Genomic DNA, 247,469 nt, shown 5'->3' with positions numbered 1-247,469 from the left:
TCAAACGAGGAGATTGGGTATTGGTTAAAGTTATCAATGAAAGGAGGAATCTTATGAAAACTAAAATATCCTGTCTAATTTCTGTTTTTTCTATATGTTTCGAATTTATTTTATTTTATTACAATTCTAAAAGCTTGGCTGAAGTATGTATGTGGTGAAGGGGGCCTGTGAGTATGTCCAGGTCTGCCGTGGATACATGGATGTCGAATGTCCACTCTGTGGAGTGACGGTGGGTTTTCCCCTATAACATCATTAGGGTTTTCCCACTGTGTCCAGTGTGTCCTCACCACTAGGCCATAACGCTGCATAGTCTCATCATTATTTATTTGAACTTTAAAAATATCCACTTTAAATCCTTAAATGGGTTCTTGATTTCAATATCTGTGTTTAATCATTGGTGTTCGACTGTTCGCATCTCATTTGACTCAGTTACTGCTTGATCATGGGAGATAAGGTGATGCTGGGACTGGAACTCTTTTCTGCTTCAGGACGAGTCAGACCGGCGGGTCCTAACCCCTGTTCTAAGGCCCCATTCCCCTGGAGACCATGCCCCCCCCCTTTCTCACTGGATGATCTACCCCTTCCCCTTGGAGACCCTGCCCCATCTGCCCCAATACATCATCAGATGTTCGGGGAAGCCTGTTGTACATTTATGGACAGGACCATTGAAGGTCATCGAGAGAACCTTGCACGCCCTAAGGGTGCTGGGGAAAGGAAGTACAGTTAGGTTCATAAGTATTTGGACATTGACACAATTTTCATCATTTTGGCTCTGTTTACCACCACAATGGATTTGAAATTAAACAATCAAGATGTGCTTTAAGTGCAGACTTTCAGCTTTAATTTCAGGGTATTTACATCCAAATCAGGTGAACGGTGTAGGAATTACAATACATTTTATATGTGCCCCCCCCCTTTTTAAGGGACCAAAAGTAATTGGACAAACGACGTTTGAAATAGAGCACAGAGATTAGAAGAAATCATTTGCCGATGCTTATTTTGATTTTAGTATGTGTTCCGATGACACATGTTATTAGTATATACCTATTTACCGTAAGCTTTCACATCTTACCATAAAAAAGCAACCAAGATCTTCCGTCCATCTCGTAATAGCCTCGTTTTGGTTTAAAATTGTACGACGCACGTGAATATAGCGAAAGTTGTATGTGACCATAATATAACCAAAACAACGTTCCCCCAATGTCATACACAGAACGTCCCCATGGGCCGAGTGCACCAGCTGGGCGTACGCCTAGGTGTAACGCTACGTCCGACGTAGAACTGAAAGTTACGACTAACTTAAAGTTACGACTAGTGCACCAGTTAGATTTAAGCCCTTTATGTGCTGCACCTGGGTGTACATTTTACGCCTTGTGGGGAGCAGGCGTAAATTGGAAAATCGGACTAATATCCATGGTAATTATAATGTACAACAGTTTGATCGGACAATATACTCACAACGATGGCAGCGCGTCTCGTTTATAGACAACTAATTGAAAGGGCTTTAAGGCGAGAAAGAGTCGTCCGTGATCGCACGAATCCACTTGATATTTATCCCGAAAATGAGCTAATTGAGAGGTTTCGTTTCGGTAGGAACGATATTTTTGAGCTAATCGAGGAGCTCTCCCCTCATCTCCAAAATGCAATGGACAGAAACGCCGCGCTGTCCCCCGCCCTGCAAGTGCTGATTGCACTGAGGTTTTTTGCAAACGGGGCCTTTCAAAATACAATGGGAGACATGATTAATGTTCACAGAACGACTTCTTGTCGAGCAATTCGAAGAGTGTCGTTGGCCCTTCAGTGCTGCTTTAGGCGACATATCCACCTACCCACCTACGAAGAAGCATCCTAAACCAAGCAGGATTTCTATTCGAAATCTGGGGTACCTGGTATTGTCGGGTGCATTGACGGTACTCATGTTCGCATTCAGGCCCCCTCCGATCATGAGTATTTATATGTCAATAGAAAGGGTTATCATTCGATTAATGTACAAATAGCATGCGACTCGGATATGTCCATTATAGACCTTGTGGCAAGATGGCCTGGGTCAACACATGATGCTCGCATCCTCCGAGAGAGTGCCCTCCATCGGGAATTTGAGGCAGGGAGAGGGAATGGCATTCTCCTTGGGGATAGTGAATACCCACTGAAACGGTGGTTAATGACACCGGTGATTGCAGCGAGAACTGCACAAGAACAAACCTATAACAATAAGCACGCACAAATAAGGAACATCGTTGAGCGGTGCATTGGAGTGCTCAAACGGTTAGTAGCCCGGTTAACGGGCAAAAACGAATAGCCTAAGCAGCACTAACACATTTTTTAAAGGTTAGTATAGGACCTATAGGTGTATATTTTGCTCTGATAGCCTATATCATGGTGATTTTAGTTCTTGTTTCTTTTAGGTTTCACTGCCTCCACAGTGAAATGCGAATGCACCCTGAACGCGTCTGTGTTGTTATTGCTGCTACTGCGGTGCTGCACAACATCTGCGTTAAAAAGAGAATCCCCCTTATGATGCAAGGAGAAGTGGTGCTGGAGGCTGACGAGAACCCCGTGGCTGGCATCCCTGAAGATATCGGTGGACGACTAGTCCGCAATCACATCATAAATAACATCTAGGCCCATAGGCATAGGCTATGTGTGCTCATAACTTAGTTTTCAAATGGTTTTCTTCAATTTCATTTATATATATCTTATTCATAAGAAACAAACAGTACAAACAATCTCTAGCTACATCAGTAGGCCTTAGAAATAGCCTATCAATGGCAATTATTTATTTATTTATATGTATATTTGTAAATATTTGTATAGGCCTGACAATTGTTTTCATTAAATCAAAATAGCTTAACCCTTGTGTTATCTTCGGGTCATTCTGACCCATCAGTCATTGTGACCCACCGTCGTATTGCGACAAATTTACCGCATACAAAAACAAAGTGAAGCATTTTCTTTTAACCGTTGGGCTGTCTCAGACCCCCCACATTGCAAAGGTTAAAAGAAAATTATTTTTATTTGTTTTTGTATTGGGTAAAATTGGGTAGACACAATGATGGTTCGTTATGAACCTTTGGGTCATGACCCGAAGGCAGCACAAGGGTTAACTAAAGAATGGTGTATGTCATCATGGTGTCTTTTTTTGAGACGTTAGTATATTTTGTCTCAAGAAGTTTGAGTTCTAGTTTGAGTTTTTGTTTTTGAAGCTTTATCTTCTCATGTTCTGCCTTGAGTTTGGCGGTCTCGACCTCAACACGAATGATTTCCTTTTCAAGAAGTATGTGCTGCAGCTCAGCAAAATCTCTCTTTCGTTTGGGGGTTGTGGGCATGGACCTCTGGGATTGTGTCATCCTTTGTGTTGTGGGGCTCTCCTCTTCACTCAGGGTGTCGTTTGAGTCTGTAAAATTGCAACAGTGTAGACTATTTGTAGCTATTTGTCTATAGGCTAGCACTTGATCGTAATGCAAACGATATATAGGCCTAACGATACTCGCTATGAGGCTATTGATTAGCAAACAAACAAATGTAGCTGTAGTGGGAATAGGCAAAATGACTTACCACTCACACTGACAGCAATCATATCGTGATCTGAGCTGCACTGAACGTCGGAGTCTTCAACCATTTGAACTGACAGTTCAGAACTGTCAAAGCCGTTCAATCCGTTAAAGGTGGGAGAGTCCTCTCCAAAAATATCAATAATAATACCACTATAAGCTGATATTTTTGGTGAAGGACCACCCCCGGTTGGCGGGTTTTTAAATGCCGATGCATCCTTTTTTGCCCTGGAAAGAAGATCTTTCCACTTCTTCCTAACCTCTTCAACTGTCCGCAGTCCTCCGTCACATTCATTATTAATTTGATCGGTTATTGATTTCCACGCTGACTTCTTTTGCTTGTTTGTGTTGCTGTTATTGAATTTTCCCGTGAGTACGCTTCTATTCTGGTTATACATCTCTATAAGTTTTCTAATTTCTGTATCTGTAAAGTTTATTTTCCTTTTTTGGGGTTTTTCTTTATTTACATTTAGTCATTTAGCAGACGCTCTTATCCAGAGCGACTTACAGTAAGTACAGGGACATTCCCCTGAGGCAAGTAGGGTGAAGTGCCTTGCCCAAGGACACAACGTCAGTTGGCATGACCGGGAATCGAACTGGCAACCTTCGGTTATCCTGCATTGCTTAATTTTAAGGGAGATGCTAGGCAGTAGTAGGGTGCGCTTAGGCTCTTAAATGTGTTGCTTGGCAACGATCAACGCTTTCTCATTTTCACAAGGACGCGCATCTTAAGACCAGGCGTAGCTACGACCGTGGTCTGTCAAGCTTGGTGCACTCGGTGTAAATTCAAATCACAAAGTCGGACGTAGCTAAGACCGACGTAGGAGTTAAGACCAACTTTTTTACGCCCAGCTGGTGCACTCGGCCCCATGTGACTATCAGGGAACTATATGGGGACGTTCTTTAAAAGTCCCAAATGTCATATTTGTAATGTTTGCGGTGTGACCACAAAATAACGAACATGGAACGTCTCCATAAAGTCATACAGGAAACTTAAAAAAAAGTACGTACAGAACCAAATGAGAACGTTTTAAAAACGTCCCCAATGTTCTGTAAAGGTTCGGGACGTTCGTCACATTTAGATAACTTTTAGGGAACGTTATGCAAAGTCACAATAACGTCCCCTCCTACGTGGGATGTACCCTTAGTATAGATAGTCCACATATTTGAATTTTAGGTCCCTATATGTTTATTGTATGCACCTTCCTGCCAAAGCAAATTCCTTGTCTGTGCGAACTTTCATGGCGAATAAATCCCATTCTGAAGATGATTGCTAGCTAGCTGTTAGCCACTTAGCTAACAACTCGCTACCTAGTCAGAGTAAACTAGATACAAGATAAATGTCATGGAAAGCCAATTGAGACAAGCCTGGGGCAGATAATAAGGAACCAAAGAAAACTGGGGGTAACAAATAGGCTAAGGATCGGACCTTAAAATTGTTTTTTTTCCCGACATATCTCTGTCTCACTTTCTCATTGAAATCGGAAGTGTGGGCGGCCATACTGGGCGAGATCGCTAGTGCATATGGCGGCTGTCTGTTTGGAAGTGACGTAGGTGGCATCAATGAATCGTGATTCAACTCAGCTTCAGTTAGCTCTAGCTATCTTGCTGAAAAATAGATCTGGACAAACATGCATCTTGAATTGTAGATTTACAGGACAACACAGGTTATTTATTTGAATGAAACACAGTCAGGAAGAAATAACGTTAGCCCCATTGCCAATAAACTAAATCATCACACATTCTACCCATGCTAGATACAGGCAGGATAGGCTACTGTTGTCGAAGGTTTTAGACAGTAGCTATTATTTTTGGCTGTAAAATAAGGACACGGGATTCCGATGCCGAAACCAAGACGGCACTGCACGTCTCACTTTATTTTCAGGACCACACTCTCTCCTTAGACCGTCTGAACAACAACCCCATTTTTCACAATAAAAGCTCACAAGAAAATAGCTTACATACCTCCCCCCCACCAAAAAAAACGTCCCTGTTTCAACACAGAAACAACCAAAAGATGAAGAACACCAATACACAACATCAAAACACCACAACCATAGAAAAAAACTAATACTAATCCCAACTGCAACAACAGCCTGCAAAACGCAGTAACCTCACATACAGAGTCAACATTGACAACCATCAACGAAAGGTAACAAAGTCCATGAAACGAACTGGCGGTCTCCCAGTCCGACCAAAGCGAGACACAGTCTGTCGAGGCTCACAGGGGCCCGTATCCTGAACAGCCTCACCGCCCGGTGGCTCGTCAAGTCCGCAGTCCCCGTCCTGCAACCCCCCGACCAACAGTAAGGGAGCATGAGGAAGAGAGGAAGCAGGGACGTCACGAGACGAAGCAGCCGGCACCAGTCCAACAGTGTAGGGTTTGAGTCTATCATAATGAACAACCTGCTCTCGCCCATTGGAGCTCAAAGGACTGCCAATCCGGTAAGTGAGCCCAGGCTCCCCCTGAGAGCCCATGACAGCCAGGACCCCGTAGGGCCCCCTCCAGTGGGGAGCAAGCTTCCTGCGGTCCTCCGTGGGGTCATGCAGCCACACCAGATCACCCACCGCATACGGCTTGTGACGGGCAGCTCTGTCATAATACAACTTCTGATTCTCGCGGGCGTCGGCACCACGTTGCCTGGCAGTGCCAAAGGCTGTTTCCAGCCTCCCCACCAGAGAAGTCACAAAGTCAGCATGAGAGGAATGACCATCCGAACATCCTGTCCAAGAGGACACCAATACGTCCACTGGAACACGAGCCTCCCACCCATGAGTCAAGTAGTAGGGAGTGAAGCCGGTGCAGGTGTGGACAGATGTGTTGTAGGTGAAAGCCACCTGCTTCAGGTAATCATCCCATTCGCCTCCACAGGCGAGCAACAACTTGGCCAGCTGATCTATGAGAGTCCGGTTGAAGCGTTCCACCATGCCATCCGATTTGGGGTTGTCGGGCGTGGTCCGTGTCTTCTTAATCCCTAAAAGTTGACACATCCTCCGTACAATCTCCGCTTCAAACTGCCGCCCTTGGTCACTGTGGATGACCTCCGGAATTCCATGCACCAGCACATAATCCTCAAACAAACACTGGGCCACAGATTGTGCTGTCTGATTAGGGAGGGCGTACAGATTCACAAACTTCGTAAAGTAGTCTTCCACTACCAAGACATACCTGTTGTCCTTTGAAGTCACTGGTAGTTCAAGAATGTCAGTAGCCACTCTTTGGAACGGTCGAGTCGCCTAGAGACCCCCCATTGGTGCCCGGTGCCTAGGCACAGGAGCCCTGCGGGTCTGGCATGGAACGCACTGTTCACACCACCGTTGAATGTCTTTCAGCATGGAAGGCCAGTAACAAGTTTGCCTTGCCCGCTCCCACACTCGTTCCGCAGAGAAATGTGCTGCAGCTGGACCCCCATGAAGGTGTCGCAACACCTCAGGGATGAGTGGGGGAGGCACAACCACCTGACACAGAGAACCCCCTGTGAGGGGCAAAGACACAGCTCGGCAGAGCAGTCCATCTACAACTGAGGCGGGGACATTCGGTCCATAATTTCCTGAGCCATCGAGAGCTCAGTGTGCCCTGTTGGGCACACTTGAGGAATGCCCACAGCATTCACCTGACTGGCAGCTGCTGGAAAGGCCTTGTTTTCTGTACAAAACTCAGGGTCCGGAGGCCGCCATGAGAACGCATCAGCATTAGTGTGCTTCAGTCCATCTCTGTGTCTCATGACCCAGTTAAATGGATCTAGTTCCAGTATCCACCTCGCCCTTTTCCCTGTGGGGTTCTTGTCAATAGACATGCCACAAAGGCCAAGAAGAGGCTTATGATCCGTTATTATGGTGAATGCGGCTGACCCAATGTAATGTCTAAACTGGCGTACAGCCCACAGTACAGCCCACAGTTCCCTGTCAAAGGTGGACCAACGCCGTTCAGTGGGTGAGAGTGACTGACTGGCATAAACCACCACTCTCTCCAATCCTTCTCGGTCTTGAGCCAGCACAGCCCCCACTGCTTCCAAGGAGGCGTCAGTATAAACCTTAAAGGGGACATTGAAGTCAGGCATGGTGACAACTGGGTCAGATGAGAGCACCTCTTTCAAGTACTCAAAGGTTGCATCACAATCAGACGTCCAGTGGAAAGGTGTGTCTTTGGAGGTTAGGCGATGCAGAGGTGCAGCATGTAGGGCAAAGCCCTTGACAAAACGCCTATAGTAAGAACAGAGGCCCAAGAACGCCCTCACCTCAGTGGGGTTTTGTGGTGTAGGCCAGGTCCTGACCTTGGACGTGTTACGAGGGTCCGGTTGCAGACCATGACGAGAGACACAACGTGCCCCAGGAACACAACATGGTCTCGAGCTAGGTGACATTTCTTCGTATTAAGTCTGAGGCCCGCCGCCTGAATCCTGGAGAAAACTTCACGCAAACTGGAGAGGTGCTGCTCAAAGGTGGGGCTGTATATAAGCACATCATCCAAGTACACCATACACACCTGCCAGGGGAGCCCTCTAAGCACCAGCTCCATCATGCGCTGGAACTTAGTGGGCGAGTTGGTGAGTCCCATAGGCATTGAACACCATTGATATTGGCCCCTGCCCGTTGTAAAGGCTGTTTTTTCCCTGTCCTCTTCAGCGACCTCAACCTGCCAGTAACCATTAGAAAAATCCAAAGTGCTAAACCAGAGGGAGCCTGCTAATGCATCCAGGGTATCATCCACTCTTGGGAGGGGATGAGAGTCCTTTACTGTGATACTGTTCAAGCGACGATAGTCGATGCAAAATCTCCACCCACCAATCTTCTTCTTCACGAGAACGACTGGCGAGGCCCAGGGGCTGCAGCTCTCCTCAACTACCCCGTCAGCTAACAGGGCAGTCACCCGTCTGTCTATCTCGTCCCTCTTTTCTGGTGAGGTCCGGTAGGCATGCTGTTGTAGAGGTGGGTGATCACTTGTTTTGATGTGATGTTTGATAAGTTTGCACTTCCCAATCACTCCCGTGGATGTGCTGAATATCTCCCTATGCTCTTCCAGTAATGCCTCCAGCTGCGCTTTCTGCTGCTGACTGGCCGGGGACTCCTGCAGCGGCAGAAGAGGCCCGGTGGCTGAAATAACAGAGAGTGTACCAGCTGGCGCCCATGGGAGTGACCCAAGCTCCGACTCGTCCACAGAAAAAAACTCTCCCAGGTGCATGCCCTCTCTCAATATGATGTCCTGATTAGCAGGGTTCAACACTCGAGCTGTAGTAATCCCGTTCTTTACTGATGTCACCGTGCGGGCCACAACACATTCACTTTTATTCTGGGGATTAGGCTCAAGGTAGCCCACAAAGTCCGGGGGTAGGCCTGGGCCAACTGCCATTATTTTAGAAATGAAAACCTGCCGAAAGGGCTCCTCCTCTTCCGCTACGTAGCCAAGATGGCGCCCGTTTAGGGCGAGTAGTGTCCATCATTGTACACTGCATTTTTTTTACCATTAGCAGTGCGCCATCCGGGTACTTTCAGTGCCCTGAATTCTGCTGGTTCTGTCAGTGTAAAGACCGATTTATACTACTCTGTTTTCACGGACACGGACAGAGGGAACGCCCTCTCCGACATGAAACGCCCTCTCCAAGCCCCTCTCCGAGCCACGCTCTACGTGCACCTCCTGATTTTCCTGACTATCCGTCCGTCCGTCATTTTACGGATACCCCTTGACTTTGATTGGTCCGTATTAAGAACCGCTTGCGTCAGGGGCGGGGTTGCCGTGACCAACAAGACGAGCAGAATCCTTTGACCGCCATTGCTGTAAGTTTACAATTCATATTTCAGCTAAACAGTACATGTAAATCAGCATCTGAATTAAAATGTGACGAGAAATGGGCAGTGTAGTTGCTGTAAATGTGCTTATTTCATTAATGAAACGGCTAATTTGTAAATTTGCTCCGACTTTTCGATAACCTAGCTAGCATCGCAGTGCAGCGCCACCTACTCTTCTGGCAGTGAATTGTTTTCAGCACCCACAGCTTTCGGAGTACTATAAATTCAACCAATCCGTCCGACTCCGTCCGTCTGTCTGTCAGTAACGGAGTCGCAGAAGTATAATTCGGCCTTAACCCTTGTGTTATCTTCGGGTCATTCTGACCCATCAGTCATTGTGACCCACCGTCGTATTGCGACAACTTTACCGCATACAAAAACAAAGTGAAGCATTTTCTTTTAACCTTTGGGCTGTCTCAGACCCCCCACATTGCGAAGGTTAAAAGAAAATGTTTTTTATTTGTTTTTGTATTGGGTAAAATTGGGTAAACACAACGATGGTTCGTTGTGAACCTTTGGGTCATGTGACAGCACAAGGCAGCACAAGGGTTAAGCGCCCTAAAGGCGGCAGTATGCTTCTCCGACTCCGTTAACGGATGGGCGGGCTTACGGATACGGACGGATACGGACGGATAGACTGCGTTTATGGTATCTCCGTAGGCTGTGGGTGCTGAAAACAATTCACCGCCAGAAGAGAAGGTGGCGCAACGGTTTTTTGTAAGTCGTCGTCGAGTGTTTATTTACCTAGGTTATTGAAAAGTCGGAGCAAATTTACAAATTAGCTGTTTCATCAATAAAATACGCACATTTTCAGCAACTACACTGCCCATTTCTCTTCAAATTTTAATTCAGATGCTGATTTACATGTACTGTTTAGCTGAAATATGAATTCGAAAAACTTACAGCAATGGCGGTCAAAGGATTCTGTTCATCCTGTTTATCACGGCAACCCCACCCCCGCCCCTGACGCAAGCGGTTCTTAATACTGACCAATCACAGCCAAGGGGGTATCCATAACTATCCAAAATTACGACGGATAGTTCGAAAATTCAGGAGGTGCACGTCGAGCTCTCCAGGGCTCTCGGAGAGCTCGGAGAGGGCGTTCCCCGTAGAGGAGGGCGTTCCCATGTGTCCGTTTTTTGGAAAACGGAGAAGCATATATCGGCCTTTAGCACTGAAAGTCAGTGCTCGAAGTGCACAAGTGCTCGGTAGTAGACACAGCCAATAGGTGCATTCGACATGGACTGACTTCATGCAGCGCTGCAGCCGGCTGCAGGCGGCTGACTTGAAACAGTGAATTCTGGTTTGACTTTTTGTCCGACTTGAGACGGCGCCGAGGCTAGGTCACTGTGACGTAGCCATCAAAGTACCGTGAGATCGATTCGAGAACTGCCGGCTGTGTAGCTGAGCGCATTTTCTCAAGAGCAACTGCACGGGTTCTAATGACGACACAGCTATTTCATGATTGGCCAGACTCACACACGACAACTTTGACGCGTGTTTTGTAATTATTCTGACACCTTCAGTTTCGCCAATGCTCAAATCCGGACCAAACTGTTTAATTGAATTAAAGATGTGTTGAAGAAAGGGTTTTAGTCCGCCTCTTCACTAACAGAAAGACTACGTTTAATTATAAACTAGAAAGGTACATTTCCTGAAGAAAATGTGTGTGTTTGCTGAAAGCAGTTGAAACGATTGTTTTGATGGCTTGAATAGTGAAGAAGGTTTTACAATTTTTTTTAAAGAGGTATGTGCTTTAAAAACAAAATGGTGAGAAAAAGTGTTAGAAGTATATCTGTCATTGTTATGCATTGCGATATTTTCTTACTGTTGAAAATTGAGAAAAAACAGTGATGAAATGAGTATCTTATTGACTTTCATAAATTTTTAAGCGTTAAAAGTATTAAAGAATGAAAGATTGAGAAACAGAAAAAAGTTTGAAGTTAGAAAAATGAGCAAATATAGTGATGAAGAGTATATTGCATAACAGTTATCAATATCATAGCAGACAAAAGTATGTCACCAGTATGAAGGTGAAATAAAGTGTTGCTTTGAAACCAAAATGGTGAGACAGTGTTAAAAGTATATCTGTCATTGTTATGCATTGCAATATTTTCTCACGGTTGAAAAGGGAGAAAAAAGAATGATGAAAAGGGTATCTTATTTAATTTCATAAATGTTAAAGCGTTATGTTAGAGCCATTTTATATTTTATTTCATTCTAAACCTTTTACATTTTTAAACCCTTAGTATTAGTTAGGATACTGAGTCAGGTGGCTGAGCGGTGAGGGAGTCGGGCTAGTAATCCGAAGGTTGCCAGTTCGATTCCCGGTCATGCCAACTGACGTTGTGTCCTTGGGCAAGGCACTTCACCCTACTTGCCTCGGGGGAATGTCCCTGTACTTACTGTAAGTCGCTCTCGATAAGAGCGTCTGCTAAATGACTAAATGTAAATGTAGACTTGTACACTTCTTATTTAAGATTCTTATATGTTTAATGTGTGCACCTTCCTGCCACAGTAAATTCCTTGTCTGTGTTATGTTTCTTGGCGAATAAAACCCATTCTGAAAAATATTAATAATTGAAAGATGTAGAAACAGAAAAAAGTTTGAACAGTGGAACAGTGAAGAGCGTTGGCCAATCTGATTGGTTCCTTGTTTCTTGTACCGTGGCAACTGGTCATTGTCAACATTTCTAACCTAGAATCTAGGTTTTAGGTTCAAGATGAAGGAGAAACTAATCATGTGTGCCTGCACAACCAGTCCTGTTCAGACACTTAATTTAAAGATGACATCAAAATAATAATCCATAGTGCAGGGTTGCCGATGTTGTCGTTGTCCCTGGTCAGTTTTTAAAATTCAATCTCGTCACATTATGTGACTTTGTTGTGCAACTGGAAAAGCTAGATCGTGTAACTCAGAATGCTGCTGCAAAAAAAAGCAGAACTATTGTGGGTGGTAAATAAGATCATGCTACATCTAGCCAGCGGATCATTTCTTGCAAGTGTGAAAGTGGTATTTTTACAGACTGTATTAACACCGTAGGCGTGAATAATGCATGCATCGTCATTGTCGTCCATATTTAGCCGAAGAAGCTCGAGAGAGGATGCAATGGGAGATTTCGTACAGTAAGCAAGATACTGCTTCAAATTGAAAACGGAGACGATCTTTTGATTAAAGACAAGTTCCTTAACCTCTGTTGTTAATATCGCCGATAAAAAGTAAATACTATTACGAAGCATTTGTTTGTAGTTAACGAACGATAGACGTAGCTAGTTTCGCCGTTGTATGGCAGCTACAGTACTGTATGATGACAGTCGTAGCTAGCGTTGTAAGCACTCGTCACTAGAATGGCCATAACTTTAAAACAAACGATCATATTTCAATTCTGTCTGCTGTTCTACATTGCCCACACAATTATGTATATATATCAACTCTAACATGGCCTGTATCTTGTATTGAAAGTGCTCGAAAATTAGCTCGTCTAATGTATGGTGGACTGAGAAAACATATTTGTCAAAGCGAAGCGAGCGGATGTCGTGGGAGAATTGCTACTGTGTTAGATTTACTGCTTCAAATTGAAAACGGAGAATATATTTAGAGTAAAGACAAGTTCCTTAACGTCTGTGTTCAATATCGTCAACTAAAAGTAAACACTTTTCAGTTACTTTTGTTCGTAGTAACGCCAGCTGCAGTAAACCTTTCGTGACCCCGGTTTGGCTGTTCGTGACTGGCTGAGTCGGATATGACAGTGTTGAGCCTCGATTTTTGCAGATTTCTGTGAAACTTTCTTAAAGAAAAATAATCTAGCTAGATTATGTACACTTTAAGTCTAATGTACATACCTTGTTTGGCCAATTAGGTCTATTGTGGAAAAAAGTTGAACCGTTTTTAGTTATGGAGAGCCATCGCGCTAGCTTGGAATTGCGTTACAGTATCCCACTCATCACTTCAGTGGTCATAACTTTTAAACAAAATAGTCTATCTTAAAGCTGTTCTGAATTCACGACAAAAGTACGCACATTTCATACGCTCTAACTTATCCTCTATCTTGTAGTGAAAGTGGTTAAAAATGAGGTTTTCTAAAAAAGTAATGCAGACGGAGAAGACTTTTGTCAGAATGGCTCCGTGAAATCGTCTTGATAAAGGATGATTTGCCTAACATGATCATATAAATATTTAGATTATTAGAAAGCCCTAAATCTTGTCTTCAAAATTGTATAAACAGTTCAGGTATATTATTTGAAAAAGTCTGCATATTCAGGCAGGAAAGTGTTAAACAGTGTCAAAAATTGACGCGGTGAGAAACAGTTCTGTCAGTGCATGACGTCACAATTGAATTTGACTTGAACATTCTGAACCATTGAAACCCATTCATTTTTTTTAGCACTTTAAACTTTAATACCTTAAAAACTTTAAAAGTTATCAATGAGAAAAGTAATAGCACACTAGAGCAGTTCAGACTTTATCAAATGAAGTTTGAACGGTGTTTCTAGCTTAAACGGTGTGAAAGGAGTAGGCGACGGAAAAAAGTGGGAAAAAAATAGACTCCCATTCATTTTGCACTCGACAGCGATCACTCCCAGTAGAACTCTGGTGGAACTGCAACAAAATTCTGTACAATGGGGCTTAATTGATAGGGAGTGGGCAGGCTCTCCTTAAAGATCCTGTAAAGTAAATTCCATGTTTTGCTTCTAAGTACATTATATACGTGTGAAATGAGTTCCTGAAAGCATGTGCAAAGCGCTAAAACTTTGTCACACTGAAATGTGGAGTTAAACCGAAGAACAGTTTCTCTTCCGTTTTCAGATCAGGTTTTAATGGGCGTAGCCAAAAATGCCCTATCTACGTCATTTCGCCCTATCTACGTCAGATCACTGAATGGCTCCTCCTGCTGTACTGTTATTGTAGCCTACATCAGCTAGCTAGCTAGCTTCAGGATGTCTCCCACCACCCGCAACTGTATCTTCCCTGGATGCAAGAACTCCAGCTGCGCTGCAATGCCATTTAAGTTCACTATTGATAATTAAAGGAAAAATAGGTGGATGGATTTTGTGAAGAGCCACGCTCATGGAAATCTTCGGATAAACTCCAACAGCCGCCTCTGCACTGACCATTTCATGGCGGACAGTTTTAACATGGACCAGAGACAGACGGGGTTCACCAACACACGGCTTCTCTTGCAGCGCAGAGCCGTACCGAGCGTCGCCCCTCCGGCCGTTCATCCTCCGGTCTCACCTGGACCATCCACCGCCGCCAGCAGTTCATCACTCAGTTCTGTGTGCTTGTTATAATTATACTAGATAACATTTCTAGAGGTATCTCTGCTATGAGTTAGTGCAAACCTCTAAATTGATATTAGGCTACTCGGTGTATAATGATGGTATTTTGGTGAAATGGTAGCTAATGTGTTAGAAGTAGCCTAGTTGGAGAGCTCACTGTCTGCTGTCTCTGGTGTCCATTTTTACTGTTACAGCTCAGGGGAACATTTAATTTATATGCATCTGTATGTTTCACTCATTGAACAAATACATTCAAATTCTATACTGTTTTGTTCGGCTTGACATAGCGTCCATTATCTGGGTTGGAGGTAGGCACTAGGCAGCGAGGGGCGGACCTTCAGCTCCTTCAGGCGACACGCCCCCCCAGTCTCAAGCAGAGAAGACTGCTGATTTTTTCCACGATTTCAAAGCCTAATTTAACATACTTGTCGGTCTTATTTTTTCATTCGAATTTGGATGGGTAGTTAATAACACATTATTCTGTGGTGTGGCGAACTTAAAACTCGTTTTCAGGTCCACTTTACAGGATCTTTAATCGACGTTGATGGAACAACTCCCCACGATATTCTTATTGATCTTGATTCAGAACTGTGTCTACTCTTTCATGTGTATTTTAGTCTTTAGACAGCTGAGGCCTGTTCCATAAAGGCCGCTCAAATTAGTTGGACTTAAAGTCCCAAACCAGACTTGAATTAGCTTAACAAGTCAAGCGGGGCTAAAGCAGTTCCATAAAGGCCAATTTCAGCTCACGCAGTCCTACTAATTCAAGTCAGATTTAAGTAGTCAAGCTAATTGCTCGTGCACCCTATTCTTAAGCAGCCCAAGAGGTAAAACATGGATCATATAATCCACCACGGCAAAAGCAATGCACACGGCCACGTGACTTCTTCCAGAAAGAACGTCCCCTTTAAGCCGTGTAGTGACAGCTCCCTCATCCACCGCTTCATCAAAATGAAACGACACGCTATGATTGACGTGAACGATAGGCTACGTAGGTCGAGGTCCTTTTTTAGACCTTTAGTTGATTAAGAAACAGACACCCTCTAAACACATGTAAATTTACTTACATTGTTTTAAATAAATAGCCTACTATTAATCAATACATTACCCAGTAACCTAACTTTTTAACATGGTTGTGTCGGGAAAATGGAGGATATAGATGTAGCCTATGGATTTAGGTTTGTTTTGCAATTGTAGACTGTTAACAACTATCTAGCTATGATAATTATACTCAGATAATTTAGATTGAGATAGGCCTATGCCTGATGCCTAAACATTTGAAATCACAAACTACTGTAGGCTAGCCATAGGTTTAACGTGGTGTGTATCAAATCATTGTTCATCATCGTTTAATGCATTAGGCTAAATGATGTAGCCTATGTAGGCTATTTAAGTTGATTTTCTATAAATGTTGAACATATTGAACTGATGAGAATAAGAAAATGAGAATATCCGTGGTAAATCATTGTTTTCCCGTTGGCTCAGTGTTACAGGAAGGTCTGGTTATAAGCACCAAGTCATGCTAAGCCTGACATTTAGCCTGCCCAGGACCCGACTAGTTTCGCAGCCTAAGTTGCCATAGTAACCGAGTTCGAACTACGTTGAGCTAGTTTAATGGAACCGAATGAACTACAAATGAGTCTGACTAACTGACATAAGTCTGGCTTATTCGGTAAACTCGCTTTATGGAACAGGGGGGTGTTCCATCAACGTCGCTAACGCAAGTCGCGCTAACACGAATAAGTCTCACTTGGGTAAACGTCAACTTAGACTTAAGCCTCAAGCCGTTCCACTAACGTTCCGTTCCACTAACGTTCCGTTCCACTAACGTTCCGTTCCACTAACAGGCAACGCTTCAAGCTAGACCTCAATAAGCTTAGACTGTGCAGCCCAGATCAGGCGATCGTCGAAAAGAGGAGTTATGTCGCAAAAAGTATAGCGTAAAGCAGCAGAGGTGTGTCGTTTCAGCAGCGTAATTGATTGTTTGAGTTTTTTTGTTCCCAAGAAGGGCAATGTTGCCGCAATTAACATGGCAAGGGAGACAACTTGTCAAACCATTACGACCGTTAAAATGCGTAAATTGTAGACCTACCAAATCTACTTAACATATATATATATATATGCATTTAGGCCTACTGATAATTAGCGTAATTTGATGAGCTGTCTGAAACCGTTCTGACAGGCTAGCCTATGGTCGATATTCTCAACAGGAGATTGAGAATAATAGCCCAAAAAAGAACGTGGCAGCAATTGAAAATTGTAGGATAAAATTCAAAACACTGAAGAAGGCCATGGTTAATTGCACTTGATTTGGGCTAATAATGTTTTTGTCTTCACATCTTGAACAAAATCAAAATTACTTCAAAATAACTTTGCCACACACATTTATTAACTGATAGGCTAAATGCTGAGCTTTAAGATAAAAGGGAAAGATAACCATGACTTAAATGGGGATTCACTGAAATGACTAGTATTGCACAGATCCAGCACTGACTTTTTAGATCAGAAGGTGACCCAAACTGCACACTTTGTTTAAAATTGCTCAGCATGACTATCATTATTATATTACGAGTATTTCCAATTAACATAGTCTGCCTCCACAGATCCAGAGGGGGCTTGGACAGTGACAGACTGTGGCTGTACCAAGTGTTGTCACAGCCTCACTTTGGGAAAGCATGCCCTACTGGGAACATTAGGGGAGACTGTTGGGCACAGAATCTAATTGTCTTCTTTGGAAAGGGCAACATTTTGGACACTGTCATGTAGGGGCAGCATAAAGGGCACTTCATAACAGCACCTTTTTCCATTGGAAGTAAGGGCATGGGAACAGTCCAATTTAGGCCATTGTAAGGGCACCTTATAGGGTACTGCATCACATTTTCTATACTATAAAGGAACTCTTTTTACATGTATAGAGGGCAAACTGTCATTTATTGCATGGGGCATCCTGTGCACTCAAGCATATTTCACAATGTGATTGGCAGACAGTAGGGCACTTGGTCTAATTTTTGCCACTCTGGGCATTTTAGAAACACTTTCAACCATGGGGGCACCAGGCAGTCGCCCCCTGAGTCTTCCAATGGGCCTGGATACACCCATGGGGACAGTATATTGCACCTATAATATTGGGGAAGCCAGAGGAGAGGTAATATACAGGCTTGTCAACATATAGGCTACTTTAAACAATGAAAATACTTTATACAATTGAATAAAAAGTCCTCCTTGATTCTTTGTGTTTCAAGATTACCTGAAAAACTGATGATAATATTCAGGTACTGCTTTGGAGCAAGGTATACCCTTCATATTTCCTGGCATAGTTGCCCGTTCAAGAATGTCCCACATGCAAAGACATAGACAGATGCAGACAGACTGAACAGTGTCAAGGCTTGGCTACAGTGGGTTTGCTTCCTTGTGTGTGATTCCAGCAGACTACATAGTCTAGGCCTACCTACATATACTGCAGTCTACTACCCTCCTTTTTACTATTATAGTCTACTCTCCTTTCTATTACTTTTTACAAAGGATGGTAGGCTGCTCTTATGTGTTCATTGCCATCCTTAAGAGTTTCTAAACTGTTATTTCATATATATATATATATTTTTTTTAAAGAATGACAATTACATTTATCTAGATAAACTATGCTGGGCCTGCTGAACCTATACTTCTTCCACAGATACTGGTCAGGGAACCATTACTCCTGTCTCTGAAGACCCTTGGGGCTGGTGGGATAAACGCTCTTTGTATAATCTGAGCACCTTCATCCACCACAGGGTTGTCAAAGAACGGATACGCCATAATTGGGTGTGCTCAAGCCTTCGGCGAGAGCACAACCTTTGTTCTCTCACATATATATTATTATTATTTTTTTTATTTCTTTTTGCCCCCCTAAAACTCAGTCAATATTTGGCTTACATAGACAACGTAGGTGTCAAAAGTTTCGTCTTGGTAGCGATTGAGTTGCTTCTATTGGAATTTACGTTCCGTTGCATGGTTTAAGCGTAAGTTAAGTTTTTGTGGCGAAAAGTGAAGCTAACGGTGGCTAATTTGCTAGCCACAGTCACTGACGTTACTAACGTCACTGCGTCACTAACGTCACAAAAAACACGCGTGACTACCTTTGCCAGAACATTCGTTTAGCATCTGTTAACTTGGGGGATAGCTAAGCTAACTATAGCTTTACTGCAAGGCAGCTGCAGAAACGCCACAAGAGAAGAGGCCAGGGTGATAACTATTTACTCATTTTACTTTGTGATATGACACACAATTGTGATGTGTAATGTACAATATAAGCTGATATTATTAAGGAAGTACATCTACTTTCGGAAACAGTAGTCTACTATTTCACTGAAGTATTAGCATCATGACATTAGCCTGTGTTGCCCGGGCAACACATACTACAGTGGTCTATGATGTAGCGTTATCTGTTTTCAATCGTTAAAATAAACATTCCTCACATATACATTTTCGTTGTAGGATTTATTATGACATTAGAAAACGATTTGTTGGTGAAATTACCATTACCTGTGGTTTCAAACCAGTGTAGCTCACTGCAACGCTGTAGCTTACGCGAGACACACTACAAAAACATCTAGCTACAGTACACAGCTGTTTAGGAAGTCAAATGGCGACAGAAAATGTTCGGCACTCCCCTTACTTAAATCAAAAGTCTATCTAACTACTAACCTGAACTTCATTGCCACAGCCTAAACGTTGTCAATCTGTTCATGAAAATAATTAATTTCAGCCTAAACCGTACAACGGAACGTTAAATCCAATTCAACCAACGCAATCGCTACCAAGACGAACACAGCAGTAGTCTAGTACTGTACCGTAGTAGTACAATTTACCGGGGCAGCTTCTCCACACAGGGCTATATCGCATTTTTCGTTGTTACTGACCATGATCGCTACCAGTGAGCTTTTTATGAATGAGCAATTTTCCACTAAATAAATGTCAAGCTTATTTACGTTTTGGGGGGCATATTTTCAGTTAGCAGATGGTACCGTTTGAATCGCGATTCCATCTTCTACTGCCGGGTAACGTCGTAGAATAATCTTCAAAGGGGTTGTTTATTCATGAATGAATGCAATATGAGTAGGCTAAATGCCTGAAAATATCATGAAAAGAGAAAACCTTAAAATGACGTTTAAATCATAGAGATTAGGTCAATTTTTATACCGGTCTGCAATAATGTCCCGAAAACACGCGTGACTACCTTTGGCAGAACATTCGTTTCGCATCTGTTAACTTGGGGGATAGCTAGGCTAACTATAGCTTTACTGCAAGGCAGCTGCAGAAACGCCACAAGAAAAGAGGCCAGGGTGATAACTATTTACTCATTTTACTTTGTGATATGACACACAATTGTGATGTGTAATGTACAATATAAGCTGATATTATTAAGGAAGTACATCTACTTTCGGAAACGGTAGTCTACTATTTCACTGAAGTATTAGCATCATGACATTAGCCTGTGTTGCCCGGGCAACACATACTACAGTGGTCTATGATGTATCTGTTTTCAATCGTTAAAATAAACATTCCTCACATATACATTTTCGTTATATGATTTATTCTGACATTAGTAAACGATTTGTTGGTGAAATTACCATTACCTGTGGTTTCAAACCAGTGTAGCTCACTGCAACGCTGTAGCCTACCCGAGACACTAGTGTGAGTAGCTAACAAAAACTCCTCAGCTGTTCAAGTCAAACGGTGACAGAACATGTTCGGCACTCCCCTTACTCAAAAGTCTTTCAATAGTTGAAACAATCTGACTACTAACCTGAACTTCATTGCCACAGCCTAAACTTTGTCAATCTGTTCATGAAAATAATTAATTTCAGCCTAAACCGTACAACGGAACGTTAAATCGAATTCAACCAACGCAATCGCTACCAAGACGAACACAGCAGTAGTCTAGTACTGTACTGTAGTAGTACAATTTACCGGGGCAGCTTCTCCACACAGGGCTATATCGCATTTTGCGTTGTTACTGACAATGATCGCTACCAGTGAGCTTTTTCTGAATGAGCGATTTTCCACTAAATAAATGTCAAAGTTTTTGGGGGCATATTTTCAGTTAGCAGATGGTACTGTTTGAATCGCGATTCCATCTTCTACTGCCGGTAACGTCGTAGAATAATCTTCAAAGGGGGTTCTTTATTAATGAATGAATGCAATGAGTAGGATAAATGCATGAAAATATCACGAGAAGGGAAAACTTAAAAGGACGTTTAAGTCATAGAGATTAGGTCAATTTTTACACCGGTCTGCCAAATGTATTCGTTTTGATTCAACGATGAGGCTGCCTCTTGCAGGGGAAATGAGAAGACATCTATTTAATTCTACACTTCACTCGTATTTTCAGTTGTAAATGAGCAGCAAAAAAAATATGCTTTTAAATCTATGTAATCTTTATAAATAATAAGTATGCATTTTTATATAAAATACAGAAATATCAGTTGTAAAAATGTCATTAAAAAAAGGACCCCTGTGCAACCGACGCAAGCAAGCACACCCTACAATTTCCCCAGAAATTGTACCCTCTCTAGTTGGGTGTGCTTTGCCTTCGGCAAGGGCGCAACCTTTGTTCTCTCACATATATATTATTATTATTATTCTTTTTGCCCCCCTAAAACTCAGTCAATATTTGGCCTACATAGACAACGTAGGTGTCAAAAGTTTCGTCTTGGTAGCGATTGAGTTGCTTCTATTGGAATTTACGTTCCGTTGCATGGTTTAGGCTGAAGTTAAGTTTTTGTGGCGAAAAGTGAAGCTAACGGTGGCTAATTTGCTAGCCACAGTCACTGACGTTACTAACGTCACTGCGTCACTAACGTCACGAAAACACGCGTGACTACCTTTGGCAGAACATTCGTTTCGCATCTGTTAACTTGGGGGATAGCTAGGCTAACTATAGCTTTACTGCAAGGCAGCTGCAGAAACGCCACAAGAAAAGAGGCCAGGGTGATAACTATTTACTCATTTTACTTTGTGATATGACACACAATTGTGATGTGTAATGTACAATATAAGCTGATATTATTAAGGAAGTACATCTACTTTCGGAAACAGTAGTCTACTATTTCACTGAAGTATTAGCATCATGACATTAGCCTGTGTTGCCCGGGCAACACATACTACAGTGGTCTATGATGTATCTGTTTTCAATCGTTAAAATAAACATTCCTCACATATACATTTTCGTTGTATGATTTATTCTGACATTAGTAAACGATTTGTTGGTGAAATTACCATTACCTGTGGTTTCAAACCAGTGTAGCTCACTGCAACGCTGTAGCCTACCCGAGACACTAGTGTGAGTAGCTAACAAAACTCCTCAGCTGTTTAAGTCAAACGGCGACAGAACATGTTCGGCACTCCCCTTACTCAAAAGTCTTTCAATAGGGAAACTATCTGACTACTAACCTGAACTTCATTGCCACAGCCTAAACTTTGTCAATCTGTTCATGAAAATAATTAATTTCAGCCTGAACCGTACAACGGAACGTTAAATCGAATTCAACCAACGCAATCGCTATCAAGACGAACACAGCAGTAGTCTAGTACTGTACTGTAGTAGTAGAATTTACCGGGGCAGCTTCTCCACACAGGGCTATATCGCATTTTGAGTTGTTACTGACAATGATCGCTACCAGTGAGCTTTTTATGAATGAGCGATTTTCCACTAAATAAATGTCCAGTTTATTTACGTTTTTGGGGGCATATTTTCAGTTAGCAGATGGTACTGTTTGAATCGCGATTCTATCTTCTGCCGGTAACGTCGTAGAATAATCTTCAAAGGGGGTTCTTTATAAATGAATGAATGCAATATGAGTAGGCTAAATGCCTGAAAATATCATGAGAAGGGAAAACTTAAAAGGACGTTTAGTCATAGAGATTAGGTCCATTTTTACACCGGTCTGCCAAATGTATTCGTTTTGATTCAGCTATGAGGCTGCCTCTTGCAGGGGAAATGAGAAGACATCATATTTCATTCTACACTTCACTCGTATTTTCAGTTGTAAATGAGCAGCCAAAAAAAGATGCTTTTAAATCTATGTAATATTTATGCATAATAAGTAGGCCCTATGCATTTTTATATAAAATATACATGAATATCAGTTGCAAAAATGGCAGTAAAATCCCTGTACAACCGACGCAAGCAAGCACACCCTACAATTTCCCCAGACATTGTACCCTCTCTAGTTGATTGTAACTTGTCTAGACGCTCTGCTTAGTTTCTAAGTCCTTATTTTATGTCAATTAACCAATGGCTTTTGAAAACAAAAGTGACATTATTTCTTAACTTGTTTATTTAAATGAATATATTTTTTGGAGATGAAGTAAACATGTAGCTAAATCATTAACGTCTGTACTTCAAAAAGTCTGAATTTACGTTTCCGAACACGGACTAAAGTGGTTTGCGCGCAGGAATTTACTCGACTGTCTTTTGAGATTCTGTTTCCGCCTGTTTGAAATTATTTGCAACACATTTTAGTTTAGCTTGACTTTTAGCCTGACACGGATCAGGCTAGTTCCGAAGTATAAGTTACCTTGGTTACGTAGCTAGAACTAAAATAAGCCACCTTAATGGAACGGAACTCTCGCAAAAGTAAGTGAGACTTGGCGAGAAAAGTCTAGCTTTTCCTTAATCGACGTTGATGGAACACCCCCCAGGCCTCTGGTGTTGAACGAGAATAGAGTAATGTTTCGTTCAGTAAAAAAACAAACTGTTATTGAGGATGTGGATCAAAAGTCTGAAAACTATTGACGGCAAACATTTTTTCATTCACAACATGAAACATGAAACATTCAAAAGAAGGGGCGGCAACAACCTTTGACTGTTTTTTTTACGACAGATGTTTTCTATAGATAAAAAAAAAATCAGGTTGGTGAATAACACGACCACACCTGATTAAAATATAACAGAACAACAGATGTCAAATCCGGCCTACGAGGGATTGTCATTGTGCTTTTGTGGTCTTATGTCTATAATATTATAGATCGAATTTAGCCATTAGCTGGCTTCAGCATTAGATGTATACAGTAGATTGGTTATATTTGTATTCGTTCACTGTTATGGTTAAACGGCAATATAATTGTGGATTAAGGCAGTCCTGGCGAGGAACTATATTTTCTGGTCAGAATTCTTATTTTCTGGTCAGCTCAAATTGACAGGGGATGTTGTCTGGAAATTTTCCCATTTACTTTGTCTTTTTCTGCCCTCGTGCGGTCTTATTGGTAGTAGGCCTACAAGCATTTTAATGTGCTGTTGTCTTCGGTGCTTCCGTATTTTTTCGAGTTGTATTAATCGACCAAAAAGACCATACGCTCTTTGTGGTTAATCATAAAGCAGTTTCTGGAAGTAGGCCTAGTCTAGGCCATTGTTGGCTACCAATTCGATTGCAAATCTCTAGAACATCTTCCACTGATTGTTCACCGTTTTCTGTTGCATTTGGCCTACTACTACAAAAAATGTGGTTGTCTAATTATTGCTGTCCCCTATGGATAAAAGTGAGGTAGGCCACAAACATAAGCTAGAAATTGAGTTCGACACAATGCATGCGACTCTAGCTTCTCATTGGTTATTGGTGTTGATACGACTCTATCAATATTGTAGACGGGTCTTATTTTCAACAGACTATTTTGATAGGTTCATAGACATTATTGCCACATTGTAAGCGTTCTGCTCCTCCTACCAGTAACACTGAGTGCTGTTGGGCGCAGAGGGGGTGATTAGACTACTGCCTGAGCCAGCGACCACAGCCTGTAAAGGTCTCGCTTTAAACCCGTATTGCAAACCAATTCCTGTGGTAACCTTTGTAAAATGATGTTAAGACTATCGAAGAGGAAAGATTGATAATGTTAGACTGCCCACATATTTGTGGATGGTTTTGATCAATCGCTTCGCTTCTATTTTGACATATCGGGCTGTTTATGTGGAGTGCTTTCAGCTTTACAGGAACCATCGACATTCCTTGTTTTGGTGTGGTGCGCAGTAAGTAACTTTTTCTAAACAGAAATTGAAATTCTGTTGTAAACTCTGCTGTCATACTGATTCTTCCAATCGCAGTGTAGCCTACTCCTCAAACTGGAATAGCAGTCGTGAATAAAGGACTTTATGCAACTGACTAAATCTGGAAATGACGTTTGTCTGGAAAAGGGTTTGGGAGAAAACCTATAGGTAGTTGCTCTGTTTATTCTCGGATTTTGAGTTATGCCAAACACTTAAGTTTCTTGGTTAATATCCTGTTAGGTTAACTTTTTACAGAATAAAGTTCACACCAAAGCCAACCTGTACGACAGTCTCAGCGTTAACAGAAATCATATGTGTCCACATTGAGAGCTAATTAGCCTATTTGTGTCTCAGTTTTTAGAAATGGCAACGGCTCTGAGTGGCCGAAATCCGGGTGGACGCGGACCAAACCAGCGAAAGGGTCGAATTTTAGGTATTATTGATGCCATTCAGGATGCTGTGGGACCACCCAAACAAGCAGCTGCCGACCGCCGAACAGTTGAAAAAACGTGGAAACTTATGGACAAAGTTGTAAGTGTGTCTATTTTTACCTAAATTAAACTGCTATTGACATGTGGAGACTGGCTACCCTATTGCCTAGTTGTGATAACGTATAGGCTAGCCATACTGGTGAAAGTTGGAGGACTGGACATGAAGCATCTATTACTAAACTGTCTTCCCCTGCATAGGTTCGTCTGTGTCAGAACCCAAGACTTCTGCTAAAGAACAGCCCACCATACATTTTGGATATTTTACCAGACACTTACCAGCACCTGCGACTAATACTGTGCAAATATGAGGAGAACCAGAAGCTGACTCAGCTCAGCGAAAACGAATACTTTAAGATCTACATTGACAGCCTTATGAAGAAGTCTAAACGAGCCATCCGCCTCTTTAAGGAAGGCAAGGAGAGGATGTATGAAGAGCAGTCACAAGACAGGTACGAAACAAAAGCGTCCCCATACTTTGAAGGTGACACTACTTTAGGGCAGGGGGATACCTCATCATAGCAATTAATGTTGTTTTTAATATATCTTAACGTGAGAGAAAACAGGACACATTACAATAATAAATGTTAAGACACAATTCAATTGCTTGTTAAAATGCAGAGGGCACACATTCTTTTGAACCATCAAGAGGTCTAATCCATCTACTTGCTAAAGTGCTTGTCCAGTTTATTTTTTGATACACTTAAGTCATTGTGGAAGCCCAGAGCCCTTCATGGATGCTCATGTCCTAACACTATGCAAAAAAAACAGTGGGTGATACAGTCGTGATGAAGATGAGAAGTGAAGTTAGCGAGGGGCTTAGTCCACTGGGGAGGGGTTATTGGGAGGACACGGTGCTCGTTTTCTCACAAGCCACTCAGCGACAGACAGTCCGACCACCACAGTTGCATTCTGTATTGGACAGAGGCTGATGGTCTGTTACTGTCAGGCTGTTGTCAGCCTCACTTAAAGCACTGCCCTGTGATTGGTTTTGATGTGCAGCAGTACCAGCGTGACAGATGAGATGAGAGGTGAGGACAGAAAGAAAGATAGAAACAGAAGGAATGAGGAATGCCATCCACTGAGGGGTAGTTTGTTGTCCTGTCCTCTTAGGTGTGTAGGTAGGGTGACCAGACGTCCGGATTTCGTCCGGACAGTCCGGTTTTCCAGCCCTTTGTCCGGACCACTGTTGCGTGTCCTCCTTTTCTCCCTTTTGTCCTCCTTTTTGACCCTTCCTGCCCACCATCGCAATTTACCACTCACGTAGGCTTTCAGGTGCCAAAAAGAAAGACCTCCTTCAAACCTACGTGGAGTTCAGAACTCCACTTTACCATTAAGAGCAGCAAAGATCAATATCGTGCCTTCTGTAAGCTCTGTCGCATTGATATAGACGTGAGCAGTAGGGGGAAAAGGGCTTTAGAGCGGCATGCCTGCGCTAGGCAACGGCACAAGGATAATGCTAGTTCTGCCGGGCACTCTTCCTTAACATCATTTTTTGCTCTAAACACAACAACAGCGGATGATAAACAACTGCTGCTGAGCTGACCAAATTATATATTTTAATTTCTATTACAATTGAAATAGTTTGGGTAATGGTACTGTCTTATTTTCTTATTTATCTTTTGACTAAACTTGTCACCAAAGACAACAGAAAAGCAGTGCACTTAAAAATTTTGACTTACTAAAATGACTAATGTTATTAGTCGGTCAACAACTTTTTGGGATTGTCCTCCTTTTTGACCCTTTGGCCTCCTTTTTGGACCCAAGTGTCCTGCTTTTCAGGGTCATGCTTCTGGTCACCCTATCTGTAGGGCTTGACAGTGTAGCTGCAAAGCTTGACAGTGGTACAGAATTCTTAAGGATCTTACAGTAAAGGTGCAACACATTCAACTCAGAACTGTGATCGTTCTCTCCCTTTCCCAATCAGTTTAGCTCCTTTTCTGTCCATCAGACACACCTACGCTACGCACAGTGTTGGGAAGGATACTTTAAAAACGTATTTCGATACAGAATACATGCCCTAAAATGTTACGTTACTTAATCTGAGTAACGTATTCTGATTACTTGGATTACTTCCACATTGAATTGCATTTTATAAGTGTCGGAATGCGGCCATCAAATCCTGATTACTAAACTGCGTTTCCCGATAATGATGGATCTTAGTTGTTACGAGGGTTCTCTACGAGCAAAATAATGAACCATCGTTATTTCTTACATGCGTTCCCGAACATGCTCGTAAGGAGAACCCTCGTACGTGTCTCTTAAGAACTACTTGAGAGTGGATGAGAGGCATGCTTTGGCCAACCATGGTACGTGAGTTTGCATCCCCCGTGCATGTGATGGCCATGCATTGGCTTAGCCAATAGCATTGCAGAAGGAAAGAACGAGAGGCAATGACATGGGAGCGATAGATGTAGTTGTGTTTCGGACAGTGTAGAAGTTCTGGGAAATGCATGGAGTTGCCTTAATTTATGAGAGTGACTAAACTCGTGAAACAGATAAGTATCGTAATGTAATCCATTGATTTCAACAATGTAACTGTTTTCTAAATACCAACTATTTAAATTGTAACTGTAACGGAATACAGTTACTCATAATTTGTATTCTGAATACGTAACGCCGGTACATGTATTCCGTTACTCCCCAACACTGGCTACACACACACAGTGTCTTGTTAAGTGGGACCACGGCACATCGGTGACGTTTGTGTATAATTGGCAGTGCAAAAGCAAAAGAAAGGGTGAAACAGCCAGATGTCAAGAAGGTTTCAGTATCAGATAATACCTTAAACATTCAGGTATTTAGTTTTGTTTGTTTACCCAATTCTGTGACAGCATGTGAAGGTTTTTTTTTGGACGCTCTGCCCAGTATCCTACAAAAAAAGGACATAATGAATCATCATTAATGAGTATTGACATGAATAGAGAACAAGAGAAAGACTTGCAACGATAGTGCACAGTGAGGGAGAGAGAAGCACTAAAAACTGTAGTGCAAATCTCACCCTAAAGGTCTTTGTAGTACTCAGATTCTTCTCATTCCAACTTGAACAGTAGTAAGTGCAATACTGGTTATATTTCAGTTTCACTACCAGTTTATCAGAAATGTCAGCATTATATTATTTATTAAAATTTTCCTTGCGTAGTCAATTATTATTGTGTATTTCCTTTACTCCCTACTGCCTGGCTCCTGGTTTTACTCAGAAGAAGTGACGGGAATAATCCAATTGAAAAGGAGCCAAGTCTACATGCAGTTGGAAGTTTTAGCCCTCTGCAGTTGTGTCAGCCTGTCTCATCCAACCAAAAGATGGTTAGTTTGCCTGTAGATCAGAGAGTTTTTTGGGGAACTGTTGTCTCTCCTACCATGTGTGTTGTATTGTCATTCTCAGTTTCCTGCCTGAAGGGGTAAGGGGGGGGGGGGGGGGGGGGTAAAGTGAGGTAGTTGATAAGGGAGGCAAGGAAGGTGGGCAAAAACCCAAAGCTACATCCTGTTCATATGTTTCCTTTCTGTATTCAATCTTTAATTATCACCTCACAAAGACTGGGCTTCACCATGTCTCTGATTTGCTGATTTCACAGTGCCTGGGGACAGGGTGACACACACACACACACACACAGGGTTCCCTGTCCAAATTTTCTGAAAGGCTGTAACAAAAATGATTTTTCAGAGGTTTGTTTGAGCTTCGTGTAGTCTTGTTCTTCTTGGGCTTCTCTCTTTTCGCCGCATCTTTTTTTCCACACCACCTCTTCTCACTCCTCAGTTTCAGGTGTGTTGGTTGCTTCTTGTCTTTATGCCTGGTGTGGGCGGATGTCATGATTTCCGCAGCACTCCAAATGTTCCTTTCGGAAACCAGAGAATACTCTCTTTCTCTTGGGCCTACACTTCTACTGGAAGCGTTATATCCCCCGAAGTGTTTTTTGGTGGGGAGGGGTGGGATCAAGATGGATCAATACGCATCATGATCGGTTTCAGGGAAGTGCTCTTCAAGAAGCAGGAACACAGAAGGACAAAAGTGTCCCTTTCTCTATTTTTGTGTGTAAGACTCTTTTTTTGGGGCGGTTTTTCTACTGAGTCACGGTATTTTAAACACTTTCCCCCCCAAAAAGTTAAATAATATGGCATGTGTTTTTTCCTTTCCGTCTTTGAAGACGCAGGCTGAGTAAGACCATGCTTTTGACATGCTGGTCATCTTTGTGGTCGCTGGTCTCCTGAGACCTGTGACGGCTGTCTTTCCACCTCTTTGTACTCGATATTGGACCATCTGCCTCCCCCTTCGCCTTCCCTCCCCTCTCACACCCCTGTTCTCCATTCCCATCCCCCTCAAACACCACACCAGGCCACCTGATCCCCATCTCTTTTCTCTGTCTCAAGCTGGGACCAATACATTTACCGTAATTTTCGGACTATAAGGCGCACCTGAATATAAGCCGCAGCAGCTAAATTGAATGATACATATATAAGCCGCACTGGACTATAAGCCGCAGGTGTTTTAATGTTTAATTACCGTATGTAAGGGTTCGTGCACAGAGGGGATTGTCGGGAAAGAGATGGCTGCTTGAGGAAGCTCCCATTTATTAACATTTCAACAAACACGTTGCATATTTGCATAACGTATTCAAGTGTTACCAGTGTGCGAAATACGGGGGGGTCCGGGGGGGTTCGACCCCCCTGATTCACCCACGAGCCGCCCTGAAAGCCTCAAAAGCAAAATTTGAAGGCGGTCTCAATGTTTTTCAAAATAAATATATAAATATTGTCACAAAAATGTTTTTAAAGGACACTTGACATGCTGTTTTTGGATGCTTTATATAGGCCTTAGTGGTCCCCTAATACTGTATCAGAAGTCTCTTTCCCGAAATTCAGCCTTGGTGCAGAATTACAGCCACTACTAGCAATCCCACAAGGAGCTTTCTTCAGAACGCGCTGTTTTGGTGTCTGTAGCTTTAAATGCTAATGAGGAGCGGAGGGGCGGCACCATGCGCTAATGTTTACAATGGATGTATCGCAATGGCTGTAGCCCCGTTGCTGTAAGATGCCTCGAATTTGCCCATTCTCATCTGATAACCCTGTTTTGCAGAGGTACACACTCAGTCATTTCAATGAGGGGAAAGGCGTATATCGCGCACGCCATAACACCAACAGCAGAACGGTTATCCAAATAACAAAGAAGTGTACAACACTCACGTTACAGCATGTGTATTCACACACATACTTGATGCTATCTACCATTCCATTAGCGACAGTAACTCAGCTGTTAGCTGCAGAGCTAATGTTACAGCCACATTCTAAGGGTAGCAAGCTAGGTAACCATATACAGTAAAGCTACAAAATGATATAGCGTTAGTTAACTTACTTGTCCGAGGTTAGTAGCTGGACGAAGGAGAGTTAGTACTGATCCAGAATTTAATTTCAGCAAGGCCAGTTTTGTATTAGCTCAAGTTGAGGAAACCGTCGTGGCTGAAGTGTTTGGCGCAGACATACAAAACAAATGCGCCTACAACAGAAGTTGTGTAGGCGCATTTCCAGAGAAAATTAAATTAAGATACTGGGTCTTCAGAGGCTCGGATGAAGGAACTGTAAAAAGATTTTTGTTTTCCTTTGTACATCCAAACTGAGCAAATGTAATGCTTCGTTCGTTTGCAAGCCATGATGTCTACTGAGGATAAAAACACTTGCACGGTTGTAGCTCAGTTTCTTATGGGCGGGCCAGATTCTCTGGGCGGGCAAAGCAGAGAGAGGGGAGGTAACCTTCCTCCTTGTGACGTCACAAAGAGGAGATTTTCAAACAGAGCAATTGAGCTTTCATTTTCTGAAAGGCGGAAAAGAACACCCAGGGCTTGGTTTACACCGATCGAAAATTCTAGCCACTGGGGGACCAAAGGCAGGCTAGGGGAACTCATATTAATGTTAAATAACCTCCTAAAGTGAAGTTTTAATGTCATGTCACCTTTAAGCTCACCATGTTCAGTATTAAGAAATCCAAACATTTATTCACAATTTTTTTTGCCAAGCGGAGCCAGCCAGTCCTGTGCGCCAAACAGAAACGTTGAGAAGTCAATGGCTAGCAAGCGAAAGATAACCAGAGTGTATCACTCGCACACTTTGGGTTCACATCCAAAAAGGTGGCACTCAGAGATGAAGAGGCACCGAATGACAATGCACTTGTTATAAAACAACGTGCATCCAAACAACTTTAGCCAATGCAACCTCTTATGTCAGTGTTGCTTTACGAATACTAGCCTACCATATAGAATAATAGAATACTAGAATAATAGCATATCGGATTATCAAAAATGGTTAAGTGTGTGCGTGTGTGTGTTGTCATGTAGGCTATAGACTGATTGTCTTGGCTTGCATCCATAAAATAGTTACTGTAATGTTATACCAACTGCCAGTAGCGGCATTAACTGTAGAACTCCCTACTAGCATTATCTCAAACCCAGAATGTGCATGCATTAGCAGCGCACTTTAGTGGCGTATACGGGGCCGGTTCTGGTGGGCCGGTCTGGATTAAAGTCCAAGGCCTATTTTTACTCCCAGTCCGTCCCTGCCTACTGCATATTGAGCAAATTTAGATCGGTATTGCGCAACAAACGAGAGATGGGGACCCCCCCGAATATTGACGGGTATTTCGCACACTGAGTGTTACCATTTAGTGCAATAGTAGCTACAGAACATATACTGTGCTGTGTAAACTGTACTGTATCACATAGCGTATCAGACACAAACTTTTCAACTTTCAAACTTAAACGGTGCGCTCCCAGCGCACATACCGGCAGTGATCTACAGCAGTGGTTTTCAACCAGTGGTCCTTGAGGGAGTGCTAGGGGTTCCCCAGCAAAATTAGTTAATAGCGTCACAATCATTTAACCACTTAACTTTGGCTATTTTTGAAAAACTATGCACATCTTTGAATATTTATATTTTTTTAAAGCGAAAATTTACTGATATTAGTGGCCGTTAGCTGTAAAAATCCATAGATTAGCCGTACCGTTATATAAACCGCAGGGTCGAAATATGGGAAAAAAGGCGCGGCTTACAGTCCGACAATTACGGTACATTTATTCATTTAGCAGAAGCTTTTATCCAAAGCGACTTCCAAGAGAGAGCTTTACAAAAAGTGCATAGGTTAATGATCATAAACAACGAGATGGCCACAAAAAACATTGCAGGAAGCCAAAACATGAGCATACACTGTGATAAGCAACCAAGTACCAATGGGAAGAAACATAAGAGCAAGTAGTTAAACAAGTTACAAACTAGAGAGGGTACAATGTCTGGGGAAATTGTAGGCTGTGCTTGCTTGCGTCGGTTGCAGATGGTTCCGTTTATGAACTAATTTTTAGAAATGAAATTTCTGTATATATAAAAATGTCTACTTAGTATTTTTGAAGATTGCATAGATTTAAAAGCATACATTTGTTGCTGCTTATTTACAATAACAAATGCAAAAAGTGAAGTGTAGAATGAAACGGTTGATTTTTCATTTCCCCTGCAAGAGGGAATAGTGATGAGCTATATACTAGCAGCCTCAGTTGAAAGTTGGACCAAATGAAGATATTGGACAATCCGGTGTAAAAATGGTCCTAAACTCTGACTGAAACGTAAGTTTTTCCATTCTAGTGATATTTTCAAGCATTTAGTCTACTCATTTTGCATTCATTCATTAGGAACCCCCTTTGAAACAAGCTATTCTAACAACGTTGTCACCGGCAGTATTTCAGATGGAAGCGCGATTCAAACAATACCATCTGCTAACTGAAAATATGCCCCCAAAAACGTCAATAAGCTTGACATTTATTTCAGGGGAAATGGCTCATTCAAAAGAAGTTTGCTGGAAGCGATCATTGCAATGCCAAATGCGACCATTTGGTAAATTGAGCTACGAGCAAGCTAGCTGTTGCCGTTGCTAGCCAAACTTCACTGAGGGGATTGTTTGAATGTGCCCCTCCCAAAAAAAAAACTTTTGACAAAGTTTAGCCTGTGGCATTGAAGACAGCGATGCACCACACAAGCTTGAGTTTAAATACATTGTGACATTACTTACTGTACATGCAAGTCTTGAATTAAATGTATGATGCTGCTAATACACCACGGCACGACACGATACGTGCTGTGCAACAGTTTAGCACAGTGTTTCCCAACCTTTTTTCATGGCACCCTTAGAAAAGGTTCGACATTTTGAAACCTGGCTCTGCCAGGCTAGGGGGGTGGACTACACACTACGTACTTCCGCTCAATTTTGATTTTGCTTCTGTACAGCGTCTGGGTTTGAGGTACGTAAATCGGATGTCTCCAGTTAACTTTCTACCTGTCCAATCAGCGAACAGAGGGAGTGGCTGAGAACAATGACATTGATGTCGTGAGCTAGTTTGTGTTGTAGTTCCGTAATGGCGGCGGAGAAAGATGCGAGCAAAGCCATTCCGGAGCAAGAACAATCTTTGATCCCCATGGGGTTTGTTTGATTTTCCAGCTAGCTCCGTTAGTTGTGAAAGAGTTGTCTAAGGCGAACGCTAGCGATTGGTTATGGCAGATCCAGAGTGGGTCTGGGCAGATCCAATAGTTTTAAACTTCAACAGAGTACCCACCTTCAAGGAAGTAACTGCAGTGCGTGTCGCGCACTTGTTTTTAGTTTTTTTCATTGGGGCTTGGTTCTCGTGTAGCTTGCCCAAATTGTTGCTGAAATAATTGTTATATAGGCTTATGTTAGTTTATTATAAGTTGTCACTGTTAGGATGACTATAGGCTACTGTCTTTAACTTCATTTTGGGGGGCTTATGACCTCTTATCGTTGAATTTGAATATAATGTATTTGGTAAATGGACAGATCATTAAACCCATGTTATGCATGGATTTGTGTAGGCCTACTGTGTGTGAGAAATTCTAATGAATGCTGAATGCGAGGCTACTAGCCTAGGCCTACATTTTGTTTGCACATTAGGGGCTATGATGACTGAACACATTTATTTTATAGGCTAAAATGTGCTGTTCACAATAGAGGTTGCCATCGGTTACTTTTTATTGTTATATTTTATTGCACTGCAAAATATTAATAACAGGGGGGCCCCCCAATCAGTTTCCGCCCCCCCCGAGACACAACCCTTGCTCCGCCCCTGGCTCAAGCCCACTGTATTTAGCCAAACAAACATTGTAAGTAGGCCTATCAGGTTCCATAAGTTGATACTGGATAATACTTCAAGGAAAGCCCTGTTATGTCTGATGCTATCGCAGGATGTAAGTGACACGCTTCCCTGGGGCTGTATCATTGAACCTTGCTTTGCCTATTCCATATTGTCTGAGTGGTGCTTTCTCCACTGTATGCTTGATAGCAATGGAGGTTCCTTTAGAGGAGAGATTGGCACATGGAAAAGCTTTGTCTGTGCTCCTGTACACTATGTTAATTGTGTATGACCCAGAGGTGACTTTTTTTTGAAGGCACACGAGATTTGGCTCCTGTGTGTGTTTAAATCGTGCCTTTTCCCCATCAAAAGGTCTGGAAGCTGTCCTACTGAACTCCTCCTTGATAACTTTGTTCTTAATTAGCCAAATTAATCTCCTCGACTTTGCTTCAGAGACTTGTGTTTAATTAAAAAACCTCTTGTAAAGGAATCTCTCGTCAGCTAAGTGTCTTAGTTATGACTCGACTCAAATCGGTGTACTCAAGGACAACAGCAGCACGACGGACGTTCCTTCTTGAAGGACGTTCTGAACCTATCTCCCCTGTAAGGATACTCACTCTACCCTTAATATACGTATACTACTAGTAGACTTCCATTACTATCGCTGCCATGCTCCTAGTAGATCAAGCAACATCATCAAGTGACAAGAAGAAAGTCTAGAGCCACTTTGAAAAGGTTTCTTCATGAGCCCTATACCCGTCCACAGTGGCAAAGGATCGATGAAGCACGACCACCACTACACATCGACAGATAATCAAGCCCTTTAGAGAAACACTCTTCCACTCCCAGATGCTAGATTGACAAAAGTTTTGGCCTGTTTAATGTGGATTCATGTTACAAGGTCAGCTGTGGGCTTCAAGTTTGTGTCGTATCTACATGTTTTTGACTGTTGGTGAATGTCTGTCATGAAATTTGACCTGAAGTGTTAAGGTAAAGATCTGTCAAAGACATCACAAATGTTCAGACTCAGACTACGGTTTGAGTTGATCTGTTCTGTCTCATGCCTGTCCAGAATAATGGGGTCGAGAAGCCAGGGATTGGAAAGATGTTACTAAAGCATAACTAAATAGGGCATCTTTTCATTTGTTCTCTTCTCAAGAGTAGAATTTAGCACACGTCAAATGATTTGTACAGCAAGCTGCAGTAAGTTAGTCTGTTTTATTGCTGGCTTGACAACTGTGCCTTTAGCCGCTACCTAAAGTAATTGCCTTGAATCAGACAGTTATAAAGTGCAGTGCTTTTTCCGCCAGAGAGCAATGTGTTGGAAAGAATACACAGGGCCCTGGTTGTGTTTTCTTAAGCCATTGGCCAGCCATGAAATGACTCTGTTCAATAGTAACAGTTCATGACCAGTCAGACTGACTAAAACTATAGCCTAGGTATTGCTAGTTGCATGGCAGTTAATGTAATCTTAAGTGTTCTGAAGTAAATCTGAAAAGGGTATTGTAGGGTAAGTTCCTCTCCAAGCATGTCTTTTTTCATTCAACACATTTATGTATTTTGACATGGCGCTCACATACATTTATTTTGTAGACTTTTTTTAGTTTTCCCTACTAAATTGGACAATTCTGCTGATTGTCAGGGTAACGTTAGGAGTGGTCGGAACTGTTGTCCTTCTAACTGTTTGTTTGGGGCCGGAGATGAGGAAATAATCTCTGACCCCATCAAAGGTTTTCCAAAACATCTGCAGTGGAGCTTTAATAACAAGTGCATATTACAACCTGATTAAGGCACTGGAGTTGCCATGTCCTCAATTTGTGTCAAAGTTATGTGGATATTCAAGGGGTGGGGGATGTGAGTGCTCAGTTCATTGGCAAAGCAGGCCTACCTTTTCCCAAAGTGAGATCATAATGGAAGTCTTGTGAGGAATATTGTGTCGTAATAGCATTGAAAAAAAGGCGTTTACGGGTCTGTGTTTTGCATGACTGGCTCCATGGCCACTGGAGCCAGTTACTGCAGTAACCCTTGTCACTTTCCCAGACTTTAATCTTTGATGTTATCCTCACTGCCTGCCAGGAATACAGACGGGTTTATACAAACAGAGGAAAATTCAGGTATTCCTCTGAACAAGAATTATGCAATGTCCCAGGAAACAGTTCACACTGATGAAGTAATGGTCTAGATACCATGACAAATCAACCCCTTTGAGGATATCCCTTGCACCAGGACATCCTCTTGATACATTTTGGCATCTAATGTTATCATACTCTGTCTTGGCAGGTTTACCTTGACTTTGTACATATGAACATAATATCTGGCAAAGAATGAGAAAAATACATAAGAAAGCTCACGTCTTTAAAATTCGTAACTCCATTTTCATACTGTTTAATGAAAGCTTTCTCTTGATATACACATTTACATTTATGCATTTAGCAGACGCTTTTATCCAAAGCAACATCCAAGAGAGAGCTTTACAAAAGAGCATAGGTCACTGATCATAACAACGAGATAGCCCCAAACATTGCAAGCAGCCAAAACATGAAGCATACATTGTGGAAAACCAAATTAGTGCCAAAGGGAAGAACCATAAGAGCATGCAGTTAAACAAAATAGAATTGAACAACATGAAACTCCCCACGAGTGTAGAAAAAAACTATCAACAGTAAAATATTTCACAGCAAGTACAAGAATTTAAAACCGTTACAACTAACCAACAATAGCAACAAGTCTCTCAATACGAGTCATTGTGATCCTGGAGGAAACTAACATCAGGTCCAGGGGGGGGTGTAAGGCTGGAGGAGAGACTTGATGTAGTCGGGTGCAGTCCCGTTCACCTCTCGGAAGGTCAGTACCAGAGTCTTGAATCTGATACGGGCCGTGATGGGAAGCCAGTGGAGGGAGATGAGGAGCGGGGTAACATGGGGGTGTCTGGGTAGATTGAAAACCAGACGGGCCGCCGCGTTCTGAATCCTCTGGAGAGGGCGGGTTGTGCATGCTGGGAGACCGGCGAGCAGCGAGTTGCAGTAGTCCAACTTTGAGAGGACAAGTGCTTGGACTAGCAGCTGGGTGGAATGCTCAGACAGGTATCTCCTGATCTTCCGGATGTTGTAGAGGGTGAATCTACACGACCGGGAGACCGCAGCAATGTGGGCTGTGAGGGAGAGCTCGTCATCCATGGTCACCCCGAGGTTCCTGGCAGAGGATGAAGGGATCACCGTCGCCGATCCAAGGATGATTGAGAGATTGTGGGAGATGGAGGGTTTGGCCGGGAGGAGCATGTTCTCTTGATGGCTCTGGTATATAAAATATATTTTATGTAACAAAGATACACTGTGTGCACAATTATTAGGCAAGTTGTATTTTTGAGGATTCATTTTATTATTGAACAACGACAGTGCTCTTGGTCAATCCAAAATGGCAATAAACCTCAAACCTGAATATTTAAGAAAGTAAAAGTGAGGTTTTGGCTTTCTTACGAGAATATCTATGTGTGCACAATTATTGGTCAACGATTAGTGTGCAAAATTATTATGCAACTAAATGAAAAACGAGAATTTCCCATCTCACTTCTTTATTTCCATATGTTAAAGTGAGAATGATAAACAAACAACTCCAAATTTACAAATAAACATTTCTGACATTTCCCACAAAAAATCTGTGACCAATATAGCCACCCTTCTTTTCAATAACAGTAATAACCCTTCCATTCATGGAGTCTGTCAGTGTCTTGATCTGTTGACGATCATGTTTTGTGCAGCAGCAAACACAGTTTGCACCTCTCTGAACAGTTTGACACTGTTCAGAGAGGTGTACTGTTTTCCTTCACTGTAAATTTCCTGTTTAAGAAGGCTCCACAGGTTCTCAATAGGGGTTAGGTCAGGTCTGTCTGGCGTCTGAGTCAAAGTGGAACTCTGTGGCCGTTACTGATCCAGCCACGGGCCCATCCATCTCGTCCGTCAATAGTCACTCTCATCTCATCAGTCCATAAAACCTTCTGTCTTCAGATAGTTCTTTGCCCAGTCTTGACGTTTCAACTTATGTGTCTTGTTCAGTGGTGGTCGGGTCTCAGCCTTCCTTACCTTGTTCATGTCTCTGAGCACTGAACACCTTGTACTTCTGGGCACTCCAGGTAGGTTGCAGTTCTGGAATATGATAGTACTGGAGGATAATGGGTTCCTGGTAGCTTCACGTTTGATTCTTCTCAAATCTTTAGCAGTTAATTTTTTTTTCAACACGTTTCTTGCGACCCTGTTGACTATTTTCAACAAAACGTTTAATGGTTCTGTGATCACGCCACAATATCTTAGCAATTTCAAGAGTACTGCATCCCTCTGAAATATTTTTATTTATTTATTTTTGACTTTTCAGTCAGTTAAATCTTTTTTTGGACCATTTTGCCTGGCGACAAGAAGCTGCCTTATAATTATGCACACCTTGATATAGGGTGTTGATCTCCTTAGGCCACACCCTCCCTCATTACACAAATACACATCACCTGATATGCTTAAATCCAATAAGCATTCAGGTTTAGACAGCTTGGAGTTGGAAAATATCAAAAAATACTCACTTACCTAATAATTGTGCAAACAGTGTACATTTCCCATATCTTTCCAGTCATTTTGTACTACTAGACGTATAGAAAGAAAATATTGTGGTAAATTGTTTAAACTAGTTTTGGAAGAAGTGTAGTTCATTAGAAACTTCCTATGCACGGACCATTTAATGGACTGTGGTGTCTGTCAAAGGTGGGTTTGTACCAAAGAACGTACACACACACCACCATGTGAAACCCTGCTGACGTCTAGAGAAAGCTAAGTGAGGTGAAGGAAGCCTGCTGAAAGTGAAGCCATCTGGACAGGAAGTACAGAACGAGATGAGGAAGTAAAAGAGCATCAGGCAGGAACCTGGGTACAGAACACAGGTTTATTCACTCCTTTTTCCCTATTGGGTGAACTGACACAGCCTGAGGGATGAAGTGGTGTTCCCAACACACGCAGGCCCTGTCCCCAACACGCAGCCTGAGGGATGAAGGGGTGTCCCCAACACACATGCAGGAAATTACGTGCAGCTCTTTCCTCCAGACGCTTGCTGAATTCACTCAAACTGGAGGCGTTATGTTTGATGACTAAGTTGGGGATCACTGCCGCAAATCCAAACCAAGCCCAGTCTATCACCGCCCAGCCATCTGCCACCTCTAACCCACCTGTATATACTGTGGGAAAGCCAACCCACCAAGTCTACAACCTTGTGTCTGACATCTGGCCTTTTTTGGTTAGAGCCATGCCATTCTAAACTCCTCCTTTGTTTGCTGTCCACATGAATGCTTTCCTGTCTGAATCACATTGCGTTTTCAAAGTATCAAAATTGTTGCTTTGAAAAGGATGACTGCAGTGTATGGCATTGACTTTGCTGTATTCACTTCAGACTGTTCCACTTATATCCTTCCCATTCAATGCTTCTCTGAAGTACAGTAATGTATTGTAGCAGTGCCATTTTACAAACTGAATCATAACATTCCAATCAGCGTGTCTTCAGCATTTCAGGTAAGCAACCTACTGTAGATATTTCACTCAAAGCTTTCTCCAGCTGTAAATCATCGCAACCATTCTCTCTCTTTCTCACACTGCACACCGTCCATTTGAAAGACAGCATTTGGTAGCAGCGTCAATTTAAAATACATTTTAACGTGTAATTTCTTAAATGTTTTTATATTACAGAGTCCCCAAGAATCAGTTGGGCGTTAGTCATCAGCTGGTGGGTCATTGAGAACTCCCAACCAGCGGTAACTTCCTATTCTTATCAAGCATAAGATAAACACCAAGAACTGTATTTGAAGACGGTTTAACCCGTCAGACACATTTAAACTTTTGTATGTATGACTCGGCACAATGAACATGGGTGGGCCCTTTCTGACTAAACAACCCCTGGATTTGACCTCGTAGTCCTTACACTGACCCACAAGACTATCAGGCTCTCTCTCCCTCGTCTAAAGCAGTCGCTGTTTACCAGAGAATGGGCCTCAACTATGCAGTCTTTCAAGCTTTCAAGCATCTCTATGCAAACGTCTTCTAAATGATAGGTTTCTCTCTGCTGTCTGAAACATCTGCCTCTTTGAAATGAAGCCGTTGTGTAGGCCTACCTTGTGGGAACAAGAGTCTCAAGAGGACTGTGTGACCACGTAATCAGATTTGAGGGCTGAAAAGCTTACATGGGTAATTTTGTAATGGGTAGTCGATTAGGTTCTGGATGTTTCATATCCTGTTCAAGTTATTTTCCTTGTTCTAGTGTCTGACTGTGGAAACGGGTGTTGCAAATTTGCTGTCTCTTGTGGGAGGGGAATTTCTTTTAGGAATTATGATGTAAGTTAAAGAGTTTGAGGAATTCCTTATACCCACATTATATATGATGGGTGCAAGCCAAATGAAAGCTGTACCGGAAACATACATGGCCCTAGCCCAATTAGATGTGACCTCTGTCTTTGTGTGGTGACAGCCAGAAGAGTTGTGTGTGTGTGTGAGGGTAATTAGGCTTCGTTTTCGCTGCATGTCCAGGAGATGAAAGCCCACAGCCGCAGTAGACATGTCAGCAATAGCGAGATGGGGGTAGGGAACTAAGAGATTTTCTTTTTGGTACGCCAGACTCTGGTTTTTGTTCCCCAAACAACTGAGTAGGCTCATGTAAGGTATCTGTATCCCAGTTTGGATTCCACGCTGACCTAAGCCGCAAACGGCGGACTTGTACCGTTATCTCATGACGGAGTGAAACCACCAGCTTCCTTCTGCCAACAGCCCTGCGCTCCGTACAGCTAGACCCTCCTGTTCACTTCCGGTCGCCACGATGGATATTGTAATAGCCTTTTGTCAAAAAAAGATCTGATTTCAGAATCCGGTGCACCCAGGGAGAGTTGATCCATTTTAGATTTTGGCGGTATTGAACCATGTGAAGGATTGAAAGAAAACAACCCATGATAATGGTTGACTGTGATCAACACTTTTTCTGTTGGTTTTGATTGATTGAAAAGGAGACAAAAAACCAAAGCAGATGAAAATTAGAAAACAGGGATCATACAGCAATTGTAGCTGTTCCTCCCCCTTGTCCCTACCCCTTCTTCACTCAGTCTTTCTCTCTCTCACACACACTGCTCATGAAGCACTGGGGTGTGGCTGCCTCAGTCGACACCTTATGCTCCAGGGCGTTCTGACCTCATCTACACACCCTGTTCCACTGGGATGACACACACACCTACATTCACTTCATTAATGGCATATGACAGCAGCTACCAGTAACATATAATCCTCATCATCATAATAGTAGCTGTCCTATGTGAACATCACTTGAGTTATCATTTCTAACTCTCTAATCCTCTTTCAGAAATAACACTAAATACTTATTTTGTTTTGAGTACACTCTGACAGTTTGAGATTTTCCACACCTTCAACAGGCAACTGACTAATAGTCGGAGGTTAGTGTCAGAAGTCAGTGCCAACTGATGTCCGTGTTAGGCTTCGACTTCAGTATCTCCTTCTTGTTTTTGCCGCGGTGTTTGGGTGCTGACCGTGAGGGTTGAAGGCCTGGCACATTTCAGTTGTTTGTATTATTCCGTCGAACCAAGCCGCGGGAGAAAAAATTCAAACGCTCACCATCTGGTACTTTCAAGGGCCACTAGCAGTTAACCAAGCTGCGAATAATGTCATTTTGATTACTCACACGTTTGTTGTTGGTAATTAGCTGTGCCTGTGCCTGTAATCAGGGTTTTTCATTCCTGCTACTCAACCTTCTATCCGGTGTGTGGTAACACATACTTTTTTGCTGTCATTAGCTTAATGAGGGCTCATTGAGAGTGGTGTGTGAAAATTGGAGCACCTTTTAGCTCTTTTGTGTGATTAATTCTACCCACAATTTTTACTTTGTCATTGGAAGCTTTAGATAAAAGCGTCCTCTAAATGGCTACGAGTGTTTCCTCCACTGTTATTGGTTTTTGGAGTGCTCTAAAACTTTCCATCTCTCTCTTTCTCGGTCTCTCGCTCATTCCTGTCTCTCTGTTTCTCTCTCTGTTTCTCTCACACTCACACTCACACACGCCCTGCACCTTCTTTAATGGACGGCCACGTTTCTCTATCTCCAATTTGCGATTGATTGAATAATTAATGATGATGACTGCCCCCGGCTAACAATGAAAATAGGGGTTTTATTGTAGGCTGAAGTCCTCTCAAACCTCTGCCACTCCTCCTCTTCCCAACACCGCCCTTCTGCAACCCATCCCTCCGCTCCCCCTATCCTCAACTCCTGCCCTGGGTTTATCTGTTCTTTCCTCTTTCTTTTCATTCCTACAACACCATCTTCTCTTCCCCCTATCCTGCTGCCCCCCCTCATACACTCTGGTCCCTTCCCAGCATGATAGACTTGCGCTCCCTCCCGCCTGCCCTCAAGGTTACTCTCCTAATCTCCCGTCCCCCTGTCCCCTTCCTGTCTGCCACTCTTGGTGGCGGCGGCAGCTTGCAGACCAGCGGGGGGTTCTGATAGATATCTCATCCGTGTGATAGGCCCGGCACAACCCATTAATGTGTCACGCTCCCCCCCCCCCCATTACAGACACAAACACACACACACACAGGGTAGAACTGCTGCTCTCACCCCTATCTTCTCAATCAGCAGTGGGTAATCTCACACTCACAGACACACACATACATGCTCACTCTATATCGTTTCTCTCTCGCTCTCAATTCAATTCAGCTTTATTAGCATGACAGTCACTACAACCGTATTACCAAAGCTAGAGGCACAATAACAGATAACTATACATCAACAAATAATAATTTTTAAGATGGTGACAACAAAATCGAAATCAACACAAAATTGAAACAAAAATAAAGTGAACAGTACACAGTGAAATGGACAATAAATATGATAAATAGAAGGCAAAATGTCATGGCTGGTTACGGTAAACTCAGGTTTTCCCTAATTTCATGACACTCTTTAAGAAATCGTCCAGATAGGGAGGCTGTGTGTCCCTCCCCAAAGAGTACTTTCATCTTTTCATTATCGGACAGTGTGGTGAACAATGGTATAAGGGTTTCAAGTCTCTGTCTCTCTCTGTATCTTCTCTCTCCTGTCTCTCTCTCTCCCTCCTGTCTCTGTCATCCCTCTGTCTCTCAATTCAATTCAGCTTTATTAGCATGACAGTCACTACAACCGTATTGCCAAAGCTAGAGGCACAATAACGGATAACTATATATCAACAAATTATCATTTGTAAGACACAGTGGCAACAAAATCAAAACAAAAATAACTAAAGTAAATAGTACACCGTGAAATGGACAATACTAAATAGAAGGCAAAATGTTAAGGCTGGTTACGGTACGCTCAGGTTTTCCCTCATTTCATGGCACGGCATCTCTCTTTTTTTTTTTTTTTTTTTTGTCTGCCTTTTTCAATGGCTAGACTGTGGTCACTGATCCTGTACCTGGTCAGGATTTTTCTTTGTTTGATATCTTTAAAAGTATAAAGATATTTATCCAATTCATAATCTCTGTTTATCTCCTTTTTGGTTTGTTAAACAATTTGATTTACTCTGATTTGTGATTGTAAAGCAGTGCTGATCTGAGATAGGACAATGTTAGGTGTTAGTTGGTTAATAAGTGTCATGACCAGCTGACTGAAAGGACTCTTTTTGGGGTTCATTTCTTGGGTTTGCAGTGCTTTAAATTGCAGTGTATCTTGGGGACTTGATTTGAGATGCATCGAGAATTTTTGTGTTCTTTTCTTGATGTTTATAATTAATGGATATTGACCTAATTCTGCTCTGCATGCATTGGTGGGTGTTTTCCTTTGTATGTTCAATATAATTCTACAGAATTCAGCATGCAGGGCCTCTATTGGATGCTTGTCCCATCTAGTGTAATCATGCTGACTGAGTGGACCCCATATTTCACTTCCATATAGCACTATTGGTGCGATTATGGTATCAAATATTTTAGTCCAGATTCTGATCATTATTTTAGACTTTTTAAAGGGTCAGGGCCCAGTTCTGACAGTATTGCTCTAGCAGATTCAGATGCTGCTGTTAAACCCTGCTCTGTGGGTGACAACAGCACTAGGTCATCTGCATAGAGCAGGAATTTAACTTCCTTGTTGTTTAGGTTGAGGCCAGGGACTGCAGATTGTTCCAACAATACTGCTAGCTCATCAATGTAGACATTGAAGAGCGTTGGAGATAAGTTGCATCCCTGGCGAACAACTTGCCCTTGAGTGAAGAAGTCTGTTCTTTTATTGTAATTTTTTACCACGCATTTATTTTAAACATAGATTTATTTGACTACAAAACGAAGTTTATGTCATAACCTTTACCCCCTATACCACTTTGGAGAAAGCATGCAAAAATCTTTTTTTGTTTGTTTTATGTGTTGATCTGTTAGGGTGTGTAGGGTGTAAATATGATCAGTAGTGCGGTTATTTGGTAGGAAGCCAATTTGTCCTTTACTCAAGACATTGTGTTCCGTAAGGAAGGCCAGCATTCAGGCATTGATAATACTGCAGAAAACCTTCTCCATGTTACTGATAGATAAATACTTTATTAATCCCTTGGGGAAATTCAGGTATCTCTCACAGCTCTCATACCACAACAACCACAGACAATATGTAGGCTACAGACAACACGATACAATACAAACAGACAACACAACAAGGCCATGATGTACAGTGTAGATAAGATGCAGTAGCTAGTAGCTAAGCTGCCCGCTACGGAGCCTGCTGGACTGTCCTGCCAGGACACGGCGGAGATGATCGACACCGCCCACGATGGCCAAGAGCTTGCCCCGCATCCGTATCTTGATCTTCGTATCTTGACTCGACTCTGTGCCGCTGGCCGCTAGCCCAGCCTTCTGCTTAACTCCAGCTCTGCACGCCCCGCCATGGCAACCAACAAACAAATCAAATAATGCCAGCAGTGTCCGCTGCTCACACAGATGCCTCGGTTTTTAAGCATCTCTGTCCTGATACTGTCAGGACCGCATGCTTTTCCTGGTCTTAGTTTTAGTTTTTAAATGTTGTCTTCTAGTTCTTTTATTGTAATTTGGTAATCAAGTGGGTCTTGATTGTTCTTGATGGTTGTTTCAAGTATTCGTAATGTATCTTGTATCTGTTTCTGGTTACAGTTTATACTGTTAAGTGATATTTCTTTATACAGGTTTTCAAAATGTTTTTTCCAAATGTAACCATTTTGAATTGTTAAATTTACATTTAGTCATTTAGCAGACGCTCTTATCCAGAGCGACTCACAGTAAGTACAGGCAGTGTGCGAATTATACAATGACAATCGGGGGGGTCAACTCAGTGCCCCCCCCCCCCCCCCCCCACGACTCCGGAACGACGTTCACCCCTGCTCACAAACACGCACTACTAAAACTACAAACACTATTGTAGTCATTTCTTTCTGAAATAAAAAAGTTGATCTTTACAAAACTACCAGAGGAACATATCTGACTGTTCATCACAAAATACGGTAGTTGGAAATCTCTCCAGATTCTGACAAGCAATGAGACAGATAAATTAGAGTCTAAATTGAGTCTTCAATTTCTTTTAGCTTTTGATTGTAATGTTTTCCTTTTTTTTGTTTTGTATTCTCTGTTTCGGCATAATTCTGACGCAGGTCTGTGTTTTGTGGTTGTACAAAAGGCTCTGGACTTATTTGCCAATAAGAAATGTTAGTTCTGATTTTCACGCGGAAGGACTCTTGATTGGTTATTGGCAGTGCTATACGTCATGCCAGAGGGAGAATGCCCATTGTTCGACTAATCTGCCGTGTTGCCGAAGCAGTAATTTCATGTCCATGTTGAGACCAAGTTAGAAACCCCTTCTTAGTTCGACGTGTGCGTCCATAAAATATGTAAGTTGTTTACCATGATGCAAATTTCATATATCAACCCGTGTAATATGTTCAGAGATGTTTAGCATTTATCGTTGGTGTTGGTGTTAAACGAGTGAAAGAATGCTAGCGTTTACTGGATAAATAACGTTTGTGTTAGCTTGCGAATGACCTCGCATTGAGTCTGCATATGTATGCTATTTGTGCTTCTTATGGTGTAGCTAACTACGTACTTAAGAATGTGTATTTACATGTTTGGGGCTTATTTTAGTAATTTACATGCTTGTTGAGCTGACTAGCCTGTTAGGTTAACATGTCAGCTAAATATGTGCATGTGGGCTACGTAATAGTTTTGTACTTATTGTTTTCTCTTTGGTTTCAGAACCACACATATACTACATACACCAAACACACCTCAACTCCACATGTATCTTTAATACAAAGTGATTGAATCAACCTTGTCTCCTCATTGGATCATCTGTGCACCTCTCCTACCTTGAAGATCCTGGCCTCAAAGCCGTGTTCTGGCCGACACTCCCGATCGTGTGTGATGACAAAATATGAACAGTTCCTAAACAGTCTTACCCCATATACAATTCTACACAGCTATTAAACCTCACCCACAGTGGTTGATGGTGTTTTTGATTAGACAGATATCTTAATTGTTTTCTGATATTTTTACAGTCTTCATCAAATCATTAATCACTTTTTGGCTTCTGTTTTGTCTTATAACTGTTTTTAGTAAGACCTGCTTTATTGGCTGATTTGCGAAAATTAGTAAGAATTTCTGTTACAGCCCTATTTATTCCAGATTGATTTGTTTGGAATTTGGCTGAGAGAAAATCATGAATTACGTTGGTAATTTCAGGAGAAGTTAAGATATGATTAAAAGTGTCGTCATTGTCAGGAGCCCATTTGAATGATGTTTGTAGTTCGAACATTTAGCAGGGCTCAGGTTGTTTAAAAAAATGTTGTCCATTTGTTTTCAGACATTTATCTGACAGTGGTCTGTTAGTGGTGTCTGACAGTGAATGCATTGAAGGAGGAGGAGGGGTCCATGTCAGTGACTGCATAGTCTACTATGCTGCTTCCATGTGTTGAGGAGTATGTGTACCTCCCTAAGGAGTCCCCTCTGCCATTTAGAAAGTACAGGCTTGAGGTGCGACATATGTACTAACTCCCTCCCACTATTATTTATTACCCCATCTAGACTATTCCTCTGAATTATGCTTTGTGTCATGTATTGAGGACTCAGGCCAACATGGTTGTTGCCCTGCAGGTCTATATGTTCAGGTTCAGTTCCTGTCCTTGCGTTTAGCAGCACATTTCCCTGGGACTGGAAATGGCCAATTTCTGGTGGTCAAAAATATCCTCATTGTAGTAGAAGGATTCTGCAGGGGGGATTTAAATCGCACACAATTATATATCTTTTTCTATTTTGCTAAGTTTTAGCCAAACGTGTGACTTCCCTTTTTTGACTAAAGCAATGTGGTTGGCCAGGTTTCCTTTGTACCATACCAGGGTTTTTCCTGCATAGAGCAAAAAAAGAAAAAGCTGTGTTCATCACGCGTGCAATGCATGTCAGCGAATATGTTCTCAATAGTATGTTTGAAGTCAGCTACAGCTGAACCCTCGTTCTGTTTTGATCAATAGTAATCGAGTTGATAAGCGTGTCTTCTTGTCTGATCAATACGCAACTGTGAAGTGTGCGAATGGACAAAGTGGCCAGTAAACTGCTTTGAGTGCCAGCTCGACGTGCACGAATACACCTGTACAAATGCAAATGAAATTTCCACTCAAAATGCTGACAAAAGTTTGATTAACGATTTCCAACGCAGCCTCCATTGGTATTTCTTATCCTGGAATGATAATATGTAGTTTACGCACAAAGAAAATAAAAGGAAATGGCAAAACACCTGGGAATAAATACATTGATTAGAAAATATAGATAAACTTGAATTTCATAATTTGTGTGTTCCATTTCTGACCACTGGTTAGTTCTAGATTCTATTGATATACATTTCAGCAGTTTGCATATATATGTAAAGAGGTAAACCTTGATAATCTTTGAACCATACATGATAGCACCATGGGGGCTTGGACTATTGTCAATCTATTAGCCTATCTATTTTAATCTAAAGTGGAAGCAAAATTATTTCCTCAAGCATAGCCTCCATTATTTATGAAATGGTAAAAAAATAAAATAATACATAGACGTCTGCTAATAAGGTGACAGAAGAAAAATAATAATAATAAATAATCTCTCCATCACACACACATCTATCCAGTCTCCCCATCCCCACTTCCCCATAGAGCTCCGGCTTCCCAGCTGGTATGTATTCTGGCAGGTGTTTTGTGATGAGTCACCCCCGTCCCTCCCCGCCTCTGTTCCTTCAGTCCGAAGCCTCGCTGAGATGCTGCCACACTACCCCGGCCACAGAGATTAGGCCCGCTTCCGGGCAGACGTACACACACCCTGCCCCTTTCACCCTCCACCACCCTCACCACAGACACTGAGCTAGTCAGCATCCACATAGGAGATGAAGTCGGAGGATCTGCATCCATCTATGCACTTAGGCACGAGGAAGGTTTCCTGTTACATTAACCTGTCGCATTACACACTGGCTTTACTTGGCTGCTCTGTTGTTAAAGGAGGATGGTCCTGACTGTGGTCTGAGAGAAGCTCCCAAGACCACACACACTCAGGCTCAAGAGCAGGAGATGACACAGCATTTTCACCCCTGGCTATGTCATCTTAATTTCATGTTTTTTCATTTTGCAAACGGTGCACTTGAATGAATATGTTTCTGATAGCCTTATCAGATACGTTGGAAGTGTAAATTAACGTTGTTCGGATCAGCATTATTTTTTTTAAACAATCCCCATCTTTCATGTGCCTCCATGGTTATCATGGGAACTCATCCCTGCCCCTTCACTTTGATTGGACCTCTGGTCATCCCTCACACCATATGGTTCACTAGTGCGTGCACTAGGAAGCTGTATCGGAGGTTGTATGATAACTTCAGTGAATTTTGTTTAGTTAATGAACTAATGTGATTAACAAAGTTTCATTTCCTTGAGAATGCCTAAGTGCTTAACGCACCCGGAGTTCGAAGTAAGGACAATAGGGAAATTCTAAATAACAAAAAAGTTTTGTTATTTAGAAGAGAATTCACTTTTACAACTGATATGGCAAGGTTAGTGTTGGCTGCTGGCATAGCATTGAATCTCTGCTTTCAAAGGGGTTTCTTTACGGATGAAATGCTGGCTAGCTAACAGAACGACAATGTAAAGTGGATATACTTTCATGAATTCTGTTCATGGCTACATAATCATTTGCCTGAATGTAGGCTACCACAGCATTGGCAATTTGACTAGAATAGATGATTTGGAGTTTGAACAAGTATTTCAGAGATTACAGAGAATTTCAATTGTGATCTGAGAAATATAGGTACCAAAACCACTGAGAAGAACTGTCATCACCAGCTGCATCACGGGCACTACACTATCTATCTATAATTCCCGAAATGTGTGTGTGCGCCACCAATTGTATCACGGGCACTATCTATAGTTCAAGTAATCTGTATTTGTGTGTTTCACTGACATCTTAATCATTGACTGCATTATGGGCACTGTGCACTAGTACTATTAATGGCTTGATGGCTCCCACTGCCACCATATAGTTGTCATGTGCAGAAAGCTGTCTAATATATGTCACACGGTAAGATAGGCAGGAACACGTGACAGGAAGCAGGGAGGGTGTCATCGTTGGCTGTTAAGCTGCAGAAACCCAGGTGTCATGACAGCCCGCACCCCCCCCCCCCCCACACTCCTCCCCCTGCTACATTTATCTTAATACATTTTACTAAACTTCGTCAGTTTGTGTGCAAATTGTGCACATTTTCTATGTGGAGAAAACAAGTGTGCGCTCATTTGGTTGAGATCCTGTTACTCTTGCTTGATTATCTGTAGTACAGTGTGGTGATATTACTGACATGTTTTCTCCAGTAGATGGTCAATAATTTAACCTCTGTTGGATAGTTCAACCGCCCAATTGGGGCATCAGCCCCAGAGTCAGGTGGCTGAGCGTTTAGGGAATCGGGCTAGTAATCTGAAGGTTGCCAGTTCGATTCCCGGCTGTGCCAAATGATGTTGTGTCCTTGGGCAAGGCACTTCACCCTACTTGCTTTGGGGGACTGTCCCTGTACTTACTGTAAGTCGCTCTGGATAAGAGCGTCTGCTAAATGACTAAATGTAAATGTAAATGCATCAGGAGCCAAGTAGCCAATAGGGGAGCCAGGCGTGGTTTATACCCGCCCTGCCATGCAAACTCCACTCCAAATACATTTACATTTAGTCATTTAGCAGACGCTCTTATCCAGAGCGACTTACAGTAAGTACAGGGACATTCTCCCCGAGGCAAGTAGGGTGAAGTGCCTTACCCAAGGACACAACGTCATTTGGCACGGCCAGGAATCGAACTGGCAACCTTAGCCAGGACATTAGACTAATCAATGGGCTGTGTTTCCTGGGGCGCTGTCAAGCTCACAAATCACACGGCTAGTGGTGCAGGCCATAGGATGTGGATACGGGTACAAGCCACAGACAACATACATTGTGGTCTGTAGGCCCAAGTGCTGAATCTGCCACTCAGTTTGCTGTGGAACCAATAACGTGGTGCCTGATTGATCCTCTTTCGTCAAATGTTGTTGAATCTAGAGAAATATATAATTAGTAGGCTTTCTTATTCCCCGACACAATTGACAGCCCCAACATGTCACTTATTAAAAACTCAGGGATCAGTTTGAACAATGTCTGCCCTGTGTTTTGCCAGATGACTGTCTCCTTATTCACCTCCTATATTTACATTTAGTCATTTAGCAGACGCTCTTATCCAGAGCGACTTACAGTAAGTACAGGGACATTCTCCCAGAGGCAAGTAGGGTGAAGTGCCTTGCCCAAGGACACAACGTCATTTTTCATGTCCGGGAATCGAACCGTCAACCTTCTGATTAATAGCCCGACTCCCTCCGCTCAGCCATCTGACCCCCCCCCCCCCCCCTATATGTGTGCGTTGACATCTGGCTTTCTGTGTATACGTACGCAGTGTGTATGTACAAGCACAAGGGCGCTTGTATACGTTTTTGGTAACGTCGTTGTGGCAAAAGTTTTCTTGCAAAAGTCTGCCACAAGTCCAAGATGTGTTGTCCTGCAATTGTTAACTCCCCCTCCATTTTGTGAGCATCTGCACTCTCCCCCTCTGCATCTCAATCGAGAATTTAAGGTTCTTCCCCGCTTGATTAAAGAACTGAAAAAGCATGAAATTACTGAGACAGGGCTGAAACGAGAGGCCAAAATACACACACTCACACATAGACACATTCACATTGAGGGTAAGATTTAAAGACATCTGAAGTCCTGCCTTGATCTTAAAGCAGGAGACAGAAGTTTGAATCTTTCAGAATTGTTTTCCCTTTTTTAGTACAGTACCTACACTTGTTGTCAGTAGGTTACTTACGTACAATATAAGACCTTAGTGGTTTCTCATGTCACCCTGGCTTTGCCCCCCCGTTGTTTTAAGGTGTCAACTTATTTTAGTAGGATGCATTCACTTTCTTTATGAACACAAAATGTACTTGGATACTGCAATGCTAGTAAAGCAGAGACTTCCTGCTTCCCCATAGATGAGTAACCTGCATTTATCATAGTGTAAACATGATGATAATCATCAGGTCAGCCTTTGTGTTAAAGGGCTGGGCTAGGTTTGCCCGTTTCTACAGAAGTTGCTGATGTTGGAACGCTGTTATGAAAGTGAGTGTGAGTGTGAGTGAAACATTTGAGAGGTACTTTCAAGGCGCGTTGCGTTTGAAAACGCAACGCGCCTTGAAAGTACCTCTCAAATGTTGGTGCGCTACTAATTGTTGTATGATGGACGTCTCCTGCCTAAGGACATGCCTCTGGTGTGATTCATAAACCTTGCTACTCACTGCCTCCCTAACTCCCCCCACGGCTTTCCCTGCCTCCCTCTCTCTGTCTCTCTGTCTGTCTGTGTACAAAGTATTTTATCTTATTGCTCTGTGAAAGTAGTCTTATTAATTTACATTTCCCCATGGAGACATTAAAGCCCATTGACACCCTAAGCAGAATGAATGAAAATAAAATGTCAGGTATTGAAAAAATAGATATTAGTCTGTGCTTCCATCCAGCATGGCACAGTGGATTGGACTGCTCCCAAAATATTCAACCTGATAATTCAGACATAATCCAGCATGTATTGAAATTATTACCCTGGTCTGGGACAGATATTAGCTGGCTAGTGGCATAGATTTTGGTCAGGGCAGTATCCTGCACTACTTTTAGTAAACTTTACAAGTGCCTTTTTTATTTCAAGGCTTTTTATTGTTTTTTACATTGTTTTTTTAAAGCAAGAAGGACATTCCAGCTCCAGCCCCGATGCTCTCCTTCGTCCTGTGGAGGATGATAACGTGCCATGGGAAAGAAATGTGCAGTCCTTCTTTGGCTCTGAGAATGTGAAAATTGGAGCAGGCCTTAAAGTTGACCCACTCTGACATTTAGTTATTCCTGCTATGTGGAAACTGACTGATTTATTGGCGACAGTTATTTCCCACAAAATACTAGTTAGGAGCTACCTGATGTCATCATGTTTGTTTACTAATACAAAATCAACGTGTTGTTTGGTGGGAGGTGACGTTGGTGGTGGTGGGGGCGTTGAAGGCTGCATATTTACTCTCCCTGCTTGTAGTATTTATGTATTGATAACTGTAGGATACATGTGGGCTCATTTGCATTGATGAAGTTACTGTGTATAAAGCTTTCATGGTGTTGGATGGTTGTGCTGGGCGCTGTTTAGCTTTCAGGTCAAGCATCTGGACGCAGCGAGAAATCATTATCTGTACGTCTCTTCAGCTCCAATGCAAAGAGAACTGTGCATCAATGCCTGGGAGATGTTCATGTTAGTTTGTGGCTGGTGTGTGTACGTGTGTGTGTGGGGGTGGTGTGTGGGTGGGGGAGTTGATTTTCACCATCTAGTGTGACATCATATCCGATCACTGGTACAGTCGTGAACTTTCAGTGGTGTTGAACCAGGGAGACAAAGGTCAAAGCAGGATCTCTCTTGCAGTTTTAGTCATGCCACCGCAATTAGCCATGTCTATATCACCTGAATGTAGAACCATCAATGTGCAGTGATGATATGAGCATGTATGTATTTAGCAAGGCTGAATGGATGAGAGTCCAGTTTAGAATGTATACTTTTAATCACTGTGCTGCAATGATGTTTTGCTCTCCTACCAACATTGGCCACCCCTTTGGCCATTAGCCCTCTTTTTTTCACTCATAATTTTTTCCCCTCCATCTCCTTCTCTCGATCTCTTTCTCCCTCCCCTTCTCTCTCTGTCCCTCTCTTTTCTTCCATCTCTCTCTACCTTTCTGCTCCCAGGAGGAACCTGACCAAGCTGTCCCTCATCTTTAGTCACATGCTGGCAGAGATCAAGGCTATCTTCCCTGGGGGCCAGTTCCAGGGTGACACGTTCCGCATCACCAAAGCCGACGCCGCTGACTTCTGGAGGAGGTTTTTTGGCGAAAAGCAAGTTTGAAACTTCTGTTTTGTTGTCCGCCACTAGCCAAGAACCTTGAGCGTGTTCGGCCATCGATAGTAAGGCATTCGTTCATCGGTAGTTACTTCTGCTGATGAGTCAAATGCACAGCTCATCCGGTGGCAACGGGAGCTTGGCACTTCCTAAGGGGGCTAGTGGATAACGCTGTAATGTAATATAATATGTAGACTAAACATCCACTTTTTTGTAATAGGTTTAACCCTGTAGAAATATCCTGTGGCATGACATAAAGGATATAATACTACCTGTGAGCTTTGTGAAATGACCACTAAAAACCTGAATGTGGATGAGTAGTGACAGGTTATTTATTCTCTTCATCTCTCACTCTCACTCTGTCTCTCTCTCTCCCTCGGTCTCTCTCAATCATACTCTCGCTCTGTCTCTCTCTGCTACACGCACGGACGCACTGAAAGGCCACAGCCTAGAGCAGATGCTACGTCTCACCATGTCTTTGTCTCCACCTCACAGCTGACACAAGGTCACAACCTCCGCCAGCTACATCAAGCAAGCATCTCACCCAGCCTGTGTGTGTGTGTGTGTGCATGCACGCACGTAAAATGTGTATTGTTTATCGTCTGTATCTGTACTTCTGTGTGTATTAGGGCTTTGATGTGGCTCACATTTTGGAAAGTTACATATGTAACGTTAGCTTTGCATTTAGCTGCCAGGCTTATGCTGAGCTGAATTCATGCAGAAGGGATGCAAGCATGCCCCTGAAGATTACTTAGATTAAGTTCACAGATAGTACGATGTGTCACCCAAACTGTGGGGTCTTACAGTCTAGCCCAGCATCAGAAGCAGGCATTCTGTCAGTCTAATTTTTACTATCTACTATCTTTCAAAACGTTGACCTTGAATGCTGTGTGTCCACGTGAGCTTAAGTTACAGAAGAAGGAAGGAAGAGAGGAAGGGAGTAAAAGAGGGAGAGAGTGTGTGAAGTCTGATCTATGTCTCAGGGCCCGATCTTGCACCCAGCGCAATTGACTTTGTCAACGACGCAAGTATCATTCCTAGTTTGCACTCGACGCAAAGCGGACTTTTCCCTCCACAGACGCACATCGAAATTACCGTGCGCTCCCGTGGGCGGTTCAGCGAAAAAGGAGGCGTGTTCCGGCGCAAACGTTCCCTGGTGCTATTTTGCAGTTTCCGAAAAACAATTCCGCCACTGACCAGGAAAAACGTGGTCTAAAGTCAATGGCGCATTATTCAGATGCTATTTTAAGGGCGCAAGCTTGGTCCGTGCACACTGCTGGCGAGGCCAGGGTCTTCTTTCTGCGAAGATACGTTACATTGTTTTGATTTATGGCGTGTTACATTTCTTCAATGATTATAAAAAGATTTTCATGAGAAATCTCTATGTATGTGAACATGATTTGTAACAATTGTGGCAATTTTCTCCTACGCCTGTTTAACCGAAGCTAATTTGGGTGGGTTTCTTCTCCCATCTCCATCAGAATCAGAATTCGGTTTATTCGCCATGTAGCCTATGTTACACAAACACGGAATTTACTGTGGCAGGAAGGTGCAAACAATAAACATATACGGGTCTTAAATTAAGTAAAAAAGTACAATAGTTAAACTAATTCCAAGAACTAAACAATAAAAAATCAGAATTCAGAATCAGAATGGGATTTATTCGCCATGAAAGTTTGCACAGACAAGGAATTTGCTTTGGCAGGAAGGTGCATACAATAAACATATACCTAAAATGTAAATATGTGGACTATCTATACTAAGGGTACATAAACTAGCAGTACTAAGTGGGATTAGAATAGAATTAAATATACAATAAAATAAAATATAAGTTGCCGTAAATTACAATATAAAAATACAAATATAAAAAAGAAATACAAATGTACAAGATACCATTATTGTAATGCAGTGCAAGAGCAGTGTGTTTTAAGCAAGAGTCATTAGTCAGTGTGGTCCCTTGGCCTTGTTGAAGAGGCCAACAGCGGAAGGGAAGAAACTGTTTTTGTGGCGTGAGGTATTGGTCCTGATGGACCGCAGCCTTCGGAGGGGAGTGACTGAAACAGGGAGTGTCCAGGGTGGGAGGAGTCGGCCACAATCTTCCTCGCTCGCCTCAGGGTCCTCGAGGTGTGCAGGTCCTCGAGGGTAGGCAGATTGCAGCCAATCACCTTCTCAGCAGTGCGGATGATACGCTGCAGTCTGCTCTTGTCCTTGGCAGTGGCAGCAGCGTACCAGACGGTGATGGAGGAGGTGAGGATGGACTCAATGATGGCTGAGTAGAAGTGCACCATCATTGTCTTTGGCAGGTTGAACTTCTTCAGCTGCCGCAGGAAGTACATCCTCTGTTGTGCTTTCTTGATGAGGGAGCTGATGTTCAGTTCCCACTTGAGGTCCTGGGAGAGGATAGTGCCCAGGAAGCGGAAGGACTCCACAGTGTTGACTGGGGAGTCACACAGGGTGATGGGGGTGTGTTCCTCCTGAAGTCCACAACCATCTCCACTGTCTTAAGAGCATTGAGCTCTAAGTTGTTCTGGCTGCACCAGGTCACCAGGTTGGCCGCTTCCCACCTATAATCAGACTCGTCTCCACCAGAGATGAGCCCAATAAGGGTGGTGTCGTCCGCAAGCTTCAGGAGTTTGACGGACGGATGACTGGAGGTGCAACTGTTGGTGTACAGGGAGAAGAGCAGAGGAGAAAGGACGCAGCCCTGAGGTGATCCGGTGCTGATGGACCGGGAGTCAGAGACTTGTGTTCCCAGCTTAACGCACTGCTTCCTGTCAGACAGGAAGTCTGTGATGCACCTGCAGGTGGAATCAGGCACATTCAGCTGGGAGAGCTTGTCCTGAAGCAGGGCGGGGATGATGGTATTGAAGGCAGAGCTGAAGTCCACAAACAGGATCCTGGCATAGGATGCTGGGGAGTCCAGGTGCTGTAGGGTGAAGTGGAGGGCCATGTTAACTGCATCGTCCACAGACCTGTTGGCTCTGTAGGCAAACTGCAGGGGGTCCAGTAGAGGGGTCAGTGATGGATTTAAGGTGTGCCAGCACCAGGCGCTCAAAAGACTTCATTACCACAGAGGTCAGGGCGACGGGTCTGTAGTCATTATGTCCTGTTGGCCTTGGCTTTTTGGGCACAGGGATGATGGTGGAGGACTTGAGACAGGCTGGCACATGGCATGTCTCAAGGGAGGTGTTAAAGATGTAGGTAAACACCGGAGACAGCTGGTCAGCGCAGTGATTGAGGGTGGCTGGAGAGACAGAGTCCGGCCCAGACGCTTTGCGGGGATTCTGCCTCTTGAAAAGTCTGTTAACTTCACCCTCCTGAATGGAGAGAGTCGTCACTGTAGAGGGGGGGAGGTGGGAGGCCTCCTGGGTGGGAAGGGGTAATTCAGGACTGTCCAATTGTCTTTCAAATCTGCAGTAGAACTCATTCAGGTCGTTGGCCAGGCGGGAGTCGTTAGTGGAGTGGGGGGCTCTGCGCTTGTAGTTGGTAATCTGCCTGAGCCCTCTCCAGACAGAAGCAGAGTCGTTTGCAGAGAATTGGTGCTTTATTCTCTCTGAGTACAGTCGTTTAGCCTCCCTCACCGCCTTGCTAAACCTGTTCTTCGACTCCTTGAAACTGTCTTTGTCCCCACTCCTAAACGCGGCCTCTTTCTCTGACCTCAACCTTCTGAGTTTAGCTGTAAACCAGGGTTTGTCGTTGTTGTAGCTTACCCTGGTGCGTGTTGGTATACAGCAGTCCTCACAGAAGCTGATGTATGATGTCACAGCCTCTGTGAGCTCATCCATACACACCATCCAATATGGGGTAGGCTATATAAAAATAAGAATAAGAATTTGAATGAGCAGCATGAGCGGGCAATTTAGTGCAATGAGAAAACTGCTCTGCCTTTCCCATACAATGTCACTTATCTATCTGTTACGGCCCTGACTAGAACGTTGGTCTCCTTGGCTGTGAACCGCTCCTGGCGTGCGCCTGGCAAATCCGCCGTTATAATAGCAATCCGCCATGGAACAAGCGCTGCTCTTAAAGGGAATGTGAGATGACGCTCTGATTGGTTTATTGCACGTTACGCCCAAACCACACCCATTAGTAATGTAGCTACTTCGGACCTTCCCCATTTTGCATTTGCGCCAGGCGCAAAGTCATTTATCCCGCCGGCAAGATAGCAACCGAGCCGGAGTCCCGCCCACAAAGTTACTTGCGCTTTGCGTTTTGATACTTGCGTTTCAGATCGTCAAAATAGGGGGGTCAGTCGCCAAAGTCGGGGGGGGGGAAGTCGCCAAAAAGCAACTAAAGCATTTTTTCAGCCGTGGAAATGCCTGTCGCAACATTTACATTTATGCATTTAGCAGACGCTTTTATCCAAAGCGACTTCCAAGAGAGAGCTTTACAAAACAGCATAGGTCACCGATCTTAACAACGAGCAGCCAAAACATGAAGCATACATTGTGAAAAAAACAAATGAGTGCCAAAGGGAAGAACCATAAGAGCATGCAGTTAAACAAGTTATAATTAAACAACATGAAACTCAAAAAGTGCAAGAGTGTACCTGTAGAAAAACAATCAACATGTAGCTACATGTTACATTCTGAGGCTTCATTGCTCCTAGACCTTTTGAAAAAAAAAAAAAAAGATTTAAAGCCTTGAAGTTAAGTAGCTTGTTTCTGCTTACTATCTGCAGATTTGCAGTTCCTTCTGTATGTTACATGGTTCATTTTATGACTACAGAAAACTAAGGGTGGGCATGGTCATAGTGCCAGTTGCATTTAAACTGTTCCTCTGACTGTTTTACAGTAGACCTATCAAGTATGTTACCATCCATGCTAACCGTTCTCCGATTGTTTCCCACTGTAAAAGTGTAACTATGCATCCATGCTAGCTGTTACCATCCATGTTGTCTGTTGTCTGACTCCAGTGAGGGGCAAGGTTGAGCTAGCCCCGATAGCGAGGCTGGTCTCTCATGAGCAGGGCAGGTGGCCAACCCTCGGCACATATCTACTTTCTGGACTGATATACTATAGATAATTACAAAGCTTCCCATGGCTGTGAAAGGAAGTGTGTTTGTCATTGATACCCTGAAAGGACTGCAGAGAGGCCCAAAGCCCTGGAAACCCAGCATGCATGTTAGCACTGGTATGCAGCTAATAAGGAAAGCCCTTAATTTTGACCTCTGTGGTACACTTGACTAGGGGTTGACTGATATGCGTTTTTCAGGGCCGATAATCAGTCGACCCCTACACTTGACTTGTGAACTTATGTTCATCAACTTTTTATTTGTAATTATGTATATTTGTTACGTGACTTCAGAATGCATTCAGTAATATCTAGTATAACACACAAAAGCTTGCTTACTCACACACAGACACACAGTCGCACAGACGCACACTTACACACTAAGTAGTTTGGGTGTATTACACCTCTCCCGCAAAGCCCCGTCATTGTTCAAGTGTAAAACCCAGAATCCAGTGGAGCTTGGCTTGTATGAGTGTATGTGATTATGCAGAGGGTATGATTATGAAGGCACATCCCTGGGTATAATGGGTGACTGGTTTCCATTGCTCTGTTCTATTTTAGACTTCTCATTTGAATGCCACTCGTGTGCACCGGCTAACATGTAAAACACCAAAGGCCACCAGCCAAAATGCTGTAGTGATTTGTTTTCGTATATTTTTGGTAAATAAATAAATGTATTTTAATAGTGGTAAACTGTAAAGCTCCTTTGTTCATTAAAGTCCTGAGACTAGTTTAAGTCAGATCAAGAGGGAGGGCGAAGGATTAAGGTGTTTGACCACCCTGCAGACTGTAGATCTTCTAGTTGGTCTGGAGACAATGTTGATTCAATGTTGATTCAACTCTGATTGTACTGAATGATTGTATTCTTTTAGGGAGTGAGCCAATGACAAAAGAGACATGGTCAGCTACATTGATTGATTGGTGTATAGAATGACCAGATGTTATAAGTCTATATAAGACTCAGTGTGAATCGTGAATGATACCACTCTGTCGAACGACTCTACGATACGTGTCCTTCGGTATGACGGTCACAGAGTGCTCTGTTTCTTGCTGTAATATTCGAATAATAGTAGAATCAATCTAGAAATAAAGTGCCGTCGGAAAACCTCCTTTACAACCCCCCCCCTCCTTCTGACTCACTGTTTATCCCTAACACTCAGTGTTTCTTCTGGGAGTGTGTGTGTGTACGCTCTTGAGCATTTGTGTTCGCCCTTCTTGACTGTACACCTCTAATGCACATCTAATGTATTATTCTACTAACCTAGATACTCAGACATGTCTGCCTCTCCAGCTAAGCTCAGCATGTCCACACTCCTCCTTTACATTTCCCCCTTTGGCTTGAAGAGACATCTCCCCTGCCATTTATACTGCTGCATGAAGCAGCAGTGGCTAATTTCAGCCGCTAGGTATGGCCGCATTTCAGCAGTCCACTTCATTGAAGGTTAAGGTAGGGATGAATCAGGATTCTAATGGATGGAAGCTGAGCTCAAACCTTGCAAGACACTGCAAAGGAAGCCAGCCAAGGTAGTTTGGCTCTAATCAAGCCAATCAGCGGTCACAGGGCCTGTTTTTATCTTTGATCATCTGCGTTAATCACAGAGATTAGCTTTTGTGACGGTGCGTTGTCGCCAGATCGCATTTCACTTGCGGCCTCCAACACTGGGAAGTGTTACACCAGATGGTGTTGAGGAACAGAACAGCCAGGAACCCAACATTACATCCGCTTAACGCTGGTCGCACATAACTCGAAGAAAAGCACATGCAGTCCTTGTTATTAATGTTGTTTCCTGTGTGAGGAATGCTTTTTAATCATGGGTATGACAATAAGGTCATTTGTTTTTCACATCTGTGGTCAAAGTTACAATGTAACCACAAGGCACGTGTTGTTCGACAATAGCTAGGTGCCTCATTTTAGGTGCACAGACACACACGTTCTCACACAGGAAAGATGCAGAGGCGGATATAACTCAAGATGACTTATCAAGTTATAATTGATCAGAATTTTGTGAAGTAAGTGTGGCACTGTTTTCATGTTTAGTTTAGTCTCTCCTGTAACGCTTGGTCACTGAATTGAACTGTGGAGACTTGTGAATGTGTGATGAAAAACGGAACATCTTCAGTTAAAAAGCCCAAAAAAGAAGTTGACTTGGATCAGAAGCATATGGATGAAATTATGAAAACAGGGCATAGGTGTTGGAAGGAGGTTGCTTTTACATTATTTGGGATCAGGTTTTATTGACGACTACCTAGTAAACAGAAATCACGCTCACCTTAAGTATTTGTCAGTAATTGCAATTGCCCCTCATCTTTAGAGATGCCAATGTGAGTATGTAAACTGATTACTAGCAACACAATACTATGTAGTAGTGACTGAAGAAGTGTGTATACTCTCTAAACCATAAAGTATCATTAGACTCGTATAACATTCCCTGGTCTGCCACTTAGGCCCTAGTCTGCATTATAGATGAGAGCTGGAGGTTACAATTGTACACTCACTTATGTGTTATGAGAGAACCCTCCTTTGTCCAGTAATTGTAGATTCCTAAAGGTGTCTTGTAAACCACTGTTTTGCGTAAAATTATTTGACATACATTATGCGTTGACTGATAGAGCTACCATCATAGATAACCAGTTTGTTTTGTGGAGGTTTTTGAGAGTACAGAACTTTGTCTCTCACATGGACATTTCTGTTCCATGCCTCCTCAAGAGTGTTTAGTAGACAGTTTGAAGTAAACCGGATATTCATCTGGTTTCACGGTTGGGGCTGTGTCACATTTATAGTTCTTGGTTTATCACCGGCTCATTATTAAAGGTCACTGGTGTTGATAAAAGCGGTTGTCTGTCAACACCAAGACGGGTTACATTCTAGGTCCAGCATGTGGCCTTTTTGGGAGATCTAGAGATGCCAAGCCTATCAGCAAAATCATGACCAGAAATTCTTATACGGCACTGAGAACTGTTGCTGTTAGGGTTTGGTGAAGCTGGGTGGCTATGCTTAGGAAGGTATTCTTGTCTGTGACAAGGTTTTTGCTGAAGTGTCTGACACTGTATATATCTCCAACTGTATATTCAGTGTATTCGATTAAGGTTTAATTTTTCAAATGTACAAATGGAAAAAAACGACTATCTTTTTATGTGTTAACAGTTCTGATTTGAGAATGCTATGTTTTACAGCAAGCTAGTACTAGGATCGCTTTTGACACCCCAAGTTTGGCTTCTCAGAAAGATGAACAACATTCAGCTCAAGTCTCGTTCTGGGAAAACAAGCTCATAAAGGAATGATGTTGTTAATAATATTATCATCGTTCTTCTCTAATTCTCCGGCGATCCCCTCGTTTGTCCTCCTGCAGGACAATCGTGCCATGGAAAGTATTCCGACAGTGCCTTCACGAAGTGCATCTCATAAGCTCCGGCCTCGAAGCCATGGCCCTTAAATCCACCATCGACCTCACCTGCAACGACTACATCTCAGTGTTCGAGTTTGACATCTTCACCAGGCTCTTCCAGGTAAGCCTCCCACATGACCTGTCGGTAGTTAGTGGTATGTGTCTTAGGGTTGTCCTTGAGGGTACAAGGCAGCAGGTCATCATCCCACTGAACAATCACACCGGTCATCTCAAGTTCCCATTCAGAGTGACCCCTCCCCCCTGCTATTTAGTCTTGCTGGGGAGTTATCCACCCCTCTGTCATGCTCCTCCTATGGGTAGCCAGTCTGGGTAAAGACTGACCGCCATAGCTCTCTGTGCTATAGGTGACAAGAGACCCCTCCCCCCAATCAGCACCAACCGTGGCTGTGTTTTCTTGTGTCCAAGAAAAGAGCCTTGCCAGAAAATATGAGAAGAGCCGTTTCCACTGGGATGATGTGTGTGTGTGTGTGTGTGTCAGACTACACAGGCCCTTTTACATAAAAATGGTCCAATGGTACCGTAACCAAGCTACATCATGTTGTGAGAAGAAAACCAGGCTATCGTGTTACTTGGCTATTCACCATGCGTGTTATATCAAGCTCCCTGCAGGCTTTATGCAGTCTCATCCAGCCCTACAAACCACACAAGCCAGTATCAGATGATAGACAGCATTGTGTCTAAAGTATGTAAATTAAGATGTAGGCTTATCACAAAGTGTAGTTTTAACATGCCTAGGTTGAGAACACAGTAAATGTCAAAGCACTTCTGCATATGAGTTGTGTACTTGTTTTAGGCTCATTCAGATATTAGTGAACCAGGCTGCATAGTATTTTCAGATTGTGACTATGATGCATGGAGTTTGAACCCTGGCATGGCTAGTGGCCATCTCATTAGAGCGAGAATTTGTATATGAACAGAGTTGCTTGAGTGGTCTGTGTGTGAGTGTGTGTGTGGGAGGGGGGGGGGGGTGGATGAGTAATAGGTACACCAATGCTTGGAGGAAGGGACAGCCAGTGCCAGTTTCAAGAGTGCTAGTGTCACTGTGGGTTGAGAAGAAAAAAAGATAAAAACTGAAATATCTGTACCGGAATCCTACAGTACAACTCTTACTTCCTGTCACAGACCCCAAAAGAAGTGAGACCTTCCCCCTAACCCTCCTCTTTCCAAAACCAACCACCTCGGCCCATGCCCAGCTGATACCCTGGCTATGTCCCAGGGTATGACGCCCCCCCGCCCACAGGCTAGCCCCATGATTTGAGGCCTGGCTGTTTCCTGGCAGTGTGCTGGGTGGGAAGACCAGTGTGGGCTGAGCTGACTCACTGTGAGGGGCCCAGAGCCCACTGTTAAGAAAACAAGCTGATGAATTGCTACTTGACTATGCATAGTGTCACAGAGTAACACTAAACAAACTCCTCTCACCGTCTGTGGATGTAAACAAAAGGGGATTTGTGTTTGAGTGTGTAGACAGGAGTCTAGTGTGTGTTGTGTAGGTATCAATATATGAGCATAGCCTAGTTCAGGCATGACACTCGGGCAGCGCGCGTCATATCACCCATCGCCGTGTACTCATAGGTTAGCTTTGATAAGCGGCACTATAAAGTCGCACACATACATGCACACGCGCCGTCTATTACCTGAGTGTTCTGCACTGCTGCCACCCTCCACCATCCCCTTCTCCCCCATGTAGTCTGTCTGTGCTCCCCGTTGGGGGATTTCACTTGTTGCTCGTTGTCATGCATGCTGCAGCGAAGGCAGGGAGCACTTCCCCGTGTACATCCTATCCGCCAAAATCAAACCTATTTTCATGTATATTAATAAATGGTGAAATCAATCACGTGAGTGTCTTGACTGAACTGGTTTTCACTCATCTACCGTCCGTTGTTGTCGAGTCTTTCTCTTTCACACACACTCTCTCTCCCACGAACGCATGCATAGTTCTCTGCCCCTGTTTTGCTCTTGATAGTTTAGGTTTTCAGTTCCTATCGCCAGACAGACTGAAAACCGATGCATTACTTGATGTTCCAGCAACTACTAAAACTATTTCCAGAGTTACATTTAATTCACTTGCCCTTGACAGGGAGTTACATCCTGTCTTTTGTGTTTACTTTATGTTTACTTGAAAAAAAAAAAGGAGCTTGCACAGCCATTCTCTGTACTTCATTATCAATAGTTGGATTATTTCCTGGCTCCCTCAAAATACTGCTCTTTAGATAGTTAGAAGCTGTCTGTATGCTCAGCAGCAGTGACTGTTTGAGGACATGGAACCTTTTGTGTTTAGCTGAGCCTCGTCAATCACTGTCAGACTAGGAGACACGACAAAGAAGATATATCTTACTACTCAGTGTGTGTGTGTGTGTGTAAAGTAGTTTTGTAATGAGTGAGCCACTTCTGTTGCCATCTTACTTTTTCCAGATAGCAGAATCAATGATAGTGTTTGTGTGTGTGTGGGGGGATCTGTCTCATCTCCACCAGCCCTGGGGCTCCATACTGAGGAACTGGAACTTTCTGGCGGTGACCCACCCAGGCTACATGGCCTTCTTGACCTACGACGAGGTCAAGGCCCGGCTGCATAAGTACATCAACAAGCCTGGCAGGTAAGCACTGGAGTTTGAGTGTGTAGAGTGGACTGGTGTGTGTGTAGAGTAGACTGATGGGTTGTGTGTGTGTCCATGTTCTGGCGACCAGTTGGAAGGGAATTTAAGGCCTTACAATAACTGACCCAATCTCTGTGATCGAATGATTCTGCCTGTTTATTAAAACAGACAGACTATCTGATTCAGTATCCGGGTAGGGAGATAGATAAAACCATGATCTAGACGATATTAGCAGGTTAGCATTGACACAGGGCCAGCATCAATGCCATATGACAGGGCCAATCAATACCAATGACAGGGCCAATCTTTCTGAGTAAGGGATTGACAACCAATGAAAAGAAGCTAATCCCAAATTCAGTCTGTCTCTTCTCCAGCCCTCTCATCCTCGCCAGCAGGCGTGAGGGGGGGAGGCTTACAGCCAGGGTAATAAAATACATCCGCCCCCCAACTCCTCCCTCCCATGGTCAGATTAGCTGATTAGACTAACAACAAAGCAGGCTACTGTGGTGTTACAGCCTGGCTGTGCCACTGAGCCCAGGAGCCCAGAGGTTCTGAGTGGGCCAGGATTGCTGCTCTGGGATTAGCTGCTCTGGAACCTCTGGGGTGAGAGAGTTGAAGGGGTGAGGGAGCTGAGGGGGATGAGAAGGTGAGGGGGATGAGGAGGTGAGGGGGTGAGGGAGCTGAAGGGGTGAGGGAGCTGAGGGGGTGAGACGGTTGAGGGAGGGGGCAGCCGTTTCCCCCTCTGTTTTTGTGCGTGTCCTTTCACACATTTTCAGACGTGTACTTTATGTACACAACATAAAGTACACGTCTGAAAATGTTTGATGTGTGGTACACTTTAGCTAGCATGTGTGTGTGTGTGTGTGTGTTGCTTTAGATCATCCCCCGTGAATCATGGTGTGCAAATACCAATCTCCTGAACGCAGCCGACACAGCTGTGTGTGTGGGAGGGCCCGTCATCCTGGATGAGCTGCTACATGCTCCCACCTCATCCCTCAACACGCACGCACACACACACACACACACACACATAGCACAGCTAATATTAACTGCTAGAACAAACCTCACTCTTCATGTATTAGATGGATAGATTGATACATTGACAGATATACATACAAGCACCTAGACTTCACATACAGTTGTTTCTTATATACTAGTGTAATAATTGGACCAATACGCTGTTCCTATTGGTCCAGAAGACGTACTCAAAAGTTAATAAATCCGTTTATATACCTCCTGAAAGTTCGCAGAGGTAAATAAACGTTTTTACGGACCTAGCGACAAGCGGTTGCCTTGGAGATGTAGCCATTGACCTTAACAAGGTGGCATCTGCTCGGCAACAAAGTAGCCTAAATTGCCAAAAAAACAAAACAAAAAAAACAAATATGGTTTTTGCACAGGTCCGCAAACGCCCCACAATCGCTTCCCGTTTTAAAGAAGTATCTGAAGCAGACAGAAGACGAATTCATGTTGTTGATATGTTGCCTTGGAGATGTAGTGACGTCACCAGTGCAAGTGCAGCTGATTGCTCTGACAACATGGCGTCTGCTCCAGATTCGACCTGTTTGATTTGTGATCTTCCCACGTATTGTTGTAGTATATAAGAAACCAAATGTTTACTCCTCGACAGGTCAGCAAACGCTTTGTCGCCTCAATTTGTTAAAACGATTTATTTGTAAACCTCGACCTACGGTCTGGGTTAACAAACGTTTTAACAAATCTCGGTTTACAAAGGCGTTTGCAGACCTGTTGAGGAGTAAACATTTGCTGTATATGTGAAATCTGTATACTACAGTTTTTTCTTTAACACTCGGAATAACATGTTCTTATCCAAAAAAACCCAGTCATACTAAAAGTCTTAAAACAAACTGTTCAGAGGACGTTCATGCAACTTGAGCCCCAGCCACCAGAGAAGCACACACAGTCCCCACCTCCTCAGAACAAACACATCATGGATGTAGCTCCTCTGTTGTTGGCAGAGGTGGCATCAGTCCTCTGAGTTCATTCCTGCATTGTGTTTTTTCGTCTGTTGGATTAGGGTCATAATATCGAGGCTTAGACGAGCATGGCAGTTTTGAGACGATCAGGGATTAGATTGTGATGAACGAGGAAATGGATTGTGGTTGGACTACCATGGCTGAAACACAACAAAAGAAGCCTGTTTCTCAAAGGGAATGTGTTCCCTGCATGCTGGACGCATCTGTGCTTGTTTGAAGTTGAACTCTCAAAAGCCCACCACAAAGAGGGCCATCTCTGATGTGTGTGAATACGAGGTGAACGCACACTTGTTGACACGTGTGTGTGTGTTCATGTGGGACATGGTCGTCTATGTTGTCTTTGAAGTGGGGTTGTCTCGCAATGCATTCAGTTATTTGGGATGACTTGGGGATTGAAACATTGTCTGTATTTTGCTAAACGGTATTCAAAATTCCTGTCCTCCTTGTCACAGGTTTAGTTTTATTTTGTTTGTGTACGGTTTACATGTCTTCAATAAGTGTGTGTGTGTGCCTCGGACCTTCCAGCTACATCTTCAGACTGAGCTGCACCCGACTGGGCCAGTGGGCCATTGGCTATGTCACCAACGACAGCAACATCCTGCAGACCATCCCCCACAACAAGCCCCTCTTCCAGGCCCTCATCGACGGCTGCAGGGAGGGATTGTAAGTGGAGGCTGTACCCTACCCTGTCTCTCTCCATATCCATCCAGGCTGTCACAGTATTTGGTTTGTATAGGCCTGTTAAAGGAGTCACTAAGTCAGGCCTTATCGCCATTGATGGGTGGGAGTGTGTGTGGAACCAGCGAACAGCCCAAGCTGTAAGACACCACAGGACTCGGGGGGGCTTATAGACACAGACTTTACTAGAAGCATAAAGGCTCCTTTGATCGATAACCTATTGACAGTTTTTTTTGTTTGTTTAGAGACTGGGCCTAATCAGTGTGTGTGTGTGTGCGTGCATGGAGCTGTGGCAGGTGTACCACTTCAGGCTGAGTGCTCTTCAGTATATATACCTGTAGTGGGGGCTCTTCAGTATAGCAGGGGCTCTTCAGTATATCTGTAGTGAGGGCATTTAGCAGACGTCCTTATCCAGAGCAAACATCAGTGTTTCCCCTACCATTATATTAGGGGGGCGCCCCGCCCCCCCTGGAAGGTCAAGTTAATAATAAAAAAATAATTTTTAATTTTATATATATATATATATATATATATAAAAATTATAATATATATTATCATTTTTTTATATATAGCGCCAGATCACAAAATAAGTCATTTAAGGTTACCTTTCCTATACAACAGGTTTATAGCTTGCTCTTTTATCAAACAAACTAAATGGCCTTATGTTATTTATCTTATTTACACAACGGCATGTCATTTCTGTCTCTACATGGTCGGGCGACCATGTCTCTCATGGCCACCGCCCCACCCCACCCGCCGCTGCAATTCCACAAACACCCCCCCACCCCCCTCTTTTTTTTCCACCTTGCTGAGCTGTCAGCGCTGGCCCAGTTTGATCCTGTTGGATGAGATCACGGGACAGCAGCTTTCATCCATGTCCCCCATCTACCTGCTGCCCCCGGGAGGATGAGTTTCTAACGTCTCATCTCCTTGTGGGACCATCCCGCTCAGTTAGAACGCCATATCCCAGCTGCCCCTTGGTTTCTTGGCACCATCTCCTTTCCACCAGAACAGGGTATACGTTTTGATTTTAGGTAGGATGTAAAAAAAAATCCCTCCCGCCCTTAGCTTGTTGAAACCACTCTGGGCCAGTTGCCTAAAACCCTGTACACAGATCCAACGTGACCTCCCCACACACACTCGAGTGAGCGGCCTGTCAGGAAGCACGCTGGGGAGGCGAGGAAAGGTGCTGCTCCACGGTTGCTTCTCAAGGAGAGACGCCTGGAGTGCAATAACGCGTGAAAGGGCATTAGCTCCCCTATCTGCGTGTGTGTCTGCGTGTGTGTTGGTTAAGGAGACTAAGGCAGTGTAGAGCTAGGCACACGTCCCCCACACGTGACTTGTTTGGCGTTGCCTTTTCAGCGTGAGATATACAATTTGTGGCGTGACAGCGTGAGAAATGTTTGAAATGCGTGTGTCACACGGCGACACGGTGAGAGTTGGCAGCTCTGCGTTATTCTGGACAGCTAGCATTACATATAGCTTATGCTAGCATCTAATGCTAGCTGTCCAGAATAACGCTATACATGCTCAAATTTTTAATTCTGTTCTGTAGGAGTCCAGTGATCCCTCTTGATAGCAGCAATCCATTTCTCACGATGCTCAGGGTTTTTTGGGACATTGTAAAAGGTACATTTATGGATTTGAGATTTGCTGTTATCACAGCCCACAGCACAGCAGATAGACGGCATCTTGCAATTCGGTCCACTGTGTGATGTCACATGAAACCCATGAATAGCCTCGGCTGCTGTCAGGCTTCTGGAGATGTGAGTGAGTCAGATGGGTTTAAGCAGTAGTGTCAAGGTTCCACTTCAGTCTGTCTACGATTCATCTTCGGTTGTCTAGTTTAGTCTAGCCCTCTCAGGTAGGCTTTTTGCATAGGATATAGGGGGTGTATGTGACTTACTAATACCCATTCAATCTCATTTGTCCTATATTTTTTCTGATAATTCCCAGTTACTTGTTTCCTGACGGACGCAGTTACAACCCAGACCTCACGGGCTTGTGTGAACCTACTCCTCACGACCACATTAAAGTCACACAGGTCAGTGTGTGTGTTTGTGTGTTAAAGTGAGTGAGCGTTTGTGAAGAATTTGTATGGTGGAATAGCTAAGTTGCTTTCTTCATTTCTTTGTGTGTGTGTGTTTGTGTTTTGGTGTGCGTGAGCTGACCATGTGTGCCTGGCTCTACAGGAGCAGTATGAACTGTACTGTGAGATGGGCTCCACCTTCCAGCTGTGTAAGATCTGCGCAGAGAACGACAAGGACGTGAAGATCGAGCCATGTGGACACCTGATGTGCACTTCCTGTCTGACGGCGTGGCAGGTACTGCTGGTCACCCCCTCTCCCCTCTATATCCCACCTTTCTATTTCTCTGTCCCCACATCCTGACTATCTCCCTATCTCTTCCCCTCTCTCTCTTCATCAAATCAAATTTATTTGTATAGCCCTTTTTACACGCAAGCATGTCACAGAGGGCTTCACATATGCCCATAGAACTGCCCCTCAACCAACCTAAACCCTCAAGGAAGACAAGGAAAAACTCCCAGAAAAAGGAGGAGCAGAACACAGGCTAAACCTAGTCATACAGTGTCAATGGGTTTTGAAACACCAAAATCCATTGTTCAACTTTTATAGATGTAGCACAGGACCGGGAGACTCGCGACCAGGTCCAGCGTTGGCCGACCGACGACCAGGCAGGTGCTGACATCTCAAACCCCCCACACCACAAGGGATGTGCGTGGGGGGGGCAGAGAGAGGAGAGCAGGGATTAGAGAATGCCAGGAGCAGCTAACAGTTACAGTCATAATAGAATGAGATCCCCACCGGTCAAGTGTGGACTGGTGCAGCAATTTAACAGAGCAAAAAAGGGGTATTTGATGCAGCCCCACACACCAAGACAGCGACAGCCCCCCCCATTTGGAACATGAAATCTGTTCCAGGGGAAGAGAACTCTAAAATAAGTTATACTTATAGAATAAGGATGAAAACATCCCGTCCCGTCCCCCGTTGCCTCCAACTAGTAACAGAAACAATAATAGTAACAATATACAGCAACGGAAACTATAACAGTGACAATATACAGTAACAGATTTACTTTATTTGTAACATCTAGATGTAACATCCGGATGGGGCAATGTGAACATATAAGCTATAATTACAATTTAAAAGTTACATGTGATACACACATAGGCAAACACACACCCTAGATTTACATAGAAGTAAATACACACATACTTACCTTTAACAATCGTAGAATTGACTAAACAATAAAGTTTTTAACCTAATTTTGAATGTCGAAACAGTATCAGCCTCCTTAATTGAGACAGGTAATTTGTTCCAGAGAAGAGGTGCTCTATATGAGAACGCCCTACCTCCAGCTATTTTTTTCTTAATTTTGGGAACCACCAGATAGCCGGCATCTTGAGATCTAAGTGTCCTTGCGCGGCAATAGGGTGCAAGGAGACCGGAGAGGTACAGTGGTGCCAATCCATGCAGAGATTTGTAGGTTAGTAGTAGAACTTTGAAGTCAGCTCTGGCTTGGATAGGGAGCCAGTGTAAAGAGACAAGAGTAGATGTTATGTGATCAAACTTTCTTGTTCTAGTCAATAGTCTAGAAGCAGAATTTTTTAGGTAGGTAATTGTGAGGCCAGAGAACAACACATTCCAGTAGTCCAATCGGGACGTAACAAATGCATGTATTAGTTTTTCCGCATCATCCTTTGAGAGGAATTTTAGTATTTTGGCAATATTACGTAGATGGAAAAATGCAGTTCTGGTAATTTGCTTAATATGGTACTCAAACGAAAGGTCTGGGTCCATTGTGACTCCAAAAAATTTTACCAGCTGGCTTTGAGAGACTTTGACGCTGTCTAGGTCTAAGGTCAGATTGGATAAATTATTTCTGTAATTTTTAGGACCGAAAATTTGAACCTCGGTTTTATCCGAATTAAGAAGAAGGAAATTTGCAGTCATCCAAGTTCTTAACCCAGAAACACATTTTTCCATAGCATGTGGAAATTCTCCAGACTCTCTTCATCTCTCTTATTGATCTTCTAGTTCTCCATCTCTCGTCTTTCTCTGTTTCCTTTCTCCCTCTCCTGCTCTCTTTCTCCTCTTTCTCTCCCTCTCATACCCCTCTCCATCTCATTCTTCCTCTCTCTCCTTCTATCCTCCATCTTGCTCTGTTTATCTCCCTCTTCTGCTATCTGCTTTCTTTCTCTCTCTCCTTCCCTTTCTTTATCTCTACTCTCTCTTTCCCTCTTCCTCTCTGTCCTGCTCCATTTATCTCCTTCTTCCTCTTATCCTCTTTCTCTTTTTCTTGTTTTTCTCGTACTCCTCCATTACTTTCCTTAATCTCGTTACCCTCCCTCTGTGTCCTTGCCTCTGTCCCGATCAAACATCCATATCTCACACGGCAGTAGGGCTAGTGATGGCTGTGTGTGTGTGTGCCTCACTGTCTATGTTGGCATATGAGTGTGTGTCTCTTAAGCGTGTGTCAGATTCTCCTATTTACCAGCAACGTGTGTATGTTTGTAATTACCTTCCTAATGACTCATTAGTATCAGAACCAGAGCTTCCCTCGCCGTCTCCACCCACAGTGGGACATCTGGGCTGGCTTCTCCCCTGTAAACACATAAATCAGAGTAGGTGTGTGTCTGAGAGAGACAGTGTGTTTGTGTGTGTGATGCCACAGCATATCGATCTTTAGTAAAGCACGGTGACACAAGCATCACCACAAACTGCTCCGCTGACTTACTGGAACTTGCACACCCGACGGTTCAGAATCACGGTTTAAGTCCACAAGACATCCATTTGCATTTTACCCCCTGTGCAGAAGCCATCGTTCGTTAGAAACCCACAATGTGAATGTGTGTTTGTTACACTTCCTGTTTTGACAAGTTTGTGTATGTATGCTTCAGTGCACTGATGTGCGGAGTATGTTTGTGTGAGTCACACGGGGGGACCCTCATACTTTGATGTGTGTGTGTTTGATGATTAACACCTCCAGATAGGTTCATTTGAGTCAAAGGGGGTTCCTTTCTCAACTCAGCATTACTCAACGAATGAACACCAACAGCATGTCCCTTCCAGGAATGGAACCCAGCCGTGTGTAATCGTCAGCTTTCTGGAACCACATCCTGGTAACTGAAACAGTCTTATTCTGATACTAAGGTGTCAGAGGAAACATTGAGAGATCCTGCAGGATCTGACCCAAGACACACAGGTGGGAAAAGACAGCTTACACTAATCCGTTTAAGGGAGATACGCAGTCCCCAAAAGTACAGTAGGCGACACTCACTTTGGTGTGTCGGGTCAGCCAGGTGAAACCTGGCCTGGTTGGGACTAGTTGGGCCGTGTTGTCTTATACGAGTCTGCCCTTGTCGATTATGAGTAGTACATGAAGCTTGTGTATTACTGTGCCAACGGCTCGCCTCACCGATACAAACTCTTGTCATACAAAGATGTGTATCTTTAGAAGATAGGGGTGTGTGTGTTTGTATTTGTTGCGCGTGTGCAAGGAAGTACGTTTTTGCAAGGAAGTAAGTTTCTGCAGTGTCAGAGTCCCTCCCCATGTCAGTCTAATTAGGATTAGGTTTCCAAAACTGCCTTTGATGCCTCCGCTGCGAGTCCCCATCCAGATGGCTGCCATGATCGTTGCCTTTGTTCTTCATAAGTATCCCTTATCCCCTGCCATCCCCCTGTCCCCCCCACCCACACACACACACCCCAACCCTGGACCGGGCCCGCCTCTCTGATTGGCGGAGGAGAACGAAAGGGAGAGAGGCACATTTATTTGGTCTTAGATTGATTTATTCTCGGCCCCCGGTTGACAGGGCTGCCATGTGGAATCTGGGGTGGTGTGTGTGTGGGGGGCATAGACGGTTGACAGGAGACGCTCTGTTTTCATGTGTGTGCACGCATTCAATTGAGTCTGATGAAGTGTCTTTTGAAAACAGGGGTGTGTGTAGGGGGGGGGGGGGGGGGGGATGGTACTAAAGCCTAGTAGATTATGTCCAATTAAAACCATGTGTGTTCCAGCTGTCCACTGCTTGCTTGTATTGCTTTAGTTTGGAGCCCAGGGCTTTAAAGTGCTTCCTACCCTGCCTAGAATATTGTGACATGTCCATGTTCATGAGATACTACCCCAAAAAACTGGGCTTGAATCATGGTTATAAATGTCACTGGCAGCTGTAGTGTGTGTGTGTGATTACATGAGGCTGTAGCAGCATAGATACGTTCAATTGAGATGTGTGTTTAAACTTGTTCTTGTGTGCCAACTTGTGTTATTGTGTGAGTATGAGGCCACATGAAACGTGTTAACTTAAGTGTACTTGTGTGTGTGGTTCTTGTGCGTGTGTGGCAGGAGTCTGATGGCCAGGGCTGTCCTTTCTGCCGCTGTGAGATCAAAGGCACGGAACCCATCATCGTGGACCCGTTCGACCCACGCCACGAGGGAGCCAAGTGCTTCTTCCTGGATCATTTCAGCTCCCCCCTGATGGACCTGGACGAGGACGAGGACAGGGAGGACTGTCTGCTGATGAACGGGCTGGCCTCCATCAGAAAGGTTTTTCTGGACAAACTCCTGCTATCAGTATAGGAATACAGTAGTATTCTATAGACCTAGTACTAATTTAGGATTGGTGTACTGTAGTGTTGCACGGTATACCAACATTTCTGTACTTTGATACTTTTTGGTAAAAAATGGTTTGGTATTAGAATTTACCAATGTTCGGTACTTAGGTCAAACAGGCTTCCGAAGTCTACTGTGGGACTACTTTGCCTACAGAGCCAACGCTGATGGCAATCCCACAGACATTACGAAGCCCATTTGTAAAATGTGCTATAAAACAGTGTTGTGCAAGGGAGGAAATGCTTCTAACCTGACTTTGCTGTCAGGCCTACCCTACTGTATCGCAAATAGCATGACAATCAAGCATATTAGAAAACGTGAGTTCCAAAACGACAAATATATTAAGCTACAGTTATTTGGCGTCTCATTTTGGTGCTTTTTTTAAACAGCCACTAGCTAAATAGCATAGTAGAGCTACGACCTAGCTACATGTAAGGTGGCTCAGACAGAACGGACAATTAAAAAAGACACACTCCCATTGTAAGTAAAACTATAGTTAACATAATGCCCCTGGCAAAAAAAAAGTTGGGTTGCTGGAGTAACGTTTAAGTGGAAATGGCCTGTTGGTAGAATCATTGTCGTTTTGGCTGTTAATTCAAAAATGGGATCAACCCTTGTGGACTGTCTGTTTGTGATCTATTAGGTATCGAGTATCGTTTGTTTCGAGTATTGAGTATCGAGTATTGTGATACAAAACTTGGTATTGGTATATTTTTGTATCATAACACTATACTGTGTTAGATAATTCTCTTTATCAAGTAATGCACAGATTCGGTGAAGTAAAGGAAGTTTTTTACTTGCGGCTGGCTGCAAGGAGACAAATAGCCATGGTGGTCCAAAGTTGTCTACCGACCTGTCTCCATGCAAGAACATTTAAACAACACCGCTCTCAACAGTTATTGGTTCATACACAGACATGCAACTGTCACATGGCTATTCTTTCATTGGCTGTCTCCCTTACATAGATCGTGCATGCCTGTGTGAGTCTTGAAGTGGCCCTGCTTAGGCTAACTAAATGACATGCTCAGATAAGATAAGGATCTTCCTGTTTACTAGGGGTGGAACGTTACAGTGAAGTCACGGTTCGGTTCATACATCACGGTTCAGTACGAGTTCGGTACAACGGAGGGAAAAGCAAAACAAACCAGGTTCCTCTGAGTGAATATGGGCGCATTGAAAATGACTTATTGCATCAGTGATTTTTTTGGCCCAATTTCTAAAGGCTGGTTAAGCACTGTAGGGAGGAGAAGTTGGGCTTTTTTTTTTGTCTCGTTCCAGTGATTGGCACACCTGGGTGATGGCGTCGGATATTTTTAGTCATTTAGCACACGCTCTTATCCTTGCATAGCATGTTAGAAGTATTTCCACTCCCATACCCCACAACTGATGAACAACGCCGACGCACAGTGCTTGTCTTATCCACCACTCTCTCGCCTGTACTACTGTAACTGAATGAACTTGCGATCTTAAAGAGGCCGGCAAGTCCTCATTCACTCGAGGGTCGCCACCACTCGCCATACTCGTCCTTACGCTGCGTTCACACTGCAGCGACGCGATGCGAGCGACAATATGTTTTCCATTCATTTTCTATGGAGCCAGGTGAATCACTTGCGTGGTGCATTGTGGGTAGCGACGCAACGCGACCGAGTTGAGATTTTCTCAACTTTATGTAAATGAGGAGCGATTTTCGCTAGCGATGGCCAATCAGAGTGTTTTCTTGTTTCTCGTAACGTAGCAACCATGGTAAACATTTCTAGGTTTCAAGGTGGAAGAGAAACTAATCGTTTGTGTGGCTGCTTACCCAGTCCTGTACGATACATAGCTGTATTCGTACAGAGACGTTAATTTAAAACAAACGATGCATGGCGCAAGGTTGCCGAAGTTGTTGGTGCTTGTACTTTCAAATTCAGTTTAGTCACATTACGTAACTTCGTTCTGTGGTAACTAGCTAGCTAGCCCGGCTGGAACTCCCTATTGTATCGACAGATTAGCAGAGACTTTGAGTAATATAATATTTTTTTTTTTACACATGTCAACGTGTATGTCTATTAAACAGTTTTGTATTTTGTATACAAGTTGTATTTTGATCGATGTTGCGAGTACGTAAACCTAAGTCTGCACACTTGGCCATGACAACTACAACAGTGACTTCAGAGAACTACATTCTACATTAATCTGTTTGAAACGCCCCCGAGCGTGGTGAGCTGTGGGAAGGCGAGCGATGGCAAGCGATTCGCGTCGCTGCAGTGTGAACGCACAGTTAGTGCTGCTAGCTATTTCTGACTCACGGCGGCGCCAATCAGAACTTCAGAGCTAAAGAGGGGCAACAGATTAAGTGTCCCTAAATAACACGAGTATCTAGTAACAGTATCTAGTAACAGTAGTTCCGCATTACATAAATGTATTTGCATGCAAGTTTTATTTATTTTTATACCGTGTATTCTCCGTGTAATTTCATGCACCGAATGGTGACGCCCGTACCGTTTCGGTTCAATACGAATACATGTACCGTTCCACCCCTACTGTTTACCTAAGCCTGGTCCTTGTGCTGTACAGACGGGGTTAGGGTTAGTGAGTTATGAGTTACTTTATTCTTTAATTATTATGTAATTATTGATTGCCTATTAGTAGGCCTAGTATTATAGTAACTAGAGTAACTGTGTCGGTTGCAGCTGGGACAGTTTTATTTTTTACCATATAACCTCCAAACCTAACGTTTAAACTAATATCAAACATCCAAACATTCTGAGATTTTTCATGTGTAACTACTCAAAATGTACAACTGACATTTCTGTAATAAGTATGCAGTTATTATTTATGAAGATTGCATAGATTTAAAAGCATACATTTGTTGCTGCTCATTTACAATTAAAAATACAAAAAGTGAAGTGTAAAATGAAACGGTTGATTTTTCATTTCCCCTGCAAGAGGGAAGAGTGATAAGCTATATCAGCCTCAGTTGAAAGTTGGATCAAACGAAGATATTGGGCTTCCGGTGTAAAAATGGTCCTAACCTCTATGACTGAAACGTCACCTTAACCCTTTCACGCATAGTGGTCACTACAGTGGACAGCTATTCAAAACTCAGTTTATTGTATATGCATGGGTTTTGGTGGCACTCTCAGTTATCAGACACTCTAGTGGACGCTTTTGCGTCATCCCATACACTGCTACACATTGGCCAGTTGTTCTAAGTGAAACAACATTTTCGAAATTCCAAAATGGCCGACGGATTTTCAAAAACGCTAGCTAGCGCATAAATATCTTGCCAATCCTTCTATAGAAGTAGACCATCGTAGGTAAATAAAATGTGGTAACATAAAGTAACTACTAAGGAGCAATACTATTGTAAAATCTTTTAAGTATTGCTTTTATTTTGGGAGGAAATTACAATTGATCATCTGTCCACTAAATTTGACATCATGCGTCACTGGCTTTAAGTCAACCACAATTTATTCTAGTACTGCAACTTTGATGTTCTTGAAAACACTTAATCTGCAACAACTTTTTGGGCTGTTATAATTATTTTTTATTTTTTTACCTGTCTGTTGGTTTTTGCTCCAACAACACTCATTTGACTTTATTCTACACTAGTTACCTGATCACCCAGCTAATTATTAGATTCAGGTGTGCTAGATTGTTGGGGCTAAAACCTACAGGCAGGTAGCTCCCCAGGAGCAGGGTTGGAGACCCCTGTTTTAGATGTTTCTCACGCTTGATTCAAATGATTGAGTCGTTATCTAGCTCAGCAGAAGCCTGATAACGACCATTCATTTGAATCAGGTGTGTTGGAGCACAGGAACCATGCATGGCAGGGACGCATTTCATTGAGAAAGATGCTAAAATATGTGACACAGTAGTTTTAACAGCATAATATGTTTTTTCTCATTGGTCCATATTTCTTCAGTTTCTTATTTTTTTACAACCTGCATGCATGTTGTCCACCTGAGTGCATAGGTGTACTCAAACACCATGCATGTTGGGTCTGGGAGGGTAATAGTTGTCCATCTGTTGTATGGGTGTGTGCCAGAACAAGATTTTATTTTAAAAAAATGTAGTCTTACCCTTTCATTCAAATGACAGTTTGAATGAAATGTTTAGATACCCTGTGTGGACAAAGTCATGGAACCTCATGGCAATCAGAATAAATTAACAAAAAGATTTCAGGGAGAAAACTTGTAAATCGTTCACTTTTGACCGGAACACAATAGGAGGGTTAAATGAAAACCATTGCTCCCGTATTCGATACGCCATCTGCTTTGCAGGATGGCAATAATTCCGTTCAACCACAAGGACCATTATTCCACAATTACGTTGTGGAATTAGCCATAACACTGTTGTGTATGCCATAGTCGTAGCTGCCAGCAGATGTCACTGTCGAGTAAAGGTTTCGAGCATTTCAAAGGCCCGTTTAATTTGTCTTTGTGTTTCGGAAAGCCTCGGTTTTCCCATCCCTAATTTAATGTCACATTACTTGCTGTACAAGTCTTGAATTGCTAAAACATATGATGCTGCTATTACACCACCGGATACGATACTTGCTGTGCAACAGTCATAGCCATCCTAGCACATCTATGCACGTCGTATCTATGCGTCGTTGCTAACTTGTGCTGACGTTGTGACAGGCTAGCACTGAGTTCCCTTTGTGCACACAAGGCACTTTTTGCCACAGAAATGTTGTAAGCTCCTAAACTAAAATAAATATAGCTGCAAGCAGCGATGCGGGTTCCTCCGCAAAATGGAAAAATATTATACAAATGTACAGAAAAATATTATACAAATGTACATTGTAGAAAAATATTATACAAATGTACTGCTGTAAAGAATAGCTTACTCATATATTTTTTAAAGGCTGTTTGGGGTGCCATAACTTGTGATGGAAGGGAATTTGAAATCATGCCTAGCATCAGTGGCGATGTGTCCTGGCTTAGGTTACTGAAATGAATTTGCGCAAGAGAAAAGGGATCCACCTGAACAATCAATATACTTCATTAGAGCTTACTCGGTTGTGAATCTGACACTACCATGTCAGACTGCCAGTAGCTAGCTACTGTCAGAGTCAGATGGAGTCAGATGGCTGAGCGGTGAGGGAGTAGGGCTAGTAATCTGAAGGTTGCCAGTTCAATTCCCTGCCGTGTCAATTGACGTTGTGTCCTTGGGCAAGGCACTTCACCCTACTTGCTTGGGGGGGAATGTCCCTGTACTTACTGATAAGAGCGTCTGCTAAATGACTAAAAAATCTCAAATCTACTGTGGTGAACCTGGCTTGTTTTGCAGTGGTTTACACAGTCTCGCTAAACAGATGATCGGAGTGTTGTGATGGGCTCAAATAAACACACATTGCTATGTTTTACAACCGGAGGATTGACCGGAAGACTAGAAACCGTTCTGTCAGAAGAAGAAGAAAGAAAAAAATGATGCCTCTGACTGGTTTTGAACTTAGAACCGTTCGCTTACCAGCACAACATCTCAGCCTATTAAGCCATTCACAGACCTGGACTTTACTACGTTCAGTAACTGGATAATGAAATAAGACGTTTCTCCTAAGGCAAGCATTGTCAGATTTGGTCCAAGCTCAAACAGCTGTAATTCAGTCATATTTTCACATATCAAGGTTAAACTTTGCAGGGTACTTCAGGGGGGTGTTACCTTAAAGCCTATTCGGTTTGAAAAACCATCATTCAAAATAACATGTGATTTAGTGACACAAACATATTGAGGCAATGTGGACAGTTACATAAATACACCACTTTCAGCCATTTTGTATTTGATTCAACTGTCTTAAGTACTGTTTTTAAATACATCAATGATACATATCTGTACAATATTTCAAGTCAATTTGAGCTTTTGTTTAAGAGGAGATCGATTTTGAAGGTTTTCCCAAATTATCATAGTACAGGAAAATCCATCATGGCGGACCTTATGGGTCCTTGAAGCTTTTTTGTTCCTCATGACAAATGAGGCATCTACACCAAGTTTCAGAAGAATTGGAGCAATGGGGTGGAAATACCATCACTTTGAAAATCCGACTTTTGGACGTTGCCTGTGGCGCCCCCTATGGTCTGATGTGGCCCATATTTGGTGTGGGGGTACCCATTTGCATGTAGTATCAATGTGCCAAATTAGAAAATATATGACCTGGGACCTTTTGAGATATTGGGGCGCAAGGAGAAGGGGGATTTGAACTCATGAGCATAAGGTTACAAGTCAGTCTCTCTATCCTCTCTGCTACACACCAACTGTTGAGATTTTATGAATAGAAAGGGCATTAGCTTTGAGTATTAGCTTTGGTCAGCTTTGGGACAAAGGTTGAGAAACGGTTGACATTTCAAGGTGAAATTGCGCGTGATATTTCAGAATGATGTCATCCTGTTTAACTAAACAGATAATTACAATTATGACAGGCCAAAAGATTGTGGCTGGATTCGAACCTACGACCTTTGACAATGCAGGCCACCATCCCAGCCCATTGAGCTATTCTCAGTGTTCAATGTTGTAATGTTCAGTTACTGTATAAAAAAGTAAGCTGTTTCTCCTGTAGTAAGCATTGTTAGATTCAGCCAAAGTTGAAACAGCTCTAACCCCTACATTATTGTAAAACTTCTCTTTGTCTTATGTGTTTGTGTGGTTAGAGCATGGCACACTTCCAATTGGGGTTAATTGGGGGTAATTAGAAGGTGCCAGGTCCCTAAGAAGAGCAGGGGGGGATGTGTGAAAGAAATTGTTTAGTTAGTTGTTGATATGGCTTCCCCCCCCCCCCCCCACCCCCCCCCACATGTCTGTATTGGTTTGACCCGTTGGGACATATACTCCATGTCGGGAGGGAGAGGGGGTTGGTCTTTGTTGGTGCACTCAGGCCCCCTCACATGTGCCGGTGAAAACATATGTTTTTTGACATATGTATCCCCCCACCACGATCAGAACAACTTACCGTATTTTACGGAAAATAAGCCGCACTGGAGTAAAAGCCGCACTTTATAAGCAAATAATGTTACCGTTGTGTGGCCCAATGCTGACAAATGAACACTTGAACGTTCATGCTATGGCTGTGGACAGCTTGGATAGAGATCTAACTAAACAACATTCCCAATCAGGGTGAACACTCAAATTATCTAAACTATAGACCAGGGCTATTCAATAGGCGGCCCGCGGGCCAAATCCGGCCCCCGAGCAGCTTTGGACTGGCCCCCGGAGTGTGGTCCGGTAACCTCATTCAGTTCGTGACTATGACCAAAAAAATAAATAAAAAATCACTCGTGACCAGGGCCGGACTTACCATTGGGCTTGACTGGGCTCCAGCCCATGGTCCCCGTCCTGTAGGGGGCCCCGCCCGTTTACGTGCAGCGGAGGACTGAGCTATTAGCCAGAAAGCTAAGTTATGCTAGCAAGATTCATTGACAAGAACATTGTGTACGGTTGACAAACCGTAAATATAATTTGACAATATGTTTGACAAGAAGACTAGCTAGCTAACAAGCCATGTCATTGTCCCCAAATCAATATCAAGGTTTTCACGAACAAGGTATCGGCCATATACTAGTACTAGGCTACAGTACGGCCGCAGCATGTGTAGCGGGTTGAATAGCAAATGGATGTGAGATGATCGCATCAAAGTTGACATTCTCCAAACAGTAATTATAATTTGACAGTATGTTTAACAACAAGACTAGCCAGCAATCTAGCCATGTCATTGTCCCCAAATCAAATCAAGATTTTTATGTGTTGGCCGCAGCATGTCTGAAGTAGAGCTAGGTTGACTAGCTAGGTGAATCGAATGGGATGTGAGATGAGCGGTTACGTGACACTGACTGACACAGTAAATTCAGAAAAGGAACATTTTCCAAATAGGTTAAAAGAAATATTGAAGTCACTCATTGTTGTAATTACATGTTAGCTTGGTAAAGTTTCTCAAAATTGTAAACGGAGGTTTTGACTGCGTGACTGCGTCCCTGATGTTATTGTTACTTATTTCAGACACTTTGTACAGGCTCATACCAAGGAAAGATGTTCTTAGCTCATACAACGTAGCCAGCTCAATAATTTAGAACGGTGAACAATTTTGCTGGAACTACTTGGCTGATTGGCTGCAGCCAATCAGAATTGAGTATTCACCCAGACCATGGTATTTTAGATGCGTTCGACTTCATGCAGCGCCGGCGTCGTCTGCAGCCGCCTGCAGCCCGGCTGACTTGAAGCAGCCAATGGCATTCTCAGATTAAAGGGTGCTGCATGAAGTCAGTCCATGTCGAACGCGCCTAATAACTTAAAAAAATGTTTTGTGATTGGGGAACATTTAGTCATTGAATCGTTAATTCAGGAGATTCGTTCAAAAATGCTGATTCATCCATGAAACAATTGAAGTATTTTAGTAGTTGAATCATGCATTCAAACCAAGTTTTTTTTAATAATTCAGATTAATTAAACATTTTAAATAGACTTCAGCAATTCACATAAATAATGTTATTTTATTTAGTTGTTTGTTCAGAATCGTGATCTCTAAATACATATAGTAGCTTGTGTATGTATCATTTTGTTCTATTTAAAGTCATGTATAGTTGGTAGGGCCCTAAAATGACCCCCACCGCCCTTAGTCTTCCATTTTTGTTAGTTAATTGCATTTTCTCCAATTGTCTGTTAATATGATATAAGATTTTTTAATCCTTGGGCCTATGCGGCCTCTTGGGCATATGTTGTTATATGCACTTACAAAATATAATATATTGACTCCTTCAGTATGTTGTTGTAATTTCTTTATTTGTTACCGTGATTACTCATATCCTCCGGCCCCTGACTTTGCCTCAGTTTCAAGAACCGGCCCCAGCTCCAAAGTAATTGAAGAGCCCTGCTTTAGCCAAATAATTAGCCTACATTTTGCTGAGAGATTGAAGAGCTAGACAACAAATGTTCTAATGAATCACCGACTAAAGTCATCTTCTGACATTGCCTTTGCTCCATGTTAAAAGCTACAAAATGATGGACTGGCAAAAGCTTTATAACTATAAATCTACTCTAAAATGTACTTAAAAGTATGGCGACGACGTTGGCAACTTATCCAGTAGTAAATGTCAAACGACAAGTATGTCAAAGTAGTAGAACCGTGATCCCAAGCTAGCATCGACATCGCTGTGTTTACACCGGCAGACGCTTTGCAAACCACTTCCGGCGGAAATGAAATGCATTTGTGTAGAGTTGGGCGGCCCCCTGGGATTTGGCGCGTAAACTTGTCTATAGTATGGCTTCAAAATGTACTATTAGTAGGCTAACAAGTAACACTAGCAGGTAGTAGCATTGCTACGAGTATTATGCTAGGTTGCTAGGTAACGGAAGCTAATTAAAGCTACCTAGCTGCCGTTTTGGAAAAATACCTGGTGGAAGCGTCGGAAATATTTAGAAGTCACGCATCTAAAGGTTAAAACGAATAAACTTATCCAAAAACAGATGTCATGTACAAATTGGAAAAATTTGTGACATGATACTTTTATAGACGCCATTGCTGTGCATGCCATGACCGACTGTGATTAAAACGTGATCAGCCACGCTAGCTCCACAGTCTTTGAAAATTCCGGGCTAAATAAACTATTTTGGGACAAGGTTTTTTAACAGTTCTGTAAATTTATTTTCACTGATTCTTTTGTGGGTGATTTGTGAGACGCTAAACTTTGATAACATGTAGGCCTATGCATTTTCAGTATTTCAACATAACTTTCTGGAGGGTTTAACCTCTACTGTACTGTAGCTAGCAAAATCCTAACGTAAACAATGTGAATCTGATAGCACATAAACAGGCTAAATAGCCTAAATTTCAAACATATACGTAATAGCATGCCCCATCCAATTTCTGAAAATATGTTTATATATTTAAAACTATTTCTGTAAAGAAACTCGCCTTTGAAGTAGCTAATTTCCAGTTGAAATCCAATGCGTACAAGACGGTGTTGAACCCCTGCAAAATCTCTTCTGAAACCCCAGTTTCAGCCATGAGTTGAAATGGGCATGCGCAAAGTTGTTGCTCAGGGGCAGACTGAGGGGCAGGTTTGCTAAGGAAGAATTGTAATATTCTGTGATGACTTGTCTTTGGAAATGAAAGTCTTAGTCGCTTACCGGTCCGTGTACTTTGCGGCCAATGTATTTTCGTTTTGAAATAAGAAAACCAAAATCGTGAAACGAGCTGTTTCCCGACTACCATTTAGAAATAGGAAATTAGCTGAGCAGGTAGAATCTAATAATATATGAGTCTGATGCCCGTGACCGAGTAGAACAAGTCATAGAGAGCTTGGCTGCATACTCTGCCGTCACAGATTTACACATTAATAGTAGCTCTGCCACTGTTTTAGTCATTGTTTGACATCAAGTTGCTCAGTCTGTGATGCGTCCTCTAAAGACCCGGTAATTTAATCAATTTCCCGGCACATTTGTAATGTAATGCAATGCAGATGTGCACACCGCCCCCTACCGAACAAGATGGGTAGCTCGGTCAGCAGGGAGCTGAAGAAGAGCGGCTACTGACATCACTCTGCTGCGCCGCTCAGAATGCTTTTTCGTTCATTTTGCATTTCTGCAAATGCATTTGAATTTGAATTGTGGTCACGATTTTGCAGCCACGTTCTTAAAATGAAAATGCATTTCTGGAAATGCTTTTGAATTGTGGTCACGATTTTGCAGCCACGTTCTTAAAATGAAAATGCATTTCTGGAAATTTATTTGAATTTGAATTGTGGTCACGATTTTGCAGCCACGTTCTTAAAATGAAAATGCATTTCTGGAAATGCATTTGAATTTGAATTGTGGTCACGATTTTGCAGCCACGTTCTTGTAAATGAAAATGCATTTCTGGAAATGCATTTGAATTTGAATTGTGGTCACGATTTTGCAGCCACGTTCTTAAAATGAAAATGCATTTCTGGAAATGCATTTTTATTTTCAAATTTTACATTTCAAATTGAATTTTGGTATCTATTTGCTGGGGCATGTTTTGAAAATTAAATCTCAAATGTCTATTTCTTTTTCATTTTAATTAAGTGAAAGATTGAGCACTCTTGAAGAAAATTAAAATGCAAATAGGATGATTGATTACTAATTTCATTTATGAGTCAAATAATGCAGCCACATTCTTAAAATGCAAATGCATTTCTGGAAATGCATTTGCGTTTGAATTTTGGTAACGATTTGCTTCCATATTTGGTCACATTTAACAATTTTGTATTACAAAAATTATTGGAGCACAAATTTGCATTGTGTGTCATACAGCTTTGGTGTGCTATACAAAGAATGTTTGCTTAATCATGTTACACATCACACATTGATTGCTTTTGTACATGTTTATAGTAAAGAATGAAAGACTAAATGATATTCCAAATTCAGTCTTTTATTTATTAAAGCTATGTTTCTGCATATGAGAAAATTGATGACCAGTGACATGCTGGGGCTGAGCTGCACATGAATTACATGTATTGTCTACATTTACACGTGCTGGGTGCAACATTAAATATTGTGTGTGATTGAAATTCATGTAGACTATGGTTACATTGCAAAAGTGTCAGAACTGAGAGCAGTCCAGTGTGCTCTCTCCATCTCTGGATAAACCACTATATTGCACTCGAGATCCGTTGTCCTGCGACCAAAGAGCGACTTAACCGCAACTTAACCCATGGTACCAAAATTAATGTATCCAGCCGACCAAGGTACAACGTCATGGCAACGTTGTCCACGGGACCAAAAAATAAGGTAACCAGCCGACCAAGGTACGACGTCGCGGCAACGTTGTCCACGGGTCTAAAAATAAGGTAACCAGCCGACCAAGGTACAACGTCGCGGCAACGTTGTCCATGGGACCAAAAAATAACGTAACCAGCCGACCAAGGTACAACGTCGTGGCAACGTTGCCCACGGGTCTAAAAAATAACGTAACCAGCCGACCAAGGTACAACGTCGCGGCAACGTTGTCCAGGGGACCAAAAAATTACGTAACCAGCCGACCAAGGTACGACGTCGTGGCAACGTTGTCCAGGGGACCAAAAAATTACGTAACCAGCCGACCAAGGTACGACGTCGTGGCAACGTTGTCCATGGGACCAACTAGCAACATTCCCTTTATAACGTTTTGCTACAACGTTGCCATGACGTTGCCATAAGGTAACGTCGCGGGTTACCAACTGAGCACTTACTGGCAACGTTGCCGCAATGTCATGTGTTAGCTGGGTAATTACTCAAACGTTACCTTGTCATCCCGCAGTAACTGTAATCTGGACCATTATTTCAAAGTGAAAAACATGTTAACACCTCACTAACATGTCACCTCGCAAGATCTACAACATAAAACAACTGCAGTGATTGGGTAAAATTTTTTTTAATTATATGCACTGGAAGACTTCCATGAAATCGTAAAAGAAAATCCTACATAATGCAAAAATGCACATGGGCATGCAAGAATAAAGCATTTTGTAAAATATGTCTGAATGAAACATTCTTTGTTTGGCACAATGATGAAACCTAGCATTTAAACAAAAATTCTGTATTTTGGAATGAAACATTCAACAAACTGTGATGAGAAACTGAGTCAAACATTATGGCTAAATAAGTAATAACTAAGTACATGGCTAACCCTAACCCAAATCAACGTATAGGCCTACTCAATCTATAATGAGTCTAGCATTGGCCACTACTGCGAAATACAACTGCAACTCAATTCCAAAGGGATGAAAATGATGAAGGAAGAAAGGACAAATGGCAGGACTGTAAAATAACTTGCTAGATAACCCAATTCAGAGAACAGGAACGTGGTCCAAAACGCTAGCTACAGTTGTTGCTAGCTGTAAAGCCAGGCTAGCTGTCGGCTAGCTTGTAAAAAGTCCCACTCATACAAACTGTATTGCAATCGAAATTTGCACTAATTCGAAATTCGCACTAATTCTACAATTCGAAATTTGCAGTAATTCTACAATTCGAAATTCTAGTGAAATTCACCTAGTTGTTATCTAAGAGATTATGTTAGCCAAATACTGGATATTTACCATCCATAAAAATGTGACAAATGATTACGCGCTCCAAACTCACTCATTGACGTTGCACCAGAGTATAGGTTTAGGGAAAACATGACATGGATTTCAGGACAAATATGTTTCGGTAAGCCAAGTCGACTGGATTTGGAAAATGGACCGGCCGGGATTTGATATTTTCTTAGCTGCAGAAAGACGTAATAGCAGTCACATCGAAATTGCCCGCATAATCATACAGTATGATCAAATATTGGGGAGGACGTGTCCCATAATCATACAGTATGATCAAATATCGGGGGGATGGGGGACGGGAGGAGGGACGTGTTATAACGTTAATATTCATAAACTGGTTTCCATAAATAACTCATTTGAGGCACAAGCTTCTGAAATGTTATGACCATGTTAAGAGTAAAAAAAACACAATTGTTCACTTTTTAGACATTATTTTTGTGATTAGTAATTCATTGCTTATTCTTTCTTAATTGGTCATAGTTCACAAGTAGTTCTCAATGAGGATATATTTATTTAGTAATAATCAAATACCTACCAAGGAACTACCTTTGTCGTAAATTAGCTATTACTTACTGCTTGGTTAATCTTAGTTCCATATTAGTTATTAGTATTAAATTTGGTGTTAATGTAGAACTACCTATTACTTCCTGCATAGCTACTTGTTAACAATGGACCATTATTCTAAAGTGTTACCCACATTTTTCTTCTATTAGTCATCATGAAACGAGGAAGGGACATAGCAGCCTTTTTTGCCCCAGTAAATAATTTTTTTATAGAAACACATCAAGGTATTGAGAGAGCTGAGGAGCTGGAAGAGGGAGAGCCAGAGCCGTTTGTATGATTTTAATGTCAAGCTAAATTCAAGTATTAAATGTTTAAATATCATATGTTTCCGTTTTTTAATGTGCCCCTCTGATTAAACACTGCCCCCCCCCTTGGCCCACCCAGTAAAATTTGTCTAGAACCGCCACTGAAGCAAATACTGGATCGATTAAAAAAATTACTAAACGTTTGTACTCATAAACCTGCATATTCTTAATAGACATTTGGATTCGGAATAGCAGTTACTTGAGATTTGTCTTTCTGTCATTTACAAACCTAGCAAAGACATCCGACGGGCCGAGACGGACGCCCTGGCGGGCCAGATCCGGCCCGCGGGCGGTATGTTTGACACCCCTGTGTAAAGCAACACTCATCATCATTATAATAGTAACATATTTATATCGCGCTCTAGCTTGCCTCACTGCGCCACTTTTCATAGACATGAATGGGGACGCCATCTTTGAAGAGAAAATAAGCTGTGTCTACTAAATATAAGTCTATGTTCCAGGTGCTTCGCAGCCAGTGTGTCCCAGGCGTAATAAGAAAATAATTATCACCGTGGACTTTGCCTGTGGCGTTTCTGCAGCTTTCGTGTCGTTTTAGGTAGCTAGTGCTCCCTTACAAAAAATAAGAAATGTAAGTATACTATAAGTATACTAAAATATGAATAGTACACTTTTAGTTCACTTTTGATATACTTTTAAGGAGTATACTTAGAAAATAGTTCACTTTTGATATACTTTTAAGTATGCTTTGAAAATAGTTCACTTTTGTAAGGAGTACACTTTGAAAATAGTTCACTTTTGATATACTTTTAAGAAGTATGCTTAGAAACAGAAAATGGTATACATTTCTTCTGGAGAAGAATGTACGTTTTCTATTATTATACAGCAAAAACAGTCAAAATAATACAAAAAAGTGATGAGTAGTATGAGATTTTTTAGATCCATCTCATTCTAATTATTCATGTCTATGAAAATCTATTATGCATTGCACATTGAATCTTCATGGATTTAGTTTTTTAAATGTGTCTGCTTAGAATGTAGTGTTTTGTTGCGTGGTCATTGTTGTGGTGGTTTACCATTGTAACCATGAGTTAAATTACTGTTACGTTTCATAAGAAGAGCTGGATTCTAAATGTCAACGCTTGCGCTGTGAATAGCTTCTTTCAGCTAAGAAACTGTAGTGTAACTTTGCAAGGGCCCCCGTTCTCGCTAAGTGACTTATAATCTGAGGCGTTTGAGGGGCTCCTAAACATTATAATATATTTGTAAGTAATAGTAACATTTATTAAGTTTACTTCTTGAAGTACTTACATTAATTGAAAGTGCATTTAAAAGTATTGGAAAGTATACTTTGAGGCTGCTTAGGAAGTATACTTCATGAACCGAAAGTGCACTACACAGGCTACTTTACAGTATTCAAAAGTAAACCTTGAAATACACTAAGTGTACTTTAAAGTGTACTAAGTGACCTAAAAAGTGGGCCAATTCAGTTTACTTAGTACAAAAATAGTATATAAATAAGTACACTGCTAGTATACTTTAAGTAACATGATAATAGTATACTTTTTATACTAAGTATACTTACAAAATAAACTTGAAGTATACTTCTTTTTTGTAAGGGCTAGCTATCTCCCAGAAGCGAGCTACTAAACTAATGTTCTACAGTGTGGGTTTGTGACTTTAGTGACATTAGTGACGTTTCTGACTGTGGCTAGCTATTTAGCCACCGTTAGTTTAACTTTTCTCCACAAAAAAACTAAAATTATGCCTAAACCGTCAAACGGAACATTCGCATAGATACAAGCAACGCAATCCGGACCAAGACCAAGATTTTGACACCGACATTGTCTAGTGCAATAATTCATGTTTTTTTAGGGGTGCCAAAGGCAAGAACACTTAATAAAGAAAGGGTATTTCTTTTGTGTTAAATGGACAGTTCAGTAGTTTGAACTCAGAGTTTCGTCTTATGCACTCAGGCATCAATTTGGAATATATCCGAGTTTAGCCTGAAATTTTAAGATGAAAGGAGACGACTTCAAATAAAATCAGGAAATTAGATGATGTTTATCCCGTTTCCGTTCAGTCTGGGGACTGGCTTTAACTGGGTTTACACTGCTGCCAGGGACATGGGACTCAGCTTTGAGATGTAGTGTACACTTGCATGTTGCGGTGATTAAAAAGATGCTCTGTGTGGTGCCACTTTGCGATCTTTACCAACTCGGAGGGGACACTCTCTCGGTGTGGACAAAGTCTATTTCCATCTTTGAAACAGGAAATTAAGATCTGTCAAAAGGTTACCCAGTGGCAGAGCCTCTTAAGCTTTCAGCTATAGAAACAGGAGAGGAGAAAGAGGACTGTTGGTTTTCTTAGTTTATTTAAGACATGCTAAGGCAATATCAGACATAATGGATTTTAAGTGCAAAGACCACAACATTTTGACTGGCTTTGCTGTACATTATCCCATATCCCATTATCCCAGCTGTACAGGGGGAGTCAGGTGGCTGAGCGGTTAGGGAATCGGGCTAGTAATCAGAAGGTTTCCAGTTCGATTCCCCAGCAGTGCAAAATGACGTTGTGTCCTTGGGCAAGGCACTTCACCCTACTTGCCTCGGGGGGAATGTCCCTGTACTTACTGTAAGTCGCTCTGGATAACAGCGTCTGCTAAATGACTAAATGTAAATGTACATACCCCCAAAACTACAGTGTGTTTGCCTGTGTGTGATGTACAGATATCTCTTTCTCTCACACACACGTTTCCACCCTGTTTGTCCCATCAGCAGTGCGCAGAGCGGCAGAACTCCCCAGTGATGTCACCTAACTCCTCCCCTGTGAGCCAGCGGAAGAAGACCCACGGCGAGGGATTGAGTATCCAACACCTCAGCCTGCCCCCAGTTCCTCCGCGCCTCGATCTCATCCAGAAGGGCGTCATCCGCTCCCCCTCCCCCAGCCCTACTGCCTCCCCCAAGGTGTGTGGTGGGTGCGAGGTCGGAACTTTGGTCCGACGACTCGTAGTTGGATACTTCTGAAGTACAGTGGGAGTTCTTTTTCCAAGCCTAGTTGTATTACTGTCAACAAAAACGGGTGACACCAACTTTTAAACCGTGTCTCTCGTTTTCTCAAAGGGCTTGTTTCTGTCTCAGCAGCAGATTGCCCTAGACACAAGCCCAGAAAGGATTTCATAGCAAGATGTGGGGGAAAGTTTAGCTGCAACATGTAACGAAACATCTCTCTCTTCTCCCCCCTCAGTCTTCTCCAGGGATGGCCCGGAAGCAGGACAAGCCTTTGCCCGCCCCTCCCCCCCCGCAGAGGGACCCCCCGCCCCCTCCGCCCCCTGAGCGCCCCCCCCCTATCCCGCCGGACGGACGTCTGTCCTGGCTCCCGCACCACCTCCCCTCCTCCTCCTCCCCCTCCATCACAGGTCTGCCCTCCGACCCCCAGCTGCCCCACGACTCCTGGTGTCCCAGAGACAGCCTCCTGGCTGACCCTCACAGGGGCGGGGCCGAGCGCTCCCCCCAGCTGGCCCGCCCGGCCCCTTCACACCTCAATGGGAAACCCCTCAGCTGCCACTCGATGGAGGCTGGTGGTGGGAGGCCACACACCAGGACGGACAGCCTCGCTGAAAGCAGGGTTAGTGAGGGTTAGGGTTATGGTCTAGCACAGTGGTCTTCACTTTTTTTCATGAGAGCCACAATGATAGGACAAAGTCAATAGGAGAGCCACTTTTACTGCAAATTATCAAAAGTTACATCCAGTCATAAATAGCATGGTATCATTCTTTACCATTTAACCAGTCAAATTTGTAACAGACTTGTAATTGTAACAGACAAATTTTGTGACAAAAAAGCAGGATCACCTTAATGCTGGGATGAGCGGATGCATGCATTTCCTTTACTTTCTTCATGTTGTATTTGTATCTTATATACAGACTGACTCAATTTTCAGTTCGTATATAACACTATATATATAAGCTGGAAATAATCGTAGCTAAGCTAGCGTTGTTGTTATAATGTGCATATGAAGTGCCAGGTTGAGCTGGTCTCTGAGCCCTCCCTAGCCCTACAGCGCCTCACAACATTCCGATGTAAATCCGTGGTGAAAATGGAACTGCAGCGTGCTCTCATAAAGAGCCATTGGGACAGATTTATGGCTGCCCCACCTATTTTCACGTTAAGTCAAATGACCGTATTATTTACTGCCATGCGAGCCACAAATTAAAGCTTGGCGAGCCGCAGGAGGCTCGTGAGCCGCACAATGAGGAACACTGGTCTAGCACAATGTCCTTGAGGTGCACTTGTTTAGGCTGTGTGGAGGCTTTTGTAGGAGTGTTCTCTGGACTGAATGGAGCTTGGGAGAGTAAATCAAGTGGACCCAAGTTATAGTCCAACAAAAGACAACCAATTCCACCGGTCTGTATTCACATGAATGCAAGAATGCATGTTCAGTCAGATCGTGTTGAGTGTAGTCGCCGGAGGACGTTCTCCTTTCAGCATCAGTAGTACTCATTACATGAGTCCTCTACTACAGTGCACCTAGAAAATGCTTTTCAGTGTAAAAATACAAAATAAACCTGTAACTTAGCAACACCAGGCAAATTCACACTATTGTTGGCGGAGAGTTTTGGCAGTCTGCTCTGTTTCAGTCTGGTCATTCGCTGCAGTGAGGACTAGAAGAGTGACTGTTGTGGACTGGGTGCGTACGTTGATGAAAGCATTTTCCTGACCCCTATGACAGGAGTCTTGTTGTGACTTTGGTAAAGCTAGCAGAATTACTGTAGATTACTGTAATTTTTCCACTTTTTATACATTAATGGGTGCCAATTTAAAAGAAAACACAGAATAAACAAGTGGAGAAAAATCACACCTTCCATACAGGTGTACTGCATGATCACAGAAGTAGTTAATATCCTATCATGCTCTGTGACATGTACAAGGCGTGTGAAAGTTGGCCTTGATTTTGAATCAAGATGGCAAGAAGGAGAGATGAAACATGCTGAGGGCGGATGCTTCTATGCAGGTAGAAGCCCAAACCCTGCATGACTGAATGAGTACAGTATAGAAGTGAATGAGGGTCTGTGATTGGGTGACAGGAGCTTCATCCACAGACTGCTCAACAGGGGCGGAACCAGATGTTGTATTCGGGGCTCGTCCCCAACCTAGGACCTAGTCAAGTTTTGATGTGAGATTGGAACTTCCACAGGTAATGCGAGTGACCCTAACCCTAACCCTTTGCATTGCTTTGAGCGCAAAAATGTTTTTTGAACTTAATGTAATATAAATATTGTGTTTGACACATATATTTGCCAAAAATTACAACCCAAATTTTAACCTTAAAGATTTGGGGCTTTTGAGAAAGCATTCAGGGCTAAAGCCCCCCCCCCCCCCCCACCCACCCATTGTATATGGATAAAATAGGAGTGGACACAGAAAATATCCACTACCAAACTACATAACGTTATCTTCCATATAGTAAACTCAAGTTGGACTGCAGCCTAATCTGTGTGTGTGCGCCGCCTCAATGTGCTCAGTAATTATGGATTATTTTTGCTTTGGGATTAACCCTAATCTCTACCATGGAAAACATCTGCCTGTCACGTTCCCTCACACCGCCCCCCCCTCAAAACCCTTTTCTCTCCTGGATTCCAGCAGGTCTCACCTTGCTGATGTGACTCTCCACACTTCTCCACAGCTGTGACTGGCTAGTGTATTCCCTATAGACCTACCCCAAAAGCACATTACCAAAATCAAATGACGTTTGAGTCCTTTTGAAATGACTGTTCTTTTTGCAGTGGAGGATATTGGTCTGTCTCTGAGTCATGTGGAAGCCTGTAAAGCCAAGCCTCTTTAGAGAGCGCTCTATCCAAGAGGTCAAGGTCAAATCCATTTCACTGTCCTCCCTTTCTTCATTTGTTGGAAGTTCCGGTTGTAAAGTATTAGGAAGCCAAACCTGGGTTGGCTTTCAAATGGAGTTTGAGAGAATGAGACTACTGAGCCATGATGTACAGGGTCTGTTTATGATAAGCATACCAGTGAATTAACCCTCAACCCCTTCTGACCAGATTTACACACCTCTCAGGTGGCCATAGAAAATGCCAGAAAAATGACATCTGTGTGTGTGTGTGGTGAGGTAGATGCTGGGTACAGAGCTAAAACTGGTTTCTGCGCTTTGGAAAATTACAATTTCTGATAAGGGTTTGGTTAAAAATAATGGTTGGGCAAGTCAGTCATTTGTTACGTCAGTCTCATTTGATTTGATTCAGTGTCCTGATCAGTAAAGCCTAAAGTTAGTATTAATCTTGCTTAACTAAGTTGCAGATTGAAAAAGTGTTGTATTCTAATAACTGTGTGTGTGTGTGTGTGTGTGTTCACAGCCCTACACAAATGGCCTCCAGGTCTCCGACGAATATGATGTCCCTCCTCTCAGGCATTCAACTCCCCCACCCGCCCTCGCCAATAGCCACAAGTGAGTCTCTACTACACAAACACACACACTCATACACGCGCACACACATATATACACACACACACATATACATACTCGCAGCCAAACACCTAGCCACAACCAATAGAGTCTGTACTACTACACGAGACCCACAGGAAGACAGGAATGCCCCTCGACCAGAGCCCCTCTCCCATCAGAGCAGTCCTGCGTCAGAAGGCTGCCTACACACCGACTTGTTATGACAAGGATGCGCCTTGTCCAAACTGAAATACCCCAGCCTTGTTTGGACACGTGTGGTCATGACGTCACACCACACAGCTCTGGAGGGGCTCTACACACACACTCACAGGCACAACCTTTTATTTACCCACGCACAGGAAGTGTCCAAACTGGAAGCAGGATATGACGGGCCATCCTGCAGGCCACATCGAAAGCTGTTAGTTTGTAGTTGCCCTTAAGGCTAGCGTCTGCCACACACACACACACCAGGACTACATTTGAAACTTTTGAGTTGGATACTCCTCCAGGATGGGAGTGTTTGCCAGATATTCCAGCATCGACCATGCCATACATCATCCTTCCATATGAATGATGTAGAATCGACATGTAGATGTTTAAGATTGATAACATCCACTCGGCTTCCTCCTAGGAAGGCAGGAAATCTATCCCCCACACACACACACACACGTCCATGATATAGTTGTCTACACACGGCCTTGCCCCGATACGGATGCCTCAGGGGCGAGAATGGCTCTGAATGGACACTGCTCTGTGCTTCTGAAACCCTTTTATCCGCCTAGAGAGATTAGATTAGGAGCGTCCAGCATCGTCCAGCGTCTGATGTGTACCGCAAGCAGTCAATAGTGGAAGGGAGGGAGACAGGGAGGGAAGGTAGAGAGGGAGGGAGGGAGTGAAAGAGAAAAGGGAGGGGAGGGGGAGGGAGGGAGTGAGGGAGGAGGGAGCAGGCGGGAGGAGACGAGGGGTGAGGTCCCCACAACATGCTTTCTTCCACCCCCCCCCTTCCTTCACATCTGCTCCCTGCCTAAACCAAACTGGTCTGTCCAGAGTACACTGGCTCCTTTGTGATCGGGGCCACACGCATATACACACACATTCAGATACGAATGCTTTGATGCACATGTTGAGACAGTCTAACCTGTTTGCCTGACCTGTTGTCCTGTCTTCTTTTCTCTCTTTAACATAAAGAGCTTTATTAGTACCCAAATTACACCACAGTATGAGGAAAACCATGGGTGTTTTTATGTAAAAATAAAAATTAAAAATAAACTATTTTAGGACTATTTAGACATGACGGGTTACATTGTGACAAGTAATGTAGAATATTATTTGGATCTGCCCTCTAGTGGACATTCTGGGTATTCTTCTCTCTCAGACTTTAGCAGAAGGTTTAATTATTAATTATTTTTATAAATAAGTATTATTTCATTATTATGAGATAGTGGCGAGAGATTAATTTGATAATGTGAGTACGCAGTTGTTAAGTGGATAATATGTGAAATCTGAGGACGTTATGCCCATTGTTTGACTACAAACAGTTCCTGATGTATATTTCAATGTTTCAATGTCCCCTCTCCCTCTACCTCCCCCCCTCCCTTTCCCTCCCCCATTCCTTCCCAGACACCTCAACCCTTTCATCTACCCTGGCCTGGATAGGCAGAGAGGGCTGGGCGAGCGTTCTGAGGATGAGTATCCCATCCCTTCGTCCAGCCTGTGCCTGGCCCAGCCTCCTGTCTGCATATCCGTCCGCATTCCCAGCAGGTACGTCCAGCCACCTTCAACTTTGATCCTAACCCTAAAGCACACGATCCACCATACATAGGATGTAGAAAGCATGATCTGACAGGTAAACAGAATAGATAGCGTGTGTGTGATGTCATCAAACTGCAATGAGCAATTACGTCCTCATCCTTTTTGGGATTGCAGTCATTTCTACACTGAGCTTTATATGCTGTTTGGCAGGTTCATGGAACACAACTAAACTCCACATAAAAATAAGTGTCTCTTCAGGTGTTTCTTTAATTACAATTAAATACGTATTTTTCTGAAATCACACCTTTTGAAGTCTGAAAGCATCAGATAAACTATGAAATATAGAGTGGGACCGTCCCTGTGAGACTCTTTTAAATGCCCCTCACATAGCAAAAGTACAAATCTCTCCTCCTGTTTGTTATTTTGGTCATTTCCATTCAGTAATGTTTTTGTCCTCAGGAATCTGGAGACCAGCTCTCCAGAGCCCTCGTCAGAGGAGAGGAAACCCAAGCCCCCTGAGCATGGTAAGGCTGAACGCTTAGCTCTCATCTCAGCCAACCCTGGGATTCATACCCCCGCAGTGCTGTACCCTACTGATCACATGTAAATCACCAGCCATGCAGTACTGTACCCTACTGATCACATGTAAACCACCAGCCACGCAGTACTGTACCCTACTGATCACGTGTAAACCACCAGCCACGCAGTACTGTACCCTACTGCTCACATGTAAACCTCTAACACTTCACCACACAATTGTATGTGATCAGGGAGCCCTCTGCCACTCCCCCTTTTCCCGGTCGCTGTACCCTTCCCGTGTTCCTCAGGTGCTCATTTTGAGCAGGGCCCGTCTCAATCAGGAGCACCCCGCCCCGCCTTCTCCTGCCCCTTCCACAACCGGACGCCCTCAGACTACGACATCCTGCTCCCTCCTCAAGGTACAGTAGCAATCACCTGACCCTCACGTTTTACCCTGCCTCGATTCATCTGCCTTGTTCCCCTTGCCTCCATTCCCCGGTCTGAGGCCTGTCTTCCGAAGGCGGAGCTGCTGATCACCTTGGTCGAACCCCAGGTGTACAGTGAATCTGGAAAGTATTCACAGCGCTTCACTTTTTCCACATGTTACGTTACAGCCGTAATCCCAAAACATTTCAGACCATTTTCAGATCTTTGAGCGATGTGTGAATTGGGTTCAAGTCTGTGCTCTGGCTGGGCCACTCAAGGACATTTAGGACAGAGCAGAACAGAGTTGTCCTGAAGCCACTCCTTTGTTATCTTGGCTGTGTGCTTAGGGTCGTTGTCCTGTTGGAAGATGAACCTTCTCCCCAGTCTGAGGTCTGAGAGCACTCTGCAACATCAACAATGTCTGCATTCATCTTTCCCTCAATCCTGACTATTCTCCCAGTTCCTGCTGCTGAAAAACATCCCCACAGCATGATGCTGCCACCACCATGCTTCACTGTAAGGATGGTATTGGCCAGGTGATTAGCAGTGCCTGGTTTCCTTCAGACATGACGCTTGGCATTCAGGCCAAAGAGTTCAATCTTTGAAGAAATCTAGGAAGAGTCCTGGTGGTTCCAAACTTCTTCCATTTACAGATGATGGAGGCCACTGATGGGGACCTTCAATGCTGCAGACATTTTTCTGTACCATTCCCCAGATCTGTGTGTGACAGAACGCAATGCGACTGTCACGTAAAGTGGTGGTTCTCTGCCGGATCATAGAGGTGCACTAACCAGTTTCAAAATGTTTAGCGTTGTCCTTCCCTGTTACCTTGTCTTCCGGGAATGTACGGGTAAACCAGGATGCAGGGGGGGAAAAGCTTTTCTTTGTTTATTTCGCACTCTGGAGGGGAAAGCGATCATTGGAGATGGGGTGCCTATCGTGTTTTAAAGAACTATGTATGAACTGGTTTTATGGCATTGTTTGATTACGACATGAATGTATGTGTGAAATGTGTCATGCCAATATGTTGTTACATTGGGGAAACCGTGCAAGACAATGGATTTTGACGCACGTCCATTCGTCAATGGAAGTACTGTTTTGCCTTCGTCCATTCTTAAAATCTGACCCAAACCAACCGCTCGGGCACACTCCTATACACTGTGCCTCAATACAATCCTGTCTCGGAGGTCTACAGATAATTCCTTGGACTTCATGGCTTGGTTTGTGCTCTGACATGCACTGTCAACTGTGGGACCTTATATAGACAGGAGTGTGCCTTTCCAAAGCATGTCCAATCAACTGAATTTACCACAGGTGGACTCCAATCAAGTTGTAGAAACATCTCAAGGATGATCAGTGGAAACAGGATGCACCTGAGCTCAGTTTTGAGTGTAATGGCAAAGGCTGTGAATACTTATGTACATGTGATTTTGTATTTTAAATAGATTTGCAAAAAAGTATTTGTTCACGTTATCATTATGTGTATTTGGTATTGTGTGTAGAATGTTGCGGAAAAAAGGTATTGAATAAATTTTCGAATACAGCTGTAACATAACAACATGAGGAAAAAGTGAAGCGCTTTGAATACTTTCCGGATGCACTGTACGTAAACATGTATTGTATATATGTATATTTCGATCCCCAAGATTTTGTTATTCAGGGGTGTTTGGGAATTTATCTTGCTACCTGCATCCCACATTCCAATGTAAGCCAAGCACATTGTACGATTTAGGTGAGAGGGAGAATGCTGCATCACTTCCATTCCACATCAACATAGTGTCCAGATTTTGACTTCAGTATATACATTTTTCACGAGACACTGCAAAAACATTTTAATTTACTAATAATAAAATTAAAAATATAGCTGCAAGCAGCGTTGCGGGTTCCTCCGCAAAATGGCAAAATATTATAAACATGTACACTGTTGAAGATGGAGAGTTGGACAACTGTTGAGATTGTATGAGTAGAAAGGGCAGAGTATGAGCTTTGGTCAGCTTTGGGACAAAGGTTAAGAAACGATTGACATTTCAAGGTAAAATTGCGCATGGTACATCAGACTGATGTCACCTTGAAGCCAATAAGGTTTGAAAAACCATCAGTAAAAATTATATTTGATTTATTGACACAAAGATATTGAGGCAATGTGGACACTTACATAAATACACCCCTTTCAGACATTTTGTATTGCATTTCTTATTATCTTATCTTCTTTCACCCTATATAAAGACATCTGCCCGCACACTATCCCCATCCATGCTGTTTCCCTCTCCCAGCGCAGGTCATGCCAAAGCATAAATGCTGCAGCAGCCACATGAGGTTTAGATGTATTCCAAAAATTACCTCCCACAATCAATACTTATCATCCGCAACATTGTTTTCATACTTTCTATAAGATGGCTTGAAAACCACGGATATTCACTTTCTTCTTGAGTAGATCTCAAGAATTGCCTCATAGGCAATTGGCTAGGGTACAGCCCACATCCAGCTCCTTGTGCGTGTAGCCTCTGATAGTCATACGGCCGACTCTCTGTTCCCATTAAACTACACGACATGCACAATCAGGGTGACCAACAAGATTATATTAACTAACAAACAATAACATTACAAACATCTAACTGAACGAACACAACAACTGAAATCCCTCGCATGGCCGTTGTAACCGAACTATTTTCCACAAGTCTTTGCGTTTTTTGACATGCCGCACTGCATGCTGGGTACTCAAGAGCGCTGACAGCTGATTATCTAGCTGTGCTCCGACTGCGTGATATGACGAGATGCTAGTGACGCGCTAAGATCTCTGAGTCTCCTGCATTAACAAGTTCTGCTCGATTAGCAAGCTATTTTTACTAATGTTTTGTTAGCTATTGAATGGTAATGCAAGCTAGCTAAAAACAATGTTAGTTAGCTTGGCTAAACTGGTTTTCATAGCAACAGAAATCAACAAATCAGATCAGTCTTACTTTATTCAGAAAGGGGGGATCTGTATTTTTTACTCTACTCTTAACGCATGACTTTTTAACTTAATGTCTGCACCTCTCTGTCACCAACTGTCTCTGGAGTGGAGGGTGGGGGCTTCATATCCAACAAATTACACCCCTGAACTTTTAAAACAGATCAAATGGCCTACTACAATTGTAAATATCCTATGGTTTCTTCTCCAATTGGGCCTCAATACAATGTCATCTAATATTTTCTGCCCATTCTGCACAGTTTTGGGGACTTTCCACACCAGCACCCTTTGCCCAGTCCCTCTATTCTGCCCTACTGCATGTGTTTTCCAACACCAGTTACAATAAACCCTGGGCAGGGACGGCGCCAGAGAATTTTTAACCCTTGTGCTGCCTTTGGGTCACATGACCCAAAGGTTCATAACGAACCATCGTTGTGTTTACCCAATTTTACCCAATACAAAAACAAAGAAAAATAATTTTCTTTTAACCTTCGCAATGTGGGGGGTCTGAGACAGCCCACCGGTTAAAAGAAAATGCTTCACTTTGTTTTTGTATGCGGTAAAGTTGTCGCAATACAACGGTGGGTCACAATGACTGATGGGTCAGAATGACCCGAAGATAACACAAGGGTTTTAATACAGGTGCTGAGGAGGTGCTAGATCATTGACAGGGGGAGCTGTCCAATTATATATACATAAATACAATTAATAAAGAAGCAGTACTTCTCTTGAGTGGTTTTTATTCATATGAATAATCATTGGATTCAGGTCAAAAGTCTATCACTTGAACTGGTTTCATCACTTAAGACACTCAAAGTCAGCAGCTTGGCATACTGGGACATGGAAAGGATTAAACATTTAGACTTTCATCAAAGTAAAAAATGCTGGTTTGTCCCTTTTAATTAATGTCCTCAAAGAAGCAGTCTGCAGAGCTACTGTGTCTGTGGGGTGACTGTCTCTGGAGGGCTGGCAGGCAGGGGCAAGCAGGGCCTGCAGGCAGGCAGGCAAGGCAGGCAGGCAGGCAGGCAGGCCAGCTGAATGAAGCTGTCCAGCTAGAGAGGGATAGTCCAGCAAGGGGTCTGTGATGCTCTCAGCATTCTCTGTTGTTGCTTTCAGCATCCTCTATTGAACTCTGTTGAGCAGGCCTCTGCATGACCCTCCAGACCTGTAAAAGTGAAGAAAGGATCCATGTCAGTTCAGTTGTGAAAAACAAAGCTTTTTCCATCTACACTTGACATAAACTACAGTTGACTGTGAAATGCAGTGGCATTACTTGAACTTGAATCCAAATGTGTTGAGCTGATGGAGACCCATGCAAAGTCACTCAAAACACGGGTTCGATTCCAGGCTCTGGCAAGAGTATTTAGCTCTAAACTGGTCAATATATACACATCTGACAAAAGACCAGCTCGACCTTTGCCTGTAAACAGTGATTCTGACTGTCAGAGACCTTTAAATAGCCTGACTTACTGAAATTGGCAAAACTAGCCTGGCTAACGTAGGTCGCTTTCTCAGGGCATATGGCGAATGAAACAGGCTCGCCTTGAAAAATCAGATATACTGGCTATCTTTAGCAGGCCCTTGTCTACAAAAAGCAGTCCTCCCTGACGTTTTTGGAGTAGAATTGAGTGAAATACAAAATTGTTTACACACTGCCAGTGGGCGAGCCGAGCCTGACTCTGAGGCTAACGTCAAAACAATGTACCCCCGGGACGCAGTATCACTCCAATTGCAAGTCCACAAATCACTGAAGGATTCATATATCTATGTGTCTATTCCAATATGTAATGATAGTATTCAATGACACAAATCTGTGTTCTAGAAAGAGTGGTCTGGAGTCGCAGAGGTCCCATAATATCAGCTTTAATGCAGCAGTTGGAAATCAACAAGTACAGAGCTCTGGGGTTGTCTACGTTTCCCTACCCGCAACAGAGTTTGGGCTGGTTCACAAAGTCCAACTGGCTATCTGTCCCTCCCCAGCATATATTTATACAGTGCAATTGAAACACAAGTATCAAAAAAGGGTTGAGCTTGTTCTCTCGTGCATCAGGGAGTTGTTCTTGCCTATGCGTCCCACTTGCTCGGGTGCCGTCTCCACCCGGTTTCAAGGTTGTTTCTGAAAATGAAGAGATAGAGACACAAAGAACAGCCTGCTTCCCACACTCAGTGTGAGACATTTTAGTCTTTTTTTTTTTACATTTAGTCATTTAGCAGACGCTCATTTAGAGACCCAATGTTTAAGCCTTTGCACACTTCTAAGTTCATAACTTTAATAAGCACAATGCATAACTTTAATAAGCACAATATATTCTTTATCACAAAAATAATCGGAGCATCTGGCTAAAAGCACAATTCCCCTCCTCGACCTTTTTCGTGTCGACCTAACTGTAAAATGGTGAACTTATGAACATGACGCGACCAAAACATGGCTGCCGCCTAAGCCTATGCGGTCTCCCTGGCGCATAGGCTTATTTACAAAGACTTTCGCGCCCCCCAAAAAAATTCTGAGCCGACAGGTCTGTGTGGAATTGCTTCTTCTCCTAAAGGCTGCCCTCTTCGACCTTTTTGATGAACAATTCGCTCAGATGCAAAATGACTCACTAATTAAAAACACAGAGGAAAAAAGTTGGGGCTACAGTAGCTACTTTTCGAGTTCGGTTTTCCGTCACTTCAGAATCACGATCTAAAGGTCTAAAAGTGCTAAAACCTTCACCATAATTCAAGAGTAGTGTACTTTCACAAACCCGATCATTAATTCTAGCTTAAAATGTGTAAAAATAGGACTTACCGAACGTGGCTGCTTCCAACACTATCAGGCGATTACAGTTGAAAAAACAACAATGGCCGCCGAAAAATAATTTATATTCGTAACGGCGAGCTGCGATTGGAAGCGAAATGAAACAGGAGCTAAAAACAGAGGGTGGGGGCTTGGTGAGCACACAATTTCCAGAAAGGATGTGTGTGCTTCTCGCCAAGCTCGCGTGTGTTTCAAGTAGGGTGACCACCTGTCCCGCTTTGCGCTGTATCGCACAGCATTTTCAATATGGGACGTGCGGGATAAGGGGTGAAAATGCTGTGCGACACAACGCAAAGCGCGACAGGTGGTCACCCTAGTGTCAAGGGGCAGGATGAGTCTGAGAATTTGGAGCACGCGCGCTGTGGAGCAATTCAATTGAATTCAATCATATATTGACATATCAAGGTGAAATTGCGTATGGTACTTCAGAATGATGTCATCTTGAAGGCACAAAGGTTTGAAAAACCATCAGTCAAAATTGTATTTGATTTATTAACACAAAGATATTGTGGCAATGTGGACATTTACATAAATACACTTCTTTCAGCCATTTTGTATTGCATTCCTTATTCAATTTCACCCTATAGAAAGACATGTATTCTACAAATCTGTAACAATTTTCAAGTCGATTCGATCTATGGTTCATGAAGAGAAGGGTTTTGAAGGTTGTACCAAATTTGAACAGTACAGCAAAATTTATCATGGTGGACCTTATGGGTTCTTGAGGCTTTTTTGTTCCCCATGAGAAATAAGGCATGTATACCAATTTTCAGGCATTTTGGAATAATGGGGCGCTGGGGAAATCACGTAGACTTTGGGCGTGGCTTATAGCGCCACCTATGGGCGTACATGGGCCATTAGCGGTCTGGGAGTAGTGAGTGACCGGGTGTATCATTGGGCCAAATTTGAAAAAATCGGGTCAAGGACTTTTTGAGCTATTGGGCCATTTAGCAGAGAAATATAATAATAAATATAGCTGCAAGCAGCGATGCGGGTTCCTCCGCAAAATGGCAAAATATTATAAACATGTACACTGTATAAGATCGGGAGTTGGACAACAAGGGAGCAAAACTACTTCATGTTTGGCCAACAACAGGCTGAATGGGGATTTGAACTCATGCTCATAAGGTCACAAGTCAGTCTCTCTATCCTCTCTGCTACACACCAACTGTTGAGATTGTATGAAGTAAAAGGGCAGAGTATTAGCTTTGGTCAGCTTTGGGACAAAGGTTAAGAAACGGTTGACATTTCAAGGTGAAATTGCATGAAATTGTGCATGGTATTTCAGAATGATGTCATCCTGTTTAACTAAACAGATAATCAAAATTATGACAGGCCAAAAGATAATGGCTGGAATCCAACCAACTACCTTATACTTTAAAGGTCACCATGCTAGCCCATTGAGCTATTCTCAGTGTTGAATATTGTCATGTTCAGTTACTGTATAAAAAAGTAAGCTGTTTCTCCTGTGGTAAGCGTTGTTAGATTCAGCCTAAGTTGAAACTGCTTGTACATTTCCTATAAAAACGGACAACGGGATGACTGGTTGCTGCTGTAAAGAATAACTTTCTCATCGTTTTTTTAAACAGGTTGTTTGGAGTGCCATAACTTGTCATGGAAGGGAATTTTAAATCATGCCTAGCATTAGTGGGAATGTGTCCTGGCTTAGGTTACTGAAATGAATTTGTGCAACAGGCAAGGGATCCACCTGAACAATCAATTTACTTTACTTTAATTTAATTACAGTTATCTCTACCATGCGTAGACTACAAGTAGTTAGATACTGTGGTGAACCTGGCTTGTTTTGCAGTGGTTTACACAGTCTCGCTAAACAGATGATCAGTGTTGTGATGGGCTCAAATAAACACGCATTGCTATGTTTTTACAACCGGAGGATTGATCGGAAGACTAGAAACCGTTTTGTCAGAATAAAAAATTAAAAACTATGCCTCTGACTGGTTTTGAACCTACAACCCTTTGCTTACCAGCACAACATCTCAGCCAATTGAGACATTCCCAGACAGGGATTACACAAACTGGATAATAAAAAAAGCTGTTTCTCCAATGGCGAGCATTGTCAGATTTGGTTGAAGTTCAAACAGCTGTAATTCAGTCATATTTCAACATATCAAGGTGAAATTTTGCATGGGACTTCAGGGGCATGTCACCTTAAAGCCTATTAGGTTTGAACCATCCTTCAAAAATACATTTGATTTAGTGACACAAACATATTGAGGCAATGTGGACATTTACATAAATACACCCATTTCAGCCATTTTGTACTTGATTCAATTGCCTTAAGTAACGTTTTTAAATACGTCAATGATACATATCTGTACCAAATTTCAAGTCAATTTCACCTTTGGTTCAAGAGAAGACGAATTTTGAAGGTTTTCCCAAATTATCACAGTACAGGAAAATTCATCATGGCGGACCTTATGGGTCCATGAGGTTTTTTTGTTCCTCATGATAAATGAGGCATGCACACCAAGTTTCAGAAGAATTGGAGCAATGGGGTGGAAATGCCATCCCTTTGAAAATCGGACTTTTGGGCGTGGCCTGTGGCGCCCCCTATGGTCCGATGTGGCCCATATTTGGTGTGGCGGTACCCACCTGGATGTAGTATCAATGTGCCAAATTAGAAAATTTATGACCAGGGACTTTTTGAGATATTGGGGCACAAGGAGAAGAAAAATAATAATAAGAAGAAGAAGAATACCAATAATAACAATAGGTTCCCTCCTACCGGAGGAACCTAAATATAGCTGCAGGCAGCAATGGCGGGTTCCTCCTCAGCATTGCAAACCATTACAAAATTGACATGACACAGACATGTATTTCATACATGTACACAACATTTCAAGACAATTGGATCAATGGCTGATTTGAAGTCATTTTTAGAAATTCTTCACAAATTGTCACTGTAGAGAAATATCCATGCTGCCGACATTATGGGTTCTTGAGACTTCTTTGTTCCCCATTGGCAATATGGCATGCGTACCAACTTTTAGACATTTTGGACTGACAGGGTTAAAATGCCACCCTTTTGAAAGTGACAACTTTGAAGCGTGTTCTGTCAGGCCACCTGTGCTCTGGTCAGGCCCCTCATGCAGAGATCCATTCTTTAAAAGCTTTGATTACAACAATAACTTTATGAAAGTCAGAATACACTTTAGTAAAGGACGTGTGTAGTTTATGTACTACTACTGCTTGCTCTGCCCACACACTTTCCCCATCCATGCCGTTTCCCTCTTTCCCAGTGCAGGTGGTGCGGTGGCCGCATGAGGTTTAGGTGTAGTCCAAAAGTTGCCTCCCACAATCAAAACATATTAACCGCAACATTGTTTTCAAATTTTCTCAAAGATGGCTTGAAAACCACAGATATTGACTCTCTTCTTGAGTAGATCTCTTTCCAGAATCTCAGTCAATCCAGAATCAAGATTAGCCTCATAGGCAATTGGTCTGGTCTAGGGCACAGCCCACGTTCAGCTCCTTGCAAGTATAGCCTGTGATAGTAAAATGGCCGACTCTCTGTTCCCATTAAACTACACAGCATGCACACTCAAGGTGACCAACAAGATTATATTAACTAACAAACAATAACATTACAAACATCTAACTGAACGAACACAACAACTGAAATCCCTTGCGTAGCTGTTGTTTTTTTAAATGCCGCACTGCATGCTGGGTGCCCAAGAGCGCTGACGCTGATTATCTAGCTGTGCTCCGACTGCGTGATATGACGAGATGCTAGTGGCGCGCTGAGGTCTCAGAGTCTCCTGCCCGAGTTCAAGTTCTGCCCGATTAGCAAGCTATTTTTACTAATGTTTTGTTAGCAATTGAATGGTAATGCAAGCTAGTTAAAAACAATGTTAGTTAGCTTGGCTAAACTGGTTTTCATAGCAACAGAAATCAACAAATCAGATCAGTCGAACTTTATTCAGAAATGGGGGGATGGCGGGAACATTAAAGGTGTAGGTACAGTAAAAGTGAAATGGAACGCGTCTTTCTGCCTTGAAGCTGCGTGCGCATCAACAAGACCCCATCTATATGTAAAGATAACATCCAAGCTAACTGCAGCTTTGTATACCATATGTACCGTGTTATGGTTGTTTGAGTTAAACAACTTGCTAAATGAATTAAATGTCTGTTAAATGTCAAATCCAACTATAAATGTATAAAAGAGAGTTCCAATCAAATCTGAATTTGTTTTAAACCTACGCTGGGTTGTACCAACAAGGATTATCTCTTAAACTAGGTTTAAACCAAGTTTGTCTTTTAATCCAGTTGCACCAAACTTTAAACCTAGTTTAACCTTAGTTTACAATTAATCCTGGGTAAATCTAACCCTTTGGCAATCTCTGTTTAATTTCCATTTAAATCTAGATTAAATTTAAATCTGTTGCACCAGTCATTTTAAACCTAGTCTAAACCTGGATTAGCAGTTATATTTAAACCACCCCTGGAGGAGGTTTATCTCAGTTTTATTGACAACATGGCTGCATATCTTCTCTGGATGGGGTTAGAGGAAAGTGTTCCTCGCAGGAAAATTAGAGATAAATTAAACCCAATTGAATTCTATGACAACAGCGAGTTTTCACAGCGGTACAGATTTACAAAGGAGTCTGTCATATACCTGAATGGGAAGGTTGGACCAGCAATCAAGCATGGAAGTGAGAGGAATTTTGCTGTGCCACCGCTTCTCCAGCTCCTAGTAGCTTTGCAATTTTATGCTACAGGGTGTTTTCAGATGGTTGATGGGGATCTTTTCGGAGTTCATAAATCCACAGTCTGCAGAATTGTCAGCAGAGTGTCCAAGGCAATTGCAAGTTTAAAGGCTCAGTACATTCACTTTGAACCAAGGAGAGAGACAACAGCTGGATTTTATGGGAGAGCAGGTTTTCCAGGAGTAATTGGGGCTATCGACTGCACCCACATTCCCATTACCAACCCAGGTGGTGGGAATGGGGAACTGTTTCGGAATCGAAAGGGCTACTGCTCAATTAATGTCCAAGTTGTGTGTGATGACCAGGCCCAGATCACACACGTTGTTGCAAGATGGCCAGGATCCACACATGACAGACGAATCTTTGACAACGGTCAACTTTGTGCACTGCTGGAGAGGGGAGATCCGTGGACACCTAGTGGGGGACAATGGCTATGCATGTCGCCCATACCTGATGACTCCACTTTTGAACCCTCAGACCCAGGCAGAAAAAAACTACAACTACTCTCACATTCAAACAAGAGGGGTAATAGAGAGAGTGTTTGGGGTGTGGAAGCGGAGATTTCCATGTATACAGTTGGGACTCCGCACAAAATTGGACACTACCCTGACCATCATTGTTGCAGTAGCTGTTTTGTACAACTTTGGGAAGAGAGTAGGAGATGATCTACCCGAGGAGGATGTTACATTTCGTCGGAATCCATCATGGCGGACATTGAACATAAACTAATCCTGTTTTAACCCTTGTTTAAACTAGTTTAACTAATCTAATGTTAAAATTAAGATGTGCAACACATCTCTGATTAATTATAAACCAGTTTAAACATAGATTTACTAACCCTAGATTAACTCTAAACCAGGATTAATTTAATCCATGTTGGTGCAACCCAGCCCCAGAGGTTTAAAAGGTTACCTTTGCCTAAACTGACATGCACCAACTCAGAGTTTCAACAGCCATTTACACATTTAGTCTCTATTTGTTACTCTACTCTTAAGGCATGTTTAACTTAATGTCTGCACCTCTCTGTCACCAACTGTCTCTGGAGTGGGGGGTGGGGGCTTCACAGGGTGTCTACAGGTATAAACAAGTTAAATGTAAGACCTTTTAATACCACTTCCAAATGAAATTAAAGACCAAACTTACGATGGAAATACAAATCAAAAGTGGAAATATACAGTAATCTTTCCAAGTAAACACTGATGTCTGTTCAATATGAACAGTATGGTAAAATGACAATAATCGGTTGAGTTTAAGAACATTGACTAAATGTGTCTAATGCGGAAGGATAACACAAAAATGTAATTGCTGTCCTAAATTATACTTATTATTACACTAGGGTGGAAATGGTGGAGCAGAAACTAACAATTCCATAAATCCCATGGAAACAAAGGCAAATGTGTGAGATGTACTGATGTGGAGCACAAATGATCCAAGAAGCAGTACTTCTCTTGAGTGGTTTTTATTCAGATGAATAATCATTGGATTCAGGTCAAAAGTCTATCACTTGAACTAGTTTCATCACTTAAGACACAAAGTCGGCAGCTTGGCATACTGGCACATGGAAAGGATTAAACATTTAGACTTTCATCAAAGTAATGCTGGCTTGTCCTTTTTCATCAATGTCCTCAAAAAAGCAGGCTGCAGAGCTACTGTGTCTGTGGGGTGACTGTCTCTGGAGGGCTGCCAGGCAGGGGCAAGCAGGGCCTGCAGGCAGGCAGGCCAGCTGGATGAAGCTGTCCTGGGGTCAGGGCTGAAGAGAAGCTGTCCAGCTAGAGAGGGGTAGCAAGGGGTCTGTGTGGATCTCACCATCCTCGAGTCTGTTGCATCCTCTGTTGAACTCTGTTGAGCAGGCCTCTGCATGACCCTCCAGACCTGTCAAAGTGAAGAAAGGGTCCATGTCAGTTGTGAAAAATTAAGCTTTTCCCATCTACACTTGATACAGAATTCAGTTTTGAAATTTGTGAAATGCAGTGTCATTACTTGAACTTGAATCCAAATGTGTTGACCTCATGGAGACCCATGCAGTCACTCAAAACACGGGTTCGATTCCAGGCTCTGGCAAGAGTATTTACCTCTAAACTGGTCAATATATACACATCTGACAAAAGACCAGCTCGACCTTTGCTTGTAAACAGTGATTCTGACTGTCAGAGACCTTTAAATAGCCTGACTTACCAATTGGCAAAACTAGCCTGGCTAACGTAGGTCGCTTTCTCAGGGCATATGACATACTGACTATCTTTAGCAGGCCCTTGTCTACAAAAAGCAGTCCTCCCTGACGTTTTTGGAGTAGAATTGAGTAAAATACAAAATTGTTTACACACTGCCAGTGGGCGAGCCGAGCCTGACTGAGGCTAACGTCAAAACTATGTACCCCCGGGACGCAGTATCACTCCAATTGCAAGTCCACAAAACACAAAAATAATCGGAGCATCTGGCTAAAAGCACAATTCCCACATCTCTTAAAGGCTTCCCTCCTCTACCTTTTTCGTGTAGACGTAACTGTAAAATGGTGAACTTATGAACATGACGCGACGAAAGCAAGGCTGCCGCCTAAGCGCCTATGCGGTCTCCCTGCCGCACAGGCTTATTACAAAGACTTTCACGCCCCAAATCACAATTATGAGCCGACAGGTCTGTGGGGAATTGCTTTTTATCCTAAAGGCTGCTCTCCTCAACCTTTTTGATGAACAATTCGCCGAGATGCAAAATGACTCACTAATTAAAAACAGAGAGGAAAAAAGCTAGAGCTACAGTAGCTACTTTTCGAGTTCGGTTTTCCGTCACTTCAGAATCACGATCTAAAAGGTCTAAAAGTGCTAAACCTTCACCATAATTCAAGAGTAGTGTACTTTCACAAACCCAATCATTAATTCTAGCTTAAAATGTGTAAAAACAGGACTTACCGAAAGTGGCTGCCTCCAACACGGCTATCACGGGACTCCAGTTGAAAACAACAATGGCCGCCGAAAAATAATTTATATTCGAAACGGCGAGCTGCGATTGGAAGCGAAATGAAACAGGGGCTAAAAAACGAGGGTGGGGGCTTGGTCAGCACACAATTTCAAGAAAGCATGTGTGTGTCAAGGGAAGGCTGAGTGTGTGAGAATTTGGAGCAGGCGAGGGGAGCAATTAGCCAAGCATGCATGTTTCAAATATTCACTAAAAATCGACTTTTCATCTTACAGTCAACTTTTTCTCAGATTTGTATACTAAACATTCTCAAGAGTCTTCATATGAACTTGTGATTGGATCAGAGTATACGTTTTTGGCCGGCGGATGTGTAATGCATTATTTTAGCGATAGCGATAAATTCGATTTGCTTTATATCAATCATTTTTAGAGGTATGAAGTTGCCTTTGCACATGGTAACATGTTGTACTGTCTTCCACGTGACATACCAAGTTTGGTGTTGATATCTCAAAGATTTGCTTAGATTTGACCAAACGTCCTGTTTGGTTGCTTTGTTGCAGATTTTGATTGGCTCTACCGGACAAACGGTTTTGAAAATCAGAAATCCCTACGATAACTTTTTTGAGGAGTAGCGAAAAAACGTGTTTCCTTAATCTTTATTGTACAGAAAAATCCAATATGGCGGCCGTTATAGCTTCCAGAGGCTTTTTTGTTCCTCATGAGAAATAAGGCATATGTAATGAATTTCAGAATTTTGGGACTTATGGCCTGCAAATGGCATCAATTTGAAAATTGACATATTGGGGCGTGGCCTGTAGCGCCACCTATTGTCTCACATGGCCCATGTTTGGTATGGTAGTTACTAATGGTCTGCAGTTTCAACATGCCAAATTTCACAACTTTTTACGGTACTGGTCTAGGGGCTGCCATTGACTCCCATGGGTAAAAAATAATAATAACTAGAGAGGGTACAATGTCTGGGGAAATTGTAGGGTGTGCTTGCTTGCGTCGGTTGTACAGGGATTTTACTGCCATTTTTACAACTGATATTCATGTATATTTTATATAAAAATGCATAGGGCCTACTTATTATGCATAAATATTACATAGATTTAAAAGCATCTTTTTTTGGCTGCTCATTTACAACTGAAAATACGAGTGAAGTGTAGAATGAAATATGATGTCTTCTCATTTCCCCTGCAAGAGGCAGCCTCATAGCTGAATCAAAACGAATACATTTGGCAGACCGGTGTAATAATGGACCTAATCTCTATGACTTAAACGTCCTTTTAAGTTTTCCCTTCTCATGATATTTTCAGGCATTTAGCCTACTCATATTGCATTCATTCATTAATAAAGAACCCCCTTTGAAGATTATTCTACGACGTTACCGGCAGAAGATAGAATCGCGATTCAAACAGTACCATCTGCTAACTGAAAATATGCCCCCAAAAACGTAAATAAGCTTGACATTTATTTAGTGGAAAATCGCTCATTCATAAAAAGCTCACTGGTAGCGATCATTGTCAGTAACAACTCAAAATGCGATATAGCCCTGTGTGGAGAAGCTGCCCCGGTAAATTCTACTACTACAGTACAGTACTAGACTACTGCTGTGTTCGTCTTGATAGCGATTGCGTTGGTTGAATTCGATTAAACGTTCCGTTGTACGGTTTAGGCTGAAATTAATTATTTTCATGAACAGATTGACAAAGTTTAGGCTGTGGCAATGAAGTTCAGGTTAGTAGTCAGATAGTTTCCCTATTGAAAGACTTTTGAGTAAGGGGAGTGCCGAACATGTTCTGTCGCCGTTTGACTTAAACAGCTGAGGAGTTTTTGTTAGCTACTCACACTAGTGTCTCGGGTAGGCTACAGCGTTGCAGTGAGCTACACTGGTTTGAAACCACAGGTAATGGTAATTTCACCAACAAATCGTTTACTAATGTCAGAATAAATCATACAACGAAAATGTATATGTGAGGAATGTTTATTTTAACGATTGAAAACAGATACATCATAGACCACTGTAGTATGTGTTGCCCGGGCAACACAGGCTAATGTCATGATGCTAATACTTCAGTGAAATAGTAGACTACTGTTTCCGAAAGTAGATGTACTTCCTTAATAATATCAGCTTATATTGTACATTACACATCACAATTGTGTGTCATATCACAAAGTAAAATGAGTAAATAGTTATCACCCTGGCCTCTTTTCTTGTGGCGTTTCTGCAGCTGCCTTGCAGTAAAGCTATAGTTAGCCTAGCTATCCCCCAAGTTAACAGATGCGAAACGAATGTTCTGCCAAAGGTAGTACGCGTGTTTTCGTGACGTTAGTGACGCAGTGACGTTAGTAACGTCAGTGACTGTGGCTAGCAAATTAGCCACCGTTAGCTTCACTTTTCGCCACAAAAACTTAACTTCAGCCTAAACCATGCAACGGAACGTAAATTCCAATAGAAGCAACTCAATCGCTACCAAGACGAAACTTTTGAGACCTACGTTGTCTATGTAGGCCAAATATTGACTGAGTTTTAAGGGGGCAAAAAGAATAATAATAATATATATGTGAGAGAACAAAGGTTGTGCCCTTGCCGAAGGCAAAGCACACCCAATAATAATAACACCAATAACAATAGGTTTCCTCCTACCGGAGGAACCCTAATAATATAATAATAGGAATACTAACAAAAACAATAGGTTTCCTCCTACCGGAGGAACCCTAATAATAGGAATACTAACAAAAACAATAGGTTCCCTCCTACTGGAGGAACCCTAAATACTAACAAAAACAATAGGTTTACTCCTACCGGAGGAACCCTAATAAGAATAAGAATACTAACAAAAAAAATTGGTTTCCTCCTACTGGAGGAACCCTAAAAATTACTACCACAGCACCAGCACTCACAAGTTCCACAGAGGCACACCTCAGTGCTGCCTTCAGAGGAGCACAGTGGCTCAAACATTGGTGCCGTGCAAAATGTGTTTGTCTCCCCCTGGAGGTGAACTACTGCTAGTGTGAGCTTGTCCAATCCCAGTATGTTCTCAGTCCTCTTGCTGTCTGTGTTGTGTTACAGCAGTGGAAGACCCATTCAACCAGCACCTTCCATCACTATCTCCTCCTCCCCCTCCGCCAGCCAGGCACAGCTTCACAGACCTTCCCTCCCCCTCCCCAGCAATGTCACGCCCCCCCAGGCCTGCCTCCGGTCATGACCACTTTCTGTTAACCCCTGGTGAGCTGGCTGACAACAAGCAGTGTTTTGATCCTTTACATGGAGGTACTTTACAAGACTTACTTACTTACTCCAAATACATATCAGCAGGGTATGGAAGGAGCCAAGTGTAATGTGAAGTATAGGTTATATGGGAGATGTGACCTGCTGTAACCGAGTTGAATTGGTTAAAAAAACTCACTCCTCAGTATATATACCGCCCGCCCGCACCATCGGAGAGCTAGTTTTTTCGGTGGTGTGGCTGGTTAAAGCAGTGTTTATAAAGGATGTGGTGGCGTTCGTAAATCAGTGGACCCCAGTACGGGTGAGATTGGGAGGAAGCCACACTGACGAGCGATGCGACTACAGCTGTTACACATACTGGTACGATTGTTGTTTCAGAATCATCTGGATGTTTTTTCCCCATTCTTTTTTTCACCAAAATCATGTTTCAGACACTGTGTTGGACATGCTGAGCGGTGCATCCCCCCTCCCCCCAGTGAGGAGGGACAACTGTAAGGCCATCTCCAGGGTGGTGCAGGACTACGACCAGCTGCCCTCCACCCCAGGTACAACACACCCAGCCTTCTGTCTGGAACACTAATGTTAACACTGCTTTTGGAATTATTTCCTTTTTTCTGTGAAGAAGTTTTTACACCCCAGTTTAGAATGATGCCAAATCATTCTCTCTATAATATATAATATAAATATTCATATGATTATCCATGAAGATTAAGATTAATTGCTTTCCAGTAATTCTTTAGCACATTTGCCTTCAAGTTTACACCTTGAAGTGAACTCCTCCTTCCCCCCTTTTGCTTTTCACCGAAGACTGTTTACAGGCGCCCGCCCGCCCTCCAAAGCCCTTCCCTCGGAACCCTCCCCCTGACATCAGGAAACACCATGGGCTGGACACCGCCAGTGAGAGTGTGGACGGCAAAATCGCCAAGCTGATGGGCGAGGGATACTCGTTCGAGGACGTGAAGCGGGCTCTGATGATCGCCCAGAACAAAGTGGACGTGGCGCGCAACATCCTGCGAGAGTTTGCCCTGGTGGCCCCCAGACTCAACCTGTAGCTCTACCAAACGTAGAGATGGAGAGAGAGTGGTGGTGGTGGGGGGGGGGGGGGGGCGGGGGCATGCAAAGACACCGTGCCTCTGGGAGCACTAAAACCCACAGGGAGAAGGGCTGCTTCTCCTCCACATCTCTTCCCACGGAGATGATCTGGGAGAATCTGACGAGATCTGATGAAGTTAGTTGTGTTGTGAAAAAAAGTTTGTGTCATGGAAGACGCACAAAATGATCTTGAAGAGGACGGACTCCTATCAGGGTGGAACAGGGACCATGATGGGGTGGGGTCAATGGGGATGGGGTGTTGGGAAGTTGGTTGCCTGTGAATAATGTTAATCAAACCTGTGAAGAAGAAAAAAAAAAAACGTACATTGTTTACAGCTGGTGAGCTTGCCAGTGCTGGCCTCTGGTGTCTTTAGTGCTTGTCACCCGCCCCCACTCCCCCAACACACAACCCCATCCCCAGATATACATCGAAAGGTCAGAATCACACCAGTAAAATGAAACCTGTGTATACTCAGTTTTTTACCTTTTTGTTGCTCATTCCAGCTACAGTGCCATGTTGGGCTAAACCATTGTCATGCTTACAGTCCTTTCCTCTCTCCTACATGCCTGTCTCCTCCCTGCGTCTCCTCTCTCGCCCCTTACATCTGTCCATCTCTTGCTCTTTGTTCCTCTGAGATATACAGTGGCAGAGCCCTGTCTGGATCAGGAGTTCTAGAAACCAGGTTGCCTGGGGCCCAGTCTCTTCGAGATGCTATTAGGGGCATTCCTGTCAGAGTTCTGTCTCTCAGTCACTTTCTCACCCTCCATCCTTTTGTCCAACAGAATCTCTGAATGTACACTTGGAGAGGGTGGAAACAAACCCTAGGCTTTTAGTCATTCCTGGTGTCACTGGACCACAGGCTTTACACACACACACACACTCTTCCTTGAAGGAAGACAACCAAGGTTGAATGTATTTTTTCCATATGAGAGCTGTACCTAACATATCCAGTGAGACCTTGTGACATCATTAGTACATGTTTATGCTCTTTCCAGATTAGATAAGAAATTTGACCTTGACCTCCTCTGTCACCCCATCCCCGTTTTTTATAGTGCCAAAAGGAAGAGACGGACACCTTAGAGACAAAACTGCAGAGTAGACTGGTTCTACTTAACAGTGGTGTGTGTGTGTTGGGATCAGGGGTGCAGAGGTCAAGTTGTTTAAAATCCTGGGAGACCTGCTCTTGTTTCTCTAAACTTCTGAGGGCACTTATTATTACTCAACGTCTGCCAGAATATTGTTATGAACCATCCTTTTCTTTTCCAGCTGCTTAGCGTCCTCTATACTACACCCCCACTCATGAACACCTGAAGCTTCTCCATCTTACTGTGGGCACCAGAATGGAATATAGGTGCCAGAAAGACATACGCTTAACTATGCTGCTTCCCCCCGTTTTTGAAGTCCAGGTTCAAGTCCCTGTGTCACTTGAGCCACAAGCAGAATATGAAGCGTGACTACAAAGTAATTGCAAAGAATATCAGTTCCAGTGCTATGAAGTGGAAACTAGGGTGAAGTTGCTTAGAATTGTTCTCTGGAATACACTGTCTTGTATCTGATCATTAAAAGTTAGACTAGGTAAGGAACAGTGGGGCTATTGTGTTTTCCAACCAAGATAATTCAAACATCGACAAATTGCCATTGTGACCACATCAACCTTAGAATGAAAAATAGCTTTGCAAGACGTCGGGAGGTCAGGTATTGACCTTTGAACATTGAATGAAAGTGCTCTTAAAAAGAAGGCCTTTAGATACCATCACAAAACTACATTTAGTTTCCTGTCAACTGTTTTTCATAAATGTTTAACTTGAAGCTTAATTTTGCACTGGTCTATATAGATAATTGTTTTAGGTAGTAGAGGCCTTGGTTAAGTTACAAGGGATATTAACTTGTTCCTGTATTATTTTCTTTCCTGAGATTACATTAGATAAAAATGCCACACGGAAACTTGTACAGAATAGTGATGTGCAATTAATTTATATTTTATAAAACGCCTTTTTATCATTTCCATTGTTCAGTAAATAATGTAAACAGTAATTTGTTCTTGTTTTTTAATGTTTTATAAAAGCCAGTATTAACATGAAACTGTGCATATCTGTTATTTATGCTTTGTGTGCTACAGGTAAACATTTCTGAAACACAAACAACTCTTCTGGTTGATTTGTTCACTCTTCTTGAGATGGCAAAAAAAAGAAAAATTATTGCGGGCCCTTCTTTTCAGAGGGTATGGGAACACCTGGCAAAAACACTTTTCTTCAAACTGTACACTTTATTCTCAACAAAAGTAGAAAAACAAAAGTATTTATTTACAATACTTGTATGGCCTTCTCCTCTTACCCTCTTTGGTTTCACTGCTGCCCTGACGGTTGTAAAGGAACTAAATGCATGAGAACAATTTGCCAATCAAACACAAACCATCATCTTGACCAATAAAATATTCCCTCAGACCTTAAAGAACAACAAAAAAAGCACACATGGAAAATACACTGCACAGCTTTTTTTCCCTCTATGTAGCTCCAAACAGTACCTTTCATAAGAATAAAAACAGTGTGTTGGAGGTTGAAATCAAACCTTATGTATGTCTACCTCGTAAGCTTGCCTAATATCAGCTGACCTGGCATGTCTCACACAGGATAAATAGATCAAAATCACAAGCAGAACATTCACAACAGACGTATTTACAGTGAACCTGGAATGAGGGAAAGGAACCATGAGTACTGCTAACTACAAGCCTAGGCTAAATCATATTTGGAGGCTTTATCAAATACAGTGCCATATCTGTTGGATGAAACTTCCCTTGCTCAACTGAACCAGTGGAAGGGGTCTAAAACTTCACCTTTCAGGCTTTCCAGATGGATTACAGCAAGCAAAGTATTTAAAAGTCAAATACTATTAAACCCAGGTCTGCTACAAACACACAAAATGGCTAAATGATCACACGCAGGACAGTGAGTCTAAACGGACACGGTGTAGACTACCATACAGTAAGTAATGTCAACACAGCTTCGCCCTGAAACAAATCAGAGGCACAATCAAGACAGTGTCAGAACTGTACAGCTATCTTTGATTTTAAAACGGAGATGCAGAGAGGAAAAATGTCAGCTCTGTCAACAATATTCCAAGTAAAATTTTCATTTAACACTTAAGCATTTTTCACAATCCGAATAACTGATTGATATTTCCAAAATTATTCTCAATTATGGATATTTGCGAAAAATCTTGCATTAATCATATTCAACAGTCAGAAAAAAGGTCAGCTTGTATCTTGCAGTAAATTGTTAGCTTGGTGTAAGCTTGGAGTATAGCATTCAGTGTGTTGAATGCTATACTCTACTTTCACGCAACCAATTTACCTGTTACACACTACAGTCTATGCTTACACATGAAACTAATTGGATGAAGAAGCTGTCTCCTGCTTACTTAATTCCTTAAATTTACACCGTAGACACTGATATCCAATGCCTCAAAAGGATTATCAAAAAAAATTATCTTCCCATTATGATAAAAATCTGCATTCATGCATTGCTCGGCCAAACCAAATTAAATTAAATTGGACACAGCAATGTGTTTTTTGACATGGGGAAAAAAAACTGTGAGAATAGAGGGATACAGTAAGGTTCAACATTAGAAAAATATACATAGAAAAACAGACAAGGCTGTGAGGAACACTGGGTGAACAGCAGTGAAGTCTGGACACTGGGTGGGGGAGAGCCTAAGCGGCTGATCCAGTGTGGAGGCCACTCCCCAAATGGTCTGTCCTTGCAGTCATAGAGCACACTCATGCACAGAGCAGGCTCGGTCAAGTTGCACATGTACGCCACAAAATACAGGCCAAGTGTACAAGAAATTTACATTCTTCTTTTTTTTACCTCAACTATCTGAGAAACAAAAGCCAAAAATAAAACCAACTTCACCTGAGCTGAAGATAAAAGAGCATTCACCAGGAACACAAGGAAAAAAAACTAACTACAAATTGAGAGGCGGTCTCAGGTGCAGACTACAAATCAATGGATGATAGCGGTGGGAGGGGACAGTTTGTGTGAATTAGGAACTATTCTGTGATACGGGCTGCTCCGTATAAGGCTGATGAAGGGTTGTCGGTGGCCAGTCATCATATTGTGTTGCACTGCTTAGTGTACAAGTCAAGTCCTTCCTTGACCGCTTCTTCCCTGATGAACAGATGAAATGGTTTCAGTACATAGTATGATATTGGATTGATTATATATATTATATAATCAAAATTGTATTATATTATCACTTCATGAAGTCCATGTTAAGATGATGGGTCAACAAACAGCCTCGACTAGATGTATAAACTCTCAATGTTTGGGGCCTGACCTTTGTTCCTGGAGCTCCCCTGTCTCTACACTTCAGGCTTGTGGTTGTTCTCCTCCAGCTTCTTGCTCTCTTCTGATGTGCCTGCTTCTTTCTCGTTTGTTTTCCATGTTCCTTGTCTGAAGAATGAGAAACGCTCAGGTCAGACTGTACTATTTTAGTAATGTTATGAAAAACTCTGTTGCAGTCTTTTTTTCCATGTTTCATGTCTACCTTGTTTTCTTCATGTAAAGCCAGTAAACCAAGCCAACAACAGCAGCAGCGATGAGGAGGCCCACCACGATCCCCACAATGAGCTTGGCCCGGTCGTCGTCGTCATCCTGAGTCCCTGAAATAGAAACAACACTTTACATGTGGTACCTCGGACAAACACACACTCGCTCCCGCACACACACGCACAGGCCTCTGATAAAACTCACTCATAGGCCCACACATACAAACACACTGGTCGCAAAAGTGTCTCTAGAGCTTTCGAACACACCCTCTGGGGGAATGGTTTGATGTGAATGGATGCGATGAGGCTCGTGGAGTATGAGATGGATGGTATGCATGGAGACATGGATTGTCAATGTTTGTCTGGAGAATAGCATGAAAGATGATTGAGGATAGAAGTTTGTGTTGAGTTTGCTTTGTTGGGTTGCTTGAAACCTTCATTGACACCACAGAGAGACAGACAATTCTCTGGGGAGTCCTGGATATGTGCAATGCACCAGATATCAGACTGCTATCTAAATTATACATGTGGTCATCATGTGTCCACCATTTTTCTAGTATATATGACAGTTTTCACAGAGAGCTACAAGAAAACAAGACTGTTTGGCTTGCCCTTGACATCAATAACTTTTTCTCAAAGCAGAAACACAAAAAAACATACCTTTCTCAGACGTTTCCTTGTTAAATACTGAAATAAGACATAAAATTAAATTAAAAACAAATATGGTTTCACTTGAGTGCCCATGAAGGCAAATCAAACAACTTATCATCAACCTAATAGAAAGAAGAAAAAAAAGAAACAAAGCCAGTCCAGATCACAAGCCAGAAGCAGACTGATTGAGCAATCAGCAACATCAAATCTGAGTCAAAAAGCAGAGAGTAAATTGTTCTATATCTGAGCTCTGAAGAAATACTTCAAGTTCAAATACTGTATTTCTTCGATTAAATGCCGCGGCGTTTATTACACAATTATCATTTTTGGTGCAGCGTTTATTAGAGTGCCGCGTTTAATTAGTAAGAGAGATTAAGTGAATTGTAGCTGCAGTGCGGTCATAGACAAACAAAAAATAGACAAGGAGGTCAAACACAAAGCCTGGTGTAAAATTGAAGCCGTGCGTGTCTACATTGTGTAGAAATCTGAAGCAGCATGCCGAAACTTTCTTACACTTTAATTAGCTTTCAAACAGAAAGCTGTGCAGAAAGCATTCACCAGCAGCAACAGATCTGTAGCACGCGAACTTGGGGTTGATGAAAGGTGAATTCGCGAGTGGTGAAGTCAGCTAGCTCGCTATCCCTTACAAAAAAGAAGTATACTTCAAGTTTATTTTGTAAGTATACTTAGTATAAAAAGTATACTATTATCATGGTACTTAAAGTATACTAGCAGTGTACTTATTTATATACTATTTTTGTACTAAGTAAACTGAATTGGCCCACTTTTTAGGTCATTTAGTACACTTTAAAGTACACTTATAGTGTATTTGAAGTTTACTTTTGAATACTGTAAAGTAACCTGTGTAGTGCACTTTCAGTTCATGAAGTATACTTCCTAAAGTACCTCCAAGTATACTTTGCAATACATTCAAGTGCAATTTCAATTAATGTAAGTACTTGAAGAAGTAAACATGGTTACAATGGTAAACCAGCAAAACAATGACATTACCACGCAACAAAACAATACATTCTAAGCAGACACATTTAGAAAACGAAATTCATAAACTTACATTTGTATTTCGAACAAACGGCAAACTTATCAGCAAATTTTAACACTATTTACCGCCTTGCATGATCATAGGACGCGCTATCTTCATTTTTTCACGCCGTTATTTTGTTCTTTAGTCAGTTTGACAATATAACCTTCACATGCATAATGCAATGGATATACGTTTTCTAATAATAGAAAACGTACATCCTACTCCAGAAAAAATGTATACCATTATCTGTTTCTAAGCATACTCCTTAAAAGTATATCAAAAGTGAACTAAAAGTGTACTATCCATATTTTAGTATACCTATAGTATACTTTAATATACTTCTTTTTAGTAAGGGATATTGTACATGTAATTGTCGCAATTACATTATAATAAAGTATAATTTGTTTTCAACCAATGTCATAATTTAGAATTATATAATTGCATTCAGTATTATTAAGTGACTTTATTTGGTAAAAGTAAAGTGCCTTTATTTTGAAGGCCTTGGAACGCTCGTGAGGGAGAGAGTCGACAAGCTGACAGCAAGCGAAGCACGGGCAATTTTATGCTCCGATAAAAGTTGAAGGTTGTTATAGCTGATGTTAGCAATCTAAGGAAAACTTCTATTCCCTTGTGTACAGCATGCAGCCAACGACGTATGTTGTTTTGCGTCTGTATTTTACTTTGGTGAACGTTATTTACATGCTGCGCATGTCATTGTATGCAGGTCTGGACTGGGACTGAAAACCTCCCCGGGACTTTGAAACGCAGATGTATGATTGTTAGAGTTCCTCTGGTAGGAGGAAACCTATTGTTTTTGTTAGTATTCTTATTTCTATTTTTCCTCTTCTCCGCCCCCCATTACTCCAAAATTCCTGAAAATTGGTATACTTGACCTATTTGCCATCGGGAACAAAAAAGCCTCAAGGACCCATAAGGTCCGCCATGATGGATTTTCCTGTACAGTGACATTTTGCAAAAACCTTCAAAATCGATCTCCTTTTAAACAAAAGATCTAATTGACTTGAAATTTTGTACAGATATGTATCATTGATGTTTTTAAAAACGTTACTTAAGACAGTTGAATCAAATACAAAATGGCTGAAAGAGGTGTTTTTATGTAAATGTCCACATTGCTTCAATTTCTTTGTGTCAATAAATCAAATATAATTTTGACTGATGTTTTTTCAAACCTAATAGGGTTCAAGATGACATCACTCTGAAGTACCATAAACAATTTCACCTTGGTATGTCAAAATATGATTGAATTAAAGCAGTTTCAACTTTGGCTGAATCTAACAATGCTTACCACAGGAGAAACAGCTTACTTTTTATACCAGGGCTCTTCAATTAGTTTGGAGCTGGGGCCGGTTCTTGAAACTGAGGCAAAGTCAGGGGCCGGAGGATATGAGTAATCACGGTAACAAATAAAGAAATTACAACAACATACTGAAGGAGTCAATATATTATATTTTGTAAGTGCATATAACAACATATGCCCAAGAGGCCGCATAGGCCCAAGGATTAAAAAATCTTATATCATATTAACAGACAATTGGAGAAAATGCAATTAACTAACAAAAATGGAAGACTAAGGGCGGTGGGGGTCATTTTAGGGCCCTACCAACTATACATGACTTTAAATAGAACAAAATGATACATACACAAGCTACTATATGTATTTAGAGATCACGATTCTGAACAAACAACTAAACAAAATAACATTATTTATGTGAATTGCTGAAATCTATTTAAAATGTTTAATTAATCTGAATTATAAAAAAAACCTCAAATACTTCACTTGTTTCATGGATGAATCAGCATTTTTGAACGAATCTCCTGAATTAACGATTCAATGACTAAATGTTCCCCAATGACAATTTTTTTTTTAAAGTTATTAGGCGCGTTCGACATGGACTGACTTCATGCAGCACCCTTGAATCTGAGAATGCCATTGGCTGCTTCAAGTCAGCCGGGCTGCAGGCGGCTGCAGACGACGCCGGCGCTGCATAAAGTCGAACGCATCTAAAATACCATGGTCTGGGTGAATACTCGATTCTGATTGGCTGCAGCCAATCAGCCAAGTAGTTCCAGCAAAATTGTTCACCGTTCTAAATTATTGAGCTGGCTACGTTGTATGAGCAAAGAACATCTTTCCTTGGTATGAGCCTGTACAAAGTGTCTGAAATAAGTAACAATAACATCAGGGACGCAGTCACGCAGTCAAAACCTCCGTTTACAATTTTGAGAAACTTTACCAAGCTAACATGTAATTACAACAATGAGTGACTTCAATATTTCTTTTAACCTATTTGGAAAATGTTCCTTTTCTGAATTTACTGTGTCAGTCAGTGTCACGTAACCGCTCATCTCACATCCCATTCAATTCACCTAGCTAGTCAACCTAGCTCTACTTCAGACATGCTGCGGCCAACACATAAAAATCTTGATTTGATTTGGGGACAATGACATGGCTAGATTGCTGGCTAGTCTTGTTGTTAAACATACTGTCAAATTATAATTACTGTTTGGAGAATGTCAACTTTGATGCGATCATCTCACATCCATTTGCTATTCAACCCGCTACACATGCTGCGGCCGTACTGTAGCCTAGTACTAGTATATGGCCGATACCTTGTTCGTGAAAACCTTGATATTGATTTGGGGACAATGACATGGCTTGTTAGCTAGCTAGTCTTCTTGTCAAACATATTGTCAAATTATATTTACGGTTTGTCAACCGTACACAATGTTCTTGTCTATGAATCTTGCTAGCATAACTTAGCTTTCTGGCTAATAGCTCAGTCCTCCGCTGCACGTAAACGGGCGGGGCCCCCTACAGGACGGGGACCATGGGCTGGAGCCCAGTCAAGCCCAATGGTAAGTCCGGCCCTGGTCACGAGTGAATTTTTTATTTATTTATTTTCATAGTCACGAACTGAATGAGGTTACCGGACCACACTCCGGGGGCCAGTCCAAAGCTGCTCGGGGGCCGGATTCGGCCCGCGGGCTGCCTATTGAAGAGCCCTGTTTTATACAGTAACTGAACATGACAATATTCAACACAAAAAATAGCTCAATGTGCTGGGAAGGACCTGCAAAGTATAAGGTTGTAGGTTTAAATCCAGCCACAAGCATTTGGCCTGTCATAATTTTGATTATCTGTTTAGTTAAACAGGATGATATAATTCTGAAATACCATGCGCAATTTCATGCAATTTCACCTTGAAATGTCAACCGTTTCTTAACCTTTGTCCCAAAGCTGACCAAAGCTAATACTCTGCCCTTTCTATTCATACAATCTCAACAGTTGGTGTGTAGCAGAGAGGATAGAGAGTGACTTGTAACCTTATGCTCATGAGTTCAAATCCCCATTCAACTTATTGTTGTTGGCCAAACTTAAAGTAGTTTTGCTCTCTTGTTGTCCAACTCTCGATCTTCTACAGTGTACATGTTTATAATATTTTGCAATTTTGCGGAGGAACTTGCATCACTGCTTTTTTTTTTTCATCAAGCCGTGGCCTCTTTACCGGCCGTTCGGGAAGTCTCCCGACGGCCAGTCCGACCCTGATTGTATGTAATATTAAGCTAATGTGGTCTTTATTTTCTCGTTATAGGCTACTGTGGGTTTAGTTTTCACGGTGGATTTGGAGAAGAAGCTTCAAATAAACCTGTAGCAAGAAAGCCACTTGTGTCTGCCAGTGCTTCAAGGGAATTATAGTACTTGTGATTTACTTGTGTAATAAATACAGTGTTTTAATTTAATCAATTAAATAACCGTTTTCTGATATTTTTGGGTGCAGCGTTTAATTGAGAGCGGCGTTTATTACACAAGGTTCATTTTTTGTGTGGCGTTTATTCGATGGCGGCGTTTATTCGAAGAAATACGGTACCTCAAGTTCTAAGAAAAAGGTACGCACACCATGCAAGTAAAGTTTGAAGCTGGAGTAGGAAATTTGGCTTTAAAAGTCAACCAATGAGCCTTAAAAATGAAGTAAGAGGATAGAAGGGTACAGTCCAGCCCCCGACACAGCCAAACCCAAGCAGAAAGAGAGACTAGCAAGAGGAGGAACTGCTAATGGCACTGTGACTGCAAAATGCATGAAATGAAATGTATATCTGACATGTAAATCTTTACCCTGTGCTAAACCCTCTGAATCCCCCATTCTGAGACTGGCATTTCCAAGAACTATCTGTTCCTCTTTGGTTCTGTGTGGGTGTTGTAAATGCTAACTGCTATAACTGAGTTTCTTATATACTAGTGTAATAATTGGACCAATACGCTGTTCCTATTGGTCCAGAAGACGTTCTCAAAAGTTAATAAATCCGTTTATATACCTCCTGAAAGTTCGCAGAGGTAAATAAACGTTTTTACGGACCTAGCAACAAGCGGTTCCCTTGGAGATGTAGCCATTGACCTTAACAACGTGGCATCTGCTCGGCAACAAAGTAGCCTAAATTGCCAAAAAAAACAAAAAAACAACCAAATATGGTTTTTGCACAGGTCTGCAAACGCCCCACAATCGCTTCCCGTTTTAAAGAAGTATCTGAAGCAGACAGAAGACGAATTGATGTTGTTGATATGTTGCCTTGGAGATGTAGTGACGTCACCAGTGCAAGTGCAGCTGATTGCTCTGACAACATGGCGTCTGCTCCAGATTCTACCTGTTTGATTTGTGATCTTCCCACGTATTGTTGTAGTATATAAGAAACCAAATGTTTACTCCTCGACAGGTCAGCAAACGCTTTGTCGCCTCGATTTGTTAAAACGTTGCCTCGATTTGTAAACCTCGACCTACGGTCTCGGTTAACAAACGTTTTAACAAATCTCGGTTTACAAAGGCGTTTGCAGACCTGTCGAGGAGTAAACATTTGCTGTATATCATAACCAATATACAGACCATTTACTACAAACCTCAAGGTCCAGAGCACTATATTATATGTTAGTATGGTAAATATATAAGGGCTGGTTGGATATTAGTTCCAGTGAGCATTGTCCGTGTCCACTCACAGGCAGACACGTTGATGACCATGACGTCCTCCCCCAGCTTGTTGGTGGCGGTGCAGGTGACGGTGAGGTTTCCAGTGGGCACCACAGTGATCTTGTGGACGGCCTTACCGTTGAGGTAGGAGCTCTGCTCCTGGGGGAGGGAGACAGTGAGGGGAGGGGGTGTTAGGGGCAATCTGGTCTGAGATTCCCTAGAAGCGCCTGTGGGTGACTTATTTCAAGCCATCTACAGACATCATCATTTGACCACAGTTGCCACTAGAGGGCAGCGCTGCTTATCTCGCAAACTTTGGGTCACGTCTTGGACTCCATTGGCTGGTCTCATTTAGCTCCCTGTCTGTTTGCTTGTGACAAAAGCCACCCTTGTGTCAGGAGACAGACATGCACACATTCAACAGCTGCACATCACACCCCCCAGACAAGGCCATGAATAATAATAACCGACTCTCATAAGTCCTTCTAGTAAACGAGACTCTGACTTGAGCGCCTCTGTGTCTTTGAGTGTTGCTCTCCAGAGCTGGTGTGGGAGGGAGGGAGGATTTTTGGGGGGCGACCATCCAGGCAACCTTGGCCTGGCATTAGGGGGAAACTATCCTGGTAACTTCTAGAGAATTCAAGTTCCACACACACTTACTTCTGTGCCGTTGACACTCCACAGGACAGCAGGCTGGGGTGCTCCCACCGCCTCGCACGTCAGAACCTTGTGTTGGCCATCCTCACTGCGCTGCTTGGTCAGTCTCGTGATTACAGGGATTCCTGATGGACAATGTTGGACCACAACGTGAGCTGCATCTGTATCGTGTTCTCTGTGTGTGTGTGTGTGTGTGTGTGTGTGTGTGAGCAAGCATGTTCTACATCATTTTGCTCCCAATTTGTCTAATCTATAAGTGCATTGTTATGGTGTTCACACATCCACAGTAGGAGACAGCCGAATTGCTATACTGTGTGTTTCCTTTACAACATAGACACATGCAGTGCCGATTCCGGTCGAAGCAAGCACACACACACACCTTCGACCACCAGCTGGAAGGACTTGCTGCGTTTGATACCCGCCACCACCACCTCGCACACATAGACACCGCTATCGGCGTAGGTCAGCTGACCAAATGTGGGTGCCTTCTCCAGTTTGGCGTTGTCCTGGTGGGATGGAGGGAAAAGTTACTGTTGAGTACATGGTGAAATACCATAGGAAACACAGCGTTGTAAAGATCATCCACTTTTAGAGATAGAGAGTAAAATAAAATGTCTATTGAATGCAGCTTAACCATCCCCCTAGACAATTAAAGCTTGCTGTTTTATATGTTCTCTGTTAGCTATGTTTTGTACTGTAGCAATTCCAATTTCTTTGATTATTATTTATGCGTTCCGCAAAGGGCTATGTGTGGCAACAGAGTAGCCTTTCCAACCTTGGTCCAGGACACTTCAGCATCGCCCGACGAGTTCTTCTCCATCGTCACCTCCAAGGTGTGCCCCACAGTCTTCAGAACCGTCCCAGAGGGAGTCAGGCTGAGATCCAGGTCTGAGAAGCAGGGATGGATTGAGAGAAGAGAGGAAGAGACATGCGAGGAGTTTAACATGCATGAAATACATTGGAGCGTTGAAGCGGCACAACGCTGTTGTATTTCCACATAACCGTTTTAGTCAGGGTCCCCTTTCAACTGAGGAGGAGAAACGTACACCTCGAAAGAAGGGAGTAATTAAATGAGGGTGTGTGTGCACCCACATGTGTGTTATCAGTGTATGCCCGGCTTCCTTTCCTGACTTACGCTTTGCCCTGGTCAACGGGTGTCAGAAAATTCTAATTAATTCTCCTGACTGGCTGCCTTAGAGTTCCTGTTCCTCTCCTGCTTAATCCTCTTGAAGATAAATTTGATTAGCTTCTGTTCCTGTGACTTCATTTACAATGGATAAAGGGGCTTGTTATGGGGAAGTGAAATATACATTTCGGACTTTCAAACCCAAGCATTATATTTAATAGTTTCCCCTAGGTTGTCAGCAAACAATCCAAGATGGGAACCAATCAACCTACCATGGTGTGATTGAAGTCCATGTTTGTTTATCTTGACGGAAGGTGGGTGGGATAGTCATGTATACTCACAGCTCACAACCAGCTTTTCTGAAGCCTCTATGTTGTTGTCGCCGAGCAGCGAGCACTTGTATTCTCCAGCACTGTTGCGTGTGACACCAGTCAGAATATAGGTGTCCTTGTCTTTCACAGTCACTTTCTGGCCCTAATGACAAATCGGACAAAGGCAGGAAACAAAAGAAAGATTGTGTGTGCGTTTCATAATGTGCTTTTATTGACAAGCATGGGTATAAGGAGATATATATGAATTAGAAGGAGCGACAGCGAGAGGTGAAAGAGATTCAGAGATTGACAGAAACCGAAAGGGAGAAAGAGAAAGAGAGAGGGATGGACATAGACAACTAGGGAGAGGAAGAGAGGAACAGAAAATGCAAGGGAGAGAGAGACAGTAAAGAAGAAGGAAGAAAGAGAGAGAGTGTGGACAAGTGATGAAGGGAGAGAGAGAGGAACAGAGACAGCAAGGGAGAGAAAGAAACAGAGACAGTGAGGGAGAGAGGAACAGAGACAGCGAGGGACAGAGGAACAGAGACAGCGAGGGAGAGAGAGGAACAGAGACAGCGAGGGAGAGAGAGGAACAGAGACAGCGAGGGAGAGAGAAACAGAGACAGCGAGGGAGAGAGAAACAGAGACAGTGAGGGAGAGAGAGAAAGAGGAACAGAGACAGCGAGGGACAGAGGAACAGAGACAGCGAGGGAGAGAGAGGAACAGAGACAGCGAGGGAGAGAGAAACAGAGACAGTGAGGGAGAGAGAGAAAGAGGAACAGAGACAGCGAGGGAGAGGAACAGAGAGAGAGGAACAGAGACAGTGAGGGAGAGAGAGAGATAGAGAGCAATAAATAGGCCAGAGGACAGTGATCTCTAACCCTTGTGTTATCTTCGGGTCATTCTGACCCATCAGTCATTGTGACCCACCGTCGTATTGCGACAACTTTACCGCATACAAAAACAAAGTGAAGCATTTTCTTTTAACCGTTGGGCTGTCTCAGACCCCCCACATTGCAAAGGTTAAAAGAAAAATGCTTTTATTTGTTTTTGTATTGGGTAAAATTGGGTAAACACAACGATGGTTCGTTATAAACCTTTGGGTCATGTGACCCGAAGGCAGCACAAGGGCTAATGTCACAGTAACAAATGTAGTCAACAACCTGCTGTGGGTCCACAATGTACTCTCCCCCAGCCTCCAACCACTACCCTGACCCCTCCACCAGTCAACCCCACCCTGGGGCTCCCTAAACCAACAAACCTTGATGGAGAAGTCGAAGCTAGTCGGCGGGGGGTTGCCATCGGCTTTGCACCTCAGTGTCACGTTGTCTCCCTCCTTGATGGGGCCCGTAGCTTGCACCAGAAGGCTTACTTTCTCAGTAGGGTCTGAGAGAACAGAAGACAAAGACAGAGAGAGAGTGAGGAGTTGGAAGAGTGAATGAGGAGAATGGGAGATGGAGAAGGAGAGAAAAAGAGTGTTCCACAGTGAGGAATTGGACAAAAGAATGAAGAGAATGTGAGATGAAGAGAAAGGGAGGACAACGGAGAGACAGAGAGAAAAAAAGAAAAAACCTCAATAGGTAGAAAATAGAAAACGGCAGGGAAAAAACCCCATGAGAGAACAAGAGTCACTGGCTCTGGGGCAGAGGGTGTTTGTGACACCCACAGAGCTGGTCCCATCCAGACCCCCAGGGGCTGTGCTCGCGACTTCATTTTGCGAGTCATTTGCGCCGGCGACCGTGCAAGCAGACGACGAGGCAGATGGGTTAGCCCGCCGCTGGTCTCTGGAATCTGTAGTGGAGCGAGTCATGTCGCGTCTGCACCCCGAGGCGCCGCAATAAAAAATCTGTTCCCTGTGCTGCTGCAGATCAACTCATATCTGACAAGATGCCTCAGAGATGAAAGAAAAGTGCCGGTGTGGTGACAATGCCGCAGTGATGAGTTATGTCTCAAAGTAGACTTACAGGGTATTAGGTAATGCCCTGCTGCTGGATGCAGATACAGGACAGCACCATTGGAGTTTGTTGTTTTGGTTCCAAACTGAGTTGTGTTTGGTTTAGAGAAATGGCACTTCAAATTCCTCATCACTTTCCCCCTGTCCTCTCTCCTACACGGATTTCAAACGAGATTGATGAAAGAAAACTAATGCCTTAGTCAATACTGTGTTAAAATCTATGCAAAAAATGTTAGCTGGGATGAGAAAGGAAAAGGAGAATTAGGAAACAGGAAATCACTAAACAAGAACTCAATACCAGTGGCTCTGAATATGTTTAAAAAAAATACTACCTTCCTCTCTTTCGCTATCTTCACCTTCCTTTATTCTTGCCACGTGTTTTCACCTGTTCAGTATCGCTCATGGAAGCCAAGACATTTCAGAGTATCACAACAGGCCTTTTCTACGTTCGGGTAAGGGCCTACATGGTCAACCATGTAGAGTTTAGTAGCTTAATAGGTTAGCCTTTGGCCTGCGGGTGGCGCTGTGGCCCACACTTACAGTGGATGGTGAAGGTCTCTGGTGGCGACACCAGGAGGTCCTGGAGGTACTTGGAGGAGCATGTGAAGTGGGCTCCGACATCGGCCTTGACAGCGGCGTACTGCAGACTGGAGGTGGTGCTGGACAAGCCGGTCACAGGGTCCACCTTCACATTGGAGCTGACGATGATGGCTGCATGGAGAACAACAAATGGGCAGTAGAGCTTTGGTCAACTGCTGTTCAAGGCCAGGGTGCAATGGAGATGGCATGTTTCTGTTGTGAATATCAATTGTTGATTTATCTGGCAAAGTAACGTTGGACATGAAGAAGCATTGAGGTGATTGTGCTGAGTCGCTCCAATACAATGTTTTCAAGTAAGGTTCAAAGTAAAAATTATGTTGCTATGCATCTTTTTGGTGAACTGTCCCTCCAATTGTAAATTATCACACGCAGACAAAACTATACAACACATTTTATGTATTGCAGGGGGAGTTAATGAAGTATGTTTGGTGAATTGGACTGAGATGATTATGTAAATTCTAAGAAATATGTTCCTGTTGTGTCACTGCTGTTGCAGTCACATTACAAAAACAAAGGCCTGCTGGCAATAAGCTACTGTACAAGAAACAGCTTGAATGTAGATTTCAGCTGCATTTATAATTCATATCTGTTTCGATGGCTAGATGTGAATAAATGATTCATCCCCTTTTTTCCCCGACTATATGATGTAACTGGGTGTCACACCCTTGTTATACAACACATTGTCAAAACATTGACATACAAACAACATGAAGGTTGTTATAACATTATAACATAACATAACTTAACCATGTCTGGTCTCACTTTGGGATAAACTGAAATCCAGTACCTAGAGGGTACTATAGGCTTGTAGAAAGGGGGCTAAAAATGGCTCCATGAACTCTAGAACCCAGCGATGGGTTAAGGCCATTGCACACTGAGTCCAAAATTCGTGTCCGAAATGTTTGCATGTTAAAAAATAAATACGACCTCACGTTATGTCAATCGCGCTTACACACTGCCTCCAAAACCTTTGTCCGTCCAAAAAAAGTTCGGATCGGGTTCGATTTTCTGCGTTTTTCGCATCCATAGCCAGCATTTTCATAGGTTTTTGGGCAATTCAGAGCCACCGAATGTTGAGGCTGACGATTGCTAAAAAAACGCATACGAAAATTTTGCACTCAGTGTGTAAGGGCCTTTAGGGTTGTCTGTAAAGTTTAGTGATCATGTGTTGTTTATGTTTAAGAAGCAGCGCTGTTGAAGATATCAACATTGAATAGACGATGACATGTTATAAATTGTCTTCCATGACGGTATTATACACATGTATTAGTAGTGATGTGTATGTGTGTGTGTTGTGGGGGGGGGATCACATACTTTTCCCATCAGCCACCAGCGGCTCGCCGTTTTTAGACCACGTTATGTTTGCTGCTGGGTTGGCATCCTTCACAACACACACTCCCAACTAGAACACAAAGAAACACATGCAAAAGGAATTTGACAAATCCGTTTCCTCAACACAAAGCTGTTTATCAACAACTCACCTTTACGTTCTGCTTTGTAATACAGTATTTTCATGAGTGAAACAATGGCCACCTAAAGGACCTTCCATAAGCCACTACATACAAACAATCTAAAGTGAAACACAAATCCTTTTCAAATAATTTATTTGATCACATCTATCTATTGCAGTTTTATCTCTTCCTCTCTCTGACTGTGGAGAGTGAAGGTAATGTGAAGACAACATTCCAGACTGACTTAATCAGAGGAACAGAGCACACAAAATTCAAGAATAGGGACTCTGAAATGCTAGCGTAATTTGTCACATCCAGTCATGCGGTCTCAGCAAATGATTAACACTGACTCATCCAAAGGTTTCGACGGGAGTTTCATCCACTTCCTGTTTGCAGGACACACTGCTGGGAATGCTCAAATATTCCTTAAGTATGATGATCTTTAAAGGTGATTTTGATTGCTGTCATTACTGTTCAAATCTCTGTCATATAAAGTAAAAAAATAAAAATAAGAATTCCAGCAGAGAGGGATGCTGCAGGATGACAGGAGGGAAAGGTCCTGCCTGCCTGTCTGATCTGAGAAGTGTCATGTTCTGTAACAAGACAAGGTAAAGGGAGTCCCCAGGGCCCATGTGAATCATAGGGGTGTGGGGGTGCCTAGGAGACAGGTACTCTTCTGTAAAAGAGAAGAAGGATTTTAACATGTTTTGCAGTGACATTTGGATCGGACAGAGGAGGGCTGGGATTGTGTTGGCTGGGCTTATTTTGGTATTATTTTCCTCTTTCTCCCCCCACCTCAACCCCTCCAACATCCCAATCCTGGCCGACAAACTCAGCCAACTTTGCCGGATGGAGAAAAATAGAGGCACAAAAAGTCCATTACAGGAAACGCTGGGGGCCTCATCAATAAAGATGTGACAGGATTAGGGTGAGGCGCAGGCAAGCACTTGGGCAATCCTTCTTGCTCAATCTAGGTGGTTTGCATCACTACGTGAGTGTGTGTGTGGATGCATGTGTATTTGAGAGAGCGAGAGTTCATGTTTCTGTGTAGGCCAACGTGTGACCAATTGTGTGAGCAAACGTGTGGCACTGGGCTGGGGGGATAAAGTGCTCAGAGTGATGGTGGTCCAGGCGCGGGCGAGGCAGAGGCTGGAGGTATGTGTAGGATGATGCATGGGCCTGGGTGCGTGGGATGGCGTTGGAAAACAAAAGCCTCCGCCGGGAGAGGGGAAGCCGGATGAGACCAGAGGCTCGCTACGGGCAGTCTGCATCAGATAACAGACAAGGCTGACTAGAATCTTCCAGCAACTACACATCAATCTTCTTCTCCGGGCTCTGCACTTGGTCGTCTCTCTAAGGACCAGCCCGACGTACGGCAGAAATCAATTTCCCCCCCAAGAGTTCAATCACAGCAATTGGTGAGGTTTATGACTAAACTTTTTAAAGTGAGTATGAATTGCATTACAGCTTGTCCCACTTGAACAGAGTAGAGGCTTGATTTTTCCAAGGTTGGTTGTTAGTATTCAGAGAAAAGTAGTGTGCATTCAAAGGGCACTGGTCTCTAAATTGAATGTCAGGTTCGAGCAAAAGTGTCCTGATATTAAAAATGGAACTTTATCAACTTCTTTATAACGTGAGACAGTTATGATGGGCAAGAGGGTTTTGGCACTTGAGATTTTACAGCTGCATTTACAGATGAATTCTTCTGAAAAATATTTGTCACAGATTTGCAGTATGTAAGAGCAGAGCTTTGAGCAAGACAGACCTCCCAAACCACCCTCCAGCCCATACACCTGCACAGCCCCAAACACACACACAAATATCTATTGAAATCGGGAACACACAATTCCTTCATGCTTGTGGAAATGCGTTTCTTGATAAATCATAACCTCTGCTATTGCAAGTCTCTCGAAAGTCAAGCACATATTTTACAAGTCATTCTGAGTTGCTGTAATCCACGGCAACTAACTCTAACTTTGTAATCACGTTGGAGTAGGTAGCATCCATGCCCCCCATCATCCTCTCTCACAGAGGTTATCATTACAGACAGTCCTCTTCCTCTCTACCGCCAAGTAGCCTAAAGCTCTTCAATCAAATTGTTAGGCAGGAATTGCAATAAAAAAAAGCCAACACTTCCATGATAAATGACTACTGCATTTGGCGTGTGGACTCAAAGTGATTACCTTCCTATCTTAGAAGAGTGGCAGAGAGTCCATAGTGAAAGTCCTACTGCTGTAAGCCCCTACAAAAATGTGTTTCTCTGTCAACCACTTCAGGTAAATACACTTTGCGGTATAGTAACTCCTCAGCTATGGAGATTCAATGTGCATTCTATATAGTCATTAGTGCATTCTTGTGAAGGGAAATGTATTCAAAATGTTTGAAAAGATACTCACTGCTGTCAGCTTAGTGTTCTCAAGTTCTTTTGCTTTGTCCTGTATCTGAGGTAGTGAAGGCTTCTCTGAAAAATAGAAAGGGTCATCAGTATAGGCCATTATGCAGTGTGCAGCAAGAGTGTGACGCAAAGACCTTCTTTCTTGTACGCTTCCAGAAACGTTTACTTTTTCTTGACTGGAGTCAACGGGAAAGTGTTTACATTTCATGTCATCATAGCCACTATATCTCTTTCTGATCTGTTCAAATGCTGCTCTCGCTCACCATGAGCAAGCTTGTCAACAAGGGGAGGCTTTGAGGAAACTTTCGGTTGCTAGCTTTCACAGTTTATGGATTTGCGGTTTATGAGTATTTCACAGCTGGAGCACTAGCAAATGGCATGAGCTTTTATACAGAGTGGCTAGTCGGGCCTACTTTGAGAAATAATTAGCTGACACAATAGTTCTGGTTAACTTTACTGTATAAACCAAGTGTCATTGCAAGTCATTGTGAAAAAGGATATCAACTGTGGACCAGGATATTTACTCGTTTTAAGTTAGCATAGCTCTCATTTTATTAGCCACTTGCACTAGGGGCCAGAACAAGGTGAACTGAGGACTTACTGTGGACCTGGACGTTGACAGAGTACTCGTCAAGGTTGGAACTTGACACTACCATGCAGGTGAAGGTTCTTTGTTCTGAGAGGGAGCCCTGGCTGATGAGGAGACTGTAGTTAGCCGTGATGCTAACACGTGTCTTGTAGCCGTCTGTAGCCTGCACCGTGGCCTCCTCCTTGTGGGCCGCCTTGACCAGGAGGTCCCCGGGAGTACCATCGTCCTTTTCCTGATCCGTTCCAACATTGACATGGTGCACATTTAAATCATGTTTGTTTCTCTATCTAGACATTGATATGAGCCAGTATTTATGAGACACTTCAAATATGTTGCCTGCTGCTTCCATGTATCCTGTATTGTGCAGTAGGGGTGAAATTAAGTTCTGGGTATATATTCTGGGCATGTTAAGCCCTTCATGACTTTCTTATTACTGCATGCACAGCAAAGGAAAAAAGGAAGAGCTGTTCACTGACTTAGCCCAGAAGCAAATCTTGAGCTAGCATTTTGTCTGTGAGGAGAGATTAGTACAGCTTTAACTTAACTCAAACTTCAATTTAACTGAAAATAAATACTGGGTACATATTTTAATCTAAATTAGCCAGTCAATGAGAGACATTTCCCACTATACTTACGTATTTCCATTTAGTGAAGATAAGGTCGGTTGGCATGGCAGCTCCATTGTTGCAGGGCACTTCGATTGTCGCACCATACTTGGCGATGACAGTCTGAGCACTGCACTGCACTGCAAACCAAAACAAGAGAATATTCCTTTAATATGTATACTTCAATCATATGTATTTAAAAGTTTAGGGAGCCTGCCCTGTACGCTTTTGCAAGGAAAGCAAATAAAGTATTTTGTGCTACTTAAGGTTTCACAGCAGCCCCCTCTTTCTATTTTGTGCAACGAAAGCGGAATTTGGTACTCTAAATATTAAGAGCTGTGAGTTCAGGACCTTATTTTCCATTTCAACCATGCCTATACTGAGAAGAAGAATCAGAATCAGAAAGGGATTTATTCGCCATGAAAGTTTGCACAGACAAGGAATTTGCTTTGGCAGGAAGGTGCATACAATAAACATATACCTAAAATTTAAATATGTGGACTAACTATACTAAGGGTACATAAACTAGCAGTACTAAGTGGGATAAATATAAGTTGCCGTAAATTACAATATAAAAATACAAAAATACAAATATTACAAAAAATACAAATGTACAAGAGTGGGCTGTAGTGGTGGAGGGCAGGGACCCCTGACAAGCCAGCTGTGTGTGTCACTCTGCCATCCACTGCGCATTGTTCGGTAGGCAACCAAACTCTCGGATAGAGTGGGCTATAGGGATGCCAGCCCCCACTGAGCAAGTTTGTTGGGTAGGAAGGGAGTGTATGGGAGATGGAATGGAGCAGAGGAGATGAATGGGAGAGGGTCAGGGGAGCAAGAAGGGAGGGTCTTCACGCTCCAAACATTTCCAGAGCGTGTTTCTCCCTTTGAGCTTTCAACCTGATCAGGCAGAACAAGAAGGGTTCAAACAATGGTCATTCCAAGGCTGGGAGCTATTTGTGTGTTTGCAACAGTAGTTAAGTAGTGGTATTTGGTCTCACAACGACCAACCTCATTTTCCAAGCTATTTACAGTCTCAATGTTCCGTGGAATAAGAAGTATAGTGGCAGTGATAGTGAAAATAGATGCATGTGATTTTATTCCCCTAATACAAGACACGAGGCAGCAAGACAGCATGGCACAGAGGGCACTCTCTAAATATATCCTGGAATTTCTTCCAGGATTTCTTTGGACAACAGTTGTTGAGGAAATTCTTTGAGAGCAGACCAAAAAATGCCTTAATTGAAAAGCACAAGGTAGCCATGGAAGCATACAAGCAAATCCCTCAACAGACCACTTCTCAATCTTAACAAATGTACACTATATCCATTTCCCCCAACAGGGAAAAGGTTGACTAAGAACATTTTGAAATAAATTTACATTTATTCATTTAGCAGATGCTTTTATCCAAAGCGACTTCCAAGAGAGAGCTTTACAAAGTGCATAGGTCACTGATCATAACAACAAGATAGCCACAAAAACATTGCGAGTAGCCAAAACATGAAGCACACATTGTGAACAACCAAAGTAAGTGCCAAAGGGAAGAACCATAAGAGCATGTAGTTAAACAAGTTACAATTAAACAACATGAACATGAGTCAGGTGGCTGAGCGGTTAAAGAATCGGGCTAGTAATCAGAAGGTCGCTAGTTCGATTCCCGGCCGTGCCAAATTACGTTGTGTCCTTGAGCAAGGCACTTCACCCTACTTGCCTCGGGGGAATGTCCCTGTACTTACTGTAAGTCGCTCTGGATAAGAGCGTCTGCTAAATGACTAAATGAACCGCTATAAGTGCAAGTGTACCTGTGGAAAAAACACCTGTTGAAATAAGGAAAGTGCATCGTTATCAACCTTTCAGATGACAGTGAGAGGGGGCGAGTCTAGTTTTTACTGCACAGAGCCAGAACCAAGGATATTTCAAACAGCATTGGGACAGCGCGAGAGCCCTCCTTTGTAAACAAAAACTAGAAAAAAGGCTTTAAGAAAATATACAGAGTACTATTTGGTTTGGATACAGGCAGTGTGGCTAAACAAACTGATAGCATATTTCTCTGCCTTAAACAGGTGTAGGAGTTTATAGCTACAGGTGATCACGTGGAAGGCAGACGGGAGGAGGAGAAGAAGGGGAGATAAGGATAAAGGGGAGAGTGCAAGTGAGCAGCAAAGGGTAGAAGGTGGGGGGCTTTTTCCAGCGAGACTTGCTAATCACTTTACCTGTCACTGTCTCCAAAGTACTGCTTCACTGTTGTACAGCTGCCATACAGTACACACAAGGTAGGATTTCATGAAATTCAGATTTGAGGCTCGATCTAGATTGTACTAGTCCAGCTGTCCTCATCTCACCCACCTCCCTGTCTGGTTGTGGTGGGTTTGGTGCACACAGAAACCAAGTCACTGAGAGAATTCTCGGGAAAACAAGATTGCCACCCCGACAAATTCAAGTGCCCTTCTCTTTGCAGCTTAGATAGTTGCCAAGCCTCACTGGAAGCGTTGAGGACTGCCAAGATTGTTCTCTGCTGGGGCCAATCCACTGCTGGCTTGGCATCTTGCAACAAAGAATGAGTGAGTTATGGATGAATAAATGGCTGAATCAACCAGTGCAGCCCCCTCATTGAATATGGTACACCACCGAAGTAATTACTGTAAGTAAAAAGTGTTCATTTCAACTTCGACACATCAACAGTATCTCTCCAGCTAATGCTTGATGACAGCTGCATTTACCTCTAAGGAAGCAACAGACTTTGATATTCGGCACAAAATTCAATTGAGCCATGTTCATTCTGAAAACACTTTCCGAGACACAATGAGGCCTCAAACTAAGGAGATATGTGAGACAATCAAAAGCACCACTGAACTGTTGACATTTCTTCTCATCCCATCACATTGCCCCAGCCACACACACTAACGACAAGAAGAGCTCCTACCACTTGGAAGCTGAAATACCTTGGCAGTTGGGAAATCAATTCCACCATATCATTGGAGAGAGACAGACATAGAAAAAGAGAGGGAGAGACAAGAGGGCGTGGGGGTAGAGTCATCAAGAAATATCTGCCATGCCAGTGGTCAAGCACTACCAAGGAAGAGACCATCAACTCCTACTATCCTTCAACTGGTTCGGTAAAGGTGAGTGTCCCCTTAGTTGGTCTTGATGACAGTGTTGTATGTAACCACATACTGATGCGTCATTGGTAGGCACAGACAAACACATACACAAACACACACACAAACACACTGACATAAAAGCTTTTGGCACCTGTCACTAACATCAGCATAATGTATGATGTGAATAGCCACTATAATTCCAAAAATAGACCTCTGAAAATCGCATTATTTTCCTTCATTTTCCAAAGCCATTATGTACCCTGCCTTCCACTCAGAGATGGTCAAATGTGAATAATATGTGTTATGAGCTAATCATCTGAATTGGTTTAGTAATACCTGTTACTTTATGTGTGGGTCTGCTACAGTAGCTATGTTGGCCCTACAACAATCCTAATGCTTTCAGTCAATTCAGCTTAATTAGATCTCACTGTCCCTACACAATCAAAAGGCCTTAAAAGTTTGCTTAAGAAAAGCTGCTTAAGGCATCTGTAGCCATTTCTGTGCAGGTTATTGTGATGTATGTTTTGGAGTTTCAGAGCTTTTATCCATATTTATAATATAGATAAGTAGAGAACAAAATGTTCTCGGGACAGCAGCACTACTTTCTTATGTAAACTTTCAAAACACAGAGAGGCTCTCGAAATTAAAGAGGGAATGAGGACACAGATCCGTCAGAATCTATGGATTTGGGGTTTCTCTTTCAAATAAGAGCTGTGCTCTGGGCAAAGGAGAACTGGGAATGACCTTGTGCAGAGCTGCACTGTGGGAGGGTGGGGGGAGACAGCTGTGCCTGGCTAAGCCCTGACCTGACATCAGTCAGAGGAGATAATAGCCATTTGCACTTCCATCCAGTCACACATAATGGTTCTCACCTGGTGGATGGGATAGCAATGGACCCCCCTCTAAAAATAAAAAAGCTGTAATCTTATTTTTAAAACATGTAATTGAAAACAACTCGCTGTGCCAACGCTAGGAAGTGTTAGCAAAGCAGATGGCAATTAGCATCAGCATGATCCATGAGTCACATTAAGACCAAGTGCTCGTGCATTAGTGTTTTTTAGAGGTGGTTGGGGCTTTGGACCCCTAAGTCCAAGTGATATTTAGATATTGGCTACAAGGCCCTTTGCTGCTGCTTGCAAAATACTTTTTTTTCTCACAAAATCAGGTTTAGAAAAGCTGTATTCGACTTTCGGTAATTAAATGTATTCCTCCTTCCACAAGGGCATAACATGGTGTGGCATAGCTATATCTAAGATTTCAAAAGAGTACCAAGACACTGTGATGAATTATTCTAAGCTCAGTGCCAAACAGCCAACCCCATTTTGACACAGGTCAAATCGAATTGTAACAACAAGCGGCTTTGAGTCTGATCTGTTCAAGCCCTCCATAATCCCTACTTTCATTTCTGAATTTTTAAACAAGGTATTTGCTTTACTACACTAGGGTGTCAGGTTAAAAAGTCTAGGGCGGTCCTAACAATGGGATTTGGCAGACTTGCCAACTCTTCTGGGAGTGTGTGAGGGGGTGCTGGTGGGTGGATTCAATGTCAGTGTTTAAATAAAGATGTGCTTGTACCATCTGCAGGGTCTGACGCCCCTGTGACCTGAGTCGCTTGTAGCCAAGGTGTTAGGGTCAATCCCCACGTCCGATCAAGTTCCAGGCACTTAAGAAATACTTTGTCTTCTGTAAGAAAGCCAAATGAAGAGGCGGCCATATGCGCATCTGCGTTCAAGTCGATATATGTATCTGCAACCATCTGTATTGACAGGCACAAGGTCCCTAATGCTACTTCAGAAGAAAAAACATGAGGCCAAAGCACCTGCCTCCCCACTTGGCTTGTCTCTTTATGGGCATGATCATTGCTTATTATTTCCATCATTGATTCAATCAGTAGCTTCCATCTGCCATTTCAAATATCCACCACACCCAACTTAGCACAGCCACATGGACAATGAACCGCTATTTCTATACAGAGTGCTCTTGCTGTGAAAGGACATGCCATTTCATGCAATAATTTCTGTTTATGAGCAGCATTTATGCCTGAAAAAAGCCTCAGAGAATGGTCTCCGTTCCCACTTATTAATTTCCACAGAAGGCTACCGTAGCATCCTTTACATGCTATTCATCTTATATCTGTGGATCTGTCAACAGACCTGAGACGGCTCTCACTAAGCATGCTCGCGCCTCATTTAGATAGTTGTGTTACGGAAGTGTAAGCATTACTGCAGCACTGATGCAATTATCATGTTGATGGTCAAACGCAATTACTGTGATGTGCAAATGGGGACTGGCATCAGAAGGGGTCTTTTATTGGCTTGTATCCCAATCCTCCCCTTCCAGCACAAACCTTGATCCTGCACTCTCTACCGCTTCCATTTCTCTCGGCTCCCCATCAGCTGAGGGCCTAGACTTGTTTGTAGTTTGTTGATCGTTGAAAAATGTTGCTCAGCCAACAAGTTGACCAGGCAGCAGCAGACTGATGGCCCATTGTAGTGAAAAATAGATGGGTTGTGTCGTTCCTCAAGGGCTACAAGAACGTAGTTTGTTAACAGTTTCTTTTCAATTCCACTGGACTGAGAGAAACTGCTCAACATAGTAGTGTTGTGTTTCTTGGAATGCCTCTACATCTCAACAAAACAAGATGACAAACTAGTGGCTGGCAATACTCCTCAAAACAAAGTCAAGACAAGCCAGAAGCTTTCTGGGCAGTTTCGGAGTCACGGAGAAAAGCTGACCTTGTGAGGAATTGGTCTTGACATTGGCAAAATTGTTCAGAAATAAATATTAGATAGTTGAAAATTCAAACTGTTTCATTTCAGCTGTTTGCCATGAATCGGATCTACATTCTTGATGAGGAGGCTTCTGGAAATAATATGTTCCTACAACTGCAGTATTTTTATTTTAAGTTTGAGTAGACAATGGCTTCTCCTGAGGATGTAGATTGCTATGTACATGCATACAATTTAGAGCTCATGGCTCAGCAAATCTATACTGTGAAAGAGATAAGTAAGAAAATGATAATATCCCCATTAGAATAGACTGCTTCTCTGTAGACTCTATTGGCTCATTTACCAGAGACCTTGAGCATTCACTGCGGCAATTACAAAATAACCTTTTTAGTAAAGTAAAGACAATTGGTAGGCCTTTACTTCTGAGCAATTCCATTGTGAGGCTTACTTGGATGCTGCAACTAGATTACTCATTGTCTTGTCCACTCAAAGTAAACAAATTAATGGCAGGATGTATATGACTACTAATGACTTGAATGTGTCATTCTGGACTTGTCAACATGGCCTTAGACAGAGTCTATGCCATCACTTAAGATGAGTCCACATGAGTCATGAATGTCTACGTCGGAAGATCCCCGTCAGAAAGGGCTAACTCATTTGAAATAGCCTTACTTCAACCCTCAATGCAAATGAGAAGAAGATTAATTCCCTTGATATAGTCCTCCATGTTGATAACAAGAAGGCAATAATGGATACCGGCACCCATCCCCCACACAGGGTCAGAGTAATGAGTCTGGATGCTCGGGATGGGAGCAAGAGAGAGACAGAGACCAAGAGAGAGAGAGAGAGCGTGAGCGAGGGTCTCCACATGTCCAAACACTCCTTTTCTCCTCTCTTCTTCTCAGTTCATCCCTAGTCACAGACTTTGGTCCAGAAAGCTGAGATATAGCTGCGGTATGGGTAGGAGAGTCAAGGACAGTCTCTTTGTGATGGAGGTCTCAATTAAACAAAGGGGGAGAGTCTGAAAAAGAGAGGAAGAGAGAGAAAGGAGGATGGGAGGGAGAGAAAGGAGGGTGGGAGGGAGAGAGACGGGTAGTATTGTCTTGGTGGCTAGGTTTTTTTCATCCCCAGTTGGGCTAACTGAGTGTATGTGTGCCGTATGTGTGCAGGTGGAAGGGACATGCGGGGAGAGCCTACAGTGGTGAAATAATTGACTTGATAAAACGGGGTAGAGACATTCTTGCCGGACCCCTATGGTACACAGGCGTATCTCTCTCTCTCTCATAAACACTAAATTTTCCAGCAGATTAAAAGGGGGCTGTTGCAAGAAGCTGGCTGGGCCAATTCCATCTCCATTTGTACTCTGGGATGAGTGGAGTGGAGTGGTTTAGAGCGGACCAGAAAAGTGGTGGAAACAGAGATTTGTCATGTGGTACAGTACTATCCACTATAAAGCCAGGGCTCGACAATACCGATGGGCCAGTAAAAAGTAACGTCGGGACAGTTAAACTAGCAACTCACTGGCCCGATCAGGCCACTGCAAATTATTGATTGAAAAAAATTTGCATTGTAAAAGTTAACATCCTTCATATGTTTTGCTATCTGCTAAATGCATAAATAAATTTGCAGCTCGGGGGCGCACAGTTGGCAAATCAAGAGTTGAGTAGTGAGTGACGAGTGGTTGTCAAATTGTAATTCTCTAATCTCGATACATTTTTTAACAACTGGCGCGAGACTGGCGCGCAGTGTTGCCAGGTCCGCGGTTTTCCAGCGGAATTTGGCTACTTTTGAAGTGTTGCCGCGGGTTGAATTTTTTGTCCGCTGGTTCAGGTAGACATATTTTGCATGCAAATTACATGAATATCAAAAAATAATAATAATAATACATATTTTAAATTAAATAATTTATTTATACCCAAATCCTACCAAACTGACTCCAGATCAGCACGTACACACATGGACATGGGACAAACCCACATACACACACGCACTGTGTGTGTGCACACGTGCCTAATGCTCTCAGTCTCCTGAGAAAACCTCCTGAAAACTGCTTTTAATGCTGGCATACTAAACATTTGGTGTTACTTTGTAGATATTACAATACATTTGGCAATGATAGCAATGCTGTTGGACTATAAAAGCAGTGTATATGGTTTGGCAGGGGCATATTTTGAATTCTGATATTGGGCTGGTTTTTGGGCTGGTTTTATTGGCCATTGGACTGGTTTTGGGCTGGTTTTAATTGGCCATCGGGCTGGTTTTGGGCTGGTTTTAATTGGCCATTGGGCTGGTTTTGTCACACAGACCTGGCAACCCTGCTGGCGCGAGACAATAAAGTGAAGATGGCAGCAAAGTAGAGCTACGAGCTCAAACGGAAGCAACTTTTTTTTTATGGAACGAAGATGCACTGTGTCGTCTGTCGTATGTTCCCGTTTAAAGCAGACAAAAGTGGATCTTTTTACACAGGCACGAAAACAATCCCTGACCAGCCATACTAGCAGACAGCACCTGGTTTGCGTGACAGCTAAGCGGATGGTTGACAATCCATCTTCCAGGCCGTTGACCATGCTGGTCAGGAATTTAAATGTAGATGCCCATCGTATTATTGCACAACTTATAACAACGGCATATCACGTAATTAAGACGGGCCAGCCGTTCGCCTCGATCCCCCAGGCTATTAAACTGCAGCAGAAGAATGGTGTCGACTTGGGTACTTAGTATTATACTGATGAAATGCTATGGAAGCTTTTATATATTAGCATTGAGGGACCAGAGGTTTCAGTTTCAGCCAGACAGAGTTGAGCAGAGATGGTTGTCAGCAGGGAAGAGAGCACGTCATGTTTGAGGTCAAAAGTCAATTGTTTTGCTGACTATTACCTTTTTATTTTTTATCACCAGAAATACGATTTCATTTTTGTTCTTTTTACATCCAGGATGTGTTTAATAAATGGTTAAACATGTTAACAGAATAACACAACGTATACGTCTTTGGTTTTGTTGTAACCATGATAAATTACAACTTTTGGAGGGGGGGCCAGTAAAAATGGTCTTGTGGCCAGTAAGTTTCAAACCCACTGGCCCAGTGGGGCCAGTGCAAATTTTTTTTTATGTTGAGCCCTGAAAGCAAAACTTCAACTGAAAACTCAAACAAGCCAGCAGTCACATGTTGAGACATTTATTGCATAAACTGCAGTGACTATCAACTTTAAAAAAAAGTACTCTGCATGGCTAGAAAGCAAAGCCTCCACTACTGTTAAAGCAATATGAGGACAGGCTCCCATGACTGGCTAATAAATCTTTCCATACCTCAAAAAAGATGCTCCTACTCAAAGGTTGATGGGAAAAAACTACTACAAACAAAAAATCTAAATAAATTAACAAACAACAACAAAGCTAAGAGAATGAAACCTTTGTTCTTGAAATGTTTTCTTTTACAAGTATCGCATTTTCTATAAACCGCACACCACCAGAATGGGAGCTTTGTGTTTGTACCCGCACTGGAATATATGCCGCACTTGATACGGGAACAATGATACCAAGCAGTGCACGAGTATAGGGATCTTACAGCATCGTGTAACACACTTCGGTTGTGGATAGGCTAGTATGTCCAGAAATAAAGCCAAGTCACTCATTTAGTGGCAAAATCCATTGTCATGTCTTAAAAATTATTTTAGACATAGTATAAGTTTAGCTAGCTTGCAAATCCTGAGGATAGCCTACCGAAGTTGAATTTGCCAATGTCTTTGGCGACGCTAGCTAACGTTAGTTTCACTGTAGCTGCAGCTGTTTGATTTACTGAAATTATTATGAAATGTTATGTTCTACTAGCCATTTGCCTACTTTAGCAAGTCACTGTATTTCCAAGCCCTGATAGTGTAACTGAGACGACACGGTAAATAATTTCTCTTTCAAGTAATAAGCCCCCGTTCAAGTGATGAGCATTAAATTAGCTGCACGGTCTGTAGAGATCTTGGGACGAAGCCACCTTTTTTGTTAAACCCTACAACCACAAGAAAACTGTAAAATCGGGCTACAGGCCGCAGCTTTATTTTCGAAAAATACGGTACTACTACAGTACACATACCTCAAATAGAATCTGTTGGGATGTGGCACCAAATTAGTTACAACAGTTACAACAGACAAATCTGTCGAACAAAACTATACAACACATCATCCCTTATGAAATCTTCATCCTCTCCTTCATGGTGGCAAATCCGCCAACCACTTTGTCCTTGTCAATATGTATGTCCCGCTCCACACAGAGCAAGGTGAGATTTGACAGTCTGGCCTCATCCATGCACGAACATAAGTATGTCTTAATGAGCCGCAGACGGCTGAAACTTAGTTCGGCACTGAATGTAGCGTTTTGCTGCCTGGTAATTGTTATTGTTGTCCTGGTTTACCATTGTAACCATGAGTTAAGTGATGGTTACGTTTGGTAAGTAGAGCTGGATTAACAGAATGTGGTAGCGCGAGATCAGAAGCCGTAGTTAGCTTCTTTCAGATAATTATCTGCATTGTATCACTTAGCGAAGGCCCCTTTCTCGTAACGTGACGCAAGATTGGCAGCGTTTGGGGGGCCCTTGACTGGCACGGGGCCTTGGGCCGGCCGCACCCATGCACCCACGCTATCTCCACTACTGGTTATATCACTCCCATGTTTTAACACAAATCAATGATGTGAACATGCTCTCTCCCTCTTATCTTCTTGCCTTGCCAGACTTGCCATCCCATTGTATTAGATAATATATATAAGCCCTTTAGGAAAACCATGACCACGAGCAGGTAGAAAGGCACCTGATTGTCCTGGCTCATGTTGGAACCTGCTTCTCAGCACAGACAGCCCCACAGGGCACTTTTGCAGAGTGGCTGGATTTGTGCTGTGGGGGTAAAAAACGGATGGCTGCCAGGCTGTAGGTGAGTTGTGTCTGGAGAAACCGAGACGGATACTGCGATTGTCCACGCCAACGTTAAGAGGTCAGAACAGCCCAGCGTGTTGAAGCCTTCCTGTTCTGATGAGTGTGTTTAACCTCCATGGCAAGCTGCAGTCTTATTCCTGCTGACAGCTATGTGTTGAGTGAAACATTCCTACAAGGCAGTTTTCTGGGGATTGTGCAACCTTGTTAATACTGACATGCGTTCGCCTGCTTCTTCAATGTTTGGTTTCCTCTCAAAGTGTGCAAACTTTCTTGAACTTTTTGGGGGGTTGGGAGCTACAGGCTAGCCTCTGCAAATGGATAAAGTTGGTGTTCAGTCGGGTTGAAGGGTCATGGTGGTCCAGTTGTGTTTTATAGTTGGTGTACAGAGTTCTACGTGTACATTATGTGTGTTTGCCTGAAGGTGTAAGTATACAGTAGGTGTGCACCCACAATCTTCCGCCTCCCTCATCATGTGATTGGCCACTGAGTTTTAGGGTCATTCGAAGATCAATGGTGGCTGCCTTGGCTCAGTGCAAATGTTGCGGTATGCACTGAGAGCTTGTGTCTCCATTGATAACAAAGCCAGTCCCATGCAGTAGAGTGTGGGGCAGCATTACAAACAAGACTCGTCCACTCAGACCCTGCCAGAAAGCCCTCAAGGGGACCATTTATCTCAATGTCTGTTTGCCAAACACAAGTCTCTTCCATGGAGCCTCTCCATTTTGTGCCTCCAAGAGAATTAACTTGGGAAATTGGGATTTGTATGTCTGTAAAAACGAAATACTGTACAGTACTGAGAACAGACTTCATTAATACACTGTGCTTAAGATGTCAAATAAGAAAGAAATGTAGCTAAAATCATGCTAATTTACCCTCACAAGGTCAACAGCTGCTGTGTTTACCTGAACCCATGACATCAGGGTTATCTTACATAAACAAAGCAGTCTGACTAAATGGTGTAGCGACAGGTGTTTAGTTTTCCCTCACCTGCAGGAGTATTATCGTTTTTTCGGTTTCTTTTAAACACCCCCCCACACACACACACACACAACAAAAAACTACACACACACACACACAGAACAAAGACCCCTGCTTTTTCCACATTTTCTGGCACACTACCTGAATGTCTTATTTCAGGTGTGGAACACAACATAATTTTAATGTCCTCACTGCAGCAACAAAATAGAAATCCAATTATGAAACTGGTTCCAACAACAGACAAAAAGACATTCTAAAACATTTATAGCAGCAGCAGCAGTTCATTTCCACTGTCTAAAATTGCCACTGCCACATTTCCTAATATTTTCTGAACCACGTAGCAAAATCCTTGTGATAGCAATGTCCCTTTATTTTCGAACATTACAAATGTATAAGAGCCTTTATTAATCCCTTTGCTGTCATAATAGCTTCTATTTCCATGGATCAATGTTCCTTGATCAGTATTTGCCATCTTTTTTTTTGAAAGAATCAAGCCAATAGATTCTACATTTATCTTGGACTTTGAGCAGTGTTTCCTCTATGTTGATTTTGGCGTGGCGGCCCTATTCGATAGCGATTGCTGAACACCCTTGCTCACGTTTGTATTTTAGGTGCATTATTATGCTTAAGTAATAACACTGCATTAATATAATGTAACTAATAGTGGGTTTATTGTTATTATTTGCTACAGAATGCTTAGCCTATCCGTCAAGATCAAATATATTGGGGGGGACATTTTGACCAGATTTGAATATATGTATTATGATTACGGCCTTGTACTACATTAACCTTCTCCGAAATATAGTGAAATTCGTTGTTGTTGTTCAGACAGACCTGCCCCCACTGCTAAAATAAATCCTAAAGGAAACACTGTTGAGCTAAGTCCATGTAGTGAATTATTCACAGTAGACTTGCAACAAACATGCAGACAGTGTTACTCAGCTAAAATGATTCTATTCTATGATTCAAATGAAGAGCCTAGAATGTGTTTTATGAAAACGGTATAAAAAATAATATGTCAAAAAAACAGGATGTTGATTGGTGCAGACAAGAATGTAGGCGTGGTAAGAATAGTTTACAGGGTCATTGTGTGCCACTGGAACCAGGAAGTAATAAAATGCCATGTCATTGGAAGCATAACAATCTGTGATCTTTTCCACCAACAGTGTAACAGAGAATCTTTTAAGAACTGGCATCGAATGACGTTTGAAAATGTCCATAACCACCATTCTGCTTCTCTCTTGACGTAGAAGTTCTGCAGAATAAAGCAAAATCCCCAGTGGAAAAAAATAAAGAACAATTAACAAAAATAATATGCCGTTGTAGAGAGGGTAATGTACGAGAACCGTTCCCACTTATCCATGAGCCCTGCCAGAAAAAGTGTTCTCTGCCATCATGGCCATGTACATTATGAATGTGCTGGACTTGAGGATGCATCCTGTGCTATGGCCATGCACTAAGGGGGATTAGAAGGAGGAGAAGAGGAGCATAATGAGGATTGCAGAGAGGAGGGGAAACAAGAGGGGGATAGGTAAGAGGAGATGAGGATGTTGGAAAACCCATAAAAAAGCCATTGGAAACCACATAATTGCCTGGTGTGGGGTGTGTTGTACCATACAGTGGGTGTACACTTGTAATGGAGTCTGCTAGCCTTAGCCTGCACAGCATTCTGAGTGTGTGCTAAAGCATGGGTGGGTAAACCGACAACACTATACACCCAAGAGCCATTAAAAATGAAGGGTCCCACAGCCCTGCCAGTGATGCCCTTTACACAAGCCTTTATAGATACATAACATATGCTGCTCCTCCCAAACCAGCTGTTCACTCTATTATCAACCTGATGAGTCTAGCTAGACAGAGACATGTTCAGGCCTGACTGAGGGATTCAAGTTAGAGCAGGTCTAAGCATCTTTGGAAGTAGATTTTTAACCTCGGTCCGTATTGGACATGAATACTCCACTAAAGTGTTCACCCTAGAGGGATGTAGAAGTCATATGTGTCATATTAATGGCCTGGGTACCATAAGCATTATACTAAAGAACAATGCGATAGCTGAAAGACGTTTGCTATAGGATGCTCTGGGAGTTCTCGACGGTTTCTCGAGAGACCTCTGGTGCCCTTTGCTACAGGTTGAACATCAACGTCCTTGGTGGTCAATAGGTGGATCATTAACAAACCACGGGTGATGAATGTTCCCATGGGAATAGTCATTGTGCCAGCTCAGACAGATTTGATAATCATATTAGTCGTTACAGAAACTGAACAAAAGTTCCTTTCTGTATTTGATATAACTCGGTTTCAGGTTTTGAAGCTGAAACAATAATGTACTGTTCCTGCTTCCCTTATTTCAGTGAGCTGTAAAGGGAACACCAACACTCCTCCCCTCTGAAATATACTGTTGACTCAGAACAAAACACACTTCACCCACAGCCAAAATGAAAAAAAGAAGATCCCGCTGTTGAAAACCATTTCTTATTTGTATCTTTTCATGGTTTTCAAGGTCCTCCAGGCCCAACATATTTTTTCTCTATCCACCCCCTTAATACTTTTTCTTTCAGACCAACTCGAGGCAAGGGATCTGTTAAGATCTCCCGGCATGTCTTCTAGTGTGTCAGGTGCTGTTCTAGATGAAAGCGCTCTTAAAAGTAGGTACGATCTTCGATTACCAACACACATTCCCTGCATTCCCTTTTCTTGAATGATCTTGATTGGGTAAGACGACTGTAGTCCATTGCACAGTGTCACACAATAGACAGGCCCCTGTCCCTACCCCCACACATGCATGGACACACACACACACACACTTTGCAACCCTTACCTCAGTGTCAAAGCATGCAACCCCTATACCCCACATGCAGTTTTCATTTGTACCACTGCAAGCGACAAAGAATAACAGAATAAAGCCTTGTTGTGCTCCAACACCCTCCAGCTATAACACACAATGAATCCCAGGCTCCAATAAATGGAAAGCACTTTAACTACGTTCATACGAGATTACAAAATTGTGATTCACTGATGTACGTGCAGCGGTGCTATTGTGTTGAGTGTGCACCGGTACCTGTTTAGAATAAATATCCAAAAGAGGACAGAAAGATATGGAAACATTTTTCCACCTGTCACCACACGTGTGACCTTCCCACCCTGATTCCACTCACACCCCTCGCAGACGTGCAAAATGGAAAAGATGGGCGTGATTTGGACAGGTGAAATGAGAAAGAGGGCCATTGTAGTTACACACTGTGTCTATGTCTTGGATTGTACCTGTTGTTGCCGTATTATGGAAACTCATATTTTTGTTATGCCTGAAAAAAATTAAAATGGTCACCTTAAAAGTTGGTTACGGAGTTGTAAAGTTTTTTTTTTTTTTACATTTTTATTGGAATTGCTTTGGCTCTCATACATCTTAATGTGTTTGAACTGAAACCAGTAAAAAAAAATCACTGGATAGAGGAAAATATTGACAAAACATCAGCTGAAAGAATGCAAATAGTTGACTTTACTCAGCAGGCTGAGTTAGTCAAACTTCTGACTCAGTAGGCTGAGTTAGTCAGACTTCTGTCTCAGCAGGCTCAGTTAGTCTAACTTCTGTCTCAGCAGGCTGAGTTAGTCTAACTTCTGTCTCAGCAGGCTGAGTTAGTCAAACTTCTGTCTCAGTAGGCGAGAGAGTTAGTCAAAAGTTGACCAAAAGTTGACCAAGCTTAAAAAAGGCGTACAGTTCCTTCTGTGAGTCATTAATGCTTTCAGCAGCTCAGCGTGTGTATTCACAGCCCTGTCATTAGCTCTCTCATGTCGAAATAGAAGGATCTTAAAGTCAAGCTAACTGCTTTGATCTTCCCTTAATCCAAGGCCTTGCTTGCGCAATTGATCCAAAGCTTTCATAATCCCCTTCCTGTGGACTTGTTATGGATTTCTCCACCCCCTCCTCCCCTTACTGTACACACACACACACACACAGAGAACAATGACAAGACACACACAGAAGGCAAGATGGCCTTTACGTATGACTGTGGTTTATAGGAGAAAAAGAGGAGGAGAGAGGCAGTCAGACAGCTAGGAAGGGGGTGAGTAACGAAATTAGAATAAATTAGAATAAATTATCCTCCCCACTGTTTACTGGAGATGTTTACTGGAGATGGCGTACTTAATCCAGGTACAAATTTGAGTATTTCTGTTGCTATGTTAGCAAAACTCAGTCCCAAACCTGGCAAATAATAAGTGGATAAACACCAACACACTGTAAAATCAATACATTCCAAATACTCCGAATTTTTGTGGAAACTGATTGCAACAAACTAGTAATCTAAGCCATTTAAAAATATATATAATTCATACAATCTATTAAATTATTCAATCGTTTTTTTCGGGATTTACTGTGCACACACACAAACATACTTACACTCTACAGGAAAATAATGGTCCACAATAATGGGACCTTATGACAGACAAAAGATTTTTGAAAGCTTTGAAGTTGAACATTGAGATCATGTTTATTACCCTGGATCTATCTATGTCACCCATAGGAATACAGATAAAAGAAGCCAAATGCCAATGCTCTAAAGTGGGATTTTAGTTTACAACAACATTTCGAGAATGTGACCATTAAAATTGCATCTACACATTCCTCTCCACATGGGTTAGATATACTGTGGAATGTATGGGGAACTGTAGTTGGAATGCCACAAGTTGGTTTGGAATGTTTGGAGCTTCAGTTGGGACATGGATCTCCAGGCCTTGGCCTATTGCTAAAGTTAGGGGGAGGGTTGAGGGACAAACAACAAATCACTGTGGAGGAACATAAAGGTATGGACAACATGTCCGGAGCCCAGATTTTCCGAATGTTTCTGACCCGGCTTGTATTCACATTAGATTCCCTTAATTTCAGTAAACACCTGTTGACCTGAAGCCCTCAGTGTTCCAAGGTGGTACAGTTTAGAACACAGTTGTCATGTTACCTCCCTCTCTGGAAGTAACATGGGAGCGTAAAAACATGGCCCAAACATTCAGTAACTGACTGCTTGAAAAGTCTCTCTGTATTTCTCTGAGTCTCGTTATCTCCCTGCTTCACCCCCTTTAAATAGGGAGGACGAAAACATCAGCTACCTTCTTATCTGCATAATCTAACAATTCAGACTGTTATTCTTAGTCTGCCCCTGAGGGAAGCTCAAAACAAGTCAGGCTTTAAGGCATTTCTGCAGCATTCCAGCCACCCACTTCCTCACAACATAGAAAAGGTACACAACTATGCACCTGCAATAGGCCGAGCAGAGGATATGCAGATATGCAAACACATGAACGTTCATTGACTTTGATAGATAACATGTCAAACAAAACTAGCTAATCTGTGCTTTTTCTTGACGTTTCCCACACTTTTCTCTGCTGCTCGTCTCCTGTTCCCCCACTCGACTTCTTGTAAGAGTGTAATAGATGGCACGGGGTCGGGAGGGTCAATCTAACTCTCAGGCTCTCCCTGTGAACTGAGTGAGAGGGTCCATGGAAGGACCTTCATCCTGGCAGCTGTTTTTGTCATCAAGAGAACAACTTAGACCATCCTCCCGGCCGGTCTGAAAATGGAAGGGGTTGGATTTAAGTCAATTTCCTATCCTCTCTCGCTCTCATCCTCCTTCTCTGCCTTGGTTGCTGCTGGTGAGATGCTGCGTCGGCTTTGACCACTCGGGAGGGGTCAGCTATTTTTATTTCCATCGTGACAGGGAGAAAAAAAACCCTAGGCAGTGTGTTGGAAGTTGAGAGTTCTAGCTTCTTGTAAAATGTTTCTGTGTCACACACAAGGGATTTTCACGGGAATTCAGAGACAGAAACAATGTTTTAAAGACTAGTAGGACAAAATTGGTTTACCCAAGTGATGGTGCTGTAAGGCCTGCATTTTAGAAAAGGTTGTGAGAAAGAATGGCCATTCAATAAACTTACTGCATTTCTCTTATATCTGGTCTCTTCAAACTATGACTTCCCTAAGCACATCAACCACACAGCTTAGTAAGTAAAAAACAACAGGAACTTCACCAAACTGTTTGTACATCCACAAACACAGACATGGTGCGGCTGTGGCTCAGAGGGTAGAGAGGGTTGTCTGTCACAGTTTTTTTAAACCGCTTACACACAAAATCCTTACTTGTCACAATTTCTGAAACCTATTCGTATTTTAATTAGTGGTGGGCATATATAAAAAATAAAAAAAACTATCACACACTCAACTTCCCAAGCTCGCTGTGGGTGCCCTTCCGTATCTCAGTGGCCTGACGAACTTTGACAGTAGACTAGGTCAACTTTTCTAAAATGGGCTTAAAAAGATAACAGGAGTCAGGGGAAGAAAAAAAGAAAGAGACTGCGAGATGGTGCCCGTGCATCACTTTCAGGTAAGCCCATGTTTAATCATTGTTAAATATGGGAAATGTGCTGCTAATTTAATGGTTAGCCTATGCATACACCTCAAACTAGCTGACTTTATTGCTAATGTTAGCACACTCAAATATGTTTTAACTTAGGTGCAAGCTCAATTTAAATTACTTTACATTCCATGATGCTTTTATATTCGATTTATCAAATCGTTTTTAAATTAGTAATAAAGGTGGAGAGCTCCTTGGCTAAACCAGGCTAAGAAACGCAAGGTACGTGGGGCTGAAAAATTAAGAGACAAAAAGACATCACCTTCTCTAGACAAAACTTTACCAATTGAAAAACGGCTTGTAAAATGTTTATTTTACATAAAGCTCAAAAATGTTTTGCGTTTAGGTGGTATTTGAGACTGGAAGAACTCCTACAGTAAACTAATTCCGCATAGCACAAGGTGCAAACAACCTTAGTCTTGTCGAGGTTTCCATTGGGAAGCTTCTTAAAAATACATTCTCCCTGAAGCAAACCAGGCGGCTTCATAGCTGCATCCATGTTAGCACGTCACGTTTGATGTTATAATTTCATACACACAGGTTCGAAGACTCGTTCTCGCCCCCTACAGTGCAATTCGGCTAGGTATACAGCTAAAATATCAAGGTGAAAATCATCATAGCTTGCGTAGTATAGACCCAGCTCCCAACCCAACTTTGAGAATAGATTAACGGCGATATTTAATCGCCGATAAGAGTCGCAGCGAGTTAACGCGCGTTAACGCCGATAACGGCCCGGCACTAATTTTAATCTACCCAGAACATATTCATAGCTAGCATGTGTTTCTTCAGCATTCCCGTTCATTACACCACTCGCAGACGTAGATATGTCACAAAGTATATAAGGTCCACTTCTAACCTTAGCTACCTATCCAGATCTTCTCCACCTGCCCTCTCTCTTTCTATAGGGAACTGCCAGTCTGCTGTGAACAAGGCAGACTTCATCCCGGCGTTTGCATCCAATGCTTCTCTTCACGCCCTTGCGCTGACAGAGACATGGATCCGCCCAGAGAACACTGCAACTCCAGCTGCTCTCTCCGTCAACCACTCGTTCTCTCACTCACCCCGCTCAACCGGGCAAAGGTGGTGGGACAGGTTTGCTTCTTTACCCACATATTACAGTTTTTCACAATTGTTAACACACAAAAAGCCAAAATTTTGCACAATTTCACAACCTTCACTTCATGTACCAATTGCTCGACCCAATTTGGCACTACTTCACGCTCCCTTATCTGCATTAGACTCTGACTTTCCTTGTTTACACACTGATGTCAATTACTCATCACCTTGTTGTCAAAACACTACACACAATGTTCCGTTTTTGCACACACTTCTCAAGTAAAATCTCGAAGCATCAACCTACAACACACAACTATTCAAATCTCTAAACACTCGGGTCTGGTGAGCAATTTGCAATCTGGACTGCAGCATAAAAAGGGCCTTGGGCCTCTGTTTTGTTTGGTGAAGAATGGAGAACTTAAAACATATTGACAACCAGAGAAGGAGAGGGGTAATAGTGAGATGAGGAGGAGGAAGAGAAGGACAAGAAGGAGGGGACAAGGGGGAGGAGGAATAGGAGGACAGAGAGAAGGAGGAAGAGGAGAAGGACAAGGAAAAGAAGGAGGAGGAGGAGAAAGAAGGAGAACGGTCGTCTCTAATGAGATTCGGGCCACTGTGGTAGACCATGTGCTCAACCATGGTTTGAGCATGAGGGAGGCTGGCCAGAGGGTCCAACCAAATCTCAGCCGCTTCACAGTTGCTGCTATCATTAGAATCTTCAGGATGGAGAACAAGTACAAAATCAATTTGCCTTGTGTACTGTAATACTGCATATCAATAGAATACAGTGTGCTCACAGTATTTGTATTTTGCAGGACTGAAAGAGAACCACACCGTGGAGGAAGAACACACACTTTCACAGCCGAACAGGAGACTGAAATTGTAAATATGGTTCGTGAGAACAACGCTATCACACAAATACAAACTAGGATCCTGGCTGACCATGCTACATTCAGGAATGTCCAGACCGTCAGCCTGTTCTCTGTGTGTACCAAAATAAAACTTTTTTTGCTGCATATTTGTGTGCTATTTTATGTTTGACTATGAAAAAAGTAGGCCTACACTGAGACATTTTACAAAAGGAGAAATGGCTCAGAGCCATTGTCGTTCATATGGTGTGTTCTATAATTGTGTTTTCAATTTTGCACTACAGTGTGCTGTGAATGCTTGGTAGTGTGCAGAAAATGCTTGTGTACTGTTATGAATGGTATGTGTGTGTCATATGGAAATATGGCTGTGTGTACCAAATGATAACACAAGTTCCATTTTGTGAAAAAGGTAAGAGATTTGATGGCAAAGAGTCATCCTGCAAAGGGAGTGTCAGGTTTAGCATTTTGTGTGTGAGGTTTTCAGTTTTGTGTGTGCAGTTTTGAGAAAGCCGTTATTGTTTTGAGAAACGTGTTTTAACAATTGTGAAAAACTGTAAATACACATCCACCCCACTCTCTGTTTCTGTTACTGCCAAATCATTTGAACACCATTATGTGATGCTAACTGATCCTATCAAAGCATTCTTAGTTGTCCTCTATCGCCCACCATGGCCACTCGCCGACTTTGTGGATGAGCTGGACATGCTCCTCAGCGTCCTCCCGGATGAAGGAACACCGCTGATAATCCTTGGGGACTTCAACATCCACCTTGAAGGAGCGCAGGCCGTCGACTTCATGTCTCTTCTGACTTCCTTCGACCTGACGCTGCTGAACACACCAGCGACCCACAAGGCAGAAAAACAGCTTGACTTCATCCTGACACGTAACTGTATCACTGACTTAACCTCTGTAACCCCACTACACATTTCTGATCACTTCTTTATCCAATTCTCTGTCTCTCTCCCTCCAACTCCTCCTACCTCCCCTCCCCTCGTAACTTTCCGCCGCAACCTCCGCTCCCTATCCCCCTCCCATTTCTCCTCCATTGTAGCATCCTCCCTCACATTGACGACTCCACGTCCCACCCCACTGACACTGCCACTAACACCCTGTTATCCACATTAACTGCATCACTCGAAACTCTCTGTCCCCTGTCAACCAGGCCTGCACGATCTTCTCCTTCCTGCCCGTGGCTCACAGATGTTATTCGTGAGGAACGGTCCATCCTTTGGGCAGCTGAGAGGAGATGGCGCAAGTCCAAAGACAGTCTGGACCTTGATGACATTCATTCACTTATTCAACTATAAGTCCATCTAATGGAAATTCAGTATGCATAAGCCACTTTATCTCAGTATCCGACTGCACTATGTTGACCATTCACGCTGCTCATTATTCTTATTTTTATATATATTTTATTTTATATTTAAATTGTTGTATTCTTAGTTCTTAGAAATAGTTAAACTTTTGTACTTTTACTTAATTTAAGATCTGTATATGTTTAGTGTTTTGCACCTCCCTGCCACAGTAAATTCCGTGTTTGTATAACATACATGGCGAATAAACCAAATTCTGATTCTGGTAAGTATCACTCCCTCCTTAAATCCTTCTCTGTTCACATAACTGGTGCTAAAACCAACTACTTCCTAAACAAAATGTACTCTGCCTCAAACCCTCACAAACTTTTCTCTACCTTCTCCACCCTTCTCATCCTACCTGTCGGGAAGATCCTACCAAGTCTCCTGGGGAGGCCCAGTGTCAGGCCCCCACCAGCTCTCTACTGGTGTCCCACAGGGCTCCGTCCTTGGACCCCTCCTCTTCTCCCTGTACACCCCCTCTCTTGTACCAATCATCACCTCCCATGGCTTATCCTACCATTGCTACGCTGACGACACGCAGCTGTACCCGTCGTTCCCCCCGACTGATCCTGGGATCTCAGCTAGGATCGAGGCCTGCCTCACAGACATCTCCGCCTGGATGACCAAGCACCACCTCCAGCTGAACCTCGGCAAAACAGAACTTCTCATCATCCCGGCTAAACCCTCCATCTCCCACGATCTCTCAATCACCCTGGGATCTGCGACGGTGACCCCTTCATCCTCTGCCAGGAACCTCGGGGTTACCATGGATGAAGAACTCCCCCTCACAGCCCACATTGCTGCGGTCTCCCGGTCGTGTAGATTCACTCTAGACAACCCTAGAATATCCGGAGATACCTGTCTGAGCATTCCACCCAGCTGCTAGTCCAAGCACTTGTCCTCTCAAAGTTGGACTACTGCAACTCGCTGCTCGCTCTCTCTTGGAAGTCGCTTTGGATAAAAGCATCTGCTAAATGCATAAATGTAAATGTAATGTAAATGTAATGTAAATGTAATGTAAATGTAATGTAAATGTAATGTAAATGTAATGTAACTGTACTGCACACTGATGAAAATTTTACTGTACTCTCCACATTGTCAACGTAAAGGTTGCATTTTGTGCAGAAAATCTGAACATATTTCAAATCAAATACAGTAGTAAACTACATACTGTAAACACAGCAAATATACATTTGTGGAGACAAATGAAAGTATTCGGCAAATGAAATACAGTACATTGTTTCAATCATGGACTGCAGTGAATGTGTACAAATAAAGTACTGATGTAGTGCATATAGTAGGCTACATTTTACTGTACTGAGAATAGTAGTTTCACCTGTGCTCTTGTCGAAATGTCCAAATCACTGTTGAAACAGTATATCTGCTGAGGTTGGGCTGAACTCTCTGTCCAGCTTCTCTCAGTGTTGCACCATGGTTCACAACATGGTCAACCAATGTTGTTAGAATTTCATTAGATTCTGTAAATTTGGCCATATTCTTCCACAGCCTCCAGGTCTACCTATACTTCTCCCTACCATTCTTCCTCTACGGGCTCCCCCTCTCATCCTCCCTCTCCCTATTCCTGCAACATTGCCTTCCATTTTTGAGAGGACAGGTACACTGACCTGTTGCCTTTTTATAGTGTTTACACCTGATTGGTTTGTTTACAATTACAGTTTTTCTCAGTTGTTGCACACACTTCTCAAGTAAAATTTCAAAGCATCAACCTACAACACACAACTATTCAAATCTCTAAACATTCAGGTCAGTTGAGCAATTTGCAATGGGCCCCGTTCGTCGTAAGGGTTGAAGCTAAGTTAATCAATTGTCCCTTTAGCCCGTTAACATTAGCGAGATGAGTGAGAACAGCACATATCGGTTCGTCAACGGCTGATCCGCATCCAAATCATGTGGTTAATTTCAATCAGGCTAAATTTATCAGGGAAATTGCACGTGCACGTCCTACTTCAAAAGGCAGGAAAGGTCGATCACCAAAACTGTGATTTTCTAACAGTATGATGGCGGAAAAGACGAAAGAGAGAGCGGTGATAGGCTATTCTCGCCATCCGAGCAAACTATTATTATGAGTCTGTAAGAAGACAAGAAGCATATTATCATGGCTAAGTCAAACACCGCCACCGCTGCCAGAGCAAGACAAGCAGCTTGGCAAAAAATTGCCGATAAGCTAAATGCGAAAGTTTTGGGGAAATGTATAGGCTCATGTTAAGTGCCTCATTACCCCAATCAATCAGATCACATTTCTTTAAATGTGCCTGCTGGTATAGGCTTAATGGAAATTAATAATCGAATGATATCTTGCTAGCGAAAATAATGTCAATCTCAACTCTTTCAGAATAAGTAGGCTAGATAAAAACAAGGCCATAGAGTATCTAATTGATACGAATTCATAGACAATTATGAGGATATATGTAGGCTACTGCGCTTATATCATGTACTATATATGTGTATGCATGTAGGCCTATGTGTAAATCCCTCTTTGATTTCATTGACTGGGACATGATGGGAATATGATGAATTGATTCATCAGCTGGTTAAGCGCCAAGTACTTTTCTTACAGCAACGCATGCTGCGGCTTTGCCAATGTTTTCTGCATCGCCTATACTGTATAAAAATGTTGAGCTGCCATGTTATTTTCCGGGGAGTGTGGCAAGCTTATCCAGCTACACTTACGTTAGCCTGCTCTGGAGCAGGTTAGTGCTAATTGATATGTTACTATGGTGATTTATCGAAAATTGCTTCCACGAACCAAAAAGAGGGGCGTTTTTTTTAATCTTAGCCTGAAAATTAGCTCGCTAAACCGCTTAGCGAGCTACGACGAATACACCCCAGGACTGCAGCATAAAAGTACCTTGAGCCTCTGTTTTGTTTGGTGAACAATGGATAACTTTGAAGAGATCGACAACCAGAGAAGGAGAGGGGTAAGAGTGAGAGGAGGAGGAGGAGGAGGAGGAAAAAGGAGAATCGTCATCTCTAATGAGATTCGGGCCACTGTGGTAGACCATGTTCTCAACCATGGTTGAGCAGGCGGGTTTACAGTACTGTACTGTTCTCTGTGTGTACCGAAATAAAACTTTTTTTGCTGCATATTTGTTTGCTGTTTTATGTTTGACTATGAAAAAAGTAGGCCTACATTGAGACATTTTACAAAAGGAGAAATGGCTCATTCTCCAGAGCCATTGTCATTCATATGGTGTGTTCCATTTCTATGATTGTGTTTTCAATTTTGCACTTCAGTGTTCTGTAAATGCTTGGTAGTGTGCAGCAAATGCTTAGTTGTATGTACTCAATGAATGGTATGTGTGTGTCATTTGAAACAGGAGTTCCATTTTGTGAACGGGGAGTCGGACGGGAGTCAGGTGGTTGAGCGGTTAGGGAAGCGGGCTATTAATTTGAAGGTTGCCAGTTCGATTCCCCGGCTGTGCAAAATGACGTTGTGTCCTTGGGCAAGGCACTTCACCCTACTTGCCTCGGGGAGAATGTCCCTGTACTTAGTGTAAGTCGCTCTGGATAAGGCTGGAATTCCACACCGACACAAAAAAATGCCATCTGGACCGAAATTACAAATTCCAGTAACTGTAATATTGCATGGCTGCTTAATCTGTAACGCGTAATGATTTAGTGTGAAAAAGTATTATCCTTGTGGCAAAAATCCTTTCAGCTCGTCTCCTTGGCCTATGTCTTCATCTTGCTCGGATTATTGCTGCCATTTCACCAGGAGACATATGCGAGGAAACCCGCATCCAGAATTTTCCATTTTGAATGCAGTGCTTCATTTTGCAAGAGATGCGAGGCATTTAGCATTTTGTGTGTGCAATTCTTGGATTTGTGTGTAAAGTTTTGAAAAAAGGAGGAAAAGTTTAAAAAGAAACCTAAATAAGCAGCACCCTATTTTCATATTGGCCAAGGGAGAGGCAGAGCAGTAAGTGTGCCCAGGGGAATTCAACCCTGCAGTACCCTTACGACTGAGTGCTCAGGCTCCACCGTGTCTGGAGACTTCATGTTAATCTGGAGACAGACAACGCTTACTTACTATAAATACGAAAAGGAACCTGAACTCTCTAATTACAAACCGCAGAGCTGAGTCCTCTAATTTGGCGGCGGGTGTTAGAGCCTGTGGAGGATGGCGAGACAGCAAACGCGAAACAGAGTTCATTAACGTCCCATTTCGGTTTCTCATCTTGTAACAAGACAAGCGCTTAAGGCACCACACACCTCTCTCCATCCCCATGTAAAAGGAGCAGATGTGTGAAACTTGAGAGGCACGGAGCATATCTATATCAGGTTTCACTGTTAGCATCATTTTGCTCCTTTACTTGGAGCCCTTTTGTTAGCTTGTTATGTAGCCTCGCTGTATTTTCTTACTGCTGTTGAACTTCGTCGCATGCAGTCTGCAATGTATGACGAGACCAGAGGACCTCTCTTTTACTCTCTCTTGTCACCATGGTGGCTTGTAATTAGCAAGGTTTACAAACACACTTCACGACACCCTGGGAATTCTGCCCCTCAGGAGAGCGCACTGATTGTGATCTAGTGTGTAGGCCTACATGCTACTGTATAAATGTGCATGTGTGTGTGAGATAGATAATATTTGCGTGTGTGTGTTTGTGTGTGTTGCGTCCTCCAAAGGAGGCTCTATCACTGAAAAGAAGGAAGGGGGCGGGGGTAATATCAGCTCTCTGTGTTTATCTGAGTGGATATTAATGGGAGCACGCCGCCAAGTGATGCTCTCCAGCAAATGAGACGGAGGTGAAAGGGTGTCTGCTGTGGGCCGATGCTGCCGACATGTTGATCGTCAAGCAGCAAGTTGGCTGTTAGCCAGCGTAAAAGGAATGGGGGGTCGTGGAGTGGGTAAGACAGAAAGAAACAGGGATGGAGTGTGTGTGTATGTGTGAGAGAGAGAGACAGGGAGAGAGAGGGAGGTAGGGAGGGAAGGAGGGAGGGAGAGAGGGAGGGGGGCACTAACAGTCTTTTTGACCTTCTAGTGAGCAGCGTTCTCGTAAAGCGAGCTTCTGGAGGATTGTCAGTGGACGGTTCCCCTCAGAACTCACCCCGTCCAACTTCAATCAGCTCGGGGAGAATGCCATGCTCATGCATGAAGTGACAAGCCATAACAAACATACAAGATAAGAAAGGGTTTTAAGAGGAAATGTTCATATCTGGTTTACATACATTTTGAAGACTGAATTGGTTTTTTTCGCTTTTCTAAGAAAAAGGCAAAAAAGAAAATATGGAGGCCAGACAGAGTCAAATTCAATGTGATTTACACAAGCACAAGGACAACCTTTCACTGTACTTATTTGGAGGGTGCTTTGAGGAGAACATCAACACTGATTACCACAGTCAGAGGGACTTTCTACATCTGAGCCCTGACAAATCACTTATTGGTGGCCAAGCCGCGAAGCCATCTTAAGTGTTTCTACCTTTTTTTCGTATTATTGGTGGCCAAGCCGCGAAGCGGCGCAGCCACCTCAAGTGTTTCTACCTTTTCTTATAATTATTGGTGGCCAAGCCACGAAGCGGCGCAGCCACCTCAAGTGTTTCTACCTTTTCTTATTAATATTATTATACATCTGCCATGGGAGTCTATGGCAGCCCCTAGAACCGTATTGTCAGAAGTTGTGAAATTTGGCACACTCTTTGGGACCTGTCCCCTCATCAATTTCACCAAGTTTCATGTCTCCCATTCCAACCATCAAGCGCCACCAATGGGTCAAAGTTGAAGGTGTGTTTACACACGTTACTTTTGAACTATATGCCTCATTTTCCAAAATGAGGTATTGTTGTATTCCCTGGATCAAGACGAGTCCAACGCACTCTATGACGTCATACCCAGTTATATAGATTCTCCACCATTTTGAATGTTAAGGAAAAGCGTTTTTTCGCTACTCCTCCTACAATTCTTGTTGAATCTTCTTCAAAATTTTCACAGATGATCTTCAGACCAAGCCTCACAAGAGTTATCCCCTGGAGCTTTGATTTTCGCAACCGTTTGTTAGTTACAGCCAATCAAATTGATGTGGCCGCCATTTTGAATATAACGTTTTTTCGCTACCTCTCCTATGAGGTTTGTCCAATCTTCACCAAATTTGGCACAGATCATCTTCAGACCAAGCCTCACAAAAGACATCACATGTGTTTTGATTATCTAAACCTTTTGACTGGAACAGCCAATCAAAGTCGTCAACCAAGCCACCATAAAAGAAGTGAGGTCATATCTCAGCACCTCTTTACTGCATTGACACCACATTTGGTATAAGGACTAGGGACCCTGTTCTAAAGAGGTCCAAAATAGGTCATGCCATTTCACCTCTAGGTGGCGCTGCAATAAGCAAATATTTGGCACCATTTATCTTCAGATCAAGCCTCACAAAAGACATCACGTTTTTTTGATTTTCTACACTTTTGACTGGAACAGCCAATCAAAGTCGTCAACCAAGACACCATAAAAGAAGTGAGGTCATATCTCAGCACCTCTTTACTGCATTGACACCAAATTTGGTGTAAGGACTAGGGACTCTGTTCTAAAGAGGTCCAAAATAGGTCATGCCATTTCACCTCTAGGTGGCGCTGTAATAAGCAAAAAATTTGCACCATTTATCTTCAGATCAAGCCTCACAAACCTTTTCACATTCCGGTAAAGCTGATCAAAGTCGGCGATGAAGATGAAGTTGTGTCATCTAACCTCTAGGGGGCGATCCCGTGTCTGACACATATTAAATTGTGATACCAGCTGAATTGATGTGGCCGCCATTTTGAATGAATGAATGAATAAAAAGTTTTTGGTGAATAATAAATATTCACCCAATTTGAATAAAAGGAGTCAGGTGGCGGTTAGGGAAGCGGGCTAGTAATCAGAAGGTTGCCAGTTCGATTCCCGGCCGTGCCAAATGACGTTGTGTCCTTGGGCAAGGCACTTCACCCTACTTGCCTCGGGGGGTATGTCCCTGTACTTACTGTAAGTCGCTCTGGATAAGAACGTCTGCTAAATGACAATGTAAATGTAATTTGGCACAGATTATCTTCAGACCACAATCACCTTGACATGTCAAAATAGAACTGAATTACAGCTGTTTAAACTTGGGACAAATCTGACAACCGCTTGCCACTGGAAAAATTATTTATATTTTTACGCAGTCACTGAAATCTGATTTCCAGCACTGAGAATAGCTCACTAGGATATATTGGTGTCCCGGCAACGTCAACGTCAGAGGTTCAAATCCAGCCAAAGCTGACAAGCTTGTCATGTCTCTGATTCTCTGTTTAGCGAGACTATAAGCCACTGCAAAGGAAGCCAGGTACACCGCAATGACTAGATGTCGAAAGTTTCTTCTGGTTTATCTGACCTGCTTGGCCACCACATTGCTGCTTGCAGCTATATTTAACATTGGCATTATATTTAAATTCAGTCATTTATCAAGTACCCTAATAGGAGGAAAAGGCTGTAGTTAAATCTTGCTTGGTTGAGATGATTGTTTGCCCTTGAATGTGGGTGTAGTTTGTATTTCGCAGTACTCTTCTATTGGTTCATTAGTGGCAGGTAAACCCAATGACAAAGTGTCATTGAGAAAGTATAAAAGAGTTGATATGAACACATCAAGTGTTTGACCAACTGTTTTCAAAAACAAGCAAACCAAAAAGATAAATCTATTTACTCGGGAGTTGAGCGTTGATGAAGAAAGTGTTTGTCCGTCTCTTCATAAACGGAGTGACTAAGTTCAGTTGAGTTCTGGATTTTAATACGTATTTATCAATCTGCAGATTGGGAGAGAAAACCAGTCTTCTGACCATAAATGACAACACAACACCAAGCTTAGGTCTCACCAGGTCTCTCTCCGCTCCGAAAGCCGGAGGACCATCTTTTATAGGGCACAAGAATGTAAACATAGATTGTGACAGTCAGGCAGGAATGACGTTACAACAGTCTCAGAGAAAAAGATTCACTGCTCCCAACACATAACAACTCTCACACTAGTTCATAGTTGGAGCTCTCCTTGTAGTCATGACAAGGACCGTTTAGCCAGTACTTTCTCCTGACCCCGAACATCTATTAACCTGACACATAGACACAATATACTGTTATTAATAGCAAGCTTACATGATAAACGTACTAACTAGTATCCAATAACTAGTTCTATTGATTAGTGATTAATGTAAGCACACAGGAAATCCAAATTTCTTCCACAGCGTGTCTGGTCTGAAATACTGCCAAGGGAAGATTTCCGCCAGTGAAAAAGGGTAGAGGAGAGTTACGACGGAGAGAACGTAACCTCTGGCCCAGATGGCTTCACAGCAGGGCCCAATAAAGGAGGGCTTTGAGTGGGGGACGGATTAGACAATGTCAACCACAATGGGAGGAACGCGTCCACAGAGCACTGCCCAGTGGCTATGAATGTGATCAGTGTGGAGGGTATGATGGAGGACGTTAGGGGGGAGGTAGGTTTGCTCTGATAGCTGTCTGGGCCTTGGCTCCGGGATTATCTGTACCTCCATACGTTGAAGGACAGGGTGGGGGCATGGGGTTCAGGGTGATAGGTGTGACTGACGCTGGCCACAGAACCTTCCACCCCCAACCGCCACCCTGCCACCCCCCCCCCCCCCACACACACACACACACACAAACACGTGTTACCTTCCTCAGCAGCTGGGTGTCTGTGTTTGAGTGTGTTTGTTCAGAGGGAGGCCATCCAATCCTCGTTGGTTTCAGATAGGGCCAAAAAGTCCCCCCCCCCCCCCCCCCCCCCCATCATTGGTCTCTTATCAGACGGCCGTCAGTGCACTGGAATCCTCCATCTGCTCACACGGAGAAAGATAAGCCTGGACGGAGGCATGGTCATTCCAGCTAGAGCCCTGCTGTGTACGTGTGTGGCTGTCTGTGTGTGCGCATGTGGGCATGTGTGTGTGTGTGTGTGTACGGGAACAAAATCCCTGGGAAAGCCAGCCTCTGCAGCATCCAGGTCCCTATCCTGGACCCAACTCAAACCTGGGCTTGTACCAGGGAATGCTGGGAAGGCCAACTCTGCCTATTGATTATTTGATTTTGCCACCAGAAAATGACTTTGCATAATGAAAGGTAAAGTTTTGGCTTTGTTGGTAGCACAGAGTGTGGTGTCTATCTGGAGGAGGAGGGGTGGGTCTATCTAGCGCTCATTATTTATGACTCAGGGGCTATGCGGAGTCAGGTGGCTGAGCGGTGAGGGAATCGGGCTAGTAATCCGAAGGTTGCCAGTTCGCTTCCCGGTCATGCAAACTGACGTTGTGTCCTTGGGCAAGGCACTTCACCCTACTTGCCTTGGGGGAATGTCCCGGTACTTACTGTAAGTCGCTCTGGATAAGAGCGTCTGCTAAATGACTAAATGTAAATGTAATGTATGCAAAGGCCTCCCTGTATAATTAAAATTTGCTAATGTGATTTGTACGTTTGTGTCAAACAAGCCAGAAACAATTAAAGGGAAGAATGTTTTCCTCCCCAAACATTCCACCATGGGTTTACATTATAATGGGAGTAACTAAAAATGCTTTATTTTATTTGATGGTTCAAAACAACAATTGTATGCACAGTGACAAAATGACTGGATGTTCATTCAAACTTGTTAACATTCTAATGAATGCAAAGTAGACATTTTTTTTCCCTGGGGGGGGGGGGAAGAGAGACCGGCACAAAGCGAAACAACGGAAGCAAAAGCGTGAGTGTTGTTCATGTGGTTGGCCTACACATACTCTTTGAAGAGGACAAGTGAATAGTTTATATATGTATGAGACAGAAGTGCCCAATGCCAAGGTACTGAGATGTGAACATTTAGTCCTGACAAAATGCAATTTTCTTTCTTGCTTTTCTCACACACATAACCACACACAGAGACAATTGATTTCTTCTTTGACCATCCCTCAATCCCTATCTTGACTAGAGCCCGACCGATATATCGGCGGGCCGATATTATCGGCCGATATTAGGCATTTTCCATTTTCCAAAACGGTATCGGCATTTATAATGGCCGATAAGTTTCATATCTTAAGTTTGTATTTTTATACATTTTATGTATCAGAACTTTAATATATTTTGATGTTCCTCTGTTCTGATGTGACAATAAAACAAACAAGTTTATTTTTAAACTGCATTATCATATTATTTTAGTGAGGAAATAATACCAGGAGTCAGATGGCTGAGTGGTTAGGGAATCGGGCTATTAATCAGAAGGTTGCCGGTTCGATTCCCGGCAGTGTAAAATGACGTTGTGTCCTTGGGCAAGGCACTTCCCCCCACTTGCCTCTGGGAATGTCCCTGTAATTACTGTAAGTCGCTCTGGATAAGAAAGTCTGCTAAAAATGACTAAATGTAAACTACAAATAACTAATGTTAGGGAAATCAGTTTGTTTTGTTACGCGTTTCTGGATTTTTTTAATATATTTTTTATATCGGCCTATATCGGAATATCGGATTTTTAAAGAACCAAATATTTGTATCGTATCGGCCTTAAAAATCCTTTATCGGTCGGGCTCTAATCTTGACCCACAATCCTTTTCTTCATTGTACTTCTCATACGGTAACTGATTGCGGTATCTTGCAGGAACAACAAGGCTGTGCCGACAAAGGATTGAATCAAAGATAATAAGGTGTAAAAATAACACAGAGCACCTCAGCCTTTGATAACAAATTCAAACGCTTCTGGCTTGTGTCACCCCCCGTCTCCTTCTTTAATATTGCCAGGGCTTCAAAGAATGCAAAGACTTGAATATATATATTTTTTTATAGAAGTCTTCTCTCTTAGATAACTTGTAGTCCTGACTGTAAGAATGGAAATGTACTGGACATATCTTGTACATGTTACATTTTCTTCATTAGACCTAACTGAAATTTTTACATAATTTATGCAGTTTCACACTCACAACTGTTACCAGCTATCAGTCTTATCAGTTGTGGATAGTACTCACTTGAACAACCCACCGAGGGTGAGCTGTCCACTCAAAAAAGTAAAAGGGAAAAACAGTCCGCATTAGAAGAACAAGCACATTGAGGCTCAGCGGAACTGGAAGAAGTGGAAGCGAACAAAACATTTCTAGCCCTGGTGCCTCAGTAAAGGCATCTGAGTGCATGTGTGTTTGGTTTGCCGATGCACAATGACAAATGCCACATGTACACACACAACCCTTGCATCATGCACCCATTACAGTGTGATGTATTGCATCTGCCAAAGATGATTATTAGACTACAATCTTAGGAAGGCAACCCTGAAGATATAGCTCGCCCAAACATCTGAGCCAAGACAAACAGAGAACTTTAAACAATATCCGTGTTACACGTCTGACATCCCTCTGTGTTCTTCTCCAGACAGCCAGTGAAACCACAGGGAGTTAAATCACTGCACAGAGCAGAATTCCTGATGAATAACCCAAGAAGATAATCAACGCTCACTGTTGGAATGGAATGAGCACGGGGATATCTTCTGAATCAATTTTTGTTTGCCAGGGATTTCCATCGCCAGCCCTGTGTAACAAGAAAACAGGGGAAAAGGAATTATTTTGTAATAGCTTGTGGCACATCCATTACTCAATGTGAAATGCCCCGCAAGTTGATTTTACAGTGTGTTATCTTCCATTTTGAGCTGCCTTTTCAAATGTAGCCCAAATTGATTCAGTGGGACTGTTGTGCATCAATGCCCCCCCCCCGCCCCCGCCCCCGCCCCCGCCCCCCCTCCCTGTCCTTACTGCCCTAGAAGGGATACATTACCAAAATTATACAATGACAGACTATGACAAAACCTTGACAAAGGAATCCTACAAAGGGCCTGCACCCGTGAAGTGAAACACGATACTGTTGACACAAACACTGTGTTGGTTTAGGAGTTCATGGCCACAGTAAAAGGAATGTAGTGCGGCAGGTTTTTCCACATTGGTGACACAAGTCCATGGAGGTAAAAAAATAAAATAAAAATTACATCTTGAATACTCAGTTCCTTCTCATCATCTTCTTCTCTAATCTCATGAGGGGAAGGTCTCATATTATCTTGCAAGAAGAAAGAATATGGAAAAATCAAGAATTGTTTTGAGATTCAACTCGAGACTCTCAAACAACCAGCTGCTTTGACAGACAAGGGGATGCACCAAATCCATAAAACTCTGCGTCAGTGTGACATGTTTACAAAATATGGCTCTCAAGTCTAAGAGACGAATGAAAACAAACTGTGCTCGAGCTGAAAGTCTATTGATATGAAGCTTGAAGGTGAATGTGTCTGCAACACTCTCCAAGAGGTTTCCAACACTGCAGTGACAGGATTAACAAAATCCCTCAGAATCCCAATACCCAGTTAGTTTATCTGACTCCTTCCTTCTCTCCTTCTCCATTAGCCTCTCTATTCTCGAATTATTGAGCAACGACTCTTCTTCTTCAAAAAAAGAAATTACGGGGTCAAATTAATTCAGAGTTCAGAGTTTCCCTCAGACTTTGGTGCATTCTTAACAAGGTTATAATGAGGCACACGGTTTGAAAGTAGCACTTTTCAAGAGCCTTCCACCTTGTACTGTAGATGTGAGCCTTCTCGTTTAGAAGTGCATGAGTGGAGGTACTCAATTATTAATTATGTTGGACCGGAGTGTCGGACGTTAGGATCAAGAACTGGTAATGTGCCATATTTCAATAATCAGTGAACAAACACAGATTTATGTTCAAAGGCCCCGTTAGATCTGCTGAATTCGATTTCTACTCACACAAGAAATCGTGTACATTTCCATAATGACTGAAATGAAAGAAAACATGGGGGGTACACGTGGGTTCTACCAGACAGTATCATTACATCAAATATGAGATCAGTGCACAATAAGTATACTGAATTTGCAGCTGAATTGTTGAATAGTTAGAAAACCCCAAAGTAAAGCCTACCCCCCCCCCCCCCCCCCCCCCCCCAACATCAAGTATTTTATTCTTAAAAGGCTGGTAAAATCATGGCAGCAATATTTAAAAAAAAACGTATGCACAAATGACACACACACAAATCACATATTGGAGAGGGTGTAAAAGAGAAGATCTGATATGGTTAAGCCTTTTGATGGTTTCACACACCCCTTAGAATTCTGGGCTGGCAGGCAAACCTGGGAGCCCTTTCTGACAGGCCATATGATTAAACCATGAGGAGATTTTGATGTCAATGCAGAAGTGCCCTCACTCCGTTGAATTAAAAAGGCCAAAAAAAACATGGCTTTCTGAGGAACCACCCCCTTGGACTGTCTTTTCTTCTCACTTTTACACACTTGCGTGCTACTTGACTGATTGGCAGGTCCAATCATTAGCACTGGTTATGCATGCATTTCAGTTAGCTGCTGATCAATCTGATCCCACAGAGAAAGAGGGTTTTAAGATGGCAAGCAATGAGTATGTAAATGAATGAGCCTGCAAGGAAATGGTAAACTACAGTATACATATTCAAGAATGGCATTTCAGCGTAACACTTTCGATAGGTTTCACTTTTGAACTTAGCAGAGAGCCATTCTCCATTTATAAATGAGCTTCTTACAAAAATACAAAATCTAGAAACATTTCAGGGTTATTAAAATCAAGAGGCCTCTACATCAAAGCCATCTATCTACGTCAGATCACAGACGGTTGCATTCTGTTACTCAGCTGGTACGATGCAAAGACAAGGTAATTAACACATAAAACACTCAGACAGCAGGTAGGTCTGTTCTGATATCTGCAATTGATTTAGCTAGCCTTGCAGTTGTTGCTAAATTCAATAAATTCTAGGGGGCGGAGCTTTAGCTCCTTCAGGCGACACCCCCCCCAGTCTTAAGCAGAGAAGACTGCTGATTTTCTCACGATTTCAAAGCCTAATTTAACATACTTGTCGGTGTTTTTTTATACAAATTTGGATGGGTAGTTAACAATGCATTCTTCTGTGGCATGAGGAACTTACAACTCATTCCACTTTACAGCATCTTTAAAAAGGGTCCTGAAAATATGCCATTGTAGGCCATTCGATACTCCTATGTTTCAAGTCTTGGGGTACGGACAAAAGTTTCCACTAAAGTGGAACACAGCACCTATGATATGCTGACCAAAAACACATCCCATGGAAAGTATTGCGGTCCAGTGGTCTGGATTTTATTAAATCAAAACCCCACAGACACAATGTCTTCATAAATTAATTTATCTTCCTGAATTCCATGTTGTTAAAATAAACTAAAATCACAGACCCTGTATGGTGTTTTTCAAATTGTGGCATTGCATATTTAAGGTGAATGGTTTTAGATTAGACCCCATTTAAAGTATAAGCCACTGTCCCTTTCAGCTTCACAGGTAATCACTCAATAAAAACCTCAGTGACCATAAGCGGCTGTAACGTCTAGGAGGTGGGGAAGGGATTAGAAACTTATTACAACTGGGATTCACTTTCAGAGAAGTGACCTTCACTACACGACGAGGTTGGTGAAGCCAAGATTGCTGGAATTTTGCCTCGGAGCGTTCAACTACAGTGTCCTTTGAAGATAGTCAAGCCCCACCACTCCCAGGATCTAAACAAGACCAAACTTGACAGGAAAGAAAACTTCAGACCAAGCACTTTGAATGATCAACAACACACTGTGCCAAGCATTAACAATCTCTCTACGTGTCTATCTGTATCTGACATCTAAAGTACCCCATGTCCCCATTGTTAACATATTATTAAGTAACAGTCAACAGTCGTATGCATTCTTTGTGGACCTCTTTCTTTGGGTGTTCTAAACCGAAGGTACAAAATACAGCAGAGGCAGCCTGTGTCACATTACTGTAGGTCCTATTTCACCAATAGAAGATCAATCATCTCCAATGAGTCTGTGAACCGAACAGCTGGAAAACAAAATTCATCATTAGCTTGAGGTGAAACCTCTTGACGGCACCAAAGATCCCACCACCCCCTCCACCTCACACACACACTTTCACAACCTCTATGCCACAGCTAGTGTTCAGGGAACAGGGGAGAAGAAAAAAAAGCATTTACTCCCCCAAACTCCCACACCAGAAGTTCACAAAAAAAATGACTTGAGGTGACATACTCTTTTTGTTGCTCTTCACTTCACATGCATTTGAAATGTCATTGAAAAGAGACCAAAAGAAAGCCCCTGTATTGTTTGAACCAAATGAAAGGATTTCAACAGACAACATTTTTGAGTTTTAATCATGTCATGCAATGCATATAACTGCCTTTGGCCAAACATTCACTGTAAAAAAAAAACATTGTAAAAAAACAGGAACAATCTGGCAGCTGGGACGCCAGATTAAACCCATTAAATTACAGTAAAAAAACAAAACATGAATTAACCGTAATTTTCCTGTACCAAATAGAAGATATATCTGTAATATTACATTACAGGCTGTTCTTTGCCGGTAAATATGACTTCTATTAATTGAACTTCTCTGTAAAAAAACAGCATTTTCAATAAATAAAAATATTAAATAAAGCCAAAACAATATATGACGATTTAACATTTTCATTCAAAACAAGTCGTGTGCACAACATCCAGCGTCCAGATGCTGTAATCAGCATCCAGATACTACAGATATTACCGGCTCTTCATATTACAACTGTAGCGCCGACTAGCTGTGCAAATTGGAGAGGAATATTGCTCGCCGCACGCTAGGTTTGTTAGAAAAGTTAGATTGCCATCTAACTGGACAACATTCACACTCAGAGTGAACACTTAATGTATCCAAACTACAGACCATCACATTACACATATCAAAACAGAACGAACACAACAACAAAACTCCAAACAATGCTTATCTAACTAAGCTTAAACCTTTAACTCTGTAGCTTTTCAGCTTGCCGCGGGGCATTCTGGGTAACAGGAGCATTGCCGCTACACAACTATTTAATCGACTTTCCTTCGTCCTACTCTGGAGTCTTTACATTTATTCATTTAGCAGCCGCTTTTATCCAAAGCGACTTCCAAGAGAGAGCTTTACTAAAAGTGCATTGGTCAATGATCATAAACAACGAGATAGCAACAAAAAGGCTTTTGTAGTCTTTGATATTGACTGGTGCATTATGGGATGTCATGACGTCAACTACCCGAGCTCAGTTCACAATTCAAGGTTCCTATGTCTAAACCCAAAATCATGTTATTAAGTTATTTGTCCGTGGGATGAAAGTAAATATCTGCAAAATAGCTGTTAAATTAGATAGTTTTGATAAAATGAAATTAAGTGTTATAACAGAACATTTTGGTAAAAATGTTCTATTTGTAAAAAAACCCTGACATTTTAGTGTATTTTTAAGTAACAACATTTGGCTGTAATGTTTACGTAAAATTATAAATTTACAGTTTGCCATTGTCTTTCTATCTGTATTTCCTGTCATTCAGAAATACAGAAAAAAACACGTATAAGTTACAGAAAAAGTGCGTTAATTTCATCTCTTTTTTTTACAGTGTTGTGATGCTTCTCATTCAGCCTCATTATGGAGCTCATCTGCTTTTGAGGTTGAGGCTGAGATAAGGTTGTGCTACACGTTTCAAAGTACAGTGTTTCCCACACAGACTAATTTCTGGCGGTGCGCCACAGAATCAACACCGGCCGCCACATATTGCGTTTCGTTATTCTTTTTAAATTGTTTATTACGCTATTTAAAACACGCAGCGTATTCGTTCAGCTAAATTTCCTTTCCCTGCTCTCCCTCCGTCTCTCGGTCACTCACGCGTCTCTCTCACATACAGACACACAGTCACAATGTCAGCACACGTTAGTGTAACAGAGTGAGAACCGTGAAACTCGCTCCTCAGGTATGTAAGAGGCCACCCGCGTCAAAGAACAGCTAGCTTTTTGTTTGGCGTAGTTGGTAGTGGTCGCGCTTGGCAAGTCGGAAGCCGAGCATTCGAATCCCATGAGTGGCGAACTACCTTGTCAGACAGAGCGTGGCTACGGCTCTTACAGACCCGTCACATTGGTGCCGTGACCCGGATTCACTAGGTTAGCGTCAGCTAACCGCCGGAGTGAGTTTCAGAGGGGTTAGTGTAACGGAGTGAGAACCGTGAAACTCGCTCCTCAGGTATGTAAGAGGCCACCCGCGTCAAAGAAGAGCTAGCTTTTCTTTGACGTAGTTGGTAGTGGTCGCGCTTGGCAAGTCGGAGGCCGAGCGTTCGAATCCCGTGAGTGGTGAACTACCTTGTCAGACGGAGCGTGGCTACGGCTCTTACAGACCCGTCACATTAGCAATGACGCATAGATACGCCGTTCTAGACAGACAGCGATATCAGTGAGCCCTCAGCATTAGTACCATAGCTAAAAGTCTAGGAACCTTTCACTAGGTACCTATGAACATGTCTTAATCTGCTAGACAGGTGGGTTCCTCTTCGTTCTTTTGGTGAGCAATCTCACGTGCCCTACTTAATGGCGTCATGGAAATTTGTGTCTGAAATGTTCGCACGTTAAAAAATAAATACGACCTCACGTTATGTCAATCGCGCTTACATACTGCCTCCGAAACTTTCGTCCGTCAAAAAAAAGTTCGGATTGGGTTAGATTTTCTGCGTTTTTCGCATCCATAGCCAGCATTTTGATCGTTTTTTTGGCAATTCAGAGCCACTGAATTTTGAGGCTGACGATTGCGAAAAAACGCATACGAAAATTTCGCACTCAGTGTGCAAGGGCCTTAAGCGTAATCCCCGCAAAATACAAGTAAAAATGACAGCAGCGGTGTCTGCTGATATCACAGAGTTGAGGAATTTCTCCAAGCTCGATTTTATTCAAAAAAGGAGTTAATAGCAAGAGGGAGGTCTACACCAGACTGAAATGGACTACTGCAGCAAAAAGGGCAACATTTTTTCCATCGTTTCAAACACTGGTATGGAAGAAAATATGTTTACGCTATGTTGCTGTGCTAACAGTCAGCGGCTGTAGATTACTGCTTGTACTGTTTACTGCTTTTACTGTTTTGAAATATTAGCCTAACAATAAATTAGGTAATCTGGCTTTCATAACACAGTGCCTAGCCTCTTACTGACATCACCGCACATCACTGACGTTCAGGGCCGGTCCTTCCTATAGGCGACATAGGCAGCCGCCTGGGGCGGCATGAAGAGGGGGGTGGCATTTTCCGAAGTGCCATCCATTAATTAACCCCCTGCACTACCAGCAAAGGGCGCCAACCGCGCCACGTCATATGTCCTTGTAGTGGTTGGGGGGGGCCGCACCCCCGGCGGTGGGGGGGTGCTCATGATAAATATTGCCTAGGGCGCCAAATGCGCTAGGACCGGTACTGCTGACGTTAACATACCGGACACCTCTTCAGCCTATTCTGTGTGCTATTGTATTGTGTAGTTGAATAACTTGTCTTTCCAGATGAAATGTCTGTTCTTGGTCTTGGATTTTGCTACTTAGTCCAGTGCGACTAATATATGATTTGTTCCTCTTCATGACGCATTTCTTGACTGATGTGATTTATACTCCGGAGCGTTTTATAGTCCGATAAATGCGGTAATGCGTTCTGCTTTTTTTCTCTTTTTTTTTTACAACATAGTTAAGGCGGCAGGCGTGTGTTGCTAAGGCGGCCGACTTAGCTGCAAAGTGCTGCGGGAAACCCTGAAAGCTGTTATGATAGTCAGTGTAATTATTTGCCTACCAAGAGAGCCTCTTAAATATGCTGTAAAGTGGAATTGAAAATGAGTTTTAAGTTCATCACACCACAGAAGAATGTTTTGTTAACTACCCATCCAAATTTGAATGAAAAAAACACACTGACAAGTATCTTAAATTAGGCTTTGAAATCGTGAGAAAATCAGCAGTCTTCTCTGCTTGAGACTGGGGGGGGGGGCTGTCGCCTGAAGGAGCTGAAGCTCCGCTCCCTCAAATTTATTGAATTTAGCAACAACAGCAACACTAGCTAAATCAATTGCAGATATCAGAACAGACCTACATGCAGTGTTTTATGTATTCATTACTTTGTCTTTGCATCGTACCAGCTGAGTAACAGAATGCAACCGTCTGTGATCTGACGTAGATAGGTCGCTGTGACGTAGATAGGTTGGGTTTTTGCCCCGCCTATACAAAACCTGAGCTGAAAACGGGAGAGAAACTGTTCAACAGTCTAACTCCACATTTCAGTGCGACAAAGTTTTCGTACTTTTCACATGCTTTCACACGTATATAATGTACTGAGAAGCAAATCATGGAATTTGCTTTACAGCATCTTTAGGAGCTGTGTGTGTGTGGGCTTTTGTAACAAATACGGCTCCTTTGTACCTTGAGTAGGTAGGGTGAGATATTGTTTGTTTCCCAGACAGCACCACTGGGAAAATCAAACCATTTGATTTTCTTATCTTTGGAAAACATTACTGGAAAGTTTTTGGGATGTTTTCAGAGGGGGAAAGGAAAGTGTGTGTGTCTGTGTGGAAGGTTGTATCAGAGTCTTTGCGCACATGCTTTGTCTCAACACATTTTATGTTGTTTAGGTATGGTTTTGAAGTACAGAAAGTAGTGAGGATATATAAATATAGCTCTGACATGTGGATTGACTAGCAAAGCATAGCATTATAACCACAGGTCTTCAACATGAACCTCAATGTCTTTGAACTTTTTAACACCTCATCTGACCAAACAGGTTCTGCAGACCCTGGCACTGTCACAACTAGATTATTGCTCGGTAGTCTGGTCAGGTACCACAAAAATTAACCTAGGGAAGCTTCAACAGGTACAAAACAGAGCAGCTAGGCTTGCCCTTAAGTGCACACCAAGAGCAAATGTAAATAACATGCATGACCGACTCTCCTGGCTGAAAGTTGATGAGAGGCTAAAAGCATCGCTTCTGTCTTTCATTCAAAAAATTAACACATTAAAAAACCCAGACTGTTTGTTTAGGCAGCTCACACTCAGCTGTAATGTACATACATACCCCACCAGACATGCCACCAGGGGTAACTACACAATTCCAACAATTAAAACAAACTCAAAACAACGTACAGTACTATGCAGGGCTATGGTTGAATGGAACTCCCTTCCAGATCACATCTCAAAAACCCAGAACAAAGCTAGATTCAAAAAACAAGTGAAGCAACACCTCATGGCTGTTTGCACTGGATACTAGCATGTATTACTAATTTGTATTTATCTACTCATTTATCCTTTTTCCTATTTGCCATCTGTTGTCTTTGTGTGTTGATGGTTAGGTTATTTAGTCTTTTATTTTTGTATTTTTTTATCTGTTGTTTGTATGTTGATTTCTTCTTTGTTATATGCTTTTCCTTTTTTTATCTGTTGTTTGGTACGTTGTTTTCTTGTGTGGACTCCAGGAAGAGTAGCTGGTGTCTTTGGCATCAGCTAATGGGGATCCGAATAAAATCAAAATCAAAATCAAATGTCTACCAGGCCTTGACCTTCTAAATAATGACGTGTTTCGGCAACAAATGATGACTCTGCTAACTGACAAAACAGGACGTCGTTGTTGAAGACGTCATTCCCCATGTGGCAATAGAAATACATTGTAATTAAGTTCCTTTTCAGAATCAGAATCAGAATGGGTTTTTTATTCGCCATGAAAGTTTGCACAGACAAGGAATTTACTTTGGCAGGAGAGCCTACCTAGGCTGCCATTTTCGGCGTCAAGTAGAAAGTTACAGCATAACATGAGGAGAGAGGAGGAGAGAAAAAGGCAACACCCAGACAATGCTCCTAGAGGAGTACAGTGTGGGAACAGACAAAAACCTCAGCATATAAGCACAACAACATTTACAAAAACACGTGACTTGCAACGGGGAGTGGGGGGGGGGTAGACAAGCAGCATCTGGACCTGCAGCCATGGTAGGCGCTGGACACAGACCCGCCAGCCACCCTGGGCAAACAAGCAGGCGAAGGCGTTGGATGGGGGTGGGGGGGTGTGGGGGGGGGAAGGGAGGAGCAAGATAGTCTCGCTTCAGCGCTCTCCAGGGGAGTTGTTTTCCAGCGACGGCCTTGGCCAGGGCCTGTGCTGGTTACGGGCCGAAAGTGGATAAGATTGGGGTAGTTGTTTTGACGAGTAGCCGCAACTCAATTTTCACGTCCACCCTTCAGGAAGGTCTCCATGTCCTCCATCTTCCTTTGCAGAGCCGCAAACTTATCCCTGTTGTAATCAATGCTGCGTTGTAAGTTCACAGTCTGAGCTCCAACAACTCTGCCCACCGCATCAATCATATCGGGCAGCCTAACGGGGCTTTTGATGGCTGCAGCCGTTTCCTTAATTTTCCGATATACAAAGCCAGCGCCTATTCCAAACAGCAGAAAGCCTGTAATCATGGTTCCGAATATGAAGATGTCTTCAACGTCCTCCACGGAAAGCGCTGCTAGACACACGACACGCCAATTCTCCCACGCGTCCATCGTGTAGCCAGCTGTGAACGTCCCGTCCGGACAGTTGGGTTCCCCCGAACCCGAGCTTCTCTTCGAGAAGATGGTGTCAATAGCATTGAGAGACCAGCTAATTAATTCCATGCTTCTAGTTTCGGAGAGTGATGATGAGAGAGTATCTTGAGACAAGACAAGACACAAGACACAGCCAAGCAGGGAAGGTCAGGGAGGGGAGGAGAGAAAAATGCGACCGCCTTCGTCGAGAGCCAAAGAGGATGATGATGAATGATGAACAGCCATATAACACTATGATCTTGCTATCCCGGTTCCAACAGCACCTCCTGTAAACTTGACTTTAAACTAATGTAACAAAACTGTATTGAAAATCACTTTCCCTTACAATTATGGTGGTGACTCTGCAGGGAACAGGCTTGAGGTGTTTTGTTGGAAGGTATCCCACCCACACAGGAGTCCACATCAGAGTCCCCAGCTGAGCAGCTCAAGCTCTATTGATGCACTCCTACATCATACTGGAAGACTCAATAAGAACCAAACAGCAGGAAATGTTGTCTGGGGATTTTCTTCACCCAAGTGCACTTTAATTACCAGGGTGGAGGGACGGAAGTTGTGGACATGAAAGTGCACAACCCAGGGTGCAGGTTAAAAGAACCAATTTTTGTCACATTTCTGCAATACTTGTTGTTCCACAACACTGAATAGGCTATTGTCCAGTCTGTCGGCTAACATCAAATCTCCTTTAGGTGAATAGTTTCTTGTTTGATGGGAGCAAAATTAAATGGATGTAGATGTCTGGCCACTGTGAATTTGAAGACATTGTCAATGACTTGTTAGAACTGTTGGTGTGGAGCCTGTATTTAAAGAAAACTGTAATTAGATTGTGTCACTCAGACACTCAGGGTTTTGATTACAGTTGTGCAATCACGGTCATGCCGTGCAATGCCAGCCCATCACATTGAAAACCATTCTAACACTGGAGCTTTTGTACTTGACCCCTCTGGCTTGTAAATACATCAATTTGGGTTCTTTGTGAGGAGTGCAATCACAAAAAAGGCAAAGAGAAAAGGGGTAGGTACTGAGATCACCCACAAAGGAACTATCTCACGAGAGAGAGATACAGATATGCTGTCAACTGTGATTCAGCAGAAAAAAAGTGCACACACACACTTAACTAAAACCTTTCAATAAAAAATAGAAACCAAAGACTGCTAGTTCCTAAACTCAACACGAGCAGTCAGAAGCAGTAAACAGACCCTCTGATCTAGTGGAGGACTAAAGGGTTGATGTATGGAGAATGTGTAGATGCCCAAGCTCCAATTCAAGCATTTAATACTCGAGCACGACCGATATATCGACGGGCCGATATTATCGGCCGATATTAGGCATTTTCCAAACTATCGGTATCGGCATTTATAATGGCCGATAAATGAATATTAATGTTTAAAATATATATAGCTATATATATATATATATATACTTTTTTTTAATTTATTTTTTATTGTGTTTTTGTTCAAAGGACTTTAAGTTTCATGTCTTAAGTTTGTATTTTTCTACATTTTATTTATCAGAACTTTAATATATTTTGATGTTCCTCTGTTCTGATGTGACAATAAAACAAACAAGTTTATTTTTAAACTGCATTATCATATTATTTTAGTGTGGAAATAATAACAGGAGTCAGATGGCTGAGTGGTTAAGGAATTGGGCTACTAATCAGAAGTTTGCCGGTTTGATTTCCGGCAATGTAAAATGACGTTGTGTCCTTGGGCAAGGCACTTCACCCTACTTGCCTCTGGAAATGTCCCTGTACTTACTGTAAGTCGCTCTGGATAAGAACGTCTGCTAAAAATGACTACATGTAAACTACAAATAACTGTTAGGGAAATCAGTTTGTTTTGTTACGCAATTCTGGATTTTTAAAATATTTTTTAATATCGGCCTATTTCGGAATATCGGATTTTTAAATCACCAAATATTTGTATCGGTATCTGCTTTAAAAATCTGTTATTGGTCGGGCTCTATTTAATACAAAGACGAACCATGTGCAAATCTCCTTTAGTTTACCCAATGGCAAGTATTCAGGCTATACCTATGCAGCTGGTGTCTGTTGTTGGTGTTGCAGCTTAAACAACCACAGAAACTGTAGTAACTGACTCCCCCTCAGTATTTGAGACTCCATGTTCAGGTCAAACCATGCTCATTACCCATGAATACTCATTGATTCTGAATAATCCTCTGTCAGCCTAGGAGTCCACATGCTTTCAACAGATTCTTTAAGCTTTTGCTGCCTTTCACGCTCCCGTATTAGTACAGGGTCGATCTGAGACAACACAGTGGTGAAACCTGAGCCTGCTCTTCAGGACTGGTGGAGCTGCTGCTAATTTGTCGCATGAAAAGATCCGTCTTCCTCCTCAGCTTTGGACCCCGAAAGCTGCTGCCTGCTTGAATAATTCAGCCAGACGAGGTTCACCCACTGCTTAGAGATAGAATGACTAACAGGGGCCCCAGAAAGGAAAAGGGGTGGAAGGGGTGAAATGTGGGCTACTCCCTAAGTAGTAGGAGGCTCCTACCTTTCAAAGGAGGAGTTTTTTTCATGTGTGTAAAACATTACGAAATATATCTAGCTTTCCCATGAACATCAGTTACATTAAGATTGTTCAGTTAACCCTTGTGTTATCTTCGGGTCATTCTGACCCATCAGTCATTGTGACCCACTGTCGTATTGCGACAAATTTACCTCCTACAAAAACAAAGTGAAGCATTTTCTTTTAACTGTTGGGCTGTCTCAGACCCCCCACATTGCAATGGTTAAAAGAAAATTATTTTTATTTGTTTTTGTATTGGGTAAAATTGGGTAAACACAACGGTGGTTCGTTATGAACCTTTGGGTCATGTGACCCGAAGGCAGCACAAGGGTTAAACATTTATTAGAGGTTGCCTCATTGTTGGTAGGTGGCATCAGAACTCTCTAGAAGTTTAAACCAAAGGCCCTATTCAATCAAACCTGATATCCAACAAGATTGATGAAGCTATTCTTTATGCTCTGAAAGAGCACAACATTGGATTCATGTATTGAACCGTGAAAGGGAAAACAGATTACATTTATTAGAATACAAATTCAGATTGTTAGTGCTTTCTTTCTGTAAATAAAAATATAAACATGACTATGAAATTAATGCAACAAATGGCGGAACATGTTTCCTATGAGAACTGAAACTATGTTATGTTGGCACTTGTTACACATAACCTAGTCTAGGCCTGAATTGGACCACTGGTGTCTAGTTTTCCTAGGCAGCAATAAGCCAGAACCCCACATAGAATCCAGCCTTGGGCCCCCAAGGTTACATTTACATTTAGTCATTTAGCAGACGCTCTTATCCAGAGCGACTTACAGTAAGTACAGGGACATTCCCCCGAGGCAAGTAGGGTGAAGTGCCTTGCCCAAGGACACAACGTCAGTTGGCATGACCTGGAATCGAACTGGCAACCTTCGGATTACTAGCCCGATTCCCTCACCGCTCAGCCACCTGACTCCCTAAGGTTAACACAGGCCCCGCACACCCCGCTGCCTGGCCTCATCCTCTCTGTTGTGCAGCACTACTCAGCAGACAGACAAATTAGTAGCATCAGGATTGTGAATGGGGTTTAATTTCCATGTCTGCCTCACCCTATTCTACAGCAGTGCTCCCTCAACCACGCCCCTCTCATTCTTCCATACGTATATTATGAAAATAGAACGAGAGTGCACGTCCCTATGCAAATGCTTGCTCAAACTAAAGTAACCTTGTAAACTAGGGAGAAGGTGCATTCATTATATGGGAGTACAATTCTGCCTTTCACAGCTTGATTTACTCTGTGATAGTAAAACACAGTGGAAGACAAGGGGGAGGAGTAAGAGGACAGCACTAAATTGTGTTGCGGATAACATCTGACCTGACTTCATTAGTATTATGTTGTGTGATAAGCCACACGGGGAAAGATTAACTGACAGAGATATATCTTCCCTGCTTGTAGACTAGACACCTTTTATTCAGGGAGAAATAGAGACAGATGTGTCGTTCCCTCGCAGGCAGTCCTCCCTCCAGTTCAATTGAAATGCCTTTCAACACTGCCAGCTTATATGAACTACCTTTCTGTCAGTTTATGGAATGGTATAATTTAACTGTGATATGGCACTGGGAAGTCACAAGGGACATGTTGACTTCTTAGCCTTTTTCCTCAATGGCATTCGCTTCTGTGCTTCATTAGAAAACAATAGGCTCAAAAAAATTATTTCTTTCAGGGAAGCCTAAAAATTGTTCCATGACGTATGGGAAAGAGCTGACATTGTTGAGAACTTAAGTTCCCATTTCTCTACCAGACTTCTAGACAGACGGACATCTAGCAGTTCTCTAAGAACTTTGCGCTGTAGCTCAGAAGATGACTCCTCCGTTACGCTCTGACAAGTCATTTTTAAACACGAGTTAAACGGGTAAGATACTAGTAAGCATAGGGCACTAGTGTATTCAAGTTGATGCAAACGTGGCGATTCACTTTTAAGTAAAGATGTGAGCGAGATCTGAGGAGAAGCCCCGGCCTGATGAATGCTTACATTGTGAGGCTATAGGGAGATGGCAATTAAAGGAGCAAACAATGTTCCACATGACCCACTTCCAGGGCCTTTCCTGGTGTCCAAGCTGGCATGTTGATTCTTCTTTGGTGTACAGCTGTCTTGCCAGTATCTGATCTATCCCTTTACCAGTCTGGAAGTCATTTGGCATATACCCCAGTTGGCTATTGAGTTTAGCAGTTATATCCCCATAAATGCATGTACAGAGGCACATTCAAGAGAGTAATTGGGTGCTTTAGCGATCAATGTTAATCCTCCCACCCCGACATTGGCTTCAATATCAATACACTTATATTACCTGGTCTGTAATGAGCAAAAATCTCCCAAAATGCTTTGGCTGGTCTGTTTAGATGGACTTTAAGCATACATCCACAAACATGTTCTACATGACAAGCATGGAGGTGGCCTCAACATACCAGAGAGCACATTATCCTGATGGCATCAAGTAATTGAAGCGGTTAATTAATGTCTACACCTGCGATAATCATGGCAGCAGTGGGAGTTCCATGTCCTATAAAGATTGCTTTGATGGCAATTGATTTTGTGTTCCGTGAGGGGGCTCTGACTAACGGCCTACAGCTTTTCACCATATATCAAGTCACAGCAGTCCAGGAGGGCATGTGGTATTAGCAAGATGAAATATGGCTTTGCTACATTTTCATACTTCCATACTTGATCACTATTGGTGGATCTAGCTTTGCTGCATATATAATGCTGACTCTGGTGGATTTCAGTCATCCAGACAAGGCTCCATCAAGCTGTGATCTACAAGTACTACCCACAGTCTTTGCGCATCCACCAGCACAGCTCTGTTCTCAACAATGCAATAATATGTTAAATAGGAAGTGTGTGTGTGTGTGGGGGGGGGTTGCACAGAAAGTCAGTGGAATGGATCAAATCTGTTTTGTTTTCATTAATACAATTTCCCAGAAGTCATTTAGGCAATTCGAAAAACTGGTCCCAGAGCTAAGATGAGTCCATTAGCAGATGGGGTGGGGGGCAGGGGGTTGTATTGCTGGAAGAGGATGAGAAGGAGAGATGAGTGAAGAAAATGAAGCTAGGTGTCTCTCTGTCATATGGATGAAGCAATTGCTGTAAAAGCATTTGAGGGCCCCCATCACTACCACCTGCCAGCCTTTACACCCCCCACCCCTCCACTCCCCACACCAAGCACACAGGTTAGCCAGTTACCAGTTAGTGGCTGCATCAGTAGTCATTGTAATTGGCTAATTGTGTCTTATGAACACAGGAATTACCTCAAAGGGCCACCCAAATTACCATGTTGCTCTGGCAAAATCACTTGGTTTTGACTGGATTAAAGTTCCTGCCATTACACCGTGGCTGTGTCAAATTATTCGTGCAACTTGCGGGTTTCTCGTTTACAGACTAAATTGACCCTGTTTGTGAGCTTGACACTGCATTAGGAATAGGCTTTCCCTTTATTCAGCGGTCTGTCTAACAATGGTTTGGATGTGTAAAATAAAAAATGGCATAGCCTACTCTTTGAAATCTGAATGAATTCAACTTTCTAGTTTATAATATAATTGGGAGTGACAAGTCTGACACACCAGTCCCTTCCTGCCCATAAGCAATTCACAACACAAACCTAAATACATTGGCATGATAACATGAGCCAATACACTGTCCCCTTATACAGTTAGGTCCATAAGTATTTGGACATTGACACAAATGTCATCATTTTGGCTCTGTATACCACCACAATGGATTTGAAATGAAACAATCAAGATGTGCTTTAAGTGCAGACTTTCAGCTGTAATTTCAGGGTATTTACATCCAAATCAGGTGAACGGTATAGGAATTACAATACATTTTATATGTGGCCCCCCCCTTTTTAAGGGACCAAAAGTAATTGGACAATTGGCTGCTCAGCTGTTCCATGGCCAGGTGTATGTTATTCCCTCATAAAGGGAGTTCGTTATTTCATTGACAAGGAGCAGATAAAAGGTCTAGAGTTCATTTCAAGTATGATATTTGTGTCTGGAATCTGTTGCTGTCAACTCTCAATATGAAGTCCAAAGAGCTGTCACCATCAGTGAAGCAAGCCATCGTTAGGCTGAAAAATCAAAACAAACCTATCAGAGAGATAGCAAAAACATTAGGTGTGGCCAAATCAACTGTTTGGTACATTCTTAAAAAGAAAGAACGCACTGGTGAGCTCAGCAACACCAAAAGACCCGGAAGACCACGGAAAACAACTGTGGTGGATGACAGAAGAATTCTTTCCCTGGTGAACAAAAACCCCTTCACAACAGTTGGCCAGATCAAGAACACTCTCCAGGAAGTAGGCGTATCTGTGTCAAAGTCAACAATTAAGAGAAGACTTCACCAGAGTAAATACAGAGGGTTCACCACAAGATGTAAACCATTGGTGAGTCTCAAAAACAGGAAGACCAGATTAGAGTTTGCCAAAAAACATCTAAAAGAGCCTGTACAGTTCTGGAACAACATCCTATGGACAGATGAGACCAAGATAAACTTGTACCAGAATGATGGGAAGAGAAGAGTATGGAGAAGGGAAGGAACTGCTCATGATCCAAAGCATACCACCTCATCAGTGAAGCATGGTGGAGGTAGTGTTATGGCGTGGGCATGTATGGCTGCCAATGGAACTGGTTCCCTTGTATTTATCGATGATGTGACTGCTGACAAAAGCAGTAGGATGAATTCTGAAGTGTTTCGGGCAATATTATCTGCTCAGATTCAGCCAAATGCTTCAGAACTCATAGGACGGCGCTTCACAGTGCAGATGGACAATGACCCGAAGCATACTGCGAAAGCAACCAAAGAGTTTTTTAAGGCAAAGAAGTGGAATGTTCTGCAATGGCCAAGTCAATCACCTGACCTAAATCCAATTGAGCATGCATTTCACTTGCTAAAGACAAAACTGAAGGGAAAATGCCCCAATAACAAGCAGGAACTGAAGACAGTTGCAGTAGAGGCCTGGCAGAGCATCACCAGGGACGAAACCCAGCGTCTGGTGATGTCTATGGGTTCCAGACTTCAGGCTGTCATTGACTGCAAAGGATTTGCAACCAAGTATTGAAAGTGACAATTAGATTTATGATTATGTTAGTTTGTCCAATTATTTTTGGTCCCTTAAAAAGGGGGGGCACATATAAAATGTGTTGTAATTCCTACACCGTTCACCTGATTTGGATGTAAATACCCTGAAATTAAAGCTGAAAGTCTGCACTTAAAGCACATCTTGATTGTTTCATTTCAAATCCATTGTGGTGGTATACAGAGCCAAAATGATGAAAATTGTGTCAATGTCCAAATACTTATGGACCTAACTGTATATATGAATATCCCAAAGGAGAGCCTCCTTGGCATGGTGGACTTTAGAACATTGTCTGCATGTTAAACAAAGCTATCCCCAAGAGCACACAGACTGTTTCATTTCCTGGTCTGAATTGAAAGACACACTTTAATGGGCAGTCTAAATGACTTTTAGCCATGACATCATAACCCCATGTGAACGAGCCCTGTATGTTGCTACCATAGACCAAAGTACGCTGCAGCAGTTGAGTCATATTCCATTTCAGGAAGTGTGCTTCTCTGTGTGGGTGGGGATGGGGTGGTTACCGCTCTGTTTACAAGTGACTTCATTGTAATTCCCCTTCCTTTCCAGATATCACTTGGTTTGTTCATCAGTGGTCTTCATCTGCATTGCTGAGATATTCAGTACATTAAAAAGGCCACGTATTAGTATAAGGTATTAGTCACCATGGCTGAGGAAGACTATCCACTGGTGGGATAACAACCACTTTTGCATTTGCATGAGAGGTGAAAGGAATTTATTAAAGGGCTCTTTTCCACCAACGCTGTCAACATTTTATCACACATAACACCTCCCAAGATAAACCTATAGTTTTATTAGTCCGTCTACACAATGCAATGGAATTTATTGGTTTATTCAAATAGGCTACACCCCATACAGAAATGACATCTTAGACAAGTGGAACGCCTTTGTTCATAGCGGGTGAGGACGATAAATCTTCAGGCCCTGACAGAAAGATTTAAACACTGGATCAAAAGGACAGTGAACCTCAAAGGTGGTGGGAGTTGAAGGTAACTGGCCTTTTGAGGTTGCATACACAGCACATGTGAGGTGCCTCTATGGTTGATGTCGAAAAGTATTTATTTTACATGTCTGGACAGAGGTAGATAGTATAATAAGCACCCATTAGTCCTGAGGTTAAAGACATTCAAAGCAGATGAACAGCTTGATACTATTAGACCACAACACCTCAATGAGGTTCAACTCTGTAGGCTAACATGAAACTTCAGGCCACAATTCACAGTAGGGGTGGAGCATTTCAACAGATTTGAATCAAACCAAAACAACTCTGGTACCCATCTGTCAGGGGTCAGCGACCATGACCACCCAAGATAAGATCAAATGGAGGCTTTAACTGCAGACATAACCCCACTGTCTACAGCTATTCTCTGCCTCATAACAAAGAGCAGGTCTGTTTAACGACAGGAGACTGAAATGACAGATTATGCTAATTACAAGGGATGGATATATATTACATTAGTGTATAGTTATCCACTAAATCTCGGGTGAAACCTTGTGATACCGTGTTATACCATATGTGACTGTAATAGAAATGTTAAAGGCATACTTCTCAATTTCAACAGGCAGCCAAGCCAATTTCTTGAATAAAAGGGTGCGGTTAGGTGCTCATTTGCAATTCACATGCAAACCAGGACTTACAGCCCATGAGTCTCTGTTTGTGTTTATGAGCAAATGAAGGATCAGTAATGACCTTATTCTACGACTAAACAGAATGCATGTATTGTGTCAGGAAAATTCTATGGATTGGAACTCAAACCGTGTTATTTCCCCATAGCATATCCTCCCTATAGACTAATACCACCAAACACAGCTTGTCTGAGAACAATTTCAACTTAATGAGTAACCTGTAGGCCTAATTGCTGAGGGCTGAATCGCAATCTCATTGCTATGCCGAACAGCAAGCAATGGACCTCGTTGGTCCAAATCCCGTACGCTCTCTCAGAGAGAGAGAGAGAGAGAGAGAGAGAGAGAGAGAGAGAGAGAGAGAGAGAGAGAGAGAGAGAGAGAGAGAGAGAGAGATGCCGGAGGAAGAGTTGTGATACCCGAAGGCAGCTATAGACACATTAATTTCCATTAGGCTATGGGAATATGGAAAGAAGTTCCCTATGAACTATCAATAAAAAAAGTTGGGTAAACTAAAGGTTAGGATAGGCTACATTAGCGGAGTAAAAGCATGTGCTCACAGTCCTATATGAATTATTTTGCACTTATGCGTGGCTAGTGATCAGGCATCTTTATAGCCTATTGTATATTTTCTAGATATATTTGTTCCACAGCCATTGTGTGACAATGTTCAGCAATGTGGACTCACTTCATAATGCATTGCGTCCTTAGCCTATGGTATTCGGGTATAGCTAGCTACAGTCATTCTAATCAAGATCATAGCACGTCCCAAATAAATAAAATAACTGTTGCAACTTGTCGATGAATTGAGTGAGTGGGAGAGGTAGGTTTAAATGTTTAAATAACCTAGGCAACAGACAGTGTCCCGAGTGTCACTGTTACACAGCACTTAACTTAACCTACTAAATAATCAGATTTGGTTTTAACTAATTCGAAACATGACGAGGCAGCCTGTTCTAAAATGACCACAGAAATCATAATTAGAGCTAACAACTTTGTATAGTCTAATTACCTTGTAGATGCATCACAAGAGTGATGAGGGAGACCATAAGGGAAGCAGTCGAGTCCATCCTTCGAAATATCAAGATTTCAGGATCCTGGCGAAATGACCTGTAATCGGTTTTACAATAAATTATGAAAATTTCGAATGTAGCGTGGGTAAGCAACAGCGTTGTAATAGTGGCGTCCCTGTTGTTTTTATCTATTTCAAAGCTTCTTGGAAAGTCCGAAAATTTTCGAGCGTGATATCAGAGAAGTGCGCGAGAACTGAGCAGGTGACTGACTGAAGAACGGGAAGTTTCGAGTAGCCTAGTGGAGGGGACAGGCTTTCCTGAGCAACTCCGCCTTTTTTGCCCCACCTATGAATAATGTCAGTGCAGCATGTATATGGCAAGATGTTGCCACAGTTCTTTTTGAAATATAGATTTTCTTTGCAATTAAACGTTGGCTACACTGCCAGTGCACTGACACTGCCGTCAGGTGGCTGAGCGGTGAGGGAATCGGGCTAGTAATCCGAAGGTTGCATGTTCGATTCCCGGTCATGCCAACTGACGCTGTGTCCTTGGGCAAGACACTTCACCCTACTTGCCTCGGGGGAATGTCCCTGTACTTACTGTAAGTCGCTCTGGATAAGAGCGTCTGCTAAATGACTAAATGTAAATGTAAATGTAAAATGTGTTTCCTCAGTTGCGCAGTTTTTGGGTGTTTTGTGCACGTAGCCTAAAGACAAGCACTTTGTATTGCTTACAATAGGTTTAAGCCAACTAACTTAAATATACATGTGGTTTGAAGGGGAAATCAAAATAGAAGGATGACTTCTACTTTTACTTTCGTATGCATGTAGTGACATCATCAAATCGTAATTTCAAAACAATTGTGTGGAATTTGCAGTTGTAGGAAATGCCTAATGTTAGTTGCTCCATTGCATTCTCTAATTCCTGCTTTTTTCTCTCTGTCCCATTTAAACCTCCCCCCCCCCCTCCACACCTCCCCTGTGGTGTGGGGGGTTGAGCTGTCAACATATGCCTGGTCGACGGTCTGACAATGTTGGACCTGGTCACCAGTGGACAGCGGTCCGTGACAGTCTGCCAACATTGGACCTAGTCGCCAAGTGGACATCGGTTTCCTTTGACGGACAACAGGGAGTTACTGGTCCCTTCCCTTCCTGTCCATCCATCTAACTGGCTTTCCTGTGATGCTGCGCCGATCACACGCCCCCAGCCGATGCTTCCACTGCTTATACAAGCATTTGCCAACTTTGGATTTCTGTATTTCAACACCCATTGGCACTTTTCTTGATGTATGACTATGTTTAGCCTGTGTTTTGCACCTCTTTCACCAACCATCTCCGGAGGGAAGGGATCCCTCACTGAATTGCCCATCCCAAGGTTTCTTAAAGGTGACATGACATGAAAACTTCACTTTAGGAGGTTATTTAACATTAATGAGTTCCCCTAGTTTGCCTTTGGTCCCCCTGTGGCTAGAATGTTCGATAGGTGTAAACCAAGCACTGGGTGTTCTTCTCCGCCTTTGAGAAAATGAAGGCTCAATTGCTCTGTTTGAAAATCTCCTTTTTGTGACGTCACAAGGAGGAAGGTTACCTCCCTTCTCTCTGCTTTGCCCGCCCAGAGAATCTGGCCCGCCCATAAGAAACTGAGCTACGACCGTGCAAGTGTTTTTATCCTCGATAGACATCATGGCTTGCAAACGAACGAAGCATTACATTTGCTCAGTTTGGATGTACAAAGGAAAACAAAAATCTTTTTACAGTTCTTTCATCTGAGCCTCTGAAGACCCAGTGTCTTAATTTTATTTTCTCTGGAAATGCGCCTACAGAACTTCTGTTGTAGGCGCATTTGCTTTGTATGTCTGCGCCAAACACTTCAGCCACGACTGTTTCCTCAATTTGAGCTAATACAAAACTGGCCTTGCTGAAATTAAATTCTGGATTAGTACTAACTCTCCTTCGTCCAGCTACTAACCTCGGACAAGTAAGTTAACTAACGCTATATCATTTTGTAGCTTTACTGTATATGGTTACCTAGCTTGCTACCCTTAGAATGTGGCTGTAACATTAGCTCTGCAGCTAACAGCTGAGTTACTGTCGCTAATGGAAAGGTAGATAGCATCAAGTATGTGTGTGAATACACATGCTGTAACGTGAGTGTTGTACACTTCTTTGTTATTTGGATAACCGTTCTGCTGTTGGTGTCATGGCGCACGCAATATCCGCCTTACCCCTCATTGACATGACTGAGTGTGTACCTCTGCAAACCAGGGTTACAGTAGCGGTTAGAACCGAAACTGTACTGTACTGTAGCAAGTGGTACGTGACAGTAGCTAGTGGTACGTGCCAGTGCCTCCACTGGTACGTGACAGTAGCTAGTGGTACATGCCAGTGCCTCTACTGGCACCTAGTGGTACGTGCCAGTGGAGCTAGTGGTACATGCCAGTGCCTCCGCTGGTACATGACAGTACCTAGTGGTACGTGACAGCGCCTCCACTGGTACATGACAGTTACTGTTCTGTTGATAGTGGTATGCAAGTGTCTCGTGGCAATTGCATTGGGTGTCTTGCAGCTTTTGTTTACTGTCGTGTAACGGCCATTTTAGAATAAGAGAACAGGCTATAAACTTTTATTTAAAAAAATAAGTTAAACTGTTCGTGCTAACAGACTCCAAACCATACTTTTGCTGTCTCACTACAAGCTCACCATACAAAGTAGTCGATTTAAACATTATATTGCATATAGTGTAATTGTGTGACTGTAATGTAAAGCAGACTTGTACACACGTAATGAATTAGTAACAAATTATTTTACTCAGAGTAACTGAATTTAAGCGTGCACATGAGCCACCGTTGAAGACTCTCGTCTCTAATGCACATCGTTTTGTTGTTATCAGCGCCTCCTAGTGGCGTATATCATTAATTGTAATAACTGAAGTCAATATAGGTAGCCTACATTTGCATTTCGATACTCTGAGTAAATATAGTTGTTAATAATAGTTCATTATTTTCATATGAAGAACCTTGTCAATTAATGACACCCTATGATTGCAAATGTACTTTCTGGGTATTATACATATTGGAAACTACATTTACATTTACATTTATTCATTTAGCAGACGCTTTTATCCAAAGCGACTTCCAAGAGAGAGCTTTACAAAGTGCATAGGTCACTGATCATAACAACAAGATAGCCACAAAACATTGCGAGTAGCCAAAACATGAAGCACACATTGTGAACAACCAAAGTAAGTGCCAAAGGGAAGAACCATAAGAGCATGTAGTTAAACAAGTTACAATTAAACAACATGAACCGCTATAAGTGCAAGTGTACCTGTGGAAAAAAGCAAGCAACAGTAATAAAAACAATATATCACAGCGAGAACAAAAATTTTAAAACAGTTACCACTAACCACAAGAGCAACAAGTCTCTAAGCAAGAGTCATTGTGATCCTTGAGGAAACTAACATCGGGTCAAGCGAACCATTCCTAAGTACCGTTGTACTCCCGGAACAAGTGCGTCTTGAGCCTTTTCTTGAAGGTGGAGAGACAGTCAGTATCTCTGATGGAGGTGGGGAGTTGATTCCACCACTGGGGGGCCAGACAGGAGAAGAGCTTGTGTTGGGACCGGGCGGTCTTGAGCGGTGGGACCACCAGGCGGTTGTCTGAAGAAGACCGTAGGTGACGGGTGGGGGTGTAAGGCTGCAGGAGAGACTTGATGTAGACGGGTGCAGTCCCGTTCACTGCTCGGAAGGTCAATACCAGGGTCTTGAATCTGATACGGGCCATGATAGGTAGCCAGTGGAGAGAGACGAGGAGCGGGGTAACATGGGAGCGTCTGGGTAGATTGTAGACCAGGCGGGAAACTACAAACTCTCCTGGATACAAATCTGTTTAACCATCGTGCTGCCTTCGGGTCACATGACCCAAAGGTTCATAACGAACCATCGTTGTGTTTACCCAATTTTACCCAATACAAAAACAAATAAAAATAATTTTCTTTTAACCATTCCAATGTAACGGGAATGTAATGGGTCTGAGACAGCCCGACAGTTAAAAGAAAATGCTTCACTTTGTTTTTGTATGAGGTAAATTTGTCGCAATACGACAGTGGGTCACAATGACTGATGGGTCAGAATGACCCGAAGATAACACAAGGGTTAAATCACTCAGATATCTTTATCACAACTGAAGTTACATCATTTTAAAGTCGACCTGTGTCAAAAAGTGATATGGGAGAAAATCCTTTTGTTCGTAATGACGTTGTGAATGTAAATGTCAGTTTAAGTATAGGCTACATTAATAACTTCTCAGCAAGTTATTTCATTGATCAGTTGTTATGGGCTGCTGCAGCACTCAAAAGAGCAGGCAAACTAAGCATTTGATTTGACATGGCTTGAAAATCTTGCTAGCTGACATGTCCAATAACCGTTGAAATTAATAGTTTTTCATAAGTAATCATATACTTTTTGTATATTACAATGACGTTTAGGGTGTTAACGATACAAAACATCAAAAATCTCAATTTTGACAGAAAACGATTTTCGATCTTTTATGGCTTATAGCCAACAATGAGCGGCCGCGACATCCACGGGTTTCCGCAGGCCGCCACACATACTTAAACAATTCATAGATGCCACTTACGTCACTTCCAAACAGACCGCCGCCATATGCACTACCGATCTCGCCCAGTATGGCCGCCCACACTGCCGATTTCAATGAGAAAGTGAGACAGAGATATGTCGGGAAAAAAAACAATTTAAGCTCTGATCCTTAGCCTATTTGTTACCCCCAGTTTTCTTTGGTTCCTTATTATCTGCCCCAGGCTTGTCCCAATTGGCTTACCATGACAGAGCTAGCTATAAACATTTATCGTGTACATAACCCTCCCCATACAGTGGGGATAGCTTGAAGGCTTTCAAGAGTACGGATGTTTATCAATATGCTGTGGCTGGATGGGTGAATGACGTGAAAGTGCGGCATATGGTCACCAAGGACTTATATTTAATCATGGGAAAGTTATTTATTATTTGAAAGAAATCAAATGTATGTTTTTGGTGCAGTTTACTCTGACTAGGTAGCGAGTTGTTAGCTAAGTGGCTAACAGCTAGCTAGCACTCATCTTAGTGCCAATTAAGCTCACGGCTAGCTGTCATTAATCTTGACAATGTTCTTTAATGTCAGATGCAGGGCTTGACATTATCTTTTTGAGGCACTTACGTTCTATGCACAAAAGCCATTTGTCCAAAACCTTTAAATAGCCTGACCTAGTGAAACGGCCAAAACTAGCCTGGCTAACGGAGGTCGCTTTCTCAGGCAAATGACAAATGAAACAGGCTCGGTTAAAGAAATCCAATATTCTGGCTATCTTCGGTAGGCTCATATTAACCAAAAGCAGTCCTCCCTGACGTTTGTGGTGTCGAATGGAGTGAAATACAACATTGTGAACACTGCCAGTGAGCGCCCGAGTCTGACTCTGAGGCTAACGTCAAAACCGGGGGACCAAGGCATGGCTGCCGCCTACTAGTACTATGCGGGCGACGCATTCTCACTCAAATTGCAAGACTTTCGTGACCCAAATCAAAAAGAATCGCGTTCTCTCTTCAATGCTGTCCTCCTTGACCTGAGCAGAATTCACCAAGATGAACTTCACCGAAACAGAGGAAAAAATCAGGCATATTGCAGGCATTTCTAAGGCCGAGTAGGTAGGTAACATGGCGGCGCAAAGCTACAGTGACGTCATGTGAATCAAATCAATAGGGGTTATGCGCAACATTCTTCCGGGTTCTACAAAACAGATGTAACTACTTCCGGCCGTCCGCTACTGATGTAAACACAGCGTAGTACTGGCCACCTTCGGTGTTTACAGGAGCTAACGTTACCCTTAATTACAATTTCCGATGTACACCATATTGCCAAACGGACGTCCAGAGCCCCGAGTACTCTGTTAGACAAGGTATTTAAGTTTTACGCCTCCTCATTTATTCATAATTATGAAGGTATGTAATATGTGTAGCTTTTGCTAATGGCATCGGATATAGCGATAGTGTTAGCTAGACTTGTATGCTATCAGTAGTTTAGTCTTCTATTTTTGCTCGCAGACGATTAAAACAGTCAAACGAAGACTTTTAAAAACATTGTTTAAAAACATTTTAGCGATGGGGTTATAGTACCAACAGTATAATTACTACGATGTCCTGTGTGTTTATGCTGGTCAACCGTTATGTAATCCATCAGACTGTAGGTCTAATGTGTCGACTGTAGGTGTAATGTAGACTGCTGTTCTGGCAGGTGTTTCAGATTTCTAAAATATTGTTAGAATAATGATAAAAGTACTGAATGGATGAATGCTGTATCTTCTTGTCCACCAGTTTCAAACAAAGACAAGTTGACCGGTACTATCAGTGTCAGAGCAGCTTGTCACAGGTCCATGCAGAAGAATGAAAAACCACACAGCTTGAGAGTAGGCTAATGTTTAGGGATGGGTTTGGGTATTCTGTTCAATTTTGCAGTCTGTTCCAGTTCAATGACTGCAGCATAGCATGCGTTCATCAAGCCTCTCGGAACGAAAATATTTACATTAAAACTGCTTTCATTTGACCATGAACATGTTCTCGACTATGTAAACATTCTTCTGAGACACTTGATGAATGGCTATAGTCTACCTGTTAGTGGAGAAGTAAGGTAATTGGGGCAAAGTTGATTGACAGTAAATCTTTCTATTGCAACATATTTGGTATGGTATACCTCACCTCGTATTGTAATAGCCTTGTAGGAAACCCCTTGTCAACAAACTTACCCCAGCAACTTTACTAGGCCAATTCTTAATTCAGCGGTATCTGAATAGTAGCAAAATTCACTTAAAAAACAATTCAAAGGATACATCAGTATCAATGTTTGTCTAATTGTCTCTTTGTGTATTTTACACAGATAGTGCTACGTGATTCAGAACCTGTCGTCATGACCTCCAGTCAGTGTTCGTGCAAAGCTGGCACAGCAATGTGTAATGACACTGCTGCACTGCTCTTTCAGACAGCTTATTACTCAGAGCTCAATATCCAGGTTATCCCCCCTGTTCATGCCTGCACAGAAACTGAACAACAATAGCACAAGCCCAGAACTGCAGTAAGGGTTGAGGCAAATGTACTGTATATGTATGTAAGAGTTAGGTTATGTATGCAGCAATAAAAATTGTAAATTGCTAAAAGAAAGTATTGTGATCTAAGGTCAGAAGCATTTTGAGGTGCAGCGTAATATAGTGGAGACTCAGTTTATTTTCCGAGCGGTAAATGGGACTGCACCCGACTACGTCAAGTCTCTCCTCCAGCCTTACACCCCCACCCGCCAACTACGGTCTTCTTCTGACAACCGTCTGGTGGTCCCACCGCTCAAGAGCGCCCGGTCCCAACACAAGCTCTTCTCCTGTCTGGCCCCCCAATGGTGGAATCAATTCCCCACCTCCATCAGAGACACTGACTGTCTCTCCACCTTCAAGAAAAGGCTCAAGACGCACTTGTTCCGGTACTTAGGAATGATTGGCTGGACCTGATGTTAGTTTCCTCCAGGATCAATCCAAGATGGCGCCGATGATGGCTGCCTCGGTCGTTAGGTGCGCTCTTTTTTGTCTTGTTTTGTCTGTTAATTCAGTGTTCTGCCAAGATTTCCGGGGTTCTCTAACTAGAGAAGTACTTCTAAACATCAGGACTACAACCCCTGTGGATTTATTTCCCACTTTTCTGCTTCCAGCGGCGGAATTAGTGGGAATTATAGTCAAAGCCACCCTCGGCTTTGTCCTAGCAGCGAAGCGCCGTAGAAGAGGCAAACGAGCCGGTGCTCTGGTGCGACTCCGTCGGCGTGGGGCACGCACAGCGTTACCGGGGATATTTCTCTCCAACGTGCGTTCACTGAGCAACAAACTGGATGAACTTCAGCTACTGGTGTGGAAAAACAGAGACTTTCATTCATCTTCCGTTTTGTGCTTTACGGAGACATGGCTGAGTGAACTGATCCCAGACTCTGCGCTACAGCTAGCAGGTTTCAAACTGCTGAGAGCAGATCGTAACCCTGTGCTCTCTGGCAAAACGAAAGGCGGTGGTATTTGTTTTTACATTAACAGTGGCTGGTGTGAAGATGTGACAGTGATTCTGCAGCACTGTTCTCCTGATCTGGAATCATTTTTTATTAACTGTAGATCTTTTTACTCGCCACGAGAGTTTGCATCATTCATTCTGGTTGGCGTCTACATGCCTCCGCAGGCTAGCGTTAACGAGGCTCAACGTGTGCTCGCCAGCCAGATACTGAGTGTGGAGCATGAAAATCCGGATTCCTTGGTTATTGTGCTAGGCGACTTTAACAAAGGCAATCTCACTCAAGAACTCCCAAAATATAGACAATTCATCAAATGCCCTACCAGAGAAGGAAACACCCTGGATCACTGCTACTCTACAATCAGCAAAGCATACCATGCGGTCCCCCGAGCAGCACTGGGTCACTCTGACCACGCCATGGTCCACCTGATTCCTGCATACAGGCAGAAGCTAAAGCGCTGTAAGCCTGCTGTGAGGACATCAAAACAGTGGACCAGTGAAGCTATGGAGGATCTGCGGGCGTGCTTGGACTGCACTGACTGGGACATGTTCACGACTGCTACCAATAGTCTGGATGAGCTCACAGAGGCTGTGACATCATACATCAGCTTCTGTGAGGACTGCTGTATACCAACACGCACCAGGGTTAGCTACAACAACGACAAACCCTGGTTTACAGCTAAACTCAGAAGGTTGAGGTCAGAGAAAGAGGCCGCGTTTAGGAGTGGGGACAAAGACAGTTTCAAGGAGTCGAAGAACAGGTTTAGCAAGGCGGTGAGGGAGGCTAAACGACTGTACTCAGAGAGGCTAAAACACCAATTCTCTGCAAACGACTCTGCTTCTGTCTGGAGAGGGCTCAGGCAAATTACCAACTACAAGCCCAGAGCCCCCCACTCCACTAACGACTCCCGCCTGGCCAACGACCTGAATGAGTTCTACTGCAGATTTGAAAGACAATTGGACAGTCTTGAACTACCCCTTCCCACCCAGGAGGTCTCCCACCTCCCCCCCCTCTACAGTGACGACTCTCTCCATTCAGGAGGGTGAAGTTAACAGACTTTTCAAGAGGCAGAACCCCCGCAAAGCAGCTGGGCCGGACTCTGTCTCTCCAGCCACCCTCAAGCACTGCGCTGACCAGCTGTCTCCGGTGTTTACCCACATCTTTAACACCTCCCTTGAGACATGCCATGTGCCAGCCTGTCTCAAATCCTCCACCATCATCCCTGTGCCCAAAAAGCCAAGGCCAACAGGACATAATGACTACAGACCCGTCGCCCTGACCTCTGTGGTAATGAAGTCTTTTGAGCGCCTGGTGCTGGCACACCTTAAATCCATCACTGACCCTCTACTGGACCCCCTGCAGTTTGCCTACAGAGCCAACAGGTCTGTGGACGATGCAGTTAACATGGCCCTCCACTTCACCCTACAGCACCTGGACTCCCCAGCATCCTATGCCAGGATCCTGTTTGTGGACTTCAGCTCTGCCTTCAACACCATCATCCCTGCCCTGCTTCAGGACAAGCTCTCCCAGCTGAACGTGCCTGATTCCACCTGCAGGTGGATCACAGACTTCCTGTCTGACAGGAAGCAGTGCGTTAAGCTGGGAACACAAGTCTCTGACTCCCGGTCCATCAGCACCGGATCACCTCAGGGCTGCGTCCTTTCTCCTCTGCTCTTCTCCCTGTACACCAACAGTTGCACCTCCAGTCATCCGTCCGTCAAACTCCTGAAGTTTGCGGACGACACCACCCTTATTGGGCTCTTCTCTGGTGGAGACGAGTCTGATTATAGGTGGGAAGCGGCCAACCTGGTGACCTGGTGCAGCCAGAACAACTTAGAGCTCAATGCTCTTAAGACAGTGGAGATGGTTGTGGACTTCAGGAGGAACACAGCCCCACTCACCCCCATCACCCTGTGTGACTCCCCAGTCAACACTGTGGAGTCCTTCCGCTTCCTGGGCACTATCCTCTCCCAGGACCTCAAGTGGGAACTGAACATCAGCTCCCTCATCAAGAAAGCACAACAGAGGATGTACTTCCTTCGGCAGCTGAAGAAGTTCAACCTGCCAAAGACAATGATGGTGCACTTCTACTCAGCCATCATTGAGTCCATCCTCACCTCCTCCATCACCGTCTGGTACGCTGCTGCCACTGCCAAGGACAAGAGCAGACTGCAGCGTATCATCCGTACTGCTGAGAAGGTGATTGGCTGCAATCTGCCTACCCTCGAGGACCTGCACACCTTGAGGACCCTGAGGCGAGCGAGGAAGATTGTGGCCAACTCCTCCCACCCTGGACACTCCCTGTTTCAGTCACTCCCCTCCGGCAGAAGGCTGCGGTCTATCAGGACCAATACCTCACGCCACAAAAACAGTTTCTTCCCTTCTGCTGTTGGCCTCTTCAACAAGGCCAAGGGACCACACTGACTCAAATGACTTATTGCTTAAAACACTCTGCTTTTGCACTGCACCACAACATGGTATCTTGTACATTTGTATTTTTTGTAATATTTGTATTTTTGTATTTTTATATTGTAATTTACGGCAACTTATATTTATTCCACTTAGTACTGCTAGTTTATGTACCCTTAGTATAGTTAGTCCACATATTTAAATTTTAGGTATATGTTTATTGTATGCACCTTCCTGCCAAAGCAAATTCCTTATCTGTGCAAACTTTCATGGCGAATAAATCCCTTTCTGATTCTGATTCTGAGAGACTTGTTGCTCTTGTTGGTTAGTTGTAACTGACTTAAAGTTATTGTACTTGCTGTGAATTATATTATTGTTGCTTGCTTTTTCTACAGGTACACACTTGCACTTCTGAAGTTCATGTTGTTTAATTGTAACTTGTCTAAACATGCTCTTATGGTACTTCCCTTTGGGACTTATTTGGTTTTTCACAATGTATGCTTCATGTTTTGGCTACCCGCAATGTTTGGGGCTATCTCGTTGTTATGATCAGTGACCTATGCACTTTTGTAAAGCTCTCTCTTGGAAGTCGCTTTGGATAAAAGCGTCTGCTAAATGCATAAATGTAACTATCCCTCCAACGTCAACAGCTGCAAAGTTCCATAGTCTTTGGGTCTTTTGCCAAATGGAGTGGAAAGGGGGAAGTGAACGTATGGACCAAAAGACTGGGGGTGGCATGTTTTGGATGGGAGATTTATGGCAATAATGACCATCAGGTCATTAGCAGAAGGATGATTGGATGAAGATTGGGCCGATGTATTTGTCATATGAATGGTGTTTCTGCCTATTCAAATTAGAGCATATTCAATAAGTGTGGAGCTCATGTGCATATTCAAATTACTTTCAAAAGAAACTTGTAATAAAAAGTTACTTTTCATTTATACTTTTACTATGTTAAGTTTTATTGTGGTAGGAGTAAAGGAAAAAATTAAGCCTATTTGGGTGTATTTTGGGCATATTCGATTAGTGTATAGCTCATTTGCATATTAACATTCATTTTAAAGAAACTTGTAATACAAAATGTTGTACTTGTCCTGGGTAGTTTCATTGTGTAAAGCTTCATTTTGATAGGAGTAAAGGAAAAAAATAGCCCCATTGGGGTGTAATGTTGCCTGGCCTTATTGCCACACATCTCGGATTGATGAGAATTTAACATATTTCCTCAACTACGATTTCTTAGGACTTTTAGTATGTTGTTCTGGACACCTCATAGAAATGATCTAAGCTGCAAAAAAAAAAGTTTTACAATTTGTCTGTTGTAAAACGCTACTTTGCCTGGACTAATAGTAACAAAGTTACATACTAGCTAGTTATAACAGTTACACAGAAAGAGACAATATGACAACGAAGTCTAAGTGGACTCAAAGAACGCAGTGTTCGGCAATCAACTGCAACAACTACCAATGTGACCGTATTTATGCCTTTCATGGCTTTCCCAAAGACGCTGACAGGTAAATTTTGTCGGTAGCGTAATCTTATGCACCTGCTAACTTTAACGTTTTTTTTGTCTAGTAGTAGGCTAGTGAACTTAATTCCTTCTAGGAACTGCAGGTCCTAGCCATAGAAACCAGAATAATGATTTATATGGATATGACAGTAAATTAAAATGAGCTTCTTAAATTAATTTGCTGAATTCATATATTTCATTGATAACTTATTTGTGTATACTGTAGGCTAACGTTGTAATGTGTACTGTAGAGCTAGCGTTAACGTTACCTCCTGGGAAACGGTCTAACTTTAAGCTATTATAACGTTATAGAAACTCATCACTGTCACCTAATGTAGAGAGTAATATAATTTATAAAATGCTTGAACTTCTCTGTCAATATAAGTTCTTTGCATCACCAACGGCTGCAGATGTGTACGGAAGTGAGAAGCGGAAACGATTACATCTGTTTTCCGGTTCGAACGCTGGGCACTCCGCTTAACCCCTATTCTATTCTAAAATGGCTGCGGGGCAGTTACACGACAGTAAACAAAAGCTGCAAGACACCCAATGCAACTGCCACGAGACACTTGCATACCACTATCAACAGAACAGTAACTGTCATGTACCAGTGGAGGCGCTGTCACGTACCACTAGCTACTGTCATGTACCAGCGGAGGCACTGGCATGTACCACTAGCTACTGTCACGTACCACTAGCTCCACTGGCACGTACCACTAGGTGCCAGTAGAGGCAATGGCATGTACCACTAGCTACTGTCACGTACCAGTGGAGGCACTGGCACGTACCACTAGCCACTGTCACGTGCCAGTGGAGGCACTGGCATGTACCACTAGCTACTGTCACGTACCACTCGCTCCACTGGCATGTACCACTAGCCACTTTCACGTACCAGTCGCTCCACTGGCACGTACCACTAGCTACAGTACAGTTCAGTTTCGGTTCTAACTGCATCTCCAGGGTTATCAGATGAGAATGGGAACATTCGAGGCATCTTACAGCCAGTGGCGCGTTAATGCACGGGCATACCTGGGTTTAAGCCCGGGGCCTCGACCAATCAGGGGCCTCTTAATAATAATACAAAATAATAATGATGACAAACGTCCGTATTCGTGATGTCATTACTCTGCTCTACAGTGGCATCTGGTGTTGTATGTGGAGGCAGGGGAGGCCCCCCCCTCCCCCTTATATAAACAAAATGTAACAAAAACTAGAGAGGGTACAATTTGTAGGGTGTGCTTGCTTGCGTCGGTTGCAGATGGGTCCATTTAATATGAAACAAGCTGAACCCCCTTTGAGACAAGCTATTCTAACAATGTTGTCACCGGCAGTATTTTTCAGATGGAATCGCGATTCAAACGGTACCATCTGCTAACTGAAAATATGCCCTCAAACGCGACTTTTTGGTCTCAGTCTAGAGCCCTACGTAGAGAAGCTGAATTGTGCTACGAGCAAGCTAGCCTAGCTGCTGTTGCTAGCCAAACTTCACTGAGGGGATTGTTTGAATGCGCCAGAAATTAAGGTTTCTTTTGACATAGTTTAGGCTGTGGCATTGAATACAGCGACGCACCACACAAGCTTGAGTTTAAATACATAATTTATTGTGACATTACTTACTGTACATGCAAGTCTTGAATTGCTTAAATGTATAATGCTGCTAGTACACCACGGCAAGATACAATACTTGCTGTGCAACAGCAATGCACGTTGTATCCATGCGTCGTTGCTAACGTGTGCTGACGTTGTGACGTAGGCTAGCACTGAGTTCCCTTCGTTGACACAAGGCACTTTTTACCACAACAACTGAATTTCAGCCTAAACCGTGCAACGGAATGTAAATAACAATACAAGCAACTCGTGCGATTGTCTGATTAGCGTGTGGGGGGCCTCAAAAAATGGAAAAAAAAGTCCATAGCCCAGGGACCTCAAGTGCTATTAAGACGCCCCTGCTTACAGCAACGAGGCTCCAGCCATTGCGATACATGGACCTCCGCTCCTCATTAGCATTTAAAGCTACAGACACCAAAACCAAATTTCGGGAAAGAGACTAATGATACAGTATTAGGGGACCACTAAGGCCTATATAAAAGCATCCAAAAACAGCATGTCATGTCACCTTTAAATAATTTTCTCAAATGAGTTTTTCTGGGAGTTCTTCCTTGTCTTCCTTAATGGTTTACGTTGGTAGAGGGGCAGTTCTAGGCATATGTGAAGCCCTCTGTGACATTGCTTGTAAAAAGAGCTATACAAATACATCAGAATCAGAATTCGGTTTATTCGCCATGTATGTTATACAAACACAGAATTTACTGTGGCAGGGAGGTGCAAACACTAAACATATACGAATCTTAAATTAAGTAAAGGTACAGAAGTTTAACTATTCCTAAGAACTAAACAATCTAAGAATAAAACAATTTATATATAAAATAAAATATATATAAGAATAAGAATGAGCAGCATGAGTGGTCAACATAGTGCAATCAGATACTGGGTTAAATAATAAATGAATGTCAATGGGAGTCCTTGGCCTTGTTGAAGAGGCCAGTAGCAGATGGAAAGAAACTCTTCTTATGGCGCAAAGTTTTGGTCCTGATGGACCGCAGCCTTCTGCTGGAGGGGTGTAGCTGGAACAGAGAGTGGCCAGGGTGGGAGGGGTTGGCCACAATCTTCCTCGCTCGTCTCAGGGTCCTCGAGGTGTGCAGGTCCTCGAGGGTAGGCAGATTGCAGCCGAACACCTCAGCAGTGTGCAGATGATACGCTGCAGTCTGCTCTTGTCCTTGGCAGTGGCAGCAGCGTACCAGATGGTGATGGAAGAGGTGAGGATGGACTCAATGATGGCTGTGTAGAAGTGCACCATCATTGTCTTTGGCAGGTAAAATTTCTTCAGCTGCCGTAGGAAGTACATCCTACATTTGATTTGCTTTGATTTGGAAAAGTGCAGGCAAACTTTCAGTTTGATTTACATGTGATTGGATGAGCAATCTGTCTATCACCGTCTATCACAGGCTAACTCTGCTTTTGTCACACCTAAACCAAACAAATAGCTGGCAGTTGTTCCTAATAGGGGTCAGATGGCTGAGTGGTTAGGGAGTTGGGCTATTAAACAGAACGTTGTTGGTTCGATTCCCGCTCGTGCCAAAATGAGGTTGTGTCCTTGGGCAAGGCACTTCACCCTACTTGCCTCGGGGGGAATGTCCCTGTACTTACTGTAAGTCGCTCTGGATAAGAGCGTCTGCTAAATGACTAAATGTAAAAGGATATTGGTTAGTCCAAACCACTGGGGCACACAAGGATAACTTGAAACTTGGCAAGATGGATTCTGGCGTGGTTGTGATCTCACATGCTCCTGAGCTTGAAGCAAAGACCCGGATGGATCTTGGTGGTCTTGCATTTCCGTTTTGGCACCTGGCTTATTCCAGCCATTTAATTCTATTAACCCAAGTCTAGATATGCAAAACTGTGTTCATTCCAAAAAAAGACAATCTTTTTTTGTTGCTACGATAGCTCACCAGATAAATGCCCGTATCATATAGGCTGATGCAAAGTCCTTAGTTTGATCCCGGCCGTGGCCCTTTGCAGCATGTCTCTCTCTCTCCCTGCCTTTCCTGTCACACTTCACTTAAAAAACTATCATACAAATCATTAGAAATTTACATTTACATTTATTCATTTAGCAGACGCTTTTATCCAAAGCGACTTCCAAGAGAGAGCTTTACAAAGTGCATAGGTCACTGATCATAACAACAAGATAGCCAAAAAACATTGCGAGTAGCCAAAACATGAAGCACACATTGTGAACAACCAAAGTAAGTGCCAAAGGGAAGAACCATAAGAGCATGTAGTTAAACAAGTCACAACCAAACAACATGAACAGCTATAAGTGCAAGTGTACCTGTGGGAAAAAGCAAGCAACAGTAATAAAACAATATATCACAGCGAGAACCAAAAATTTAAATCAGTTACCACTAACCACAAGAGCAACAAGTCTCTAAGCAAGAGTCATTGTGATCCTTGAGGAAACTAACATCGGGTCAAGCGAACCGTTCCTAAGTACCGTTGTACTCCCGGAACAAGTGCGTCTTGAGCCTAGAAATGCCCCCAAACAACTTTAAAATAGCTTTTTCAAACAGGGATGTTTGCTGAAGACCAATTTGTTTTAAACAAATGTAAAATGGATACCAACAGGATGCCATCTAATATCTTTGATGCTTCGTCTTCTTAATAATATCTGTATGCATTAACTTGGTTACAGCGTCTCCCTTGGCTCGCGCAACAATGCAAGGGTGAGGACACGAGCCTCTACAGTGATGGGAGTGAGGCAGCTAGGTTACAGCCACACTACATGTTCAAATAATATCAAGGTTAAGAAATGGTCCACTTTAGAGGTGCTGTCATGCCAAAAACTGTCCGGGTGCCAAAAACTCTCAAATGAGGCATGGCAGTGCCTGAAATCTTATAAAAAGATTCTTCCTGGCATAATATGGAAATTGTAACATTTACAATTACAGTAATTAAAACCATGAATTCATCTTTACAACAAAAGATGAATGATGAGATGAAGCTCAAGCAGTAGCCCCCCACAACAGGCAATACAAGCTAAAACTTAGGTGACTTTGCGATCTGCATGGGTCCAGCGGGCATTCACAAACACATGTAGACAACACAGGTCAAATAAAAAAATTCCTACGGGGCAGTTCTGCAAAATTCTGAAACATGCTTTTACTGACCATGTTGACAAAAGCTAAGGTCTTTACTTTGCATTTGTTACCAGAAGATTATTACACAATGCTAACTAGAAGCAGGTTAAAACCACTTCCAATATACAGGCTTTAAACTGGTTCTTGATGTTAATTGTGAACTGACCAGTGTGTTAAAGATCCTGTAAAGTGGAATTGAAAATTTGTTTTAAGTTCATCACACCACAGAAGAATGTGTTGTTAACTACCCATCCAAATTCGAATGAATTTTTTTTTTGTTGCTTTGAAATCGTGAGAAAATCAGCAGTCTTCTCTGCTTGAGACTGGGGGGGCGTGTCACCTGAAGGAGCTGAATCTCCGCCCCCTCGAATTTATTGAATTTAGCAACAACAGCAACACTAGCTAAATCAATTGCTGATATCAGAACAGACCTACCTGCAGTGTTTTATTCATTACTTTGTCTTTGCATCATACCAGCTGAGTAACAGAATGCAACCGTCTGTGATCTGACGTAGATAGGTCGCTGTGACATAGATCGGTCAGGTTTTGGCTCCGCCTATACAAAACCTGAGCTGAAAACGGAAGAGAAACAGTTCAACGGTCTAAATCCACATTTCAGTGCGATAAAGTTTTCACGCTTTGCACATGCTTTCAGGAATTTCACACGTATAGAACAGAAGATCCTAGATGGCGCCGACGAAGGCTGCCTCGGTCGTTAGGTGCGCTCTTTTTTGATGTTTTGTCTGTTAATTCAGTGTTCTGCCAAGATTTCCGGGGTTCTCTAACAAGAGAAGTACTTCTAAACATCAGGACTACAACTCCTGTGGATTTAATTCCCACTTTTCTGCTTCCAGCGGCAGAATTACATTTACATTTAGTCATTTATCAGACGCTCTTATCCAGAGCGACTTATAGTAAGTACAGGGACATTCCCTCCGAGGCAAGTAGGGTGAAGTGCCTTGCCCAAGGACACAACGTCATTTTGGCACAGCCGGCAATTGAACCGGTAACCTTCAGATTACTAGCCCGACTCCCTAACCGCTCAGCCACCTGACTCCCAATGAGTTAGTGGGAATTATACTCAAAGCCACCCTCGGCTTTGTCCTAGCAGAGAAGCGTCGTAGGAGAGGCAAACGAGCCGGTGCACTGGTGCGACTCCGTCGGCGTGGGGCACGCACAGCGTTACCGGGGATATTTCTCTACAACGTGCGTTCACTGAGCAACAAACTGGATGAACTTCAGCTACTGGTGTGGAAAAACAGAGACTTTCATTCATCTTCTATTTTGTGCTTTAGGGAGACATGGCTGAGTGAACTGATCCCAGACTCTGCGCTACAGCTAGCAGGTTTCAAACTGCTGAGAGCGGATCATGACCCTGTGCTCTCTGGCAAAACGAAAGGCGGTGGTATTTGTTTTTACATTAACAGTGGCTGGTGTGAAGATGTGACAGTGATTCTGCAGCACTGTTCTCCTGATCTGGAATCATTTCAGAAATCAGAATCAGAATCAGAAAGGGATTTATTCGCCATGAAAGTTTGCACAGACAAGGAATTTGCCTTGGCAGGAAGGTGCATACAATAAACATATACCTAAAATTTAAATATGTGGACTAACTATACTAAGGGTACATAAACTAGCAGTACTAAGTGGGATAAATATAAGTTGCCGTAAATTACAATATAAAAATACAAAAATACAAATATTACAAAAAATACAAATGTACAAGATACCATGTTATGGTGCAGTGCAAAAGCAGAGTGTTTTAGGCAGTAAGTCATTTGAGTCAGTGTGGTCCCTTGGCCTTGTTGAAGAGGCCAACAGCGGAAGGAAAGAAACTGTTTTTGTGGCGTGAGGTATTGGTCCTGATAGACCGCAGCCTTCTGCCGGAGGGGAGTGACTGAAACAGGGAGTGTCCAGGGTGGGAGGAGTCGGCCACAATCTTCCTCGCTCGCCTCAGGGTCCTCGAGGTGTGCAGGTCCTCGAGGGTAGGCAGATTGCAGCCAATCACCTTCTCAGCAGTACGGATGATACGCTGCAGTCTGCTCTTGTCCTTGGCAGTGGCAGCAGCGTACCAGACGGTGATGGAGGAGGTGAGGATGGACTCAATGATGGCTGAGTAGAAGTGCACCATCATTGTCTTTGGCAGGTTGAACTTCTTCAGCTGCCGAAGGAAGTACATCCTCTGTTGTGCTTTCTTGATGAGGGAGCTGATGTTCAGTTCCCACTTGAGGTCCTGGGAGAGGATAGTGCCCAGGAAGCGGAAGGACTCCACAGTGTTGACTGGGGAGTCACACAGGGGGATGGGAGTGAGTGGGGCTGTGTTCCTCCTGAAGTCCACAACCATCTCCACTGTCTTAAGAGCATTGAGCTCTAAGTTGTTCTGGCTGCACCAGGTCACCAGGTTGGCCGCTTCCCACCTATAATCAGACTCGTCTCCACCAGAGATGAGCCCAATAAGGGTGGTGTCGTCCGCAAACTTCAGGAGTTTGACGGACGGATGACTGGAGGTGCAACTGTTGGTGTACAGGGAGAAGAGCAGAGGAGAAAGGACGCAGCCCTGAGGTGATCCGGTGCTGATGGACCGGGAGTCAGAGACTTGTGTTCCCAGCTTAACGCACTGCTTCCTGTCAGACAGGAAGTCTGTGATCCACCTGCAGGTGGAATCAGGCACGTTCAGCTGGGAGAGCTTGTCCTGAAGCAGGGCAGGGATGATGGTGTTGAAGGCAGAGCTGAAGTCCACAAACAGGATCCTGGCATAGGATGCTGGGGAGTCCAGGTGCTGTAGGGTGAAGTGGAGGGCCATGTTAACTGCATCGTCCACAGACCTGTTGGCTCTGTAGGCAAACTGCAGGGGGTCCAGTAGAGGGTCAGTGATGGATTTAAGGTGTGCCAGCACCAGGCGCTCGAAAGACTTCATTACCACAGAGGTCAGGGCGACGGGTCTGTAGTCATTATGTCCTGTTGGCCTTGGCTTTTTGGGCACAGGGATGATGGTGGAGGACTTGAGACAGGCTGGCACATGGCATGTCTCAAGGGAGGTGTTAAAGATGTGGGTAAACACCGGAGACAGCTGGTCAGCGCAGTGCTTGAGGGTGGCTGGAGAGACAGAGTCCGGCCCAGCTGCTTTGCGGGGGTTCTGCCTCTTGAAAAGTCTGTTAACTTCACCCTCCTGAATGGAGAGAGTCGTCACTGTAGAGGGGGGGAGGTGGGAGGCCTCCTGGGTGGGAAGGGGTAGTTCAAGACTGTCCAATTGTCTTTCAAATCTGCAGTAGAACTCATTCAGGTCGTTGGCCAGGCGGGAGTCGTTAGTGGAGTGGGGGGCTCTGGGCTTGTAGTTGGTAATTTGCCTGAGCCCTCTCCAGACAGAAGCAGAGTCGTTTGCAGAGAATTGGTGTTTTAGCCTCTCTGAGTACAGTCGTTTAGCCTCCCTCACCGCCTTGCTAAACCTGTTCTTCGACTCCTTGAAACTGTCTTTGTCCCCACTCTTGAACGCGGCCTCTTTCTCTGACCTCAACCTTCTGAGTTTAGCTGTAAACCAAGGTTTGTCGTTGTTGTAGCTTACCCTGGTGCGTGTTGGTATACAGCAGTCCTCACAGAAGCTGATGTATGATGTCACAGCCTCTGTGAGCTCATCCAGACTATTGGTAGCAGTCGTGAACATGTCCCAGTCAGTGCAGTCCAAGCACGCCCGCAGATCCTCCATAGCTTCACTGGTCCACTGTTTTGATGTCCTCACAGCAGGCTTACAGCGCTTTAGCTTCTGCCTGTATGCAGGAATCAGGTGGACCATGGCGTGGTCAGAGTGACCCAGTGCTGCTCGGGGGACCGCATGGTATGCTTTGCTGATTGTAGAGTAGCAGTGATCCAGGGTGTTTCCTTCTCTGGTAGGGCATTTGATGAATTGTCTATATTTTGGGAGTTCTTGAGTGAGATTGCCTTTGTTAAAGTCGCCTAGCACAATAACCAAGGAATCCGGATTTTCATGCTCCACACTCAGTATCTGGCTGGCGAGCACACGTTGAGCCTCGTTGACGCTAGCCTGCGGAGGCATGTAGACGCCAACCAGAATGAATGATGCAAACTCTCGTGGCGAGTAAAAAGATCTACAGTTAATAAAAAATGATTCCAGATCAGGAGAACAGTGCTGCAGAATCACTGTCACATCTTCACACCAGCCACTGTTAATGTAAAAACAAATACCACCGCCTTTCGTTTTGCCAGAGAGCACAGGGTTACGATCCGCTCTCAGCAGTTTGAAACCTGCTAGCTGTAGCGCAGAGTCTGGGATCAGTTCACTCAGCCATGTCTCCGTAAAGCACAAAACGGAAGATGAATGAAAGTCTCTGTTTTTCCACACCAGTAGCTGAAGTTCATCCAGTTTGTTGCTCAGTGAACGCACGTTGGAGAGAAATATCCCCGGTAACGCTGTGCGTGCCCCACGCCGACGGAGTCGCACCAGAGCACCGGCTCGTTTGCCTCTCCTACGGCGCTTCGCTGCTAGGACAAAGCCGAGGGTGGCTTTGACTATAATTCCCACTAATTCCGCCGCTGGAAGCAGAAAAGTGGGAAATAAATCCACAGGAGTTGTAGTCCTGATGTTTAGAAGTACTTCTCTAGTTAGAGAACCCCGGAAATCTTGGCAGAACACTGAATTAACGGACAAAACAAGACAAAACAGAGCGCACCTAACGACCGAGGCAGCCATCATCGGCGCCATCTTGGATCTCGGAGATCTTGGATCTTGGAGTTTTGTATTAACTGTAGCCACGAGAGTTTGCATCATTCATTCTGGTTGGCGTCTACATGCCTCCGCAGGCTAGCGTCAACGAGGCTCAACGTGTGCTCGCCAGCCAGATACTGAGTGTGGAGCATGAAAATCCGGATTCCTTGGTTATTGTGCTAGGTGACTTTAACAAAGGCAATCTTACTCCCCAAATACAGACAATTCATCAAATGCCCTACCAGAGAAGGAAACACCTTGGATCACTGCTACTCTACAATCAGCAAACATACATACCATACATACATACCATGCGGTCCCCCGAGGGACCGCATGGTATGTATGGTATGTATGGTATGCTGATGTATGATGTCACAGAGGCTGTGACATCATACATCAGCTTCTGTGAGGACTGCTGTATACCAACACGCACCAGGGTGAGCTACAACAACGACAAACCCTGGTTTGGAGCTAAACTCAGAAGGTTGAGGTCAGCGAAAGAGGCCGCGTTTAGGAGTGGGGACAGAGACAGTTTCAAGGAGTCGAAGAACAGGTTTAGCAAGGTGGTGAGGGAGGCTAAACGACTGTACTCGGAGTAGGGCTGGGCAATATGGCCAAAATCTTCTATCACGGTATGAGTCATTTTATATCACGGTTACGGTATATATCACGGTATAGGAATTGTTCTGTAAGTTCAATTAAGAAATGGTACAAAATAACCATACCATACTTCATCATCACACTCGATTATTTATTACAAACAAAAACAACTGCCTCACATGAGACAACACTTGAGTTAAAAACAAAAGACTCCAAAAAGTCACGAGTACGAGCGTTCCGATTGGCTGATGCGCAGTCATGCCATCCGCGTGGTGACCTACTCACAGCTCAATACGGATCCGTAATGCCCTCCGACGAAAATTTCAAAATGAGCGAAAGCGATCAGTCTGAGTTTTACTATCCATATCTAACTTCGGTTTCGGCGTATCAACCTCGTTAAAGCTCGGTCGATATCTTAAATCCTCAGTTTGATATTTCCCGGCATGACCTCACTCTCAGTTAGTAAGTAGTTAGCCTTCACTAGTCATCCGAGATCAAGAATGCTAGCAACGCCACCAGTGTAATTTTACAACAATAATTTTTCAGCATGAGACTTAAAACTTGAACAACAAATACATTTACATTTAATTGACACGTGTAATACAAAAATATAGTATAAAAGTATACCGCGGTTGAAACGGTATAGCCAAATCTCTCCCGGTAGACACATTTCTACCGTCGCACGGTATATACCGTCATACCGCCCAGCCCTAACTCGGAGAGACTAAAACACCAATTCTCTGTAAACGACTGCTTCTGTCTGGAGAGGGCTCAGGCAGATTACCAACTTCAAGCCCAGAGCCCCCCACTCCCGCATGGCCAATGACCTGAATGAGTTCTACTGCAGATTTGAAAGACAATTGGACAGTCCTAAACTACCCCTTCCCACCCAGGAGGCCTCCCACCTCCCCCCCTCTACAGTGACGACTCTCTCCATTCAGGAGGGTGAAGTTAACAGAATTTTCAAAAGGCAGAACCCCCGCAAAGCAGCTGGGCCGGACTCTGTCTATCCAGCCACCCTCAAGCACTGCGCTGACCAGCTGTCTCCGGTGTTAACCTACATCTTTAACACCTCCCTTGAGACATGCCATGTGCCAGCCTGTCTCAAGTCCTCCACCATCATCCCTGTGCCCAAAAAGCCAAGGCCAACAGGACATAATGACTACAGACCTGTCGCCCTGACCTCTGTGGTAATGAAGTCTTTCGAGCACCTGGTGCTGGCACACCATCCATCCATCCATCACAAACCCTCTACTGGACCCCCTGCAGTTTGCCTACAGAGCCAACAGGTCTGTGGACGATACAGTTAACATGGCCCTCCACTTCACCCTACAGCACCTGGATCCTATGCTATCCTGTTTGTGGACTTCAGCTCTGCCTTCAATACCATCATCCCCGCCCTGCTTCAGGATAAGCTCTCCCAGCTGAACGTGCCTGATTCCACCTGCAGGTGGATCATAGACTTCCTGTCTGACAGGAAGCAGTGTGTTAAGCTGGGAACACAAGTCTCTGACTCCCGGTCCATCAGCACTGGATCACCCCAGGGCTGCGTCCTTTCTCCTCTGCTCTTCTCCCTGTACACCAACAGCTGCACCTCTAGTCATCCGTCCGTCAAACTCCTGAAGTTTGCGGACGACACCACCCTCATTGGGCTCATATCTGGTGGAGACGAGTCTGATTATAGGTGGGAAGCGGCCAACCTGGTGACCTGGTGCAGCCAGAACAACCTAGAACTCAATGCTCTTAAGACAGTGGAAATGGTTGTGGACTTCAGGAAGAATACAGCCCCACTCAGCCCCATCACCCTGTGTGACTCCCCAGTCAACACTGTGGAGTCCTTCCGCTTGCTGGGCACTATCCTCTCCCAGGACCTCAAGTGGGAACTGAACATCAGCTCCCTCACCAAGAAAGCACAACAGAGGATGTACTTCCTACGGCAGCTGAAGAAATTCAACCTGCCAAAGACAATGATGGTGCACTTCTACACAGCCATCATTGAGTCCATCCTCACCTCCTCCATCACCATCTGGTACGCTGCTGCCACTGCCAAGGACAAGAGCAGGCTACAGCGTATCATCCGCAATGCTGAGAAGGTGATTGGCTGCAATCTGCCTGCCCTCGAGGACCTGCACACCTCGAGGACCCTGAGGCGAGCGAGGAAGATTGTGGCCGACTCCTCCCACCCTGTTCACTCCCTGTTTCAGTCACTCCCCTCCGGCAGAAGGCTGCGGTCCATTAGGACCAATACCACACGCCACAAAAACAGTTTCTTCCCTTCCGCTGTTGGCCTCTTCAACAAGGCCAAGGGTTCACTCTGACTTCATGACTCAATGCCCTTAAAACACACTGCTCTTTGCACTGCACAATACAATCTTGTACCATTTGTATTTTTTGTAATATTTGTATTTTTATATTGTAAATTACTGCAACTTATATTGTATTTTATATTTATTGTATAGTTTATTTTAATCTAATTCCACTTAGTATTGCTAGTTATGTACCCTTAGTATAGTTAGTCCTCATATTTAAATTTTAGATTCCTATATGTTTAATGTTTGCACCTTCCTGCCAAAGCAAATTCCTTGTCTGTGCAAACTTTCATGGCGAATAAAATCCATTCTGATTCTGATATAATGTACTGAGAAGCAAATCATGGAATTTGCTTTACAGGATCTTTAACTATTTAAGGAATTTGACAACTTAAAAGAGTTGACAAAGACCTCCCAAAAAAGTACTATGCATGTGATTGGATGAGCCATTTGTTTATCACTGTCTATGACATCTATGACTCTGATTTTGTCATGCCTAAACCAAACACATAGCTGGCAGTAGTTCCTTATAGGATATTGGTTTGTCCATAAACTCTTTTGTTCGGGCACAAACAGATAACTTATACTTAGTAAAGAAATTATATACGATTCTGAAATTATATACTTGTTTTGAGAATAAATTATAGTCCACAATATTTTCTATTTTAGGGAAAACCTTTTTTGTGTAAACCTTGCCCCTTGCCCAGGGTGCCAAATGTGCTAGGACTGCCACTGTGGAAGAAATTGGGATTTCCTGTGTGCTTACATTAATCACTAATCAATAGAACTAGTCATTGGATACTAGTTAGTACGTTTATAATGTAAGCTTGCTATTAATAACAGTAGATTGTGTGTATGTGTCAGGGTTAATAGATGTTCGTGATCAGGAGAAAGTACTGGGTAAACGTCCTTTGTCATGACTACAAGGAGAGCGCCAACTATGATCTCTCTAGTCTGAGTGGTCATGTGTTGGGAGCTGTGAATCTCTTCCTCTGAGACTGTTGTAACGTCATTACTGCCTGACTGTCACTATCTATGTTTACATTCCTGTGCCCTATAAAAGATGGTCCTCCGGCTTTCGGAGCTGAGAGAGACCTGGTTGAGACCGAAGCTTGGTGTTGTGTTGTCATTTATGGTCAGAAGACTGGTTTTCTCTCCCAATCTGCAGATTGATAAATACGTATTAAAATCCAGAACTCAACTGAACTTAGTCACTCCGTTTATGAAGAGACGGACAAACACTTTCTTCGTCAATTGGCGTTGTCGAGCAGCAGGATTACAGAACCAGATCCAGGAGAGACCCACGGCGGCACCAGTATAAAGCAGAACCCGTGGTGCACAAAACTAAAAGGTAAGGGGATCCTTTTCCAAAACCCCATTCACGGACTGCTTTATGCTTGGTGCGCCTGCTGTCCCTCTGCGATGCTGGTAACGTAAACAATTTAAGAACCTTTTATTGTGACGTTCAGTTGGGAGCCTGGTCTTAGCAGACCAGAGTCTGCTAGGCCTCAACAGGAGGAAGATAATATTAGAGTTTTGGTTTAGTAAATTTGGGTCATTAATTGACTTGCTATTTTTACTTTGTCTTGGTCAGAGTTGGCAAACTCTGATAGCGTACAAGAACTCTGGTCGTGTGAAGTATTGAAAAAGTATGTAAAACAATCTGTGTTCTTGATCTGAGGCAAAGGATCTGTTAAGAGAATACGTCCCATACTCTTGATCTGGGGAAAAGGATCTGATAACAGAGAGTATGGTTTTACAGATGCAGACCAGGGGTGAACCAAACAAGGAAAGGTATGTGTTTCTTTTAAAATGCACGTTTACAGCTGAAAACTTTAGTTGAACAGAGATCTTGAATTTGAATTGTATTAAGTTGAATTGTAACTGTATTAAGTTTTGTGTTGGGCTTTTCTCTTTTGAACAGAGATCTTAGTGGGACTTTAATTTTGGTTTGAATTGTAACTGTATTAAGTTTTGTGTTGGGATTTTCTCTTTTGAACAGAGATCTTATTGGGACTTTTATTTTGGTTTGAATTGTAACTGTATTAAGTTTTGTTTTGGGCTTTTCTTAAGACCAAGCACAGTAGGTGGGTGGTCATAATGTATCAGGGTCACAGGCTTTATGCAAGAGACCAACTTTTAAGGGTAAAGTTGTTTTAAACAAGTTAGGGATACTTTGACAATGTAAAGGGGCAGTTAGGCTTTTTACTGACAAACTTGGCTTTAAATGATCAGCGAGGGACACAATAAAATACTGAGGGAAAGATAGACTGGCAGTTTATGGATTAACTCGTCTCTCTTAAGCACGAATTGTGATTATTTGAGTTGAGGAAATTATTGTATGCGCGTTCCCAAAAGGGTTGGGTCTTTGTAGGCGCGTCCCATGATCGAGCGCCGGAGGGCGAGGATAGTTTGGCTTGAAAAAGGCCATATTTGTAGTTCACTACCACATGATATTGTAGTTCTTTTTATTCTTCAATATTGTGACCGTTTTACAGTGCTATGAGATTGTGCGACTGTTTAATAGTGCTATGTGATTTTGTGACTATATTCTAAAGTGCTGTGTGATTCTTGCTGCAGTAAATCATAAGAGTTGGCTACATAGCCTACCGTTATGAGATTTGTTACAGATACTTTGTATTCAGATACATTGTAATTCAGTATGGGTAATTTAGCTTCCACTACGAGAACGATAGAGACGTTGTTACCTGCGAACAGTCCAGCCAGATATATGTTTGAGCTACATGGAATTCAAGCAGTGTCAAGCATTGAGAAATGGCATGCGTGGACTAATCATGAGGGAACGTTTGACGTAAAAATATCGGAGAGTCTAAAAAAGCGGTTTTGAAAGACAAGGAAACAAGTGGGAAGTGTAAACAATTTGTCAGCTGGCCAATGTTTATGATATGGTTAACTGAAGCTACGAGACGACGTGGCATTGTCTATCTTGAGAAAATACGGTCAGATCAAGCTAAAACTGATTCTGATAGAGAAGCTAGGAATGAGCCAAAGCGTCTTGAGAGACAGAGACAAGATGAACAGAAAAGTGAGCTAGAACGTTGAACAAGACAAACAAGAGGCTGCTAGAATTGAACTAGAGCAGTTTGAGAGACAGAGCGTCCAGGAGTCATTGTTAAAACGTGATCAGATTGTTGCTATAGCTGTGGCTATGCAGAGGAGAGCCAGAGATAGGGAAAATGCAGTGTTTGTGGAAGCAGCGGGTCAGGTGCAACCAGCACAGAACCTACAAGAGAAGGTTGAGGTTCATACCACAGAAAATATGATTGGTGAGGTTAGTCAGGAAGGCCTAAGAACAGAAGAAGCACTACTGCTTATGAGGTTGAGGAAAGGGTTCAGGTCAATCAAGCAGAGAGAGCCCCAACCATGAAAGGCCTGTAACTATCAGTTGAACCCCCAGGTATCAATGAACCCTATGTGTGCATATCCACGTCCTGATGTATAACAGCCTATGTACCTTATTGCCCATGGTCAGTGACTGAGCTGAGGGAGCTAGGAAAGGGATTTCCTGACATGAGAGGACTCAGCAACATTTCTAAGAGATTTGCAAATAGTTATCAATGCCATACATACTTTTATTGATTTGAATCAAGGGTTAGAGGTTGCACTCCAGCCCGGTGTGTTGAGAAATAGATTCCTGATGGTGTTTAATGGCAGTAATACCGAAGGGGTGTTGCTTGACTGGAGCAAAGTGTATGATTGCAAACAGAGAAAAGATGAGGATCCTACAGATTATCTGGAAAGACTTACTAGGATTTTTGAAAAACATTCTGGTTTTACAGCAGCTGTATCCCCATGCCACTTTGTCATGTGTTCATATGTGGATTGCTTCCTGAACTCCAGGTAGAAGTTAAGAAACAGGTTCTACATTGGGAGAACAAAACTGTTGATATGATTATGGATTATGTCAAACATAATTGTACATTGATGCTGGAGAATGCAGAAAAGAAAGTTGAGAAATTAATGACATTGCAAATGAATGTCTTACAGAAAGAAAATTATATGTTTAAAGGAAAAAGGAGAGCCAGGGGCAGGCAGCAAGGGGAGTAAGAGATAGACAGGGATATGTGCATACTCTGTAAACAGATACGCCACAGGGCAGGTTATTGTCACAGTATACAGAAATAGTCAGTACCCTTCAGTCATATACTCCATACTACTGCACTCAACCCCTCCCGTTTTCTTCAGAACGAAGAGCTTGCTGTGGCCTGCTCAAGGACACTCAGACAGTAAACAGCCACCATCAAAATAATAATAATCAAGAATAGGGGAGGCAGAGAGCTCCTCTTTTTTTCAAGTAAGACACAGAGCTACTAGGTTAGCTAGGTCAACAGTACACAGTACCCAAATCAATGAGATGATAGTGGTAGTTTCTAGGATTCCTGTGGACACAACTGTCAGTTAGCTCTTATGGGTGGATAGATGGATCTTTGAAAGATGAACATGTATTTCTTTCAACTATGTAAAAGTAAGTAACAAGTAAATCTGTTGGAAAGAAATTTGTTGTGCACACTGAACCGAAATGAAATGCACTACTGACTTTTCTTATCTATTCCTTAGGATAAAGAACACTTGGCCTAGCAATCCCATACACATCCCCCAGCAGTGGAATGCAGAGATTTAGCGAACGCAGATGTGGCCTTGCTAGAAGCTGGGCCTGAGCTACTGTGGTCCACACACACTAATCATATTGGGCGCATTAAGAATGCTACCCAAGTTGTTATTATCATTGATTGTAGTACAACTCTTGAGAACCGTACCTCAGTATGCTAGTAATAGAGAAGTAGGGAAAGGTATTGTCCCAGTTATTGATGCTTTGTTGAAACAAGGAGTCATAGGTAGATTTAAGGTCAATTTGATCCTTTAAGGCTAATAAAATACTTGGAAGTTTATTATGGGTTTATAAGCAGGTAATGCCTGTATTATACATCCTGTTGTGCCTAACCCTGTTACGATACTTAGCAAGTAATCTTGTTACTTTATTGCTCTGTGAATGACTATTGTTTGCTTTCTTCTCTGTTCCCATTGCAGAAGAGAGCCAGTATCTGCTTGCATTCACGTTTCGCCAGGTCCACTATACATTTCAGTTCTACCACAGGGGTACACCGAATCACTTACGTTGTTTAGTCAAGCATTACGAGATGACCTCCAGGATGTCACTTTAGCACCCGGCTCTACTCTGGTGCAGTATATTAATGACCTTTTTGATATGTTCTAAGAATCTTGCCTCCTGCCAACAGGACACTATTGCTGTATTACATGCACTGGCTGAGAAGGGCCACGAGGCCTCAAAGGCAAAAACTGCAGTTATGGTCTGAGGAGGTCAAGTATCTGGGCCATACACTCAAAGGTACAGAGCGACTATTTGACTCCTGATAGAGTGGAGGCCATCCGATTGATACCGAAGCCTAGAACACCAAAACAACTCAAATCTTTTCTAGGTTCAGCCGGGTATTGTCGTCAGTGGATCCTTGATTATGCTGTGTTGGCTAGACCTCTCCTCGATTTAATGAAGGGCCAGACTGATACTCACTCTTGGTCTGCCAGACCACACTGTACTGCCACGAGGCCAAAGGGTTTGCCCAGGGTGTACTGACCCAGGAGCATGGTAATCTTAGGAGGCCTATCGCCTATGTGAGTTCTTCTTTAGATACTGTGGCAGCAGGTTTCCCCCCGTGCTTACGAGCAGTCTGTGCTGCGGCAACATGTGTGGAAGCAACTACAGATATAGTGCTGGGGTCGCCCTTGGCAGTGATGGGTCCTCACGCAGTAAGTGCTCTTCTGTTACGCACCAAAACTCAACACCTGTCAGCCACCAGAGCCACAAAGTATGAATTGATTTTGTTGACTCAAAGTAACATTACGATCCATAGATGCTCCCCATTGAATCCAGCTTCATTGTTGCCCACCCCTGATGATGGTGAACCACATGACTGTGAGATGGTTGTCGATAAAGTGCTAACACCCAGACCTGATTTGTTTGACAAACCTATGGATAATGCTGAACTTGTGTTGTACGTAGATTGATCTTCGTCCCGAGCATGGGATGGCTCCCTAAACTCCGGATATGCGGTCTGCACGGACAGTGAGACATTCGAATCTGGTAAACTATCTCCACAATGCACTGCACAGCAGGCAGAGTTGTTTGCGTTGACAAGGGCATGTTGTTTGTCAGAAGGCAAGGTTGTAAATATTTACACGGACTCGAGGTATGGATTTGGAGTTACTCATGATTTTGGTGCCATATGGCGAGAAAGAGGTTTCATTAACTCCTCAGGTGGAGCAATCAAGAATGGAAAGATGATTGATAATTTGTTATCTGCAATACTACTACCGACAAAGCTAGCTATTGTTAAGTGTGAGGCTCATACTAACAATACAGATGATGTTTCAAGAGGAAATGCTAGAGCTGATTTAGCAGCAAAGGCTGCGGCCAAATCCTCTGATGTGTCCCAGGTCTCTATTTTTTCTGTGTCTCAGCAACCGGAAACACACACTCCCTCTCTTCATGATGTGGCGGACCTTCAAGCCGCTGCTGATAACACTGAGAGGGATGGTTGGTTATCCGTTGGCTGTGTGAAAGATCCAACTTTGGCAGTGTGGAGACACCCCGACGGCCGCGTGGTGGCGCCACGTGCATTGTTCCCTTGGTTAGTTCGCATGGCGCACGGCTGTGCCCATACGAGCAAGGGGGGTATGGTCTCAATAGTAAATACTGATTGGTTTGCTCCTGGTTTTTTCCACAAAGGCTGAGCAACATTGTGCTCAGTGTCATACTGCCAGCAGCATAATCCCGGAAAGGGACCAAAGAGAAGAGACACAGCCCACCCGCCACCAAGTGGTCCTTTTTATTCATTTACAAATTGATTTTATGCAGATGAACAAGTGTTGTAATTTTGAATATGTACTTGTAATTGTTGACATGTTCTCGAAATGGGTAGAAGCCTACCCATGTCGGAAAGTTGATGCTACCACGATAGCCAAGATTCTCTAGATTAGAATAGTGATCTGTAGATATGGGACCCCCACAAGACTGTCCAGTGATAGAGGTTCACATTTCACAGATCAAATTGTTCAGGAACTTTGTAAAGCGCTCCAGATCAACCAGCATTTCCACTGTCCCTACCACCCACAGTCTGCAGGGGCAGTGGAGAGGCAAAATGGAACTTTGAAAAACAAACTAGCCCAGATATGTGAAGAGAATGGCCTAAAATGGCCTGATGCACTCCCACTAGCTCATATGGCCATGAGCCCAGAGGAGGAATGGACTTTCCCCACACAAAATAGTTTTAGGGAGACCAATGAAATTGCCTGTCTCTCCCCCACTATCATTGAAACAGATGGATATCCACCAGATGGATGATACAATGTTAAACTTTTGTTTTGCCCTAACTAGAGCAGCCAGGGTTGTGCATTCACAGGTGAAAGCTGCCCGCTGGGGAGCCATGTCATCCCTATCAACCGGGAGACTACGTGTACGTGAAAGTGCACAAACGGAGGACTGCCCTCTCACCGAGATGGACCAGTCCATACCTGGTTTCTCTTGGTGACTCACACAGCTGTGAAAGTGGAGGGTCGTCCGACATGGATCCATGCGACACACTGCAAAACGGCCCCTCCACCGAACAACACGGTGGAGGGTCCCAATGGAGAGCCAGGGGCCGGTGGAGGAGCAGGTGCACCTCCACATGGTGCCTGCTCCAACTTGTCATTTGTCTCATCCCCACTGGGTTACTCCTCCGGGAGTACACCAAGGGGGGTGGAGACCCGTTCGCAGCGGCTGATCCGGGAACAGGTTCCAGTCCAGCGGACTGATTTGAGCCAGAACCAGGACCCCGCCATCCAGCACTCCAATCCAGGGGCGCGGAGAAGGAGGTCCCAAAGAGCACCCACCCGGAGGTGTTGAAGACGTCGAAAGGTGAGTCACATGTGGAGAAAGCCAGAGAGGGGCTGCTGTTGCTACCATGCCTCTCTCCCCCATGTGTGATTCATGAAGCAGATGACAGCACCCAGATGGGAAACCAGAGAGAGGAGCCTGGAGAGGGGAAGACACTTTCAGTCTTCCTCCGGCCTCTACATGAAGCAGATGACAGCACCCAGAATGGGGACGAGAGGATACTGTGGTGGAGGCCCTCGGTTGTTTCAAGGAAACCGAGGCCGCTGCCGGAGCTACGATGAGAGATGAGATCCAGACATACTGACGCACACACCTGACAGACATTTACTGATACTGGACGCACGAGTCCACAGACATCGCATACATGAGCCACACCGAGAGTCACTATTGCACGCTCCCAATTATACTGATGTGAACATTGAGATTCATCATAAAGCACACATGAAGAACAATCTGTACAACAACACCTTACCGTGGACGGGAAAAAATGACTGGACGCAGCATTAGAGGGGACAGACCTTGCAGGGTTTGTGGTTAGAGTCCCAAGCATTCTGGAGGTTATCCAGGGATCTGTCCCTCTGTCAATGGCTGATATGTGTAAGGTCAAGAAGTGGCCTTGTGTAGGGTTGGATGTTACAAATGTGACTGTTCTGTCGAATGAGTCAGTCATCTCTTGAATATGCCCCACCTGCATGGTTATGTGTATGGCACAGTGGTACAGTGAGAGTGGAAAAAAATACATGTGAGGATACGGTTTCTATGTATGCTCACACTCTACTGGATGATTTGTAAGTTCAATTGTATCTGAGTTCAATGTTACTTGTCCTGTATACCATTTGGGCGGGTGACATAAATTCCTGATGTTGCTAACTATGTTATTCCTACACCTTTAGCATACTACAGAAGATGTAGTATATGGTTGATTAAATGTTTAAATAATTATGGGAAGGTATTTGGAAAAATATATGTAACCACACTGTGGTATGTATGCTAACAGCCTGTTGCATGATTTGCCTGTTGCAGATGGACCTGTAAGTATAAGGGCATCACCATTTTGGGTTCCTCGTGCAGCTAACAATGGCACCATGTGGGTATGTGGTAAGAGTGCTTATTATTTCCTGCCGGCCGACTGGTCAGGAAAGTGTTACCTTGCGTTTATTGTAGGAGCCCTCAGACCTGTAGATGGGTTGCCCCTGCACCCCTTTTCCAAACAATGGTGGCACCGCCACAAGAGAAGTATTATTAATGCAGATGCTAAGAAGCTGGGATCACATCACGTAGATTCAATAGTACACAGTCACTTTTCACGTTTTCAGCTGCCATTCTCCCTGTGTATGGTGTTATCACTGCCTTTAGAGATATTAGGAGCTTAGCAGTAGGGTTGGAGTCCATTGGTAATGAGACAGCCGACGCCTTAACTGCGGTTGCTTCTGAGATGAAGGCCATGAGGCAGGTAGTGCTACAGAACCGAATGGCACTGGATTATCTGTTGTCAGCTCAGGGAACAACCTGTGCTGTGATAGGTCATGACTGTTGTACTTTTATCCACGATGAATCTGCAAATATCACAAGTATGGCTGCTCACATTACAACATAATTTCAGCTTTGGGGGACCTGAAGCTTGGAATTGTGCTGACTGGCTGACTTCCTTTGTGGGGGGGTTTCTTTTTCGACTATCATTCAAATGGGAATCACTGGATTGGGCATGTTAATCGTTGTTGTGCTGATTGTGGTTTGTGCTTTGAAGATGTGTACTGCCTGCTGTGTACAGTGCTGTGCAGTAGGCTCTCAGTAAGATTATGGTAGACCAAATCAAGCCACAGACAAAAGCAAGCAAAAATGAGGATTACTGCATTGCCCTGAGAATGATTGATATGTCGGATATGTAATCTCAAGTACCAAGTGACTATTTTGCCAATGTAATAAAGATGGCCATTTGCCTCCTTCTATTTTCCAACTGATATACAATGCTGTGTGCAATCTGAATAGATCTGTCCCTAACCACAGATCGGTGAACAATAATTAAAGATGGTTACTTTATTACTTTTATACTGTTTGAAATAATCGGAATTTATGAACAGTGTTTGATCTATACCATGCTGTGTTGAGCTCATGAGAGCATGACCCTTGGTTATGTCCGGGAGAGAAATATGCCTCTGTTTCTGGTATCATTGATAAGCTAAACATTATGCTATTCACTTCATGGACTTTGTACTTTTCACCTGATGGGGCACTACCTAATACTTCTTCAAATCCTATAATCATGTATGCTATGCTGAGTAGTAGCAGATAAAGTATTGTTTGATTGTTAAGGTTTTGAAATGTTATGAAACTTGTTTGTTGTGTTGGCGTTAAACGTCAAAAGGGGGGACTGTGGAAGAAATTGGGATTTCCTGTGTGCTTACATTAATCACTAATCAATAGAACTAGTCATTGGATACTAGTTAGTACGTTTATCATGTAAGCTTGCTATTAATAACAGTAGATTGTGTGTATGTGTCAGGGTTAATAGATGTTCGTGATCAGGAGAAAGTACTGGGTAAACCTCCTTTGTCATGACTACAAAGAGAGCGCCAACTATGATCTCTCTAGTCTGAGTGGTCATGTGTTGGGAGCTGTGAATCTCTTCCTCTGAGACTGTTGTAACGTCATTACTGCCTGACTGTCACTATCTATGTTTACATTCCTGTGCCCTATAAAAGATGGTCCTCCGGCTTTCGGAGCTGAGAGAGACCTGGTTGAGACCTAAGCTTGGTGTTGTGTTGTCATTTATGGTCAGAAGACTGGTTTTCTCTCCCAATCTGCAGATTGATAAATACGTATTAAAATCCAGAACTCAACTGAACTTAGTCACTCCGTTTATGAAGAGACGGACAAACACTTTCTTCGTCACCACTGATGTGAGCACCCAAGTTGAACAGTAGGGGCCCTATTTTAACGATCTGAATGCGCAAGTATCAAAAAGCGAAACGCAAGTAACTTTGTTGGCGGGTCTCCTGGGCTGTTGCTCTTATACCGGCGGGATAAATGACTCTGCGCCTGTCGCAAATCTAAATGGGTTGGTCTGAAGTAGCTACATTACTCATAGGTATGGTTTGGGCGTAAAGTGCAATAAACCAATCAGAGCGTCATCTCACATTCCCTTTAAGAGCAGGCACGCTTGTTCCATGGCAGATTTTCATTATTATAATATTTGGTGGCCAAGCAGCAAAGCTGCGAAGCCACCTTAAGTGTTTCTACCTTTTCTTATTATTATTATTATGTCTAAACTTTCGTCTCTTGGTGTCTATGGCAGTCCCGGGAACCGTATGGTCTGAAGTTGTGAAATTTGGCACACTCTTTGGGGCCAGTCCCCTCATCAATTTCACCAAGTTTCATGTCTCCCATTCAAACCCTCTTGCGCCACCAATGAGTCAAGGTTGAAGGTGTGTTTACACACGTTTTTTTTTAACCATATGCCTCATTTTCCAAAATGAGGTATTGTTGGATTCCCTGGATCAAGATGAGTCCAACGCACTATATGACATCATACACAGTTATATAGATTCTATTTTGAATGTTAAGGAAAAGCGATTTTTCGCTACTCCTCCTACATTTCTTGTCGAATATTCTTCAAAATTGCCACAGATCATCTTCAGACCAAACCTCACAAAAGACATCACATGGCGTTTTGGATTTTCGCAACCGTTTGTTAGTTACAGCCAATCAAATTGAGCAACTGATCCGGAAAAAGGTAAGTGAGGTCATATCTTGGCCAATCTTTGATGCATTGACTCCAAACTTGGTGTATGGACTCAGGACCCTCTTATTAAGAGGTCTGAGACAGGTAGTGTCATTTGACCTCTAGGGGGCACTACAATAGGCAGGATTGTGTGTTGACCAGTTTGTCTTATTTAAGTGATCCTTTGTCTCGTGATATCTTAGTAGATCCCGTTTTGACTGGAACAGCCAATCAAAGTCGTCAACCAAGCCACCATTAAAGAAGTGAGGTCATATCTCAGCACCTCTTTACTGCATTGACACCTAATTTGGTAAAGGGACAAGGGACCCTGTTCTAAAGAGGTCCAATATAGGTTATGCCATTTCACCTCTAGGTGGCGCTGCAATAAGCAAACATTTGCATAAACCAATTATCTTCAGATTAAGCCTCACAAACGTTTACACATGGTTTTTGCCGCCAAAACAGGAAGTGAGATCATAGTGAGAAATATTTGCTGAATTGACATCAAACGTGGTACAGGTGCTCGGGACCCTGTTCCAAAGAGGTCCACAAAAGGTTGTGTCATCTAACCGCTAGGGGGCGATCCCGTGTCTGACACATGTTAACTTGAGATACCAGCTGAATTGATGCGGCCGCCATTTTGAATGAATGAATAAAATGTTTTTTCCCTACTCCTACAAAATTTTAGCCTGGCTCTGCCCTCCTACGTACTTACGCTCAATTTTGATTTTGTTTCTGTACTGCGTCTGGACTTGAGGTACGCAAGTCAGATGTCTCCGGTTAACTTTCTACCTGTCCAATCAACGAACAGAGGGAGTGGCTGAGAACGATGACGTTGATATGGTGCGCTAGTTTGTGTTGTAGTTCCGTAACGGTGGCAGAGAAAGATGCAAGCGAAGCCATTCGGTCCGTTGTGGCAACGCTGCCGAATATCCAGAAGTTAAAGCCGGAGCAAGAACAATCTTTGATCCCCACGGGGTTCGTTTGATTTTCCAGCTAGCTCCGTTAGTTGTGAAGGAGTTGGCTAAGGCGAACGCTGGCGATTTGTTATGGCAGATCCAGAGTGGCTCTGGGCAGATCCAATAGTTTTAAACTTCAACAGAGTACCCGCCTTCAAGGAAGTTAACGCTTGTCAATGAAGCGAGCCCAGACTCTGTACAAATGAAATGTACGAGAGTCTGGTTAGGACCAGGCTAACAAAATGTATCCAATATTCACCAAATTTGGCACAGATTATCTTCAGACCAGGCAACGTAAGAGGTTCGAATCCAGCAAAAGCCAACAAGCCTGTCATGTCACTGGTTATCTGTTTACACTAGGGGTCCCCAAACTACGGCCCGCGGGCCGAATACGGCCCACCCAAGCATTTGGACCAGCCCTCTGCACAATGCCAGAGACAATAAAAATAAAGTATTAATATGCATACGTAAGTAAATGTTTTGATTTCAATAGCAATGAATATGAAAAAAGGCAATAATGCTCTTTTAATAGGCTATATACCCCTTGATATGTACGGATGTATGGTGCATAACAAAATAATAAACTAATCTAGCATAATAAATACATTTAAAATCATAATAAAATCTCCACAATAATACTGGTAGTTACTCCGGCCCATGTAATTTTCAGTTACAGACCAACCCAGCCCCACATTAAAGAAAGGAAAATTATCTGGCCCTCGCAGAAAAAAGTTTGGGGACCCCTGGTTTACACTATCAAACCTCACCTCACTCTATCAAAATGATTTTAGATTTTCGAAACCGTTTGTCCGGTACAGCCAATGGAAAAACGGCAGCAGAGCCGCCAAACAGAAAGTTGTGTCGTATCTCAGCACATCTTGATGGATTCACACCAAACTTGCTGCGTGTACTCGGAACCCTCTTCTGAGGATGTCGAAAGTTTCTTCTGGGTCATCTGACCTGCTTGGCCACCCCATTGCTGCTTACAGCTATATTTATTATTATATTTTATTCTTGCATTTATTGTCTTGCTGTGCTTTTAAATAATTATGTTATGTCCACTGTACTGTCCTGTCTGCAGCGTTGAATGTATATGTTTTCAAGCTCTTGGTGCAGAACAAATTCCCCTCGGGGCAATAAAGGTTTTTATTCAATTCAATTGCTATTAGGTGCGTTCGACATGGACTGACTTCATGCAGCGCCGCAGCCTGCTGCAGGCGGCTGACTTGAAACTGTGAATTATGGTTAGACTTTTTGTCCGACTTGAGATGGCGCCGAGGCTAGGTCACTGTGATGTAGCCATCAAAGTAGCTACCGTGAGATCGATTCGAGAACTGCCGGCTGTGTAGCCGAGCGCATTTTCTCAAGAGCATCTGCACGGGTTCTAATGACGACACAGCTATTTCATGATTTGCCAGACTCACACACGACAACTTTGACGCGTGTTTTGTATTTATTCTGACACCTTCAGTTTCGCCAATGCTCACATCTGGACCAAACTGTTTAATTGATTAAATATTTGTTGAAGAAAGGGTTATAGTCTGCCTCTTCACTAACGGAAAGACTACGTTTAATTGAGTTGAGGCAATTGAGTTCATGACAACGTCAACGCAGCAAACCACGAGAAGCAGGAATGTCCGACTTTAAGGAGGCGTTTTTAACTCCTCCCCGATTGCAAGCGGCAACTCTCACCGGTCGTTTCTTGCAGCCGCAGTCGATGTCGAATGCACCTTAGTATGGGAAAGGCAGAGCAGTTTTCTTATTGCACTAAGTTCCCACTCATGCTGCTCATTCAAATTCTTATTTTTATATATATATTATTTTTTACATTGTTGTAGGCTATTTTAAAATAGTTTAGTTCTTAAAACTATTGTACTTTTTTACTTGATTTAAGACCCGTATATGTGAAAAGGAAACTAGCGGCACTGTGTAAATTTGAAGTCAAGAATGGCGGTTTCAATACAATTTATTTAGCTTGTACAATTACATAAGATTAAACAAAGTACTTTGTGATCAGTCATTACGAAGGACGTGCTAGCCACAGATCGTTCGCAAGAGAATGATGAAGAACAACCATAAACTCGTGCTTTATATACACTTAGAACAGATGTCCTAATAAATAGGACATCTCTCTCTGCCTCCAAGTCCTTCTACCTCCCCTCCCCTTGTAACTTTCCGGCGCAACCTCCGCTCCCTATCCCCCTCCCATTTCTCCTCTATTGTAACATCCTCCCTCCCCCCCATTGACGAGTTCTCGTCCCACCCCACTAACACTGCCACCGACACCTTGTTAACCACTTTAACTGCATCACTTGACTCTCTCTGTCCCCTGTCAACCAGGCCTGCACGATCTTCTCCCTCCTGCCCGTGGCTTACGGAGGTTATTCGTGAAGAACGGTCCACCCTTCGGGCAGCTGAGAGGAGATGGCGCAAGTCCAAAGGCGGTCTGGACCTTGATAGGTATCACTCCCTCCTCAAATCCTTCTCTTCTCACATAACTGGTGCTAAAACCCTCTACTTTCTGAACAAAATTAACTCCGCTTCAAACCCCCACAAACTTTTTTCTACCTTCTCCACCCTTCTTAACCCACCTCCCCCACCCCCTCCCTCCACCCTGACAGCAGACAACTTCTCCTCCTTTGAGAAAAAAGTCGCCGACATTAGCAGTCGGTTCCCTAAACCCACCTTTCCTACCCTCTCACCCTCCATGACTGACCCAACTAAATGTCTAAACTCTTTTTCTCCCCTGTCTGAGGCAGAGATCTCTGACCTCATTCTCTCTCATCGCCCCACCTCCTGTCCTTGATCCTATCCCCTCCCCTCTCTTTCAAACCATCTCCCCCTCCATCATAACTTTTCTTCTCCATGTCCTAAACTCCTCTCTCACCTCTGGCACCTTCCCCTCTGCCTTCAAACAGGCTAGAGTTACCCCTCTACTCAAAAAACCCTCCCTTAACCCTGCCGTCCTCCAGAGCTACAGACCGGTATCACTGTTACCCTTCCTTTCAAAAACAAATGAACGTGCTGTATCTAACCAACTGTCTAACTTTCTCTCTCAGAACAACGTGCTTGACCCCAACCAATCGGGCTTCAAGACTGGCCACTCCACAGAGACTGCCCTCCTTTCAGTCACCACTGCCCTCCAGTCTGCCAGAGCGGCTTCCAGGTCATCCGTCATCATTCTGCTGGACCTTTCTGCAGCGTTTGATACGGTTAACCACCAGATCCTGCTCGCCAGACTTTCTGAGATGGGCATCACTGGCACTGCACTTCAGTGGATCTCATCCTACCTGTCGGGAAGATCCTACCAGGTTTCCTGGGGAGGCAAACTGTCAGGCCCTCGCCAGCTCTCCACTGGTGTCCCACAGGGCTCCGTCCTTGGACCCCTCCTCTTCTCCCTGTACACCACCTCACTTGGACCAATCGTCACCTCCCATGGCTTCTCCTACCACTGCTACGCTGACGACACGCAGCTGTACCTGTCGTTCCCCCCAAACCGATCCGGGGATCTCAGCTAGGATTGAGGCCTGCCTCGCAGACATCTCTGCCTGGATGACCGAGCACCACCTCCAGCTGAACCTCGCCAAAACAGAACTTCTCATCATCCCGGCTAAACCCTCCATCTCCCACGATCTCTCAATCACCCTGGGATCTGCGACGGTGACCCCTTCATCCTCTGCCAGGAACCTTGGGGTTACCATGGACGACGAGCTCTCCCTCACGGCCCACATTGTTGCGGTCTCCCGGTCGTGTAGATTCACCCTCTACAACATCCGGAAGATCAGGAGATACCTGTCTGAGCACTCCACCCAGCTGCTAGTCCAAGCACTTGTCCTCTCCAAGTTGGACTATTGCAACTCGCTGCTCGCTGGTCTCCCAGCATGTGCAACCCGCCCTCTTCAGAGGATTCAGAACGCAGCGGCCCGCCTGGTCTACAATCTACCCAGACGCTCCCATGTTACCCCGCTCCTCATCTCTCTCCACTGGCTACCTATCATGGCCCGTATCAGATTCAAGACCCTGGTATTGACCTTCCGAGCAGTGAACGGGACTGCACCCGTCTACATCAAGTCTCTCCTGCAGCCTTACACCCCCACCCGTCACCTACGGTCTTCTTCAGACAACCGCCTGGTGGTCCCACCGCTCAAGACCGCCCGGTCCCAACACAAGCTCTTCTCCTGTCTGGCCCCCCAGTGGTGGAATCAACTCCCCACCTCCATCAGGGACACTGACTGTCTCCCCACCTTCAAGAAAAGGCTCAAGACGCACTTGTTCTGGGAATGCTTGGCTGGACCTGATGTTAGTTTCCTCCAGGATCACAATGACTCGTATTGAGAGACTTGTTGCTCTTGTTGGTTAGTTGTAACGGTTTCAAATTCTTGTACTCGCTGTGAAATATTTTACTGTTGATAACTTGTTTAACTGCATGCTCTTATGGTTCTTCCCTTTGGCACTTATTTGGTTTTCCACAATGTATGCTTCATGTTTTGGCTGCTCGCAATGTTTGGGGCTATCTCGTTGTTATGATCAGTGACCTATGCTCTTTTGTAAAGCTCTCTCTTGGAAGTCACTTTGGATAAAAGCGTCTGCTAAATGCATAAATGTAAAATGTAAATGTAAACATGTTCGGCACTCCCCTTACTTAAATCAAAAGTCTTTCAATAGGTGAAGCTATCTGACTAACCTGAACTTCATTGCCACAGCCTAAACTTTGTCTATCTGTTCATAAAAATAATTCATTTCAGCCTAAACCGTACAACGGAACGTTTCATCGAATTCTACCAACGCAATCGCTACCAAGATGAACACAGCAGTAGTCTAGTACTGTACCGTAGTAGTACAATTTACCGGGGCAGCTTCTCCACACAGGGTTATATCGCATTTTGCGTTGTTACTGACAATGATTGCTACCAGTCAGCTTTTTATGAATGAGCGATTTTCCACTAAATAAATGTCAAGCTTATTTACGTTTTTGGGGGCACATTTTCAGTTAGCAGATGGTACTGTTTGAATCGCGATTCCATTTTCTACTGTCCGTAACGTCGTAAAATAATCTTCAAAGGGGGTTCTTTATTAATGAATGAATTCTATATGAGTAGGCTAAATGCCTGAAAATATTACGAGAAGGGAAAAACTTAAAAGGACGTTTAAGTCATAGAGATTAGGTAAATTTTTACACCGGTCTGCCAAATGTATTCGTTTTGATTCAGCTATGAGGCTGCCTCTTGCAGGGGAAATGAGAAGACATCTATTTCATTCTACACTTCACTCGTATTTTGAGTTGTAAATGAGCAGCAAAAAAAAGATGCTTTTAAATCTATGTAATCTTTATAAATAATAAGTATGCATTTTTATATAAAATATACAGAAATATCAGTTGTAAAAATTTCATTAAAAAACAGACCCCAGTGCAACCGACGCAAGCAAGCAATTTCCCCAGAAATTGTACCCTCTAGTTGTTGGAATGCTGCTTCAGTATTGTTCTTTGAATCTTTATTCAACTTCTTCATATTCTTATTGTTGGAATGCTGCTTCAGCATTCCAAGTATTGTTCTTTGAATCTTTAATCAACTTATTATTTTTCTTCTATTTCTTCCGTGGCACCTTTCAGAACCTTCAAATCTTCAGCTATTAATCCTTGTGTTCTCTTCAGGTCGTTCTGACCCATCAGTCATTGTGACCCACCATCGTATTGCGACAACTTTACCGCATACAAAAACAAAGTGAAGCATTTTCTTTTAACCGTCGGGCTGTCTCAGACCCCCCACATTGCGAAGGTTAAAAGAAAAAAAATAATATTTGTTTTTGTATTGGGTAAAATTGGGTAAACACAACGATGGTTCGTTATGAACCTTTGGGTCATGTGACCCGAAGGCAGCACGAGGGTTAAAACCGTTCAGCTATCAAAAAAATTCAGCAGTTTCAGGCCATGGGTGCTATGACTTTTCAGTTTTGTACCTCTTATGCTTGAATTCATATAAATCAATATTCATAATATTTTTAACATGGGTTTCCAATGGAGTTTTCTTTCAAATCCTCTCAAACTTCTTCAACTTCCAAATCCTTCTTCTTCCTCAATCTTTCAGCTAGAGCCACCATTTAAACTTTAAAATGTTGACAAAACTGTTGTGGAACAACTTCGGTCGCTCCAACACAAGAACAGGAAGGCTATCAAAATTCCGCAGATTTTCAGTCTGAATAACCGCAGAAAATGTGAAAAAAATCTGCAGATTTAGTTTGGGCTTGTATATATATTAGAAATGCAAATGTCTGACTCTGCAAAGTGGGGAGGGGGGTTGGAGTCGTCTAGTGCTGCATTAACTTGCAGTGGGATATTAGAAATTCTCTCTCGCAAATGTCCAACTTGGTTGAGTGGGGAGGGTGGGTGGAGTTGTCTCGTGCTGCATTCGCTTGCAGTCGGATATTAGAAATTCGCTCTCGCAAATGTTCGATGAGCCATAACTTTTCTTTGTTTTCAAAGCTGCCAACTAGGGTGGCAGCTGGGGTGGCAAGACTATATTTAGGGTGGCAGTTGCCACCCCATGCTACCCCAGTAGATCCGCCCCTGTATTTCTTCGATTGCTTCACAACGTTCAAACTTATTCTCCCGCATTGTATTTAAGCACTTAGCTTTGTTAGATGATGCAGTTTAGCTTCCACACTGCCTCTTTTGTGTGACTCACACATTTTTTAAATTCATTTCAGCTTTCAGCTTGCGGGTATTTTCTAATTCTGTAGCCTATTTTCAGCAATTTAAAAACAAATAATTCATATTTCAGCATTCCAACACATTTTCTGCAGGAAATGCACTTTCTAGTTCAACTTATTTTTATTATTGTTGAAATGCTGCTTCAGCATTCCAAGTATTGTTCTTTGAATCTTTATTGTTGGAATGCTGCTTCAGCATTCCAAGTATTGTTCTTTGAATCTTTATTCAACTTCTTCTTATTCTATTTACATTTACATTTGACATTTTTTGTCATTTAGCAGACGCTCTTATCCAGAGCGACTGTAGCGACAGTCGCGACAGCGACAGTAAGTACAGGGACATTCCCCCCGAGGCAAGTAGGGTGAAGTGCCTTGCCCAAGGACACAACGTCATTTGGTTGGCATAGCCGGGAATCGAACTAGAAACCTTCTGATTACTAGCCCGATTCCCTCACTGCTCAGCCACCTGACTCCTGACTCTATTTCTTCCGTGGCACGTTTCAGCGCCTTCAAATCTTCAGCTATTAAAAAATTCAGAAGTTTCAGGCCATTCCTGCTATGAATTTTCAGCTTTGTACCTCTTATGCTTGAATTAATATAAATCAATATTCATAATATTTTTTACATGGGTTTCCAATGGAGTTCTTTCAAATCCTCTCAAACTTCTTTAAACTTCTTCAACTTCCAAATCCTTCTTCTTCCTCAATCTGTCAGCTAGAGCCACCATTTAAACTTTAAAATGTTGACAAAACCTCAAACTATTTTCAAATAATTCATCTTTTTGATATCTATTCAACTTTTTTCAATATCACTGATTATGTTTCATGACTTTTTCAAGCCGTTTCTGAGATTTACATGGGTGTGTACGTGAAACCCTAGAGTGCAGACTGAAACGCTTAGAGTTGAGGGCAGCTTCGGATGTCGTTGAAAAAATATTTCTAGTTTGCCAGCATTGCCACAATTTTCGCTCTTCATGCTTCATTTTTGGATCAATAGATAGCTAATTTTGTGCTGGTCGTAGACAGTTGTCTGTTGAATCCAACAGACGTACACATTTGTTCAGAGCCCCACGAAAGCGAGACAAAGTCCAACTCTCGCCCCATAGAGACCAATGCAAATCTGGTGACAAAATTGCCAGAACAAGATTTTGAAACTGCCGGTAGAGTCGTATTTCTGACCGCACAGAAATATAAAGGACATCTCTGGTTTCGGCAGAGTCTTGGGTCTCGGAAAATATCCTTTTTTTGATTGGACGTATAGTTTTGCGTCTAGGTTAACTTGTTTGAGGTGTGGATTCTAGCTACATTTCTGTTCTCTCACCTCAGCGCGTTAGCAATCATAGCTGCACCATCACCGTGGCAACGACAGACACACACCACTCAGTCTCTCACACAGGTGATTGGTATTAGCTGATTAGTGGAGTCACAAGACAGAGTTTGATAGTATTTCAACCTAATACAATTTACAAGATGTGACTCTGCAGGTGCTGCTAATATCTCTTTTACTACTATTGCTAATGGAACTGTTTTATTCTATTATTTACGCCACTGAGTGCGTTTACTTGACCATGAGAAACCCGATTACTAGCAATTGTCGGTTTATGCCATACGATTACTCCGTTTACATGTGTAATTAGTTATGCGATTACTCAATAAGCGCGTCTACATGATTCTTTTTATTAATCGTTGTATGGACAAAACTTGCACCATCATCCTTCTGCAACAAAGTGTCGCCGTGTCTTCTTGTATCGGCCCTACTGCTGTATGTTTCATTCAATCAACACATTGAATCCTACAAAGAAAGCAGAGTAAACGCACTCAATGCACACATCTGCTACTGCTATTGTAACTGTTGCCACCATATTACTTTAATATTTTGTAAAGGTTTTTTTCAGAATTGTACATTTTGTATTTGTATGTAGCATTACTGTATTGTATTGACATTATTGTAATAACAGAGAAGACTTATTTTGGAGCCTTGGTGGAGCTGCTAGTTTTTGAGCGCGAAACACAGAGAAGAAAGCTGATGTCCTTGCACACACGTTAGTTACGTAGTACATTAGTCAAGATAATTACATTAAGATATTAATGCCTTTAAAAGCTGAAAGGGACTGTAAAAGAAAAGAAGATTTCCTTTTAGAGCATGCAGCCAACGAGGTATTTTGTCTGTTTGTTATGTACTTTAACTTTGTGTTACATTTGATGCTGTGTTTGCTAACCAGCTAACGTTATGTCTTAGCGTCACTGTGTCCAATCCCGACCGGTTTTTAGCTAACATTCTGAGAAAATGCCACTTCAAATATTGATAAAAATAATCGTATCACGTTTTCAGCTGATTTACTGATTTCACGTTAAGCTTTAACTTCTTACCTTTCGAGCTAAATATTGTTTAAAAATTTAGAGTTAGCTTAGCCTTTACTAGAGCCGGTCAAAAGACGCTGGCGCCGGTAAATTAGCCGTGCGCTACCCTTGTCCAAACCCGACCGCACTTCTAAACACTGGCCGCTGCTGTTTTTCTGGGGATATTAACTTGATCCAGGGTCTCCAAACTGACCATCAATGCTGTCAACATATCCGGAGACATAGTTATGTCCTCCACAATAAGATATCACGCTTCAACATCTCCAAACTATGCGATAAAATCTCAATTTGACTGTATACCACCACCTGCTGGATGTTTTGTTGAACTCTTCTCAAAGTTTGCTAGCCCCCATCCCTTCCTCCCCTCGACTACAGATCACGTCACACATGATCGTGTATTTTCATTGGCAAGACAAAGTAGTGTTAAGCTAGCATTGAAATACACTCATATGCTAACCCAGTGGTTTTCAAACTTTTTGTTCCCAAGGCACACCAAAAGGCAAGTCAAAATCTCAAGGCACACCTGTATTCATATTTGTGCAAAGCGCCTCTATAACATGTGTTATCACTCTGTAAACGTTTATTTTTATTTACTGATGTTATAGGGAAAGGTGCAATCGCTGAGGGTCATCCAATTAGAATGAAGAAAAAAAGGGAGACTTGGATATCCAGTAGAACTCTTTGTATTAAATACTTGTAAAAACAATGAATTCATTGAGGTGTATGTGGTAAATCACAAACAGAAAATATACATTAATACATAACTCTGTAGTACCATTTGAATAATACATTATTCAGGGAACTAGCCCTCATGAGGCCAACAATGATGGTGTTTCACTGGGCATACAACGTGACTTCCATGTATGACTGAAGTGACCTATATACAAGGGTACCACACTATAAAAACCTTTAAAGACAACCAAGTACAAGAAAGTGCAAAAGTGCCAGGACCAAGCTGCCACTCCATCCGAATGTGCCGTAAAGCAAACCAAAAACATTTGTAACGTGCGGAGTGGAGTCATGTGACCAACGTGATTTCCATATATGGTCATTTAAATAGACACGCCTTAACTGGGCAACTTAACAACTTACTATGGCCTTTTTTAACAACTAATGCCAAATACAATTAGTCAAAAAACTATATTACTCATAAAATATTTATTGACAAAATAATTCAATAATTAATTTGAAAGTTTGTAAACTTACAACTAATTTACATTTGAATCAGCATTTAAACATTTTATATTGTACATTTGCTATTTAAAATTTGCTATTTTGCCTGCTTACAAGCTAGTGAGAAACATGTGCCTGTCGTTGCTCGCAGATTTTTTTAATTCTTGGTGGTACTGAAGAGAGGGCCACTCGCAAGTCCTGTTCAATGGAGAGGCGTGACCTCCTGTTGCTCTTCATGTAAACTAGAGTAGAGAATGCCAACTCACACAGATAAGTAGTGGGAAAAAGAAGAAGTTGTTCAATCGCGTGGCGGGAGATGGTTGGGTACTCTGATGCAGAAGCCAACCAAAACTGATCCAGTGGGAGCTCACTAAATTTGAGTTTCATTGTGCGGTCCATCCGGAGCTCTGCACATTCCTCTCTCTCCCTCAAAATTAGCTTTTCTGTTGAGGATTCCTGATTGAATGGGGCTCGAATCCAGTCAAAGTCCTCGATGTCGGCCACACGTGGAAAGTAGCGCTCAAACCTCTCTTTTAATGTCTGAAGGTGTTCAGCAAATAAAGCGCGCTCCCTAGCTGCCTGTGGCGTGGCTGATGCCAGTGGGAACATCTCCATGGAACCCTGTTCCAAAGCCTCCTGCCATAGGATAAGCTTGCCCATAAACCCCTGAATCTTGTCTGTGGACGATAGAATGTTCTCATTCCTGCCCTGAAGCTTGATGTTTAACTCGTTGAGATGCCCAAATATATCTGCAAGGTAAGCCAGCTTGGCGCACCACCTCGGATCCGTCCATGTTCATTCGAAAACTCCAAAACCTCTTCTCGCAGCTCATAAAGACGGGACAGGACTTTTCCCCGTGACAGCCAACGTACCTCTGTGTGGAGGAGTAGGCTTTGGTGGTCAGCTCCCATCTCAGCGCACAGTTGTGAGAATAGCCGAGACTTTAGGGGCCTTGATTTTATGTAATTCACCACCTGCACAGACTGATCCAGCACCTCAGCCAACTCCGGGGGCATGGTTTTGGCAACTAATGCCTCTCAATGTAAAATACAGTGGTTTGTCACAATATTTGGGTTTTGTTCTTTCACCTTGGCAATAAAACCTCTCACTCTCCCCGTCATGCATGCCGCACCATCTGTACAAAGACTGACGCACATTTCCCAGGTCAGACTTTTCTCTTTTAAATAGTCATTAGTTACCCTGAATATCTCTTCCCCTGTTGTGTGGCTTTCCATTTCTTTACAGAATAAAAAAGTCTCTTTTAATGAATCACCATCAACATATCTGACGTTTGCCAGAAGTTGGGCAGCCCCACTTATGTCAGTTGACTCGTCTACCTGTAGAGAAAATGTGCCGCTGACCTGCAGTTTCTCCGTCAACTGTTGTTCTATGTCATCTGACATGTCGTCGATTCTTCTTTTAACTGTATTATCTGACGAAGGCACTTATGATAAGGCATTTGCGGCATCTGGACCCAGCATGACACCTGCAATTTTTTTTAAAGCGGGGAGGATGAGCGTCTCCGCTATTGTGTGTGGTTTTTTCTGCTTTGCAATAAGCTCCGCTAGCATATAACTTGCCTCCATAGCCTTATCAGACACTTTTACACAATCCAACAAACGGTCTTGCTGCCTCTGGTTCAGATCCCTCGCTCTTTTAAAGAAGGCCAAGTTTCTCTCAACATGAAAGGGATGTTTGGTTTCCAAGTGCCTCTTCAATTTACTTGGCACCATGTTAGCATTAGCCAACTTCTCCCGACAGATGACGCACTCGGGATGGGGGCAGTTGACATCTCCGGTCCAGGTGAAGCCATAAGACAGGTAGCTTTCATGATACTGTCTGCTGACAGTTTTTCTTTTCTTCTCTTTAGGTGGTTCTTCTACGCTGACTATCTGTGGTTTGCTCCTCACAATAAAGCGATCCATTTTCTTTCTTTCTTAATGACGTTTGAGCAAAACTAGCTAACCGCAAGCCGTTATTGTTGTTTGACAGGACATTCTGAGGTAACATTCTGTGCGCGTCTGTGTTGCGGCTCTCGCTCTTTGCGCGAGAGCGGTTTGAACGCGCCACCAAGTTCATTAACTTGTACGCTGTATGTGCCACCACCAAGGCTGATATTTTGTTACAAATCTTACTGGCGCTAAGCCATACATTTTGATATTTTATTGCAAAATGTGTATGGCTGTCACAAAATCCCACGGCACACCTGGCCTTGCCTCACGGCACACCAGTGTGCCGCGGCACACCGTTTGGGAAACATTGTGCTAACCCATAGTAGCAGTACGATGACAACAAAGACACACTTGTCAGAGTAAAGATCGTCGCCCAAGCGTCGCCCGAGTGTCGCAGAGTGGTCTTTCAGCCAAAGTAACTTTCCTATATTATTTAGACATGTAAACGTCCATATATGTTCATGAAATTTTACACGTAGATTGTTTGGTATGCCTAAAATAATACTACTTACACTTTGGTGGCGATAGCAAAAGAAAATTCTGGCAAAAAGACCGGAAACTGTTTGGACAATAGTAGTTTACAGCGGTCGGGATTGGACACAGTGACGTTATGTGTTTTGATACAGTGTATTACATAGTTTTCACGGTTTGATGTGGAGAAGAAAACTTAATTAAAAACCCGTAAAGGAAACCATTTGCTGTCTGACTGTGCTTGGGAGGGAGTCACAGCTATTACTATCACAACTATAATTTCAGCTGTTAAGACTATAATATTATTTTTATAACTAGCTAGCCTAGGCCTACTTTTTCTTCTGTTTAACAGTTCAGCTTTCAGCTTCTCCCGCATTGTATTTCAGCTCTTAGCATTGTTAGATGATGCAGTTCAGTTTCCACACTGCCTCTTTTGTGTGACTCACACATTTTTGACATTCATTTCAGCTTGCGGGTATTTTCTCATTTCTGTATTTTCTGCAATTTAAGAAAAATAATTTCATCTTTCAGCATTCCAACGCATTCTCAGAAGGAAATGCCTTTCTAGTTATTATTGTTGGAATGCTGAAGCAGCATTCCAAGTATTATTCTTTGAATCTTTATTCAACTTATTATTTTTCTTCTATTTCTTCCGTGGCACCTTTCAGCGCCTTCAAATCTTCAGCTATTAAAACCGTTCAGCTATGAAAAAAATCAGCAGTTTCAGGCCATGGGTGCTGTGACTTTTCAGCTTTGTACCTCTTATGCTTGAATTAATATAAATCAATATTTATAATATTTGGGTCAGATGGCTGAGCGGTGAGGGAGTCGGGCTAGTAATCTGAAGGTTGCCAGTTCGATTCCCGGTCAGGCAAACTGACATTGTGTCCTTGGGCAAGTCACTTCACCCTACTTGCCTCGGGGGAATGTCCCTGTACTTACTGTAAGTCGCTCTGGATAAGAGCGTCTGCTAAATGACTAAATGTAAATATTTTTAACATGGGTTTCCAATGGAGTTTTCTTTCAAATCCTCTCAAACTTCTTTAAACTTCTTCAACTTCCAAATCCTTCTTCTTCCTCAATCTTTCAGCTAGAGCCACCATTTAAACTTTAAAATGTTGACAAAACCCTAAACTATTTTAAAATAATTCAGCTTTTTGATATCTATTCAACTTTTTTCAATATCACTGATTATGTTTCATTACTTTTTCAAGCCGTTTCTGAGATTTACATGGGTTACTATGTGAAACCCTAGAGTGCAGACTGAAACGCTTAGAGTGGAGGGCAGCTTCGGATGTCGTTGAAAAAATATTTCTAGTTTGCCAGCATTGCCACAATTTTCGCTCTTCATGCTTCGTTTTTGGATCAATAGATAGCTAATTTTGTGCTGGTCGTAGACAGTTGTCTGTTGAATCCAACAGACGTACACATTTGTTCAGAGCCCCACGAAAGCAAGACAAAGTCCAACTCTCGCCCCATAGAGACCAATGAGGGTTTAGGTTGGTTGAGGGGCAGTTCTATGGGCGTATGTGAAGCCCTCTGTGACATGCTTGCGTGTAAAAAGGGCTATACAAATAAATTTGATTTGAATGCAAATCTGGTGACAAAATCGTCAGAGAAAGCAAAAAGAACAAGATTTTGAAACTGCCGGTAGAGTCGTATTTCTGACCGCACAGAAATATAAAGAACATCTCTGGTTTCGGCAGAGTCTTGGGTCTCGGAAAATATCATTACTTTTTGGATTGGACGTATAGTTTTGCGTCTAGGTCAACTTGTTTGAGGGGTGTGGATGCTAGGTCAATGTTCGTTTTTCTCTGCCTAGCTCGTTAGCCATCACAGCTGTGCCATCACCGTGGCAACCAAACAAACACGCACCAGGAAAGCAGAAGGAACACGTTTTTGAAACTGCAGGTAGAGTCGTATTTCTGACTGCACAGACATATAAAGAATATCTCTGGTTTCGGCAGTCTTGGGTCTCGGAAAATATCGTTAGATTTTGGATTGGACGTGCAGTTTTGCGTCTAGGTTAACTTGTTTGAGGTGTGGATTCTAGCTACATTTCTCTTATTCTCTGCCCTCAGCGCGTTAGCAATCATAGCTGCACCATCACCGTAACGACAGACACGCACCACTCAGTCTCTCACACAGGTGATTAGTATGTTTACTTGACCATGAGAAACCCGATTACTAGCAATTGTCGGTTTATGCCAATAATACGATTACTCCGTTTACATGTGTAATTAGTTATGCGATTACTCAATAAACGCGTCTACATGATTCTTTTTTATTAATCGTTGTATGCTCCACGGACAAAACTTGCACCATCATCCTTCTGCAACAAAGTGTCGCCGTGTCTTCCTGCATCGGCCCTACTGCTGTATGTTTCATTCCATCAACACATTGAATCCTACTAAGAAAGCCGAGTAAACGCACTCAATGGCTACATCTGCTACAGCTATTACTATCCCAACTATAATTTCAGCTGTTAAAGTGATAATATTCTTGTTACGACTAGCTAGCCTACTTCTTCTGTTTAACAGTTCAGCTTTCAGCTTCTCCCGCATTGTAGGCTATTTTAGCTCTTAGCTTTGTTAGATGATGCAGTTCAGCTTCCACACTGCCTCTTTTGTGTGACTCACACATTTTTGAAATTCATTTCAGCTTTCAGCTTGCGGGTATTTTCTTATTTCTCACTTTTATACTTTTTAAAATATTAAGGTTTTTGTGCAAATTATTCTCCCTTTAAAAGTAATGGTAAATCCTTCCAAATCGTTGGAATGCTGCTCCAGCCCCTTTCAAAAATACCTTTCGGTTGCTTTGAAGCTTCAGCTTATAACTTTCTACAAAATGTTCACTATGTTCAGCTTTTTTAGCATGGTCAGCTATCCCCATTCAGGTTTTCAGCATTCTCACTGCTGTTTCGCAGGAACAGCCTTTTCTAGCCTTTTTTTTTCCGGACACGTTTTTTTCCTCGCCTACTCCTTTCACACTGTTTAAGCTAGAAACACCGTTCAAACTTCATTTGATAAAGTCTGAACTGCTCTAGTGTGCTATTACTTTTCTCACAGATAACTTTCAAAGTTTTTAAGATATTAAAGTTTAAAGTGTTAAAAAAATGAATGAGTTTCAATGGTTCAGAATGTTCAAGTCTGGATGAGCTCACAGAGGCTGTGACATCATACATCAGCTTCTGTGAGGACTGCTGTATACCAACACGCACAAGGGTAAGCTACAACAACGACAAACCCTGGTTTACAGCTAAACTCAGAAGGTTGAGGTCAGAGAAAGAGGCCGCGTTTAGGAGTGGGGACAAAGACAGTTTCAAGGAGTCGAAGAACAGGTTTACCAAGGCGGTGAGGGAGGCTAAACGACTGTACTCAGAGAGACTAAAACACCAATTCTCTGCAAATGACTCTGCTTCTGTCTGGAGAGGGCTCAGCCAGATTACCAACTACAAGCCCAGAGCCCCCCACTCCACTAACGACTCCCGCCTGGCCAACGACCTGAATGAGTTCTACTGCAGATTTGAAAGACAATTCAATCAGGAGAGACCCGGGATGAGTGAAAGATGTTTATTACAGACTAATAAATGTACTATGGTGTTTGGAGCTTGAACCCCACAGGGAATTATATAGACCCACGGGAGCCTGCCCAACGCCCGAAGAAGAATCCCCCACGGAGTCCAGACACTGGTGGCGGTGGCGGCAGCCGACGACCAATCGAGCCGAAGACTGAGACAGGAACCGGGCGGCGACGGGGTGGTGGAGGGTCGCACACTTGATAGCATGGACAAACTACACAGGGAGAGAATCATATTTAAAGGCACGGATCATGTGACACCATTAATTGATAGCGGGAGCGCTAATCGACCTGAACCCTAGTGACCGCCCGACCAGGGAACGGGGGAAGGTAGGGCGTTCTTAGCGGGGGGAGTGAGTAGAGTACACTACGATTAAGCCCGAGTGCAGAGATCGGTCTTGCTTGACTGAACTTGCGCAAGCTTCATTTGGACAGTCCTGAACTACCCCTTCCCACCCAGGAGGCCTCCCACCTCCCCCCCTCTACAGTGACGACTCTCTCCATTCAGGAGGGTGAAGTTAACAGACTTTTCAAGAGGCAGAATCCCCGCAAAGCAGCTGGGCCAGACTCTGTCTCCCCAGCCACCCTCAAGCACTGCGCTGACCAGCTGTCTCCGGTGTTTACCTACATCTTTAACACCTCCCTTGAGACATGCCATGTGCCAGCCTGTCCTCCACCATCATCCCTGTGCCCAAAAAGCCAAGGCCAACAGGACATAATAACTACAGACCCGTCGCCCTGACCTCTGTGGTAATGAAGTCTTTCGAGCGCCTGGTGCTGGCACACCTTAAATCCATCACTGACCCTCTACTGGACCCCCTGCAGTTTGCCTACAGAGCCAACAGGTCGGTGGACGATGCAGTTAACATGGCCCTCCACTTCACCCTACAGCACCTGGACTCCCCAGCATCCTATGCCAGGATCCTGTTTGTGGACTTCAGCTCTGCCTTCAATACCATCATCCCCGCCCTGCTTCAGGACAAGCTCTCCCAGCTGAACGTGCCTGATTCCACCTGCAGGTGGATCACAGACTTCCTGTCTGACAGGAAGCAGTGCGTTAAGCTGGGAACACAAGTCTCTGACTCCCGGTCCATCAGCACCGGATCACCTCAGGGCTGCGTCCTTTCTCCTCTGCTCTTCTCCCTGTACACCAACAGTTGCACCTCCAGTCATCCGTCCGTCAAACTCCTGAAGTTTGCGGACGACACCACCCTTATTGGGCTCATCTCTGGTGGAGACGAGTCTGATTATAGGTGGGAAGCGGCCAACCTGGTGACCTGGTGCAGCCAGAACAACTTAGAGTTCAATGCTCTTAAGACAGTGGAGATGGTTGTGGACTTCAGGAAGAACACAGCCCCACTCAGCCCCATCACCCTGTGTGACTCCCCAGTCAACACTGTGGAGTCCTTCCGCTTCCTGGGCACTATCCTCTCCCAGGACCTCAAGTGGGAACTGAACATCAGCTCCCTCATCAAGAAAGCACAACAGAGGATGTACTTCCTTCGGCAGCTGAAGAAGTTCAACCTGCCAAAGACAATGATGGTGCACTTCTACTCAGCCATCATTGAGTCCATCCTCACTTCCTCCATCACCGTCTGGTATGCTGCTGCCACTGCCAAGGACAAGAGCAGGCTGCAGCGTATCATCCGCATTGCTGAGAAGGTGCTCCCACTTAGTACTGCTAGTTTATGTACCCTTAGTATAGATAGTCCACATATTTAAAATGTAGGTCCCTATATGTTCATTGTATGCAAACTTTCATGGCGAATAAATCCCATTCTGATTCTGATTCAAGTCAAATTCCATTGTGACGTCATGCACTGACAGAACTGTTTCTCACCGCGTCAATTTTTACATTTTCCCGCCTGAATATGCAGACCTTTTCAAATAACAGACCTGAACTGTTTATATAATTTTGAAGACAAGATGTAGGGCTTTCTAATGATGTAAATATTTATATGATTATGTTAGGCAAATCATCCTTTATAAAGACGATTTCATGGAGCCATCCTGACAAAAGTCTTCTCCGTCGTCAATACTTTTTTAGAAAACCTAATTTTTAACCACTTTCAATACAAGATAGAGGATACATTAGAGTGCGTAATTCTGTCGTGAATTCAGAACAGCAGACACGTTTAAGATAGACAATTTTGTTTTAAAGTTATGACCACTTAAGTGATGAGTGCGATAACGCTATTCCAAGCTAGCGCGATGGCTCTCCATAACTAAAAACGGTTCTACTTTTTTCCACAATCTACCAAATTGGCCAAACAAGGTATGTACACTGAATTTAAAGTGTACATAATCTAGATAGATTATTTTTCTTTAAGCAAGTTTCACAGAAATCTGCAAAAATCGAGGCTCAACACTGTCATAGCCGACTGTCACAAACAGCCAAACCGGGGTCACGAAAGTTTACTGCAGTTGGCGTTACTACGAACAAAAGCTTCGTAATGTTAAGGATTGTGTAACTGGGTAGTGGAGAATAATACAAGGTTAAATATCGGACCAAGTTATTTGTAGTTCAATGTAAGTAATGATGCAATCACAAGATACACAATGAAAACAACACACCAGGATGTTCGTAGTCTAGTACAATGAATCAGTCGATGATGCAACAGCAGTCTCATAACAGAGTCTCAGAATAGAACAAACGAAGGCCTTCGTTGAGAAATTGGTCGTGACAGAGATCAGAGAGAGTTCTGCCCACACCAAGTTCTGTCTCCCTGTCCTCTGGAGACAGGTCTTCTACCCCCCCCCCCAGAGAGGGAGGTCTGTGATAGGTGATTGGTCAGAAGACCGTGGGGTGGGAATGTGGTTGTCCAATTAAATGTCCAGGGCGTTCATGGTGGCACAAAGTGGACAGTCCAAGGATCTGGTGATGTTCGGAGAGGGAGGGGGCGGAGAAGACCCACAGGTCTGAGGTAATCCAAGGGAGGGGGCTCCAGGGAAGGGAGTAGATCGCCCCAAGGTCCTGATGGCGTGCAGGGAGATGGGAGCTGCGCTTCCAAGGAAGGGGGGGGTCGTGTCTCCAGGAGAAGGGGTGAGGCAGACCAGGCCAGGGTCGATGATGTATGGGGGAATGTGGGGCAGGGTCTCCAAGGGGAAGGGGTAGATCATGCAGTGTGAAAGGGGGGGGGGGGCAGGGTCTCCAAGGGGATGCAGGTGGGGCAGGGTCTCAAAGGGGAGGGGTAGTGTGAAAGGGGGGACAGGGGCAGGGTCTCCAAGGGAATGTGACCTCAGAACAGAGTTTATCCAAAGGTGGTCAGTCCGGCTGATCTGACCCGTCCTTAAGCAGAGAAGAGTTACTGTCCCAACATTACCTTATCTCCCAAGTTGACACTTTTACTCCCAAACGCTGAGAGGCCCTATTGTGGTCACTGCGGTTCCTGAGCATCACAAACTCGCCTCCCAAAACAGTCTGCCTGACATCGGCATTCTTGCCCACACACCGAAGTTACAATTTAGCATGATCTTACTTTACACAGATACATTTCAGCACGACCTTACTTGCACAGAAAGAATCCTGTTGCATGATCTCATATGTTCTTTATTAAATCAATTGATCACAATTGGATACATGTTTTAGTATAGAGCATTACATAATATATGTGTATATATGTATATAAGGTAGTGATTGGTAGAGCAGCATTGATTAGCAGTATGTTACATTACATTTATTCATTTAGCAGACGCTTTTATCCAAAGCGACTTCCAAGAGAGAGCTTTACAAAGTGCATAGGTCACTGATCATAACAACAAGATAGCCAAAAAACATCGCGAGTAGCCAAAACATGAAGCACACATTGAGAACAACCAAAGTAAGTGTCAAAGGGAAGAACCATAAGAGCATGTAGTTAAACAAGTTACAATTAAACAACATGAACCGCTATAAGTGCAAGTGTACCTGTGCAAAAAACAAGCAACAGTAATAAAAACAATATATCACAGCGAGAACAACATTTTTAAAACAGTTACCACTAACCACAAGAGCAACAAGTCTCTAAGCAAGAGTCATTGTGATCCTTGAGGAAACTAACATCGGGTCAAGCGAACCATTCCTAAGTACCGTTGTACTCCCGAGAGACAGTCAGTATCTCTGATGGAGGTGGGGAGTTGATTCCACCACTGGGGGGGCCAGACAGGAGAAGAGCTTGTGTTGGGACCGGGTGGTCTTGAGCGGTGGGACCACCAGGCGGTTGTCTGAAGAAGACCGTAGGTGGCGGGTGGGGGTGTAAGGCTGCAGGAGAGACTTGATGTAGACGGGTGCAGTCCCGTTCACTGCTCGGAAGGTCAATACCAGGGTCTTGAATCTGATACGGGCCATGATAGGTAGCCAGTGGAGAGAGATGAGGAGCGGGGTAACATGGGAGCGTCTGGGTAGATTGTAGACCAGGCGGGCCACCGCGTTCTGAATCCTCTGAAGAGGGCGGGTTGCACATGCTGGGAGACCAGCGAGCAGCGAGTTGCAATAGTCCAACTTGGAGAGGACAAGTGCTTGGACTAGCAGCTGGGTGGAGTGCTCAGACAAGTATCTCCTGATCTTCCGGATGTTGTAGAGGGTGAATCTACACGACCGGGAGACCGCAGCAATGTGGGCCGTGAGGGAGAGCTCGTCGTCCATGGTAACCCCAAGGTTCCTGGCAGAGGATGAAGGGGTCACCGTCGCAGATCCCAGGGTGATTGAGAGATCGTGGGAGATGGAGGGTTTAGCCGGGATGATGAGAAGTTCTGTTTTGGCGAGGTTCAGCTGGAGGTGGTGCTCGGTCATCCAGGCGGAGATGTCTGCGAGGCAGGCCTCAATCCTAGCTGAGATCCCCGGATCGGTCGGGGGGAACAACAGGTACAGCTGCGTGTCGTCAGCGTAGCAGTGGTAGGAGAAGCCATGGGAGGTGATGATTGGTCCAAGTGAGGTGGTGTACAGGGAGAAGAAGAGGGGTCCAAGGACGGAGCCTTGTGGGACACCAGTGGAGAGCTGGCGAGGGCCTGACAGTTTGCCTCCCCAGGAAACCTGGTAGGATCTTCCCGACAGGTAGGATGAGATCCACTGAAGTGCAGTGCCAGTGATGCCCATCTCAGAAAGTCTGGCGAGCAGGATCTGGTGGTTAACCGTATCAAACGCTGCAGAAAGGTCCAGCAGAATGATGACGGATGACCTGGAAGCCGCTCTGGCAGACTGGAGGGCAGTGGTGACTGAAAGGAGGGCAGTCTCTGTGGAGTGGCCAGTCTTGAAGCCCGATTGGTTGGGGTCAAGCACGTTGTTCTGAGAGAGAAAGTTAGACAGTTGGTTAGATACAGCACGTTCATTTGTTTTTGAAAGGAAGGGTAACAGTGATACCGGTCTGTAGTTCTGGAGGACGGCAGGGTTAAGGGAGGGTTTTTTGAGTAGAGGGGTAACTCTAGCCTGTTTGAAGGCAGAGGGGAAGGTGCCAGAGGTAAGAGAGGAGTTTAGGACATAGAGAAGAAAAGTTATGATGGAGGGGGAGATGGTTTGAAAGAGAGGGGAGGGGATAGGATCAAGGGGACAGGAGGTGGGGCGATGAGAGAGAATGAGGTCAGAGATCTCTGCCTCAGACAGGGGAGAAAAA

At 43.1% G+C, this 247,469-nt stretch overlaps 2 protein-coding genes across 6 annotated transcripts; one reads left to right on the top strand and one right to left on the bottom strand.

Annotated features, from left to right (window-relative positions):
* The first annotated feature begins 24,378 nt into the window (after window positions 1-24,378).
* Window positions 24,379-114,720, top strand: cblb (Cbl proto-oncogene B, E3 ubiquitin protein ligase). Of its 4 annotated transcripts, none has more exons than XM_067257122.1 (20): window positions 24,379-24,436; window positions 24,578-24,621; window positions 24,994-25,170; window positions 25,329-25,579; window positions 53,566-53,712; window positions 62,080-62,236; window positions 64,609-64,730; window positions 67,253-67,390; window positions 69,362-69,449; window positions 69,598-69,729; window positions 73,772-73,972; window positions 90,650-90,838; window positions 91,119-91,499; window positions 94,240-94,331; window positions 95,949-96,089; window positions 96,540-96,604; window positions 96,851-97,018; window positions 113,489-113,689; window positions 114,079-114,192; window positions 114,455-114,720. In XM_067257122.1, exons 3-20 carry the CDS (start codon window positions 25,003-25,005, stop codon window positions 114,697-114,699), a joined length of 3,000 nt encoding a protein of 999 aa, XP_067113223.1. In that variant the 5' UTR covers window positions 24,379-24,436; window positions 24,578-24,621; window positions 24,994-25,002; the 3' UTR covers window positions 114,700-114,720. The 4 variants fall into 4 exon arrangements, with proteins under 4 accessions (XP_067113223.1, XP_067113222.1, XP_067113225.1 ...); XM_067257124.1 differs by having other exon boundaries at window positions 24,388-24,436; window positions 24,569-24,621; XM_067257121.1 differs by having other exon boundaries at window positions 24,385-24,621; window positions 25,001-25,170; window positions 96,908-97,018.
* Window positions 114,721-115,956: 1,236 nt separating this feature from the next.
* LOC136963108 (CD166 antigen homolog) lies at window positions 115,957-188,963 on the bottom strand. 2 transcript variants are annotated; one of them, XM_067257126.1, is made up of 16 exons: window positions 188,721-188,963; window positions 135,677-135,786; window positions 135,054-135,273; window positions 134,454-134,518; window positions 131,921-132,008; window positions 130,547-130,717; window positions 129,314-129,438; window positions 128,083-128,215; window positions 127,391-127,503; window positions 126,995-127,121; window positions 126,619-126,740; window positions 125,988-126,117; window positions 119,947-119,973; window positions 119,286-119,400; window positions 119,076-119,191; window positions 115,957-118,906 (listed from the first exon to the last, which is right to left on the bottom strand). In XM_067257126.1, the coding sequence occupies exons 1-15, from the start codon at window positions 188,776-188,778 to the stop codon at window positions 119,101-119,103; spliced, it is 1,695 nt and encodes a 564-aa protein (XP_067113227.1). In that variant the 5' UTR covers window positions 188,779-188,963; the 3' UTR covers window positions 115,957-118,906; window positions 119,076-119,100. The 2 variants fall into 2 exon arrangements, with proteins under 2 accessions (XP_067113227.1, XP_067113228.1); XM_067257127.1 differs by lacking the exon at window positions 119,947-119,973.
* Window positions 188,964-247,469: the final 58,506 nt, after the last annotated feature.

The sequence above is a fragment of the Osmerus mordax genome, chromosome 19 (genome assembly GCF_038355195.1).
Source record: "Osmerus mordax isolate fOsmMor3 chromosome 19, fOsmMor3.pri, whole genome shotgun sequence".
NCBI lineage: Eukaryota > Metazoa > Chordata > Actinopteri > Osmeriformes > Osmeridae > Osmerus > Osmerus mordax.
This window is presented reverse-complemented; position numbering and strand designations above follow the sequence as displayed.

Bases quoted from the DNA above. Each gene is read 5' to 3' on its own strand.
- cblb (XM_067257121.1), top strand. From the start codon at position 24,561: ATGTGGAGTGCTTTCAGCTTTACAGGAACCATCGACATTCCTTGTTTT. The intron at 24,622-25,000 runs GTAAGTAACTTT...CTCAGTTTTTAG, and splicing joins TTGTTTTGGTGTGGTGCGCA to AAATGGCAACGGCTCTGAGT. The intron at 94,332-95,948 runs GTGAGTCTCTAC...ATTCCTTCCCAG, and splicing joins GCCCTCGCCAATAGCCACAA to ACACCTCAACCCTTTCATCT.
- LOC136963108 (XM_067257126.1), bottom strand. From the start codon at position 188,778: ATGGACTCGACTGCTTCCCTTATGGTCTCCCTCATCACTCTTGTGATG. The intron at 135,274-135,676 runs GTAAGTATAGTG...GGAACGGATCAG, and splicing joins TCTTCACTAAATGGAAATAC to GAAAAGGACGATGGTACTCC. The intron at 127,122-127,390 runs GTTGGAAAGGCT...CCATCCCACCAG, and splicing joins CTGAAGTGTCCTGGACCAAG to GACAACGCCAAACTGGAGAA.